The sequence below is a fragment of the Falco biarmicus genome, chromosome Z, assembly GCF_023638135.1.
Source record: "Falco biarmicus isolate bFalBia1 chromosome Z, bFalBia1.pri, whole genome shotgun sequence".
Lineage (NCBI taxonomy): Eukaryota > Metazoa > Chordata > Aves > Falconiformes > Falconidae > Falco > Falco biarmicus.
In genome coordinates this window covers 48,872,552-49,091,448 of record NC_079311.1, presented here as the reverse complement: position 1 = coordinate 49,091,448, position 218,897 = coordinate 48,872,552, and the positions used below count along the sequence as shown (strand labels likewise).

At 40.3% G+C, this 218,897-nt stretch overlaps 1 protein-coding gene and 2 long non-coding RNA genes across 9 annotated transcripts; 2 read left to right on the top strand and 1 right to left on the bottom strand.

Annotated features, from left to right (window-relative positions):
- Nucleotides 1–21,409: 21,409 nt before the first annotated feature.
- Nucleotides 21,410–132,667, bottom strand: SLC24A2 (solute carrier family 24 member 2). 5 transcript variants are annotated; one of them, XM_056325182.1, is made up of 11 exons: nucleotides 132,544–132,667; nucleotides 129,490–130,564; nucleotides 71,398–71,436; nucleotides 70,199–70,307; nucleotides 54,793–54,843; nucleotides 48,715–48,810; nucleotides 46,930–47,018; nucleotides 30,996–31,124; nucleotides 24,365–24,454; nucleotides 23,756–23,922; nucleotides 21,410–21,737 (listed from the first exon to the last, which is right to left on the bottom strand). In XM_056325182.1, exons 2-11 carry the CDS (start codon nucleotides 130,420–130,422, stop codon nucleotides 21,488–21,490), a joined length of 1,953 nt encoding a protein of 650 aa, XP_056181157.1. In that variant the 5' UTR covers nucleotides 130,423–130,564; nucleotides 132,544–132,667; the 3' UTR covers nucleotides 21,410–21,487. The 5 variants fall into 5 exon arrangements, with proteins under 5 accessions (XP_056181157.1, XP_056181156.1, XP_056181158.1 ...); XM_056325181.1 differs by lacking the exon at nucleotides 132,544–132,667 and adding an exon at nucleotides 132,334–132,418; XM_056325183.1 differs by lacking the exons at nucleotides 71,398–71,436; nucleotides 132,544–132,667 and adding an exon at nucleotides 132,334–132,418.
- Nucleotides 132,668–132,794: 127 nt separating this feature from the next.
- Nucleotides 132,795–143,148, top strand: LOC130143141 (uncharacterized). Its single transcript, XR_008819657.1, has 4 exons — nucleotides 132,795–132,862; nucleotides 139,766–139,931; nucleotides 140,348–140,454; nucleotides 142,576–143,148. It is a non-coding gene; the product is annotated as an uncharacterized LOC130143141 (long non-coding RNA).
- A 14,602-nt stretch (nucleotides 143,149–157,750) lies between these two features.
- Nucleotides 157,751–172,840, top strand: LOC130142809 (uncharacterized). Of its 3 annotated transcripts, none has more exons than XR_008819526.1 (3): nucleotides 157,751–157,838; nucleotides 163,916–164,034; nucleotides 172,738–172,840. It is a non-coding gene; the product is annotated as an uncharacterized LOC130142809 (long non-coding RNA). The 3 variants fall into 3 exon arrangements; XR_008819528.1 differs by having other exon boundaries at nucleotides 163,913–164,034; XR_008819527.1 differs by lacking the exon at nucleotides 172,738–172,840 and adding an exon at nucleotides 164,424–164,995.
- Nucleotides 172,841–218,897: the final 46,057 nt, after the last annotated feature.

The following is a 218,897-nucleotide window of genomic DNA, read 5'->3' as shown; positions in this document are numbered from 1 at the left end:
AATCAGGAGCCAAATATAATAAAATAAGGCATTACCACAATAAAAAGAAAAAAGACAACATCGTACTGAAAAAAAAATCTGTAAGACAAGAAGAAATCCTTTCCCGCTGAGAAGGGTAACAGTAAGGATTACCAGCAGTTGTAAAAAAAAATGGCCTGTGTGGACAAATAATCTTAGCTTTAAAAAGCAGCGTGAGATTTAAGTATGTAGAAGGAAGCACACAAAGATTCAGACAGGGCATTGGGAGAAGTGAGGTGCAGGAGGCAGCAGGGTGGACTGGCTGTGGAGGCTCAGGACCTCTCTCTCTTCAGGGAGATAGATAATTAAGGAGCAGTTGGAGAAGCTATAGGCATTTACACAGGCCGTGGGCATAGCTGATGCTGCCTTGGAACAGGAACACGGGGTAGCTGGTGGCAGTCCGTTGACTCAGACACAGAATTCTTTTCTTCTCATTTCTATGCTTATTCACATGGACTGGACACAGAATGGATTGTAGACAGAGCTGGAGATGACTTGGAGATGACTTGGCCTGACTGCCCTGACAGGGAAATACCAACTGTAAACAAGAGCATCTGTGCTCTCCAAAGAGACTGCACTTTGTAAATTGTCAGTGTCCCAGCTTATTCCCCATAAGCATGATCATGGCTAGCTCTTTGTGTTCCTGGACCTTCCTAACTTAAGAGTCCACACAAATCACTATGGAAATTAGTTTCCAGTATGCCCACAGTACCGACCATGGGGATGAGAGAAGGGTGGAACCCAGGGAAAATTCAGTGATGGAGCACTGTGGAGCACATATACTTTATCACCTTCCTAACCATATTCTATCTGGCTCACCCTCTCATTGCTGCTGTTACTGTCCTCAGCTGCAGAAAGTTACCTAGAGACATGCTGGCTACTCTGTGTCCAGCTTTCTCCAATATAAGAACCTTTCTTTTAAAATGTATGCATACCATTTCATTCCTGATGCAATAACCAATTCAAATAATATAAAGGCCTACACAGAGGCAGCCCAAAGCTTGGCTTCCTCAAAGTACAGGCAGAAAAAAACTTGTGTCTTCTTGCTTATGCTAACCCTTGAGCACACCGTGTCTTTTAAGCTTTCAGTAGCTGACCTGTCAGATGGACTGACATAGAATCACAGAATGGTGGGGGTTGGAAGGGATCTCAGGAGATCATCTAGTCCAACGCACTGCTAAAGCAGATTCACCTACAGCATGTTGCCCAGAATCATGTCCAGGTGGGTTTTGAATGTCTCCAGAGAAGGAGACTCCACAGCCTCTCTGGGCAGCCTGTCCCAGTGCTCTTCACCCTTGAAGTAAAGAAGTTTTTCCTTATACTCAGATGGAATCTCCAGTGTTGCAGTTTGTGCCTGTTGCCCCTTGTCCTGTCACTGGGCACCACTGAAAATAGTCTGCTCCCATCTCTTTTCATTCACCCTAAAGATATTTCTATGCATTGATGGGATGTATTACCTGAAGAAGCACAAGAGGGATATGACTGACATAGTATCAGAGCCTGTAGTGCCTGGATGCTGTCTGAAACTTAGCCTTGATAAGAAGTTGGTTGCTGGTTCCCTTTTTTATTAGCTGCCAGGACTTACTCGTACTGCGGGGCTTTCCCCTGCTGAGGAGACCTGACAGTCCTTTGTTCAATATTCTGATAATTCTAGGGGTCTCAAAGGTTCCCAGGTCCTGGATCACAATTTAATTTGTGAGAATTTGCCCCAGGAGACTCAGCAGTAAGACAAAGCATGGTATATGACATAGCTTGTTGTTGACTACAGTGTACTTGACTGCCAATTTAGAAACCAGATTGCATGTGTCATGTTATCATATACATTAATTTGTTCAATCTATTATTTACTAGAGTTACAGGATTTATCTTTCTGAAGCACTCTGTGTCAGGTCAGCTTTTGAAGTGTCAAAATACAGACTCTTTTTTTCAAAGCATCTAGCTTACTACTGTGTATTGCTTCTGGAATTCAAAAAGAAGCTCTAAAATTTGCAATTTCTCTACATCACTATTAACTATTCACATTTCTTCTTCATATGCTTGACCAGAAAAAAGAAGAGATAACAAATGAGCAGAGAGTCCACACAGCATTTTTTGAGTTGAGCGGTTTTTACACCTACTTCTGCCAGAGTCTGGAATGGTCCCAATTCTCTTTGAAAAACAAAGGAGCTACTCCTCCTCCATAGCTTCCTATAAAACATTGAGAAATACTGTGGTTGGTCTCTGTCCCCATTATCTGAAATGTTTTTGGTTATGTCAAGGTTCTTATCTCAATGCCAAGGTAAGTGTAACACCTTTATTTTGTTCCATGGGTTCTGTTAAGTCAGTTAAACCTGTCAAATTTATTTTTAATTTACCTCTTAGACTATATGAAACATTCTTACAATTACAAAGTGATCAGTTTAATAAGTACTAAAAAAGAAAATACCTGCAACTCAAGAAAGCCAGAACAAAATTCTAAGCAAGCTGGTTTGCTGTTCATATACTGTATAAACTTGGTATCATCGGGGAACATGGAGAGTTCGAGGAATCTAAGGAGTCTACAAGTTCTTTTAGAATGACTTTCATGGGACTGGATAAAATATAAAACATATTTTGGTCAAGAAAAAACGGTGCAATACAGTCAGGGCATGGAAAATACAAGTGTTAAAAGACACATACTCAGTCACTACAGAAGTACAAAATGAAAACAAAACCAAATGGATAAAAAAGTAGACATTTAATGTAAAAAGATAACGGTTATTCTAAAATACTAGATAGATGAACTCAATATTTACATTATTGGCTGTAGGACTTCACTAGATTTGAAATGTATGATTTGTGTCCATGTTGTGTCAGGTCCTATTTTCATGACAAAAAGGAAGCTGTAAGCCCTTGCAGACGCTAGTTTCAAGTGAGAAGTGAGTGACATGGCCTGGAAGAAACTGTTTTCTGAGAGGGAAAAAAAAAAAGAAAAAAGTGCTATTTAAACTATGAACAAGAGGGCAAAATCTGCACAAGGCTGGTTATTTTGTGTGCACAGAAGTAATACCCATTATTGACATTTATGAGTATTTGGAGAAATGACATAAAAGCTGGGATGCAAAACAAGCGTCTTGCTAGACATCTGTAGGGGGGAAAAACGGGCTGTGGAGGAGGTGACTGTCAGTTTGGGGAAGGTGTTCCACTGACAAGAGGAAACTTTTAAGCTGCCTATGAGAGAAGTGGGAAGCAGGCTGTGAATGATAGCCTTACCGGCTGGTAAGAGGGAAGAAGTCATAAGCAGACAGCTGCTTAGGAAGAGACTTTGAAAGGAAGAACCTCAAACGAGAAGTGGGAATTGTAAGAGGACTTCAGAGAAGGGTAGATGACCTACTTTGCTGTAGAAACCCATCCAGCACTGTAACATGATTCTCCACATGAACATTTTGGAGTAGTGTACTCCTTATACTTTTGTCTACAGGGATGTAGTCTGCTGCTCTGCTGACAGTGACAGACCAATGGTTGCAGCACCAGATAATTTGCCACCTCTGTGAACAGAAGTGAAAGGGATGGGTTGGGCAAAAGGTGGGAAGATTCTAATTTAGATTTACTTTCTGAATAAAGCCATCAAAAAAACCCAAATCAAACCAAACCCAAATCAAAACAAAATGAAAAACCATAGCACAAAGGACTCACTAAATTAGCGGTGCCTATTACATCTTCCTGCAAAAACAGATTGGTGCAATCACAGAATGACTTTCAGTAATCCACTTTTGTAATCTGAATAAACTGTGATCCAGAAAAAGGGATGACGTAATGGCTACTATCTTTGAACTCCCACAGAGGTAGTGATGTAAGCAGTAGATTAATTCAAAACTTTGAAGATATCTGTTCCAGAATCTTCCCTTGGCAGTTTTATAAAATGGGACGATTTATCTTGGTTTCTGTAAACTCTTGGAAGTTATTAGGGCCACTGGAAGAATGAAATGTTAAACCCATGAGCAGGATCGTAACCTGCCCTGCCCTGCTCTTTGCCCCTCATTATATGCTCTGGATTTAATACTTCTGAAAAATTTCAGAAATGTTTAGCTTTGTAATTTGCAATGCCAATATACTGTGTCCCAAGCTCTCTATCTCCAAATACCCTGACTGGTGGCTTTTCTGGTATTAATGAAGCTGCAGTCTTACAAAGAGCTGCTGAACTGGTTTTTGTGGCTGTGTTGGTGTCCTGTCTTTGAAAGTCAATGTAAATCCTGCCTCTGCTGGCATGTCATCAGGTGGAAGTCTCCAATGCCTTTAAAAGCATACCACCAATGGGACTCCTCTGGCATATTCATGTATGTGTTTGTGTGCATCCCCTGAAATGCCAGATTCTATCATCACATTTCCATAGCCACATCCCGTATCTTCAGGGTCTTGCTGATATGAGACCCTCAAATAAGGCTCTGGCTCACTGCTCACAGGTGATCAGGGAAATCCCCATCAAATTCAGTCATTCTTTCCTGTGCATTAGAAATCTGAGGACCAGGTATGAAGGTGAGGGAGGCAAGCTCTGGATGTGTTTTTGTGAGTCTTTCCACAAGATCATGAAAAATGCTACACTGTTTTAAACTGTACAAAAGTAAGACTCCCTTCTGGTTTCAGGTCACACACACATGTAATCTCTCCATTCCTTGCTTTGAAATAAGCACTATGCCTTTGAGCCAGGTGTCAACAGTCCAGTTATTTCTATACAACCCTGAGGCAGAACATTAAGAAGCTTGAGTGACCAGTCCTTAATCCATTTAGGAAAGTGAAGTCCTCGCTGGCTTGTGTCTCCTGGTCTATGAACTGCAGCATGAAGTCAGTTCCCAGAGAGTGCATGTTTCTTTGCACATGGTAGGGTTGTGCCCTTGTCAAAATAAAGAGCATTTCTAAAACGTTTGAAGATAAATAAAAATCTTTGCATGAGGTTTCCACCACAGGAAGCCTTTGCTCTGCTGAGATCATAAGGAGCGGGCTGGGTGAGTGGCACCTGTCTCCTCCACAGGCACAAGGGAGAGGAAGAGGGTTAATGACACAGAGCAATGCCCCGCAGAGCATGATGCGAGGCACCCAGCGAAGGGAAGGCTGCACCTGCTGTCAGTCGAACAAGTGCTCGTTTCTTGCTTCATGCTCTGTGTTAATTCTGTGTCACTTTCTGAACTGTGATGGACAGCACTATGTATTTCCACTGAGGGAAAGGGGTAATTAGCCTGGGAAGGGAAGAAGCCTGGTGTGCCAGAAAAGAGCTGTGATGTGTGTTGCCAATACCAGTTTTAGCTCGCCTGGGGAAAGGCTCCAAGGAGGAAAAACACATAAGAAAGAACACCCCCACACTATTTGATGTGTGGTAAATATGTGTGGTAACTGATGGTGAGAGCACTCGTGGTCTTTTGCAGTCAGAGATCACGTGGCCCAACAGCCTTGTCCTTTGGCCTCTCTGCTCAGTGCTTTTTCCTCAAATCTTTCCATGCTGGCCACCTATTTTGCTTGTGTGGTTGTCCAATTCAACATTTTGTCAAATTTTTCCTCTTTTCCTCTCTGTCTTGCTTTCTGCAGCAAATAAAACTGCTCCATGAAATGTCACTGAAGAGAACGGATGAACCTGGGAACTTGACCTTGCACGTGATAGAGACAGGCTGTGGAGGCCACAATGGTTTGGGTTCCTGAGTAAATGGCAGATGACCAGTGGAGGGTTACATCCAAGCAGCAAGGAGTTCATTAGGGCACTCTTGCCTGTTTAGCAACATCCATGAGTTTACCTGCACTAGATTTATTATCAGCTGTATGACTGTCATCTAGATGCTACTGTTCTTCAGAGAGTAAGAAGAACAGGGAACGGTGCAGTCTGATAGACAGTTCAGTTCTGTCCAAATCATGCAAATATTCTGTTTTTTGCTTTACATGAACCTTATCAGCACCAAATAGGATCTGCAAAAAGAATCTCTTCTCTATGCCTCCATCAGATAAGCTTTTAAAAGGAAGCAATAGTTCACAACAATAATTTTTCTTCCATGGTCTGGTTGGTACAGCCTGCAAATGAGTCAGCTGTATTTTGTGATCCATGACAGTAGTATTTGACAGTAGCATTTCCTGAAAAACGTAAACAGACCTAGCAGTATGATTGTCTCTAACTGGCTGAATAGGATACTTAAGAAATTTATTTCAATTTCAATGGGATTGCTTCTACAAAAAGAGTGGTGAACTACTAAGATATAGTTTGTGAGGTTAGCTGGGTCTAGCAACAATTTCCTGAGCACCGTTGAGACTGCTTTGTTCTAGATGGTGGTAATTTTTACCTGAAAGGGTTGAGGATGTCTGGTTTTAAGTGTTATGGGTGTTCTTACCTTTCCCCCATTGCCAGAATGTACCCATGCCATCAAGTTTACAATCAGAAGAATCATGGGGAAGAATCTCAAAATCATTAGGCCTTGTCAGGGCAAGTCTGGAAACAGAAAATCTGTTTATTTGAGTTACATTTGGCATGTTGCCACCGTTGTCAAAATCAGTCTTGACAGCATGCAGGACAGGTTCTCTGTGAGCTAGATTGCTCATTCCTTGCTGCAAGAGGTGCTGGGCTTTAAAAGAAAATAAAACCTCCATGGGTGAGGATTCATGATGTAAACTCACTGGGCCGTTGCTCAGTGGATGCTAGGGGGAAGATCTGTTGCAAGGATTCTCCTGACTCCAGTCAGCACTGGGGTGGGGTCTCAGGTTATAATGAATGTCTTTTGAGTCTAGTTCTTTTGCTGCTAGAGATCCTTAAGAAAACCAAGGGTACTGGCAGATTACCACACATTTCTGTTGAAGTTAATCGCTAGAGAGAGAGAATTCATTTTTTTTTTCCCCTCAAAACATGTTTAGCTGTATTTTAATCAGAAGACTAGGAGTTAATCCAACAAGCAAGAAAGAAGACTTTAGAAAAATGTCATCATCCATCAGTATTAGGCCTGCAATCTGGATACAACGGTCATCTTTTTTTCTGCATGTTTCCTTTCAGATATCTTCAACAGGAGAAATCAGACATCAAATTTCATTCTTAATATAAACCCTCTAGGCTTTTTAATAAAGAATGTGGAAATACTTTCTAAAATATAAGAAGTTGCTCAGCCCACTCAAATGAAGAAACTTGCCAGGTTAAGCAAATAAAGTTCTTCATAATTTTCATAACATAAATAAGTGTTAGCCTTTGGTAGTGTTTAAAAAACCCCAAATATATTCAGCCAGGATATACCTCAGAGGTGTATGTATCTAATACAGGTAGAGGAATGCCCAAATGTTAACGTGGTGCAGTGGAGCGTGATGTGCAGGCTGGGTTTTTCTTGTCATTCAGAAGTTCTTACATTTTTTCCTCCCAGCAGACTGATTTTGTACTCAGCACTGCCAAACTGTTTGCCCTGCTGGGCAACGATCATCTGGGGTAGCTCAGTCCCCCTCCCTGCGCTGCCTGCTGATGGCTAGTGCCCCACCTGTGGGCTCTGGGCAGGAGCTTGTAGCAGGCAGCCTGTGTCTTCAGACCCATACCCCCCAATGCTCCACAGATATCCTAACCCCAACGCTACTTGCAGGACTGCTACTACAGAAGAGGCTTTAGTCACTATAAAAGCCAGCCAGCCAGCCAGGGAAAGCAAAGCGTGCATGGAGCTCCACAAACTGGTGGAGCTGGACTTATCACAGTTCTCTGCCTTACACACAAATTGAGAGACTTCATGTTGTTGAGGTATTTGTAAGGTCTTTGGCTTTCCCTCCCGTGACTTCTCTGTGTCTAATAGTGCAGAAGGTCATTCACCTCTTTTTAAGCAGAAGCGCTTGATAGCAACTATTATTTTCTCTGCCCTAAGGTGGCTACTTCCATGAAGCTCATGGGAAGGCACTGCCTTTGAGATCTTCACCTTTCTGTCAGATCTGAGTGAAACTAGTCAATGAGTAAAATACAAGAAAAAGTCTTGACTGTGAGAGGCATAGGGGCAGGCATCCTGCCATGTTTCATAAGGATATCATATCAGATTTTTGAAGGAAACAGGGACAACTGACATATTTGGGTAATGTGTTTGTTATTGATCCCCAATTATTTTGACTGCAGTAGGCTTCATACTTTCAGGATATTTCTTCATCACACCATGCAAGACTGAGGAAATTGTCTGAAATCAGCACTTACTGTGCTACAGGGTGCATTTTTATCTTTTTTTTTTTTTTTTTGGCCTACAACAATATAATGAATTGGAACTCAATGTACTGTCTTCCCAGCCCTTTGGTTCATGTAGTACTGCACAAGTTGTACTCGTCTATGTGTGTTTTTAATCTTTTGTCTTTGCTAATGGATTTAGCTTGCTTTCCATTCTCTTGATACAATCTCTGAAAGCAGCAGTCCAACAACTAAGATGCAAAGTCACTCCTTCAGACTCACTCTTCATGCATCTTCATTTCCCACTGTGAAGCCAGTGGAGATTTTCCTACCACTGAGGGCCAGACCAGGCCTGTAGAGACTGCTTGGACTGAAACAAGCTAGCTTGATTGTTAACTCAGGGGTACAGTTAAAGGGGATAAAGAACTATAGTCTTGGCGGAAACAAGACAAGGGACAGCTTGTTCATGCAGAAATGGAAAGCCTTCCATCTCTCCTTCACTTGCTGTTGTACATTTCTCTTTTGTATTCTCTCCCTGACCTCTTCCATCTGTCACTATAGGACGATCATCACTCACGCAGCAGAGCTGTGCTGTCTGTGGCTTTGATCTGATGGCTTTAGAGAACCCTGTAATTCAGGTCTCCTGCCTGAACTTTCCCCCATTGTCCTCCAGACAAAGGCACTGAGGTAAAGTGAATAGATTGTTCTTCAGAGCTACTCAAGGGGCACTTTCTTCACCTCACCCCCCCACCCCCAGCTGTGAACCCTATCAGTCCCAGTATTGCCCTTGACCCAGATAATGTCCCACAGTTAAGGAAAGTCATGGCCTTTTTTCAGCCTCAAGGTCTGAACATTGTTTATCCGTGACAGAAAGTTTCCTGCAGACACAGCCATGTAAAAAGACTGGCAGTTACGGAAATGCACAAATGTATTGCTTTGCGTAGGTGTGTCAGGGATGAGAGATTATCATTCTTTATGGGTTCTCACCCATGCTTCCATGCATAGAAAGCTGAAATGGACAGTGTGGTGTCAGATTAAAGAGAAGTTAGTAGCAGGAATGCTATAGTCAAGAGGTTTCTCCTACCTCAAACCTGTTTCAGCAGAAGAAGCTCTGTTACTTAGCATATGCTGCATTGAAAAATGAAATATGCACTGGTTTGCAGCACTTGATTTTTAAGGTGTAAGAAGTATCTCAGCCTCATAATGCATGTGGGAAACACGTGTGTTGTGCTAGATTTTCATCCGGTGTTAGCTAGTAGGGTGTCAGGGCAGAAAGGTGTTAACAAGGCCTGCCAGTGCAAGGGAACAAAGTTTTCCTCTCCCATAGGTTTCTGTATCTCTTCATAGTCCAGAGGGAGCGGACAACTTATGCCAGAGGAGGGTTTTGCCCTAAAGAAATGCTCACAACTCATAAAGATAAGCATCGGCAGGATGACTTTCAGTAGAACAATACAAGTGATTAACCATTTCATAGGATGGAGGACAGAAGCAGATGAGAAGCTATAACCTCAGGAACCTAATGTGCTACTACTCATAGGTTAAAAAAAAGAGGTAAGACAGATGGTTACACCAGGAAAACGTTTAGGTGTACAGCAGCCTGATGAAGGTAATGCATGGGAAGCAACCTAAACACACTGAATACCTGACAATTGCAGCATAAACTACATTCCAACAGTGTATGTGAAACAAATTGTCAGACATCCAGTAACTACAGCATGTTCTATGTCATTTATATCATACAAGACAGGAGTAGGGGAGGAGGCTAAACTAAAGGGACACTGTTACATGACAGCAAGGCTTGCACCAAGGGAAGGACACTAAATACAACAAAGCACAGAAGTATTTTTAATACTTACTTTGTAATTCTGGTGGAATGAAACGTGCATTTTCAGTACTTAAAATATTCCACATAGCTGAGATCCTTGGTGCTGGTTTTGTTTGCAATTTCGGTATCACAAAGTGGATTGCATTTACCTTATCCCACAGCAAATACCTCCACATTAGCATGCAAAGCATACCTTCCCGGCAACAAACTCACATGCCCAGATGGTGTCTCCCAATTCCACAGAAAACTCCAGTTCACACACAGTCACTTGATTTCTCCTAGTTCTGGTTAGACAGGTTTTTACAGAGTCAAATAAAGGTATTATCTTCTCAGAATAATTTTGCCCACAGTAAATGAGAAGTCCAGGAAGAAGTGAAGCTTGGGCTAGAAAAATGACTTGTCCTATATGAATTTGACTTTCCTGGTTGCTAGTTCATTCAAATCGGCTGGATATTAACTCAGATTAAAGCTAGACTCTAACCTAGGGGAAAGAGAGAGTTCATTAAGCCTCTTTCCTTTGCTGTTTCTAGCTCTTTGTAGGCTGACATAATCCCCTTTCCAGATTCTCAAAACATCAAAGCCTTTTTCACTCTGCTGCTGACTCACTGGTGGTCCACAGAGAAAAATCTGCATGTCCTGATGCCTTCAGATGCAAACAGTCTGGACAAATCACTCCCTGCAGCCTGCTGGCAGGTTCCAGATTGCATGGTGATTTGGATGCTGAGCAGATGTGTGCTTTCACCCAGAGCCCTCCTGCAGATGCATAGACCTTCACTGTCCCTTCCTCAGGAAATGATGGGATACATTTTGTCACTTGGTGTGCAATGGGACACAGTGAACAGGAGAAGGAAACCTGCTGAATTCTCAGCATAGAAGGAAAATACCACCTGTAGCTCATCACAGTCTTTTGGTGAGTGGTGAGGAGATTCATCCTGCGTAAGCCTAAGTGAGAAGCCACTCCTTACATGGTTGACAAAGAAAGGCAATGACCCATGTAAACCCAGGTGCTGTCTGACTTTCATGGGACTAGCGCAGGAGCCTAAAGAAACCTCAAGCTTTGTTTAGGCACTTACTCTGTATTGGCAGGTGTAGTCAGTATTTACTGCACTTTCTCTGTTATCTGTCACTGCCCTTATTCTGCAATTTTCAGAATCAAAATCAATGTAGGGGATGATGCTTTTGTCACTGGGAAGGCCAGCAGGGATTCTGACTGGGGAGGAGAACAGCTGGCGTAACACTAAGGGAAGTAGGTAGCTGGAGCAAGGACACAAGGAGGTGTACCACCCTGCTTACTGTGCTTGCCTTGGCTGCACATTGTTCTCTCCTGCATTAGGGGTTTTATTATTATCTCCTTGTTGTCAGCAGGGCTGATTGCCTGCAAATGTCTGCAAACACAGCTGCTTCTGGACACTTCGGTATTGATGTAATTCCAAGAAAGTGAGAGCTTCAGCAACCATGCTGGCACCAGTTATTAATCCAGATAAGCCACCTGTGCACTGAGGACCTGACCTGTTTGCATTGCAGTCCACGTACCTCCCTTGCCACTTCCCAAGACTCATGCCTCTCTGGGAGATCACCGTGCCCATGTCTTCCTGTGGCAGTTTGTGGCAGAGCTGGTGGCTGGCAGGTTTTAATTATTTTGCCCCTTCCCAGAAGTGTCTGCATACAAAGCCTACATGTTGGTGTCTGTGACTTCGGTCTGTGACTAGACAAGCTGGAGCAGGTGCCAAAGCACCATTATACCAATAAATATGCTTCTGTTTATTTCCCTCTGTAAGCCAGGAGTGGTAGAACTCACCAGGGCAGGTGAAGCAGTGGGTGCATGTACATAGTGTCAACTTGTTGTTGGTATGCAGACTTTGTCACAAACCCACTGTGAAAACAACTGAGGATGCCCTGCTTACGCCAGTTGCTCTCTGCTCCTTCCAGGATGCCTGGTGGTGCCTGGAGAGCTGGCTGACCCTTACCACTGTACTTTCAGCTGCCAAACGATACCAAAGACAACTAGAAGTAGTGTCAGGTGTGCTGTCATCTGCAGCAAACTGGTCTTGCCCAGAGGACAGCAGTGCCGGCAACATACCTGAAGAAGCATTGCATTGGCATCTGTCTCTTACACTGTCCTTTTCTGTAAGAAAAGCCCCATACTTCTTTTCAGGGATGCAATATAGTACAAAAGCACAAGTGGCCCACTGAGATACTAATTTAGGTGAAAAATGGTGAAAATCCCAGGTATAGATAAAATCAACCTTCAAGCAGAGAACCTGAGTTACACCCAGACTGTTTCATGCCGGTTCAACCATGTGTGTGGATTTACTTCTAGATGGGTGTCCTTTCCACTGTCTTCCCTGACCCTTAGGAGGAGGAAAAAAGGCCTGAGCCCTTCACACGCTGAGCATCACTTCCCTCCATTTACTGGGGCACCTCTTGTCGCAGCATTTATTTTGGATGCTGGGCGGCTGGGGGAGCGGAGACAACAGCAGGGCCGTGAATGGGGCTGAGGACAGGGGAGGTTTCGCTCTACCATGCGTGCCCCTGCCAGGGGCAGGACACCACCATGGCAGTTTTTAAACAGGTTTTCAGCAGGACAGGTGGTGGTGGTGGGAGAGGTTGTCCAGTAAACTTTTGTTTTGGAAAAATTGTTTATTAACAATAATGAACCTTAAGGAATTTCTACTTTTCAGTTTTTGGTACAAGCTTTGCTGAAAATCATTTTTCTGAGTGGGAGTAAATTTTACTTCAGGAATTACTTTTTTATAATTAGGCTATAAAATATAACAGAAAATGGGTTTACTGACACTTTTGACAGAGGCACAAATGCTGAACAAAACAGCATGTTAGCCTAGAAGGAGCTAATGTTTCTGACACCCAAACTAATATTTCTGGAATAGTCCTGCATTTTGTGAGACACACAAGTAAAGCTCTTCAGAGCTATTTTTGGCTAGCAGTATCTCATAGCTACAAAGGATCAGGCTACAATCCCTTAGCCAAGAAAATGCAGATACCAAATGAGAAAGATTTGGTCGTTGCTGTGGGAGGCAAATTCTGAGCAGCAGCGTGACATGGTATCAAGGCAGGCAGGCAGTATGTGATGACAAGAGTAGGTCTAGATCTTCACAGGGACTTAGAAAATTCTGGGAGTAGTTTCCCTTTTCCTTCATCCTAGTTAGCAACTAAGAATAGGAACTAAGCAGGGAGATGTGTTGACAGGAAGGGAATTCCCTGTTTTAAAGGGAAGCTCTGAAGTCTTTCCAGAGGAGGGGTCAAATTCTCAGTTTTAGCAACACACGTTGCTTTTCTTCCTGTCAATAAACACCCCAAATATAACTACTTGTAAATGAAAAAGTAATAATGAATGAACAGAGAAATTTTTTTCCCAGGCATTACAGAAAAGGGAGTGAAGTACTTGCTCATGGAAGGGGAAACACGTGGCAAGGAAACTTGCCATCATTCTCCCAGGCACGATTGCAGAGGATATTTAATATTTTTTTTCTCCTTCCTCTGCTCCCACCAGTCACATATCATCAAGGCCTGCTGTGGTAATGAAGGATTTGAAACCCCCTACTTCCTTTCAAAAGTGGCTGAAGTTGACAGGGATCTAGTGTTACCAAGCAGTGGGGTAAGACATCACACACCCACAGAGCACAGCTGTGAATGCCTCGGTGTGTGTGTATGTGTGTGTATTTGTATTCATTCTCAGATAAAGCCTCAGACGGTCTTTCTTTCAAATTCTCCATCTTCAACCTAAATGTCCCTCTGCGACTTGCAGCGTGCACCAACTTTGCTTTTTGTAGGATGTGCCTGACATTGTTTTTCCCATTTGGCAAGCATCACTGTCTCGGGACAATCACCATTCTAATTCTATTTATCTCTTAGTCTATTTGCAAATTTCTTTTGTTGTTTCCAGTCTTAAATTTTAAAGCTCTAGTATGATCAAAGATGAATCAAAAATCTCTGTCCTGAGCTCACACCTATAGGGGTTGGCACAATGCATCATAAAAATGTCTTGATTCACTGTGGAGGACAAATTCCTGGGGCTACTACGGGAAAAACTGTAACATCATCAACAGTAAGTAATGACATCTGTTGCCACCTTTTGTAACTTGGGAAGATGGAAAGTTTGATGATAGGAGATTTTTAACATTACTGATTTTCTTTTGCTGTTAATTATTCAAGATCATTCTTTTGTTTAAAAGTATCAGCCATCCAATGACAGCCTAAAAAAAGCCAGACATCCTAGAGCTGGCAAGGACAACAGATTGTGCAGCCCAAAGATTAAACAAGAAGGTGTCAAACTGAAGAATGGCATTCAAAATAACCTGCGAGCAAACATATCGGTAGAGAAAGATAGCGGAACTTCGCCCAAATGGGACCACAGGGCTCCAGATGTACACATCCCCAGGAAGTTATCATCTGGTGGATTCACATTGGGCTGTAGACAAAAAAACCTTTTAAAACTAAATTTTAAGATCACTGGAACACAGATATTTTCCTTACTCTGTGTAAGCACAGCAGGTAGCACAGTGACATAGCACGAGGCAGTCAGTGCTGCTTGAACACCTGTGATGAAGGGCAGCACGGCAGATCATCATTCAACCCACTGCAGGCAGGTAAAATTCTGTTTTCAGAGCCACAGCACATCCAAGACAATTAAGACAGAAGATACCAAGCAAAATGATGCACTGTTAAGTCTTTTTATTAGTATTTATTGTTGTTATTGTTATACACACTTAGACAACTCAATTACATAAAGTGATTTATATGAAGTGCTCTGTATTTGTATCGTAAGGTTAGAAAGTGTACACGCCACAGTGAAACATTCTGCAGATACAGTGAAGATACCTTTGACAGAAGGGATTATTTCCAAGAGCCTACCTAAAAGTAAAGGTAACTTTCATACTATATACAAACTTACATTCACAAAGAATATACTGATTCAGAGATACAAGAGTTTCAGCAGTGAATAATGATCCACACACAGAAACACATCAGAAACCCTGGAATTTTCAGGGGATTGCCTGGACCGGCTTCCATGGCAATGTTGGTTTTTTTTTTTTTTGAGTTTGAAATGAGTAAGATGGGGGGCTTCTTCAGATTCTTCTTGCAAAAAAAATTAAATGAGAGATGAAAGAGTATGAAACTACAAAGTGAAACAAATAAGCTAAAAAAGCTTTATTACAAAAATAGCATCTCATTGTCAATTATAACATGCTACTACTATCTTCACGTGACAATACAGTGACCTGATCTTGCCATCTTAAAGAGTGACAGAAATAATTTCTAAGCATGTGAGTCAACTCCCCAGAGTCAGGATTGCAAAATTAAAATTGTGTAACAGAGATCTTGATAATGGAAATGAACACAAAACCAAGTGAAATCCCTTTGGCATTACTTAATTTTCATGGGGGATTAAAAGAAGTGATTGATTTCTACTGGATAGCCTGACCCTGAAAACTTTAACTGTTTCGTAAAACAGATGTGATTGAAGTCACTCATCTCTTATAAACTTACTAAAATATGTGGAGCTTCCTTTACTGTGACCTCGGTGGGAGACAGCATTGGAGTAACAAGATGATTTAATTGCTTCACTGGGCCTGACTCTGCAAGCATTGTATTCCTTCTTCTGCGGTGAACAAGGATAGCAGGATTGAGCCCCTGCTGCAAAGGCAGTGTGCAGCATTTTGTACAGTCCCACAGGGAAGCTCAAGAGTATGAGCAAACTCCCCCTGACTTACTCACAGCTTCACTAAGGCAAAACCAGATCCTGCTTTATTGTAAATATATTTGACAGTATTTTACATTATACCTTAAACAGAGACATGAAATGGACTCTTTACTTTAAAATTAATGATCCCCTTATTTAGAAACCCCATACTAGTCTTCTGGGTTTTTTATGGCTTCTTGCATTAAGACAACTATGTGACATAAAATAAAAGTAAAAAAAAAATAGTAAAGTGCAAGGTCTTTAAAAACGCATACAAATTTCATTGTTTGGATTGGTTTTGTGTTTGACGAGCGGTGAATTTACAATAAATCCACATGAATGTACAGTTCATTTACCAATCTAGAATTACATTATTTCTTACTCAGTCTTGTCCTGGGTCACTTATGGCTCATGTAAGAATGATGTAGCCAGTTGTGCGTCTGGTCTACCCATGCTCCGAGTGGTTACATGGCTTCTAGGCTGGGGTTGACCTGCATCTGGCTGGCTCTGAGCATGGGCTCATCACCATGCTAATGTGGATTACATGGCTTCTGGAGAAGACATGGCTTACGTCCAGCCAGGCAGGAGCATGGGTAGGGGAACACACAAACTAGCTGCACTCACCCAGGCAAACAAGTCCTGAGATACCATACACTGACAACTAGCAACACACAGCAGATCTACAGGATGACTTCTCTGGACTACGGGGCTGTGATCCACATATGATTTCTGTATCAGATGGGTGCACTGAACTGCATAACTTCAATCTGGAAATTACTCTCCCCAGTCCCAACGGAAATGATGGATATCTCAATACTGATACTCTTGTAACTGACGGCAACAGATCCAAGAAGGATCATTTTAACATTGACCAGGAGTGAAACCTGCATCTGTTGGAGGGCTGGAGCAGGACTCTTCTTTGTTGAGTGCAAACTATCGCATTTGCTAATCTCAAAATCACTTTCTGCAGATATATTTCCAGATGCAAGTTCTTGCATCAAACTTTCCAGGACAGCAGGAAAACAAGAATCACCTGCTCAAAGTAACTAACCATGCCTATCTCTCTGTTAGTTGTGTCATTGGTATTTACAAGAGGTAAAATGGTTTCCAAGATTACAAGTGAGTGCAATTTTTCTCCTTGTACATAGCTACCAGGAAATTATATTTGTTACACAAGTGCTTTCTGTGAAATATGAGATCCTAAGATAAAAATCTGTGTCTTGCCCAAGTTAATGGCAGAAGTCTTCTGGATTTCAGTGGGGTAGTTTTTGGAGAAGGGATTATTTCTTTGTTAGAAATTAAATAAAGCCATCTGATACAGACTCATATTTGACTCAGAACATAAGATATATGGACCACAAGAACCTATTTTAAGGAATTACTGCTGAAAGAAGAATAATTAAAAACCATTGTATATCCCCTTTTTCGCAAAATATGTAATGAAGTAAAAGACAACCAGAGAAATAATCCCTTAAAAACCATCTAAACATTAAGAATATTTCTAAGCATCTATTTTTTACAGTACTTGGATTAATGACATGTTCAAACTACTGCTTTGTGGACCTTAAATCCACACACAACAGTACCATGAGTGACAATGACGATAAACTACCTCAGAGTAGTATATGTGGAAATTACATGGTAAATTCATTGCCATTACAAACATCAAATGACATCTAGATAAGCTTCTTTGTCACCCACTGTGCCTTATACTCCATGAAGGTTATGCAGCCATATCAATTGAATAAATAAGCAGAAACATACAGACACAGAGAGCCTGTCTGCACTACAAGAAAGCACTAGCTTTCAGTAAAATAGTTGAGAGTTTTGCTGAAAGATCTTTCCATGTCTACATGTAGCTCTTGAGGAGATCACCCTCATATCACAGTTTTTATCATGCTCTTACACCATTTACCCTACAGATTTGACCATGATGGCTTCTGAGAGAAGCCAGATTTTTTTTTTTCCTGCCCCAGACTGATAGGCCCTATTCCTTTCTTTAATTCCAATGAAGTTAGTGCAGAAAATTTGGAAAATTTGTAAAGCAGGTTATAATCTGACCCACAATCCTGCTCAAGTGCTACTGGAAATCCCTTCCAAAAATAATGTCCAACATTGCTTCTGTTCAGTTGGCTATTTAACCTGAAGTTGTATTCTTACCTTAGTGTGTTGCCAACCTGACGTTGTCCTGAAAGCACTAAGCTAGAACAGGATCTTGATTAAAAAAAAAATAAAAAATGTATTAATTATTAATTTATGTTTCATAAGGACTATCCAGAAAGCAGCATCAAACGAATAAATGAGCACAGGCATACTGGCAGGTAGAAGAGGCTTTAACAACAACCAGCTTGCTACAGAATTTGGGCAGTTTGTGGGACGAGAACCCTAGTGAAGTCACTCAGAACTTTGAACAAAACAGAACTTTATTTTGATTTCTAGGTGTACAATGTTGAGAAATGTTCATGGATCCCACAGTGAAACAATTATGAACAATGAGAAACACTTCATGCTGGGAAGTTTGCTGCCACTGTAAAACAGGAGTGTCGCAGCAAGTGGTGTGTGTTTTCAGCTGTGCTGAGCCTGGACCACACATGGACATTCAGTCACTCGGTTGCAGCAGCTCCTGTTTGTTCTCTCAGCACTTCAGTTTAAGATTTTGAAACTCCTGCATGGGATAAGGGGCCACGCTTCCGCCTCCATCCCATTCCTCTCTTTTATATACCAGCAAAGCTGTTGCCTGTTAATCAAAGCGCACATCACGTGCAAGTATCCTGAAACAGGCTACTCCAGTAGTTATGTAGAAAGCTACCTTGGTAAGTATAACTAGCTTTCATAGTCAGCCTCTGCAGAAAGTGCCACTCAGCTGAAATCTCTCCTATTACCTCTGGAGGTGAGCTGCCACTGACAACACAGTTATTCATCCATTTGAATAATGATCTGCCCAGCACATGCAAGGCAGTGGGAGCTGTGAGGTTTCTCATTCCTGAGGGGAAAAAATTACTTTTAATACCTTCCAAGATAAATATGTTGACAGAGGCAAGCAGACATAGGAAAGTAATGAGTCAGATATATTTTAAGATCGCATACAGATGCCTTTACAGGATACTAGGTTTTAACTCTACACATAAAATTCCTCCTTCAAGCAATTGATGCCAGCTTTGCACTGAAGTATTTCCAGTGTGTAGGGCTTTTGATCAGTTACTCCCTTCCCCCTACCTGCCCTCACTGGGGCAGCAGTCTCTGCTGCTGCTGCCCTCACTTTACAGACTGTACCGGAACGCTCTTACAGCTCTCGAGATCAGGCAGGGCTTTTTCCTTTCCAGTGTGGGAGTTACACCATACTGGCCATGAAGTCATCAAAAAAAGAAAAATAAAAATGAGTAACATACTGAACAGAAATAAGACTCTTGCTTTTTGTTGGTTTCTTGATTTGAAATGTCAGACCAGTGAATATGGGCATCTTTGCGTATTTTAAGTGCCCATATACACAGACCTATCATGATCCCGCACAAGCTCCTTTAGATATCTGTGTCTTATTCTGCTAACTTGGGAAATGATTGCCTGTTTTGAGCACGGTCATCAGAAATAAAAGCATTTGGTGACTCCTCTGGGACACATTATACCGTGGAGTCAGCTCTGTATTTTGGGACACCTGTTCCATTTGAGCTCAGAATTTGGGTTATACATTTGCTTTTGCAGGATTGCTCTTCTTCTCAGTAGAGGGCATTGTAGGTATGTGTATACCTATCCTTCCATTGTGTACACCCCGTAGAAACAAACGTTAAGAGGTGGGCAGCACTATCAGGTAGGTATTCTGGAACAATGAAGGATCTTAAACACACAGACAAATTTTTGCTCACAATGAGAGAAGCTCACACTAAAAAGCACTAAGAAGCAAGAGGTGTTGCAAATGTATGGTCAAGATAAAATATTCATTCTGAATGTAGCTAGGACTTAATACCTTAGGACAAGACATGAGTAGCAGACATTGTAATTCCTAGTTTTCATGCTTTTGTGCATTAGTAACTCACTCTTTTTCTTCATTATATGAATAATATTAACGTTTTAGTAATTTTTTAATATGTACTTTTAAATGTTTTCTCTGCCATTGTTTTCTGTCAAGTCCTTACTCTCTAATCAGATACTGTTACATACAAACACATATAACAGGAAAACAGTAAAGGACAAAGGGGATAAGTGAGAAGCAAACAGCATGGAACACAAGAAAACAGACAAGACAAGATGTGCTGAGCCTTCTGTTGCACAGCTGTGAGCATGACATTGCCATTGTGAGCATAATATAAATACAAAACAATGCTGAAACAGGTCACAGAAATGCGCTGAAATTTCATGAACTCTAACTGCACAAGAGACTCAAACAAACAAACCACAATTATCTGAAAAAATTTAACACCCATTCCAGTTCTTCCACTTATTTTTTTTAATCATCCAAACTACAGGAAAGAAGAACACTTCGTTGCTTTCTTTCTCCCTCCATATTTTTTTGAGGATTTCAGTAAAAGAACATAGTGTTTTCACTCTTTCCTGGGCTTCTTTAGACATTCACACTTCCAGCAATACTGAAAAATTTTCATGTAGGTTTCTTGCAGCTCCACTATATTTAAATTGTTAGTTTCTCCTACCTAGTTTCAAGATTTATAAGAGCAAATATGAACTGCCCCAGCTTTGTACGTCAGCTGGGGATGTCTTCCAGCAATAGCTATATGTAGTTGTGAAGGTCCTTACACTGCAAGTAATAGTGAAAGATAGCCTGTAAAACATATATCCACTTCAACAATTAGGCTGTCACTTTACAACTACTGTTTTTCTGTATGAAATACTATGCATGAGCAAATTAGCCTTTTTCTTCTGACATGAAAAGGCAAACTCATAATGATAACAACATCTGAAAGCCATTGGTACTGTTGTTAGTATTGCTGCATTAGAAAAAATGTTGTGTTCACATAGTAGTTGCGTGATCTCTCTGCATGCTGTGTTGCTATTTGAGAAGAAAAGAGTATCCCCATTCTGGTCTTTGCATGTGAATGCAATGAAAATCTGCACCAGTCACGAAATGGCCAGCCAGTGTGGCCCCTTCAGTGCCAGACCAGGGTTTCTGGAATCTGAAGAGTTTTGCAAGATGTAATAAACCACTATTAACATCCTGCCAATTGCCTTTACAGACCTGTGATGCAGAGGATCAGAAGACTGATGAAGTCCCTGGCTTTGCTGAAATCACATCATATAAAGATCACATCATATATGAAGAGATATGCAAGGTCTTCCCTGTCTGTGACTCATGCACTCAGTGTATGCTTTCCACTCAGGAGTTTCAGTAGATCATCAGAAAAATCCCATACCACGGTGTGTGTGGGGTGATGCCTCCACAAAGTCAGTATTAGCATTTCTCTTAAAAGATGAGAGCTTTAAAAAATAAGCATATTGTGTGTCTGTGTATACTATGACAGAGAAAGAGAGGTCTGGGTATGTACCATAGGCATAGGAGAAGCAGTAGCTTTCACTGTTGCCGTGCGTATGCAGCATCTCCAGTACTGAGCAGCGAGCATGTTCTGCAGCAGATAAAGAAAACCTCAGCACATCTGGACTCCACCTTCATGTGTGTCTGCACTGTCCAGCAGCAGTCATTCTTCACCTTGAGATCCACCCTTTGTATCCTTTTCTTACTTTCTTTTAAAATTGAGGGAGAGGAAATTCACAAATCCATGTTTTCATAGAAGTTTTCCATTGTGGTTTTTTGCTGTTTCATTTTGAGATAAGTTTATTTTTGAATAAATATATTGGGGATTTTTTTTTTTCTCTCAAGAAACAGCACTTTTCTCTAGATGGAGACAGGACACTGGATCACTTTGTCCTCTAGGAGGACACTGACAATCAGGAACACAAAATAAAGTCCAAACATGAGAAAGCCCAGAATTTTATTCATTCTCCACTTGCAGAAAGCAATGGAGAGGATGACGAACAGCAGCATGATGAAGAGGAGGACAATTGCACAGAACAGACCATTGCTGCTGACTGGCACTGGGATAAAGCTGTTAATCACTGCATACAGGAGCCACGGAAGAGGAAGGCTGTTAAGAAACAGAAAAAAAAAAAAAAAGAATTGGGAACATTGCAGAAGTACAGAAAGGGGCACTACAAAGTTTCTGGAAGCACTTCAAAATACAACCAGAGGCTTCCAGCATAAAGTGAGGCAGGAAGAGTTTCCACTCTTCCAATATATCGATCTAATTTGTCAGCTTGCTTGGGGTTCTTGGGGATTTAGGCTCCTGACTCTTCCACCAGTTACATTTCCCTTGGCTGACAAATACCTGGTATGCTGTCTGTGAGCACTTTCATTTGTTTATGGATTTCAGACCATCACTGGAAGAACCTACTTCCATTCTCTTGCCAAGAGCTGGTATGACAGGGGAGTAGGTCACATAAAAACATGTCCTTGCCATAAAGAACTATCACTGTGCAAGGCACTGCCCCGCAAATTTGGTCCTTAAAAGACTTGATCCGTATTTACTGTATAAACCTGTGTTAAAATATGAACTTCAACTGAACTCCAGCTTAATTTCTATTTATGTATTTGTATTTCACAGAATGAGACAACAACCTCTGGAAGATGTCAAGGAAATAAGTATTTAAGCCATTGATCAGAGTTCAGCAGGCTTAGAAAGCATGAAGAGAGTTGTCAGAAGCTCAAAACGTTCAAACTTCGAATAAGCAGCTGAAGAAAGAATAATTTATTACAGCCTCAGTACTAACTGCACCAGCCTACAGCTCAACTGTGCCATTTCTGTTGTAAACATACCAGGTCTAGCAGACTGGTATAGGACAAAACATTTCCATTGGCAGGAAGACTGAACATGTTAAGAATAGCAAGAAAAGTAAGAAAGCATTGCAAAAAGGAGATGTTTTGTAATGCACCCTACATGCTTTAAGTTGAAGCACATGGTAGCGAACAATGTTTTCATGTATTTTACAGGTCTGCTGCTTATAGATGTTATTTCAAACTCTTCATGCTTCTGGATTAATAGGAAAAAGTGGCCCAGTTTTTCTGCTGTGTCTAAAGTACTGCCATTGGCTAAGAGATGGAGTAAAAAAGCCATTTATTATCCACTCTAACGTCAGGATCCCTTTTTGTACCTATGCAGTTGCTGATATATTTTCAGCAGTAAAAAACAGGATCTGTTGTGGGCTGTTTGGGACTATGACTAGACCTGTTCTTCTGTGTATGTGATAGCAAGTAACACCAAAGATGGAGAAACGGAGAGTATGGACATGATTCTTACTGCCTTTGTCCTGTGTTGAAGATGGAAATGTAGGAATAAAGACAGAGCTTGGTGGTATATTTCCTGCACATTTTTGAAACACAGAGGCATAGACTACAATATTTCTGGACATGATCTACTTTGGTCTCAAAAGGTCAAAAAGGAATTTGAATTCCAACCACGTGCCATGCATCATTATCCTAGAGCTGCCATGAAGCAGTGAAGTGTAAATAGCACATCTCTACAGTCTTATTTTGCTTCACATTGTAAGAGCTATAAAAAGGATCCTTTGTGTTAATAGAGAATTGGTTTGTAATTTGGGAATTCCCAGGTATATAAAAAAGTCTCATGTCAACAACAGCCTAAATGAGCAATACAAGACAATGACATTCTGTTTTTATTACAGCAAACACATTGAATACTGAAGAGGCAATGGATTGTTCCCGATCATCTTTTATAAAGAATGCTATAGTATAAGCACAATGAGTGGTAACATAAGCAAACAACAGCAACCTGACAAAATCATAAAAACCTTCAGACATTCTGTCTTGGAACAATGTTCTTGCATACTTTTTAAGTGCAATTCATTCGCCTAGGCAGCTCTGCAATGTATCAAAGGAGAATTACGCATAAATTTTTAATAATTCTGTCATAGGAATGTCTGTAAACTTAGGAGCACTTGACGTAGTAATATCCATTGCCTATTGGCATCAACCTCCTTTTTAAGTATCAATGGCAGAAAATTGCTGTAGACAACACCAGCAAAAACGCAGCAACATGCTAAGAGCAAAAGACTTGTTAATAGACAATTTTCTTGCTGTAGGACTTACCCCACTGTGATGTCAAATATGTTGCTTCCAACAGAACTGGATACAGCCATGTCCCCCAGCCCTTTGCGTGCTACAATAACACTGGTAATAAGGTCAGGAATGGATGTGCCAGCAGCTAGAATAGTCAATCCCATGATTTCTTCACTAATACCAATGGTCTCTCCAACCTAAAAGGGTTTAAGTAGAAACAGAAAAGAAGTCCCGTGGTGAAGAAATGCTTCCTGCTGTAAACCTGGTTAACCAGGGATCTTATCCTGGAGCTTGCTGACTAGCTTGGAGAACAAAGTCAAGACGGGAGAATTATTTGTTTTCATGATTTCCATGTTTCAGGAGAAAGGTAAGATTGTCAAATAGAACCAACAGGCATTGAAAAATGGTTGCTGATGGCTCTGATGTTACCAGAATGATCAAGTCCTGTGGTCAGGACAATGACAGTCTCTGAACTACTTTCTGTTTAGTGAGTAGTGATTTACCTCATCCATTGTTGCAGCTCCTAAAATAAAGCACCATTCAGCATGACACAGAAGATGGACTCCAATTCTAAATGATCTGTCACAGTGCAAACCAAAAATGTAGGGCTTGTATATTTTACCAGTATGACCTCCTTACCTGATGTGCCCACCAGACCATTAAGTAAGAAAAAAATGCAATCCAGCTGATTGAGCCAAAAAATGTGATAGGAAAAAATTTTCTTGAGCTCTGAAACAGAAACAAAGAGAAACAGTGAACACCTAAATTGAAGGCTGATAAACTGTACTCTCATTTGCTTCTCATTTTTTCTGATTACCTCTTCTGACCAACCACTTAGATGATTATCAGATGATCAACATAAATGTCAGGAACGGTAAGGAACTGACTCCTTAACACGTTCTTAACATAAGAACATAAGGAACTCCTATGCCTCATTCTTCCAACTGCTTCAGTTGTAAAATAACACCTCCTAACAACCTGCATGACAAACAGCAAATTTTGTCATTTGTATCATATTCTATTATGCTGCAGTTTGCACATGTGTTTAGCTGAATGGTGGCTTGACTTCTAAACTTATTAATAACTTCATGCCTGTTCAGAAAGAATGTTTTCAAATTGCTAAAACATATACCCATAGCTTTCATTCATACATCAGTAACTTTGTGTAATACTTTTCACAGTCAGTATAACAAAGGCTGACATACGACAGAGCTAGAAAACTACACATCTAAAATTTGTTAGGGCATTTACTTTTCTTGGGAAAACAACTTTGTTTCTCAATTAGAACAGAAGATACATTAAACACATTTGCCATGCTTTGTTTTTTAGGCTAGTTTATTATAAAACCATGTAAAACACACTTTGAGGCCCTTCAATTAATTAAAAACCTGTATAACACCAAAGTAACTTCATTTTCACATCTCTCTTACTAATGTCAAACTCCGAATAGACAGCATTCTTGCAGCCAATGAATGGGTTATATTCAGATTAATGACTTATTTTGGTTTCTGTTCTTTCTAGTCTTTTGCATCATCCATATTTCCTATTGGCCAGCGAGACCTACGTAACCAAAAGACATCAAGTTAACTACTCAAGGAAGGAAACATGACTGTAGTATTGTACCAGGCAATCACTGTTTAAATCAAATTAGTGTTTAAAACGAAATTTGCACTGTGAATGAATGCTACCAGTCTTGAATGAAACCACAGCCTTTATGAGCATCAACCTTCTGAACACAGATTCTCACTCCAGATGACTTCTGATGTGCCACTAGCACGCTCCTACAAATTTTCATGAATAAAGAGTAGGACTGCTTGTGGAAGTAATCATATCTCTTTGAATACTTGTTCCAGCTGCTGCTCAATCCTGCAGTACATTTTTCTGTTAAGCCCTCACTAAATCCACTTTCACACTTTGCTCTGCAAGGGTGTCCAGAATTTTTGGGCAGCACACCTTGCCTGTACCCCTCTCCACTGCAGGACAGGCCCCTGCTGCACCAGGAGACTCATTGGCCTGTGGGTCATTCCTAGGTGTTTTGGGAGCAGACCAGACTGCAGAGTTTTCCCTGAACATGTCATAGAGAAAATACAATTTGGATTCTGCCAATTCAGCTCAAGCCTCGATAAAGCCCTCTTTTTTAGGGAGCTTACAGGGCTGCACAGCCAGCTTTTCTTGTATAACAGGCACAAGAGGCATTTATATGGGACAGCCTTATGTTTAGGGATTGATCAGCATGGGTGGCTGTGGACTAAGAAGTGCTCATTAGGTGGACTAAGGGCTGGCCATCAGAGCTGGTCATGTGGAAATAAAACTCTTTTGTCAGCTGAACCAGAAAAGAGCGAGGCTGGTCTGCAGCTCATTGAAATCATGTAGCCTCTTTCTGCTGATGTAAATGGAATGAGATCTGATCATTACCGATGGGGAAAAAGGTAAAGTCAGCAACGGCAATTGTGCACACTCATCTAAAGGATGGGACAATTAGAAGGTCCATATTGGCTTTAGGAGCAGGTGCAGCTGTAGGCTGTGCTACAGAACACTTACACACTCCCTGTGAGCACTCTGCATAATGCTAAATGCCCTCCTGAAAACAGCTTGTAAATGTTGACTAACACGACCTATACAACTCTACAATTGAACATACATAGGAACAGGCATTAAAGACGGTACAGATTTAACAACACTCCCCAATCCCCTCTTTAAATATAGGCATGAATCGCCTCAATGACACCTGGAAACATCCCTTTCACATTAATACCATTACTGTTAACAAGCCCTGTTTCTAGAACTGCCCAGGGTACTTTAGGTGATCTGCTTCTTAAATCTTTACAGAGCAAACGGAGTTACTTTTTCAAAAGAGAGTTCTACTTTTTTATCAAATTAGAAAATCTGATAATAAGTTTCCAATGTTTAAACCTACTCAGATGGACTTTTTAATTTTAGAATCAAAACTTTACGTGCAATGGGGGACAGAAGACCTTAGGTTGAAAAGGAACACAATTTGAAAGGAACACAAAGATGGCTGTTAAAATAGTGCTCTGACACCAGTGGGATCAGAACTGAGCCCAGAAGGGCTAAATGAATCTAACCATCAACTTCCTTTAATTAAATTAAACAGATAGCACTTCTTCTTCAGTATTCTCAGTAGCCAGATCTTTCAACTTTTAATATTTTTTGTCTTCCTTGTAAAAACTGGGATTTTCTGGCAACACATATGGTGAATGGGATGATGAAGCAATAAGCTTGTTGCAGCTGGTCACAAAAACTACACAGAGCACCTTGTAGCAATGCAATTTGAGTAATCACTATGCAACACTCAAGATGTAGGCATACATTTGCTTATGCAAAACTAATACAGCAAGAGCTGCACCAGATAGTAATAGCTCTCTGTCAGTGCAATTATATGTACAAAATGTTTCTTGCAAAATAACAAGACATTGCCTATTTGAGTCAGACGCCCCCAGAATTCAGATGGCTAAGAATTATGTCAGTAACTTTGCAACTTGTGTATTCCTTGTCTGTCTTAGCCAATCCTTTCCCAGTAAAATCAATTGATAAGCAGCAGTTCAAGAGTAAGACTACTTTTCCCCCCCCCCCCAAAAGGAGAACATTTAAACTTAAAAAGGACAGAATTTAAAGCTTGTACATATTACAGGCAATGAAATCAAGAATGGACTCCATAGATGCTGCTATATAATTTGCACATAGATGACATTTTAAAAAAGCAGTAATGAGAGTGCTGATTCTTTTTCAGATGCTGGATTTTATTTCCAGATTATAATAATACTCATGCTTATTTTGTAACTAATTACAGCATTCTTTTGAGATTTATCTCATTGCAACTCCCTAGCTCTTGGAAATATAGAGAGCTGCCAGTTCCAAGCATCTTCCTAGAAGAATTAGTCAGAGACAGCAGACAGCAATACTTCTCTCCACCTTTTCTGGTAGCTGTTGTGACCGTTGCCTTGTAAAGACGGAGAGCTAAGTTTATTACCAATTGTTGTAATTGGTAATAATTGTTGTGGTCATGGTAACAGACAATTGAGAAAAGTCACGGCTCATGCAGTTCACATGCTGTTTTCTTTCAACAAAAGAGGAAGAATTTTGTAATTTCACTGTAGATGGGTTGGGTTGGTACTGTTCCTGTCTATCAGCAATCTTAAGGACATTTTTCTTGATACACTTCTGTATTGATTTCATGCCAGTGTCTGAAAAACAGGACTTTAAGTGGCAAGAATGATCCAGGTATGAAGGTTTTTATTGTCTAAGAGCCTGATGCTGATGGATAGTGAGTACTAAATAATTTGCAAAGTAACTAGCTTAATTTTAGCCTGTATCATTACCAACATATTTACTTTACACTTAACCTGAATGAATCATATGTTTATCTTGTATATAAATTTATCTGCATTGCAAGCTTTGATTTTCCTTTCATACTTGACAGTGCTTAAATCTGATTACTCAGAACCTGCTCCTGTAACTGGATCTGTGCAGGAACATCCTGTCCTTGTCCCCTTGGTAACAGTGCATCTCTGTATGGCAACAAGAGTTCATGTAAGTTGTACCTCTTAATTGGTAATGGGAATTTGCAGAGAAACAACGAACTGCCCCATATGGGTCCAGTGACAGCAGGACTGGAGCCCTGAGAGCCATTTTTCTGGCCTGTAACACAGAGGGATGGACAGTACAGTACGGCTATAACAAAAGATGGTGTTCAATATCTGCCACTGACCCGCTGGGCCACCTTGGTCACGTCATTTTCCTTTCAGTCAGTCAATATCCCTTACTGCAGGAGCTGGACAGTTACATTTGTGGCCTTTACGGACACACTGGGGAAATAAGCTATTGGTACAGGAACAATACCCATTACTGTTCAAAACATCTGAACAAAAAGTCAGGTACAAAATTCCCCAAGGGCACACATACCTCTGGTGTACTGCCAGCAACGTTATTGATGTTACAGTAAGGATTTTAATATATACTGGCTTAATGTAAGCATGTATTATTAAGGCACTAAACACACATTAGAACATGTCAGCTATTGAATCAGCTGAAAGTTAGTTGGAGTAATGCATAATCTACCCTAAGTATATAAAAATCTGCATGTATGTACATCAGAGCATAAGACAGCAAGGATTTTTCTAACTTTATAAGCAGAGACCTTGGATATGAAATTTTTTTTCTAGGGCTTCTGAGTTTCATGTGGCTAAATATAGCTTGGTATAGTACAAATAAATGCAGTCAAACTGTCTTCATTATGTGGAGATAAAATATATTTCAGAAAAGAGACTCTAGGAGGAAAGCTGAACTAATTTTTGAAAAGTGGACACACAGAGGATGTCAAAGGCTCCATATGGTCTCTCAAATCAATAGCTAGCGCACAAGTATTCATTTTATATACCCACATTCTGATCTGAGCATCCTGATGAAGAATTTGGGTTGCTGGCTAAAATTACCATACTTGCAAATCAAGCCCCTCATGACAGGCTTACCTACAAAAACTATTTAAGTATTATTTTAGGTTTGTTTTAATTTTTGCCTCACAGATTTAATGGAAAACTGTTTTCTGATGCACATGCTGAGCTGTGATATTGGGGTTTGGTTTTGTTAGGAAGGGACTATCAGGGATGGCACACAGACAAAAGTGAGGCAGTATTAGAGACAAACACACTAATAAAGAGTCCTTGCAAAGTAGACAGTTTATGCAGTCATCTGGTTAATTCTTTGACAGCAATGTTCAAGGTAAGCAGCTTGTCATAGTGACACAGCCTGGTACCTACTTTGTTATTACTACATGCAATTACAAACTACATTTCTTTTACTGCTGTATAAAAGCTACTCCTTTCAGCCAATGACTTTTTAAAACTCTGTTGCCTGTTGACATATCTGGCATATACAACTGTGCTTATCTTTTGGGTTACCACAGGGTATTTTAACTGCACGTTGTCAGTATGTCAGTTCTGTTGTGAACAATACTAGTGTTAATAACCATGCACATCACACAGTTGCATGCAACTTCTTGAGATACTTGCTTTCCAAACCCATTATTTTAACAACCCTTCTCATTTGTATAGTACAGAATACTGGATAAGGCTAGATGTCTGTTGATGTTAACTTCAGATTTCCAAAATTCAAAATAACGTACATACTTATTTCTTAGCAGTACTTGCTCATTCTGGGTCAAAAAATCAAAAAAATGACAGGGATAACTTTGAATGATAAAACGAGGGTATAAATACAGAAATAAACAATCTTGAAATTCATGTAGTATGCTCTCTGTGTTAACAAACAAGTGTTTATCAGAGTTATCTGAAAAGTTAAAGTTTAAAGACTGGAAGGGAAAACATCAGTTTATATCCTTTGAAAGACAATTATCTAAAAAGAAATCAAGAGGTCTTATTTTAGCTTGTTTCTTGCTCCGAATTGCAGTTTTCCAATGCGTGGGATGGGAAAGTTTTTCAGTGTGTGTGAGGAGGAAAAAAGAATTCAGGATGTTGATTTATAACATTATAAGCTGTACATCCCTCTCACAGCAGTTTTAAATCTATTTTTGATCCAGAACAGAAAAGAGATTCAAACACTACTAAAGGATCTTTTCAGCTCTTGACTTTTTTTCTTTTACTTTCCATGAGCCTCCCCAGTCAGGTCTATTTTTATATGTGAATATGAAAGTGGTAAGATTTGATAACTTGTCACAGTAAGTCATTTGTATTAATAGCCTTACATCAAGCTGTGTTTGGGATGAAACTAGCAAGTATTTCACACATGGAAGGACTTAGGGATCTTGTTCTAATATGAAAATCAAAAGATGACAACTAGAAGACAAAGGTCTAGTAGAACATGCATTTAAGAGAAATGTGTATCATTACTTTTGAAACACAGAGAAAATTTAGACAGTCTAAAATCTTTCCAGTTGTACTCTTTAGGGCACTACAGATGAACAGACTTCCTCAGCACTTATGTGATATTCAGTGGAGATCTAGACATGCAGATGTGAAGGCCCCAAAGAAGTTCTAAAATCTTCCACTTTATGTTGTAAAATATTAGTGAATACAAATGGCAATCTTAACAGAGCTATTACCAACCAGTTGCCCATAAGCACCCATTCGAAGATTTGAAGACTGGTGCTGTGACCTTTTCTTCAAGAAGAAACTATTAAAGAAAATCATTAGCTCCATTTTTACATAAATCCACTACAGTACCCTTTTTGGCATTTAACTACAGAGCCACCCTGTTGTGCAAAACAAACTGACTTACAACAACAGTTACTTACAGGTTTTCTGACATCCGGGAGGGAAGCCCACAGTGGAAAAACAATGGGTAACACAAGAAGGTAGGTGAGCTGCTTGCGTGGGGTGTCAGGCCAGGCCAGGCTGAGAGGCTGGTCCTCATCCTCTTCGTTCTGTAAGAAAAGCCGCAGTAAGGAGGATATTGAAGTGGATGAATGAGGTTAGGGATTCTTCAAAGAGAAGTCCTGAGGACTGTGCTGTATTTTACTGAGAACCCATGGCGGATGAAAACACTGCATTAACACCACACCTACCTAGCAACATCAGCTAGGACAGAGCAAAAAGATTCTGGCCAGACTGAAGAATCCCTGCAGCACAGGCTGCCTGAGGGCATCCATTTGAGGCTATGCTGTCAGTGATGCTGGTGCCCAGGGAGCACGGAGCAGTTTGGTGCCTCCTACCTGGAGGGGAATCTTGTGCCTCAGGTACATCTTGGGATGTGGGCTAGTCCAGTCAAGGATAAAAAGTGGTGTGGACTGCACCAGGCCTGGCCACATAGATAAAGACAGGGAGAGAGACAAAGATAGAGATCGGGGCAGGGGACAGAGAGATGGAGACAGAGAGAGGTGTGTGTGCGTGTGTGTGAACACACACACAAACATATATGTGCATATAAATAGAAATATCTGTATGTGCATATGTATGTATACATATATCTAACTTTTTAAGCTTTTCTGAGTAACGTAACAAGTTACAATTTAAGATATATCTATATACACACATGTATATACACATGTGTATGTATATGTATATATATATGTACATGTACATGTATATGTATTTTCTTGTTCAGAGGACCATAGGGTAATTTAGGCTTGCAGGGTCCTGGGGAGCTCCACTGCCCAGCCAGAGGGAGTCAGACCAGGCTGCTCAGGGCTCTGACACTCAAACTGAGAAACCCCCAAGGATGGAGATGGCGCAGCCTTCCTGGGTGCCGGCTCCACCACTGGGCTGTCCCCGTGGAGAAAAGGCTTCCCCTTATCTCCAGCCTGAACTTCTTGTGTTTAGATCAGCCACAACGCAGCAGTCTTCTTAACAACTTGGTGCTAAAACTAAAGACATTCTTCTCCTGTTTGTGTAGCTGATTTTCATATCTATCTCTAGTCTCCTTTTTATGAGTATGCTGTGCGCCTGTCACCTCTACTTCAGAGTAGGGGTATGGGGACCTTCTCCAGCGACAGAAAACCTTTTGGCTGCCACAACACTTCTCTTCCGTTAGACTGCTCCTGCTAACGAAATGGAGCCCTCTCAGACTGCTACAGAAAGAAAGTGAGCATGATTCAGCCTTTTGGCTGTATGTATTAAAGTAACTTTTACACTTTTAATATAGGTAGGCAATGTCTCCAGAATTCCACATGGATCTAACTTGATATATCACAGAATAAGGCAATGGAAAAAATGGCCCGAATGGTTCTTTCACACAGATGGGTGTAATGCCTGTTAAGCCTGTGGAAAGTTTCCTAGGGAGTTCAGTGAAAGCTAAAGAAGTCCAAAAAAGAGTCCCTGGTGAAAACTCTGTTTGTTTGAGAGCATGAGTGGTATACAACTACTTCCTCACATAGTGTTCTTGTTTTCTTCTTTTGCAAAAAGATAGCAATTGAGAATTCAGTCCTCTCTGCAGTGTGCAAGTTACTCTTCTCATAAATTTACAATGCAGGTTTCTTGTCAGTTATTTCCCTGTCTTAAGATGGCTTACATAAACCTTATATCAATGCTGTAAGAAGCAGTCATTTGAACGGCCACGTCAGTTATTTTTTTCTAAGCATAAGAGTTATTGGTGAAATGTCACCATATGTTGGTATTGTTCATAACATTTGCTACTTACTGCTAATTTTGATTGAAGAGCCATTATGAACTCCTGAATTGTTCAACTACTCAGCTAGCTGAACTGATAGTACCTACAGAGGCAAGCTCAACTCTTAGCTCAGGCTCTTTCATCATGTCTGTATTACCTGACACTGGTGGACTGGAAGAAAATCACTATTTAACTCCTGACACATTGACAAGCTGCAGCTACTTTTACAGTTATGTGTTGATGTCAGCAGAAGACAGCATTTTGTTAACCCCTACCTACACTTTATGAAACTCCCACCTTGCATGATGGTAACTGTGCATTACTGTGAGATGGCAGTAAAGTGAACAGGTATAAAGTGAATAGGTATAATCATTAAAATATTTTTTAAAAATACATAGGCACAATTTGACACAGTCCACACAGTACTTAAGAAGCTGCTGAGCAGCTTAGAAGGCTAGTTTTTGCCTTTAGCTTTCAGCTCTTTACCAAAGCGGGCAGATGATCTGTACTTCACTGCTGCAGTCTACCGAAGCCTGACTTCTGGGTGACTGGTCTGGTGCTGGAGTGTGTGGGGCTACTTCCTAAACACCAAATCCATTCCTTTTCCATTCTGGTAGATAGTGTTGGGATGGGGAAATCAATCAGAGACGGATGCTCAGCTGTGAAATACGACGACTGAGGTAAAATTTGAGTGCAAAGGGACCAACTGAAGGGTTGCCTAGGTAACTCTTTCTGAGTGGCCTGTGTATAATACAAGCAGTGGACTCAGCTGGAATAAAGCTCCATAAATGACTGCTTCATAAACAGCACTGAAGGACAAAGTACTTCCTCAATTGCCGTCTTTAGAAATTAGCCATGATTAAAAACTGTACTTAATCACAACAAAGGCTTTACGTTAGTTTGAGCTTGCACGAGTCTGCAAAATGTACAGAAATCAATACCTAAGCTGGTTCATGCAGTACTATACTAGTACAGACGGTACATCAGCACTGGGCCTCATTCTGGTCTCATGTCTATGTCAAACAGCACTGGGCTAGCATGAGCCCACAAGCAACATAACTGGCTATAGCAAAGGACCACAAAGAATTACATATGGAGACTGCCAGATGTCTCCTGAGAAACCTTGATCTATCTGTTTGAGATATTTTCACCTTCAGGTTGTGCTGCTTTATCCATTTCCCCCAGGACAACTAACCCCGAAACATAAGGCCAGACTTGAGCTCACAGTGCTTTTTCTTGCTAGTGTAACTCCAGGATGCCTTACAGATGCTACAGTCTGGATCACCATTTCCTATTTCATAAATCAGAATCAGCATATGATTTTCAAATGCTGACCTTCTAAAAATCAGTGGAAATAAGGAAGTTCAATGTATTTGTAGATCTAGCTTCCATGAATTTCAAAGGAATTTTGAACTATACACTGAGGTTGAAGATAGGAAAGGGAAATAATTTTGGCAGCTATAAAACCACGCAAATGTGACTGTCATGCTCCAGACTAAGCATCAGTGATATAAAATAACTCAGCACAGATTTGTGGCAGAGATTGCACACACTGTCTACGGCCCCAGCCTATCTACAATGTACATACTGAATACACATTCTCACTCTTTGTAGAAACTAATACTAAAACAAGAGTTTTGTCTGTATAATGAAAACTCAGCACTTGCAATGTTCAGTATGGTTCTCTTCTGCAATGCTGAGAAAAAAACATAATGATAACATGATATATACATTGGAATTCAGTTGCCTAAACACATGTATGGTGGTGCCATTTTTGAAGCCTTCTGGTATCTCACTTGACCTCCACATGCCCCATAAGAAGTGGGAATATTCTGCTAGTTTATGACATACCTGCTATCATGATGTAAAAATCTCCATTTCTCTAGGCCAACTCAGGTGGTACCACCTACCCATCTATATGCAAATGAGTCCTACTTCAAAACTCACTCCCTGTTATGACTCTGTAGCTCATTAGCTTTAAAGATACTGGAGTGAACACATGGGAAAGCTGGATTAGTTGACATTATGAACTCCAATGATAATACAGTATCTACACAAAGTTTCATTAAATTCACACAAATTTAACTGCTGTCACAAAAGCACAGGTCATATTATAGTAAATACATAAATATAAAGTAAAACCTGAAGCTGTACAGACAATCACAGTTCTCCTACATTTCCAAATTAATTTTGGTGACTTGCCTGAAAGGATTGTCCAGAATACTAATGAACATAAAACTGAACAGTTTACTTATATTAATACAAATAGCGTTAATACCAAGTGTTCTACGTAGTCATTAAACACATCGGTACCATCCCTGGCAGAAATGACTGCCATCAGTATCGCTTTCTCTTAACTAGCATGAACATCTGAAGACCTTTTCCCAGGCTTCATTTAAAGGTTGATATCTGGTAGGCAATAAGTGTATTGGGGGAGGTAGAAGAAGATAAAGTAGTGTAAAATCTCTGCAGTTTTTTATAATATGCTAAGATTGACTGGACTAAAGAAGATAGAAACAGCCATATTAGAGAGTCAGACCAAAGGCCCATTTACACCATACCTTGCTCCTGGCAATGATCAGATAGGGGCACTCAGGGAATAAGCATTGGAATGGGGCATATTTTTTCATCATTCCACAAATAGAATTCATAGAAATTTTAGGTTGGAAAAGACTCTTACGATCATGAAGTCCAGTTGTAAACCTAACACTGCCAAGTCGCCCTAAACCATGTCCCTAAGTGCCACATCTGCATGCCTTTAAAGACCTTCAGGGATGGTCACTCAGCCACCTCCCTGGGCAGCCTGTTCCAATGCTTGACAGCCCTTTCAGTGGAGAATTTTTTCCTAACATCCATTCTAAACCTCCTGTGGCACAACTTGAGGCCGTTTCCTCTTGTCCAATCACTTGTTACTTGGGAGAAGAGATGGACACTCATTCTACAGGCCTACAACCTCCTTTCAGGTAGCTGCAGGGTGTGATAAGGTCTCCCCTGAGCCTCCTCTTCTCCAGGCCAAACAGCCCCGGTTCCCTCAGCTGCTCCTCATAAGACTTGTTCTCTAGACCCTTGCACAGCTCCGTTGCCCTCCTCTGGCCACGCTCCAGCACCTCCATGGCCCTCTTGCAGTGAGGGGCCCAAACCTGAACACAGCGTTCGAGGTGCGGCCTCACCAGTGCCCAGGACAGGGGGACCATCGCTGCCCTGGTCCTGCTGGCCACACTGTGTCTGGTACCAGCCAGGGTGCTGCTGGCCGCCTTGGCCACCTGGGCACACTGCTGGCTCACGCTCAGCCGGCTGTGGACCAGCACCCCCAGGCCCTTTCCCACCAGGCCCTTTCCAGCCGCTCTGCCCCAGCCTGTAGCGCCGTGTGGGGCTGCTGTGACCCAAGGGCAGGACCCGGCACTGAGCCCTGTTGAACCTCACAGGAATGGCCTCGGCCCATCGCTCCAGCCTGCCCAGGTCCCTCTGCACAGCCTGCCTGCCCTAAGGACAGCAACACTCCCCCCAGCCTGGTGTCACCTGCAAACTTACTGAGGGTGCACTCAGTCCCCTTGTCCAGACTGTTGATAAAGACATTAAACAGAACCGGCCCCAATACTAAGCCCTGAGGAACTCCACTTGTGACTGGCCACCAACAGCATTTAACTCCACTCACCACAACCCTTTCAGCCCAGCCATTCGGTCAGTTTTCCACTCGGTGAACAGCACAGCCATCCAAGCCATGAGAAGCCAGTTTCTCTATGACAATGTTGTGGGAAATGGTGTCAAAGGCTTTACTGAAGTCTCGGCAGACCACGTCCACAGCCCTTCCCTCATCCACTAAGCACGTCATCTTGTCATAGAAGGAGAGCAGGTTAGTCAAGCAGGACCATGCTGACTCAGCCAGACCACCTGGCTGTCCTGTATGCGCCATGTGACGGCACTCAGGATGATCTGCTCCATAACCTTCCCCGGCACCAGTGCCAGGCTGACAGGCCTGTAGCTCCCCAGATCCTCCTTGCAGCCCATCTTGTAGATGGGCATCAGACTGGCTAACCTCCAGTCAACTGGGACCTCCCCAGTTAGCCAGGACTGCTGATAAGTGATTGCAAGTGGCTTGGTGAACACTTCTGCCAGCTCCCTCAGTACCCTTGAGTGGATCCTTGTGTGTGTCTGAGTGGTGTAGCCTGCAGGTTGTTAACCATTTCCCCTTGGATTATGGGGCTTCGTTCAGCTCCCCATCCCGGTCTTCCAGGTCAGGGGGCTGGGTAGCCTGAGAACAACGGGTCTTACTGAGACAAAGAAGGCATTAAGTACACCAAACTTTTTTCCTCATCCTTTATCATTATGTTTCCCCCCACATCCAATAAAGGATGGAGATTCTCCTTAGCCCTCTTTTTGTTGTAAATGTATTTATAGTAAGGGTTTTTTTTTGTCTTTTGCTGTGGTGGCCACATTAAGTTCTAGTTGGCTTTGGGCCTTCAATGTCCTCCCTGTACAACCTCACAACATCCTTGTAGCTTTCCTGACTTGCCTGCCCCTTCTTCCAATGTTCATAAATTAGTTTTTTCCTGAGTTCCAGCCAAAACTCTCTGTTCATTTAGATCTGTCTTCTTCCCTGCTGGCCCACCTTTTAGCACATGGGGACAGCCCACTCCTGCATCTTTAAGACTTCCTTCTTGAAGAATGTCCATCCATCCTGGACATCTTGGCTATTCAGGACTGTCTCCCAAGGGACTACATCAACCAGGCTCCTAAACAGGCCAAAGTTGGCCCTCCAGAAGTCTGAGGTAAGTTCTGTTGACCCCCTCCTTACTTCTCCAAGAATCGAAAACTTACCATTTCATGATCTCTGTGCCCAAAATGGCCTCCAACCACCACGCCACCCACAACTCCTTCTCTGTTTGCAAACAACAGATCCAGCAGGGCACCTTGCCTAGTTGGCTCCCTCACCAGCTGCGTCAGGAGCTCCAGGAACCTCCTAGACTGTTTCCTCTTTGCTACATTGTATTTCCAGCTGACATCTGGTAAATCAAAGTCCCCCATGAGCACTCAATTTAGTGATTGCGAGACTTGTCCTAGCTGCTTATGGAATATTTAATCTGACCCTTCATCCTGGTTGGATTGTCAATAGCAGACTCCCATCATGGTACCTGCCTTCATGGCCTTCCCCCTGATCCTTACCCATAAACACTCGACCCTTTTATCATTTTTGTCAACCTCCAGACAGTTAAAACACTCCCTAACATATGGGGCTATCCACCACCTCTCCTTCCTTCTGAAGAGTTTGTAGACATGGATTGCAGCACTCCGGTTGTGTGAGTTGTCCCACCATATTTCTGATATTACAACTATATCATAATTTTCCAGCTGCCCATTGGCTTCCAGCTCCTCCTTTGGCTGCCCATGCTGTGTGCATTGGTGTAGATGAACTTCAGTTGGGCTGTTGATCCTGCCACCTTTTTTTTGGGGATGCCCTAATTCCTATGTGACTGTTCTCAGGTGCTTCTGTGGTTTCCAACACATCAACAACCCTTATGTCTTTGCTGCTGTTTGGATCTCCATCCCCTACATACAATGAGATGGCTAAGGTGCTGTGTGCATTAGCACAGGGACATTTCAAATGTGCTCTAGTGTACTCGGAGCATCATGGGGCACACTGTTCCTCAAACATGGGTGTGCCACCTTCAGGCTTATCTCTAGCGAGCCTGGTTTTATCCCTTTCCCTCTTCAAAACTAGTTTAAAGCTCTTTCAATGAGCCCTGCTAACTTGCTGTGCAAAGATCCTCTTCCCTCTTTGAGACAGGTGTACCCCATCTGTCACCAGCAAGACTGCTGTTATGTAGATCAAACCCATGATCAATAAACCCCAAAGTCTGCCAGTGACACAGTCTCAGAGCTGGTTATTGATTTGCTGGGTCTTCCTGTTTCTTCCTTCGTCATTCGCTACAATTGGAAGGATAGAGGAGAACAATACTTGTGCTTCTAATCCCCTAACTAGTCATTAAAGGTTTAGACATAAGCTGCATTAGGTCTTCATATATAATAGTCATTAATGTGTTTCTGTGAAACTCTCATTAGCTGTGATAATTATTTCTACTCTTTATTTATTGTATCCTTATTTTTCTTGCTTGTGTTTGGGACTGTCTTTTTTGTGACATATACATTTGCAGTGCTGAATATCATATGTATACTCATGCCTAGATGGGATGGATGTGGTACCCTAGTGCACATTAATCAATAATGATAACTGAATTAATTATCCAATAGGAAAATGCTCACTTTGCATATTCTACCAGGGTTAATGAGATACCTTTTTTTACACTACAAAAAATATAGTTATGATGCCCTATTTTCAAGCAATGAGATTAGAAGTATGGTTTTGCTCTGTGTTCTCTTTTACACATCTGTAACATTCTTTTCTTTTACACCACTTTATGTATACTCATAACCCTATTCTTTCCTATTTTTGCTACTTCAATTCTTCTATGTAACTCATTACAAATAATGAAAAAGGTACCAAATCTGTGGATGATTGATCTTTCACCAGTTCTTCATCCAAGAATGTCTATCTAATACTTGTCTGTAATTCCACAGAAGTCTCTTATTGGTTTGCTCTGGACTGGTCTGACAACTTTTCACAATTTCCCAAGAAAATTTTTGCAAGCAGAGGCAATGATGATATATATCATTATATAAACAATACAAACATATGGTGACACTTAATCAATAAGTATTTTGTTTATAAACAACAATTTATGGCAAACTCCATCTGCCAAAGTCACTGCTTCTAGCAAACATCAGAAAATCATTGTCTCCATGGATGCTTATGCTCACACTATCTTAGGAATAACAGTTGTTTTTCTGGCACAACATCAAACTGCATTTTTATACTTTTTTTCCTGACAGTAGAACAAAATGGAAAATAATTACAATGAACAAATTGAAACTTATCTAAAATACTGAATCTGTCACTATTTACCAACTAGTCTGTATTGTATAATAGCTATAGCATATGAATTACAAATATTATACTCCGAGAGTTATTCTGTTAGCCCAACTAAGCTGAAAAGCTGAGCTATAAATTCTCATACTTGTACATCATGTGCATTTTGACTTGTGGTATCATTAATCAGTACAGAATTATCATTAGGACTCCACAAGAAAGGAAACTGCAGACAGGAGCTATTTGCAGTTCAACTTATGCTAAAGTATAGATATTGTACCACTTATAAAAAGGCAATTTCTTTCTTTGCCTGCTAGTGCTGCAAAAGTCTGCTGAGGTTTTTTTTTTTTTTTTCTTGGAAATGAAGAGCTCTGTACAACCCAACTTCTCAAAATAAGTGATTCAAGAAAAAAATATGGTGTCTTAAAATGTTACCTGTCTCAGAGGCAAGTACTGATTTTCAGAATTGAAACTGATTTTCTCCTTTAGAATAGCAAATCTCACATTAATTTATTTCACCAGAAAGGAAGAGGACAATGTCAGTTGGAGCCCTACTGTGAACTGCCTCATGTCTCTCCTTTCTGTTTCTTGTCTGTAACTTGAATCACTCATTTATGTTCTCCTACCTCTCATTTAGAAAAATAATATCTGAAAGAAGGTGAGATGCTGTCAGTACAGTAGTATGCAATTTCTATGGGGTAACTAAGACAGAAAACAACATCTTTCCTCAAGAATTCTTGAGTAAAATTCAAGCAGGGAGTAAAATTAAATCCCTGCACTTTCAGAATACAGTCTGTATACATGGATGCTCTTCTCAGGGCAGCTAATTTGTATGAATCCTCTCTGCACTGTGAACTCACTGAGAAGAGCTACCTTTTCAGTGGAGCCTATGGGGAGAAGCAAGGCTCAGGTAGGTATTCACTCCAGACTGCTACTGCTGCTTGCATTCTCTTAGGCTCTTGCACAAATGAAAGCACTGCTCCTGGAGCTTACATGCAGTTTTTTATGTCCATGTTACTGTCAGCACACTTTGGGGAATCTGAACACAAATACTCAGAATGTAATAGTGAAAACTGCAGTCAGACCACCAGGAGAAGTAACAGCTACAGTGCGATGGAGATAGATCTGAAGAATAAGCCATTGTCTTCACACTGCTTTTCACTGTCCTAGTTTTCAAGTCAGTCAGACTGGTATACAGCAGACAAAAGTGTGGAATAGGCAACTGACTAGTCTTGGGAAAATAAAGATCAATCCCTTTTGATGGCACCGCAATTCCATCAAGTTACGAAGAGCTACACCAGCAAATAAGATGCAGGCATTTACTTCAGACTGAGTGTAGCAACTGAAAAAAAACGTTTGGGCTTTGGAGAATCTATTTTTAATGATCAATGAAACAAATACCAGAGATGCTGGAATATATCATGGCCTTACAACAAAGGCAGCTCTCATGTTCTCTACACTCTCTCTAGGACACAGAAATGTTTAATATAGCCCAGAATCATTGGCTGAGACAGAGAACACAATGAAATTCTTACTGAAATTCATACATGCTAATTTGATGTAAATGGAGTGTGTACTCCAGGGCAGCTGAGATCTGTACCTACGAGGGGCTCTGTCCTGAAACACAGCCCACCATGCTGAGCTCTTTGGTGGGGAGGGCAAAACATGCTTTATCACAGTGCTGCTCAGGCAGGCGGGCTAGGTCCAATGAAAACAATAGAGTATTTGCAGCATCTTCCTATGACATGCAAGTTGCCTTGTGTTTTCATGGAAAAGTTATCTCTGACATGGTTGGCATGTAAACATTTTCCAGTGGAGTTTCCATGGAAACAGGTAAAAGTGTGCGCATGTGTATGTGTGCGTGCGTGTATATGCGTGTGTGTGTGTGTGTGTGTGTAGGCGGGAGGAAAAGGTGTTATCTTCAGATTGGAAACTATTTTTAGGAAAGCCACAGGTTAAAACGACTACGACTGAACACACTTAATCAAATGCTTGTTAAGAAGGTGGGGGGGGGAAGGGAGACAATTGGACTTCTCAGAAGGATCATGTCTCTGAAGGGCACCCTGTAAAACATTTAATGAGATAGTCAGTGTCCTTTTAGTCTTCTTTCATTTTCAGATACATGCTCAGTACCACTTTATGAAGCTTTATATAACAGTCTTCTCCTTTGTGGCAACCTGCTAAAGGTTGAGACAGAATGCTGTAAGCAGAGCAAAATCCCTGAGGAAGATGCAATATCCAGCAGGAGGGAAGGCAATTTCTGCCTGCAAATGAAGCAGGAACGTTGTACAGACCGTATGGTGGGAGGAGGTATTGTTCCCTGCTGTGCTGGTTAGGGGCTGGGAAGACCGCAGCCATCTGTCCTTCTCAGCTGAGGGTCCCTGTTTTATCAAAGTGTAGGACATCTGCTGCTGCTTACAGTGGCAGTGGGATTATGTGAGTCTTACTGTCTGGGACAAATAACTGGGTTGATGAGGACATTTTCTGGAAAGCCTTTTTGAATTTCAGCAGCATCAGGACATACTATCTTGTTGCTCAAGGGCTTGGGCTAGCAAAAGGACAGCAGAGTTCCCTCGAGGAGAGTGGACTGACAAGAATGGAGTTAAAGGCCTGTGAAAAAGGGAAAAACAAGACAAAGGAGTTTGGAAAAGACAAAGGAAGACAAAGGGGGGGGGGGGGGCGGGGGTGAGTGGGGGCTGTGGGGAAGGAAAGAAAAGTGAAATTCAGCCAGTTCATGAAACCTTGTGAAAGTTATTAACTGACAGTGTCTGTGACACTGTCTTGTGTAGTGTTTCAGCCCTGTGTAATTGAAAAAGGAACGGAGGAAAGAATAAGAGTCTGGAAAGCAAATAAAGATGACCAAAAAACCCCTAAAGAAACCAGAAGACGTATAAAGAAAACTAAAACACGGGCATTTGGAGTGTTATGCTTTCTTAAAAAGAACTTTAATTTACAAATATATGAAAATCAAAATACAACACAAAAGCCATCTTTTTCCCCCTTTCTTGCAGTCTTAGTCTGACGCCTGCCTTTCACAAGGGTCCTTTGCTCAACAGCATACTTTTAAAAGAACAGGGGTTTTATAAGTAAGATGGATTTATTTGCATATTCTCTTTGTTCTAGTGGAACATACAATTTTTAATGTACTTACTTTCAGACAATTTTAACTCCAGTACAGAACATCATATTACTGAAGTGCTTGCATCTAGGGATTTAGACCCAGACACCATTATCTGAACCAGTGAAAAGTAAGAAAAACCCGACAAATATGACTATGCTTGTTTTGCAAGAAGGAAAAGCATGAAGACCACAGTGGAACTTGGCAATGGAGAAGAAAGAATTAGAGCCTTATGCACATCTCCTGCATCCTCATTGCAAACACATTTTAGGAATACTTGATGATCTGCTATGTAATTACACCCATTTCTGAGCCCACAGTTTTCAGGACAACATTTGTTTCCCCAAAGGTGTATTTGAAGCTTGGTTCCTCAAGATGGACAGTGTCTCTAATTTTCTCAGTTCTAAATGATCATCATTGGGACATGGAGGCACTAAAGATAAGTTTTCTTAAAAGATTTTCTAAACAGCATTTATGGATCACAAAAACGTATCTCTGGACACAGACAAGTGGAAAATTGGAGAGAAGCAATTTTATACTCTATTTCCAAATTCCGACACTACAGCATTTCCTTTTGCATCAGAGTAAGGAAAAATCATCAAACATTCAAGCTTCCAGATTGAATTCTACCCAAGGAACAGAAGCAAATGATATCCTCAGTGTAAAATGGAGAATACTTGTTCACAAAAAGATCAAAATTCAAGAGTATTTGTAGGTCACGACTGAGCTGTAAAGGGTTTGTTCTTGTTGCTCAGCTTTAATGAGTTTTTGAAAGAGGAGAAACTGTTGATGAGGACTGGCTGCATACTATTCTGTGCCTTCAGTATTACTTCCCTGAACAGAGCTGCTTTTAGAACTGATACCGTTGTCTGTGAAGATACACTATTTTCTAAGGGTACGTAGCATCTGCATAAAGTTTGGAAGAGCTTGGGAGAACAATGACAGATTTCCCTTCCTCAGTTTCTAATCTTTGTCAAAGAAAAAGGTCATGTGAATGCATGTGTGACTTGTCACCCACACTTTATAAATCAGGAGTAATTCTATTAGTGTCAATATACAAAGCAGAAGGAAGCTGAATAGCCCAGTGTTAGTTTCAGAGTGATGCAACAGCTTGGAAGGGTGTATCAGGAAGCTGTGCACAAAAACCTAGGCAATACATTGAGGAAGGTTCCCTGTAGTACAGAGTAGGCACAGGACCTCATAGTGAAGTAGGGTCCCAAGTATCACAGAGACCTATTTATTTTTCATATGGATGAGTAGACTACTTTTATTACATCTTTTCAAAAATTCCAATATATACCTCTAAATTACAAAATAGGTTCCAGCATACCAATAACTGAAGGAGCCTGAGATAGCAGCAGATGTCAGGCTATCACTGGAAGAAGATAAAATTAGAAAGACCATTGGGGAGGATCCCAGCATGGGCAATCTCAAAATGTTATTAGGGGATTGCTATTTTTTATTGTGACAGCAGAAACCTGAAGTTCCTTCAGATTGATGGAAATAGTTCTGCAGAATCACTCCTCCACCAGTTACAAACCTCCCTGCTTGCTCTGTCTTGTCATTTGGATAAGGGTAAATAATGTATCCCACCTCTGGTACAGCACAATGGTTTTTCAGAGTGTGCTAATACTTGCTGAAATTAACATAGAAGTTCCACGCCCTCACTGAAAGTTTAAAATGTCTAAAGGGAGATGAGAGGAAGACATTGCTGAGTAATGTACTCTTGCAGTAATTTTCCCTTCTTACCCTGCAGTTGCTTGAAATTGAAACCATTGTCTTGAATGATGAGGCTGCTTGACCTTGTAGATTTGTGAACAAGCTCAGAAACTGCTTCATTACAATGCAAAATGATAGCATATGGACATTGCTGTGAGATGTGATTGCTTGAGATTGCTTTTCCTTCATTGTTTTCACTGAACATTCTCAGTGGAAAAAGTCTTACAATGCAGGAGCAGTTCCCCTCTTAAGCTACTGAACTCTAATGGAGTCTATTAGAGTTTTCATACATCCCACAGACTCATTTACATACATCTTAACAAGTTACACCAGGCTAAGTCATGCCTTAGTGACCTTTGAGAACAGAAGTCTAAAAGCCACTGTGCTTTGGATTTTGGTTGCTTTTCTGTTTTTAGGGGGTTTTTTTAAGGTTAAAAAATAGTCTAAAGACATATTTTACTGCAGTGGTGAGATCGGACTCTCAGAACAGGATCCGAAAATTGATCTTTCCTTACCTTAAAATGTTAAGTGTTGAAGTGTGGTGCTGAGATTTTTTATTACATAAATTTTACTCATCTCCTTTATGTAAGAGTAATGCTTTGTTGGGCTGACAAGGATCTTTAAGTAGCATGTCAGTCTGAACAACTTAGATTAACAGAAAAGGTAATTTAATGTTCTACTATGCTCTCCTTTCCATGAGGACTCATTATCATTACTGGTCATTTAGGATATCAAAACCCACCCGTCTCTTTAAGATCCTTCATTCTGATTCTCAATTTCTATTCCTAGAGACCAAAATTATCTTCTAACAGTGAAGAATTAAAGCTATCTGACAATATTTGGTGCACCAGCACACCAACTGGCCACAATCATCTTGTCATTTTTCCACCTTCATCTGTGTAAAGCAAACAGAATCTTTTCCCAAATACTCACCCTACTATACATCTCAGTGGTTTTTTTCAGTTTTACAGAAAAAATTTATAACCTCTCCCTGTTATAAGTATGTTTCAGTATAAATTATGCTCCTTGTGAGGGATTATTGTGTTTAGGAAGCAGCCAACAGACATAAACACACTCGATAACTTGCACACCACTTCTGTGGCTTGCAGAACCTTTCAAGGAAAGAATTTCACCTACTGTGATATTGCTCATGTCATGAAGAAGGCATGATGATCTCTGACTTGGACTAACAATTTTGTTAAATGATAAATAAGCAAAAGCAAATAAAATATCAAAACCTAAACCTGGGACAACTCAAACAAAACATGGCCATTGTCTTTTTCACATGCTTTTTCTGTATGTAAATGGAATGCAGCTCATCCCATTTTTAATGAAGGGAAGCTCATGTTATGGTATAGACCACTGCTCAGCCATCTTTTGCAGTACCTTTCTTGTCTCACTGTAGCCTAATGAGAAGACTAGTAAACTGCATAAACAAAGCCATCATAAAAGCTTCTGTGTCAAGGGTTATTTTTAAGAAGACTTTCTCTCTCCATGCAGGTTTTGCTGTTGCAGTCTAAACCAGCAGTGTCCAAGTTTAGCAAAATCTATTCACCAGCATTTTTCTACTTGTTTGCCTGCTTGGGATGCAGGTGGTAGTGATGAAATAAATTAAATATTAAAAGACAGTTAAAAAGGGCCTGGCAGGGCCAAAATTGGCAGTAAGCTATTCTTGAGAATTACAGCTTATTAAAAAAACCCAACAAACTAACTCAGCTGTATAGCTATTTCAGTAGCCATTGTGCAAGTTAAGTTACACAGTTACTTATTATCTACAAAAGGTGTATGTTAAAGTAAATACATTAAAGTGTTTAATTACTTCTTTTTCAAATTTTAACCATATGCAATAAAAGTCATAGAAACACTAGTATACTACATCTCATTCAGCTTAATTTGTTATTTGTCTCAAGGTAATAGAAAGCAGGATGGAGAAAAAGTTTGCGCACTGCTCTTCTTTTATAAGTACTTTTTAATTATCCCATGAAGCAAAACATGACAGGTTACCCTCTTAAGAGAACAGCTTTTGTTCAGTGTGATGACAAGCAGACAAGCAATTTCCATTAGCTATATTTACGGCTGCGAACATCTTATCTGATTACACAATAATACATTCCCTAAAAGAATACATTCCAGACTCCTACCTTACCTTACATTGAAGGGCAGAGAGGCACAAGAGAAGAGCTTTTATATAAGGCAAATCATACACTGGGTTCAGTTGTAAATGAAGACTAAATATATCATAGACAGTTCACATTAACAGTTTCTTGCTATTAAGATGTGTACTTCCAGTTAAATGCACAATCAAGCATCCAATATATTTACTAGCATTAAAAGAAAAAGAAGAATAAAAAATAAATTAACCTCTTCTTCAACGTTATGGGCGATTCCATTCTGTACTGGTCCTGAATCACTCGGTGGTGTTACTGCAACTTCCACTTTTGCACTTTTTTCTGTGGCATCATCCATAAACAAGAGTGAGAAAATAACAGAATAGAACATTAAGTAACAAATCTATTAGTGAAACTGCTGTTATATATTGAGTCTGAGAAAACCATCAAATACTGAAAGTGGATGAACATCTGCCTTTAAAACAGAGAGACAAAAATTCTGCCTTCTATTTGGCCAGTACACATTTTGAATAACATTCTTCTAAGTGGTGAGCTTGCATCTGAAGAAACTGTTCTACTGGTGCTCATGACCTAGAAAAAATTACATTGTTTGCAGTATTCAGTGCTCTTTGTTTATGCTCAGCTCACTCAGCCTAACACTTCAGGTAAAAAATGACATACAGCATTGTCCTCAGACATTAAACATTGCAGTTTGTTGCATTTACAGGTGAGGGGATATATTCAACAAGATACAACTTTCATAACAGAGTAACCCCTGCAATTAGTAAAGTAACTTTCAAGCTGTAACCATGCTCTTTCTCATCCAAAAAAATGTGGGAAAAGAGTAGATGGGTGGTCTACCAAGATCCAGTGATAGAGGATGATTTTTAAAACAGTATCCTGTAGTCCTTATGCTGAACTTTTACAGGAATTAAAAGGGATGAAACTGGGCCTTTGATTTCTGATGCCAAATTTACTCAAATTTATTCTTACTTTGACTACCTTGGAATTATCTAAACAGTAATTGCCACTTTAAGTATGTACTAGATAAAAATGTAAATGGCTAAACTTCCCTTGGACAATATAAAGTTAAGGGGAATAGTAACATGAAATGTCTAAGTCAAGTTCAACATGTCTTATGGTATGCTCTTGTGCACAGACGGAAATACAGCTGTCTAGTTACATTACCACTATCCTGAGATTCTTTTAAATTAAAAATCCGAGATCACAGCCACAGCAGAGGTGCCAGACTATCTGTAATTATTTCAGCGCCTGTGTGTTGTCTCTTAACCTTACAGCCAGCATTATGCTTTATTAACACTGTCCCATCCAACTGCTTGATTCTGGTAGCGAACAGAATCTAAACATAGCACAAGGTCAGAAAAAGTGTCAGATAATAAAATGATTCAGCTTTTATCAGCCACATCTGCATTTGGTTTTCTAATGCACAGAACATGCCAAGGTAAAGTAGAGAAAACAGGACATTGTACAGATTTTATTTTAGTATAGGAACTTTTGAACTGAAACACAAATTCTTACCCTTAATGGAAAAGAATAGTAAGCTAATTTTGCACAATTAGCACAGATGGGCCTAAATGACTCCCAGTGAGTAGCAGATAGACAAATCAAATTTTATATATGACAGTTGTTTCTCTTGGTGACAAGGGTGTTTCCACATAAAAGACACATTGTCCTACAGCAGCTCAATAAATTCATTTAATTTCCACATATAAACTGTGAGTAAATTCTGTCTTTCTATTTCTGGCATTTCAACACATACAAAAAATCAGCATCACTTTTTTTCTTTTCAACCCTGCTGGGAGGCTTTCTAGATGCCTTAACTGACTTTCTGCTTGCACTTAACTCCTGTCCTGTCCGTAAGTTTCATACTTTTTTGTATAGGGAGCAAAAATATTTTTACTGAGATAGCAGTAAAATTAAGTAGAAGGAGAAATTAATCTCTAAGCATTTTCAAGCAAAATTAAACAGCTAAAAAGACCCTCAGGAACAGGTGATAAATCTGTGCTGCTGCACTCACCATGATTAGCAGCTCCATTCTGCCTTTCACTGTCTTCCACCTGGCACTTCTTTTTGGCAATCTTATGCAGAATTGAGGCCCTTTCCTTGAACTTTCCTAAAAGAAAGCATTTTCATTATTAAAATGCAGACATTTTGAGACACAAAGTGTATTTGCCATAGCTTAGGCTCCATGAATCACTGCCGATAATCCATTTCCATCCATCCTCAAACAGCAAACATGTTAGTAAACGCTACCTGACATTCTCATACACACTTTTTATTTTTTAGTGGAAACAAAAATGTAATTTTTCTATTCTGAGAGCTTAGCAACAAATTGAACAAGAAACTGAAAACAAAAGCTATTATTTTTCTTCAGAAGCAGTCAGTAAAGTTCCACCTATAAGAGCGCTAGTGTAAGATTTCAGCCTAAAGAGAAGATGAACACATAAATAAAGCTATTATAAATAAACACAGTTTCAGATCTCAATTAGTAGTACAGTAAAACAGAATTTCAGATGAATCCATTTATTGAATCATGGTGACTGTGGTCACCTTTGTCACTTTGCACTCAGCTATGTGCCTGTGACTTCTGCAGATACTTCAGAAGGGGAAGAAGAAATGTCCTGAATACACAGTTCTTGTATCAGCTTCTCAAAGGTAAATTTTTTTCTCGTGCCCTGTGTTTTTTGCTTCCCATGATGTCAACCATGCAGTTCATTATCTAGACTGTCTCCAGGGCAACTCATCCTGTCTTAAGAGAGGTCCCAGGTCCTGTCACTCTTTATTGACCACTAAGTCCAAATGACACTTTCAAACTAGGTAATGTCAAAGATGGCAAATATTAAGTCAAATTCATTTAGTCCTTTCCCTACATTGGTTGATCTTTCTGTGTAAGGACTCTTTGGACAGCTCATGTCATGTAGAAAGATGACATATCTGCCTTTCTTTATTGTTATCTGCATTGTTATTGCTCTTTAGGTTTTCTTAAATCTTTTTAAAAATTATAACTGGTGGCTATAGCACAGTACACTTCTAATTAAGAACACTTTTACTATACAGGGCCCATAATTGTTTCAATACTTCATCTCCAGTTAAAAAAAACCAAAAAACAACAACAACAAAAACAAACATTGAAAACTTGTTGGTGTCCCTGTAGCAAAAACAGCGCAGGCTTTAAGACTAAAAGATATATCAATGGAATCACACAGTTGATTAACAGTGGAAAGTAAGAATGAGATGTCATGAATGAACTCAGTTGGATACAGTCACCGTTTCTAAGCTAAAATAAAAGACACATAAGAATAAATCATCAGTCAATAAAGAAATCCTCTCTTCCCTTCTCACAAATGGAAGATTCAAACCCCTGTACCAACACTTTTATATGTGAAGAAGCATATGCACAGTCCACAGGGAGTAGCAGCTATCATTTGCTGGGAAGAGGAATTTGTCAACAGCAAATCATATGGAAAGTAATAAAAATATCACAAAGATTTAATAAACTGTACTGACCTTTCAGCAATCCCTATCTTTTCACAAACACATTATGCTCCAAAAAAATAATTAGCCATTCACAATGGCAAAGATTATCTTTTTTGGTACATGGCACCTAGAATAAGATTGCCTGCAGAAGAGTATCTAAGCCTAGAAAACAGTCATAAATAGCAAGCCATCTCATTATTTCAATGCACAGGGTCAGTGGCAGAGGTTTTAGTTAGATGGGGAAGAAGAAACAGAGTTAAAGAAAAAGAAAAGCGAGAGAGAAAGGGAATTGCTTGGGATATCAGATTAGAGAAAGAAAAAACAAAGTAAAAAATGCAAAACATATTTCTAAATATTTTAAGCTGAAAGACTGAGTCAAGTCTGTTCCTAACTTTTGAAACACTAGAGGCATTTAAAAAGTGCTCATCCAGAAGCATGGCTAGATACAAAAAGATGCCTGCATAATTTTCATACAACAGGTACGTCAGTTTGCTAAGGGATCGCTTTAGGTTTCAGACTCCAACTCATGCTTCACGTTTCAGAATTTGGTTTGTGATATCCCAAATACTCGATCGCACTTTTTGCAAGTGATGCATATGATGTAACTGAGACATTTTCTGAGAATTATCTGTGGAACCATCCATGTCTTCACCTACTCCAGGATGGTGCAGGACTTTTTAATTTAAGGTTCCATTTTAAAAGTTTAATTGAAGTCATACAGAATTCTATAACAGTATTTTGTTTAAGACTGTTTTACATTGTTCAGGTTTCTTTTAATAGAGAAACTTGTGCCATTACTGAACTGAAAAGCCATGAGATTCACACTGCTTTAGATTAGCTTAACTGAGGTTATCTTAATTTTTTTTTTACATTTCCAAAAGCCTCCTGCCATCTTTAGAAGGGGCTTTACGTTGACTTTTAACATTGTAACTTACATTACTTCATTCAGGAGACTGCTTCAGAGTTATGAGTCACTATCATGGAAATTAACCTCAACATTTAAAACAGAAACTGTATTTTGTTTTCTTTTTATTTCTCAGTACATGCACGGTTCAGTTTACATTGTTTTACATCATTACTTTCCAGTTGGTTACACTCAGTTACAACTGGTGTGAGTAAACTACGAAAAGACATTAATACCAATTATCAAATGCATGAAACTGAGGAAAGCAGTAGTACTCGTCTGCCTGAAGGCAGTGAGATGTAAAAAGGCAGCAGAACCTCCCTCCCCTTCCCTGAGATTTTCCTCCTCCAAACCAAACCAAAACTTGTTCCATGAAGGGGAAGCACAGAGCCACCAGGAAAAAGGATCAGCTCAGGATATTCCTGTCATCCAAATATACAGAAAGCCCAGAGTTTTCATCTTAGGCACAGATGTCCTCTCATGCTTTTTTTTCTCACCTTTAGGCGGCGTTACTAAAATAATTCATAGGAATTTTATGATGCTGATCTTATTTCTAGGAGAAGGTAGGAGCTTATGTTTCCTCTTTTAACAGTTCTATGTACTATGGATTTGACTACCTAAGAGTAATTTTCATGCCATCTGGTACCAACAGAGTTTAGGTGAATGAAAATGCTTGATTTCAAGGACCCAAAATAGGATAGTTTGTTTTAGAAAATTCTTAATTAATCTAGATTCACTGAAATCAGGCAGATTTTGCAGCTCATTTTAGTTTACAAAGGATGGGATACAGGAACAGGAGATCAAGACCAGGTGATTAGCAAAGAAGGTAGCTTAAAACTTATTTGATTTTATTTGGATATATGCAAACAAATTGGTATTGTATAACACAGATATGCCTTGATCTAACTCCATGAGTTAAAGACTTCAGCTGGCATCAGTTGGCAGAGATTATCCTGATCAAGGATATATTAAAAAAACAGTCCTTAAACTAAATCTAAACTGCAGAGTACAGATCCCCTGGGTCAGAAAAGCCTTTGATTTGATAGGAATAGAGTTTATCTTCAGGAATTCGCTCATTTAAAAAAATTCAAGACTCCGCCGTTTGTCTAGTTTTCAGTCTGTGATAAATGCAAACTACTACATCTATACAGCTACAGCCAAGCTTTCAAGAAGATACCAAATCTGTGACTGCTGAGCAGTCTGAACTATGCCTACCAGTCCTGCTCGTGGCCATTTGTGGAAGTCAGCTAGTGGGTCACAACTAAACAATTCCAGTAATCCACTTCACGTACTTTCTCCTTTAACTTTAAATTCCCACAGAAGTATCAAATAAAAATACATGCAGTTTTGTCATGTTGTAGGCTGTTGGTGGAGGTTACTTGACAGCACAAGATTACTGTGAAGGTCTCTTCCCATCTGGTAGGGTATATTTTCTCCCCTAGTTGGGCCTGATCAAGCTGCAGTTAGTTTAAAGTCACTTTTAGATCAAATAGGAGCAAACAAACAATAGAGATCAGTTTCTAAGACCTGGAGCACAATGGCTCTCTGGCCATGAGGCTATATCTGTTTGTGTATTGAGCCTAACCGTTACTTTCTGTTTCTTATTGTTCTGATGTAGCAGCAAGAACAGATGCGCTTGTGCTTCTCCAGTGGAAGACTGAAAGATTTGCTATCTCTGTCCACAGGTTTGAGGACCTGGAGATAAGGATGTATATTAGAAAAAATTCCATGGATTTGTAACTGGGTTTACACGTTCCTGTGACTAACTTTCTGTACAAAATGTATAAAAAGCTCAGTCAAAAAAGAGGAAAGAGGAAAATGGATAATGCAAATAAGTGTGATGCACAGTGATAGAGATTGCACTTTTAAAAATCCAAAAAGTAAGTTTGATGATGATGACCGTTGTATTTCAGAAGGTAAGCTGTATCATAGACTCTTGTCAGTGTTAATGCTCCTTAAGGACAAAGAGCTTCCCTTCTTATTTTTGCTACTGCAAGATTTTCGCTACTGCTACAGTGTGGTTCTGGATTATTTATTCATGAGGAGTGCTTTCTGGAATGACACTGAACATTAACCGCATTACTTCAGCACAGGCACAGTATTAATATATACACATATTCTATGTATCATACTGGCATGGGTGCTTTCCTACCACAAGTTACATTTAACCGTCAATAGAGTATTTATAAATATCAGAAGGCTACCAATGTAGTGAATACTTCAGCATAAAAAATAAAAACCTTCACACACGCAACTCGGAGGCTACAATGAGAAATTACCTTTGTGTCTTGATTGTAATGAATACTGTGATGAGCCACACCACAAAAGCTTTAGCTCTGATAACTGTACCTGAATGTCCTGGGTTAATAACTCATTTCAGGTGCTTGACAGATGTATTTAAATAACATAGACACCACTGTTTGCCTGGTAAAATCTCCTCTCAGATATCATTTCTTATATCAGTGCCACCCCTATGAATCAGATGGTGAATATGGGCAACAGAGTGGTGCAGAAGGCTGCCCTATGAGCTCATGCCTGCTACAGAAGAAAACAGCATCTTCCAACATCAGGCACAAGCTGGAAGGAATCACCTCCTGCAGCCAGCCCCAGAATAGCACAGTTATATTTGAGTACCAACAACAGGTACAGAAAATGGGAAATAATGTTATCACCTTTTTTTTCCCCCGCTGGAGAAATGATCATGAGTAAGTCATAAAATTAAGGTTTTCTTAAAACCTTTTTTACTTCAAGATTAACCTAAACTAGAAAGTAACTGTGTTTTTTAAAACAAACAAACAAACAGAGAATTAAGGTATTTGCCTTATATTCCCAACATTGAAAATAAAGTAAGAATAGGCAGCTAACTTTTCTAATGGCCTCAAGCTTATTCCCATCCTCAAACACGCCAATGATTATTAAACTGAACATTCAAAGACAATCTGTCTGGCACTATATTCAGAGAGCTGGACAACAGGCCTTGATCCCACAGACAATCAGTTCTCAGTTCAATGAAACTTCCAAGTTACAGAAATGCTGACCACACTAGGACCAAAAGCTTGTGCTAGAAATTTACTATACAGTTAACTGCTTTCCTGAATTAGTATAATGAACTGCAACACTTTTGCATCAGCAGAAAAATTTCCCAAGATTTCATTGAGCCCTGATTCAGCCCCTAATTGCTTCCTTCTTGTATTGCTAGAATCAGGATTTTAAATTGCGTAAGTCTTGCATTGCAATTAAGCATACAATTAATACTCCAGGAATAGTCATGCCTAGTTCTTAAAGTTTATTCATTATATTTAAATAGTGACGGAAGTCACTTAATAATTGTTCTCAAACTGAATGATTTCAACATCAATAAATTAATTCATCTTCTTGAATGCATTGTAAAACATGGCATAAAATAAGCATCTGCAATCTATGTTATACTGTGCTGTATAATCTCTGAGTGTTGTTTTGCAAGTATGTTCTTTAACAAAAGCATTCCATTGTATTTCCTTATCTGAAATAGCAAAACTGAAACGCTGAAAACAAAAACCTCAAAAAAGAGCCATAACTGATTGCACCATCAATGAAGACATGCAAGAAGGAGTTATTAAAAAATGGAGAAACTGAAAATAGGACTAAAAAAAATGAAGGAAAAAGTAAACACATAAAAGGCGCTTAAGAGGCTTCAAAAAAAGCTGATACAAACAATTCTAAAATATTTCTTACCTTCTTCAGTCATTGTGTCATAATATTTTAGGTTTCCATATGATCCAAGCTCTACAACATCACAGTAAAAGACACAAAGATAAGGAAGCAGCAGACATTCAAGAAATGTACATGTTTTTGCATGTGCTTCATAAACTCGAATAGTGGCTATGCAAAATTTCTGCAGGACAGTGAGCCACGGACTACAGAAATGGCAGTGCCTTCCCCCCTGGAAATTTCACAAGTCACTGGCTTTAGGTAAGCAACTTGGTAAAGTGAGATGTAGGTGAAGCACTGAAATCTAAAATTCAGCTTTTTCAAGGTGATTGACAATTTGGTGCCTCTACATTTGGGAAAACATCATAAACTGTGACAGTACCTAATCAGCAGCACCTTTGGAAACTAAGCTCTTTTAACATTCCCCAGGTCAGACATTCATATACTTGGCATCCAGCTTAAACAAAATAACCCTCAAAACACATAATCCAAAGAACTGTTCATACCGCTGTCGCACAAACATTGTTTTGATACCTGTGCTGATGTTGACTTGCTTTAGAGGGGTTACTTAATTTAACCACTCTCTTGTCACTTGTGAAGTCAGAAAAAAAGTATTTACTCAATTCATCAGGTAGTATGATGCCTAACTTAGTTAAATCATTTAAATAGATCTGAATATATTGCATTACTATATTCTAACAGGGCAGAGAAAAGAACAGAATGTAGAGATCTAGATCTTTAGGGCTACTTTATTTTTCTATGTGACACAATCTTGCACGAAATCATTTTTTTCTCCAGCGGTTGCTTTACACTTAATTTCTTAAAGCACTTTTTTCTTAAAGTTTGGCATATATGTAAACATACATATATATAAAACCACAATAATTAATGTAGCTCTGCAAAACAGGACAGATTAAAATTACGCACAAGAAGGAATTTGTAAATGATTTGTCTGAGGAATTTGTGGATGATTTCACTCATTATTTTTATATAAATTTTTACAACTGAGCTTCTGAGCATCCAACCTTTGACAGAGTGTAATCATTAAAAAATGGGTACTTAACAGTTTGGTAGTGCTGTTTTCTTTGAAAATATTCTCTCTTCATGTTTATGAAACAGCTTAAGCAATTAAAAGTATAAATGCTGCCCAATTATTTTGGTTTTAGCTAATATACCTCATCATCTTTCAATATTTTTCCACATAGGTGGATTTCAATAGAGGTATGGCTATTAGTTTTTAACTGTAAAATACTGAGATGATATGTAAAACTGATACTTTGAAATATCCTTTAAAAAAACCCCTATTTGCAGGTACCTGAATCTGCCAAATGAACATTGCTTACATCATTTGCAGAGACAGAGAACACTTTATGCCATGGAACTAGAAAATACAGTATATTATCACTGTTTATTTTTTTAAATAATTATGAATGGATTGTAGTGATTTTTTTCATAGACATACTTTATCAAAACAAATCACAAGTACTAACATACTCTTGCTTGTACAATGCAGTGTCTTACTTGCACATAACTACGCCCAACAGAATATGACATTACTGTATTTCTTAAAGCAAAGAAAGGCATCATTTAAAGACAGAATTTATTATATTGTTTTATAATTATATAGAATGCATATACTGTTTTGTAAAAATGTACTTAGTGTTGCAACTTAATCTTTGTAGCTGCTTGCACATAAAAGAAGCTGCTGTCCTACCATCTTGATTTTAGTCCTAAAGATTTGAATTCCTTACCTAGGAGGAGGTCCCAATAACTTCAGTATAGACTTCCCTGCATACAGCATTTGGGACCATATATGCTGTTTAATTAGAGCTCATATCTGCTGACTCTATGGCCAGCAACTTTGATTAAATTTATTCTCACTGATCTCTTCCTTGATGCGTCTGGGGTCTGCTTTGCTGGAACCTGGGATGAGGCATCCTCTGGAGGATGAGGACAGGAATGGAAGACGGAAGCCAAAAGTTGTTCAAGAGTAATCGTAGAAATGGAAGTACATGCAGGAGACAACACTGCCCAAGGGGCTGCGCAAACTCATGTAGAAAAAAGAGTGACGATGGGGGTGCAGAAGGACAAAGTTGAGAAGAAAAAGTTTGTACCATAGCAACAAACTTAAGAATTGACAGAACAATGGTATGAGGTCTCTGACTTAATGGATGAAGCAGAATTGTTTCCAGAGGAAGCCAACAACAATGGTTAATTATGCTGTATCTTCAGAAGAAATAAAAGTGGCAGCAGAAAGGTAAGGCACTTGACACACTGACAATCCGGCTTAGACCTGTTTGCTTCCCATCTGAAGTGAGAGGTACAAGACAAGTAAGAAAGAAAAAAGGACACTCTGATTATACAGAGACTTAAAAGAAACAAGGAGATGCATACAGGCGCATGATGCTGATGATAATCATGTTCTGGGTGCTTCAGCAATTCAACACGCCAAGGATTAAACTAGGTTAATTCTTGCAGTTAGCAAAATTACTTCCAGGAAAACACTAATCTTGCTGGTGAGATTACGTTCCTGAATGCCTTTATAGTCCTATAACCAGAGCAGAATATTTTATACAATCACCAGCTCACTGATTGCAAGGTACAACAATGGTGGCAGAAAACATCAGCTGCATGTATTCACTGGATTATTTTATGGATTTTAAGATTAGTTGGGTCAGTTCCGCTCAGCAACAAAAAACGTCTGCCTCTATACAATTTGCCTCCAATATATCACACTAGCTTCTGCTGTGAAATTTGGACTAAATCTGCTCTTTGATATTTATTTTTTCATTTTCTTGTTATAATATGATTCTGTTCAATAAGACTCCAAATAAACTCAACCTCAATTGAGGCACTTTTTGAAAAAATATTGTATTGAAGAAAGTTCTCAGCTTTAAAGTTATTCTGAATGGAAACAGAAATACAGTATAAAGGCGACTTGAAAAAATACCCCAAAATCTAACAATATTAAAATTTGATAATTCCAGTTTCACAAACATGCCATGTGGTTCCCACAGGGAGGGACAGACTGGCTGACAGCCAGTACCTGCATCCCTGCTGGTCGCATGAAACAAAGAGAATGCAGAGATGCAGCTTAACAGCTGATCCTCGACAGTGACAGCCATTGAATTAATTTGTTGCTTTCTGCGTATTTTTATACCAGAGAACAGAGGGTTCCTGGTAATCCTGGCTGACATTCCTGAAGGATTACAACATTTTCCTTATTACCTGTTGTTCTCTACTGTGTCTGTAGGTGCTACACCATACAAAAGTAAACAGAAAGAACAATGTTGTTAGTCAACAGCACTAAATTATTTGAAATTTCAAATTCAAGACAGCCAGCATGGCTTCAACATGGGCAAGTCTTGCCTGACCTAGTGGCTTTCTGTGATGGGGTGACTACATCAGCGAACAAGAGAAGAGCTATGGATGTCATCTATCTGGGCTTCTGTAAGGCCACTGACATAGTCCCCCACAACATCCTTCTCTTTAAATTGGAGACATATGGATGTGATGGACAGACTATTTGGTGGATGAGGAATCGATTGGATGGTTGCATCCAGAGGGTAGTGGTCAACAGCTCAACATCCAGTGGAGATCAGTGACAAGTGGTGTCCCTCAGGTATCCACACTGAGACCAGTACTGTTTAATATCTTCATCAATGAAATAGAAAGTGGGATCAAGTGTACCCTCAGGAATTTTGCAGATGGCACCAAGCTGAGTGGGGCAGTGGACACGCCTGAGGGACAGGACACCATGCAAAGGGACCTGGACAGCCTGAGAAGTGGGCCCATGGGAACCTTATGAGGTTCAACAAGGCCAAGGGCAAGGTCCTGCATCTGGGTCCGGACAAACCCCAGTATCAATACAGGCTGGGGGATGAAGGGATTGAGAGCAGTGCTGTGGATGAAAAGCTGGACATGAGCTGGCAATGTGTGCTTGCAGCCCAGAAAGCTAACCGTATCCTTGGCTACACAAAAGATGCATGGCCAGCAGGGCAAAGGAGGTAATTTTTCCCCTCTACTCTGCTCTGGTGAGACCCACCTGGAGTACTGCGTCCAGTTTTGGAGTCCTCAGCACAGGAATGACATGGACCTGTTGGAGTGGGTTCAGAGGAGGGCCACAAAAATGATCAGAGGGCTGGAACACTTCCATGAAGACAGGCTGAGAGAGTTGGGGTTGTTCAGCCTGGAGAAGAGAAGGCTCCGGGGAGACCTTATTGCAGCCTTTCAATACTTAAAGGAGGACTACAAGAAAGATGGGGACAAATTTTTTAGCAGGGCCTGTTGTAACAGGACAAGGGTTAATAGTTTTAAACTAAAAGAAGGTAGGTTTAGACAAGATATAAGGAAGAAATTTTTTATGATGAGGGTGGTGAGGTGCTGAAACAGGTTGCCCAGAGAGGTGGTAGATGCCCCATCCCTGGAAACATTCAAGGTCAGCTGGATGGTACTCTGAGCAACCTGATACAGTTGAAGATGTCCCCTCACATTGTGCGTGTGGGTTGGACTAGATGACCTCTGAGTGTCCTTTCCAACCCAAACTATTCTATGATTCCATGAAATAATATACCTAATCACTCAGTTAATTTTCAATGTTCTCTCACCAAGTATTGTAGGTCCAGTTTATGGTAAAACACCCATTTTCTGCCTCTTTAGTGTAGTGCCCCAGGCTGCCACAGAAGAAAAGCACAGCCACTGTTCCTCTTTGCTCTCCTGCTATGAAGATCTCAGATACAGAATGCAAATGTCCCTAGTTATGCCAGAAATGAGCCCAGCTCAGAGTTTCTCAAAAAGCTCATAAGACATACATATTCTAGAGATAGCAACCTGCATTGCTAAAGGTATGTACCACTTCATGAAAAATGTGACTCAGATTCTCAAACAAAAGTAATGTGTTTACAGGTTTCTTCGACAAGCATAGGACTTTTACCTCACATAAAAAACATATTTGTATGAAAGTTCATGTCACACTTCTCCAAGGTAATTAAGCAGTTTCAAAGTTGACATATATTTCATTCAAAACAGAACAAAGAGATATTGAAGGCAATCCCTGAATTTTTAGTGTAATTCCGCCATTGCATTCACTTGACCTTCCCTGTGTTTGACTTCCACAGTCATGAAGGCATAATCCTTTATCAGCATCAGTGGAAGCTAGACTTACAAGGGAATTGTGACGCATTCTGGAAAAAGCATATGGAAAGCATATATTTTTCCTGAGTGTTCATACCCATAAATTCAACCTACCAAAAGGATGAATATGTAAGACATAAGGGAGAAATGAAACGAGAGAGTAAGGGCTCAAAACTTATAATAAAATTGAGAATGCATGCTATATTATAATAAAATTGAGCACGCAGCTCAGAACTGCAATGTAAAAGCAGGCAAATAAATACTAAAAAGATTGTAAACATGAAGCCTAACTGAGACTGGAGACAGAAGAGAATTTTTGTACAACAGGTTGGACACGTAATTCTGAAACTCAGCAAGTTCTTGACAGTCAGAGACATTACTTTGGTAATCCACTCTTCCCCTTCATGTCTTTCTGATACGACCTCTGATTTGCACTTATTGTTGTCTTCATGCTTGACAGAATCTCCTTTTTTTTTCATTTGCATTTTTTAAAAAGAAGGCTGAGGAGTTAGGCCAGAAGATTTAGAGGAATCAGTATTATAACAGCAAGGAGAACTAGGTTGTCTTTCCTTGATCTTCACTGTCATTTCTTCTAGCTGTCATGGTCTTGGGAAATTCAACTAGATGATCAGAAGCTCATCAATAAAATAAAAAAAAGAAGGCCACTTCAAAAGTCTTGCTAGGTAAGCTCTGGTGCTGGCTATTTAACCTAAATTGGACTCAAAGCTTGATTTGGTTTCATCAGTGTTACTAGATTAGGAACAAAGAACTCTCAGTGCTAAAAACTTGTGAAATATCTAGTGGAGGTTAGTATTACAGGTGTAAAATGAGAGTGCTAACCTCTAGCAGATCTTTAATAAAAGAGAATGCCTTTGTACATAGACTACTTGAGGCGAAACACAAAAAATCCCACCAACTGAAGGGTATCAGGCATTACAAATTTTAAAAAGGACAAATTCTTTCGAAATCTTTTTCTTTCTGTGAATCTCATCTCAATTTGACTCCCATCTTTTATGAACTCCATAAACCTCTTAACTTTCTTACAGAGCACTTATACTCCATCTGGGATAGACTGACTGCTGTGGGAGTTATGTATTATCACTGCAAAATGCAGAGGAGAGAAAACAAATGTTTCAAGAAGCAAAAGACTTCTACTACTACCTCCATATAATCCAAACTATGCAAGTTATAATTAAATGTTGTAGCCTCCATTTTTACTTGTGGACATTCAAGCTGCCAGTTCTTGCAAAATGAAGTCTTTGCCACTGAGCTGGTGCAATGGAAAACACAGAGAACTCTTTTTGATCTGAGCAATACTGTAAATAATAACAGTTGCATGCATTTTAGAACTACATCTTTTTGGATTATGCTGCTACCAGTGCTGCTTTATTAACACTCCTAAGCAAATAAAGAAAAATCATATAAATCAAAAGTTTTGGGTACTTGACCAGCAGGCAGCACATTGGGATCAACTAAATTATGTAATACTTTGTGCATCTGAGCTCTAAAAACATGTGGTCACCTTTCATCTTGTCTTTAAACTGCAAGCCTTCTAATCCCGTTCTCTCTCCTCATGTGTCCTTACTCTGGTTTTTAGCGTAGGTGGTTTTGTCTTGATAATAATCTCATTAAAGCTGACTGCTTTTATTATAGTTTACTGTGATTTTATCAAATTGGAGTACAAATAGAAATACAATTTAAAATTTATACAATCATATCAAGAGAGTTCTTGTCAGCTCAGGATAATAACAACACCCAAAAGCAAGACCTGCCTATTACTTTGCTCTTAGCACAGCATTTAAAATGAAGATTGAAAAGCCACTGTTCTTATAGCTCACACTGTCTAGCAAATCTGACTGTGGTGACCAAAGGGAATTTGTCAGAGTATTCACAGGTTTTTAACTGATATGGGTTAAAGACCAAATATTTATAAGGAGGTGATCAATGGCATGTTATTAACATATATATGCAACAAAGAAGAAAGTAATCTGAACTACTATTTTATGTCAGACACTGGTTTTGATATTTTTAGGTGTTTTTGGTTTTGTTTTTAATTTAAGAAAAGCATGAAGTTACTTGTTCCTAAGGTTTCCTTCTTTTTCCATCTTCTTTCCCTCATAAGTTACCTTCGTGCCATCTGCCACCAAACTCTCGAAGACAGGTGCCATACATTCTCTAGAACATAGTAATACCCAACAACAACTGATAAATATTAGAATTGACCTTGCCTGGATCAATCACAATTTCGACTTTGAAGGAGGTATTTGTCTCTGAAGAATTTTCAAATATTCATGAAAATGGGAATTCCAAGATGTAGAAGTGAAAACCCATCCTACTGATGATATTGGGAGATCTACCACTGATTTTGATGGGGTCAGGATTTCACTGAGTGTCTGTCTGGCCAGGCACTGTGGGTACTGGACACATAAAACTCCAACTGCAATAAATTCCAGCTGTTCTGGTTTTCAGCATGTCCAAGGAGAGCAATGCAAGGGGAGCACATGTTCCTCTCACTTTCCAGTCATAAAACCCAACCAACCTGTGGAGGCTGAAGTCATCAGCCAAGTGTAAACTGTACTAAAGGAAATCTTCTACTTTCAGCTTCAATAGAAAGTCCCTCCTAGCTACTATTATTCCCTGACCTGTACAGTTTTATATATTATTCATGTTTTCTGTTGCTTGTATTTTTAACATGGAAATTCAGAGTTAGGAAGAAACTTAAAAGAAGTTAAAGCCATTAAGCATGGAAATGCATAGTCAGGACAGCTGTACCCTGCTCTGGGATCACGCTTATATTTAAATACTCATGTCTTCCTTGCACAATCTGTAGGGAATCCCAAGAAGAATATGCTGTCTGAAAAACAGGGCATCTGGAAAATATCATGGAGATGAGAGAAGAATTTTGCCTGTAGCGAGCAGCTTGAGTAGATACTAATTGAAAGAATAAACCACAACATGCAGAAATAAATTGTTGTGAAAACTGATGCCTACCACAAAACAGACAAAAGGATTAAATTTCAGGTTTTTTAAAAAAAATTAAAGGCAACAGAAACCTTCCATTATTTAAAATTTGCTACCTACAAAGAGCAATACTGATTTTAAAGAGAGATCTGTTCTTCAATTCTGAAGTAGCTAGAAATTCTCTCAGTGAAACTAGCGAGGAGTGCTGCCTTATCTCTGCATTTTGAGACCATATGTAGTTAAGCAGACCTGACATTTACTGCTGCAGAGTCTGAGAGCATCACCACAAAGAGCTACATTTTGCCATTGAACTGCCCACTCTGAGAGAAACGTGTTAGGGTTTCTCTGCACCCCAAGTTATGTATAACAAAAACACACCAAAATTTTGATACATCACTAATTACAGACACGTTCTGTGGATAGGATAAAAGCTGCAAGCTCACCCTACATTCATGGAAGTGCAGCCATTGTCTTTAGAAAAAGCAAGACCAACATCCTCAAAATATGACAAGAATGAAGTGGTCCCTGCATGTATGCTAAACAAACCCACTCAGAAAATAATTTAGGCTTCAAAAGTGTGCAAGAAGAAGGATGCTGAGTTCCGCTGCAAGGCCACAGGTATGACTAAAGGACACTCAAGAATGCCAAAGGATCTAGAGCAGAGATAGTTAATAACATTTATAATTATTTTTATTAGTTTTGTCTAGATTTGCATATTTCCTCATGTTAGATAAAATTCTGTTGTGCTTATAAGCCACTGAAGGATTATTTCTTTCATCTCTGGCATGGTCCTGGGAAGTGCACTGAAGCATCCACACCCTGGGAATGAGTGAAGTGGAAGCACTCAGATTACTTCAGCAATGCAGGAGCTGAGCATTACCCATGAGTTGGTGTAAGCTGAGGTGCCTGGCCTTACTTCTCCGAGGACGTAACAAATAAACAGCTTCAGTCAAAAAAAGCTCACAATGGGAGTGAGCACAGACATGATGGTGCAGCTTACCTAGGCCAAGGGAAGAACAAGAGCATAAGGGTTTTGCAAAATGAGACCAAAGCTAGGACCCTGCCGGCTGACCAGGCAGGGAAAGGTTACCTAACCGTTGTCTTTGGGGTAAGCTGGCATTTTTTGTGACATCTCAGAAACAAACACGAGCAGCAAGAGCACATTAAGCAAAAGTTTGAGGTGAACAGAAAAGCTGTGAAATTGTTAAGATCAGTATCTAGGAGCAGAACAGGATATACTTATAAGTAATTCACTCCTATGTCAAAAACTTTTGAGGATCACATATTTCTTACATTTTCTTAGGAAGCATGAATGCAGGTTCCTGTTTTTTCTTTGTCAGAGCAGACAGTGACAGTACCGTATTTTTCTGTGTTCAGTGAAGGAAGTGACAGCATTGTGAACTCAGCTTTATGTAACAGAAGGTTACTTCTCTCACCAGTAACATGCACCATATTTATATTTAAAAAAAGTAAAGCATGTAAGACAAACTTCTGCAGAAGTATATCCTGTATTTTTCCACTTTGGAAACAGAACTAAAGATGGGAAGAGGAGAGAATTGCCAAAGATACCTACTTCTGACTGGAGACTGAGCCATGGCAGAGATTTATATCACACTCATTTTCATGCAGAGGATGCCATTAGTATATGAGTTATATCCTTGTCACATGGGAGCCAGGGAGTCAGCACCTAGCTAAATCCTCCCTTTCGGAAGATGTTTTGTTGGCCTGTGGCAGCTTATCAGCAGACAGAAAAGGGGTGGCATGATAAGGAAAAGATCTCATTCTTCCTGCACCATGCTAAAGCTGTGCAAGAAAAGCAAGGTACCCTCAAGTTGCACTGGTGCTCTGAATCCTCACTTCACCACTTTTATCTTCCCTTTACAACAGAGTACCAGTAGGAGCCTGCAGAGAGGAAAACCTGCCTCCACAATCCTGAAGGAATTACTCTTCAAAGCAGCCTGCAGCTTGCAGGGAGAAGGTAGGCTTATTATTCATGGCAAGATACTTGCCATTATTTTCCTTTCCCGGCTCCGACTGAAGAACAACAACTCTCTTCTACTAAAAAATGTAAAGGATCTTTGCAAATCCTACACTTTCATAACCCAGGAATGTTCATCTCAAAACAAGGACAATGTTGTTGGAGGTACAGGACTCAGAAGGAAAAAAAAAGCGACTAATAATCAATGATTGCTAAGATTTACATTCAGGTTGCTTGCATTTTGGACTGGGGCCTGACCAACACAGTAGGTGTGCTAATGTCATCCTTATTCATATGGGTAATGCCGTTATAAACAGTCCAGATCACTACTCGGTGACTAAGGGATTGGCAGACCAGCACTTAAGCAGATGCAAATATGGCACAGGATTTCCTGGAGATTAATGACTGGCTGGGAGTTGATGACAGCCTGATGCACAGGCAGACATTAATCTTAATCCTCAGAAAATGATCTGTACCAAGGTCATTATTTCTGTAATAAGATAATAACAAACAAAAACCTAAGTAAGATAATTGTATTTTTAATGAACGATGGGGTTTCAACTGCAATGTAAATTTCATGTCCCATTAACGGATACCTCACACATTCAGCTGTTAAGAGTGGCTGAACTTTTTGATCTTCTTAGAAGCTTTAGGCTGAGACAAAGATTTTGAAGAGGAGAAGCCTCCCGTGTCTGAGACTGTTAAATCCACAGCATGGCCACACACCTGCCTGAATGCAAAGTGCCAAATGTCCAGCAATTCCCACTGACCTCAGATGTTACTCATCTGTCAGAGGTGGGCTGAACACTTTGCAAGCCCACTGATTTCAGAGTTTACAAGCTGGATTTCACAAGACAGGCACAGGCCATGGCAGAACCACTTTTGTTGGAAAGGGAAAAGGAAGGACAGGTTCACAAGTGTGTAATTGCATATCAGGATTGCTCTGTTTATCTACATTTTGTGGAAAGTAAAAACTTCTTCAGGTCATTTCTCTCTCATTTCATATTTTTCTACTTAGAATCAAGTGCATTTTTAAGAGGCTCTCAATTAAAGTAGAGGTTGGTTCTGACTTCACAAATGAATTATTCAAGAGTAAATATGATGAGCTGGATTTCTATAAATACACTGCATGTTAATGTAACAATAACACTGTATAGGTCAAGCTGACCTTTAATAGTCACACAGCCTGTTTATGCATTCTATACTGCTTATGCTATCATGGCTTAGATGGAACTTCTTTTCTGTCAGCCTCTCAAAGCCCACACAAGTCCAAAGGACACAGTAGTGCGCATTTTCATACCCCCATTTTGCCCTGCAATTATTCAAGATAATTTAACCATGAACTTTGTCATTGTAAAGTGAAAGAAAAGCTGCATCTTCCAGTAGCAGTGCAACGATTACAAATTTTACTTCAAATGGCAACATTTGGTCGGGAAGCTATGAAGAGCCAAGCACAGAGCTCCCAGACCTTGTGAGCGCCTTTCCAGAGACCGAAAACCCAGTTCACCAGGCTGTGCCAGCTGCAGAACTGCTGGGGTCTGCTTGGGAAGCACTTTGACTGATGGACCCAGCAGTCCAGAAGGACAGCAAGCACTGAGGGAGCCATCTTACATGAAGATGCTGAAAGAAAGAGGGCACAGATGAATGAGGTGCAGTACAAGGAAAGGCAAAGGAAGTAAATAGTAGCAAAATGGGGAAAGAGGAAATGTGAGGGGAATGTGAGAGTATGCCCAAGTGCGGGGGGGGCAGAGTACCTGTGCAGGTGTCAGCTTTAATACACGCCTTTTGAACTCTTTTCCTTTGTGAATGGCACTTTGTAATGTTCTCATACACTGCTCTTTTGCTGCAAATACAACAAATACAGCTAATGATGCCGTGTTTCTGACCTACTGATCTAAGTCATCAGCTGGCTGTAATATTGAGGGTATCTAAGCTGACTAAAACGGGACAGAAAAATGCTCAGAACCTCTTTCTGCTGTTTCTTTGAGTCTGATCTACACTTGCATTAAATGATTTGGAAGAAATCCTTGGCCTCACAGGTCATGCACCAGGTCCATAATCTTCCATTACATGAGTGCAAGGGAGCTAACTCCCTATGCTTACACAAAACTCAAAACTAACAAGAATGACTTGTTTATTTCTTTATTATGTCTGGGTTTTTTTTGTAGTAGGAAAGGGCATGTGGAGAAAGCCATGTGGGCCAGAGAAGGCACCAGGTAATCCTTTACATTTCTACATTCACACAAATGATGGGTTTATAGAGCAAAGGACTGCACTTCTCAGATGCTTCTGACAAACACTACCCCTTCTTTGAACGCTTAACAATGAAATGCTCTCAGCTTAAAAAATTACTTAGCTAGCATGGTACAGGTCTGTGAAAGTACACATGATGCACCAGTTGACGGATGTTCGTTATAAACAGGAAGATTAAAACAAAAGAATGTGGTAAAGGTTTGGTAGGCAAAATTCATACAGAGCCAAAAGCCAAATAGATAATCAATACTGTATACAGCAGGTATCCCTATCTGTTATCACACCTATTTCTGAATTGAATGTAAGATTCAAGTACAATGCCATCCAAATTTATTAACTAGTATTACCTACCTTGGCTAGCCACAGTGTTTACATCAAACTAAAACAGCTTTTCTTTTGTGGAGGTTTGCAGAATTATATGAATACAGGATAACGAATACATACATTTAAAACCTCAAAATCTCAGGAAACAATATCAGTGTTCCGTGGAGACACTTAATACTCCCTGTGTCTGCCTTCCAAACTGCCTGCAGCACAAAAGATCTTGCAAGCTACGTCTGCCTACAAATGAGGTGGTGCCTCAGAAAAGGTTAATGACCATAATGTGTGACAGAAAAGTGGGTGGATTTTTTTCACATTTCTCCTACACATCTGGACGTATTTCTAAAAATCTAAAACCAGAGTTCCACATGCAAATATATGTATTGAATTGCACTCCTATATTGACATTTTCATGCTCTCACTAATTAAAATCTGAATTTTATAAAGGCAGTGGAAATTTGAAATCTTGGCTCCTTTGATATTAACACCAACTTAGATGTCTGCATGTATATCCGCTATTTTCCAGTGTCTTTTTGGCCACTTTTCAAGAAAGTCGTGCATTAAAAAACAGTATTTACTGCAAATGTAGGTAGATTTTTTTTTTATTCTCCTTTGTAAATCTTAACTCAGTGCGTCAGTTTTAATGAAATGTACAGGTGGTTACTGCTTTGCACTTATTTAAAGGTCACAATAATTTTATATTCCATTTTTTGAAGAATATTAATTCCAGGACAAATATAAGAGTCTGGAGAGGAAAAAACCCCAAACAAACAGTAAAGTATTATGAGTCAGAAACCTTGAAGAAAATTTTACTGGAGTAATTTATGTAAGATTTATCCATTGCAACCATCTCTATCAATCCACATTGATCTCAAGTGTTTTACTGCATAATGAAGAACAGTACTGAGTTACCTGATAAACTTCATTATAATAGCTAATTTTCAAAAGTGCTAGGCTTCTGTGTCTCCCAAGATGGATTTCATATTTCAAAACTATTTTTTCCTGTGCTGTAATGAATGGGGAAGCCTATGGATCACACTGCATGGCACAAGGTTGCTACAGGGCAAAAGTAGTGAGGAAAGGTCTGAACACTGAACAAGCCGTATCTAGGAAAGAAGTGAAATAAGCTTCAGCAATGGAAAAATACCCGAGAGATGACTGTATTTCTGAATCTTTGTTAAGTCCAAATTGAACTCCAGTGAACATTTCTAGTTTTCCTGTGGTCTTCAATCTGTCATAAAAGTTCTGTCTCTGCTAATAAGCTCTTCCCAACCTGCTTCTGTTCTTTCTTGTTTTTAAAAAAACATTTGATGAAGTCTATTTACTCCTTCAAATGATTGTTATTTTTGTTTGTGTTAGCACTATTTGAGACAACACAGATGCACTCACAGCCCAGGAGCTTTGCTTTAAGGGACAATATTTGTGCAAAGAATTGTAACAAAAAAATCACAATTTTTCATTAAAAAGTGAAAAATTGAGACTGGAAATCTTTTCTTCTAGCAGAGTGAAAAGCTTGGCTGCTGGGTAGGTAAAGATGAGACTTCCTGGGTGCAGTAGTTAGAAAGCCTGCATACCTGCCATAGTGATGCGAACTAAGGAAGCCAAACATATAACTGCAATAAATTTATTATGTCCTTTTTCAGCATTGAATGGGAATGGATTGGGCATGGTCTGTTGATGACTCCACTCTTAACACACAACAGACTTTGGCAGTGAATAGTGCAGCATTAACCGAAGAGAGAAGTGATGTGAATCATGATGAGAGTAGAAATAGCAGTTTGGAGATTCCAAGGGATAAAATTGCCTGTGGGTTGACAAAATGAGTATCAGCTTCAGCTTTTGAAGAGGGAAATGGAAAACCAGATTTGCCTTGTCCAAGAGATACAAAGCAATTTACAAAGCTGTACACAATGTAATGAGAAACATAAAGGAACTTAAATGCAAGGAAGTGCTACATATACTTTTTGACCACTGAAGTTTGGAAGGTCCCACTGTCAGTAATACTTTAGGTCTCTAGTTCCTTGCAATTCCTTCACAAGTGCTATTTTTCAAGACATTTATTACTACAGCAAGAAAAGTCCTACAGACATACATTCACCAAATAAACACCTGGCCTGGAATTTTTTTGGAAGTCTACCAGAAGCTGAGATTCAAATCACCCCACAACTGCAAAGCAACCAGGGTTTTCCTGCCAAATTCTCAGACCAAAGCAATCATGGTCTTCCTGCTAACCTCTCAAAGGAAAAAATAATTATACCACACTTGGATAAAACAAACTGTTATCATGCATGTAATACAGAGGGATGTTTGTTGCATTTTTTCTAATATCAGTGTTAAACCACCCAAAGTCATACCAGCAGTCTCATTCTTTTCCATATTCCATATGACAAATTATCCACTATTTTGGATTTTTCTTCTGATGTACTGAAAGCAAAACCAGGAAAGAAAACAAACAAAAAATGTTTACAAAAGTACAAAAGGGTAGAGTTTTTGTAACTTTTAAATTGTTGCTGAAGCCAGAGGCGAAGTGATGATATGCATCATCCAAGTGATCAGTTTTAGTTGGCACCGCAATGAACATATTTCCTAAGTTGCAAGCCTTGGTCTGAGTATGTATACCATGCTATAAAAGTGCAAAACTCTCTCAGAAAATTCAGACACATTCAGAAAAGACTGGTGAAAGCAATAGAAATGCAAAAAATAGGTTTCATGGGGAGAAAGGAAAAGGAAAATATTAATTTCCTTTTATAACAGAAAACCAAACAAATTAATTAGTAAGACTACCTTCAGCAAGTGGGTCAAGTGTGTGAATCATGAGCTGGAAGATGCTGTTCCTCATTAAACTGTTGTGGAGAGATGCAGAGCTTCCTCCCCGCTGAAGCCGTGGTTTGGTCTAGGTGGAAAAATAAGGGAAAGAATTTAGTTCTTTTTTGTCATTTGTGTGGAGACAGGTCTGAAACACTATGAATTAATCTCACATCTCACTACACAGTGAAACATTTCCAACCATCACATATAGCAGATTATGTTAAACTATATGCTGTATTAAACACTGCCATATATTTAGACAATTTCTCTGGAGGGGATGGACCATCAGATTAGTCATTAGTCTCCCAGGGGTCATGAAAAGAGCACAGAAAAAAAGGAATCTTTCTCTGTGAAAACTCTTAAAATGTTACGAACAAAAAAACTTCATACTTGCATCAGGAGCAATTCATATTTTTTTTCTTTGGAGAACCTTGTGGTTGCATCCCTGAAGTAAGTTCTAATTTTTATTGCCCTGGTACATTGCAAACATGCATATTATAAAAATTACGGAGAAAAAAAAGCAGAGAGTACCCTGGTTTAATGGTAAGATTCTAAAGCTCAGTCAGAGTGAAACACACTCCTTGCTTTGGTTCAATCCATTAAGTATAGATTGCAAGAATAGACTGTGAGTGTGATAAGGCGCTGCAGACACCTACAGCAATGGCGCTTACATACAAACATCTTTCAATGTGCTTTTAAGAAATCTAAAGGAATTTAAAAGATACTATGAGGTTCTTTCCCCCATGCCATTGTCTAGTACAATCATCAATGCATTTAATATATCCCATAGAGTGAGACTGCTTTGTGGATGGCTCTCTGCTTGTTTCGATAAAAAGGATAATCAGAGCCAACAGACTGCTGACTAATAAGACCCTGAAATCCAATTACAGGGAAAAAACAACCCTGAAGAAAATAGTATTTTGAAATAATACATGGTACATGGATTAATCTCTGGTGTCATATAAATATTAAATGAAAAATTATAGAAACTGAACAAGAAAATTAATTCACCATTTTACCTTTGGAAATAAATTATTTAAATTCTATAGCAGCATAGGAGAGGAAAAGAAATCCCAGAATTTAGAAAAATGCTGATGTGTACCAAACCAAAGTAAGGCTTGTCTCACCACCCTCCTGAGAAATAAATGCTCAGACACATACTAATTGCTGCCTACCGTCAGTGTTTGGTCATCCTTGTCGCCAGCATTAGATGACTGCGTGAATGGGAAACAGAACAAAAAGAAGAGTCAGATGGAGCATGCATAGAATGGAAAGGCAGTAGAACATCACAGATGTCTGATCCTACATATGCTGTTGTGATAGCTTTTTGAACCACTTGAATTGAAGATCCTAGTGATCAAATAAATTAGGAGTAAATTCACACTGTGATGTTGCAAGAGTCTTTCATTCTTGTCAGTTTCTTGGACAGGAACTGTTGTCATTTCAGGGCCTAGAACACAGCAGCTGAGCTGCAGATCACAGTGTTCACTTCACACAAATTATGCTGGGAGGCAAACTCCCTGTGTCAACCAGTTTGAGAGAGTGAGGACTGAAAACCTAAAAGCAGTACGATCCTCAGGATTGACCAACTGTTCAATGAAAAGCCTAAAAAGGAGTAACATTACTTTTGTATTTTGCAGGAAGGGACTAGGCAAGGCAATGAAGAGGATGTGTTTCAGTTTAACCACTGAATGCATGCGAACGGCCATTTAGCCCAAACAGGCAGCTCTAGTTAAGGGCAGGTACCATGGCACGTACTGCTCTGCCGTGAAGGAAAATGAGACTCCAAATTGATTTTAAAGGCAATTAACGATTTCAGGTAAGTGACATATCCTGGAGATGATCTGTGATTCCTGTGTCTTATCCCTAGTACAACAGCACCAGAACACATCACCACGAGACACTTTTGAGGCAGAACAGAATTTACACTGAAAACAAGCAAATGCAAAAATTTTATCCATTTTGTAGTCCTGAGTTTTACTTGTTTATTTAATAAGACTTAATGGGAACAAAAATGAACCCAGAACTTTTGGAATGGAATATGTTTCCATGACATCTTGAAAGCTGTGTGATGCAGTAGTGCTATTTTTCTAGTCATTCTGCTTATCCTGATGAAGGAAAATTAACACCACAATACACAAAATACGAAACTCCAGTCATCAGATATGAAGTAAAATAGGACACAGTGCAGACTCCAGCTGCCTCAGAGCCATTCTTATTTGATCACAAACCCTTCCCCACAAGCTGGCATATAAATACTTCCTCCATCTCAAAGCTCTTATTTGGTGCATTTCATAGAAAACTATGTCACAGCTGTTCTAAGGAACAACCTCCCCAGTGCAGTGAAACCCAGTTTTTGGACACATACCAATACCAACTCTCAGGACATGGCTTTTGAGTTAGTGAATTGACCTTGAAGGTTAAGTGGAAGGCAAGGAGTTATGAGCTAACACTGATTACAGAGCAGATCCTTTCTGTTCCATAGTAAGTGAAAGAACATCCAGAACTGAAGTCTTTGTCAAAAATGTACATGCACGTGCATGCACACACACATCCACACATCCAGCTGTGAATTCTAACCTGAAGATGAGACAGAGGCAAAGAAAAGATCTTTGTTCTGATAAAGGAATGATCTGTCACCTCTGAAATTAGACTGCTCTCATGTGAGAAGTGATTAGCAAAAAAAAGTTTTACGCCTTTATTGAAGACAACCATAATGGAAAGAACTTTTAATGCAGCAGAAAGAAAAGGAAAGAAAAAAAAATATACAAAATCTGTGTTCTAAATTTACATGAAAACAGTGGATGCATCTTATAAAATGTTTGCATAATGTGTATAATATAGATATATATAGTATACACATACACGACCTTTCAGATACAAATCCACACACACACACTTGCAAGTCCATGATTTATTCATGGATACTTTGAGGGACCTTCACAGGAGGGAAAATTTACCTTACAGCAAAATTTGCAACGAAGCAAAAAGCTCAAGCCAGGAAATGTTCTTGTCTCCAAGAAGCGATTTAGGACAGTCAAGTCCTAAAGATCAGTGGTTATAGTTACAGTAGTAAAGCTTGTGAGATGTGGATGAGTGTTCAGAATTGGAACTTTAATAAAAGTTTAAAAAATTATTATTTTGGGACTTTGAACTTTTGAAGATAGGATATTTGTTTCTTAATTTTAATACTGAAAGACATGAGAATATATAATTGATAAATCTGAGTAATTTGTCATTTCAACCTGGCAAAGGGCTAAAGGATGTCACTCTTCATAGGGCCAAGAGGAGCTGAGAGCATTCAGCATGCCTCAAAAAAACTGAGCAGGCTCTAGGCTTAATATGAGGGCATTCCTAACAAAAGAAGTAGTTCATACTTGAAATACTGTCATTTACTTGAAATGGAATGGGATGAAGCTGCATGAATATATAAAAACAACTAGATGTAATTTGTATCATATAATTTAATTTGTAGAAGATAATTATGTTATAAAGAGAAAGAATAATGAAATACATTTTGGATATACGTTAAGGAAATAAAAGTGAAAACTACATCTGAAATAATTTCATTCTTCATCAGTACAGAATGGGATGTAAGACCATGAAACAGATTTTTCTAATTGTTTTTTCCACACATGATTAGCAATGCAATTGTTTCTCAGCTTAACTTGCCAGTCCAGTTACATCCTAGAAGAAATGTTCAAGACTGGAATATGGATGGAGTTCTAATGCAGAAATCCCTCCACAGTTTTAAAAACGGGAATGCAAACAAAGGTTTGACATTTTGTTGATACTAAATACTTATAATGCCTGGATTATCTCCTGGATTAACAATAATATCACTTTAAAACAGTCTTTTAAACTATGGCAGTGAAAAATTCAGTTGTGGTGCTGCTGTTTACATTGTGTATTTGATGTCATTTTGTTCTCATTAGGATGGGAAATTAAACTATTTTCCTATTTTTTACAGTGAGTTTTGCATTAACACGTTCATTGCTATATAATTTGGGTATCACACACTGCATGGCAAAGTATTTGAAAGTATCACTTTCCCTTGTAGAAGCATTTAGTATTCAGACATTTTATACAACCTTTTAATTTAAAAGAACACTTGAAAACTGGTCCAAGGTTAAAATGGTTGTGTTTCTTTGCACCAGGAGTGAATATTGTATTTTTGGACATAGCCAACAGTGATTTCTTTAAAGAAAAGACACATTTTCTGTAAAGGTAAGTTTGCTTTTAAATCACGGAAACCATTGCATATTAGCTCCCTCAGGATCAGAAAGAGATGGAAGTTCTTATGTCATCTGTGCATTACGTATATTTCTGAAGGAATTAGTACCAAAAAATTAGCTTTTGAAATTACATGTTAAAATTTCTTTAAATCCATGAGTTTATTATAGTTCTGCAAAATGAAAATAATGCATTCTAGTATACTCTTTTATTCAAAAGTATCTGGGGCACAATCCCTTATTACGCTTTTATCAGAGTTACAAAAAGATTAATCATGAGACATTTCACTAATTTTTATAGAAAATTCACCAAAATATTTGTAGGTTCCCCTGTATGCCATGGCAGTACACAAGAGTTTGTCCATCCTCCTGTCTCTGTTGGTGATCATGTATTCAAGATTGCTCCACCTGTGCTAAAAGTCGTAAAACAATTTTATTTCAGGAATAATTAAAAAAAAAGTCTACTTGCTATGAAGAAATGGTCTATGGTATGCTTTTCACACATCTCTTTTCCTTAGTGACATAAGTGCGTCAGCAATTAAGCCTGACATCTTCCTTGCCTTGTCTGGGAATGCGTGTTCTTGAGAAACAGGGTCCTGAAGCAACTCATGCAGGAGTTGATGCCTCACTAACTACATGGCAAATTTCCTCATGCCTTTTTTTAAAAATAAAGTGCATCATGACAGTCAAAGGAGGAGAAGAACCTGTAAAAAGCTCTAAGTATTTCATACAGAATATCCTTGTTAAATAAAAGATGGTTCGTAATTGAATTATCTATTAGATCGTGTATTCCAAAACCAGAATCAGAGAGCTGATGGCCTGCAGCTCTAGAAGTTGCTGCTCTAGTTGAAGTTTCCATGTTACAGGTTCAAGTGCCTGAAACAACTAGCAAACTGGACTGCCCACCCCCTTCTCCTAATGTGAGGAAAGCAGGCTGTCAAATAACAGCAGGGGAAAATGTAACTGGATTTCAACACCCTTTCTACAGTATGGGTTCACATCTCTTTCCTGCTTGCTAAATCTTTTTGAACTATAATAACAAAAAAGCTATTTTTTTAAAAATCAGCTTTTACTGGAATAAAGAAAGTTCATTATGTTTGCTGGCTGGCAGTGCGATGCTGAATGCAGTAATTGTAGAATATGAGCCCTGACAGGGTTTTGATAAATTGACTCAAGATGTTTTATTATAGTGAAGGACTTCAGCTACTCTCTCTTTTTTTCTGTTTTCAAAAGTGGCATCTGGACTCTGCAATTTTATACCTGTCAGTGAGTCACTACTTGTCAGTCCTGAGGCAAATTACAGGTGATAGTTTTCTTGGTGCACAGGGTTCTCTAATCTTTGCAAGACACGCTGAAGGTCTGTGTGTTTTTTGTTCGGATGAACTGCAGAAAAACAGTATGCATTTCAGAGGCAGCCACTGAAGTCAATCTAGTTAACTTAAAAGGGTCTAGATAATTTCTAAAAATCAGTATCCTCAGGAGTGCTAGTAATGTACTTGGAATAGAACTGAATAAACGAAATAAAAACTAAAAAATAATGATAAAACTAAAAAAATATATTAAACTAAATAAACTGAATTTATTTGAAATGGTAAATTAGGTTAACGCATAACTAAAATCCAAAGCAGCAAACTCAGCTAGACAGATTTCAGAAATAAACCTAATGAGCTCAGTTGAAGAAACAAAAAAATGAAGTAAAGTATTATTTTATCTGGTTCTCTTAATATGTACATCTTTGGATTTTACCAAATCATAATCCCTTAGACCTCCTTTCTGTGAACATCCTGAAACAATCCCATGTCATAACCTTTGCCTACTCGATGGTTAGGCTTTATATGGTTGGCAGGAATCTGAAAAGTGCAAGCTCCAGCGGTCTCAATATACTTAAACTAAAATTCTTCTAGATATCCATGGAAATAAAAGTTGACCATCACCACATAGTCCACAGAAGCTCTGTCAGATGGGGTCAGTACAGCTTACTAACTAAAGGTGATGCATGCCATCACGCCACTCTCTACATATTCATTATGTAGAAAGGCTGCAGGTAGCTGTAGGGGAGTATTTCTGTATTTAAGCTTACATATGGTAAAGGATTTTAACTTACATATTACTGCTTAGTAGAACATTACTGTGAGCTAACACTGAGTACAGAACCTTGGACCTTACTTAAAAAAGAGAAGGAAAATCTTTATAAGCACACTGTAGAAACACTAACTAAAAATCCCTTTCTCCTTGCCTGCCTTCTTCCTTCCTTTCATCTTTCTCTTTCCTAGAAGTAAAGTAAAACAGGGAGCTCTACCTAAAGAAGCAGATTTCTGTATTGTTGAACAAAATCAATATGATTCACAAGAACCATATCCAAAATTAAATCGAGGTTGTAATCTTGCTTTACTCATCGAAACAAAGAATTTACTAGATTAGAGCTTGAACTTTCAAAGACATAGAGCTGGACCATCAAATTGGACTATATGGCTGCATTTACAACTGCTTATTTACAGGCGCCTACCTAGTGTGAAATTTGTAGCCCTAGGCCAAAAGGAATGGCTTTGTTCATTCAGATCAGTTGTCTCTCTTATGTCACTCTGTTCATGCAATTAGCCAATGTGCATACACACAGTGAATTCTCATAAATGTTCAAAAGAGATGCATCTCAGCTGACTCCAGCAATGGCAAATGGATGTTTTAAGGTTATCAGCTGTTAAATTACATGCTAATGTTAGGTCAACTGATTTAATTCCAGATTTTTATGCATACTGTTATATGAAACAGGACCCCTCCAGTTAGCCTGTAGGCCCAATCATGATACTTAGTTATTCAACATGTGTAAGAAAGTCAGTCTGCCCCGCATCTTTACCTTCTCTGAACTTGCTTAAAGTCAGGTATCTTTGGCTTAGATGGCAATGTAATAGCTCAAGCTTAAAGACTTGATGAGTTTTTAATCACCTTAGTGTCAGAAATAATTATGGAGTTTTAAGTTGTCCTCTTATCCTTATTTCAAGACTTGCCAATGAAGTCATCTTTTGCTATTTTTTAAATTACAAAAATTAGCACCACAGCTCTGTACGTCTGTAACTTTCCAGGGGACAAAAGAACCTTTAAAAAACCACAAACTCAAAAACTAAAGCTAGGTACTTATTGAGGTCATTAGATACTTGTGCACACAAAGCATTAGTTCACAAGTGACAGTTTAAGTACTTCAGTATGGATTTCTGTGGCTAGCTTTAAAATACCTGGATTAAAGTGTTTAATGTCCTGCTACTTCATCAATAATATTACATGAGAATACATTAGTAAGTGTTGCAAGATTAAGTTATCAAAAATTTTTAAATGTCTGAATTAAAATCATCCATGAAACAAGCTCCAAAATCTGGGCAGGTGACTGGGAAGGTTTTCAGCTGAACTCCAACTGTACCATAGAGACTACTGGCAGAAGATGCCTTCTCTTAATTTCTTACAACTCAATCAGACATGGATGGCTTAGTAAGAAGACAGGAAAAAAAAAGATTTCCTAGGACTTCTGCTTACCTAAATACACAAAGGATCTGCTACAGATTATGGAGGTTTTAGAGTCTGCCTTAAAAGAAGACTGTAATTCCCAGAGAGGAAAGCGTTTGACAAATCTTATGTTTGCTGATGCTATGCTGACTTGCAACGAATAAATCTCATTGCAGTAAGTTGGCTGTACATTGCAGAGGATTCATCACAAGGGCAAAAAGGCTGCAGTTTCACTGACTTTCTGCCTCCAGCACCCTGGAGATCCTGAAGAACATGGGCAGCTCCAGCTGCAGAGAAAACCCAGCCTGCATAGCCTGTAGGGAGGAAATGCTGAATCAGTGCATCCTCAGCTGCCCCGTCACATCCCCTTTCCACCAAGCTCTGCTCACTTCTCTGTCTTATTTCACTGCTGCCTTTCCCCTTCAGCTGACTTTTTGTCCCCAGGAGCAATGCTGACTTTTTTCAGCTGGCACAAACTCACACCCCATTTAGCTCTCAGGATAGCAGCCACAAGAAGAATGCAATCAAATGGGAGAGGGGCATATAAAATACTGAATGATACGGACAAAGCTAGCTGACCATTGCTAACAGTTGATGTTTCCCACATTGTCAGAAGGGGACAGAGAACAGAAGGCAGAACGTTGGCCCGTAAATAAGACAAAGGGAAAACCCTGGCATGCTGTATTTATCTTGTGGGACTACCTTTTCCATGAAACAGTAATAACATTTAAAGTGATTTACTTCACGGATTTTAAAAAAAGAGGGAGCAGGGAGAAGGGAAAGCATCACCAAAACAGGACGATGCTTAAGGTACAAATGTTTAAATAACCGTGCTTCAAAACATAAAATCCTCATTCACTGGGAGGACATTGCCAGCTCTAGGTGGCAGGACTCTGGGTGTCAGTTTTACAGCAGTCCAATAGGCAGAATCTAGCAACTGGCTTCCATTCCTCCATTTCCCTTTCTGTAAACTAGGAATAAAGACACTGTAAACCTTGTTCTGATGAAGAGGGCTGATTGCTTTAGGGGCAGGTTACTGGATACAACTGCGTTCTCTTCAGCAATTAACTGTGCTTTTCAGGTTTTGCATCTTCTACTGAGCACAACATGCATGTTCATTGCAATAAACTACAAAGCTGGACTTTTCTGAGAGCAGCACCTCCAACAGCTATAGGTAAAGGAACGAAGTGTACCTCTTGCAATGTTCTGTTAGGGAACAAACATCAAAGATTTTCTTTTTCTTGACTATTTATGTCTCTAACAGGTCTGAGACTACAGGATCGTAAGTTTATATGAGAATCAATGCAATGAAAGCACACGAAACACTCCTACTTTTTACATCCAGTAGGATATTAGACTGATTCTTCAGCACTATGAAAGGAAAACCAATGAAAATATGTTGCTTTTATTTTTTATTCACCCATTCACTGGATTATATTACACTTCCTCATTTTTATAATGGGAAACTAGACATTAAGTCTGAGGCAAAGAAAAATATTACTAAAAGCAAATACCTTAATTTTGCATATTTGACTCAACAGTATTCAGGCTCATTGTCTTTAGAACTGACATTGAATACTATCTGCATCCATATTCATCCTTCAGATAACCATTTTTAGCTATTTTCACCACAGCCTCCTAGCTGTTTCTGATCACCTAAAACACGCAAATGCCATCTAAGGGTTTTTCTTGTACCTGGCAAGGGTGTAAGAAACGTTAGGGAGAAAAACTGTTAAGAAACAGAAAAGACATTTTACATAACAACCTGCAGATAAGGCTCCAGCACTGTACTGCCAGTGAGCCTGACAGAGCTGTGGACAGAAAAGTCTGAAATTTCCAAACCTGTAACTATAAAGCAAAACACATTATTTTCTCCACATTAGTTGAACTAAAACAGGACCACATCAGATTCTGTCTTACCCTGATGCCTGCTGCCTTTTAACTATTTTTCTACAATGTTCTGCTTTGCATTAAGATGAAAGAGAAGATATGTGGCTCTGAAATCAAGAGTATGCTGGGATTCTGGAGACCACCAGGCATGTGATCTGTGCCAGGTTACTTTTAACTCCTTTGGAGGCAAGAAATGACACTGAGGCAGAAAGACCTCAACAGCAGGCACTGTTTCTAAATGCAGAGTTACAACATTAAGAACTTAAATCAGACCTACCTTATTTTGGCTCAGTGCTTGGACACATCTTTAAGAGAATTATGTCCTACACGTTTTATGCTCACCTTCCTGCATCAGTCTGCTGTTTCACACTACTTTTCATACTATTGATTTGCCTCTGCAGCTATGAACCAGGTAGCTGCAGGTAACCCTTTGCCACATGTAAGGCAGAAGCAGTGGCTCTGTTCCTCTCCTTTGCAAAGCCCGGTCCTTCTAGAACAGCTTCCTAATACTAAGGTAAACCTACATCTCCAAGGAGAATTCCCACTGTGATCAAAAAGAATAAGGCACCAGGGAAACAGATGCTTTGGAGTTAGCGAGGACTAAATCATGAAAGGGCATAGTAGGAGATCATAGCTACAAGAAAGCATGGCAGAGCTCATGGTGAAGTAGTGAGGGTGGCAGCCTAACAAGCTAGCAGCCCTAGCTCAGGCTCATAGTTGCCTTCTACCTCTCTTTCCCATTTACAGCCTAGGACAAAAGCATGCCTATATCTCCAACCTGCCAGGTGAGCTTCACTGCAAATCATGAGATTTCTCAGAGACTTTTGCTGAGATACGTTATTTTGGACACCACCCAAATTAACAATATGCAAGGCCTCTCAATTAGAAACTCACAGTAACTCCATCCATCTTTTATACAATCCCAGTCTGCTACAAAAAAACCTTGAGTTGGGTTTCTGTAAGCATTTCAGGAATCAAAAGCAGGAGACCATGCCATTATCCCCAGCTATAAGCCTCCTTTTAGCCAACATTTGCTCTCCAAATGCTGTCTGCCTCTACCTTTTTCTCTGATTATTTTTCTCCATGCTTCTTTCATGCCTTAGACTTCCCTGCTGCCTTTTCCCCCTCCTATTTCTTCAGCAGGCACATCACACAATGCCCATGGAAACCCAGTCCACCATGAACACCTCTGTTCCAGGGACTGGCACGCTTCTTTTTCTGAGATGGATGCTCCTACTGTTTCAGCTATCTGCTTTCATTAAGTGCAATCATAACTATCTGCATTTACCAAGGAGAGGGCTGTTACACCCCACTGGTTTCAATACTGTGTGCTCAACTAAGCGTTCTTCAGTGTAAAATGTACAAGAAATGGAAAGATAGCGGAAGACTTTTAACAAAAACCTATACCCTTGCAGTAAGTGAAGTCACTTTGACAGAGGGGATATGAATAGAAGGCTTCGACTTAAGCCCAGCCCTCATAATGAAATACACTGGGTGCTGAATTCCATTAAAGCAAACAAGAACAACTCCTGAGCCTCAGTATAAATACTTGCTGATTATTTAATAGCCAAACGCCAGTTCCTGTGGCTACATTCCAGGTTGGCATGTTTTGGCTTTAATGTCATCCCAGTAACAAATTCCTGTTTTCAGTTAGTGCACACGCTGCCAGAACTACAAAAATCTGGTGTGTCAAAGAGGGAAAAACCTAGTTCCCTAGGATAAACCTTTAATACAACCAAATTAGTCATATAAAGAAAATTGTAAGGTAAGGTAAGGTAAGCCAGAAATCATTATGCACTTTGCAGTCTTAAGCTGCCTGGAATTAATCCATAAACTAGATTTTGGTTCTACAGAAAATTCCCATTGCTATGAATCTACACATTTCTGTTTCAGCATGACTCTGCAATCATTTTGCAAGCATGTAAAAACTTCAGTAAACAATTCACATATGATTCTTTTCAAAATATTCACTTGAACTTCAGGAAACTGCAGTCTCTATCAAGCTAAATTGACAAAAAACATGGTTCTCTCATGTAGGAGTTTATGAGGCTCGAGTCAGGACTTTATGAATTTAAGCCACTTTTTATCATATTGTGTTCTATGCATGGTCTTTTCTCTTAACTAGCTTTTGTGCTTACAATGCTGACCGAGAGAGTCAGGGAGAACCAATGTATTTGATTCTTGAAATGTCATCTTTACACTTGTAAAACACTGTGGGGCCAAAATAAGAAGAAACACAGATTAAAACTCCCTTAGTCTGTCTGCCTCATGTTTGCTTAACTGGAGATTTTACAACTGTAGATATCTCTGTGCATATACATTTTCAATATGCTTCATAAACAGTATTCCTGCAGTCTCTCTGTGGATGTCTACAGCAATACTTGAAGAGTGTTTTTTTCCCCCTCTTAATTCAAAACTGTGCTTATTGAATGGGAAAGAATCATTAGGACTGTTATTGTCCACTCCTCTTAACTGTGTCTCATTTCTAAACCGAACTCCCTTACATACAGAGAAATCTCCTCTCAAACCGTTCACGCTTTTCAACATTCCAGTTAAATTTCAATTATCAAAATATTTTCATTCTGGTTCATAGAGATTTAGCAACTACATGACAAAAATTAATGTCAGGTAAAATCATGATCCTAATAGAAAGAAATAACAAGTACAGGGGACACTGGTCTGGAAAACCTCCAACAGATCAAAGAAACAGAAAAAAAAAAAAAGGCCTAAAATCTGATTTCACACCACTGTGAATTAATTCCATGGGATTAGCATAAAACTACATAAATTGAGAGCAGGATCTGGTCGAGCATGCAGGAACAGAAGTGATACTTACTCCACAGCACATTGAAGCAAGGTGTCAGTATCATAATTTGTTGCATGTAAAGCAAAATACAGTGAAAATAAATGATTAATTTTGCAATATGAATGTTTTCTACCCTCAGAGGCTTACTGGCTAATACATCCTATGACATTTGCAGCTGTAAGAATCACGATCATATGCTACTGAATAAAAAGTCCCTCTCTCTGGATGTTACCACCTACTTATTAAGCTGTGGTTTGATGTGAGTTCATCGGCAGGTGCTCCTACTCACACCTTTGCCCAGACCTTGCCCAACAGGGGCTTTTCCAGTCACACAGCCAGGCTCTTCCTCCACCTTGCAGATGGTCAGGACTTTGCCAGCTCAGCCTGGAGACTTACCCAGCACACAGCCAGATGCAAACGTGTTGAGAACTTGGTGGAGTTTAAAGTCACATAATCCCTGCAACATACTGCAACACTGCAGTGACCAAAGCTGAGAAGGCTGGGGGCTCTAGTTCAGGTTGCTTACTCTGATGAGCAAGATCACACTGGGCCGGGGATCCACAGAGTTCAACTGCTCCAACAGTATCAATTGCCAGAATATTTTTGGAAAAAGTATTTAAGTAACTTCATGACCCACCTATGACAGTCAGCTCTCACAGCAGTAGCCTTTAAAAAAAACAAAACACCACCACAAAACCCCATGCTTAAAATTGTTTTCTTAATGCTATGGTAAAATATGGTGAGTTGTGCCACTGTTTCTTCCAGCTGAAAGACTGCCTGCCCACTCGCCTTAGCATCCATCACCCAGAGCAGCTTTATACAACACCAGAGCAGTCACGCTACGGCTCAGCCACCCTCCACAGCCCTCACTGCTTTCACTCCTGGCCTCCACTGCATTCAGTCACGGGCAAGCAAGGACAAGATTATAAGCTAGTCACCAAGCTCATTAAAGGATGGCAAAGCAGTAACAATAACAGGATGCAAACTTTTTCATGTCTCATTTCTAGCTGAAAGCTCATGCAGGTTGGGAATAAAGAGGAGCTGCTTCTGGATTAATAGTGCCGTCTGTGAAACAAGGACTGCAGAATCAACCTGGGGGACAGCAGATATTGGTGTACTAACAGGATCTATTGCAACATGGCCAATGCCGAGCAATCTTCTGAGCACAGCTGGACAAAAGCAAAGTAGAGATTTGCATGGGGACAAACTGGTCATTTCACCAAAGTCCTTGGACCTAAAAGCCAGCACAAGTTGGAGAAACTGCTCTTCAGACTCCTACCATCCTCTGGAAGAGCTACATATATACATTCCTCTGACGGAAGTAACTTAGTTAACATGACTGTACTAGCCTTATTTGCAATTGCATTAATACAGAAAAGGCTCATCCTTTGGTTTAGACCACAGAGAATGAAGAGGTATCTCGGATGAAAATCAGTCATGCGATACAAAACTAAAAAAAGAATGCTGCCAAAATACATAAAGAACACATTTTCGTGAGCTTGAAAAAAAGTTTTCTACCCAAAGAAGCAGGGGTGCTTTTCTCTTATCTATCCTTTTGTTAAATAAGGACATACACTGACAGCCTAAAAATTCTGTCTTACAAAGCCTTTCTCTTTTGCCCAAGAAGCAGCCACAGACGCAGGGGGCAGACTGAATTCTAACCATTGATTTCTGGGGCAGGGGGAGGTGCTGATTTTGTTGTTACTTAGCTCTCGGAAGCATGGGACAGAAACCTTCCAGAGAAATGCAGACTCCTGTGTAAATCTTTCCAACCATGACTTGACACGGAAAATTAATCCTGAGATACAAGACTACATCTTTCTGTATAGAAATCACAGTGACAATGAAACATTTGTGGAGCAAGTTAACTATGACTCCCTGGACCATGAAAGAATACCTAGCAAAGGGACTTTTATATGTCTCTGATGAAAGTACAATGAAAAAACTTGTAATAGAAAGACACAGCATCTCTTATACCTAAAGACAAATAAATCAAAACAACAAACTGTAAGTAGCAATGTTCCAAACAAACAAAACCCAATCATTGAATCACAATTTCTGCAAAAAGTCAGGTTGCACATTGAGTTGTGAAAGTCTGATGTGGCAATTTGGATTCAACTTCCGTAAAATTTATTTAGAAAGAAAAATTTATTCAGAAAGACAAATTTATTCACTGTCATCACTGCATTATGAATTTCCTATAATAATACTCTGCTTGCTACTGAACTGAAACAGAGTGATTTAAAGCTTTTGCAGCAAATCTTTCAATTCTCATGTAATTATTCCGACTGGGAATTAAAGCACTATTTTGTTTAATTATTTCAGGCCTTTCATCTCTTGTAATATGAACTCCTATATAGAAATGAGGATTAGAATCACCTCTGCACTTTTTTTTTGTCATTTAGGACCTCAGAGTTTATTGTGACGTGTGTATGCCTGACTTCTTTAGAAAAAATACATTAAATTTTTCCTAATTTATTTTCTCCATTCTTTCATTAGTTGAAGAGAAATCTGGCTCTGTGATCTAAATTCTATGAGTTGCTTTTTGCTGACAACAAAAACTGTTTCATCTGCTAGGTCACTTCCCTCCTCTAAATCTGCCTAATTTATCACTTATGCAAACTAATGTCTAGTGTCTAATACCTACAAATTTTTCTGATTTCAGGAGGAAACGAAACCATGAAGATGAATCTCAGTTTCATTTATAAAATTATATTTTTTGCTGCTTTATCCTTGTGAAGACAACCTTGTAAACATAAACTGGCATAAACCACTTACTGGGATTTAAACAAGTTAAAGCAAGCAAGTTTCATTTCTGCATTAAAAGGTTGAGAGTGGGGGTGTGGTCATATGCAAGAGCTAGTCTAGCACATGGTGAGAAGCAAACCTTCTTCTTATACATCATATACCATATTTTTGCATTTATATTCCCCAAGGTATCAGAAAAAAATTTCAGCAATGACTGCACCAAGATCAAGGGTTTCTTAAAAAAGCCACAGGTAGAAAGTATTGGCTTCTTAATAGCTGCTGTTTCTTACATTATTCTTAGAGAAACTTCAGCTGTGAGTAGTAGGTGACTCACTCTTGCAAATGAACAAAATTGAACATTTTCTATGACTTTTTAAAACCCTTTAAAGATAACAATTTTAGGATGTTAAACAGAAATCATCCCATTCCACACACTTAATGAAGAAGGTTTCAGAATCTTCTGCAAAAAAGGTTTAATTGAGGATTCTGTCTCGTTCTAGTCTGGTTTTCATACTGATATTCTTAGAATAAGGATTGTGGGGTTTTTTTCCTCAACACTTTCTGAATTAGTCTTGCTGTCTCTGGGTTTTTTTCTTCTTTTTTTCTTCCTTTTTTTTCTCTTTTTTTCCCCCTCCCCTGTTGCTAAGGTCTATACCACTAACATTTAGCATCTTGTCTTGCATTTTTCTTTCAAACTGCCAGTTTTTCTTTAAGGTCTATCAATGACCTCAAGACTAAAAGTTACATATGACCTTTGCTGTGGTCAGAAATATCTGGAAGAACCAGAGTGGAAAATGCCATGCAGTGCAAATCTCACTTTGCAAGAGACTGACAGGACTATTGAAGAAAATGCTGACAGGGGTGAATTCATCTGCTGCAGATTAAATAGGCTCAGTTTTGAGTAAGTGTCATTGAGAGATGCAATTATCACTACTGCCTGTTCATTCCAAATGTACACATTTATGCTACTTGAGCCAGAAAATCTCAGTGGTAGTTCATCATTATCTCTTCCCTGAACTACACCACTGAAGGCAAGTAACATCTGGAGGAAAAGCCTGTTGAAATATCCAAATAACAGACAGTTGTCAGTGTTAAAAAAAACCAATGTGGCCCATCAACAAGAGAGCCCTGGACACTAGGAATCAGGCTGTGCATAGTTTTCGTAAGTAACTCTTCATTACACCTTTTCAAATAACTCCGCAGATGTTTTCAGGGCTACAACTGTATTAGTTCCAGACAGAAATGTAGTCATATGGCAAAACTCCCATCAACATCAATTTTGGACCATGGATGACAGCATGAAGACAAACTAAGTGTCAGCTTAATGGTCAAGGAGACTTGGTCTAATATGAAAAGATCAACGTCACATGACAAAACAAAAAGCAAGGCTAGAAAATCTTGCAATACCAAAAGGTCAGGCAGCCGGCAGGTTTAGGGGATAGAAGCAGTGTAACTTAATCCCTGAGAAAGCTATGGCAAACTAGGGGAGATTTATCTTTTGAGTAGATTCCTGCCTGCCTGTGAGGGGCTGGTTTTCTAAATTCAAAAGCAGCTGAATAGACTTTGTAGCCTGACACTCCAACAGCAGAAGTAACTCCTGCATGGTGCCTGCTTTAGGTGGGAACGCCTATTTATCATCAATACAGTTTTTGAATAAATATGGTTTCAAATAACATCTACCAAACAAAATCCATTTGGGTTTTGGTTAGCATGAATGCAAATGGGTTAAAAATCCTTGGGAAGGGATGAAGTGGAGTGGAACATGATAGCTTTACAAAGTAACTGGCTCCCCTTGGGAATTTCTTGCATTTACTTGGCCTCTACAGTATTTTTGCAAGCACAGGCTAGTGGTCATGCAGAACCTTAAAGATCAATGGCGCTAAATTAGGCAACTCACTGAGGGGCTCATGCAAGTAAGAGTTTTTGGGACTGAGCTCATAATTTCTAAGAACAAATACATTAGGATTTTGTAAGCTCAAAAAGACTTGTGAGAGTAATAATCCATAAAGCCTATTAAGCTATTAAGGTAACCAAATAAAGCATCAGCATTTTGATTTGTCTCCAAACTAAATGCTCAGCATGAAGCCTTCTTAGTGACATAAAGAAGGCTGAAGAAATCATTCTCCATAAGGCAATTTTCTGTTTCAGCTTTATTAAAACAATATAAATCACAGAAACTTCTTCTACTTCAGCAACACCTGGTACCGGTGTTATGCTATCAATATTTGAAAATGTCTTCTCTGTTCAAAGGAGTTTTCATTCCTGAAAATAAAGGATAAAATACATGGGTTCCTCTAGCCTGTTTTTATTTTCACAGGTTTGCACTGTTTCACCGGCTGCAAAATCCATCAGCCACACCACTCAGTGGCCATCTCTGCTCCACTTACTACTTGTTACTACTGCTGGACACTACTGGCTGGATGTTCTCCACAAGCACTTGTTACTCTGTCATTCTTTCCACTTTCATTCAGAACCTGCTCAAAGACAAATGTATGTGCTGATCATAGCAGGCAAGTTCATGACCTAACAAAACTAAATTAGATGGAAAGTTTTAGCTAATATTCTTTGGAGGTTGCCATTTTGCATGCCAGCTATTTTGCTTCTAACTCGGTGAAGTGGTAAGGTCCTTAGACTAGCTTACAACATATTTCTTAATTTTTTGTCTTGGGTGTCATGTGCTAACATTACAAGCAATAATCCTAGCCTTTCTGCCATAAGCAAATAGATGCATATTTGCTACCCTCAGCAGCAGTCTTGTTATTATACATTGTAAAACAGGCTTTCATCCTTCAGAATGAAAACGGTTTACAGTCTTGGTTTTATAATTGTGGAATTGTATTCTCAGGCATAAGATTTAATACACATATCCTGAAATATTCATAATCAAATGACAGGAAAAATGGTAATGCATTCATCACACTCTGCAACAGTGTTCACCAATTCATCCAGTATTAGTTGCAGAAATATGCTTGGCATTTCTAATCTCCAAAACTTTACAATTTCACAGTAAATGAAGAAATCTACATTTCTTGAAATGCCACAGAAATGCCATTCTTTTGTCTTTTTAGTGAATGTGGTGGAATTGAAGCCATTCAATAAGATAATGTACTGCTGCTCACTTAATAGCAAAGTCTCCATATTGCCAAACTATATATTTACATTTTCATTAATTTTAACATTCCTTCTTTTTTAATCCCTGGAAAGTTTTGCTTCCAAGACTATGTGCAAGTATAATCCAAAAAATAAAGATTAGAAAGGCTTTACAGATAAGCCAACTGAACAATACTGATTATGATAGGGAATAAAAAGATGACTCTGTTTCCATGGTGAAATGTAACTACTATATTAGACACTGGCACTGCAGCAATAAACAGAACCTGCAGCAAAGACATCTTCTGCCTGAGTCCAACAACACGCCAGAGCTGATCTTCTTAAGTAATGCCGATTTTATTATTTTTCCCCTACTTTTTTCATGTCAGGTGGTATTTATTTACCACATACTATGACAAATGAAAATATGTGTGAGAAAGTCCTGGATGACAAAAACTGGTGGTTCATAAAATTTATTTGGAGGATGAACTGAGAGGACATAAATATTGCCTTCATCATGTTTATCATTTTTACTCTCACCAAAGAGTGTTCAGTCATTCAAGTAGTGAGCCCACAGAATGAGTGGGCATGGTGAGCTAGGATTTCCAGTGAAAGCACTTGTTAATGGTACATTAGATGATTTTTACATTTTTCCTCCACTACAGTCCGATACAGGTACCCCAACTTTAGTCTCAATGACACAAAATTAATAAAAATATTTGTACAGTGTAAGCTAAAATAAAGTATCCTTGTCCCAACACTGGGCCATTGCTTTGTTCAGTCAGATGGCTTGTAGAAGGAAAGACTGTAACATTGAAATTCCAGTAATTTCATTTATTCTAAGCCTCATGTACATAACTGTAATGACTGTGTATTTATTTTAAAAAAGCATTTTTCAAAAAGTGGACTGAAAACCACTAGGCCTGTTCCTGAAGCATTAAAACTAAACTTCTGATTTTAATGCCTGGAAGTCCCTCTGTCCATCAAATCACTTTATTTACCACTGAAGTATCTCTGGCTGAAAAGCAGCTACAGTTCACTGTAAAATGTTAGAATAATTTGAGACTGGGAGAGGCCAAGAAATCACTTGAGAAAACTGGATTTGCTCTATATTGGATATTTATTGAACAGTGTGATCTCTTTCATCATTTTTACTCAAATTGCCACACACTGCTGTAGCACCTGGCCACATGGCTCCTGTGTCCCACATGCATTTCACACATCTGTCAAGTGGCTTGTGAAGTACTCAGCATCTGTTTTACAGTATTCCTCATCCAGAATCTTTTTCTGGATAACATGTTAGAGCAGCTGCTCCTTCTACTGTTTTATTATTAGAAGACATTATGTATAAATCGCAGAAAGGCTAACAAATCTCAACAGAGATCCAACATTTCCATGCTGTGATTAAAGAGGTTTCTTTCCTCGCTGTGTACTGCTCCTCATAGCATCCCTTGTACAGTTCCACACGGCAGGAGTCCCATCATTCCTAGGGACTTCACATTGTTCTCTCCTGTCCCACATCTTAATATGATGAAAGCTTGTAGAAACCAGCAGATTAGACTAACATATCAGAAATTTTGCTTGGGTACTTCTACTGCAGTTGACTATAAACCACTGAAATGAGAACACAGGCAGTTGCCTGTGGATTACCCTGGGATTTGGGGCAAACACTGACCTGCCACTTCTCCCACACAGATAATAAGCACCAAAGTGGAATAGCAGGGTTAGTGGGGAAGACTGCAAGATGTCCCAACAGTCCCTTGAAGGATCCATAGAAACACTGATGAAAATCCACTTCCACCTGTATCTGGAGTTTGCCATGTCTGACAAGTTAGATAAGTAAGTTCAAAGTGTTTTTGCATAAATATATTTGCTTCAAATTGAGTAAAATTAGTAGCAGACTAAATTGCATTTAAATATAAGATCATTAGGCTATCCAAATCACTCCTGCCAGAGGTGCTTTACAGTCAGCTTACATCAGCTGTGCTGTCCCCTATGCAAACGGAAAGGCTAAGTAGGATCTGGCATTTGACCTGACAAATTTGTGACATCTCGTTCCTCTCTGTGAGCTGTTGGGACATAGCTGGGACATAACTTTCCCTGGCAGGAGAGAGAGAGAGAAAGACCTTGCTTGCATTTCTTCTATAGGAAAAACCACTTCATTCATTACTGGACACTTCCTGCTTGCACTGATGTGGCTCTCTGGGTACTCCAGCATTTTTCTCGTAAAAGGCTCAGAACTCTTCCACATACTTTTAAAAGACGTAAATCTATCCCCCCACTGTGTAAGAGTATCTATTTCTTACAGCCCTGTGGATCTAGATTCCTGCTCTGCTGGAAGTTAAAGGAGCCTAATCATAGCTCCACAAAAGAAAGGTCTCTTCCCCTCAATACATCCACATTTTTCTTTAAACAATATTAATTCCCAAGTTTACTCTAGATGTCAGAAAGGTGGGCACCAGAGGAATGCCACCTCGGTAAAACAGCTCCAGATTTCCCATGTCATAGTTACAGAACCTGGCTCAGTACACTACATTTTATTAATATTTTCTTTCATGAGGGGTTACTAACCTGCCAATCTATATATTTCAGTCAGAGCTGTTTCTGAGTGAAGGCTGAGTCCCAGATTTATCACCTAGGGGAATGCCCAGATAAAGCTCTAAAGAGGCTGCAAGGAGAAGAGTGAGTAGCGCTTCACACCAGTGCTTTGTAAGATACAAATAGCTCTAGAGGATTTGACACAATCTTTGAAAGTTTTAGCATTTGCTGGTTTGGACAGGTAAGTGGTCTTGGTTATGCACAATAAGGCAGAGTTAGAAAGAAATGTGAGCCCTAATATGGAAGGAGTCAACTTCTTGAGCTAGATTTAGGCCCAGTTTTCCTGTTTCCAGACAGAAAATGGAACTGCATTTTTTATACTGCTGCTGAATTCTTGGTTTAAGTGCTGGTACAGACCTGCATGGCACCAACTACTGCTGCTGAATCCCATACATCCTATTGCTTCTCAACCTCTACGACCAGAGGCAGGGACAGGACTTCTCTTACAGGGCTGAGGGCAGGGAATGGTCCTATCAAGCTACTTGAAAGCTCCCACGTTTCAGTTTGGAAGTACCTAAGCAGATACCTATGTAGAACTTGTATAAGTTTATTTAATTATATAAAATACAAAAGGAAAGATGCCAATGATGAGCATTATTAGGTGTAGCAATGTTTATATTCCTGTAAGGCAGAAACTGATGTAAACTCTTCCTTATTTGCCAACGAATGGCAGGTTTAAATATGCTTTCAAGCCACTGGTTCTAGTCCTGCAAGTAGACCTAAAGTAGGAGGACCTCAGCTTTATCTCCAGCTTTATTGTTTAGTAAGACAAGTAAGACTTGGATGACTGGCAGTCCTCGCAGAGGTGGAGGAGGAAAGAGTACTAAGACACTTATAAGCACTTTGTGATATACCTAGCAAAAGATGGTAGAACATTAGGTTTGAGATACTACTGGAAATGTGCGTTGAAGCTAAATACTTCGTACTTGCGTACTCCTTCCCCTCTTTGCAGGCTCTGCAGCGATGCAGAATTCCTACATTTCCCCAGATGTCAAAAACTGCAGCGTCTATTCTGGAATAGAAAATCTGATTAAGTGTACCTTTGATCCCATTAAAATGTGTGCTCAAGAACCTTTGTGAAGCAGGTCCTTAGTTAATATTGTGGCTTTTTGATTAGTCACAGAAAATATGAAAACAGAGAAAGCAATCTGCCAAGACATAAATTTACCTTTTCTGTGATGATCTCCTTTCTAGAAGAAGTTGCACCATCACTATACATTTAGGACAAACTACAGAGTTTTGAATTCCTACAAATAAGCACTACTTACTCACACCAAACACTCAAAAGATTAAGACTTGGTTCCCCCTTTGATATATTGTATTGCTGTTTGTTTCCCCATCTGCAAAATCAAGGTAATACGGATTTTTGTGAAATGCTTTGCAAGTCACACATGGAAAATTCAATGATTGAGCTAAATATCTGGTTCAATCATCCACTACCTTCACTATTCCTTTGTCAATTGATACTTCTATTTCAATCTGCTTCTAGTTAAATCCCATGCATCTTGGGCAATGTTTTTTGTCAGTGATGAAAACAAACATTTGAAGAGACTCTTTCTGGCTGATGCTCAGTGCTTTTTGTTGTTGAAATCCATATATAAATTCAAATGAGATTCAAAGTACATCTCAGTCTAACCCTGAATCCTACATAACAGAAATATTTACTTCTGATTTTATGGAATTTACAAAAAAACCCATCCTTTCAACACTGTACTGGAAGTCTGCCTAGCAAAAAGCATGTACAAACATGTTAACCTGTTGTAAGCAGGGTCCAAACTGATGTAGGCAGAATGATCAGCACAGTGGTGAAATCCACAAGTAAAATTTTCCTTTCATATTTTCTAGGGTTCTGCTGCTATGGCCAATAAATTTTCCAGTTATTTCTCTAGGAGGCAGGAATCTTACGAGCAGAGCAAAAGGGAAGCCTGCTGAAGAGCTGGAGCTGAAAGCTCCTGAAAGCTGAAACCTCCTGAAAGCTGAAACCACCTGAAAGATCTTCTCTGGTGTACTTACTTCCACTGATCTAGATGGGTGCTTGTGTCACCAAGGCTCTGTCAGTCACCCAGGCCAGGCACTTTATGCTGTTTCCATGCGAGCCCTCAGCTCCTACACTTTCTTATTCCATCCTCAGCCAGAACACTGTTGTTTGGACAATGGCAAAATCTAACAAGAAATGAGCAAGCCCTTCCAGTCAAAATGAAGGCATGAACTTGTTTTCTCTGGAATCAAGGGTAAAATAGCTATGGATGGCAACACAGACACACCGCTAGAGCTGATACTGCTCTGCAACCTTTTGAGAATCCTGCAGAAGAGCCAGATCCTGTCCTTTGGGTGAGCACTTGCTGCTGCTGCTTCTGAAGTCTTGGAATGAGACAAAAACAAATTTCAAATTAAATCTTGCTGACGTAGCTACAAGGAGTTCTGACATTTAATAGCCTAAGAAGGCCAATGTAGCATTTTTGATGTTTTGTAAATCTCCGATTTAGTAGAAGTCACATATCAGTTCCTTTAGAAGTACCAGTCTCTGTAGCTTATGCAGTTAATGATAATCAAGGAAATGAAACCACAGTAAATATTCTGGTTTAACTCAGCTACCAGTTTTCACTGTGGCAATCATTTAAACTGCATGACATCATCAGTTCTAAAAAAGCACTGCTTTAAGGTGTCTCTAGTCATTACAACAGCATTATCAACACATAAGCGCTTCTGGTATGGACCTGTCCTTTCAAAGAGGTTCCAGGCATTATGAGATATGAGGGAGGGATGTTGACATTGCATTAACCTTGGCATGAATAGCTTACATTTTCTTAGCTGCTGTACACATGGGGCCGGACTGTCAGAATAGCAGGTTCTATCAATCTCAGTTTAATATCTGTTCTGTTCTTGCTTTAGCTAAATCTTCCTCCTAGATCTGATGTTGCTGTATCAGCATTTTTAATGTTTACTGTTCAATGACTAGCTGCATGTGCATTGTCACAGCTGCTCCATGCTCTGCAGAAAATGGCTGTACTTATTGGTGCATATTGGTGTACTTATATAGCGCATCTTCCAGTTGATCAAGTGGTTCTTGGCTTTATTTTACTGATTTCAAGTCAAGGACGCTCAAAATACAGTGCAAGGAAAAAGGAAGCCTTAATGTACACATTCTATGAATTTTCTTTTTGCTATAAAACCTACAGAGAAAGATCTGTTCAAAAGGGTTATAATCTTGTCATTTTTATATAGCCTTCCCATCCACTGTTTTTCTCCTTGATTCCAGTCCCTGTTGGTTGTATTATAATTGATGTAATGTTTTCTATGCATCAATTACAAGGAATGGATGGTCGTTAATTTTTGTTTTGGTTTGTTTTGATTGAGTACGTATTTTTGGCATTCACTAGAAACAGTGTAAGGCAGACTGATTTTCAGATTTTTTTCACCTGTTCTTGATCACCTTGTGATTTGTTGGACTTCATGAATAATGCTGAGGCTTAAATACCACGTCTGGCAATATCAATTACTTAACTGAAGAGTTCTTCGTACTAACAAGGCACTGGAAATCAGTCCATGTTCTTCTCTGCATGTGTCACAATATGGCTCTTCCTGTGCAGATAAGGCAGCCAGGCTGACAACACTGACTGCAGTCTGTTCTTCTTTGATGAAAACAGCACAGCTATTCCCCATCATACATGAAAAGGTCAAAGAAAGTGACTGAATTTTGCCTTAAAAGAAACATGCTCAGGCATTAGTATTTTTCACTTGGATTGTTTTGTGACTTAATGAAAAAAGGAGTGAGTGAGTTAACAGATTAGTTCAGCTTTTTTCTTTTTCTTTTTCTTTATTTTTTACCATTTGTAAAGCTTTCAAAGCATTTCATAGGACTGAATTTACAACCTTAGAATAAGTACCTGTTGATTGAGAAATAGACAGGAACAACAGGCTATGAGAAAAAAACAGAAAAGAAAAAAAGTCTACCATTCTGTGCACGCCATCTACCTTTAGACACCAGGGCAGAAAACTGCAAATCACAGTATATTATACCTATTCCACTTCCTAAGTGTTTTCACTCCCTTTAGTACTGGTGAAGCCAAACATGATGGCTAATCAAATCTATGAACTCAGTATTCTTGTTTTATTAAAACATTGTTCAAATTTAACAAAATGCCAATGGAATTCTTTAGTGTGATTTCTGATGAGTTTTTGGTCCATGGATGAACTTCATTGCTTTTGCCAGCTTGCTGTTAAAACAAGGATATCCATCTGCTTTCAGAAGTCACTTACTGTAATTGTACTGTGAAAATCATCAAAATTACATTGCTAAATAATAGCTTGTGTATTTTGGATAGGTCTCTACAATTACATCCATATAGAGAAAGGTGTTTTATAAAGACATTCCATTATCTCCATAACGTGGAACTGGTCAAAACCTAGAGAGTCACAGTTCAGTAAGTAATAACATAACTGTTCCATAGATTCTTCTATCAGCAAGGAGCTTATCAGTAAGAAATGATGGAAAAGGAGAAAGGTCATAATCTGTCACAGGGTGATGATGAGCCATGCACATGTTTTCACTGTGGAAAAGCTAAATGCTAGGATCTGTCAAGAAAAGTATTTCCAGTAAAGACTGGCAGCTCTTCAAAAAGGCACTGTCAAAAGCTCAGGTATAAGACAGGGACCAGCTCTAGTCATATGCCAAGAGAAAATATGGCTTCTGACTAGGGCAGGTGCTGCTTGGAAGGACACAGAGGTGAACAGAAGACATGAGGAGACCTCAGAGCTTCAATCTTCTATATAAGAAAAATCGCAGAATGGGAACACAAAGGCATTTTAAAAATTTATCAGTGGGACAAAGACAAAACCAAAGGATATAAACTGGCCATGGAAACAATTAGCCTAGAAATGAGATGGGTTTCCCTATGTGGGAATGGTGAAATTCTGAGCACCAGCATTTTTATCTGCCTTTGTGTTGGGGTTTTTACAAGTGTATACAAAGGACAGCATAACATAATTGCTTCTGATTGCAAGCAACAGGACACAAAAGTCCATCTCAGTGTTACGTTGTCAGGTTTTGTAGTGAGTACTTGCAGCATGTCCTGATGAAAATCTAAGAGGGAATTCTATTTCTACTAGGTTTTATCAAAAGAGCATTTGATCCAATTGGTGATTATGTGCACATAACCAAATTCTTCTTCATTATAAAACGGAAACTGCTGTTATTCGTAGCAGCAAATTCAACACACACACGCACACCCCTCACCCCCAAAATACTCCACTTTAGAATAAAGCAGAATTTGTTTGTTTGTTTGTTTGTTTGTTTGTTTTATTTAGGCATTTGATTTTAATACGCAAAACCTCCTGTTTTTTCTGAATTGCCTTCTAGCCAACATGATTCACAGGTGATTCATCACTTCAACAATTGTTGACAGACTTCTGCATAGTCAGTGTAGGATGGGATCTCATCATCTTCCACATAGTAACTGGGGAACAGAAGACTGGCAAAGTGGAGTAAATGGTTTCCCAGGAAGGAACTCCGGGCAGAAAGGATACTTAAGAAAGCTTTACAGTCATCTATGAAAATAATGCTCAGCTACAGAAAATAAGCAAATTTTTGCACCTCTTTGATGTGTATGTGTCACTTCCAAAAATCTGCTTATTTTCAGGATGGAAAAGCAAGAAGGATCATATAATTGCTTTCTCTGTGTACACTAAATTAAAATTTCAGAACAAACATCTCTGCCCTGAAGCAGGTTTTGAGTATAGTCAGAACTACTACAAGTGAACCAGAACTGCATGTGAAATGACAGAGTTAATTCAAGCTTATATGTTATTTCATGGCTATATAAAATTTTTGTTCATTCTGCTAGTAACTAGATGTGATATTTTGTGCTTAAGCCACAGAAGATAGCAACTAACTTCAAGGATTCAGCAGGGCACTATATTTATATAACTGCCTTTTATATCCTCCTATCCTGGCAATTGTAAAAGGCCATCTTTATTGTGCTATAATAGCACTTAATATTAAGGGCAGTATATATATTGCTAGATGCAACAGCATTATTTCCCTTGGAAATCATGTAGTTAACTAAGTCTAGTATGTAAATGTAATAGTATATTTAATCTATCCTATTTATATTTATTTAACCTATGCCCATTAAAATACTTTGCCATATTAATAAAATATTACCAAATAACATGAAAAATTAAAGGAGAAATCTGACTTACTTGAAAAATTATACTTTGAAAACATAGTACTGAATTACTGTGTTCACATAATAAACCCGCTCAGCACACTTAGTGAAATAATTGCACATGGCAGAACTAAAAATTGTATGATGGAAAGCCTGAATAAATATTACTGTAATGCTTCTGTTTAAAGCTTGGCTATTTAATTTGGGTTTTATAAAGGAGTTTAGTTCCTGTAATACTTTATAAGAATGCAGCTATTAATTTGGATGTAATATGATATGAAATAATGACCTTAAAATACAAATAAAACCAAAATATGTTCCTCAAACAGAAGGAGAGGCCACTTCCTTGAATACCCATATTTGTACATGAGAATATTTAGGTAATTCTTCTAAAAGCTGAAAATTTTTCAACCTCTTACTCTTCCCTTGCCCTAACACATGCATATGCTCACACGCACATACACACGCTGCTTATCCATGGTTTTGCAAAGAGATAGCAAAGCAAAAACAAACTCACAAACCATAAACCCCCATTTAGTTCTAATGACTTAATTTTTTCTAATGTTATTAATTCAAAACTTCAAAACCAGTAATGCTAAAGCATGCAAGGACCTCCTTATGCTTAACTTAATATAAGGTACTTAGATTAAGTCAGAGTGACACTGAGAAAATGTACCTTAAAACAGTACTAAAAGATAGAGACATCATCATTTCTGTAATTCCCCCTTCGTTAATAACCCCACTCCCCACCCCACCCCCAACCTAGATTTCCTATTTCAAAGTGAGTATTCAACACACCGTTCTGAGTCACATCACTGGGATCAGGCAAGCATGAAGCTGTGGAAACCAGATACCATTATAAACTTCAAACATAGCTTGGGTTCCTTAAAGAGTCTGGGTGGCTGAAGACACCTTAAACCCATTGTACCTTGGCATTATGCCTTGTGTAGCAGATATCTTAAACTCCTCCACAGCCATTTATGCAGCGTAATCCAAGGGTGCTCACGATTCAAGAGTAATCACAATGAAGGCCAGGAAACTGACTTAGAAACCTTCCTATCTCCCCAAAAAACCTCATTCCATTTCCCCTCAAACTTCTGGTAAGGCAGAAGTTTAAACTTTTGAAGTGGCATTTATGAAAGTTCAAGCAGATGTAGCTCTGGGAAGAACTGCACGTGTGACATGAAATTGCAGAAGAGAACACTCCTTCCTCCACTGGCCAAATGTTCTTCTCTCCTGTTTTCCACAGTCCACTTTTTCAGAGGCCTTGACTCTCAGACAAAAAAACCAAACAAACAAAAAAAAAAAAGGGCAAAAAAAAGCACACAGTTTTTATCAAGAAAAACTAAGACTAAAATATTCCTTTTTTTTTTTTTCTTTTCCTCCTCCCCACGTGCCAGAAGGGAGCAAAAGTTCAACCCCTGCAGCTCAGAGATTAGGTGTTGCAAGGCTTCACTGTGTAGCAGTGTCTACCCCTTTTCTTCCAATTCTTCTGGTTTGTTTTTTGAAGAAGGAGGTTAGTTGCTAGAAAAAAAGCTTTTTTTTGATGATGGAATCTAGTCATTTGTTCACAGCATTCCTATGGAGTTATTTCAATGTATAATTCATTTCTTTTTAATCTTTGACTGAAAATTGCTTTAAGCAAGAATAGCAGCTAAATCCCTGCTTAAAATTTACATTTATAGTTTTGGGAAAAAAGCATTGCCAATTTACTTCTTTCACTACTTCTGCCTTTAGATTCTTTTGCCAGCAATAGCACTGCAATGTGACAATGTGACACTGTGGCACGACAACTTAAATATCTGGCTAAGCCAGAGACATGATGTCCTTCCCTTTCACCTTTCAAAATGCCAAAAAAAAATGTATCAAAGCTATTACAGAGTTGGGAAAGAAGCTAGAACAGCTCGTAGCAGTGAGCAAGTTCTGTCTCTAGAGCGAGGGGAAGGAAGGAATTAAATCCCCAAGGGAGAAATCATGGCCCATGAACATTTCTTTACACAAATAATGATTTAGAATTTCTGTCTATTGTTCTTTTTCAGGGACCGGAGAAAGAGATCCTGATTTCATATTTCATGACTTTCACAATGGGCTTCAGATACAACTATATTAGCCATTGTGCAACGGCTTTCTGATCGTGCCTGCTCTGCTTCCTTCCTATAGGACCTTCCATGGGATCAGGCAAAGAGACATTTTGGTGACTCAGTCCCATCTGTAGCAACCTCCTAATATTGTTATTCCACCACTAGAATGTTGCATCACTGGTACAAATTGTTCATTAGTGTTATTTCACAAAAGGGATACAAAATGCACTAATGAAAACCACTGCATATTGATGCGTCTGAATACAAGAAAGCACAAATTGAGTTAAAATATGATCATTTCCAGCACTACCTGACACTGCACAGACCTAGCTTAGTCAGATAGGAAATCATTTCCACTCCTGTGGTTGTAACATGAAGGGCATCATATTCTTCCGCAAAGCCTAAGGCTTCAAGTAATCCTCAGCATGAATGCCTGGGTGCTAAAAAAGACATGCAAAGTGAGCAGAAAAGGGAGAGACCCTTTCATGTGGATACTCAAAAATTATTTCAGTTGTTGGCAAAAGTGGCATTTCACATTTTTACAAGAAAAAGTGAAACAGAGCATCAGCAGAGCTGTTAATGGGGAGCTCTGTAGTGAATAGGAGCTCACTATGCCCACCACAGAGAACGCAGGCACAAGGGGCTGCACTGCTAGGCAATCCTGTTCCTGTGGGATAGTACCACTTCATTTGCCAAGGGGGCCTCTGCAGCTGCAGAGAATTTTTTGTTTGATAGTACTGATATGTAAGTTAAAAGAACTGTCAGAGGACTAAACCACTTCAAAATGTACTTTGCTCATTTCACAATTGCAGCAGAATGTTAAATTACTCATAACATCGCACAATGCACTAACTGTATGCAACACATGTAAAAAGTACTGGTTTAGGAATTCTGGCTAGAGCAACCTGCTGTTAAGTCTTTCCTGAGAAGCAGGGAGACACAGCCAATTTTTTTGTGGATTAGCAATATGTGGATTATTGTGGGTATGCTGTGTTGTCATTTTTAAGTCATCAATTCAAATTCTTTTTAAACTAATCCCCTTGGTAAGGAGGTCCCAAAGAACATTTAATTTAAAAAGTCATAAATTAATCTTCAAAAATTAAATAGCTTACACAATTTGAGCAGCTGACTCATTTAGAATCAGTTTCTCATAATGGCATTAGAATATTTAATTAAGAATATTGTTTATAAAAGAAATTAAACCTTAATCAGCAGTATTGTTGCATCCTATTGTCTAATAGAACAGACTGTAATTTTATTAATAGAAGAATGTTTTATGGCAAGTGTTTCAATAGCAGGACCAAATTCATTACTTGCATAAATCTGCTAGAGACAGTGAACATAAATTGGAAAATCACACGAAGCATTCTGTGTCTTATTATGGCAAAATAATTTTACCTTGAATAAATCATTTTACTTAACACCTACAACATTCTATAGGTAAAAAGTGAGTATGCACACAGTAACATTAGATAACTGTCAACTTTTCCCTTGCAATTTTGAGTTCACGAATTACAAGTGACAACTTAAAGATCAAGGAAATAAAATAAACATCATAGAATTAGATAAATCATAACAATAAATGCAATACAAACATAGCTTTTTCCCATCTTACAAATGAGTTCTACTTACAATTTGGACATACAGAAATTACTTATAAATACATATATACTGGTAATTGTTGTTGGAATTCAGAAAATACTCAGTTAAAAACATCAACACAAGTGAGCCAAGAACTCCTGGAGTTAAACATGTCATCCTGTTCCTTTCTTGGAACAGGAGAGTATTAATTTAAACGAACCTGCACAGAACTAATTTGCCAGCAGCTGTGTAGCAGAAAATGACCTTGTGAACTACTTGAGGCCTGATTTAACCATCCTATTTGAAATTAATGAGGAACCAAAAAAAATTCTGTTCATTTGGCTTCTCTTCTGCAGGCTTATCAGTCATCAAAAGTAATGTCACTCGCAGTAACCTCTGTTTCTACAGCTTCCCTTACCAACATGTCAACAGTTCTTGCTTAGCGGGACACTGATTGCATAGGAAAGGAGCTGCATTCCAATATACACTGAGCAAAAACACAGCAGGGGCTCTGTAGACTTGGGGACAGCTCCAAGAAAAGTGTTCAGGCCAGCGACCACATTTTAGGTACATGAACCTGGAACCAAATTCCCAAGTGAGGCCCACAGGCTTCCCATTCAGTGCATGAAACAAATGCCTCAAAATGGGGTCCCGCTCAGCCCAGGACCCTGAGCAGGGAACCTCCTGAGACAGAGAGCAGGACATGGTGAGGCTGGGGACACAGGCAGAGGAAGGTTTTGGAACCTCACCTCAGGTGGCAAGAAGGTGCACCTTTTTGCTTATGTGCTCCAGCTCATGGCTATCTCCTGAATGTCACAAATTGCTCTGAGAGCTGGGCAGGGATTGCTTCTGCCTGCTGAAAGGCCACTTCTATTGCTGCTGCCCATGTTTCAGTGCAGAAGTGCCCACACTGCGGTGAAGCCAGCCACATTAGAACTTAAAGGCACCACACAGCCACACTGCTGCTGCTGTAGAGGTCCCCAGGAAGAATATGTGTGCAGCCCCTGGACCTTGTGTTCACCTCACTCATTTTCCCCCTCCTCTGCCTCTGCCTCTCCCTTGCCCAGGAACAGAGCAATCCAGGTCCATGAATATGAAGAATTCAAAATTTGTTGAAATATTCTTCACAGATAAGCATTAAGACAACTGTCATGCTGGAGCCCTCCCTAGCAGGCGGGGGCTCCTGGCTACAAGCGTGTGTCACACTCCCCCATGCTTCATCCCTGGATTGGTAAATCGATGGCAGACCATCCCCCTGGGATGCATCTGCCTGGCCCCAAGTGTTTGAGCCCACAGCCCGCTTGTTAAAATCCTCTCCTTGGAGCCAAGAGAGACTGCGCTGATCTCCTGCAGGCCAAACTGAAGTTAGATCTCCCACTTACTTGTTATGAACGCTGAATTTCAACAGTGTTACAGAGCCACTTGGGCCGGAAGGAGCCTGGGGAGGTTTCTCGGTGAAGCCCATGCTCGAAGAAAGCACAACACTGAGTTCAGCCCCAGGTGCTCAGGCTGTGTCCAGTCAGATCTTAAAAACGTGTGAGAAGCCCAGCCCAGCCCTCTTGGGTGTGCATCAGCTGACCATTAGAAGTCTTCCATAAGGAGATGCCTCAGGCACTATGTCAGAGGATGGCTGAATTTCTGCACTGTGTCTACACTGATCTACAAGCTAGCTGCTCATCTATGGAACACTACCGACAGAGAAGAGTTACATAAGTTGTGCAGATCCACAGTTCATTAACACTGGTGTTAGGTCCTTCCAAGATTAGCAAACATTTTCAAAATCTTCAAAATGCTACACTTTTAGAACCTAATCCCCATTTGATGGGATGCAGCCATTTCTACCTGAACAACTCTCCTAACAACAGACACTTGAATTCAGAAATTCACTCTTGGCTAACATCACTTACCTAAGAATCACCAATGATATTAACGTTTTCAGAAAAATCAACTCACAAATACAAAGGAATCATAGTGCTGTTATTGGCTTATCTGATGGCTAAAATCAGCACAGTAACCACATGAGATGACAGATACTGTAATGCAGCAATGTAATAATTACAAATTTAATTGTTTCTGTTGAGAGGCTCGGTAGTTACTCAAGAGTTGTTACACTTTGTCAAAGATACACCCTTGCCAGTTAACACTGCTGTCAAATACAGACTTTATTCAAAAACCAAGTAACCACTCCTCACGGTGGCAACAATTCCATTCCAAGCTAAATATACACAATGCTGCCCATGTTCAGATACCAGGAACTCTGGCTGCAGGCTGTGTAACCGAGCTCCGCTAAACAGAACGGGGTATAACAGAGTTTATATTAACAGTGCTGCCAAATGCTAAGTCTGTGTAAGGCGAAGAGTGGTTCCTAAAGTAGGAAAACAGTAAAATGATACTACATCAAGTATTTCTGCTTCCTGCTGGATGCCTGGAAGATACGGCGTTTCTACAGGAAGACATGGGCGTGTCTGTCACAAGACAGCTTTGCTTTTGATCACCAGGACCCACTGACCTGCTCAGAACTGAATGTTCTGTGAAATATGATTTTCTCTCCCTTCACAGTGCTGAACTGTTTTATTAAGCAGCAGGTACCTGACAGATATGTGGGTACCTGCTGGTTAACAAAACAGTTCAGCTCTGAATTTCTAGCTGTCATGTAGATACTCACTTGAAGTAATTACTAGGATTTCTAAGGTTTCAATATCACAGAGAAAACATTATCTTTGGTGGCTACCTTCCTTAAAATTATTTGGCCATTATTCACCATTGTTTCACATATTTTTGCAGAGAATAAGATGATGTAGGTTCTGAGGAGTGATTAAAACATCGGGGCTGGGCTGCGTCCTCAGACTTTGAGCAATGGCACTATGGAAGAACCACACACTACTCAGCAAAACTTGATCATAAAAGTACCTTTGACTCAGAAATAGGTTTACTCCGTTTCTTTCTTGCTCCATAATCTGTTAGGTTTGCTCCCACAGCAATTTGCAGACTGTTCACGTGAGGTCAGAGGTTTCAGCTCCCTTGTCTAACTTTGCTTCTCTAAACACACAGCCTTAGTGACCTGCTTTTCAGAAGAACTTCTGCAAACATTAACCATTCATGCTTCCACACACTAATCAGCATTCCAGGAAATCTTTTATTTTGTTAATATGTAAAGGAAGTCCTGCTTCATTTATCATCGTGTTTACTAGGGAATGTGACTCTGAGGAAGTGCATGGGCTCCATGCCCTGGCTGTTCATTCACTCTTGATTTGATGACTCAAATACCTTCTCCATAGAAAATTGTTTTCTTGTGCCAGGAGAGGAGGATTCCTTATGGACTTTTAAAATAAAAGTTGTCTTCACTGTTATATTTCTCTTCATGCTGTTCCCGAGCTATCACACACAAGTCTTAATAGCCTCCTGTAAGAACCTAAAAAGATTAAAGTCTAGGAGGGACTGTGATAGGGTCACAAATGGAAGATTTTGTACTATTGCTCTGAATGTCTTTGTTTTCTTATCACTTTTGCATATGTGGAGGATGCATATGTGGAGGATGGCAGACCACTCTCTGCCTGTGAGGACACAAAGGTTATCTTCTACCCAGAGAACCATCAAATAGCCAGCTGGATTTGTAAGAATCTTCTTCCCAGGTATTTTGAGTGCTTCCATGAAAGAAGAAATAAATACATGACTCAGCAAAACTTAGGCCTTGTCCAAGAACGGATATTCCCCAGACATTTTCAGTCAGGTATCACATAGTCTTAGCTCACCATTACCATCATCCATTGCCTTTATCTTAGACACAAAGACAAAACGCCAAAGTATCCTCACATGCACACTGCTTTTGGGAGGGCTTCTACAGCAAGAAGCCTCTTTACAGCAAGTTGTAATGAGTGACTTTACACTGCTTATCAGCATGCATCAACCTCCCTTTGGCTGTACAAGCCACCAGAGTAGAAGGAACTGGTCTTACAAACAAGTATGCCTAGTTGTAAAGTGCTCCTGCTTCACAGCCCATATTATGACAGTGCATGGTAGAACAGATACGTTTCTGCTCCTGTTGTTGAATAACACCACCACACAGCCCTATTCAGTCCCACCATAATTTATGCAGAGTGCCTAGTTAATTGTGATTCAGTGAGGACTCCTACATACATCTCCTTGCAAGAAAAATTTAAATGTTACCACATCTGAACTTAGACAAGTACTTTAAAATTGCCCCTTGACTATTGAATGCAAAGAACACTGCAATGCCACAGCAGCTCCTGTAGATAACTGAAACCACTACAGTGCACTGAATATTTGTGTGACAGACATTACCAAACCACAGCTTTCACTGCCCTCTGCACCATGTCCTAGCGGTGAGGGAGTGTGCTGTGATTCCTATGGAAGTTTAAGCGTTGGTGTATCTTAAGAGGATTCATTATAAATACTTCTATGTTTAGCACATGAGCACAAAGCTATGAGTAGAAAAACCAGAAATAAGTACACTGTTGTGTGTGTCTATTTCAATCAAGCCCACAGCAGCCACTGCCAGTTCCTGCCTATTCCTATGCAACTCATTAAAAAATGCGATTAACCCTTTTGCTTGACAGCTGCCATTCATCCTGTTTAACTCTTTGGTAAACTAGATCTATTTTTTTTAAGATTTAGGGCATTTTTCTAACATTGGAGCATGGTAGATAGAAAATGGCAATGCTACAATGCCTGCCAGCTGATTTTTCTACTCCCTCTCCCTATTCTTGATCATTTACAGTGCATTTGGCAGTCACTCATTAAAATTAAATTGGTTTAATCCTTCCTACTCCTCCTGATGTGGTAACGTGCTTTCTGCTGGGGAAGGAAGGGGGTGGTAATCGAAATCCTTGTGACTCTGTGCTTTGGATTCTGAAGGTATTCACCAGTTTCTTGCAATAACTGAAATTCAGCCTGATTTAAGGCTTCATGGCAATGCCCTCCTAATACCTGCTACGGATTAGGCAAGAAACCATGTCCTACCTACCCATCATTGTTGCCAGCTAAAGGCTCCCAGACAGAGGTCAATCCCATATTAGTAACCTTGATCAGTCTTCTGAGGACTGTTCGTGCTGCTGTATGTAAGGAGTCTTGCTGGGATAGTGAACAAACCGGACCACAGAATGGTGGGTTGCAGGACCCCAGTGCACCTCACCTCATGTCTCACATACCTGCCCAGCTACTTGTCTCTTAAAAAAGATCTTCACATTTAGGGACTGTCAGACATGGTCCAGTAACTGGAAGGAAAGCAGCTGATGCTAGGGCTGTTTGTTTAGTTGATTATTTTGGTTTAGCCACCAAATCTAATGAAACAAAACAAAACAAAACAAGGTTTTCCTAGCAAATTTGCTGTGAAATTAGCCGTATATTGACTAAAACCCCATTCCTTACAGTGAGTAAAGAATTAAAAAAAAATATAAATTGTTCAGGTGCCTGAGATGGGGTGCATCTGTCTAAATATATCTGTCAGCCTCTCATTGAGTTCTATAGTTTCCCCCTCCACATAATAGAGAAAAAAAAAACATTTCCTTGGTGCAGTGCAGGAATTTTTGTCTTAGGACATCCACTGTAGATGCATCTACTTCTCTTTGTGAGCTACAGACCACAATGCTCATACTGGAGGAGTCTTATGCCAGACAAATCTCACCTTGCTTGATGTTCAAGCAAGCAGATCTGACCTTCTATGCATTTTTATTGCCCTCCAGACTGAAAATGCTGCTGTAACTGTAGGCAAATATAAGGGTGCCTTCTTTTCATCCTAAGAGAAAAAACGTCAAAAATCAGGCACACAGGATAAATGTGTTAAGGAAGAAACAGCTGGTAAAATCAAGGTGATAATAAACTTATTTTCATTTAACGAGAAAAAAAATACCAGTTGCTCAGAAACAGGCTCTATTAGTAGTTATTTAAGCAAAAAATGGGAGAGACAAATGAATTTGAATGCTGTTGAGAGTTTCTTGGAAGTCCAAGTTCTTGATGAGATGTATGGTAAATAGACTCATTCAGTTACTCCTAGTTAATACTTCAGAGATTGCTCACAGAGAAGGTGTGTGGCTTCCACAGTGACAAGTTAGTGTTGCCAGCTCATAATGGCAATCTAAAGCAATTAAACAACTCAGTTTTATCTTCTTTATGTTGTGCCTGAACAAAAGTTTGGCAGAGATTGGTATGTTTCTCAATATGACTTTAAAATTGTTTAAAGTAATTCCTAGAATGTAGTTAAAGAATTGTTTCAACTGTACCAAGGGGCAGGTACCACGGTACAATTCTACAAGCCAAGTATTAAATTTGTTTTGGGTGTAAATATTTTTCAGATGGCTCATAGTTATCATTAAAACTGTATTTCCTTATGCCTCTTATGTGCTTTGATTTTTCACACAAGAGGATTCATAGGGATCAAGCAGCAATAAAATTGTATGCCAAAACTGCATGCAAAAAAGCAAGTTGTTACCAGAAAACGTGCCTGGGTATAGCTGCCTGTTTCTACTGGCAGATCACAAAGCTCCTACTGTGATGGACAATGCACCTACCCTGCTAAATAATGGCTACCAAAAGTTCTCAAAAACTTTCCCATTGTGTCAACAGTCTTTAAAAACTGAGTCCACAATTAAGAAAGCAAATTTCAGGTATGTTGATGCTAGGCTGCTTGGTTTTACATATAATCACACATAAAAAAAAAAAGTAGGTTTTGTCCCCATTAACCTTTCTTCTTCGTGACCTCAAGAATACATGACCAGGCTCACGCACCAACAGAAATCAGAGAGATGACAGGATTTCTGTAATGTACACCAACCCTGCAGAACTTGGCATTAGAGGTGGTTTAGGACACCTTGCTTTCTGTTCTCCTGTACTGAATCTTTTCTGGCAGCTCTGCACTGCTCAGCGTTTTCTACAGCAAGAGGAAGCCATGGGGATGTCTCATGCAAGACAGCTAGACTGATTAAGGAATGGGTTCAAGCTATCAAAAACTGGCATATCTCAAGTGTTTTCAAAAACATCTTTTACTTTGTAGCACTGTAAGAAAAGTGGCCCCATTGCCCACTCATTCTTATTCCATCTACACCAGAAGGCCACATTACTCCTTTGACTTATGGCATGCTCTTCATGGACATCTGTCCTGGTTTCAGATGGGATAGAGTTAATTTTCTTCTCAGTAGCTGGTGCTGTGCTGTGTTTGGGATTTGGTGTGAGAACAATGTTCATGGCACATGGATGTTTTTAGTTGTTACTGGGTAATGTTTGTAGTAAGTCAACAACTTTTCAGTTTCTTAGGCCCTGCCAGCTGGAGGGCTGGAGGGGTATGGGACATTGGGAGGGGGCACAGCCAGGACAGCTGACCCCAAAGGGCCAAAGGGATATTCCATACCATATGACATCATGCTGAATATATAAACTGGGGGAAGAAGGAGGAAGGGGGGGACATTATGGCATTTGTCTTCCCGAGTAGCCGTTATGCGTGATTGAGCCCAGTTCCTCTGGATCTCCAGAGGCTGAGCACCTGCCTGACCACGTAGTGAATGAATTCCTTGCTTTGCTTTGCTTGCATGCACAGCTTTTGCCTTCCTTATTAAATTGGTCTTATCTCAACCCCTGAATTTTACATTCCTTTCTGATCCTCCTCCCCATCCCTCTGGGTAACAGGGGAGTGAGTGAGCCATTGCATGGTGCTTGGTTGCCAGCTAGGGTTAAACCACAACAACATCAGCTAATGAGTTCTTTTATCTCCTCTCCATATGCCCATTTTTTTTGTGTCTTCTCTAAAGTATCTTAAATAGGCAGCAGGGAGTCCAGAAAATCAATGTTAAAGCAACTCTCCCTATCACTCCCTCAAATCTAGTGCTGTGCAGAGCAAGGTTTCCCTTTCTGCACAGAATTTTGCCTGATGCCCAATTAGCTACCTTGATGCCAGGACTATGTATGTGACTCAGCTTAATTTAATTTCTTTCTGCCTTTTCATTTAATGTATGAAACAAATATGAGCGGGGTCTGTATAAAATTATTGGCTATCTGAGACAACCCACAGAAAATTAATAATCAGATACGAAAATAACAACCTAAAATATTGCCAGTTTTCAGTCTCAGGAAAGAAGCTGAATTCCTGAATTTGCCTATAGGAAAGAAAAATAGTTGCCTGTTTACCATTCCAGGTGTTCAGGGTAGTAAGCAGACCAAAGCATGTCCCAGGAGGACAGCCTGAGAGCCGGAGCTGGTCAGTCCAGAGGAGAACAGGCTCAGTGAGAGCTTATGCATGTGTGTAAATACCTGGCAGGAGGGTGTAAAGGGGCCAGACACTTCTCAGTGGTCCAGAGAAAGGACAGAAAGCAATGGCATAGACAGAAATATGAAAAAAATTTTATTAAGCAGTGGAAGAAAATATTTCTTTACTGTGAGGGTTGTCAAACAGGTTTCCTGGGGGCAGCATGGAGTCTCCCTCCTTGGAGATATCCAAATTCGACCAGGTATGGCCCTGATTAACCTGTGGTAGCTGAGCCTGCCTGACAATCTCCAGAGGTCAGCCCTGATGTGATGCTAAATGCAGAACCTCATTAGCAATACTTTAATGAAAGCTGTTTATTTCAATGAGCTTGCTTACATTCTCTGTGCTCAGAGGAACAACATATACAATCAAGTTCCTTCAATAAAAAAGAAAGCTAAAAACTGAAATGATAATCGTCTTGTCATTCAAGCTCACAAAATACAACACAGGCATCTGACTTCCAGAATTTAAGATCCTGAATTGCAAAATACATTTGTTGGTGTGTGCCTTGCAGTATTTCTTTTTACTACTGCCAGAAACTAAAATCATAGTATTTGTGAGTATAGTCTGACTGTTAAAGGTACTCATTTATTTGTATATTTATGTTTGCATCTGCAACTTCGGTGACTTACTGAAAATCATCCCACATACATCTGGGCCTTTATGTCAGCTTATTAGTTGTATGTGATGTACACGATGACTGATCTGTGCTGGGATTTATTACCTTCTGGCCTAAAGACTGGATAACTATCTACATCAGGGGTCCTCAATCTTTTTAACCAGGGGGCCGGCGCACGGATGCAGTGGCAGGCAGCCATCTGCGGCTGCTTGGTTTCCTCCCCCAACCCCCGGCAGCCGGGGGGGGGGGGGGGTCTGTAAATACGGGGGGCCGGATTGAGGAGCCTGGGGGGCCGTATCTGGCCCGTGTGCCATAGTTTGAGGACCCCTGATCTACATAGTCAGAAGGTTTTTTCTTATTACAAGTCACTATAATTACTAGGAAGGAAATGTGATACCATATTTTACTGTAACTACAGTGCACCTGAACTAATTTTCTGTTACTTAGGTCTCAAACAAAAACTATTGCATCTACTTCCCCCCACCCTCCTAAAACCAAGGCGTAGAAAATGGGAATTTTATTTAGAAAATATTGTTTAAGATGATCTTTCATTATCTCAGCTGTTGTTGAGCCAGGCACATTATCAGGTTTCTTGTCTTCCCTGAGTAGGGCCAGGCAAGACACAAAGACAGATTTCCAAGCCATTCACCTGCAAAGCTAGGAGCCTGTATCTATATTTCACGGCTGCTCTTTTCAGCTGAGAAGTTGAACAGGATCTTAAACCCCATTAGCTAAGGATCAAGCAAGTAACTGTGTGCCATGGCGTGCAGCAGTGTGGAGAATCTGCTGCTCCCACAAGAGATCAAGCCCTATGACAAACGTCATGATGAAACAGCTCTAATCAACAACAGCAAGGCTGGCCTGTTACAAGAAGTGTCATTCCACTTGGTGCAGAAACAGTGGTTTAGTACTAATCTGATTTCATCATCAAACAGCCTGGGTATCACAGTTCTCAGCTGCATATGCCTATCAGGATATGTAAAAATTGTTCTGTTTTTTCCAGTATCAGTATCACCAGAGAAACAAACACCCTCCAGTGTTTTACACCCATGCTGAAACAGCACACCCTCAGCTATCTCCTGTGTGCTGACACAATATCCTCTCTTGGTAACTGTGAACCCTGAGGGAGTTTGAGACTAAAAAGTTAAGTTTAAAAGCTTTTTGTGTTCGTAAGTGAAATGCCTTACACTGAATCACACGTTCTCACTCCACAATCTGAAAGGAGGTCACCAGATGGCACTATTACACATTGTCTTTTTGATTTCAGTCTCAATACACACAAAAAGTTTTTAATGTGGAGAACTGTAGTACTGTTACTGTTGCACTGTATTTATTTGGGGGCAAGTGTGATGAGCAGCATCTCTCTTTTAATCTCTGAAACCTTAACAAACGCTTCCAGAGGTGTCCTCTGAGAACCAGATGCTCTTTCACAGATTTAAATACTGGCATAAAAAAGGAAAGGGGCTGTTCTGTTATTTATGACTCTCTCTGCTCAAGGACTAGCATGTATCTCTGTAATGGGAACACTTCACAGCAGGAATGCACACACATTTGGCTATGCTGACTTCTCCTTTTTGGTAAGCAGAAACCCTCTGCTGCCATTATACAGAGACTAAATGCCCTAGGCATACTGTAAATACGTACTTTTGTCAGTTGTGCCAGCATAACCAAGCTGCATCTTGGACCCAATTAAAATGCATCTGCACACCTATTAGCAAAACACTGAATGTATGACAGTGAAAGCTGACATTTGAACCTCTCTCTTGATTGTCCTCAGCTCTTCTTTTAACAACATGAGCAGAAATACTAACCCTAAGACTCCTAACTGACATGACAGTTAAAAATGGCCTGAGAAACTCTTGATACGTGTATTTTATCATATCAAACCATTGCTCATTTCTATGGCTACTACGTTATGGTCCACTCATATGTGAGTCATGACTAACTCCACAGCATGTTAGAGGAGTAATTTAGTGAATTATTAATGTGATTCTAGTGAATTTAGAGAATCTAGTGAATACACTAGTAATTTAGTGAATTACTAATGTGAACCATTACTAGTGAATTTAGAGAACAGAGATTTAGACTTGGTAATGCTTAAAAGTTGCAGAGTTCTTTTAGCTTGGTTCAGATATAGTTTTGTCAAAACCTTATCTAAGCTCCATATCATTTTTTCCTGACTCATAGGACAAAGAAATAGACTCTGTAAGTTATTATTTTGCTTTCCACATATCCCCTTATACACATTTTTTTGGTGAACTATATCTCACACTCCAACAAACTCAGTAACTGGTGAAACAATGAAAAAATATCAGGCCATGAACTTTGAAGCATGTGATGGGAAATAGCCAACTGTCACAAAAACTCCTGAATCACACGTGGTTGACTGGATCTGCCTCTGACAAAACATAGTCACTCCTCCTATATCTTGACTGGGGTTTATGTGATAGCAGCATTAATAAAAGAAGTTTACATCATGACAAGTATATCATTGGTATACATGCTGCATTGGAGATACTAGCAACCTTCGTAAAGAAAAAGATTGGAAAACATCAGAAACATGACTGTTTCTGCTGATAAGAAGCCTACTTCTTCAGAATTGCATCTGATCTTACCTTCTAATCCCAGTTAAACTTCTCCTAAGTTACAGTTTGGAGGGTTCATGCTGGACATAAAATACCCAAGTGAAACTAACCAAAACTAACAGGCCCAGGGGAGCACTGCCAGCTGTCACTACACACAGTTCAATCATATAAAAAACATTTTTTCTCTATTTCTTTTTTAAGCTTTTACACATTTTATGAGGAATAAATTCACCCACTAGACATACAACTTTGTCTATAGTAGCACCATATTTTGGAAGTACATTGAACAAAGCAGCAGAACTTTTCACACGAAATGGTGCTGCATTTTACCAAAAGTAAAATTCATGGACACAGATCTTCTGTATATATTTCTGCTCTTAGAAATTAGCAGTTCTGCTTGACACTGAGCTTTATGTTCATCTCATGTAGCTTCATGAACTTAAGTAAGTTTCTTACAATTAGGAGCACAGCACATACTCTATGGTGATCTGTTTTTCTCAAGCCTGGAAGAACTAGATTTTCAACAAATTCTCCTTGCTAGAGGAGTTAATACTGGGCAGTGGCGCTTCCTTCCAATAAAAAAGGTCAGCTGGGTACAGGATGGCACCAAGAGTCAGAAAATCCTTCTCTTTTCCATAGCATTTGCTGCCAAGCAGCATCTTAATGGTCATCACTTTCTGCACGGAGTATCTGCAATTACATGAAGTTCTTCTAACACTCTGAATCTGTCCAAAACCCATTAAAACCAACCATGGTGATATCCATCTACTGCAAAAAGAAAGCCAGTTCCATGCGGCAGGTCAGCTCTCTGCAATGGACAATCCCTGGCTGACATTTGGAGCTGAAAGAACAGATTCTTCTGTTCTGGATGTCAGGAAGCACTTTGCTATGTGGTCTTTCACAGACTGCCAGAAAGCATTTCTTGGCCCGCTGGGAGACAGTGATGCAGCCGCCTCATCCCCTGACAGCACGTGGCAAACCTGACATGTCAGAACAAAAATGTCAATGTATTAGGAAAACAGGCAAGACATGGCTCCTTGTCCCAGACCTGCTGGTTTTCCTTACTCTCACACTAAAGAGGCTTAGTGAACAAATTGCAACCAGTGTTGGCCCTAGAAGAGGTCAGGGAGCACTGGCTGAGGCTTGGCATGGGCCAGTCCTCTGCCCCTCATCTCCTACACTAGGAAGAATATACTTGTGTCTGCAGGGTGTCCAGCAAAGGAAGGATTGTAAATTTCAGGTTTTCCATAGCAAATGGGCAGTGCTATGCATGGTACAAAACCTGTGGTTCATATGAAGTAACACATGCATGAGAATGAGGTATGACATCAAATCCTTAATGTAGCGGGAGGAATTTTTCCTTTTAAAACACATCTGTTCCTCATTACCGATTTCCTATCCTTATGCCTTACTCTTTTATCCTTACGCTTATACAAGATGACACTATAATCACTGCTTTGACGATTTACTGATGATATCAAACAAGGGGGGTGGTCAGAAGACACTGCAACAGGAATAAACAGACAGTGCTCTACATTTCATGAGTGAAATGCCACTGTCTTCTTGCTACACAGAGATGTTGTAGCGCAATTTTAATGGGGTGACGTTGAAAAACATCCAGGTTTTCTTTGATGAAATAATAAGGCAGGCACATGATTTTCCAAGTCTGAGGGAATCTGAGACAAAGTGAAAGAAATTATTTGCCCAAAGTCAACAAGAAGTCTCAATGAGCCACGGCTGCAACCCAATTTTCTTTTGTTCAGGGACTGTGTGCACACATGCTTCCTCATGGCAGGCTCTTTTCCCTCACTATATTGTAAAATATTTGAAAACAACAATTAGCACATAATTGTGAAGAACAAACTTCCAAAGGCAGTGAAAAGCAGATGGAGCAAGAACAATGTAATGTGAATTTTCATAATTAACCACTCATTTTTCCTTTGGAACTGGAGTTGCAGAATCCTAACAACAGTTTCCTCATTATTTTAGGAGCTGTATATAATTTAATTTATTCATTGTAAATGCTCAGTCACCCACATTGAAGGGTAACGAAAATTAAATTAATTAAAGAATTAGTTAATTATTTAACCAGTATGTATTTTGCTGAAAGTTAAACTGTATCTCCTTTTACATAAAAAAAATAAAAAAAAAAATCCAGAAAAATCTGCTATGAATCATGTATGTTAACAGTCTCTGTGGCTGTAGTGCCAGTGGCTTCTCTATAAATAACAGTAAGACTCACTTTATAGCTTATTTGCCTCTTTGGAAGCACATGTCCTGTCTACACACTGACCTGAATACCAAGGGAGCAAATGAAATGTTCACAGACGATTAATACCTAAGTAAGTATTTTATTTTTCTTAGTGGCAAAGAAAAACAGTAATGTTGAATCACCCCTATTTCAAAGCTGACCCTGTGCAAAATGACATCAGGTTGTCACCCTTACCACAACCCGATGCAATTTCAGGTGTTAGAAAAGGCACCACCATGATAACGTATTCAGGCTATTGCAATAAAAGCACAGCAGATGGCTCTTCAGATTTTACCAACCTACTGCTGTAGGTGACGGCCCAGATTAATTTTGCCCAATTTCAGGTCAGGAAAAGATTAATCCTTATAATAAAGATCCAAGTCACACTATTGGTGGGGTATTAGTCGATAGCTGGCTGAGTATGAGCCAGCAGTATGACCAGGTGACCAAGAAGGCCAAGAGCATCCTTGCTTGAAATAGTGTGGCCAGCAGGACTGGGGAAGTGATTGTGCCCCTGTGTTTCTATAAATACATTACCAACAAAAAGCAGAAGGAAGGCTAAGGGCAATCTCTGTCCTTTATTGCATGCGAGCGGTAAAACAGTGACAAAGGATGAGGAAAGACTGAGGCCTTCTTGCCTCACTCTTTAATAGTAAGACCCGTTGTTCTCAGGCTACCCAGCCCCCTGACCTGGAAGACCGGGATGGGGAGCTGAACGAAGCCCCATAATCCAAGGGGAAACGGTTAACAACCTGCAGGCTACACCACTCAGACACACACAAGGATCCACTCAAGGGTACTGAGGGAGCTGGCAGAAGTGTTCACCAAGCCACTTGCAATCACTTATCAGCAGTCCTGGCTAACTGGGGAGGTCCCAGTTGACTGGAGGTTAGCCAGTCTGATGCCCATCTACAAGACGGGCTGCAAGGAGGATCTGGGGAGCTACAGGCCTGTCAGCCTGGCACTGGTGCCGGGGAAGGTTATGGAGCAGATCATCCTGAGTGCCGTCACATGGCGCATACAGGACAGCCAGGTGGTCTGGCTGAGTCAGCATGGTCCTGCTTGACTAACCTGCTCTCCTTCTATGACAAGATGACCTGCTTAGTGGATGAGGGAAGGGCTGTGGACGTGGTCTGCCGAGACTTCAGTAAAGCCTTTGACACCATTTCCCACAACATTGTCATAGAGAAACTGGCTTCTCATGGCTTGGATGGCTGTGCTGTTCACCGAGTGGAAAACTGACCGGATGGCTGGGCTGAAAGGGTTGTGGTGAGTGGAGTTAAATGCTGTTGGTGGCCAGTCACAAGTGGAGTTCCTCAGGGCTTAGTATTGGGGCTGGTTCTGTTTAATGTCTTTATCAACAGTCTGGACAAGGGGACTGAGTGCACCCTCAGTAAGTTTGCAGGTGACACCAGGCTGGGGGGAGTGTTGCTGTCCTTAGGGCAGGCAGGCTGTGCAGAGGGACCTGGGCAGGCTGGAGCGACGGGCCGAGGCCATTCCTGTGAGGTTCAACAGGGCTCAGTGCCGGGTCCTGCCCTTGGGTCACAGCAGCCCCACACGGCGCTACAGGCTGGGGCACAGCGGCTGGAAAGGGCCTGGTGGGAAAGGGCCTGGGGGTGCTGGTCCACAGCCGGCTGAGCGTGAGCCAGCAGTGTGCCCAGGTGGCCAAGGCGGCCAGCAGCACCCTGGCTGGTACCAGACACAGTGTGGCCAGCAGGACCAGGGCAGCGGTGGTCCCCCTGTCCTGGGCACTGGTGAGGCCGCACCTCGAACACTGTGTTCAGGTTTGGGCCCCTCACTGCAAGAGGGCCATGGAGGTGCTGGAGCGTGGCCAGAGAAGGGCAACGGAGCTGTGCAAGGGTCTAGAGAACAAGTCTTATGAGGAGCAGCTGAGGGAACCGGGGCTGTTTAGCCTGGAGAAGAGGAGGCTCAGGGGAGACCTTATCACACCCTGCAGCTACCTGAAAGGAGGTTGTAGGCCTGTAGAATGAGTGTCCATCTCTTCTCCCAAGTAACAAGTGATTGGACAAGAGGAAACAGCCTCAAGCTGTGCCACGGGATGTTTAGAATGGATGTTAGGAAAAAATTCTCCATTGAAAGGGTTGTCAAGCGTTGGAACAGGCTGCCCAGGGAGGTGGTTGAGTTACCATCCCTGGAGGTATTTGAAAGATACGTGGACATGGCACTTAGGGACTTGCTTTAGTGGTGAACTTGGCCGTGCTAGGTTAATGGTTGAACTTTATGATCTTAAAGGTATTTTCCAACCTAAATGATTATATGATTCTACAAAAATGCCTATTTCTTTCTACTGATCACAGAAGTAACCTGAAGTGCTATATTCAATAGGTCAGGGACCACTGCTAAACACATGATTCTCGGGCCAAGAGTTTGACTCTACAATTATCTGTCTTGAACTTCTCAATGGCAATTCTGAATGCAGATCAACAAATATGAAAATTAGTTAGTCTGCCTTTTTTTGCATACTATTTTTCCAAAGGAAGACCAGTTTATTTACAGCCACTGTATCACTCACAAAAATGTGCCTGTATGTGTACCAATTAAATAATTGTAGTGCAGTAGCTTTTCCTGTGTTTCAGAAAGTAATTTACCAACTTTACTCATATCCAGTATTCCCTTTAAAGAGATGGACCCCTAAAAATGATGAAAGCAGCAGTGATTTCTAGGGATGAAGTGTCTCAGAAAAGACTATTATGGGCACACCATATAGTAATTGCTTTGAAATTTATTGATAATCCAAAACCTACCCATATGACAGGACAGATCAGGCTGTGAAACAACGACTGGCCTTTTCCAATTTAAGACCAAGGGCACAGAATGCTGATAAAGCCTGTTTTGCTTGCTCTGAGTCCAAAAGAAATTGCTTTGTTTGTTTGCTAGTGGTGATTTAATATGGAAGGAGAGCAGCTCAGAGGCTTGGAATTGTACAGAGGCACAGAGAAATCAGCAAGATCATAATTCTCAATGCCCTGACTTGTGAGCCTAATTTCACTTTCATCAAAATCAACAGCAAAACTTGCCATCAACTTCAAATACCTTATATTCAGTGTTCTCCTTTCCATCACAAAACCAAAAAAAAACCCCCAAAAAAGAAACAAAAAAAAATATTTTTGGAATCATAAATATCTACACCTTCAGGTTTGTTCAAGTCCAATTTCATTTTTCCCCCCTACTATTTCTCCTAATATTTTTAAGGACGGACAACAATGTTAATGATGGGAAGAATTCTTAAGCAGGAAATATACTAACATTTAAAACTTTGGCAAAAAATGGATGCTAATAAGATTATGCTTGTTAAATGCCTCAAAGTTAACATGCCACTAAATAAAAGTCTCTTATATGGTATCTGGTTTGCCAGTTTCCACCAAGCCTCACCACTGCTTTATCTACGACTTTTCTCTCAGATGCCACATGTCCTGCCTTGCCTCAAGACCCCTCTGCTGTTGCTATGCTGACAATTGTTTTTCTTGCACACAATAATCCAACCAAGCAAGCAGAAATAAACCTTCCTATAGCACAATGTACAACAATCTACAAGGCTTGAAAGCCATAGGTTTCTAAGAAGATTAAATGAAAGAGAAAAGCACGTCTTGACCCTTAAATCCAAAACCAAGGCACGACTTTACAGTTCAGTTCATGCCTGTTAGTCAGCCTAGTGCTCTTAAGACGACAGTCTGCATTTCTTTATGCATGTCCATGTGTGAGATTATGAATCAACATTTATTTCCCACAGCCCTTACTGTGAAAGAAGAGGTTGCACGCGTTTTGGATACTAAATATATAGGCTATATTTTACATTCTAAATACCCCTTCCACAATTACGCACAAGCAACAAAGGACAATGGAAGTTAACCAAATAATTAGTAATTTCAATACTAATGTATTTTAAATACTGATTTTCAATATTTATATTTGCACATATTTACTAATATATTTGCAAATGTATGTGCTAACATATTTGCAAATACTTACGGAATGTGTCTGGCCACTTTGCTTAAGATGACTTATGCTTTCTGGGTAGATACTTTAAGTGATGAAAGCAATAGTTGAAATTCACATCCCAACTTACTGCACAGTTTCTTGCTTACATAACAAATTTTTAGTTACTGTCATTCCAGCTGTTGGCCTTTGAATAAGAAATCGCCTTTCCGCTGCATGAAATGTCATGTAGTAAAGAATAGTGCCCTGGGCCATTCCCATGATAGAAACAAGTCCCAATTACCTCACTGGAAAGCAAGAAATCATGCCCCTCCAGTGATGCAGGCCTCCTGTTTCTATCCCTGTATAGGCACAGGATAGCAGGAATTACTGGTATGACACATTACGGTATAATAAAATATGTCAATATCTCAGTACGTCATGTCCTTGGCCTGAGGCAGGAGTGATTTGTTGCTTGGAAGGCATCCAAATTTAAGGAGAAAACAGACATATTTCTCTGAAAAGCTAATCTGGAGAAGAACTATGAGAAATGGGTTGCTCAGAATTTTTAAATATGTGAATAGATCTTATAGAAATGGGTTACAAGGCAGAGGACAGGTGAAATGATGTAGGAAGCATGCAAGTTACTATCCTATGCATCTGCACTGTATATCATTGACCTTTTATATGGACTACATGGCATCTTTCACTCATGATGAGTGCATGCATGCATGCGTATAAACAGGTATGTCTATACACACACAGAGAAATGGTAAATGGGTCCAGTACAGACTGAAAACAAGACAATTAAAAGTTTAGAAAATTACTTCATTATAATGTGTATAGTAGGATTCCGAGTGGCAGCAAGTAGTGATTTTATCTCAGAAACTCAGAAAAACCAATGCCAATATTCCTCCAAAATTTAGTCCATGGTCATTCTCTGACTATATTTTAGAGGAATGTTGCCACTGGTTTTGAGTGAGAGGAGACTCAGGTACTGCCTATGACTTCTGTGAAGAAATCAGCATTGCTGTGCCTGCTTGAAAGACACATAAGAGTGAAAAAATCACTCTGAACTGGAAAACTTGACTGTTTTTCATGGTTTTCAGTATAGAGGAAATAATGATCACTTCTTAATCCAAACTCTGCAGAGTATTTCATAATTATTTGTCACAGCAGCATTTAAAAATCCAGCCAAGATAAAGCCTTCAAATAGGATATGTCTCTGCCCAGAAACATTCTAAATAAAACCAAACTGTAGTAAGTAAACACAACAAATATTAAGAGTAAAGCAGAAAAATAGGAATATTTAAATAGCAATAAAATATAGAAACAAAAAATAGCTGCTAGACAACAATGAAGCTTTTAAATTACTTCAGATGACTGCTTTAGAAGTATGTAAATAACTTAACAATAAAAACTATTTTTAACTGCTCCTCGATAGAGCAATTTCTGGAGTTCCAAGACCTGGGGTTTTTTTCCCCACTAAAACAAATGATTGCCATAAATTTTAGCTGAACGATAATTTGGCAATTGTGTCTGTTAGCAATAAAAGGGATTTAATTAGCAATTTCATAAAAGCTTGCATCACAAATCAAACAACAGAATTAGTATCTGATTAATCCCCAAAGAGGTGCTCATCCTCTAGCGTTACAAACCCTGCAAACTTCAGCCTTGTCCCTTAGGCAAAAATCTATGTAACGCAAAAATCAAATGAAGCCCTGAAGGTCACCAGCCACAGTAACAGCAGACATGGCTTTTCCTTAGTGCTCTATATCTGCTAGAGCTGTTTTACAGAAATGTGAGAAGGTGAAAAGTTTACACTAGCTGGTTATGCAATAAATGTCACTGGTATTACCACTGACTTTAGACTAGACTCCTGGCAGTAAGCAGTTAAGAGGTGATAAAGCAGGATTAATTCCTGAGGAAAATTTATGATTAATTTGTTGGTGTAGTACACAGTACAAATTCCCTGCTATCTCTGTTCTTCCTCAAACAAGAAATTATTTTGCACCAATTTATTCATCCCTCAAGTGCAGCACTTCATAGTGGTGTTAATATCATTGCACACATACCTTTAAGCCTATTCTCACACACTCACCTTGAAAGAAGTCATCAAAGATCATTACTATTTAAGGCTGTTCATGTAAATGAATACAACTTCAATGATACAGAAGGCAGTGGAATAGCAACATAATAGTGCAAAACACAGTAACTGAGCAGTAACTAGTCTTTCAACTGCCTTGATGAAATTGTATCTGACAGGGACAGTAAAATTACGCAAAGCGTGCCACTAAGGTAAAGCAGTAGTTATACCACCAGATAAAGCTGCTTTGGAGGCAACGTGAGCCCTGACCCCCCCAGCTGCAGAAACAGTACAAAATCAACACTTAGAACTCTCATTGCCCTCCCAAGCCATGAGACTCAATTCCTCTGCCAGCAAGGCAATGGCTGTTTCTCCAAGACTGCATTTTTTTCATTTCCTCTTTTCAGATAGGAACACACTTAAGCCAACAAACCACCAGTGACAGCAAATAGCAACTCTATTTCCTCAGTGTTAAAGGTACTGCCTGCAAAATAAAGAAATACATGGTAATGTACTACAGTATGTTTTCTGTCGGATGTAACAGCTTTGCTAAAAGTACGCCCTAAGGCTACTCTAACTTTGGATTTGCAGTTTGCCTGCAAGTGACCTGTGCTAAGAATACAATTGCAAGAATTTCACATGCATAAATTTACAACAAAACCAAACTAAACCCAAACAATCTGATCTTCCTGTTTTCCCAAAAAGCAAAATAGAGCACTAACACTACTCTTTTGACTTAGGTCCTGTTATACAAAAGATGCTGCCTTCTCCTAGATGCATCATTGACTAATACTCACAAATATCTATTGCTGGATCATATGAGAAATAAACTATTTATTTAAATTACCTCCTGGACATCTACTTGTAATAAATAATCAGCAGCTCAGTGACAGCTTGGATGATGAGGAAAAGACTGATGGTATGCTAACTATATAGAAGGGTAAGCATGTATCAATGTGCATAAAATTATATACATGATGAATCATACTCCTTTTACTAGGTACTTTGAACAGCATTTATCTTTTTCCACCACAAGCTACTGAGAAGAGGAACTGTGATTTCATACAACTATCTAAGCACCTAGTGTGACAAGAGACTGGATTATCATCTTGGTACTTTGGTATGAAAATTAATAATAGTTAACATTTGTGCCTGTGTTAGAACAATATGGACACAAGAGTGTTCTGTAAGAAGGAGTTCTTATTGACAGCCCAAATTTCCAGAATTTCGAAATGCACAGCTATGTATTACTAAGGCATTTGGATTGTGCTGATAAAGGAAGATAGTTATTTTCAAGAGAAGTACTTAAAGAGGGTTTATGGATTAAAATCACGAAACCAGTCACCTTTTTTTTTCTAAACCACCTGTATCTCACCTTAGATGCAGAACAAATGATCTGTGCCTAATAAACTCATCACAATTATCTGATTTCGTTCTATCTTGTCATTGCAGGTTCTAAAAAAGTTGCCAGTGCCAAGAAAGAATTTGAATCTCTGGTTTGTGCCAATAGAACTCTTACTGCTGCACAGATTAATGGAAGCAGCCATTAAGTTAAACAACAAAAAGTGATACTTAAATAAGAGCTGGCTGAAATACAATGGAATATGGCTAATACAGGTTAAGGTAAAGGAAGCACCATGCTTTATTCTACAGAATTAGTAACACAACACTAGTCATTTGCAGGTTAGGGAAAACATTGTAGACGACTGGAGAGAAATTAAGAAGCCTTATTCTGTAATAATAAAATAATAATAATAAAATAAACTTATATTAAAGTTTATTTTATAAATAGCAAAAAAGGTCATTAAATAGATAAGAGATGTCAAACAATTGTTCTAGGTATTACGGCTGTTAACTTATACTCATCTCTAATACATCTTCCCATCTGTCCTACACTTCATGTATAAAACACTTTTAATACTCATTCATCTTTAAAAAAGGTATTTTGAAGTATAAAACTTCCAGAGTTGCTTTGTCATCTTGACCATTACACTTTTCCACTTCTACCTCACTTTTTCTATAGGACTTTCTTCAGTATGGGCATACTATACATTATGCAGTAACAAACCCAAATTTATTATAATCTTGTTCTACAGTTACAAAAGCAAAATGCCCGAATTCTGAGAAACGATTTCAGAAAGAGAAAGGACCCAAAAGGGGCTGCTTTCTCACCTCTACAGTTGGCAGTGGAAAACTTGACTCCTGCTAATATAACCAACAAAACCCCACACCATTAACAGGACAGAAACACTTCATCAAAACTAATTTTCTTGCTTGTGACCCTGGTGGTGTAGTGCTGGCCGCCTAGGGAGCGTCACCACTCAGAAAGGCCAAGGCCACCCTAAAGTCAGCAGTGCCCAAAACATTACTGCACTGTGGCACCTCAGCTCTGCAACAGGCACTACTGCCCTAGGGCTGTTTCTACCACCCACATCCCACACTTCAGAAAAGATAGGTACCTACACCTTACTTTAAAAATACAGTGTGGAAGGCTCACTATTGCCTTTTCAAACAATGTCAGAAAAAGTAGGGGAGTCAGTTGTGCCTTACCACCCAAAACTTTTACATGATGAGTAAAAGTCCACATAAAGTGAGCACTGAATGTGAGACAGCTGTATATAATTGTGTAAAAGTTGAGCACTCTCATCACCAGAATCTGAAGAGCTTGTAAAAGCCACTGGATTTTGTTAAATATTAGTCTGAGAGGTAAATCTTGAGAACTAGCTTGGGGAAAAAAGTAGAGGAACGTGGGTTAGATGGAAAGCAGTACCCTGCTGCTCCACCTGGGTCTGGTATTTCTGTGCAAGCCTGGAAGCAAAACTATGGCATCTGAAGATCTCTGTTTAAAAGTCAAGCTGCCTCAGAGTTTAAGTACCCTCAAGCAGGCAGATATTTTGAGTCTGGTATACTGATCTGGGGATTGAAATTCCACCTGCAGTCTCCTGTAGCTCCCACATTCTGTCGAGGGTCTGGACCAAAGTACTCAAGACTGAGAGGAAAGAATGAAAAACTTTTATGAAGTCCTCAGACCTTGGGATTGCATAATCCTCTCTTTGTACACCTTCTAGCACAACAAATTTATTCATGTCTGGAGTTCTTCTGAAATACAGCATGGTGAACATTTGCCAACACAGCTGGTTTTGTGCAGCCTCTAAAAAGTATAATCTGACTTCTTTTTCATTACATATGTTTTCTATTTTTAAACATATTGATGGATATGTTGTCCCTTTGCTGATAATTAAAGGTAGCACAGTTTTAGCCGCCTTCTTCCCAGCACAATTAGCAAGGGTTGCCTAATGAATCTTAGTGGATAGCCATGATTTAAGAGTATTTAATTTACACTGTATTTCCATGCCGTCACTTTTGGTTTATTACTGTGTACACACACGCAAAACCAAGAGACTCAGTGGTGAAAATCACCATAATCATTGCTTTGTAGTCAATAAATTACTGACAGGCACTGAAATAAATTAAGAATAGTATCCATTTCACTGCACTAAGAATTGCATATACAAAGTATCAGCCTTCGGGTATGTCAGCAATAGCCCTAAACTGAAACAACAATGCTTGATACTCAAGGTGAATTAACTAGAAGTTACCACTACTGGAGTAACATTAACACAGAAGCAACCTGAAAGTTTTTGAGATAATAAAAGCAGGTGAGTCGTAACACAAACCCAGGTTTTTATCAAAACAAAACATGGTACAAGGACAGTGATGATGCTCATGTTCCAAACTTACTTAAAACACAATCATCTTGAGTATGTTGATATGCAAGATCCAGATATGCACAGCCCTACATTCACTTCACACACACCACAGCTGTGAAAAGTCTGCAGAATAAGGCACCAATCTCCCTATGCACTATGAAACACTGCTTAAGTATCTTGTGTTGACAGTGAGAGAAAGGGTATTCTATAGATAAAGTTGCAGTTACTACATCTGTGAATTCAACATGAAGCAGCCCTGAAAAAGAATCATTCAGGTGTTCACACCAACTACAAACTCAGACCTTTTGCAGATTCATTTTTCCTGTATGCGTGCAGGTTGTGTTTTTCCTTAAACACACACATGTTAGATCACACAGTATAACAGCAACTGTGTGCGTGCGTGCAGTCTTAATACAGCCACCAAGAAGAGAAGTTCCTAAAAATACTGTTAACAGCCTTTCCACTAGAATGCAAATACTGCCATTAAATACAACATGGCAACACTTGGAATCAGTATAGAGCTTAAAATATCACACACAAGCTATTCAAGTTTCTTAACACAACAAAATTTGCAATAAAATAATGTCAAGCTATGTCTTGTTGGTAAAAATAGCTCATTTTCCAAATGCAGTTCTCTGTAAATGTAGAAAAACTGTAACTGTCTTGTATATACCATAAGCTATTTATCTAAAATGGTACTGTTACTGAAACAGATGTCATTGCACAATATCCCCTGTGCCACCCACATTCTGTTCTCCCAGTTGCCAAACAGAACTGTTTTGAGTTATTTACTGAGCGATCAGATTCTGCAATGATCTCCATGGTACGTTAAAGAAAAAAAAGTACTTAAAAATTTAAATGTAATTTCACAAGACGTTTCATCACGATGTAATACATTCAACATGCCTTCACCAGTACAGACTGTGAAGAAAAGACTAAAAACTTAGCAGAAGGTCAAGTCAGTCTTATTTCTAAGAACTTTGTACATAATTTTTTTTGCATTTTCCTCTTCCTGCCCATTATACTCAACTTCAAGCTTCTGCTTTTAAACATCTTCATTCAACCAAGGAAGATGTAGAATTAGTATCAAAGTTTCTTTCCCAGTCCTAAAAAAAATCTGTTCTTTGTAGGATAACTACATAAAACCTAACAATCATGCCACAGAATGTTAGGCTGGAAGGGACTTTCGGACGCATCTGGTGGTGGGATCACACTACCTACAGTAACGTCCATTCAAGACAGCCCATAGGGCTGGCTCAGTGTCACTTGTCAGTGACCCATCTTGGTCTGCATATGCCATATGCCACCATACATTGTAGAACTTAGCCATCTGTTTTTTATTCTGTCTTTTCATGATGTCTTGCTTTTTCATCTTTCCTCCCTTTTTCCATCATTGTCACAGTGATGTCTGGAATTTATCAGTATCAGATCACAGTCAGGCTTCCTTGATGGTGAGACAGGGCATGAGACTATCCACAGCTGAAACAGGACCTTGCCAACACACCCTGTGAACTCTAAAGGCAAAAAACTTGTAGTCTGTTCTCTCATTCGTGTCACAAAACTGTCACCAAAATTCAAGTTATCAGATTTGCTCAGCCTGTACCCTTTAAGAACCCAGACTGTATTTGTTTGAAAGCTTATGAAGGAAAATGGTGGGCACAATGAAATTTGTATCGAGAATTCTGTCTGCATTCACATTTGTACAAGTAACTGACACCCTAAAGAAAATAAGATCAGAAAATGTAGTTAAGTTTGAATATTCAGTTTTCTAGTCCAATGAAGTGCTTTCATTCTTAAAAACGGGTAAGAGAGGAAGATCCAAAAGACATCTAGAGATATGTATGCATTCTAGCAACCCAGTGTATACAACTAGAGCGAATGACAGCTAAGCAGAAAAATAATTTCTTATCGAATAACTTTTTTCTCATGGGAAATACTGTTCCTCTTGAGAATGCAGAACTTCCTTCAACCTTTCAAGATGACTGCTAATAAAAGTAGTGAAATTAACATTAAAATACATTTTAGTATCTTAAGAGGTTTTTAATCTGATTAGATTTTTACTCTTTGATACTTGTTTGCTAATAAGCCACCTAACCCTTCAACTATCCAGCTTTATGATGCCTTATTTAGACCTCTCCACTTTGTTGAGCTGCTTTCAGATTACTCACGAAGTCTTAAAGATAAATACAGCAGGCATGTTTTTCTAGCAGAACACTTGCCAGTTTGGCAACAGCAGAATCAACAGATAGGCAGAAGGAGTATCAGTTAGAGGGAAGAAAATAATTTTCTACACACTTCTGAAAAAGGTCTTTCAAGACACTCTTATCACACCAGCTCCAGAGAGCTGCCTAGCAGTTCTCTGCCTTGGGGTGGGGGTGGGGGAGGAGCGGGAAGAGGGGAAAAATTTCCATTAGCAACAACTGAGATCACAAATTCTGCATTTGATATACTAATTCGATTATACACAATTTTATTTTGCATTGACATAGCACGATCTTGATGACTAGAAGCAATCTAGGCTGACAGCTAACATTGTAGAAATTAGGCACACTTTGGCACCAAAAGCCATTACTATCGCTTCTGCAATAGTTATAATCCCCACCGGTCAGGAAATAAGCACCCATGTGCACTGGATTCACTACTAGGCACCGGATCTCACACTACAAAAACATTTCATCCTTCACTTTAGGCAATAACTTTCAAGCTGAAAATCCTATTTCCATCAGGCTTGGGACTACATGTCATGGGGGGGGGAAGGGGCAGTTGGGTTTTTGTTTGTTTGTTTTAGGGTTTCTGTTTGGTTGTTGGGTTTTTTGTTATTTAAGAAGCAACAAAAACAATTATTTAACACCAGTCAGTAAATTAACACAACTTCAGCGAGATTCTTTCCAAAGAACATAATCTGTGACATTCCTACTATCAGAAAATCAGTTAATTCATCCTGCTAAATGATTGTTCAACTGAACAGTAAAGTATTTATTATGAATTATAAGTTCAAAGTGTTACCTGATTATTCAAAAACAGTTTTTCACAGCATTGGCTTATCGAAGAAATACATGGTCTGATACCTTCAGAAGTTATTTTCTCCAGGAAGCAGAAAATACATATTAGCTAAACTGCAACAAAATTAGAGTATCTCTTTCATCCCCCTCTACCCCCCAATAATTTACAAATTCATTATTTTATAATTTTAATTAACTTCAAGTTAATTCAGGAAAAATATATTCATGCAACATATGATACACAGCTTGTGTTTTTAGGAAAAGTAGCCAGTTTTCTGATTTTTAAATCCCTGTCTGAATTCTGCACATCTATAGTATGAATAAACTTGAAGGAAAAGTAATTAATACATCAAACAATAAATGAGTGTTCCTAAAGGTGTCTTTTAAAACTCAAGTCAATTTAGAGTACTTTAAACATTTACTATGTTCAATATGACTCACAAATAATTTATTCTTCTATCCAGTTGAAAATAATTGAGCACTTACCCTGGTTGTGTGTGTGTGTATATATATATATATACATACTCTACTTTACCCTACAGCCTGGACAACCCAAGGCAGTTGCTTTTCACATTGACCATTGTTTAAGACCAGTTATAGATTCAGATCTTCAAATCCAGTTTATGAATAGATGAAGGTGCATTAAATGATTGTTTCATATACCATAGTCTCTTCCTATCACTACACACATTTAGCACAAACTGTCAATTACAATGCACTGTGAAATATTCCTTTATTTAGAGACCAACTAACGTAGTTAAAAAAGCCCTTAATTCACTAGTGCAACTACTTTGTTAGCATTGACCTTCTCTTCATTCACTTGCCAAAATCCCAATCATGCATTTTGAGAAAGATGAAGATGAGCATGCAGATTTTGGACAAGGAATAGAACAAAAAGGAAAATACAAAAGAGTGAGTAAGCGCATAGGTGTTAAGCTTGGCCAGAAAAGTAAAAAAACCTGAGAATTTTCTGGTTTTATTTTTGGTGGACTTTTTTGTGATTTGTTCTAAAACTGAAAACACATGTCCACACTGTTAAAGTATCAATCTCTCTCTTCAGTTAGGCATCAGTTCTCTGTAAATCCCAGGCAAGTAGCCCCTCTCTATAGTTACATGTGCTGTGTCTCTCTATCCTCCTGTTTATATGCCTGCACACTTAGAACAGTGGATTGTGTCTCTTCTGAACTACTCCTACAGGGCTATTAAATGAAAGACACAAAACAGTGAATACTTCCCTCGTACTCTGAATAATTACTGGATAATAAAAACTTTTCTGATGAATAACCCTATTGTCGTATAAAGCCAGAAATTTCAATTTCGGTATTAAACATCCAATTAATACACTGCTACATACACAAGTCTTTATGGGTTCAGCTTCGTAAGTCCCTTAAATATAGCCTGCTTTAGTAAGAGAGCTGTTTAAAAGTTGGTAGTAACTGCTGAAGACCCACCAAGCCCTATGTGCAGAAACTCGCCTTCTCTACTTATGGCCAGGTATTAGGCCAAAAGTTGGGTTGCTTAGTTGCAAATACTGTGAATGGGAAACCATCCTGCTTAAACAGAGGACCTCTGCTTTTTCCTATTGTGGTCATTGTTTCTCTACAGATTTCTCTCATGCAACTGCCACTAATTGCAACTGGAAGTTAATACTGTATATCAGCATCAGTAGATGAAAAACATGTATAAAAATACCTTCGTATACTGTTCTGAGTGGTTTGCTCTTTTGCGGAAGAAAGTGCACTAAAAGTCTTTAAAAAGCCAAATGTTGTTACAAGATCCTCCCCAGATATTGTTACTGCTTAATCCAAAAACTTATGGAAAAAACAGCAGCTATATCTCAGGCCTCATTAATGTGCCAAAATGCTGAGTAAAGGTTTCTATCTTTTTGCTGGCATTTTTCCTTGCTTCCTGTGTGATTAGGATCATTCTGGAGTTAAAAGCTATTGATTTACAAGAATGCTACCTCATGTTTTATATTTTCGATCCTACCAGACTGATTAAACAAAAAGACGTTTTAGCAAAACATGGAACTTTTTTTATATTGCTTACTGTACTACACTAGGATCCTTATGATATAGGAGGGCTCAGCACCTACAAGGAGATTATTACACATACACTAATTAAAAATTGACCAACCTTTCCTTCAGCGTCTGCTGTTGTTACCTTCTCAACCTTGTTTCTGTTCAAAAATTTCTTCACCCATTCTTCTACTTGAACATTGAACTTCATGAAAGTCACATAGCAAAAATACGCTGTCAGGAGTACTAAGCTTTCCCACCACATGATGAAGTTATCCAGAAAAAAGATGATTAGCAAGATCAAATCAACAATGTAAAAGGACACATCTCGAAAAAGTGGCCACCAAGTAAGGTTCAAAATCTCTCTAGAAAATAAAGCACACATTCCAATAACAAACAGGATATTGAACACGGCAGATCCCACTATTGTACCAATGCCAACATTGCTGTGGGATATAAACACTCCTATTAAAGATGTGAAGAGTTCTGGGGCTGACCCACCAGCAGCCATGAAGGTTGCCCCTGCCACATCATCAGATATGGCCAGTTTTTCAGTGATGACAGTCAAGGAAGGAACAAAGAACTCATCGCAGACTATGGCTAAGGCTATAAACATGTAAATCATTCCAATTATATGGAGGATCACGGCTCCCTTTCTTCTTTCCTCAAGAGAGAAAAGGTCCTCTGGGTACTCTCCCTTGACATGATCATCTGTTGCATTTTTGTGCTCAGCTTCGTATTTCATAGTATGTGGGTCTGGAGTGCCGTCTTCATTCTGTTCCGTGAAATCCAACAGAGTTCTTTGGTGCCCATGCACCAGCTTTTGGCTACCTAGGCTGCTGGCCAATGCCACGCTATGTGGTTCCATCTTGAAAAAGGCACTAACTGAAAGAGAGAAAGTACTAATGGCCACTACACTGACAAGAAGCCCTATAATTCGTATCAGTCTCATTTTTTTCCTAACATTCTGGTGCCGTCTGCAACCGAAGAGTGATTCCTCCAAACACCACTCTTCCAAGACACTAGCAACAGTTTTTTTCTGAAGAGCCATTTTGTGTTCTGTGTGAGATGCTGAGGGACTCAGATGGATTGTTCCTTCATACTTTTCTCCAGCTTTGAAGATAGAAGTGCTTTAAGAGTTTTCCCAGAATCAAGTACTTTTATTCTTCATAGTAAGTATTTTCTTCATTCATCTTAAAAGGACAAACAGGTATGATTAATATTAGTGAAACAGCCTGTGATTAGAACCTTCTAAATAGCATTTTACAGAACAAGTTAAATCTAGAATTTAAATCAGAATATTACCAACTCTAACACAAAACCCTGTCACATCCCATCAGCCACAGCAATGACATGTTTGTTTCAGCAGTAACCCTGCAGATAATAGTCTACCAATACTCAGATTATTTTACGCCTCTCACATGTCTCTGACCCACTGCTCTCCTCAGTTGCTGACATAAAGTCCCAGTGGAAGGTAAAAACTGTCCCCAAGTGTTGTGTGAAAATGAAGAAACTACTATTTCAATGGATACACCAAAGATCGTTACTATTACCTTCTGTAATTACTTTCTACCACGGTCATGTAATTTTCAAATCCCAAATGCAGGGGCAATAATATATGAAAAAGCAATCAAAGTGCTAACAAGAGTCTCATCAGACCTTTAGGCAGCTGAGGCAGTATTAATTGAAACATTACACACGCACAGAGCAACAGCCATTGATATGTACGTAAAACAATACACTGTTGGAACAGAATCGAAATGAAGATCTAACACATCCACAGTTTCTTTACCTCCTCTGCAAAATTGACTCAAGTTTACACAGAGAACTCAGTGTGCTTCTGATTAGACCTAGGACATCAGCTTGGACTAGCTAGGACAAAATTCTAATTTGCTTCAGGCTTTGTTTTGGTTTATGTCATGTATTCAGTTATAAATGTAGGAAGTTACTAAGAATACCTATGTGTTGCGTATCTTTTAAAAGTGCTCCTTTTACAGACCCTTAAGAAAACAGTTTAAATTTACACACAAGTTGGTTATGAAACAAATGAAACATTGGGAAATTAAGCTATGTGAGAAGAACTATGCATGTATGCCAGAGCTGAGCACATTAGATCAACAGCACTTCTAAAACAAGAAAAAAGCCCACTATGTAATAACAGGTGCTTTGGTTACTGAATTTGAAGAATGTAAGTGATATAGAAATTAGTTACATATGCACTGTGGATAATGTTTCATGTCATATGACACAAAATACAGGACACTTTTAAAGTAAAATTGATTATTAGTCCTTACTATTACAGTCAAAAAATACTTAGTTTGTAGTAATAGCTGAGTACCAAACAATCCATTTACCAGCAGAATACTGATTGTATACATAACTATATTCTTAAATAGAGAATTGCAACTATTACATGCAGTTATTTACATAAAAGTTATTGTCATGTGCAGTTTCTCCTGATTTTTGCCAACAGCTTCTGTACTAAGAAGCTGTCACAGAGACATACTCCCTCTGCAAGATGCAGCACCACAGTGGAGGTATTTTATTTTCTACCTTACAGTCACTGCTCACCGGACTGCCATAAACACATCAAGCAGGAAAGATACCGGAAAGGCACGGTGCGGAACTAGAGGCGGATGGGCCGGTCACCCCGAAACCGTTACAAATCACGGGAACGGCACGAGCGCCCGGGCCGCCCTCTGCCCCGAAACTCCCGCAGCAGCGCCGGGCCAGACCGCTGCCGCCCGCCGCGCCGCACGGCGCCGCACCGCGCCGCGCCGCACCGCCTCCCCTGCCCGCCCGCCGCGGACCCCGTCCCCCGGCGGAGCGGAGCGGGGCGGGGCGGGGCGCGGCGCAGCCCCGGCACCCCGTCCTCTCCACCCCCCCCGCGGAGGTGCGGCGGCGCCTCGCCTAACTCAGCCCAACGTCGCACCGCTCCGCTCCGCACCCCTCCGCACCGCACCAACTTTTTTCCTCTCTGCAGCGGGAGCGGGTCCAGCCCCCGAGGGTCCCCCATCCCCAACCGCGGACAGCCGCGGAGGGACCGCGGCCGGCTCGGCGCACGGGGCACCCCTTCGCAGCCGGGTGCCACGCACGGGGGCGGGCACTCGGGGAAGGGGGACTCCGCACCGCCGCCTCCCAACCCCCGCCCGCGAAAACCGGCGACGCTCACCCGGAGGCGCGTTGCGCTGCGCGCCGGACCGCGAGCGCTCGGCACGGGCACGGGCGAGGGAATGGGGACGGGAGGGGCGGCCACCGCCACGGCCCCACGCCGCGCCGCCTGCCGTGGGCGGTGGCACCCGCCCCGTCCCGCCCCTCGCAGGCGGGGCAGGCAGCGGCGCGGCCCCGCGCAGGGCGCCGCGGGGTCACCGCGCTCCCGCCGGCCGCTCGGTGCGCGGCAGGGCGAGGGGCCGGGAGGGTGCTGGGGCTGTGTCCCCTCTCTCCGGGGTTAGCTGGTGCAGATCCATCGAGGTAAAATTCTGACAAAGGTGGTAAGTCTCGAGGAGGGGGGTAGCCTTAAGAAGGAGAGGTCTTCTGGTCAAAATTTCCTTTATTCCGAATGTTTACCGAAGGGGAACTGGGAAATGAAGGAAAAGGATGTCACATTTTGGTTTTGATTTTGAGGAAGTCAGCGTGTCCACTCTAAAGTTATTAACCACCATGAATTTACCCATGAAGAGAAATTTCTTCAAACCACCTTTCTAAGTTGCCACAGAAAACAGTAAGGATGTGCTGAACACCCCAGGAAACAGGAAGTTCTTAGCCAGAACTGCCCCTTTTTGCTTTGGTCTCCATCTTTCAACATAAATATTTTCCCAATAAATTGTGCTTCATTAAGAAATTGCTTCATGGTTCAAATGCAACTGTTACAATGCAGCTCTTCCATAGCTAATTCTTCGTGCTACGTTCTGTAGATCCATCAGGTCAGCACTAGCAGGTGCCGATCTTTTGAAATGCCACTTACACTCCTACTCTGTGCCATTCGTTGTTAGAAAAACTCACGTGCCAATCTGTGGATAGACTGAAGTAATCTACCGTAGGTGGGCCAGCACCCCAGGAAGGCCCTCACTGGGTCTGGGCAGCTGGGGAAGACCTCCAAGTGGAAATCCCTGAAAAATGCAGAGCTCAGGTGAGAGCAGGGAGATTCAGATGAAATGGATGGGACAGTGCTTGAGATCTGGGAAGAATCTGGTAAAAAACTCACTAGCACTATTTCTTCTTTCAGTGTGTCCTGGTTTCGGCATTCACATTCCAAAAAAGTTTACTGCAAATGGTGAACTCTCAGTTTCTTTGGGCTAAAGAATAACTTCGGTTTTTATACCTTCTACTTTGTTTTGAACTGTTAGTGCTTGATGAAGAACACAAAAATGCAAAGTTTTTTATTAAGTGATAAACATGGACCTTGTAAGTATCTTCAAAATTATAATCAGGATATGACATGAAAAATAAGGATAGCCTGGGTAGGCCTGGGTTGCATAGTCTATTTGCATCTTCACGCCAGCTGTTTGCAGCATCTGGGCCATTTGAGTTGCCTCAGTGTTGATTTGAAACCCCTAAGTTCTTCTAAAGAGTTATAAAATGGCAAAACCAGATACACCGAAACACAATAGGTATCTTAAGAGACTATGTGGACATGCAAGGGATGCAAAAGGTTCAGAAGCTGTTTCCAAAATTTCAGCAGTTTCCAGTGAGAGCCATGGTTGCGTCAGACATACAAAGTGCCCTTCAAAGCCAGAGTTTGCACAGGTGGTTTACATTTATTTCACATTATACATTGAGAGGTTCTCGTTAGTGTCTGGCAGCTGATAGAGGGTGCCTGTTGATTACCCAGATTTGTATTGTTTAGGCTCAGGATGATGCAAAGAGGTGTGGAGATTGTTTTAACAATCTTTCTAGAGCCGCCACTTAGAAAAGAATTAGTTAAAATGCAGATTTACTGTCTGTATCTGTGCATGCAAGACAGATGAAAGTGGCTACATCTCAAATATCCTACCTGTGCCTGCTGTGCAGTGATTAAAGGTAAGTGGGCTTATGTGATTTCTTGTGCCTTGCAGTCTGTGAGAAGTCGCCACTTGAGAAAGATACCTAAAAGATGCTTTCAGAGCTTCACAGTTGGCCAGAGGCAGGCAGGGAGGTGTGTGTAGTACCCCACCTTCTATCAATTTTTGAAAGACAAGTGTAAGCAGGTGATTTTTGCGAATGACCACAGGGAGAAAATGTAAAAAGTTCCCTATAATTATTTTATAATATCCCCCTATAATTACATTATCTAATAACCAAATGTCTATGTATCTCAATGATAATATCCGTTTCTCTGTACCTGAAATTATTTTTCTCCCAACTATAAGCATGTATTGCAAGTCGAGGACAATAAAACCTGTAACAAGAATGATGTGGCTCACAAATGGGTATCTCTACAATAACAAGCATTTTGAATCAGCCAACTTGTTCTCACGTACATGCTGCCTAAAATGATGACAGAAACAAAAAAACCTTGGTTAAATTTGTATAAGGAGGATAACTAGTGATAAAATAAATTTCATATTCTTCTCACAAAATTAAACGTCAGAGCATATCCTGGTTAAATACAGAATAATTAGATTATTTGAACAGCCTTCGGCTTAGATCTGGTTCTATGTTTCTGTTCTTAAGTGGGGAGAGAAGAGGGCCGCTAAGTACTTGGATATTTGTACATACAGCTAGGTTTTCATTTCTATATATGCTTAATGTGTACTTTTTAATAGCTTATATGTAGTTTACTGCACTGTGTGTTATGAGCCCTCTGAAATTATAAGCCACTCTTCTTGACCACCTCCTATTTTCAGGAAGCTCCATGAAGTAGAACTTTTTTTTTTTTTTTTTTTTTTAACCAGTATTTACATTTGGCTCTTTTTCTGCTCTAAACCGACTTGGTAAAAACAAGCATAGAAGCGTCTTTTGTGAAGGAGAGGGAAAGAGAAGGGAGCCAAATGAAAAATCCTGCACAACATCTCTAAGCACCACAGCAGTACCTTATAAAGCTTGAAGATACAGTTGATGAGGAGGTTACCATGACTACAGAGGCGGCATATTTGAATGGAAATTGATGTTAAGCTTTTAAATGCTAATTGCAGCTGGGAAGAGGTGACATCTGAAGTATCAAAATTATTTCAACACTTTGCAGTGTATAACAAGTGAAAGACTGTGAAAGAGTCTTTCTATGACAACATAGAGTTAGATTAATACACGGTGGTTTTGGATGGGATGGAGTAAATTTTCTTCATAGTAGCTAGTATAGGAGTATATTGTGGATTTCTGCTAGAGACAGTGTTGGTAACGCAGAGATGTTTCAGCTATTGCTGAGCAGGGCTTACCCTGACCCCAGGCCCTTTCTGGTCCTCACCCCACCCCACTGATGAGCAGGCGGGGGGTGCACGAGAAATTGGGAGGGGACACAGCCAGGACAGCTGGCCCCAGCTGACCAGAGGGATATTCCAGACCATATTATCTCATACTCAGCATATAAAGCTGGGGGAAGAATAAGGAAGGGGGCAATTTTTAGAGTGATGGCATTTTGTCTTCTCAAGTAACCATTACGAGTGATGGAGCCCGGCTTCCCTGGGGATGGCTGAGCACCTGCCTGCCCATGGGAAGTGGTGAGTGAATTCCTTGCTTTGCTTTGCTTGTGTGCACAGCTTTTGCTTTACTTGTTAAACTGGCTTTATCTCACCCATCAGTTTTCTCACTTTTACTTACTCTTCCAATCCTCTCCCCCATCCCACTGCGGGAGAGTGATAGAGTGTCTGTGTGGTCCTTAGTTGCTGGCTAGGGTTAAATAATGACAGTCCTCTTTGGTGCCCAACGTGGAGCTTGAAGGGTTCGAGATAACAACAGGTTTGATTGAAATGTGCTAGACTGAATTTATAGTTGTTAGTGCTGTTTAGCTATTGATGGGCAGGCTCCTGTGCTTGCCATGGGGCTTGCTTGCCCCACTCTATATTAAGTGCTTGAGTGGCTTCTTTTACTTTTGCTGTTTGCTGTACTGCTGCATCACTTATCATCTCACTGTGCTGTGCCTGGGATCATTTTGATAACAGCAATGGCGATGCACCTGAGCTGGCAGATGGCCAGGGCATCACAGCTGCTTCTGTGCTGCTGTACTGGACAGGCTGGAACCCCATTGTGAACTCAAGTCAAAGGGATTGTGACCTGTAGATGAGTCCACATGGGAACAGGACACCCCAGAGTGTCTGTGTTAGTGGTTATGTCCATGCCGCAGCAGGTATACCTCTGAAGGAATTGTGGTCCCAGGAAGTTTGTTGAAGGTACACCTTAGAGCATCAGTGGCTGTAAGTAAGTCCATGCTGCAGCAGTACACCTTGAGGCGATCCATGGCAATGCATGAAGTTGTTCTGCAGCACCTCAAAGCGCGTGGCCATGAACAGGCCCATGAGAAAGCAGGTATACCCCTGAAGAGACTGCAGCCAGGGCTAAGGCCATGTTGGAGCAGGTTCACTCCTGGAGGGACTGTGGCTGTAGGTAAGGACCCTTTGCTTCTTCTTCCCCCAGCTTTATATGCTGATCATAACTTCATATGGTGTGAAGTATCCCTCTGGTCAGTTTGGGCCAGCTGTCCCGGCTGTGTTCCCTCTCACCTCCTTGTGTACCCCCAGCCTGCTCACTGGTGGGATGGGGTGAGGAGCAGAAAAAGCTTTTATTTGGGAAATAAAAGGTGGACATATACACAATGTTAGAGTCCTCACTAGAGTCAAAACTGTAAGTGAAAATGGAATATAGACCAGTATCACTGTGTAACTACTGCTATGCCACCAACATAAAATTAGACTTAGGGCTTTAGCTGCAAAAGATGCAAAAGGTGAGCTTTACCTTCAACTGTAAGCATTGGCTTACTATTTAGCCTCAGAGATCATCTGTTTTTTCCTGTTTCATTTGCAGTGGGTTAAATTCTACTTGCTGACACATGCCTTTTAAAGCAGTCTTGATACCATTACCATATGCCATGACCAGTTGAGGTGCAAATTTACATTTTTTAACATACGATTGATTTGAAAAGCTTTGTGAGTTTTTGAGGGGTTTTGTTTTTTAATATGTAAGATGAGAAATGTAGATGCTTGATCTGTGTTCTGTGTGGTTACAACGAGCACTGTAAACACCTTTATTAAGGAGGCTAAAGCTAACTGCTTTTCTGATTCCAGTTTCTACTAGTGAACACAGTGATAGGAAGCTATAAATTCAGTCTATTTGTAAAAGACAAAAGCTTTTTTAGCCATGTTTGTAGAGCACTAAATAACATGTTTTTCTAATGTAATGCCTAAAATACTAGTTAGACATATGGCACCTGTAAATGTTGTCACCAAAGCATACCAGTCTATTTAAAGGACAGCTTCCTTCAATGAAAGTACACCTCTTCTTTATCTAGGCTTGAGAGGTCCAAGTCAGAGTAAAGCCACCACAGCCTAACAGCTAGTGATAAAACAGAAGAAAATACTATATAGGATATCATTACTGAAATCCACTTAAAATTCTGGGTATATTATATCCAGCTGTTTATTTTTACTTACAGGGTAATAGCACTTTCCAAAAAACAGCAGGATGGAGCAACATGACTTTCTCTGTCCTATGCCTTTCTCTTTCAGACATGATAATTTCTTCCTCTGCACTCCTTGTACCTAAGTGCTGTCATGTAACTGCAGTGAGCTGCCCTGAAGTCAACGGGAGTGCTTATTTTGCTGTGATCTGTGGGCTTATTTGTAAGAACACTTGCAAGCTGGCAAGTCAGCAGCCTTAGGAACAATTGCTGGTTTGGTAGATGAGCTTCAACACCCTTGCCAATTTCCCAGCAGTTTCATATATCAAGTTGCTTGGAGCCTCAGCTTGAAACCCTCTGCTCCCTGTGACTGGCAACACTTAGGAGTGTGTCAGGGATGGAGGTCAAACTTGGTGTTAGCTGCAACTCAGATTTCTTACACATTGTCCAGGCAGAGCTGGAGCAAAATGTCTCCCACAGACCATACTCCTCTCACAAATTAAAGTGTCTTTATTACTATACCACCACACAGTAATTACCTTTTTCTTCATTTTTTTCTATCCTTATGTTCAGCCTTCTCATATTCCTTGCACCTGATGAATTGCAAGATACTTGTCTTTGTCTCTGCAGTAATCTAGTTTTCAAGTAATCCCCACCCTCGTTGAATCTTTCAGGGAGGTAATGTAAATTAAAAACTGTCCTCAGTGAGATGTGAAATGGTGAGAATTTCTGAAATAAGAGTTACAATCTGTTGATTAAGTAACTACGCACAGAGCTGGTGTGCAGACAAGGCAGAATGAAAGAAAGAAAGATGACAAAAACAGTTTAGGACTGAAGTAAATGCTAACCCGATGTCATTTCCAGTTAAAGGAAAGTCATGGAGTCATTTCCCTTTTACATTGCTAGGTCCTTCTGTGCATAGTACCAATTAGCATTGCTCAGTTAAAAAGTCCTGCACACGTGCACTGTAAGTGCTTATACTATAGATTAGACATGCCCAGGTCAACAGATCAGAGACCCCATGTGTCAGCAGTTTCAAAATTTTCAGTGGTTGCAATAGAAACAAAAATCTTCAAAGAATAGCTGACATATTGGACTTCGTATTTGGTAGTGGTCATGGCACTGAGTCATGCTATATTGAATTTTAGAGTAAGATCAAAAGAGTGGTTTAAAGCAGCACCACAAAATTACTCCAATCAACTGAAAAAAACCCAGACCTTTCAAACTAAGAGAATATGGAGCCAGAACATAAAAGGAAAGTTGGATCTGAAATAAATAGATGTTTTGAGAAGCTTTCAAAAGACAAGATACCCAGTTTTTTTCAAATGGAAGACACTCTATCACAAAATAAATAATTAAAGTATATGTAATCTTCCTGCATTCGTTAAGAGATTTTTACAGAAATTCATCCCAAAGCCTAGCCAAATTTCCCAAGCTTACAAATTGTCATTCTGTAGGATAAGCCTGATCACAGAAGAAGTGAAACAATCTTTTTGGTGTACAGCGGTAGCCCATTCTTAAGGATCGGACAAATGAAACAGACCAACATAGCAGTTCAAGAGAAGCTGCAAAGAATGATTTTATACCATTGGGATTTAAGAGAAAATACAATAATGGCATCTGAAATTAACTGTATCAGGTAGTTGGGTTTTTTTAAATCCAACTTGATTATGATGCAGTTTAATGCACAGGCAAAAATAAGAATAAACAAATGAGACATAATTTGGAAGGTGGCTTAAATATTCAAAAAGCTGAAATGCATCACCCATTAGACGTTCTAAAGGTCACTGTAACATGTTCATTACATTAAGAACAATTTAAGAAGACAGATTAAATTACTTGATCTGTTTGGGTTTTTTTTTTCCAGATATATGACCCGTAATGCTGAGAACCTCTGCTCTGTGTCAGATCTAAAAGATGTTGACTTTTGCAGCTGTCTCCAGCTTGGACCACCAGCATCAGTTCCTGCAGAATCTGAACATTTCCCTCCAAATACCAAATGGCCAGTGCCACCTTGAATACAATCACCACTGGTCAGTATTTGATGCTGATAGTGCTGGAAAGCTGCTGCTCAAACTTGCTTTTCCATTGCTTTCAGACAGATTTGGACTGTCTGATTGACTGTTACTGACTTGTGACAGCTGGCTTTATCTCTTTGTGTTTAAGAGGCATGAAATTACATATAAATAATATTGTAAACTTCTTAGTGTGTGACAAATTGTATTCCATTTAGCTCTATTTTAATGCCAAGAATGAGTAACACTCTTCACTGGTTTCTGCAATCACTGGAAAAGAGCAGATCTAACAGTAAGTGGTATGCACCATGCCCCAGGTCAGAGAAGATTTAATATGTACACACAGAGTTAAAATTAATACTATACTATAAAGATGGTATAAAATACAGGTTGGCTTCTATTTAAACTTAGTACTCAAGATTTGTATTTTTCAGCACCAGCAAGAGGAATAAAACTAAAGACACTCTTGTGGTTTATGAAGACTTTATCACATACGTCCATGATCACTTCTGCACATGGAAGTCCATTTCATAAGAAACAGGTATGACATCAGTCATTATCAGGTATTGACTATGCAGTATTTCTTTTGGTGAATGAATAGTTTTAAAGTTGATAGTGGACTATAACAACCTTAGGTCCATCATTTTAGCTAAACTTGAAAAAAGTCTGAGGAGATGAAGGTGGGACTGATCAGTGCTATCACGGGAACTAAGGTTCAAGCCAGGATTACACCGCAGTGGGAGAAAGGAGAGTGCCTTTACAGACCTTTTGGCAGTGGTGATGTTGCAGCTGATGCTTCTAGGTCAGGCTCTCAACAAAGTAAGAGAAAAGTGATTCACAAAACTAGCAGACAACATTTTGCACGCAAGCTCTGGTTCAGGTTTGAAATAGCAGCTTTTCTTAATATGGTCTGTATAAAGAGTTTGAGTCACAAATGCTCAGGGTTAAGAGCATCTGCTTGCTTGCATCAGGACATAGAAGTCTGCCTCTGCAGACTGCCTGTGGGGCAACAAGGCAGGCAAGAAAGGGAAGCGGTGCCTTCTGGTACTCTCCACCTGCCCGAGGGTCCCTCTAACATGTCCAGGTAACGAGGGTCCATGCAACTTGTTGCTCTCCCTGAACATGCAGAGCAAATGATTGCCAACCCTTTGCGGGTCTGCAGATGGTTCCAGTCATCTTGCTGTCATAGAGCAAGAGAAGAACCTAAAATTTGACAGAACTTCTTCAGATCTACCACGGCATGTTTTAAGATGAAAGCTGTATCTATTTCCTGAAGCTTTCTTGCACACAATTTTGGCATTTCTTTAGGAAAAAGGGGTTGGGAATCAGTGTGGTGATACACAGATATTTAAGAACAGTGTTACTGATTGTCATGCCTCTACTGGGCAGATGTCAAGCAGGCCAGCCTATGACAGTATGGTTTTTTTTCCAGCAATTAGTTTATTGTCAGATCTTGGAAGAACCGTGAATGAACAGAATACCACATTAAGTGGCAGTTTTGCATGATTTGGGGAAAAGAGTGGCTGCGTGCCAAGATTTCGTGTGCCTCAGCTCAAGTGAAAGACTGAAAATCCCTCTGGGCAGAAGAAAGGCAAATTGCAAATCTACTTTTTTTGGACAAATTCCTTCCTTTTGTCCTTTAAGGGGACATCCTCATTCATTCACGTGTGGCAAGAACCTGTAGGGTCAAGCAGTTCAACACTGGCATTCAGGCATAAAGCACTGGGTCTGTCATTACTTGTAGCTGCCCAGCATGTGGATAAGAGATATGTATGGCCTTTGCTAGCATGAGCATTGAGGCTTCATGGTTTGCATAAAAAATTACTTCTCCAAACCTTATCTTTTGCATACAGGCTGCTTGTTGTGTTCTACCAATGTGCAATGTACAGACGCACCAATGCAAAAAGGTTTGGTACTGGCAGAAGCATTGTTTAGCAAAGGCTGTACCTTACTACAGGAACATTTTGGGGAGGAATGCTAGGTGTGAGACCTAAGCTCGTGCTGGAGACATGCAGTGCTGAAAGTCACTTGGGTCACTGGTCACTGCAGGAGTTTATACAGTAAATAAAGTATTAAAGAGGTTTAGGTGCCTTCAGGATGAATCCGGCTCCATTTGTGTGGGCTTGCTGGCAAAACTTAAAAGCCAAATCTACTTTGGCAATTTTTTTACCTCTGTGAGTGATTTCTACCACCTCATAGAGGACTCAGGAGATATGTTTTGTTTTATTTCATCTGTGCCCTAGCTAGTCCAATAGTTCAAACTGGATGAATCGGTCATGGGATTTACCTAAATTGTCAAGGTTTTGTGGGGTGTCTGAAATCCTGCCAACCTAGTTGTAACTCATTTTTATCCCAGCTTGATGTTTTATTGTTAAACTGCTGATCAATACATTTTAAAAACCAAAGTTAAATATGTAGACATGTTACACTCTTTGTCATGGAGGCATGCTATACTTATAAAGTTTTGGGAAATGAACTTTAAAGATAACAGAAATCAATGTTTTATCTTAATAAATCAACACACTTCAGTGCCAAACAGTCTCTCTCTGCTCTCCAACAAAATTACATTTCACATAAATAAGCACAGCACATGTGCCATGAGTCTCAGAGGGGAGTAAAAGCAAGGAGAGAGATAACGACCAGGGTGCTTCCCCTTTCACAGCAGTGCCACATGCGTAGAATGAAATGGAGACTGAAGCAGGAAATGCCCCATAGAAACTGCAGCTGAGCTGCCAGGAGGTCTTGCACAGCTCATCTTGGGACAGCCTTGTCAGACAGAGCTTCTGGGGCAGTCATGAGGATCCACAGGAGGCTGAGCACCCCCAGCTTGGTGCAGCCCATAGGTGCATGCCCTGCAGCAGGGAGGCAGGAGGCAGAGACGACCCCTGCTCCCCAGTTGCTCCTTGCCGGTGTGGAGGAGCTGCCTGGCCCATGGGTGTTGCATGGCATGTTGGAGGCCCCCTTATGTGGATGGACATGGCTCTCATGACCTGTCCTGCTGCTATGAAGTCCTGGAGGTGGGGCTGCATGTTTTCGAACACCAGTGATGACAGATTGTTCCAGGCCCCAAAGCTCTGGAAGAACACTTGCTTTTCTAAGCAATAGTTCAACTGTTACAGTGGACGTCCGTGGGATTTCCCAATTTCTTTAAAGCTTCAGCTCCCAACATCATACCTGTTTTTCCAAAGCATATTGCTACTAAAACATTTTATAGCATGCACTGTCAAATGCATACAGTCAGTTAACTAATTAAGCTTTCTAAACCTTTTCATTTGATCTCTAAGTATCTCATTCAGTTGCTGGCACTTTCAGGAGGTGAGCTACACTGATAGGGGTGTTGCTGAATTTGGGCTTTCCCATGGGCAATATCTTCATGTCTCTCCCATCTCTTCATGTCTCCTTTCCCTCTTCCTTCTGAAAGCAAGGGTATCAGCTATTCTATTGATCAGTCTGTGAAGCTCCTATGGTTTCCAACCACTAATTTCCATCATAAATATATAAACATGTGACAGCTCCTGTAACTCCAAATACAGGAGTTTTGTTTTTTCTTGGGTGCAGCTTTGTCCATTTTTCATAATGCTGTGAATTCCCACTTTCAAACTGCTGTCACCAAGTAACTCTGTAGTGGCAAACCATGATTTAGTGATGCTATCTTACCATTTGACAGTCCACACTATCTTCAAAGTCTGACATCAAATGCCATTTTAGGTGGCTGCTTTATTATTTTTTATTTCATTTTCCACTAACCTGTTGAATTATTTTCAGGGGGGTCTGACAATTACAAAATCTACCTTCTGTGGCAGTTACCTAAGCTGGTGACTATTATACAACATCCTGCTGTCAGGCATCATCAGTTGTATAGTATCTGGCAAGAAAGGCTTTGATAAACAATCATGTATAGTCTGTTATCTGTTTTCTAGCAAAGCAGTATTTGAGATGTTAAAATAATAGTGCAATTCCCAGTCAATAGAACACAAATTCTGTAAAGAGGCCAATTTTTTTCTGATCAATTTAAACATTTTTGGTGTTGGCTTAGCCTGTGCCTTTGACACAGAGGACAAATTTTAATGTTTTTGTTGAAAACGGCGTAGTTGGATGAGACCTTTCACTTTAGTAATAGTCGTGCGACATCAGCTGTGTTTCGAGTCTTGCTTTTACAGAATAGAGGTTTCTTTCTGTGAATATGAAAAGAAAAAAAGACTGTATTTGCTAACTTAAAAGAGCAGAAAGTTTATTTTTTCCTCCTAGCCAACAAAACTGCATTGCTTTACATAGCACACAGGAAGGAATCAAGAAAGGGAAATGACATCTAGGAAATAATTTCAGAGACAATGTTTAACACAGAATGCATCTTCAGCTCCTGATTATGAAGGTGATTACTGCTTTGGCCCTCTTAAAAATATTTCCCCTACATGTGTATGATGTTCCAGTGCTCATGTGCTTTTCTAGCTTCACGATTAAGAAAGCAAACTTTTGCCTATATGAGCATCACGGACAACAGGATGGTGACTGGGTATTCCTACCATTCACATAGTCATATACATTTAAAGGGAAAAACCAGAAAGAATATTTGTCAAGAATTCCATGAGACTTGTGGCATGAATTGGATACTATGAAATTTTAGCCACAAAATTACCTTGACAAGTTACAGCTCCATTTTCAGCCATGAGGATAGATCAAGAACCAATCATTCTAAGCAACTTAGGCTGCAGAATGATGTATTATTACATTAAACTACCGTCAGGCAGAAAATGGAATATGTTAGCTATGTAGCCTGCAAATCATGTTTTACAAAATGAGCATAGCAGGTCACCAAGACATTGTAAGGTTTGCTACTCAGTAACTATACTTTCCATTATCACACTAATTGCAGTAGTTGTATGATGCAATCTAATGGAGTAAGTGAGTATTTCTGAGTGGTAGAAATTCTTTTATATAATGACATGGTGAATAAAGTAGCTTTGCACATTCTTATGACCTTTCAAAACCAGTGAAAAATAAATGTAAACATCTACATTGTTTACCATGCCAAAATTTCCGAGTAGTTACAAGTGACACAGGCAATCTTCAAGGAAAAGCTTTACATGCAGTATAGCCAGAAAAAAATCAATTAACTGTTCTTTCTGATAGGGTGGGAATGCAAGGTAACTTCTCAGAGAGTGATGGGAAATTATTATAATGTGCTGATGAGTGCAATTATGTGGCTTTTTTATCTCACACAGTTGTATACTCTAAGGTTATTAATGACAAACTTGCTGATAAAATTGAAAATCTTAAATTTTATGGACTGATACTGATATCCTCACTGTCGTGGTTTAACCCTAGCTGGCAACCAAGCCCCACACAGCTACTGGTCCCCTCCCCTCACAGTGGGGTAGGGGAGAGAATCAGAAAGGTGAAAGTGAGAAAACTCTTGGGTTGAGGTAAGACAGTTTAATAGGGAAAGCAAAAGTTGCACATGTAAGCAAAGAAAAATAAGGAATTAATTCACCACTTCCCATGGGCAGGCAGGTGTTCAGCCATCTCCAGGAAAGCTGGCCTCCATCACGTGTAATGGTTACTTGGGAAGACAAATGCCATAATGCCAAATGTCCCCCCTTCCTCCTCCTTCCTCCATCTTTATATGCTGAGTATGACATAATACGATATGGAATATCCCCTTGCCCAGTTGGGGTCAGCTGTCCTGGCTGTGTCCCCTCCCAGTGTCCCATGCCCTTCCAGCCCTCTCACTGGAAACCGAAAAGTCCTTGACTTAGTACAAACATCACCCAGCAACAACTAAAAACATCCGTGTGCCATCAACATTGTTCTCACACCAAATCCCAAACACAGCACTGCACCAGCTATTAAGAAAATTGTCTCCATCCCAGCTGAAACCTGGACACTCACACATGCTCATTTGGTGAGATACCTCATACTTTCAACGGATGCATTGTCTCAAGTAAAAAGCATATAGGAGCTCATCCAATATGGTTTAGAAAATGTAATTGGACATATCAGTGGCAACTTTTTTTAAGAACTCAATCAACTCTTTAACATGCACTTTTGTCTTTTAAGAGGGTTTTCTTTCACTCCGATACCCAAACAGGACCAAGACAAGCCTTAACTGCTAGAGAAGGTAAGGCTCTAACCTTGGTTATTGAATGATTCTCAGACTGCTGTTAGGAAGTAACATCACCCAAAAGGTACCCCCCTGTATCAGTGGAGTGAAATGGCCAAGGATCATGACAAAGCTGAGAGGTCCTGAAATTTACTTGCAGCATAACAAGGTATCATTGCTAGCACGGGCAGTAATGCAACCCAGGACAAGATCCTAAGTTTTCTTCTCAGTTGTAGTTCTGCACTTCGGTAGAGTTATTCCAGGTTCATACTGAGCTGGTCAGATTGACTTTGTTAATTTTAGCCACAGCATGACCCCACCTAGAGCAGACTGAAACCCAGGACAGCAGCCAAGCAGCCTCTCTGTGCAAAAATAGCACTTTCAGAACTCTCTCCCTGTAAAGCTTTTCTCTGCATGCTATCAGTGATATTTTAAATCATCCTCATCATTGACAATTTACCATTTTTGCATTTCATAGAGTCTTGATAATGAGAACACAATGACCAAATAATTTTGTTCTTTCTACTTCCACTTTTAGGCTCACATCACAATCTTATACTTCAACATAAAAATACTATGTCAAGATTGAAAATACTACAGAAGAATGGCTTTACTGAAAATGCTAGAGAAAAAACCCACAGAAGAGTACTATTAGTTTAATGTGGTTTTTAGCAATCTTTGTGCTTGGCTTCATTACAAATCAATATTTGAGATATATCACTTGGGTCATGTAGACATTCTTGTTTCTGTGATATCTATAATGTAGACACTGAACCATGGTAAACTGAAAACATCTTAGTTCTGAGTAATTAGCAGTCACATGTGTTTAAAGAAGTGAAAACATTTTAAAAGAAGCCTTGGTAATAAAACAGGTGAAGTTTTAAACACTTCATAACATGTACATCTTGACAGCTTCCAGTTATTTAAGTTCACTTTAGTTTTATTGCTGTCATAAACTGAAAATACATAGAGATGAAAGAGAAAAACTCCACCCATTCTATATCTGTATTAATGTATTCCATATGTAGATTAACAACTTAGATCTGTCTTTGGGAAATAATATGCTCAGAGTTTGGTTTCAAAACTGTCACAGGGACATTAAAAAAAAAAATTGGCAAAAGCCTTATGTATATAGACATATAGGACCCACGGCCACTGCAAGACACTGTTTCCACCTAGTGATTTTTGCAAAAGTACAGTAGAAGAGTTCATCTGCAGAGGTTATTCTCCAATCAGATGAGCTCTAATCCCATTTTAATCTCAGTGGGCTATATTAAACAAGAGCAGAAGGTCCTGATTTTAGGACAGATTAGCCTTGACCTCAGAGAGATCAGACTTACTAAGTAGCCAGGTGTACATAAATTGCCACCAGCCAGGGCTTGTAATGACGCATGGTGGGTAGCAATATAGGAACAAAGTAAAACTTCCTTGTTCTACAAAGCAAGAGAGAAGAGTACAACAATCACTGCAGTGCTAAATTGTACCAAAGTGTACACAGTTTACAGTAAGATCCCCTCTGTCTATGAAATATTTTACTGCTCCTTAAGGAAGAAAAAAGAAAGGTTGAGGAAAAAACTTTTGTTGTGAGCTAAAGAACTAAGTGTTTAAAGTTTGTGAAAACTTTACAATGCAATCAGTAAAGAACACAAACTACGTAAGAGATAATACTTTTTAGAAAGTCCCTAAACTGACCATGGTATTCAGCAGAAAGGCTCCCCAGCAGCCACTTATCATCTGGTTATCATTTATATCTTTACTGCTGCAAAACCTGCTACATATGACCACCGATAATGTCCAGGATTACATAGCCCAATACCCTGTGATATCACCAAATTTTGCATATAGGAGTATATTAAAGGCTTCAGAAAAAGTCTACTCACAGGAGTTCTACGAGATTTTACTTGTTTGGAAAACTTTAGGTACTCTGTCACACAAAGACACCGTGTTTTCATTTCAATTAGTTTGTGCAACTGATCTTTGTTTTGTTCCATTTGCATCCAAGTTTTAAACTCTTCTGTTGTTCAAAATTTGCTATGAAAACTTATGTGATATTAAGGTTATATTAGGCAGTGGTCATGTTATGCTAAATCCAGTTTCAAAGGACCAGTTCAAAACCTCATGCATGTAAAGCAGAGAACTGAATTGGTCTTAAATTTCTCTGCCCGTTCAAAACTTTTCTAAGCTTTTTTTTTTTTGAGGGAGCTCAACAGATTTTATTCTAGATCAAGTATTATCTGTCTTCCTGCAGACATTGTAAAGTTGACATAAACACAGTATCATGTATGCTGGCTATTCAATGGAAACATGAATCACACATCCCTCTGGTCCAGCTCAGCTTCCCTCTGCCAGATGATCTGCTACTGTGCAAATGTGGCCTTAATCATCATATGAACAGAGTGTAGTGGTTGGACCTCAATTTTCCTTTTTTTTTAAATACAGGTACTACTGATACTATTTTCTAGTTGCATGGTACCAACCTCAAAAAGCTTATTTTGTAAACAAATAATGCATACCTTCAAAAAGGTATTTAATTATTAAACACTCTGTATTTAGCCCTAATCTTGCTACTTGGTCTAGAATTTCCCTTCCCAAATCCTCATTTGTCTTCTCTGTTTCCATCTTCAACATCATAATTTTTGTTAAAAAATTAAGTAAAGACACTCATTTAATTTTTGAACATATGTAAGTTCACCTTAATCTTTACTTCAGCCTTGCAAAGAGCTGTCTCATCTCTTTGTTGCTGTTATTTTATTTCTGTGTGTAGCACTAGTGACTTCAAACTTTAATTTCCTTTAAAACTTCAAACTTACATTGAATTTTGATGATAATTTTATTCCTAACTGCACAGGCATAACTTCCTTGGCTGGCAGATAGTTCCCTTCCCTTTTCCATTTTCCCTTTTGTGTTCTCTGTTACTCTTAAAGACTTTTCCGTGTGTTTACCTTTTCAGTAAGGTCCTGAACCCTTTCCTACAAGCTTAGGCATAAGAAAATGTAAAGTTTGCCCTGTGTTCAGGTCCTTCAGAGCTGCTGATTTCATAGTTTAGTCCCTTTCATTTGTTCTACTGAGGATATCTCTGCACGTGGACATGCAAATTAATTAGCCAGTGTTTACAGCGATTACAGCTTTGAGAGACGTATTACTACTGAAAAAGCAACACAGAGACAGACAAAGGTGACTAAACTGACTGGAAGAAAAATTAACTTTGATATCTGTGAACCAGAATACAGTTTCCCATTTTTCCTATCAGCCTAGTATGTTAAAAGAATTTTCTCAGCCTCCTGTTTCTGAAGACTCTCACCCAAGACAGATAGCACTTTTTTTGTCTCATCTACCTGTCTGCTCACATGCTTGTCTGACCTCTTATTCAACAGACTGTCGCCATACTGCCTTGCGATTCTGTCGGTGGTCTAGTGTTTAACTGCTAGCACTGTCCCAGCCTCGGCGTGTGTGCTCTGGAGTGGTGGGCTACAAGCTGCAACTAATGATGATAACCCAAAGCTTCTGGTACTTCTCTGAGCCTTTCAGAAGCTCAGAGCTTGTAACGGGTTTCTTGTTACCCCAGATGCCCTCTTTAGAATGACATTTCATCATTGGTGTCTGTGTTTTCTCATGCTGAGGGGTGCCTTGGGTACTCAGCCTTGTCCTGCCTCCAGTCCCCCCCGTCCGGGCCGTGCAGCACAGCCCCTTGCCTTGCAGGCAGTGACTCCGTTGCAGTTGGGAACGGCTCTGCTGACTATGTCTGTCAGCGGTGCAATGGGCAGTGTGGGCTTTGCAGGCTGGCATCCTCTGGGTCAGCGAGTGCAGGGTAAAGATGAGGAGGAAAAGGAGCATCGCACAGAGAGACGTTTCTCTTCCCTCTGGAGTGTTTCAGAAATGCAAAAAACAACCAGTAAAGCTCCTACTAGTGGTTGGATTCTTACTACTGCCTGTGACGGTAGGCTCTCATTGTTTTTCTGATACTATTGTGACAATGATTGTCAAGTTAATAAGATAAATATTAAAAAGGAACAAGGAATTCAAGACAGAAACAGAAACCTGACCCAAATGTAGTTTTTTACTTTTTAAATGTTTTAATAGGACTCTGGTCCATACTAGGATATTTCTTTTACTGTTGTTGTTGGCTCTTTCCTTCTAAGCTCCAAACACAAAGGAAGAAAGCTGCATCTTCCCAGTTCCAAAACATGAATAGACTGCTTTACAATCTACATGTGCTACTGCTCCACTGCATTCTGATCAGTGGCTGGAGTCCATCTGCAACCAGACATGAGCAGCAGAAATGTCTCTAGCGAACCTCTTATTTTTAAATAGCACTATAAATAAACACTGAAATCTGGTTTCTTGCCAGGTTGATTCAGAAGACAGTAGAAGAGTTACAGTAGGTTTAATCAGGAATTCAGCTATAGAAAGGGGTCAGAACAAAGATTCAGATTCAGAGAACAGCAATGGCAGTCACAGAGGTTTTGTGCAGGTTTTGTGTAGGAAACTTCTAACCAGTACCTGGGACATGTTTGGGTCATGTTTTCGCCTGTCACACATAGGCATCACATAAATTGTATATATATACACACACACACATATAAAAAGAAAGTACTATTTTACTGCAGATTATTTTCTGAAAACACGAAGTGTTTTTCTAAATCAGGCCACCACAAGTAGCTGGGTTACATTAATTGTCCATGCTGGTACTCTTCACCCATTGCAGAGGTGAGGGAGGTTTCTTCCACAGGGCTGGCATGCTTTGCTGTAGGTTTTCTGCTGATAAACAGCTTGTAGTTATTGCAGCTCAGTGTGTGAATAGGAATTTCTTTAGCTACTCTATTCAGAGATAAACCTGTTCCCACTGGCATCTCTGGGAATGGCATTTTCCCCATCTCCTCCCAATATCAAGCAGAATTCTCAGGAGAGGACTCCCAGTTCTCTGTCCATCTGTTCAAAGCTTCGTAAAGCAACTACAAAAAACGTGTCTGTCCCCACTACTAGCCATGAGGTATCAGCAACTGCTCTGTGAAGTGTGCACTGTGAAGTACTCACTGAAATGCTCCTTGCACTGGAGGTGCTTTTGCGTGCTTATCCTTCTGTCTGCAAAGCATCAGATTTTTGTTCATTTGTGAGTGCAGGAAGCTCTGTGGGCAGCAGTACAGAACTGGTTCTCCTGAAGAGCATTTAAATGTAGGAGCTGTGGCTCACCACTCCCGCACACCGGAGAGGGTTGTAAGCTGCCTGCCAGAGTGGAAATAGGAATGTAACTACGGGAATAGGGATCTGTAAGTACGTATGTCTGGTTTTTAGGCTTTCTTATTTGCAAAAGGGAAAAATGACTCCACAACCTGCAGGAGACTTGCAGCCACAATGCTTTTGAAGGCTTTCCTGTGCCTGCTGGCATCCTTTGCCTAAAGGCTGTTTTACTTAAGCTTGATGCAGGATCTAGGATTTGTACCTTCTGAGAAATTTTTGAGAATTGCAGAGAAAACTGTCACCTTATTTTCTGTGTCTTTTACAAAGGAGCCCGTCAGTGCTCTCCTGCATGGAACCTGTCCCTGGATGAACTGTGCGGAAGACAGACAAACACTTTCCCCTCTGTTGGGAAGAGGAGCCTTACATAACTCCTCCTCACTGCTTGCACAGATGCATTCAAAAAGCCCTGTATAATTCATTCATCCTCTCATATACATGGCTCAGCACTGACATGACACAGCATTTTTGCAAGTGATGTGGAAGTTACAGTGGATTAATTTTCTTGGTGGTCAGGCTGGATTTTGAGCTGTCAGCCACCTTTACCCGGTTTCAGATCAGCACAGTGAACAGTGGTGTGAAGTAGTTATGCTTTTTAAGGTCTACTCCACTGTTTCATTGCTCTTTTTACTGCTGTTAGCTGAATGTTAGTTACTTGGAAAGGTGTTCACTGCATGCCTTTGAGTTGCTTTTAAAACAGGCTAATTCTTGGTGTTTCAGTCTTTACCGTTTACTGCCTAGTGGAGGTACCTGTCCCCATGGCCCACTGCTTCCTGCCATTCTCCTTGGAGCTACTTGGGCCCTTCAAGGAATCATAGAGCGGGCAGAGTGTGCAGGAGGGAGAGCAGAGCAAATGCCAGGCTGTAGTTGCTGTGGCATCTACACATCTGTGCCAGCTGTGCCACATGTGCTAGGGAATGGCTAACGCTGCGAGGCACAGGTTTTTGTCTGTCTTCCCTTCTCTTCACCCAGTATGCCTTAAGATCACTAGATCACGAATACCGCTAGTGATAGGGTATGCAGAGATGGTTTTGCAGTTTGTGTAGCTGAACATTTACTAAATGTTTTGCTGATCACTAGCAGCAGGTTTATGGTACCACATATTTTAGCTCCTGGGTTCTCACTGAATGCATCTTGCACTGCTGTAGCTTTACTGCTTTCCAAGTGAGACAGGTACTTCTGTGAACAGCAGTCACGCCTTGGATCTGCACTGCGGACATACCTCTACTGTGAGAAGCATTAGAGTTATTAGCATTTCCATGCACTGCATGAATTAACATTACATTCTAGAAGAGCCTCTTAGGATAAAGAGAGCGAGCTTATAAAAAGGAAATTGACTTTCATGGCATTTGCCATCCTTATAATGATTCTTCCCATATTCAGAACTGGATCCTCATAAGATGAAAAACCTTTTATTTTTTAAATAACAACATATCTGTCTTCCACATACAAAAAAAGAGAGAGAAAATACTTCCTCCTTTTTCTAAAATATATCTTGTTCTTTTATACATGCAAGTCATTTTCATAACCGCTTTTTCTGTTGGTTAATGGCCTGGTACATACTATGTTCAATAATTTAAGACTGAGCTAAAAATTGGGTTGATCTACTTTCTTGGAATATCCTCTGGGAGTATGCAGAAGAGAACTGGAGAAGCAATTATTTCATGCCACAGCTGTATATTTAACTGCTTGCTTTCTCGCTCCAGTGGCATCTTGCTTTCTCACAGATGAGGTAATGGAGGAAACTGGGACTCTTAAGTGCATCAATGAGTCCTGGGAGGTGATTAGCACAGCATCCTGGAACTTACCTGCTTCACGCCAGGCAGTTCTTTGTGTGGACCATTTCTGAGGAAAGTGCTCAGCCTTCAACACACACCATCAGTTTACTCGGGTCTTGATTCAAAAGTTAACTAATTAATCAGTTGATGATGGCCCTGTCTATACATCCTCTTTTGACTCAGTGTGCATGAAGGTGAATCAGGCTCATTTTTATTCTGAGGGAAGAGGCTGCTGCAGTATTTGCCTCGTTTCTGCAGCACATCTGTGCAGGCTGGATAGCACAACATTGTCACAAGAGGCTGCTTCCAACTGAACAGTTCTCTCTTACACTCCATATCTCATCTACGGAACCAATAAATGACTCACATAATTTTTTGCCTCCTTAGCACCAGTTTTTAAATCCAGCCTGCTATGGTCTGGGTCGGTGGAAATGACGGAGGAAAGCACCCTTAGCAGCACAAACAAGGTGCATGATGCAGGATGCAAAAGACAAAGGAGATCAAAAAGACTCTTGGTCTAGCCTGATGTGTTCCCTGTTTATGGAAGAACATCCTGCTTCCTTGTCAAGGCCTGGGCTGGCACTTCAGCCACTCACCTCTGAACACCAGGACAAGAGAAAACTAAGCGCTGCTTTCTGACACAGCCACGCAAAGTTGCACGAGGATCTTTAATCAGTAGTTGAGTCAGTTACTGAAAGCAAAATTGTGGGGCAATTGTGGCCCATGACAGATGACACCGAGGTTCTGACTCCTGCAGGACCTATATATTAAGTGTAGAATGAACTCGTCAGTGCCATCTCAAGGATGGCAGCTCAGCTCTCTTGAAGCCTCTACAGCTAACAGTACATACATACACAACATTTTTATAAGGCAGGCAGCCTTGTGCTGTGCAGGAAATAGGTAGAACAGATGCACTGCAGGTGGATGACCTTTGGCAAGGTGACCACCGTACATGGTTTCAAGGTAGAAACCCAAAATACACAAAGGCCTTCCAAAACGCTAAGGTTAAAGAAATGCAGAAAAATGCAGAGACTTTTTTGTACGTTTTCTCCCCAAGTGACTCAGAAAGTCCTTGTAGAAATGCAGGTAGGTAAAATATTTGCAGGTGGAAGGTTGATGTTTACAGCCTGTGCCTTTTCAAAGTTTGCCGGTAGAGTACTGCCAGGAAAAACATTTTGCAGTGCTAAGCAGCTGAACTCAGAAGGCCTAGTTCTCTTCCACTAGTAGGTAAAGTGTTGCTTTAAATTTTGCCAATTACTTTTTTATGATCATTGTTAATAAGTAATACTGCAAAGACATGATTGCAGGTGGCACACACCGCATCTAAGCTTTTAAACTATTATGAATGCTACAGAGACTCCGTCTCCTGTATCTTGTTCAGCACCTTAGGTTTGCCAGATGAAGCATCCTTCTATTTTATCTCAGTCTTGTGCTCCTCTTTCAAGCTTCAGAAACCTTACAAAGTACTCTTGCATTTCACCAATGGCAATAAATGCAAAAAAAAGTTGTTCACAGAATACAGTGAGATTAATAATCACACAAATTTGCCAGAGAGGCAACTTAGAAGTCTCCAAAGATGGGCCAAAGTACATTTCTCCATGATACAGAAAACAACCACCACAGCATGAAAAATCAGTTTCATTGAGCCCAGCAGATGAAGGGGGCTGCTGAAGGAACGAATGGTCAGCTCACAGCAGCATTTTCGCAGTGTGGTCTCCCAGACTGCAATGTTTTCATGCTCAAAGACTTAACCAGAGGTGCTTTTTCCCTGCTTCCCATTTAAGGGCCTCACTGGGTTTTTCTTCCATGAACTTGTGCAGTCTCCCCTTAGCTGCATTAAAAAATGTCCCATGGCTGTGAGCTCCATAATGTTATCCATAAGGCAGGTGAAAAACCTGCTGAGTGAGGTTTCTGCCTCCTTTTCCATGGCTTCTTTTGACAGACAAGAAGTAGATACCTGCTTTCACATCACCCACAAGGATCCAGGCTCTGTCATAGTGTCCCCACTCATCTCTTTTTCAGGCTGAAGCACAGGATATGCTCTAGCCCTTCAACAGCCTAGCAGAAGGAAAGTTCCTTCTTGAAAATGCTAGACAAAGTTGTCCTCAGTATTTCCTCAGTCTTGTTTCAAAAGGACAACCTCCAGAAGGCAGTTTCTTTCCTCTAAAGCCTTAGCTAAAGTGTGCCAGATGGGATTGTACTTCCTGAGGTGTTAACAAGGACATGGCTTGTCCTCTCCAACAGCACAGGCCCTACTGCTTTCAGATGGCAATGATTCAGTCTGTGCTATTGATCTGGAAGTGTCAGTTACAACACGGGGACAAGCTGTTTTATCCCAGGGATATAAATAACAATCTGAGCATACAGGGAAGAGAGTGCCTTTAGTCTAGAACCAGCCTCTTCTTTGCAAGCTTAATCTTTAACATCTGGTCCAGCTTACAGGGACCTGCAGTGTGTCCTGAAAATTACATATTGCTCCTTTCCATGTTCTTCTTCAGTCTCCCAATACTTAGCTGTTGTAGGGTTCAGCTTTGACCTTGTACTCTCACTCAAGGTGATGATCAGCCTTGCACCAATGTAGCGGTTAGAAAACATGGACCTTGGTTAACCTACAGTACTAAGTTACTTTGAGTAAAAGCAGAACAAATCTGGCCTCTGGGCTGAACTGAACTCATAAATGTTGTCATTTTAAAGTGCTTCTTTGTCAAATAAATTAACAACTACAAGCAGGAAACAAACCAGGCTGCTAACAAAAACTGCCATCAGCATTCAGCTACCCTGCATCTTGGGAGAGGGAATAAACTGGGGCCTTGTGGAAGTCTACAGCTAAAACGGTAAAATTTCAGGCACAAAATCCATAGTATACCCAAACCCTTAAGTAAAAGTACTTTGTGTCTCATAAGCAAATAAAGCTGTAACATAAATACTGACCACACATTGGTGCTTTCTTGCTGGGTCTTCTTTCATGCTGCATGCTTCTATCATTATTTCTTTGGACAAATGGTAACTTTCAGAGAGAGAGGCAGTATTGCTGTTGGTCTGCTTCTTTTTGGCTTGGTGTATTTGCACAGGGATGTGTGTTTATTATACGCATGGTATTCATACTCTAGTACCTACTGAACAGCCCGTTTCTTGGCATAGTGCAAAAGCTTACATTCCCAGGGATATCTGAAGTATCCAGGATGATGAAAATTTGGGAAACAGGTGAGGAAGGAGACAGTAAAAGTATGGTTTACAAATCTTTAAAACTTAAGGTTTTGGTTGGTATTGCTGAGAAATTCCCATTGTGTCAAAAGTACATGTTAAATCATCTTTCCACGGTCTGAGCTGTATCTGGATGATTCTCCATCTAACATTCTCAAACCTGTTAATATGTCCATTTTCAGGCCTGAAAGCTCTAAAGAAGTAGACTAAAACTACATTTGAATAATTTATTATGTATCCCACTGTCCTGGTTTTGGCTGGAATAGAGTTAAATTTTCTCCTCTGTAGCTGGTACAACGCTGTGGTTTGGATTTAGTATGAGAATAATGTTGCTAACACCCCGATGTTTTCAGTTATTGCTCAGTAGCGCTTACTCTACATCAAGAACTTTTCAGTCTCCCATGCTCTGCCCGTGAGCAGGTGTACAAGAGACTGGGAGGGGACACAGCCAGGACAGCTGACCCCAGCTAGCCAAAGGGATATTCTGTACAATAGAATGTCATGTTCAGTATATAAACTCGGGGTGGTGTGTGTGTGTTTGCCCAAGGCTGCTGATTGCTTCTGGGGGACTGGCTGGGCATTGGTCAGCGGGTGGCAAGCAGCTGTATTGCACATCACTTTCTTTTTTTCCCCTTTTAGATTTTATTCTTCTCTTCCTCTTTCTCCTTCTCATTACAATTGTTATTATTATCATTATTATTATATTTTATTTTAATGTAATTATAATTTTTTTTGTTCTGATCTCAGCCCACAAATTTTACCTTTTTCCCTGAATCCCCTCCTCATCCCTCAGGTGGGGTGGGGGCAGTGGGCGAGCAGCTGCGTGGTACTTCATTGCCAGCTGGGGTTAAACCATGACACCCACAATATACTTCAACTATAAGAAACGGCAGCCAGTATAGCAGCACTTCAAACGCTGCAGCATTTCTGCACATGAACAGCCTGCCTGGGCACGTCCGTCTCCTTTGATGGCAGGGTGGCAGCACGTGTAGCCCTTGGCACCACCAAAGGGCCGTTTCCTGCCACGTGTACCCACCGCATGGCTGCTTTGAGGCAGAGCATGGGGATGAAGGCCGTGCCAAGCTGGAAATCCCTTCTGCACCCACAGTTTTCTAGCAACACTTTGTCGAAGAAGGCGGCACCAAGTCTGGGTGCGTCCAGAAAATACCCGCCACGGGTGTTTCGCTGGGTACGGAGCGGACGGCAGTTGTAGGCACGAAGGTCCTTTCGTCGGCAGGGGATAAGCAGATGAAGGGTGCCACCGCCAGCCGGCCCGCCGCACCGGCCCGCCCGTGCTCTCCGCGGCCGCACGGGTTCCCCCCGACAGGCGCCCGCTCCCCGCGCCAGGGCGGCCGCGGCCGGATCCGCGGCGCGTTACCGCCATCCGGTGGCCGGCCCGGGGAGAGCGCCGACTCGGCGGCGTGGGGTGACCCTCCCCCTGGAGCCCGGGGCCCCTCCCGCCTACCCCCGGGGGCACGCCCACCCACCCGCGGGATCCCGCCCACCCACCCGCGGGGTCCCGCCGACCCCGCCGGCGGTACGCGCGGCTGGCGTTGGTGTTAACGGGGCCGACACGCTGCACTCAAGAGAAGGGGGTTCCTGTTAACAGTGAGTTTCCCCTTTGCCTTCCCCGTGTGCAGCAGCTGGTGATGCAAGTTTTGGTTGTTACGTTTTTTTAATGTACTTATTCCTAGAAAATAAAACCGGCCTTTGGAACTGCACGTTGTGAGTTGGGCTGGAGACAGATTTCTGAAATTTTCAGTGACTCAGCACTGAGTTCTACCACCACGTGTTCATTCTCTAGCTTCTTGGGCTAAGCTGTAGAAACGGGAAGCTACAACATCCCCACCTGGAAGCCATGTGTACTGAATGCAAACACAGCACTGTATTTTCTCAGTGGTTGCAATCCTTCTCTGGTGGTCAAGGCACTCACAACAGGTAGGTTGTTGCTCATTTGCCCTAGTAAACGGGGAAAATCAGTCGTGAGCTTGGGGCATCATGCGCACAGCTCCCACCATATTAAGTCTGCACAAAACTGCTGCCCCTTCACTTAAACGCCTCTGCTCTGAAAGCAAGAGGTGTATGGCCTTGCAGTAGGCTGCACCAAAGGCATTGCACTGGTCTCTGTGTAAAGCCGGTAGCCACAGTAATAAAAATTATATATTAGCCAAATTTCTCCTGGCTTCTTAAGAAGAAGCTAACAGGCATCCAACTGGACAGATGTTCTAGTAACATATGGAGACCATAAGGAAATAAGAATGGTCATATCATATCAGATCAAAGGTCTGTCTGGTTTAGCAATTCTTCCCAAGTGTAATCACTAGCAGATGCCTCAGGAAGACTATAACAAAGCAAGCATGTGCTGCTACTTTTCCGGATTGCTCACTCGCACTCCACAGATTTGGGGCTTACTGATCTCTGAACTTGGTGGGGTGTGTTGGCATTTTGTAGCCCTCTACTTCAGCTTCTCTTCCCTGTCAGGAGTAAACTTTTAATGTCCATTGCCATCTGAGACAAGGAGTACTAGTTTGATTGTATCCTGTTTGCTTTGAAGTCTTTCGTTCCTGTTTAATGCTCCCTCTGCTGCATTAGAAGAGACATTTAACAAGCTCCTTCTCCAGCCACAGAGGATGTTATAGATTTCTTTTATACTTTTCCTTCCCCTCGTGAATCACCTAAACAAAGAGTTTTCCACATACGGAAACCATCATACCTAAGGATCACTCTTGCTACGCTTTGTTTTACTTTTTCTAGCTCTCCTGTACCCTTCCTTGAGCTGGGGCTCAGAAATTTCATTAGGATTGTGGCTGAATGAATGAAATGCATGGAAAAAAACATGGAATCTATTCCTTTATGGAGGGATGTGCTGGGCTAAAAACAAAAAAAAAGCATCATGTGTGGGGCAAAATACAATGCTCCAGATACTAAACCACAGCCTAAGGAGAGTTAAAATGCGGGAGGTGCAGAAGTGGTTTAAAGCCTCCAGTTCACAAGCAAGTATAAGAGAAACACAGAATGCAGGTGGGCTTATTACAATGATTTCTATGCTGAAATATGAAGATAAAACACAGACAAAAACCATTTTCTGGGATTCTGTCTTTATGTCTCAAGCCTGCACTGTGGCACCACTTCAGGTTGTAGCAGGTTAGCACACCTATAGAGCTACTTCATACACACAGGTCCACCACATTTGACAGAAGATTGTTACACACAGTTGAACACACAGGAGCTACAGCTGACTCCAAATCTTCTTTCTTGTCATGTCATATTTTTGGCTTTAAATGGAACACCAGGGTTCTGAGATAAGTTTTTCTGTGCACAAATTGAAACCATTTCCCTGTAAGTGCTGGTTTCCAAAGATGTCTTTTTGTTTTCTTAGCAAGTACCAAGGAACCTAGCAATATCACACTTTGATGATTGAAATTACTGGGGTAGTTTCACTTACATTTATTCATTTGCTTCCTTTTATTTAATAAAGGAAAGGTCAGCTAAAACAGCAATACTCTGTTCTGGCAAAGCAGGCCTCTGCCATCAAGGGAAAAAAGTAATTCTCTTGGACTGTAACTCGAGAGAGGCACCTTGTACATCTTAATTTTAGTTTCAGGAACCTGCATAATATTGCCAACACATAAGTGCTGTACTACATAATTAGGCCTTTTAGAAGGCATGTGCCATCCATGCCCTATTGCCAGTCGTAAGGGACGGACCTCATTTTTACAGTCACATGTGCAAATTTGGGGACTTTAAGGAAGGCTGTTATAAAAACATCCAAATATCAAGACTCCCCCTCTTCTCCTCCTGCTTGAGAAACATTTGATACTAGAAAATACTAGCTTCCTTCCTTAAATCCTATTGAACTGCTCCCTGCAGGATTATGCAAAACATTCCACCAAGAGCTGCCACTCAGAAAGGAATTATTTGAGCTCAGAGAGTTAATAAGGGGATGTATTTGAAATAAGACATTAAAGGCTTGAAGGAATAGGTATGACTCCTAACTATGGGATTTAAGGCAATGTGGAACAAACCAGGCACTTAACATCACTGGAAAAACTGATAAAAACTAGGCAACAGATAAAAACATCAGACAAGTAACATGGCACCTTCCAGAAAAAAAACCCACCTATTTCATAGAAGTAGATTGGAGAGATGAGCTAGACAACAAAATGATCTTAATATCATGTGCAAGGTCAAAACTAGCTCACATCTAATATCCAGGGTCATAATTTCAACTACCAGAAATTTCACAATGAGGATAATAAATTCTTGGTATTACCATCTTCCAAAAGAGTAATTGTAATTTAAAACTAAAAAAATAGGGGTAGAGGAGTGGGAAGAAAGATGTTTTTCTCTGCCAAACAAATACAGTATCAAAAAGAACAGAGGTATGAATGGAAAAGTGGTATTCCTGGGTATCTTTGGCTCAGTCTTTTCACTACATTTCCCTGAATGAAATAATTTTTTTTGAAAGAGACCATGCTGCCAAAGAGCTGTGATCTGTAGTGCAGCCAAGGGAGCACAGGCAGAGAACAGAAGGCGCTCACTTAGGGGGGGAACCAGGAGATGATAACTCCTGGAGATGATTTGTAACATTTGTGATCAGCTGCTGGGCTGGGAATGAAAAGATTCATTTTGCAAGCTCTGCAGCTGCAGGGAAGTATTAAGGAGTTGAAACTGATCTCTTCTGAAATTATACATTAATCTCTTACATCCAGGATCAGACTTCCTAACTCCAAAATACATTTTTCTTAGTCACATGTAAAGGCAGGAGAATTAGTAAAGTAAAAATGATGTGATGCTTACAGAACAATAAAAAGCACATAGGCAATTCAAGCCTGCAAGGTGTGAGAGGTCTGGCTCCCAGCCATTACCTATGCAAATTTATTCAATCCAATTGATAAGTTAAATGTATTTAAGGTAATATCACTTACATGCTTAAATCAGTAACTCTGTTAAACAGTGATTTTCAAGGAATGTAACATGTTATACTGAAACGGGACCACTCTGTCAAGGTACTCTCAGTACAGGCAAGGCATTTATTTCAGTTTTTTTGATTCATAATGAACGGTGTTTAGAGGCTTATTTCTCAAGCTCTGGATAAAAGGAATGTCAAAATGAGTCCAGGTATCAGTGCAATTGTGCTATGTGCCTTTCCTGCTCCATCCCTTATCTGGTGTTTAGAGAAGACTCGACACGTTTGAGGGGGCAGGAGGAAGGAGGAGGAAGAGCATTTATGTCGTCTGAGAGTCTACAGCCAAACAAATGTACACCCTGGCTGGTTTAAAAGGTAATTTAGTTTGGAGCTTTTCACTCAGCACCTGCCAAAACATAAACCAGAATAAGACATTAAAGAAAGTTCATTACGAGCACTTCAAAACTCTCCTCCTTCTCTGTGCTGTCTTCCTCTAGGACTTTTTGTATAATAAATGTCCTTATCTTTGTCTTTGAGGAGCTCCTGAAATGTTTTGCTTGTCTGAGACACAAACAAAATCTCCAAGGGTCTGTGAATGGCAGGCTGATCTTTCAGAATTGCTAGCTGGGGTAGAGAAATGAACTCCACTGTAAACCAAGGACTCACTGTGACAGATTTGTTAATGCTGTTGCTTCTCTGAGACTGAAGCTAACAGACAGTACACATCTGTAGCGACTACTGGGGGGCAGGTGAACCCTGGTGCTCAGTACCACCAACTGGTCTGGAATTAGGTAGACTTTTACAGAGTTCCACTCCCAGTGCAAGACGTTTATCAGCCTTGATGTTGATAGCAAGAGTCATATTCAAGACAAAAGGCACGTATTGAGTGTTATTCATGTTACTCAGTGCACCCTACCAGGAGGCACTGCAGCACCGAAGAGACACAAGAAGTGATACAGGAGTCCCACATTGCTGTTACTGGCTCTGCAAGACAGTCGCCACCCGAGCAGGCTATTCTGGATGAAAGGAGAAAGCAGGATAAGAATCTGAGCTGTTAATGCCAGCTCAGATGCCCCCACGCTGTGTTTGCTGCGTGAGAGCTGAGCAAGGCAGAGGTATCTGCCTCAGACACACCTGTCACCAGAATAGCTGGGTGCTGGGACCCGGAGCTGCCCTTAGCACAGCTGTGCCATCTCCTCTGTGAAGCCTGGGAGATGTAGGCACACTGATTACAGCGTGCTGGCTTCAGAAAGCCTCGTAAAGCAGGTCTGCGCTGCCCAGAGGTATGCAGACCAGGCTAGACTGAAGTGCAAAGGTTAACGGTTTTGCTGATTAGAGCAGCTGTAATCGAGTTAAAGGCCATACTTGTTATTCACTTAAGGCTGTGCTTGACTTAAATCGCCTGCTAGTCAGTGTGTGGCTCTCTCCCCTTATCTCCACCGGAAGAAGGGTAAAAAGCTCCTGTTACCTTACCAGCACTTCTGAGTATCTTCCTGTTGTGAGCCATCCAAGCGTCACAAGGCCACCAGACCCGTCTGTCAGAGCACCTTCAGATAAGTCTTTTCAGATGTCTGCAGGGAAAGTGTTAAGGATAACACAAACATGCACAAAATGGGCTTTCACAGAAGATGTGTGATCCAGCAGCAGGAGCAGTCAGGGTGGCTGGAGGAGGGGGCTGTTACAATCTCTAACGTGCAATGGCTTCTCCAAGGAAGAGGAAAAAGCTGCAGGCAGCCACGCAGTTCCCTGATGCAGTCACACCTATGAACCCAAAACTAAGAGTTTGTTTCTTATATGAAAGTTACAGAAGAGGGAGGTGGTAACACACTGCACCCATTGTGCTTGCTGCTGTCAGCTCCTGAATATCTCACTGTTTACACAACTAGGACCAAAACACCAGATTTTCTTTATTGCTGGTATAATTGGTAATAATGCTTTTAATTTTGAACTTTTTTAAAATGAAAAATCACTAAAGTTTCTTTAAAATGAAAAATCACTAAATTTTCTTAAAAATTGCCCATTTTGCTATCAGCTGGATTTTGGCAGTAGTTGAAAAAACCATATTTTTAAAGTAGCATTTTAAAAATGGGGATTTCACCACTTTCTCACATATCAGTTTTCATTCTGTGTGTGACTATATTTTATACATAAAGAGAGAGAATTAAGCTTTAACTATACTTAAGCACAGACATCCCTGAAGATACTGAAAGACAGGATCTTACTCTCTCCCATCGGTTTTAAGATGTTCTAAACCCAGAGATTTAAGGCAGGTTTTGGACTTAAATGAAAACGGACACAGACATTTATATACATACACACAGGTACAGAAATACATGTACACGTATCTCTGCCCACAAATACATAATACAGGTTAATAAGGTATTAAAATATGTATATTTCACATTGCTTGAAAACTATTGCCATGATAATAATAATTCAGCAGCTCCACTCGAAACTTCTCGCCTTCATCCTTCATGATTTGATATGACAGTTCAAACCTTTGCATGATTTCAGTGGTACAATTTTTTTTGTTGTTGTTCTGCTTTTATACACTTTTTAATCATTGTTCTCTTTCAAATTTTGCTTTGGCATCAAGGCACTCATGATCTAACCAGCTTTCTATTGTGCTAGCAAACAAATTCTTAAATGACATTTTTTCCCCTAATTTATGAATAGTCTATTCCTGGCTAATTTATCTCCATCCTTTTGCCAATTGTCTGGAACACCCAACATGTACTTCACTACGCCTGTCTATGTTGTCTTTTGTTCTCAGCAGTACTGATTTCCTGAATGAAAGCTGAAACGGACTGAGAGTTGCTCCTTCAAGATGCCAGGTGATGACAGCTCTGGAGGATGTACATGAATCCCTGGGAAAGGGAAGACGGAAGCCATCAGGTAACATTTTAACTTGTGGTTCTGAAAAGGTAGTGGCATGTGTAGGGCTCCATCTATTTCAAACGTTTTAGAAAACCTCCACAGCAGATCTTACCTTCCAAAGGACTTTTTTGGTGATCTGCACATTACTACTGCCTACAATGGTTTTATGATACAGCTTATTTCTTCAAGAGCACTGTAGCAAGCAGCCTACACTGCCAGTAGTGTTATTATTTAAGTAGATCATCAGCAAAGTAGTGACTGTCTAATCAGTGAGTTCAAAGCCCTCCTTTATATGTATGCTGATCCCTTATGTTATCTTCTTGCAAAGCCCAGCAATGCAAAGGGAAACTAGCTCCAGGTTTTATGGTGGTCCTGGTCATTCTAAGAGTCATTTCCTTCTCTTTCAGGGACATGAAGAGGCATATATTATGTGGGCAGAAGATTCTGTGTTCTGGTCAATAACATAGGCCAAAGAGGTCAATGGCATTCAGGCAAGCCTGCCTGAAAGCCCCTATAAATTTTCAAAGGTGGGTGAGGAAGATTTAGAGACTGGATGTGTTCTGCCCATGCAGGAGGAAAGATAAAATGCCACTCTGTAAAGGGGAACATAAAAACCTTAAGAGGCTATACAGTCTCCTTAATGGGGGAAGAATTTTGCCCACCCAGGTTTTATTTTACTGCAGGGACACATCAAAAGGGCACTTGAAATTGATGCTTAGAGAAAACTGATCCACCAAGGCAACAGCTAAAGCTTTCTTTCCGCCTTCTCTTCTGCCCCCATTCCTCTTTTGTCACCACCTATTTTGATGCAACACCTTCAGAAGAGGCAGCTTGTCACTGACACAGTGATGAACACCCCCACCATCCTTCCTTTCCAGATGTTTCTTGCTTCCTGCTTCCAAGTCAAAGTTGGCACAGGCCCAAAGAAATACACATATTTTCACTCTGCTTAGGAATAAAAGTACTATTTTATAAGCTATGAATCCAGCTTATGTTATTCCCTATGTTTTATAAAAACTATTCTTGTCAGTAAACTCTCTGGGACTCTTCTACAGTTGTATAGTAAGGGTGGCCATGAAACATCTTATCTAACTCAGCTGGTTATACAAGGAATAAAATATCCCTCTCTTTTTTCCTACATATGGAATAACACTGGGTATTTAAAATCAATTCAAATATATGTATGTAATTATATATATGCTGAAATAGTGCAATGAAAACAGAAATCTTTTGCATGCAAGGAAACTGAAAGCTCCTTTTTTACTTTACTGTGCTTTGGAGCATGCCCAATCCATTTTCACCCACATATCCTGAAGTATTAGCCACTGCAATAGTTTTGTTGCCATTTTTCACAGTGAAACTGTGAGTCTGAGAGAGAGAATTAGGAGATGTTGCAAAACTGAATCAAGCAAAACACAGAACAGGAAATCGCACTCAGGTTTTTGGGTTCCCAAACAGTTTAATCCCACTAGACTTTGTCCCATATTTTGATAATTTTGATTTTCCTGTGTTACCTGTGATCTCTTTAAAAAGTATTTATGTCGCTGCCAGCTCATAAGCCAGTCCTGCAATCTTGTGCAAAAGCCCCTTTATAATCAATTACAGTCAAAGAAGCATCCAACAAATCCTAGGAACTGCTCAGTATCTTTTCTAAGATCCAGCTTACAAGAAAATGCATGGCATTGATCTGTATTTTCTGTGGCTTTTTAGGGAGCTGATAAGTGTAAAATTTCCATCAGTAGCAGCAATAACAGGAACATGTTCCTACAAGGGAGCATCCAAGCCGTTTTATACTTGCTAAACCTATTGACTTGTCATTTTTTCTTTGCTTCTTTTATTTATTCCTCAACACATACAAGGACCAATGCTTGTTGCTTCCTGATCAGCCACAATATTTTGAAATGTTTGGCATTGCTCTCTGACAAGATAAGGCATGGGCTGCAGAGATGCAGCAAGAGTGAGGGAATGATGAATGAGACAGGGAAAACCACAGAATGACAGATGGAACATTTGGTGCACACTTTAAAAAATCCATAGTTTCCAGGACCTTGCTGGGAGACAGAGCTGAGGAGTTTCTGAGCAGAAGGGAAGGGCCTGTGCACATGGCACTCATCTACTGTAAGTTAAGACAGTTCTCACAGACTTTTTGTTGGGGAAAATGAGGACTATTTGGAGGTGGTCAGTGTTTATTTTTCCCATGGTTCTGTGGCTGTGCACAGGGTGAGACTATTTGGATACCACTGGCTCCCAGTACATCTTTGAGCCTACTTTTGGAGCATTGATGGACAGAAGCTATGTCACAACTGAAAGCATTTGCTATCTTATCAAACTTTGTCATTTTAAATGGAGAGAAATGTAGCAATGCAGAAAAAAGAAGGCCTCTTTTTCTTGCCCTGGGGAATGATGGCTGCAGTACATGCTACGCATACATCTGGCCAAAGTAAACTACCCAGAGGGTCACTTTCTATTGGCAGACCATTATGTGTTTGGGATGTTAGCCGAGGGTTAAACCAAGAGATAAAAAAAGGAGTAGAGAATCAAGATAAAACAAGGAGTAGAGAATCAGGGTCAGAGGGAAGAGTAGGGTAAGAAAGAGACATAGGATTTTCACATTTGTTTTATCTTGTAAATAAACTGTTTTAGGATGATAATGTCCTATACACAAATACATGTGTCATAGGTAAAATACAGACAGAGTGGCACAGGGTATCTTGGTTCAGTTTCCCCTGAGCTTTTGAATATTATTTACAGTTGTGAATTTGAGATAAATATTTAAGATGTAAACCCCCACACACATTTTGGAGAAAGGGAGACATACAGCTGGATGCCCTTTCTCCCAGCTGCTTTTCTTTGACTTAGGGAATCAGAATACCACCAGAGAAACATTTTGTTCATTAGAGTATGCATTTGGCAGAAACAAGCAAGAGGGACAGTAAATTGCAAAGCAAGGTCAGAACAATTTTGCTTCCAATTTTTTTTTGTTTTGTAAAAAGAAAGAAGGAAACATTTTTCTTCAAAAAAATACAGACAGCAAGGCACAGCAGTATTTCTGTGGGGGTGAGCTGTCAGAAAACAAGAATGATCCATTCATATTGCTCTTTGAAGAGCTGAAATATTTGTATGCATTTAAATTAAAGGGATTATGCACTTGGAGGATTCTTAGTTCTCTGTCTTCAGGACACTCACACTTTTCTTCTGTTCCTTCCAATTGGTAGGTAATAGTAACCTAGCTTCCCTAGGTGGGATGAACTCAACCAAACATGCATGGCATACATCTCCACTTGAAACAGTTCAGGCTTCCTGGTTTGAAAAGACAGACAGAAAGACAGACTGAAAGAAACACTCTTGCAGGCAACATAGTATTTTATTATTTATTATTTTGCATTAACTATTCTGATAGGTTATAAATGGTGCCTTACTGGCATCTGTTTCTCTCAAGTCTATGAAGTCAGTATGGGGTGACATACCAGAAAGCAGGTATCCAAGGCTGGATAAGATGGATCTGAGCTCTCTGGAATGAAATTTGTTCTCTCCACTCTCGGATCCTTCCTTGTACAGTGCCAAGGTGGCCTGAAGAAATTGTAGAGAGGGTTGGCTACCATAGCATGACTGGATAATTTCTATTGTCCAAGCTTCATGAATGTTAAGTTCTACTGGGGTCCTATCACCTGTTTATAAATTTTCACATCTAATGGACTGTGCTTCTGTAAAGAGAGTAGGAGCTTAGGTTAGGAGAATCTGCCATGTTGGTGAGTCATTTTAGCTTGTAGAATCCCTCACACAGAATCTACTTGCTAATCTAAAATATATCTAAATTCGAAAATTAACCAAAATTCTAGAATGAATCTGAATTAATCCCATTAACAACTTCTGGTGATCCATCCAGCCTACTTGTAAAAAAAACGTTTTGTCACAACTCCTGAACTCAAAATTATTTCTGAACCTACTTCAAATAATCTGCACATTGAATAATTAAATGCAAAAAGGTCTTTTTACTTCAACACGCATCTTTCCAATTTTGCTGCATAACAAGCTGAAAAACACAGTTTTCCAGAACACAGCACAATTATGGCAAGATTTGAGGCTTGTTATTTGGGACATCTTTTCAGGAAATGTCTTCTGAGCACTAGAGAAATCATCAGAAGTGAACAGTTCACCCATGCTCTGGGAAACATGACAGTAAGGTGTGTAACCAGACAGAATTCAGTTCATTGATCTCCTGTAGCATACACAGATTAAAGTGTCCCACATTGCTTTTTTGTTTGTTTGTTTCTCTTTCACTATAACTCAGGATAACATTAATTTCAAATCAGCATTTCAAATTTGGGGACAGAAACAACTAAGTATAATTTCCTATGCAAGCCTGGAAGCAAGGTGAAAAGCAGTCAACAACGTCAAAGTCTGTCTGTATCCACCTGTGACTGTGTCCCAAGAGCTCTAAAGAGCATGGGCATTATTCCACAACTAGTGAATCCGTCACTGGTGGATTTTTTTCAGCCTGAACAATACTAACATCAGGATTCATGGCTACAAACATAAGGGACACCATAAAAATCCCACAGTTCTACACAGTCCTGAACTGACTTGAGCAATGCTTGCTCAGGCACCTCATGCTGCATCACACGATCTGAATGCTCCTGTCTTTGATAAATCATCTCCTGAAGCTGGTGGCTGAGATTGTTTTCATGTAACAATGCTGGCTCTGAATACTGCAAGCATGGTTATTAGAAATGATATTAAGCAATGCCATAGCTTTATGTTTTTTACAAAGTATTTTGCATTCTCTGCTAGGAAAAACCCATGAGGCTACATTTCTGAACACTTCAGTATGATGACTATATGTGCACCGTACAACCATTCACTTACATGTGACAGCTGAAAACCGCATAAAGTCTAACACAGGTGATTTTCTGCCAAAATACATCCAAGCAAATACTTGTCTCTTCTGGAATTTTTAACAGATGAGCAACTCCAGCCAGGGTGACGTAACAGTTGAGCAAATATAAACAAAATGTGGGGACCTGAGAAAACGATTCATGATTTTGAACAGAAAACAGCAAAAAGCAATACCTTACCCAGCTGTGCTCCAGGATGCACTAGCAGGGCTCAATTCCAGATCCCCTCTTGCCCAGCTGATTTCAACAATGGTTTGGTTTGGTGTGGCACAGCAACAAAACAAAGCTCAATATAAGCCCTTCTCTATCAAGACAGTAGGTGTTAGAGATCTCAAAAATCCATGTACTCTGACTGTAAACAATGCAAGCACACATGCAAAACAAACTAGCAATGGCATACTGCACAGAGATAACTGTATCACTAATCTCAGTCCCATTCCCAGTGGAAAAATGTTTGTCACAAAAAAACCTCACTACAATTCTTACTAAATGGTGCCTTTGTTGCTTGTTTCTGGAGATTGAACAAACCCCACATGGACGTTGATACTTTCCCCAGACCAGCACTGAAGTGTAAAACCTTCCACTGAAGTGGAAACTGTTCTCCTGTACCTTGAATTTGGACTTTGCTTTTGTCCCACAACCCATTGTGGGTTGCGTTTTCTTTCAAAAATTAGCTACGCAAAGCTACTCTTTTCAGTGACCTCAGCACGTGATTATGTATATGCAGAATCAGAAATGCAGGAGACAAGGTTCCCACTGTTTCCAGGCTCTTCGTTGCGTCCTGTTGTGTAAAAAGCCAAGCAAATGTTGCCTCCTTTTCACCAGCAGAGGACGGTGCCTCCTCTACTTAAAGACTCACTGCCGTGGCAATCACTAAGGTTTCCCTTGCAAGCCAGAGATACGTGCGCTGCGTTCTAGAGGCTGAGGGCAAAGAAACAGCAAGATTATCTCGTATCGCTTCTGCTGCATTCAGTCATACACAATGTGGATGTCAGACAGCTGCTGGATTGCCCATCGCCTCAATCCCTGGAGCCCCCAAAACTCCCACAGCTGTGGGATGATGCGGTGACACAGGGATCTTGGCCCATAAAATCACTTACTTAATTGCTTTCTTTTTAGAGGATTTTATTTATTGGAGAGTTTTCCTTTGTGAATTTAGTGCGTGAAGGGATACTAGGCAGCATGGAGGCTAACGTCTCTAAAGAGCAGTGACATGAAGTCTGTGCTGTAGGGTCCAGTTCTGAGGAAGCACTTGCATGGACTACCACGTGAGCTGCGACCTCAACAGCGGTAGGAGCAATCGTGTCCCATGAATAGTTATTGGGCAGTTTTTTATTTTGTACATATTATACATCACTTTGTCCAGCCATTTTGCACTCAGATGATCATTCTCAGATTGTCATAGCTATATGGCTCATCTTTATGTATTTGACATGCCTCTTGGCACACATGTGTGACCAACGTGCTGTTATTGTTGCCTGGGAGCTGACTCAGGCTGAACTAAAAGTAGGATTCACCTTACATTAGCTGTTAAAAAATTAGGGTTGTCATACTTCAGTGAAAGCAATGCCAGTATTTTCAGGTGTCAATTCATCCTAATGATAGGAAGCATTTGTTCTGTAGAAGTAATTCCCCTCTGAAGCTTCTTCTCACCCTCTTTGCATTGAAAACCAAGCCAAGAGAGCTCACTCAGACCAGACATTTCCCTTTGAAACACATAAAATATGCAGCATTAATCCTACCATAATTGCCTTGTCCAGCATCTCAGAGGAAGCTGATCATGCCACAGTCAGCCTGAGGTTTCTTGAGTCCCAGCCCAGAGGCATATCCACTGAGCTATCCCAAACATTGCCTTAGTAATTGCCTGATACATACAAGTTGCCTCAGACAATCAAGCCAAATGATATAGTATGGGAATATATTACAAATCATGTGCAAGGAAAGCTGCTGAGGTAGATGCATTTAAATAAAATTTACAAACTCGGAGCTCCTTGGTATTCTTTCTTTCCTCATTAGTGCTGTTGAAGGTACTAAGACTTGTTTCTGAATAAAGGTTGTAGATTGTGCCTTTAGAATAGCATGACATAAAAATCACATTTCCTTCCCATTTCCACTGTACATACTTTCAGTGTGTTTGTAAAAGCTACTGAATTTATAGGCCCAGAGTTTCACTTTACCTATGCATCAAATAGAAACCAAAATGCTTCCACAGTTTTAGTTCACTTCATTGCTAGTCTGGGGAGAACATCAAAGTCCATTCAGGGTCTCCAGTTTCCTGAAACTAGCAACAAAGGTGCCAGTTAGTGAGACTTGTAGTGTTTTTTTTGTGACAAACATATTTTTCCACTGGGAATGAGACTGACACCAAACAGCTTGTGTGTGGGGAATTTTGGAGGCATCAAAACACAGCAACTTTTCCGAGTGGTTTTGAACATAGAAATAAGAAGATGGATGGCGCTATTGCCAATCTCCTTAGCTTGCAATTTCTTTCTAAAACACATGTCATCACAATACCCCATCACAATTTGTTGTGGGGTTTTTATTTTCATACTATAATTGCCAAAATACAGATCTGTCAAATGCTGACAACTAGCACTGCAATTGCTAAACATGGAAACTATTTTAATGAGCACAGTCTAAATAACATTAAGTTAGGCAGTGACCAATTTCTTCCCAAAACTGTGTTGTTGCAGATGGTTTGGTGGGTGAGTACAAGCAGAATCCTTTCTATGAGGTGTCTAACACCCTCACTGTAAAACCATAACAGGACATGCTGGAATCCCTCCTTTCTTTGTAATAAAACCAAATTAAACCAGCCATGGCTAGATTATAAGGGCGAGCAATCATAATGAAAACTCAGGAAAACTGAAGGATGGTGGCGAGAACAAGTAGAAGTCCAGACACTCACACCCACCCACCCATAGAACTACAGCACTTCACAGACAGCAATGTGAGAGATGTGGCACCTTGCCAGTCACTGTTGTTCAAAATTGGGATGGAGACACTTCGGTATTTCTCACACTGGAAGTTTTCAAATAAATTTGTAAATTAAAAAAAAAACTTTCCAGCCCTGACTCAGATGTCTGTGATTGGCGAGCTGTATTTGTGAAACACAGTTTTCCTACTTAAATTCATTAGCCTTGCTGAGGGAGGAACAGTGTAAGCTGTGTTCAGCTTGACTAGTACAGACCAACTAAACCAGGGGTCCTCAAACTTTTTAACCAGGGGGCCGGCGCGTGGATGCAGTGGCAGGCAGCCATCTGCGGCTGCTTGGTTTCCCCCCCCAACCCCCGGCAGGGGGGGGGCAGGGGGAGTCTGTAAATACCGGGGGGCAGATTGAGGACCCTGGGGGCCGTATCCGGCCCGTGGGCTGTGGTTTGAGGACCCCTGAACTAGAGGGTCAAGAGGACATTTATAGCATTGATTAAAACCCCAAAGATACCACCTCGTCTTTAAAACTAATGGAAAGACTACCTTTGGGTAGTAGAAAATTAGGCCACCTAAGAAATTCTGCCACTTCAGGCTTCTTAGCAGTACAGGAAAGACTGAAATTCAAAAACAGAAAGCCTGGGGCATTCCTGCCATGGGAACAGGAAGGTAAGTGTAGGTGAAAGGAGGAGGAGAGAGAGAAGAGCTTTGGAGGCTGGGATGAGTGTCCTGATGCTTGGGGAAGACTAATCCTGTGAGACAGGGACAGCTATGCATCAAACAGTTTCTTGCTATGGACAGCATCTATATTACTGTCCTGTCCTGAGGGATGAACATTACCTGAGGCAGATCTAGAAGTATACATCATACTTACAATCCCTATAAAATTTTGTTACAGCTCTGTTTCGATGAGTCTAGACCATCTGGCATTAACTGGGATGTCTGGCCACCTTGTGAAAAACACAACTCATGAACCTGTTTACACATCAGAAGTGCTTCCAAGCCTGGTGAGTAGCAGCAGGTTTTCCTGTTAACCTGGACAAACAGAGATGCCCTTTGGTGAGTTTATTTGTGTTTTCTTAAAATTCCAATGACATTTGTTAACTGGACCTTTTCTGTTCCAGGACTCTCTCGTCTCAGGTTCCCTCACCTACAGTTTCCTAACAGGACGAGTACAGCAGTCATGCAGATATTCAAAAGGCAACATGAAAAGGTAAGGGCTGGCTATGAAATACTCAGAAATAAATGAACATTGAGCTTTGCTAGCCTGATTCAGCAAGGCATTTATATTCATATTCTGTGCAGGGAAGTTGCATACTTGTAAGGACACCTATCCTTGTACAATATTATTAAGTGCTTTCTAATTTCCTTAATAATTTCATTCCTTACCAAAAGAAAAAAAACTTTGTCCAAAGTTGTATTTGGTTTTGAATACATTGCATAATTTCCTCTTTGCCAACAAAAATTCTTGTTGAAAATTAAATTTCTGAGGAAGGTTGGCATCAGCAAACAGATGATAACTTAGATTAAAAAAAAAAAAAGAAAAAAAAAGGATGTAACAATTCAAATTGTTTTCAGAATTTTCAAGGAGTGAGGATGAAGTTGTCTCTTCTCAATTGGAAGGAGTCAGTAGGGACAACATGCTAAATTGATGAAAAGTCATTTGAGAAATACAAATTAGCACAACCTGAAACAAAACTTGTAAAATAGCAAGGATATATGTCTATAATTTGTCTGTAGGGGAAGTTTTTCACTCAATGAGACATTCAACTCTGAATTTTCCCAGATAATCAGACACTAGAAATGTTAATCTACAGAAGCCAAAATTCTAAGGTTCTTTGTGCTTTTACCAAGATTATCTTTCTGACAAAATCTAGCAAGGAGCACTGGTCAGCATATTGACCCAACAGTAATGTCACCAGAAAGGATGCTGAGAGTGGAACAAGAGTCTCAAAATTATATAGACTATCCCTTAATGCACAATCTCATAATAATTTTATTTTGCTACAGGCCAGCACTTTCCTGATATCCAGGTGCACAAGTAAAGCATTTGTCTGTGGGGTGCTTGCCAGCCAGCTGGCTTACCTGATGTGATCTGGCCTGCCCTCCACACCTGGGAAGTGCTGGTGGGATACACATTGACGGAGCTGGGGAGGAAGCAAGCTGTCTCCGACTGAGCTTTCTAAACAGACCAGTTCCTATACTCAGAGATGGCCCTCTTTTCCCCCAGGCCATTTCTTCTCCACTCCATGTTCTGCAACATGATTGTACTCAGCCTGACACAAAAAGCCTGTGAGTTGCTTTGCTGTTTACCTAATAATCTGTGTGGAGAACACTTTTCTTTCAAACCCTGCAGGCACATTGCTTGATGCCAACAGTTTAAGAAAATTGGTCTGATTATTCCGGCTGGTAATTGTACTTGAGGATAGATGAGTTTGCTTTGTCTAATTTTGAAAAGCTTATTACAAATCAGGATTTGAAAGATGGACTTAGGTTCAAAAATTTTGAGTTTGTATGCTTGGGATTAATTGCACTAAAATGGGATAGAGAGAGGGAAGAAAAGTTAACGTGCAACGGAACAGGCAGGGTGAAAAATACAGAAAGGTACTGTGAAAGCTGGAAGAAAGATGAAGAGAGGGTCAGATTTTAATGTTGAACATGGATGCCAGGGAGGGATTTTCATTCAATAGTAAGTGGATGAAACCCAGATCTAAGCAGCACTGTTGTTACTACTACCACCAATATGCTTCCCTGCCCTGAGTCAAACATTAGGTCTGTTGATACAAAGTTCAGTGGAAGAGAATGGGAGGGAAAAGGGGGGGGGGGGGGGGGGGGGTGGGGAGCAGAGAAGGGGAATGCAAAGTCTCTGTTGTAGGGCATGCTTTACAAACTTACTTGTATCTAAGCTGACCACTGTAGTCCTAAGCGAAGACAAACGATACTGACAATTTGCAGCCCCTGAGCCCGCACCTGTCAAGCTAAGTCTGCTCCTGAAGTACTCCATAAAAGAGCTTATACCAGCTACTGGCAACCCCTGCTCCCACCAAACGAACCTCTCCTCCTGCTCCTGCGCTCAGAGGCTCGGTCTGCACTCTGAGCCTCCACGCTGCATTGCTTCATCGCACACCAACAGCCCCTCAGTCCTCTGGCATTCACCCCTTACTTCTACAACAAAATACCTTGCTCTTTGTTACCTTTTTTGTGTTGCAGCGTATGTTGTTCATGAAACATAGTTTACAGTGGTAAGTATCAATGAAACCATGTTTAGAATTTTGTACACAATCTGGGTCTGCTGAGGGGAACTCGCACTGGAAAAGGTTCAGAGGGCTCTAACAGAGCTAGACAAGAATATCAGAGCAAGGCTGGGAGGGATGTAGATAGCCTATACATAATCTGAGGGAGAGCAGAAGAGTTATTTCTAGTGAATAACTCCAGCTCAGGGAAAAAAGATGATATGAGCTAGTCATTTCCCACGTGTCATCTAGGTATTAGAATAGTCCTAATAATCAGAGTAACAAGCCTCTGGGAACAGCCTACCCATTAGAGCTGTGGAGACCAAAACCTAACAAATCTACATCTGAAGCTTGATAAATTTATGCAAAAGAGAGAAATAAGAAACAACAGTTACAGAGAAATTGCTTCATCATAGCAAACTTTATGTTGGTGTGATCTTCAAAATTTAAAAGTGATGCTTTTTGCATTTTCTTCCACAAGACTTACAAATGACAAAACATTTGCAAATAATTTTCAAAATTTATCAGTAGATTTCTTAAATATCTATATAATAGACTACATTTTTTCAGCATAGTTCTTTTATTTTCATGAATCTCATGTAGGATGACATGATCTTGTGTATGCATTAAAGCAAGCTTATTTTTGCAACCAACAATGCACTCTTATGCAAACTTTCCAGTTTGCCAGATGAGACTTTCCATAAAATCACTTTATTGCCCTCACTAATTGCACAAGATGTAAATTAATTGCTAATACAGTCCTGTCTGAGGTTTTTCATAATTTTATGCAAGACTCTTAGACACATTTTACATACTGGTGAAACACTGGCTTTTTTTCCACCGTACTCTCTGAAACTTCCCTAATGACTGAAAATGCATTGCATCATCAGTGGATTAGACAGCTCCTCAGCAACATTGCTTCAAACCTCACGGGAGTAAACCAGTTAACTCCTGCACACATAAAGAAGTTGCTGTTGAATATCCTCTTGGATTAGTGCTGGAAATGGAAAGATTTTATTGTCACTTGAAGAAGCAAGTAAATAATCCAGCTGGATTCCAAATGCAGAACCCAGAATTCCACATGGATTGAAACCTGAGTGTCTCAGCCGACCCATCCTGTGAGTCTGCCATTACACTCATAGCTATGACAAACAATAGACCAGAAAATCCTGATATTCTTAAATGAATACCCAACACATCCCAGGCGTTAGGGTTTGCCAGAAGTTCAGGAAGAGATATTGAACCCAGTGTATTTCCACTACTCCCTGTGCTTGCAGGCATATTTCTTCTTGACATCACAACTGTTGGGAAGTGCTTTAAAATAAATCAGTAATTAGAAAGGAAAGGAGAGGTGTATTCACCATTAAAGGGCTATTTGTTTACTGATGGGAGTGGAGTTCTGTTAGTGTCCTCCTTTTACACTATCCTGAAACCTATACATGCCACTTTCTGTCTTTGATGAGGTTCACTGGACAGCAGCTCCCGGAAAAGTTTTCCTTTTTCTAATTTAATTACTTTTCCCTGTTTCCCTTTTTGTCTTTGTAGTTGATTTAGTGCCATGCAGTGTCCCAGATGGTCAGTCTGGGAAGCAGACATGGACATTTTCAAAGAGACTATGTTGATTCCCTTTGGACCCAGAACGACCTCCTCCTCCCACCACCCCCATCACCACTCATTCACAGATTTTAATCCCCAGTAAACATGGTATGTAAATATGGGAAGAAAAGTGGGCCACAACTTGAAACCAACTAAGGGGACAGGGAACCATGGCTGGCATTGGCAGAGTATCATTTAGCAGAGGCTGGTGCCATTGTTTGCAGCATGGATAAAACCAGCTGGCCATGTTATGCTTGACTGAGAACTAGACAATGGAAGGGAGGATCACATGTGAATAGGAAGTGATATGAGAGGAGATGAAGAAAGAAAGCTGACATGCTCAAGACAAGGTCTGAGAAAGAGAAAAGTGATGAAAACCTTCCTGGATATTTTAATCCGTGCCAATAACAGCAAAATTCACTACCTTTTTCTGCCCTTGCACAAAATACAGACACGAAAGAAGTGTTTTGGTATAAACTTCCTGCAGAGGAAATACAGGTGCTGTATACTGTGAAGTATTAACCTGCTTGACTGTGCACAACTCTGTCTTATGGATGTTTTTTTAAAAAACAGATATACACCAGTGGGAAGTTTACCTGCATGATTTTGTCACTCTTCTGCCTTCATAACTTCAGTATGACATCAATTAGTAGGTATCTGCATTTAATTTACACTCCTGAAGCTGAGAAAAATGAAAGGTAGGGAGAATTGAGCTCAAAACCAGTTATTTTGCAGCAATATCAAAACTGAAGTGTTGTTAGTTCTGGAAGTGTAATTAATTTTCCATAACTTCTAGTCGCTTCTTCCCACCACTGAACAAAAGCAAAATAGTGTACTAAGTGAAATTCTTTGATCGCTTATGTAAGACAATTACTAAATCACTGCACCTGAGGGCTGGAATTACAGGAATAGGAAATGCTGCTACACAAGTAGAGATAGGATTGTTTTTTCTAGTATCATATTGAAAAGTTTTATGCTGTGCTTTTAGTTATAAGTAGGAGATTTTCACTGTATAGGTAGTGCCAAACAATAATTTCTTCTCATTAGCTACCTGTCAGTATTTAGTTTCTCTACTCTTTGCATGTGTGTGTGTAATCACAAAAGAAAATAGTGAAAACCAAAAAGAGCAACATGTATTCCTTTGTTTCAGGAATGCAGCATTTTTACAGCACCCTGTTCCAAACTAAAACAGGCAACACAATGGTAAGTGTTTAGGAAAAACGGAATGCACCAAAAATATTTGATGAGAAAGTAGGGTTTAGTACCAAGAAATCTCCTAAAAGTTTGATCTACAAATCAATGTTTTGTTGCTGTGAAGTATGGTTTTTCAACCAGATTTCCTTAGAAAACGTGGTTACGTACAGTTGTTTTCTCCTTCTTATAAGTCCATTTGCAAATGTGATAGAGGGGTACTGGGCTCAAGAGTAGGAAGTATGTACAAATACCATGAAGATCAGCAGCTGGTAAAATGAGAAAGAATCTATTAAATGGCTCTGCTGAAGGGGGAAAGACTGCAGTGTTGTTGCACTGGCCCAGCCTGCCATTGCACTTACGCAGCATTGAACACAGAGGATGCGGCCGAAGGAACCGGACGTAGTGGGAGAAGCAGGACCTGTAAGGTCAAAGGAAACCTTCAGAAGAACTAGACTTACTGTGGTGAGGGTGGTGTAGGGTGGTAGGATATAAATCTGTTGAAAATCAGGGTTCATTAATCCCAGCATTTACAGAACAATTCTTTGATTAGCACAGTTTTGCCCAGACAATCTCTACTGAGAATTCAGTTATACTAGAAAAATGATGATTTACTGTGCAACCGTCAGCCTTTTTTCTTTTTCAGATACACTGTATCAGTCTAGGCTCTTTCCTATTGATAACAGGATATTTCTACATGGAGGATGACAGTCAAATAGTGTTGCTGTACATGCAGAAAACCCTTAAGGAATTTCCTGCAGTCAGTGAGATATATATTGTTCTAATACATACCACAATACTTTACTATGCCTCAATGCGATTTAGTATTGTCCTTAGAAAAGGCATATGGCAAATTTTCTGGTCTGGTAAACCCCCTTGAAATTCAAGCACATGTGCTTTTTCTTTAGTGTGTCACCCTGTTTGAATATTCGGGGCTACAATGGCTCCACCAGCTTCTGCGCACAGCAGATGTTAGGCACATACCATGCATATGTGTCAACTGTATGGAGATACCAGTCAACCCTATTTCAGTTTCTTCCTCCTCAGATATCAAATGTGCCTCTTCCAAATTCAGTGATCTCATCTGAAAAGTTCTAAAAAAAATTGCAGACCTTTAAGGTGCATAGTGGAAACAAACACTCAAGCAACATAACTGTCTTCTACAAACCCTGGGTAAGTAGGACCAGAGAAAAGGCCTCTGCCTGGGTGCAGCAGAAGCAGAGGCAACCACTAGTAAAGCACTTCTGTTTTCTGGTGGAGGGTCCAGTCTGCACAAACTTGAAAATGTTGCTGCAGCAATTGCAGAGGAGTCAGTTAGAAGCACAAAAACCCTAGTACCCTTCTTTAGTAGGCTCCATGGTGGAGCTGGGGATCCTCTTTTTCTCTCCATAACTCTTGGCCTTCTGGTGCTCTTGCTGCTTTTTCCACAATCCAATGACAGTTTGTTTTCATTTGAATTTCAAGTTCCCCTTCAGTTCTTGTTCAATGCCCTGCAGCAATTGGTAATGGGCTTTTAATTGCTCATTTGGTGAATGAGGAGTAAGGGAGTGACTGAAGAAGGCTTTGATGATACTTAAAAGGCCTTGAGTTTTCTCTAAGATGAGCCCAAGCTGAATTCCTAGAGTGATTCTTCAGCTCCTGAACTCTGGCAAGGTTTCAAAACTTTGACCATCTTTCCTAATCCTCATTTTCAGAAAGCTCTGATTGTCATTGCAGGCAAAAATTACAACCCCACCTTCCCTGCACTCCAAACTCCAGATCATACTAGGCATGGAGCTGGTGTGGGCCACATTTTACTCAAGACTGGTAGCTGGGATGGAGAAAAGAGTGGTATAAAGAAGGATGTAATGGTAGTATCTACCATGAACCTTCCTGAGAACAGCTTTTTGCAGGACTCAGGATAATCTTTTTAACGCCAGTAAGATTCTGTGGTAAAATATGGGGGAAAAGGGAATGAAATAACCATCTTGTTGTGTGATTCTCAGGCCAAATGTATTTGGATTTTACTGAGACATCCAAAGACATTTAAATAGACACTTGGCAGAGCAACTCAAGGCATTTAGTTACCCAGAAGTTCATTCAAAGATGAAATTTGAGTATCTTAATAAAGTCTGACATTTTCTGTATTTTAAAGGAAAAGGAGGTAAGACACTGCTTGGACTAGATCATGAAACACAGCAGAAACTTTTTTTCCTATCAGGACTTTGCAGCTGTGGCTGTATTTAAACAAAATCATCACCGGAATATTTGAAGGTAAGAGACCATTTCCTCTGCTACTAGGACTTAAGCATTTTTGCCAGAGTTGTCTGAATTCAGCCATTGGTGGTACTTCATCTTAATGTCCAGAAATCTCTCCTGAGGTTAGGTGCTTAAGCAGAGTCACAGCAAACTCCACACCAGCCTGTATTACGCAAGGGAACTGGAGAGGCTGCAGCTCAGATACAAGGAATTTGGTCTGTGAGTCCCACTGAAATCCAAAGCTGGGCTCTAATGACACTTTCTGCATGTAAGTAAGGTTTTGACCAAGCAGACAGCAGGTGTAGAGCTCTCACCAAATTCCTGGTTACTTGACCATCCTTCTCTGGAACTCAGAGCATACAGTTAGCTGGGACATCACCTCTGTTCACCATTTCCAGGTCACAGCTACTGACAGCCTTGCACCTGAGGAAAGCCATGAAACAGTTAACGTCAGTAAAGTGGCCAGGACCAGAAACAGTTCTCCAAGGAGTCAAGTTGCCTTGGTTTTCTGGTCTAAGTTTGAACCTCTGCAGCCCTAATTTCCCATTGAAACAATGTTTAGCAAAGGCTTACATTTCCATGCAACTGTGAAATACACATCTGGTTTCCAAAGCAGCAGATAATCATTAGGGGAAGCTGATCTGAATGCAAAATTAAGTGATGTTTTCTAATTGCCCGCAGACCTCTTCCTAACTTTCAAAGGCACTGAAGAGATAGACATTAAGCTTACACGGAGTGGCAGTTTCTGTTTCCCTTGAACTTACTGGAAAAATCCCACCAGCCTCGATGGGTGCAGGCTAACACATGGCATTTTTACACTCCATCTCTGTCCAGCTTTTGGGTCAATGTTGACAGCACATGATACCTTACCTAGCTGCAGCTTTTTGGGGACAATATTCCACTGATCTGCTTAGCTGGTAGCCCCAAACTGGCGTGGATTAGGTTATTTTTAAACTACCTAACCATGGACCATCTTTCTTGGTGTCTTGAAAATTACACAGCAAAATATATCATGCAAGACCAGTTGTTATAAGTCAGATTATACAGACTATTTTATAAACACAGGATTAAAAACATTTGTGCTTCATTTAAAATATAATTTATACCCATTTCCTCGTTTCCACTCTTAATTTTCAGGCAGAAGGAACCCCCCCCCCCAAGCCCCTCAAATCTTTTTTGCAGTTACTTTGCAACTGTGAATTCATATTTCATGTTCTTGATATTTGCTGATGGCAAGCTGAAAACATTTGCTTTTAAATAGTGATTGACTACCATTTTTGTTTAACAGTAATGGCACTGCTCTTCTGTGACCTCAGAAATTACATTTGTAACACTCAGCCAGCCACGTAATCTACCACCAGCAACAGAGAGATTCAATTAACTTGCAACAGGGAGTCCAGTGTGGTTAGAAGTGGTCCTTCACAACAGCTGAAGGTAAAAAGATAAATAACAATAAAAAAAGAAATAAGGGCAAAAATGCCCCATCCCTTATCCCAAATAAAGCCACCCTCACCATCTTTAGTTGTTCAGCCACCCTTACATACATATCACTGATCACTACAGATCCAGAGATTTTAGGAAACACTCTAGCATGGGGATATTGGTAACCTAAAAACGAGCCCATATCAGTTTGCAATTTTCGTGTGAAATGCCATGATGGAGCTTTGATCTGTTGAGTGGCTGTCTGTGGTCTTCTTAGGGATGATTTCTTAATCTATTAAAAACTCAGGCAAGAGAATTGGTTGGTACTTACATTCTTAGGCTATTGGTGTATATTTTGAGGGCAGCCCAGAGAATTATGTTAGCTCTGGGAGCTGCATAGTAAAGATTTAATATATAGGAACTAACCCACAGTGTCTAACACTTTATAATAAATACTGAAGAGAAGAAAACTCACGGTAAACTATGTATTTTATTTTACTGGCAGCAAGCTTCAAAAGGCTAAATCTACTGGTAGTTGTATATGAGAGGGATGTGGCCTAAATAGGTTTGTATGTCTGGGCAATTCCTCCTAACAGGAAGGTTCTTAGCTGTCATTGCATCCAACGTGCAATGTTAAATGAGCAGTAATATTGACTGACCCATTTATGCTCCACAAAAGCTTTCAAACTAAGGAAGAGTGAACATGAATTCCTGCAGAAGCTTCACCCTGGCTGGTGGAGCTCACTTACAAGATGGTTTCCTGAGACTTTTCCAAATAGGAGCAAAACTTTGTCCCACCTTGGCAAGCAGAGGATCTATCAGTATGCAGCTGTCCCTAACAGACCTCTTTGTCAATCCAGTTACACTGGCAGACATCTCCATGGTACAAGCCTGATGTTCCAAGACTGGTGCCAGGATATCTTTATGTCCCGTACTTGACAAGAGGAAATAAAAATCTCTAAGCATGTTTCTGGCATGCTTGTCTTCTCTTGTTTATGCCATCTGAGTCAAAGGGGTTTCTCCTTCAAAGGTTTAATCCTGAAGACATTAATCATGTATAGCTCCACAGATTGAGTAAAGCTCACAGGAGTCAGAGATAAGGCACTCCCAGCTAGAGCCTCTCAACTCCAGAATGATAAATAGCAGTGAATAAAACTGAGCCAAAGCAGACCATGTACAGGGAATATGGCTGTTTCCACATTTTTGCAGAACTATACTTCTATCTAAAGGCTGTGATTTAAAAGGAAGAAAGAGGAGGGAGACAATCTGAGCTGCCGTCAGCTAGTTTCAGAAGCAATGAAAATGAGTGAGAAGTCTGTCTGAGTACAGCCTTCTGTCTGGCCCTCAGGTATTGCAATGTGTCGTGGTTCAACCCTGGCCAGCAGCCAAGCACCATGGGCCCCTTGCTCACTCCCCCTCACCCAGAGGGATGGGGAGGAGAATCAGAAAGGAATGTAAAAGTCAAGGGTTGAGATAAGAACAATTTAATAGGGAAAGCAAAAGCTGTGCATGCAAGTTTAGCAAAGCAAAGCAAAGCAAAGCAAGGTATTCATTCACCACTCCCCATGGGCAGGCAGGTGCTCAGCCATCCCCAGGAGAGCCGGGCTTCATCACACATAACAGTTGCTCGGGAAGACAAACGCCATAATGTCGAATGTCCCCCCCTTCCTCCTTCTTCCCCCAGTTTATATACTCAGCATGATGTCATATGGTATGGAATACCTCTTTGGCCAGTTGGGGTCATCTGTCCTGGCTGTGCCCCCTCCCTATGTCCCGTACCCCTCCAGCCCTCTGGCTGGCAGGGCCCAAGAAACCTAAAAGTCCTCAACTTGGCATAAACATTACCAAGCCAAAACACAGCACTGTACTAGCTACTAAGAAGAAAACTAATTCTATCCCAGCTGAAACCAGGACACAATGGCAGAGGTGGCCCAGCAGTACAATTACGTGGGGTCATGAAGGGAAAGAATTGGTGCTGGAAAGGAATCTTCTTCATAACTTTGACCTGAGGCTTAGTGTTTAAGTCAGGAACAACCCAGCTCTCAAGTTTACCCTTGCTTGGATTGTCATACATCCTGTTGTCCTCTACCTCCATGCTTGAATTCATTATAAGCTATTCTTGACATGATGACACCTGCACAATCCTCACCTCTTTTCCATTTTACATTCCTTCTTCAGTCTCCTCTGCCTCAGTTTCTTCTTTAGCTCTATCAGTCTGTGGAAGTGTATGTCACTTACCCTCACATGGCTTGCAAAGCAATCTCCTGTAATTGTATCATCTCTCTAGAGACTTGGGTTGATAGGGCTGTGATTCTATATCAGTTGTCATATTCTGCTTTGTGATTTTCTGTAAGGAGCTTATCTGAGTCAACTGCAAACTAAATCTCTTTAATTTAGCTCACAATTAGTGTAGTTGTAGTGCTAAACAATAAAGCATTCACAGCACATTTTTTCTGGATGTGTTTTATTAGGACCACATTTATTTCTTATTTCTCATTTTAAACATAATACAGAGGACTACACAACATGTTCACTTGCCTAGATACTATTTTTGATTGCAGGTGGCAGTGGCTATCCTGGTGGCAGACAAATCATTTTGGAGCATAACCTGTTCACAGGTAACATTTTCTCCTAAAATTTGTCCAGTGAAAGAAGAGGGATTTCTCTCTCTCAACACTATATACGTGCATGCTTTTCCTATCTTCTGAAACTAGAGACTTTCTCATTGGCGACTGAAACCTCTAACCTTTCTGGGATCTACTGAATTGCCCACTCTTAGTGATATCTTGCTGCAGTAACACAAGCTAATCATATCTTATCACTGGGGGTGGAAAAAAGCCCTTTTTTATCAGCACAGACATTGCACAGATACCTGCCCCTTTCACAAGCACAGAAAAAGAAACAGAAGACATTTTACACTCTGGTTTGTCTCTGATACTGTCTTGTACACATACAAGCATAACAGGAATACTGTAACAGTCTAATAACACCCAGAAACTTTTATACAGATGCAGTCAGTTCATTGACTATGGTGAAAATGTATTTGCTTTTAATTAAAATCAGTGGCAATTTGTCACCATTGAACAAGAGCACTGAATGTTTTTTCTTGAGACAGAATGTCCCACAAAGATGAGTTATTTTGTGTCTGTAAACCCTGGAGAAAGACTTCCAGATAAAGCTTAAAACAACTGCTTGTTTTAAGCAGGCCCTATGGGGAGATGTAATAAAATGTGCTTGCCCCATCATCCATGCAATGTAAAAGTGATGGAAATTTGTGGGGTTTGAATCAGTCATCAGGCAGTGCCTGCTTCATTCTCTAAATGGAACAATAAGGTTTACATTGACATAGAAAAATAAACATTGCTGCAGTGTTGATGCTATCTGTCAGAGACAAACTCCATTCTCCAGTACAATCCTGCCCTTTCTGATGAAACAAGCTAGAGCTGCATCTATTGTACATTTATTTTCACCCCTTGCCTGCTATGACTTGTCCAAAAGCTCTGGAAAACAATGGGAAGATTTTCCATCAATTTGCATCTGGCTAGTGATCAGACCGGCAGTGTTCAACATGTGCCACACCGAAGCACACACTGGAGTGGCTCTGTCCAAAGTGAACAGAGCTGTACCAGGAATCCACATGTTTAGTCTACTTATGACACAGGGGATATGGTAACTTTCACTGACAAGAGATGCACCACATCATCTCTCTTTGCTTCAGTTTTCTTTGTTCAGTGGTGATTGCTGTCTTTTGTGGTGACATACTTTGTCATATATGGGTAGAAACATCTGTTTGGACAGGAACTATAACCAACATTAGCATAATGAATTCATGCAGAGAGTTTGCTGCAGTTAAGGAATTGCTCATATGCTATCACATTCAGTGCCTGTGCTGGGTGAAGTGGGAATGGCCTGCCATTAACAGAGAGGGCATGTGCTGAGGAACCCTATCAAATATAGGCCTAGGGAATATCCATCTGTGAACTGGTTCTATGGGAACCAGCTGCATCACTGGAGGCAACACTGCATGGGAATATCAGAGCTGGCCTGTGCCTCCACCAGTGTGGATTTGGGGACAGAAGAGCCCTAAAGTTATCTGTGCTCCCAACTCTGCCTCACCCTGCTTTTGGATAATCTGCTTAATGAAAGACTAGGTAAGGACAAGTCTTCACAAAACGTGTGGAAAGATGGGATGTAGAAGGCCAGCCCTAGATTATCACAGCTGTAAAGCTGCACTGAAGTCCAGAGGCTTTGATTACCTTGTTATGAGGGAAGTGTTTGTACATTATTATATACTTATTGTAGTTGCCTTAACGAGTTTCGAAGAAGCATGAGCAAGACTATCAAGAGGAAGAGCAGGGCCAGTGTAGCTAGAACCAAGGTTCATAGCTATAAATGGAATCATAGGAAGGTGAGAAGATCAGGACACTAGTGGGTACAAAAATACAACCTAGACCAATGCCTTGACATACTCTTCATACATCTCCTACTCTTTTTTTGGTACCTAAGGCCTTTGTACCTCCCCTTGCTTCCATGCCCTCATGCATCTCCTCACCAACAGCCATTTTTGCATCACCTTTGACTGCAGCTGCCCTGAAGTGCTCCCCTTAGGCAAGGCAGTGATCACAGAGATGGCAAAAGGAGTACAATCTGCCAGAGGATGATTTTTGCAGCACTAGGAGATTTCTGGAGCAAAAAGGCGGAGTAACAGCAGTTGTCTGGCCCTAGACTGCTAGAGCTGTCCATGAACAAGCAATCCTGTGGTCAAAAACTGGGGGAGCTGCCTTGGGAGGTCTGTCATGATCTGTGCTTTGTACTGCTTAGGCACAGGTCCAGATCTGGTCTAGTAGCCTCCTAAGAGGTCAATACAAACTATTTCTTTTAGGACTGACATACTTAATTTGTCAATATATTTTTAAAAACACTCAGTTTCATTTTCTACTTGAAAAGCTGGTTTCCCTGTTACCTTAATTTCTGCCAATGACAACTTAACAGAAACTCTAGGCTGAGAAATAACTGCAAAGTATATGCTGGAGACTCTTGGCAAGGTCTTCCTCTGACTGAAGTCAGTGGTGAACAGCTCCAGTACAGTCACTGCTCTGGTGATGGGAACAGATGTTCTATGTTGTAGTGGGTTTGCATGGCAAGGTTTTGGTGGCAGAGGGGCTACAGGGGTGGCTTCAATGAGAAGCTGCTAGAAGCTTCACACACATCTGATGGAGCCAGTGCCAGCCAGCTCCAGGATGCTGCTGGCTAAGGCCAAGACCATCAACAATGATGACAGCGCCTCTGTGATAACATATTTAAGAAGGAGGGGCGGGGGAAATATCTGTGCAACAGCAGCTGAGTGAGGTTATGTGAGGCAACAACTCTGCAGACACCCAGGTCAGTGCAGAAGGAGGGGCAGGAGGTACTCTGGGCACTGGAGCAGAGATTCCTCTGCAGCCTGTGGTGAAGCCCACGGTGAGGCAGGCTGTGCCCCTGCAGTCCATGGAGGTCCATGGTGGAGCAAATATCCACTTGCAGCCCATGGAAGATCCTGCACTGGAGCAAGTGGATGCCCAAAGGAGGCTGTGACATGTGGGAAGCCTGTGCTGGAGCAGGTTTGCTGGCAGGATTTTTGACCCCTTGGATGCTGGAGCAGCCTGTTCCTGAAGGACTGCACCACATGAAAGGGACCCACACTGGAGTGGTTCATGAAGAACCATCTCATGTGAGAGGGAGCCCACGCTGGGGCAGGGAAAGAGTGTCAGGAGGAAGGAGCAGCAGACACAATGTGTGATGAACTGACTGTAACCCCCATTCCCCACCCCCCTGTACCACTTGGTGGGAGGAGGCAGAGAAATCAGGAGACATGTTTAGCCTGGGAAGACGGGCTGGGTGAGGGGAAGGTGTTTTTTTAAGTTTTGATTTCAGTTCTTATTATCATCCTCTGATTTGAATGGTAAGAAATTAAACTCATTTCCCCAAGTCAAATGTGTTTTAACTATGGTGGTAATTGCTGGATTATCTTCCTGTCCTAATCTTGACCCATAAGCCCTTTGTTATATTTTTTCTCCCCATGTCTGGTTGAAGAGGGGAGTGATAGAGTGTCTCTGGTGGGCACCTGGCATGCAGCCAAGGTCAAACCACCACATATGCTCCCTCTTGATTGCATCAAAACAAGGACTGAGTTCAATGCTTGTCTGAGCTATCATAGGTGCAAGTAAGAAGGTTCTTTACAGAAAACACTAAGAGAAAACAGTATTGTAGGAGATATTACAACAGCAACCACCATAAAAATTGGATGAGAGCAGCTTCTCACAGCAGAGAAAACCCTCTTAAGCAGGGGGAATACCCACCAGATGGAGCAAAGTCAATTGACTGCCATTTATACATGATGCAGGCCCAAATGCCACAGTGTAGCTGATTCTCAAACTGTGAGAAGGAAGACACACTAATGTAAGGCAGAGATTAAGGGCTTAGAAATCAATCCATTTGGTAACTTTGGTGGTGCCACAGGAAAAAAAAGTCCAATACAGCATCACTGGATAGCACAGACAAAAGCATTAAGCATAACTATATCTGGTTTTAGTTTTCCCCCCTTGTCCCTTTCTTGGAGTTCTATTACCTCTCTAGAGGATGTCTCTATGGGAACAGAAGGGGTTAAATGAAGATAGGGTGGGCTGGTCGTAAGTAATAATAATCACAAAGGATAAAAATTAGCAGCCTTTTTTATTTCAGTCTTTGTGAAAGGTTACTCTTCAGACATTGTGTCTGTCACTTAGGAAAGGACAGAACTAGGCTATTCTTGTTCACTTCATTTAAAATCATTAGAAGGATTATATAGAGTACAGACTTCCAAAACCAGAAACACCAAGACAAAACATTTGGTAGAATCTGTAAGCAAAGTAAAACATTAATCACTGGAAATAATATAACTACAAACAATGCTAAACCACAAAGCACCACAGATGATTGTACACAGATAAAAAAAGAGACAGATATATTTTACGGTTAGATTCAAATGAGGCATAGAGATTACATCAATAGACAACTTGCATGACAAATTGAAAAATACTTGAAGGTAATATAATTCAAGTGACAGGATTACCACGGGTTATTTAGTATTGCACCTCTGCTTGGTTTTATGTTTTTTATTAATTTTTAAAATCGCTTTTCTGTTTCTATTTGCATTGATTTATCATAATGATTAAGGTAAATGCTGGAGAAATGATTCATTTCTTGAATTACTATTGTCCCTCAGTAATAATGACCAAAGGATTCATTGTGTTGTCCACCCATTGGATGAGTTAGTTTTACAGAGAAAGAAACTGAGGCTAAGGTAAACCAAATTACTTGCCCATAACTCTGCTGGGCAAAAAAATCAGGAAATTTGTTCTACAGAGGGCTGCAACCCCTGGCAACGATGCCAAAGTTGAACCTATACATTCTGAGGGAGCCATTGGGGATGACAATTATTTCAGGGGGTTTTATTTACCTCCCTAAACTGCTATTATCATCTCTTCTGTTTATCAGAAAAGCAGATACATGTCGCACTTGTACTTCATACAAAGCTGAATGGAGGGCAAAGGCTACATACATTTGTCTAAGTCACTGATGACAGCAGGAGAGAAGCAGAAAGCACAGAAGCAGAAACTGAAAAAGCGAAGTTAGAATGTCAGGGATAGTGTATGAACACACCAGTGAACGCTCTCTGTTTTCTTTATGATGTAAGTTTGCCTCATGTTTCCCACCATTAGCATAGATGTTCTACGCAAGAACAAACAGCAGCAAACGGGCAGGCCGCTTTAGTTCCAGCAAATGGCATTGCTAACATAGCACAATGTTACCCTGTTGGTGCTTGCAATCCAGTTATTGATTAAGGGTCTCAATGGTACTTGCTGTAACAGGCACTGGGTGTTTCCTTGCAACCTTGGCAAACCTCACTGTGCAATTAGCACTGCTTGCTTTTACTGCCAGTTTTTAAACATTCCCATCTGAAATACATCTCAGACTGCTCCAACACACGAAGTAGACACTTTTTTTGCAGCAGTTCAGGCCATGTGCCAATAGGATTCACTTCTAATGACTTGGGAATACGGACCCTGTTAACAGTAAGAGTTGAAATACCACACCTTGTATTTCACCCTTCACTAATGAATTCAGGCATCTGCAGAAAAGCCTCATATTTAGCTCTTGATTTTAACTACCTGCAGGAGGAGAACAACCAAGTCTGAACTATTCTACACTCTTAAAAAGCTGGAGTAGTAGGGAGAGTCTCTAAAGACACTGCCATCCTACAACATGCTGGTCACCCAGGCGCCTTTATTGGATGATGTCATTAAAAAGGTGTTTGTTAAAATACATCACCACATTCAAATTTCATCATTGTCCTGGACAGCCTAGGGACAGACTTTAGAGCAACTCATGGAGCAGAGAGTATTGATCAGTGATATTTTTGCACCCATGTAAATCAGCAATACTCATACTGATTTTACTAAGTTACTCAGCTGCCACTATCACAGTTACACAGAGCAAGCTGTGATCCAGTCTGTCTTTTCTACAATGGCTAAATTGGACAGTGATGCAAATTTCTTTCCATGGTATTTATTTTATTTATCAAAAGCATTTCAATGCAGGGATTCACAGAGTACAATACTTTCCTGTTCAAGATTTCCACTAAAACACTGGTCTAAGTCATGGTGAGCTGTTCACAGAAGTATAATACGTGGTTTTCAATGAAAAACGTGTATTGGAAACCAGAAAAACACAGGTCTGGCAGCAGCCCAGTGGTTTAAAACACTTTGAAACAGCTGTTCTAGAGACACAAAGTCTATGGTCTCAAGTCTGAACAAAGCTGTTAGCATATTGTGTTTCACTCTCAGGAAAAGATAGTACTGCCATTACCAAAGATATGTGGAAATAGACAAGAATCTGTATGAAAATCTTGTCGCTATTTCCATTGCAGCTATTTCTTCATTGTCTGATGATAGAAATCAAGTTGTCAGTCTTCTTTTAAGAGCACAGTTTTCTATGCTCTCAGGCCCTCAGCAGCGCACCTGGTGGGCTACATCTGAGGAGTGGCTGTCAGGTTTTCTGATATTACTGAACCCAAGCACCCTGCAAGAAAGAAAACTGGTGTTGCAGGCTCTAGCTCTCTGATTACCTCTGTAGGCTGCTGGGGACCCCAGGAAAATTGGAACAGCAAATCATCAAGGAATATTGCTCTTCTGAAGGGGAAAGAATTTTCTTCAAGAACATCCTCTAGATGGGAAAGATTCACATATCTGGATTTTCACCCAACAAACTCAGAATACAATGTAGAAGAAGGAATAAACAAGGTGAGGAAAATGAAGAATATCCTCATTCCTTGGAAGGTTGCCTCCATGGCCTGATTTTCTGTCACAACTTTTTGGTAGAATCAGAGCAGTAATTTTCAATCCCTTGTTGGCTTTGCACATCTAACAATTTTCTGGGGAACTTTGTGGACTCTGCAAACTTGATTTTACTTCATATTCTTTAGTTTCCTTTTTTACCCTTTGTGTATCTTGCAACAGGGGAAAAAAAAGGAAAAGAGGGGAGGGTGCTAAGCAATTCTGAAAATCTGTCAATTTTTGTTTTGGCATGTCTGAGTCTTTGTAGCAGTTCTGCATATGACATTATCATTGGGAACATTAATTTATAGAATCTTCTAGTTGATAGAATTTTGCTGTAGTCTTTGGAGAAGAGAAGCTGGTGAAGGATCTAGATAACAAGTCTTAAGAGGAGCAGTTGAGAGAACTGGGGTTGTTTAGCTTGAAGGAAAGGAGGCTCAGGGGAGACCTTATCACACCCTGCAACTACCTGAAAGGAGGTTGTAGGGAGGTGGGTGTTGGTCTCATCTCCCAAGTAACAAGTGATGGTACGAGAGGAAACAGCCTCAAGTTGTGCCAGGGGAGGTTTAGATTGAGTGCTAGAAACATTTCTCCGCTGGAAGGGTTGTCAGGCATTGGAACAGGCTGCCCAGGGAAGTGGTTGAGTGACCATCCCTGGAGGTATTTAGAAGACATATAGATTGTGGCACTTAGGAACATGGTTTAGTGGTGGACTTGGCAGTGTTAGGTTAACAGGTGGACTTGATGATCTTAAGGGTCTTTTCCAACCTAAATAATTCTATATTTCTATGTTAAGAAGCATCTCTACCTGCAAAGCACATACTTCATTAAACACAGTTTTACCGCATTCTACTCTGTACTTCAATTGGGAAGTTCTAGCCACTGTGCCACCTGTGTGCCATTTTCTGTAACATGGCACACTGCATGGCAGCACACAACTGGTCATTGCCTCGTATGGTAAGAGGAGGTTGCTGACTGGCTGTGCTACCACAACTTGCTCCTGCACTGGGGCCAAGTACAAGTAGTGGGACTAGGATAAAATCTCTCCAGGTGATGACTGGCTCTTTTCCAGACACTTTGCTCTGCTTGACTGGCAGAACACAATAGAAAACTTGGCTTTGCATAAAACAAGGTAAATAGAAACAGAAAAAATTTTGAGAACAATGTGGTTGAAGTAAAAATCTGTGAATAAATGTAGCCTTTGGACTGCATTAACTGCTGGACACTGGGCAGAAGTTTGAGGACATGGATTGTTTTTCATTTCTGATTGTGGGAGGATGCTTGCCCTTATTGTCTCACCTCTTACACAGCAAGAGTAGAAAGAAACATACACCTTTTTTGACTGCAGTGAATTAGCATCTCTGAAGTGAAACCTGATTTGTGTATTGAACAAAGCAAATGAACGTGTAAGCAATCCTTCATTCTTTCCTCCAGGATCAGTAGGAAATAAACTGAACAGTTTCAGTTTCAGGGGGAAAAAATCTATGTCTTAAACAAACAATTTAAACCACTGAAATCTAGAAGAATCGTGCGTGAGAGAAGATAAAGCAAACTAGTATTTTTTATCTTCCTGTTTTTAGCACCTATAGAAGTGCTAAAACTAGTGAATGTTGATAGAAGTGTTTGTTTAATGAAAAACTGAGAGTAAAATAACTGTTTAGTTTTATAGAGTTCCTTTTGCAATTTCTCAGCCCATGTTATTTCAAGTTATCAGTCCAAGCATTAGCTGGATTAGCTGGAAAAAAACCCCAAACCCCTGAACCAAAAATGAAGAGTGGAAAAATGGGTAATGCTTAAAGGAAGACTGAAAGGTAAATGGTCTGCTGGTTAGGTGAGACTGGAGGAAGAATAAGATGAGCCCACTTCCCCCCACATTGCTCACATGGTTCCAAAAGGTGGGAATTGGCCTTCCTGCACTTGGCCATGGGACTGCAGCTCACCCAAACTGAAGCCAAGGTTGACCTCCTCACAGTTGTTTTGCAGGTAGGCACAGGCTCAGCTGCTTCTGAGATACACAATGTACAAACACCATGAGTGAAGGCAGGAAAGCAAACTTAAGTGGTGGTTTTGAATGATTAAATTGCTTTTTGATTGATTGTTTTTCCTGGAAAAAATATTTTTTCCTTTTTTTCTTTTAATCTCCTCACATTCAGAATCCTTTAATGGGCTGATGTTTTTATAGAAAATGTTGGATGGGACTAGTCAAAATATGCTTACATGCACCTCTGCAAGAAGTTCTCCTATACTTTGCATGCTACAAAATGAAACAAAAATTGTTCGGCTAAAACCCAAAAAGACAGTTCTTCCTGCACTCATCTTGTCTGTGGCTAGACACCAGAAAACCAGTCCTTTCTGCACTTGCTGTCCTTTTCCTGCCTAGTTCTCAAGTGATAAAGAGATTAGTACTATTTTTAAAGGGCAATTGATCACACCTCTGGAGAATATCCTGGATCAAGGTGTAAGTATGAGTTGTGCATTAAAACATCCATTTGAGATTGCTAAGAGTTTTTTTCCCCCTCCTACATGGGAAAAGAGATATAAAGGGTTGGAGAAGAAGGGTGAAGAGTTAGAGAAGAGAGCACTAGCTCTGCTTTCCTATGTACCTGTAAAAAACAGGTATTAGTGCTGAAGTAACTGAAGTTAAACCACTCTGTAAAATAATTGCACCTGACATCTGTACTCAGTTTTCAGCAGTTTCTGAGGATGTACAGGCTGTGCAGTACAAACCTCAACAAATACACTTGGAGATCAATTTGGTGTGCACAGACGTGGGCATTTTCCATCCAGTGCAGATTGTCTGAGAATAACACAGCAATCAAACTGAAAACCAACATTAACAGTTGTACATGGCCTTCTCCCAAGCTCTTTGAGCCCATTTCTGTGTATTTCAGACATCAGGTTCAGGTATCGAAAAATAAAAGCTGTTGCTTACATTCACCATTATTATGGAAAGGTGGATTTTAAAAAAAGGAACAATAGAGTTCAAAAGAGTGAATAAGTGTTCATCCCCACCTCTTCCTTTTACCATCATCACTTAGGCATGTATCAAACATGCAGTACATATATGGAGACAGTTTTGAAGGTGGTCAGTAAATTTTCAACTTCTGTTTAAAGCTGTAAGGTAGCCTGCAAACCTTCCACATTTTCCTCCAACCTGAAATGTTAGCAATCAATTACTGTCCTAGAAGCCATAGAGCAGACCCACAGGAGCCAGATGATGGTATACAATCCATCACATATCCATACAGCCAAAGTAGAAGGAAAAGAGACAAAAAGAACTGGACTACAGTTTTAAAACCTATCAATGTTTCATTTTTTTCTTTTGACTTAAAAACCAGCCATGATAGTACATCATTTCTTTCCTGCAATGGTGTTCTACCAACTTCTATTAAAATGTTGAAACTTAAGAATACCTCTTAGTTGTTTCAACAATATGTCTGGCCTAGTGCAGGAAAGCAAGTAACATAGAAAAAGCTTGAGGAGCTGCATTTCCTTTTTTCTATAAATCTAATTAAATGCATGAAATTGGGAGATGTGAAGTGCTCTTCTCAGTACTTTTTATATTTAGCAATAACTATACCTAATTACAGTGTGCCAAGGCTGGAACAGTACTGTGGCAGATGTTACAGAAACCAAGAGAAAAAAGACTTGATTTTACAGTCATTGTAGCTTTTCTGACTTCAGCACTGTTATTCCTGGCATCCTCCAAAGACAGCAAGAGAATAATCACATGCAGAGTGTTTCAGCTTTTTTACCAGTAAAATAACAAGAGGCTAGAAGAGTGTTTTTTCTGACTAGCAGCAAAAACCCCAGATCTTTTCAAAATATGTAAGATACTTCAATTTTCTTAGCTATGCATGTCTTCTCAATATCAATATTAAATACTTGCTTGTGCCCCTGGGTTCACCTCAAATATGGGGAAATGCCACACATGGAAGAACTAGTGCGTACTATTGAATGCACTGAGAGAAATCTTAACTACAAGCTCTTCTCAGACACAGAAAATACATTCCTGTGGTCTTGAAAGAGCAGCCTCTGAAGCTGATATGAGCTTGCAGAGAAGATGTATGTCTAGCACAGTACTGTGTCAGCACGAGTACTTGGGCAGCTGGTATCCTGCGTGCTATAGCAGGGTGGTTTTGTGTTGTTCCAACAAATGTGCTCTTTTCAGGTTTTGAACACATATGCAGGGTGTCCCAACGCGTGTGGTATGAATATGCCCAGAATTTGTTGTGCATGTGTGATGGTATGAACTTGCATGTATGTAAATGTGCATTCATTCACATAGACTTCACTAGGATACTTCTTGTCTGTAATATAAAGTGTATCCGTTCGTTTTTTTCCTAAAATTTCCTAAAATGGACTGTGAACCTCCCAGGAAAAAGATTATGGAAAACTTTCGCAGGTAAGAGTTTGCACTCTTAAAGTACCAAGAGCTTCACATATAGAAGCACTGCTGAAGGAAAAAAAATAAAATCTGCTATAACTGGCTGTATGACAAGTTGTAGTGCCACACTCAGTTTGGACAGCTTTGCTTTCTGCTCTGTTCCATTTTTTCCGTATGACTGCATACAGAAGACTAGAAAACCAATGCAAATGCAATTAAATCCCTGAATAATATGTCTCAGTGATTTACTTTTCCATCAGAGTGAGTCTCAGTACCTATCTCACATATGTCATATTTTGAGGCCCTGAGTTCATCCAGCTTCAAGTCTCCTAGGGGACGCTTCCCTAAGAAGGTTCTCCCTGCAAAGAGAGCATTACATAAAATATTCCCATACTGCAAAACAATTGAGGACATCAGGTACGCCTGTCCAAAGGAATGATGGAACCATCTCACCAGGCCTGTGCAGCTCAGCCTCTAAGTAAAAGCCACAGTGAGCTCTCATCACTGTGAGATCACACTGCATTGCACCTCAAAGGTACAAGGACAACCATGACCAAAAATAAGGGCACCAAACCATAAATTTATGCAAAATTCTGCTTGTGTGCAGCACTCTGCTCTCACCTGATCTGTGTGATATTTATGAAACATTGGAGCACCTCCTCAATACCTGTTAGAGGCAGAGACAACGAGTGGAAGGTAAGGAGCAGGGACTAGCCTGCATGCTGTGACATCCAGCCCCTTCCTCCCTCACGTCACTGAAACAGGACATGGGTGTGACAGCTCATCTTGGCTATCTGCTGTAACTGTCTTGGTTGATAAATATGCATAGGGCAGAAATCCTTCTGCAAATTAACACTTTACACCCAGGAGACTAGGAGAAGAAGGAAAAATGACACCTTAGCACAGGCAGTCCTGACGATGACTGCTTTGCTTTTTGAGACTCTCATTCATGGTGCTAGCAGGTGAGCAGGTAAGGCAAGCTGCAGTGTCTCTCAGGCTGTTGTTCCCAGCTGGGTGGAACTGCAGATGAAGGTTAGAGAAGAAGAAAATGGGCCATGTATCCTTGAAGAAAAGGGAAATAAAAAAACCTGTGTACAGTGAGAAATAAAGTATTAATCACAGTTGGAAATAATGTGTTGTCCTGAGGGAAAAAAAGAAGAAAAGAAAAAACAAGGGGGGGGGATATGTTTTGAACTTCACCCAACCAAATATTAAAGAAACAAGATAATTTAAGATTAAATGATTTATAGGCTTCTAGCAGTTCCCATTGCTATTTCCCTTGAATCTCTCAGCTCTGGGGTTTTCTTGGAGTTGCAGGTGCTGACAGCTCTAAGAAAGGCTACCTGCTTTCCAGTGTGTCTATGTAAGAAAGGCTTTTTCTATAGAGTGAATGAGGAGTTTTGTAAGACAAGAAAGAAGGAGTACATAAAAGGAGAAAAAGAGCAAATCAAGATGTTTGCTTGAAGTGCATGCATATTTCTTCTGATGTATTCAACTGCTAAACAGCTGACAGACTTGCTGTGACACTTGACCTTCCAACTATTCTTCACTCTACAATCCTATTCTTCAGAAAAGCACGGTTTGAAGGAATTCCGTCAACCTATGTACATTTTCCTTTCTTCTCAGAGAAAGGGGTATTGTTGGTGCCCGTTGTGATATTTCAAAAACATTAGCTCTTAGCTTTTGAACAAATATTTTTGAGAGTGCCAGAGGTTCTAACTCCACAAAGGGAGATTAAATGAAATTTAGAAAAGGTTTTGTGCTCTGTCAAGAACACACACACACATCTTACAGAAATACATACCACAGGACAAAAAAAAAGCTGAAGATAAAAAGGAATGTTGTATTCAAATCAGAAATAAACCTTAACTATAGAACAAGAAACCCTGTTGAATTTATTCCAACCAGGCTGAGTCTAGTATAACAATACAACCTAAGTTTCAGGGAAGTACATCTCTGGTTAGTATAAGATGTCAGAATGCAGGATATCAGCCTACAGCTGAGTGATACAGGATGCAACAGAGGAGAAACATAAATCTTAGAGGTGTAGTAGCTGAAAGGACACAACCATTTTTCTACATACCTCAGACCTGGACTTGACCCCAAGAAAGAGTATCCCACCAAACCAATAATTAACAAAGAGGAGCAACGCTGAGAACAAAGACCGTACTTTCTTCCAAACATCATAATAGTAATTAACTACAGATAGCATAGGGAGACTTGCAGAAATTATTTACAAATGCCATCCCCATATTGAAGACCCAGGCTCACACCACATGGGTGGCTTACATTTCTGAAGTCAATAGGAGTGCTCACATGGTGCATCATAACATAAGGGAGGCAAGGTTTGCAGGGAGAGATACCGTTTTTCTTTAGCTAGCCGATGAATATGATGTTCCAAGTTTTGCCTGCACATGCCCTTGCAAATAGGCATTTGCAAGACAAGATTCTAACAACACATCAGGTAACTTCAAAAGTATTAAAAGATATTGGTAATAATGGGACTAAGAATTCAAAATGTCTATCTGTGAGTTTAAGAATGAAATTAGTTAGGGAACATATGAACTGAAGAAAAACAAGATAAAGAGAGACAAGTCTGTAATGTAACTGCAAAGGCATATTAAGATGCAGTGGCAAGTGGCAAGATCCAGATGGCAAGTACATAGAAAGAACACTAGAAGGGAGAAGATTGCTATCTGAATGGGACAATTGGCGATGACATTCCCCAAGAGGCAGACTTTCAGGCCACTGAAACGTTAGTGTTTCACTCTGGTTTACCTGTGTGAATACTGCTAAACTGAAGGATTTCTAAGTTAAGCTAGTTCCACAGAGCAGCTCTATGGTAGGTGTGGACAGAGTTTTCCCTTCTAAATCACTTTGGAAATTTAAGAACCATAGATCCCTTCTATGCCAGCAGCTGTAGACATCTGAATTCTTTCTTTGATGAGCAGGTTTCTTGGAGAAATAGAGTAGAACGTTTTTGGATCCAAACACAGTATATGAGAACAAAAGGATGAATAGGATGCAAATTTGGTTCTTTCTCTTGAGTAATATGAGGTTACACTGATTCAATTTTGAGCTGCCTTATCTTGGTTCATCTGAGTATACTATGAAGAAAGGGATCATATTTACATGCCAGAAATAGTAGAATGATTTTTCTTCTTTTCTTTTGGCAACCAGTCCCTAACTCAGTGATCTCACAAAATAAGTTTTGAGTGTTTTTGAAAATGATCTAATTGAATTAACTTTGGCCTAGCATCCCATGTAACATACTGGAAGAGACCAATATGATTGCAAAAAAACTCCAGATGGATAGAACAGTGAAAAAGGAGCTCCAAATTTTAGTGGGGAAAGAGAACATTTATGTGTGGAACCCATTTAATACAAACCTTTCAGTTTATTCACCACAGTGAGAATTAAATGTTTTCATGACAAGCAACGTGGAAATATTCAGCACAGTAGCAATGCACAGATAAAACAGATTTGACAGACAAAGACATGACTAAATCTGACTACTTATTTTGGAGATCAGCTGACTACAACAATTCAGTCTGTACATGCATGCTGATGCTGTACTAATACCTAACTTTATTCTTAATAATGTTCTAGAAAAACACTCACACTGTGCCTTTAAAGGTTGCCTTCTCTGCTCCACAGAAATAACCTCTCCAGAAGGCTCTGAACCCAGAGGCTTTTCACCACCCTCACAGAAGTTTTATTTTATATAATTGAAAAAACATTCCTGTCAAATAATATGCATATATTTTTATCTGTATCCATAGGCAGACTGACATGATGTCCAACTCATATACCTTTCTTGCTTTTTTCCAGGGGAATTGGCGTCAGCTGCTTAAAAACTACAATATAAAACTAATAGTTAATTGGGAATGCTAACTTAGACAAAGAATTAAGGAGACAGGCAGATAAGAAATCACAGAACTTCCATAAAACATCACAGAAACACACAGAGGCATACAATGTAATTATCATATTGTACGATCTTTGATGTGGAGACTTTATGTTTTACCCTACTCCTTCAACGGAAAAAAAATGTGCATCTTGTTACTACTTTTATAAAAAATACTTCTTCTGGTGCCAGATAATAACAGCACTTCAGGCGACCACGCCTGACCAGAAATTGGTTTACAGCCTCCTGTGCTTGATTTTTGTGACCTTTGACTTGCCAGCTTTTCTTTTGTTTAAGCTGACCTCTGCAATGGAAGGTACCTTCCACCCTGAAAGGACAAGCTAAAGGGGCGTGCAGCCATCTAGGCTCTATCCCAGTCATTTTGTCCTGAAAGAATCCATGCCACTGAAGGGTTGCTGCTCCCTCAACAGTCAGCTGCATTATGTTTCCAGTGAGTCATGATTTAAGCTGCACATGCAACAGTCCTGGCCAGGGTAGGTGGGATATTCCAGTTCAGTATTTTCTCAAAGAATGTCCCAAATGCTATTGAATGCAGAGCAGTACCGCATTATTAACAAGTCGTCTTCTTAACAGTAGGTGAGTGTTGCAGCTACTGCAGCTGCTCAGTACAGCACACAAAACCACAACGGTTGTGGCAATTAACACTGACTACTCAGTCCCTATGGTTTAATCAGTAATGAGAATAAACCTCAGTGATAGCCATGCTGTAGCCTTAGTGATCTAAAGAAACATGGAAAACAAGTTTTTTAGGTAAGTATTTTGTTACATTAACTAGTGTCACTGAAAAAAAGTCCTCCAGCTTGTGGACCTCAAAATCATCCTTCAGATGGTGGGTTTAAAACTGCTTACATTTTTGTCTAATAACCATGGATGTTATTCATTCTAATAAAACACATCCCCACCACCCAAAAAGTTTGTCTTGTAAAAAGGTTCTTTGCATTATTCTGGCTCATGAAGCTCCCTTGATTTGTCCAAGCACTCTCAACACCACAAAGATCACTGGAATCCCTTTGGACTTTCTGCTAAAATAACATACTCTGTCATAGTGAGGCGTGGCTTACAGACAAAAAGTAGCATCTTTTATTGGACTGACCGATGCAGCTGAGGAAGAATACCAACTACAGAGAAGTTATTTGGCATGTTCTACATCAGATACAACATGATCCTTCTACTTAGGAAAAGGATTCTGAATGCCATTATAATCAACCATAAGCAGTGTCACTTTTATTCATCTATCAACATCCCTCAGTAGTGCTTGGACTGACTACATCAACATGTCATTGTTGCTTTGGTACTTACTCTCAAAGGGAATTTTGTATGGATTCCTCATTTCCATACTATTGCACTGGCACATAATGTGTGTTTTATTTATATTCACCCTCAAACTTTTTTTCTGAACATTTCACAAGCATTTACCTTACTGCACTCCAAAGAATCACGAAAGTAGCTTTAGTGTTCCCCTAATCACAGAAGTAAAGAGAGAGGGATTCAGTAATACGCCTCAAGTCACAACCTAAACCCATGACAGAGCTGAAAACAAAACCTATATTCTCCTGGCTGGCTCTCCAAGTCCCTACAGATATGTCATTAAGGCTGCTTTGCAACCAAAGGTAAGATTGCAGCAGAAACAGAAACACACAAATTCGCTTTAGTATGGTTAAGTTAACCAGTTAAGTCTGGTTTAAGTCTGGTTTAAGTTTAGTCTGCTTAAATCTAGGAACTCCATCATGAACTTTAGCAAAGGCAGTGCATGTCAGCTATAGACTATGAGTGGTTATTTATATTGCTAGCTTGCACTGATGTCTCTGGTGCAGTACAATCCATGCTGCTTACAGAAAAACAAGCAGAAACTGTCTTTCTGGCTGCGGCTATACACAGCTGCAGTCCACTCCTACGTTTGATGTGCACCTTACAAATAGAGCTTGAGCTAATCTGTCTACCCCAAGATTAATACTTATTTTCCATCCACCTCTCATAGAGAATGAATCTACAAGCAGATTTTTCAAACGTTTGGTTTTTCAAGCACACTGTTCCTGTCACATCTTAAGCAGCATTACAGCAACTACCTAGTTAATGATGGGTGAGCTGTGAATGGCTGTTGTTCAGTATCAGAGGGACTCTGTGGCAAATCCACAGTTAACAACTATCTGTCACATGGGCTGAGAATGAATGAATTGCTTTGCAATTTCTCTTGGTACCATTGCATGTAAAAGCAGTTGTAAAAGACACAACTGCCTGGAAGGACCATCAGCCAGGGAAGTCCTTTATGGGGAAAGCCCTGGACAAGAAAGAAAGTCACACTCAGTAGTCGTAACAAGAAAAGAACCAGACTGACCAGAACTGAATGTACTGGGCTTGCTCACCTCTTTGCCAGTGTTCATTTGCATTTTCTCAACAAGTTTTCTCTGGAGCTGCAACTGAGTGCTGGATCCAGGAATACATCCCAGGCAAGACACTGCAGGCTTCTTTCTGTCAGCCTTGAAAGCACCACTGACAAGATAATTCAGGCTTCAGCACATATTCTTCTGTTGCCTTGCACTTCACTCCTCATCAGGAAGCATAATCCAGAAAAGGGGATGGGTGTTGGTGATATTTTCCTTTTGCATATTCATCCATCTACAACACTGGATGATTTTGCCTTTGAACTTACTCCTGGCATGCCAAAAAATTTGTTAGACGTTCAGGTGATTTAGTCTTTCCTCTGGAGACCCTGAGTGCAGCTCCTAATTGGAATAGAAATATTTGACATCTGTCACTTCTCAAGTGCTCCCGGTACATAGAGATGGTGAAGCAAAGAAGAAAGAAAGGAAGAAGATTGTGGTGGTGGCAGGAGGAAGCTGGGATCAACAGTCAAATTCCTTTTCATTTTATCCCCCAGGTCATCTTGTACATTTTTATCTGGTCTGGCAGTGTAAAGGGTGGGAGTCACCGTTAGTGTGTAGAGTCTAAAGGAAAATTTGAAGTCAGATGAGGCTTGCTAATGTTAGTGAAACTTTGGCTAAGCAATTTGAGCACGGGGGAAAATGTCCTAAAAAGCAGTTTCTTCCTGATTTCATGACTTTCAACCAATGGGACCATTAACACTGTACCCACCACTTCCTTCATGTAGTACCCTTAGCAACAAACTAGGCAGGCCCAGAAACATGGTATGTCTGTTTGGAATGGTGGCTAATGACTCACAAGCAAAAGAGGACTCTATAGAGGGAGTAAGCCAGAGGCTGCCACCAAATAGTTACTCCAATTTACTCACACTTAAGAATTTCAGTTGGGAGACATAAAGCATAAATCAGACCCTTCTGGAAATGACAGCAGAAAGAACAGGGTGAAAACTTAGTTTCTTACCAGCAGACTTTGCTCTAGTCTGCATTTGATATTATTCCTTCTTTAGTGTAGGATTATAGATGCACTAACAGCAAAATTGTGATTCAGTCAAGTCTCCCAATATCTAGGATTCATTTTAAGTGTAATTTGGGAATATGTTGATGGCTTTATGATAGCATGGTATCCATTCAAATTATTATTAAACTCATACCTGCAGAGACTTGTGAAGAAAGAAGAGTAATTTTCTGCAAAAGATGTTGCTTGTGATTGTTCCTTTACCAATTTTTCATTTAGAAGCATCTTGCTGTGCACTAAGGTATCAAATAAATCAGAGCTCACTAATGTGTACTCTATTGAGAACTGAACATTGGGTAGTTCAGTAGCTTACATTGTGTCCCCTTTGACTGAGAAGGATTTTAGTCACACATCGTAAGGGTGGTTGTATTCCTTAAGGATAGTGACAGTATTCGAATACTTGCTGTAATGCAGAAGTAATTTTCTTTGTTTCTCAGTTACCTGTTAACCCTGTTACAATGAATCTCCATTCTTTTTTTTCTTGATAATGAGCAAAAGCATCCAATCATCTTTCTGGCAGAAATGGTGGTACAATGGGAAGGAAAACCTCAGCTTTATTAAAATCTCAGGGTCATATAAAAGCAACTCCCATGGTGTATTTGCTCCCAAATTGGTTTGTATAAATGGCACTGCACAGCACCATGCTGGAGGACCTCAGGTTCAACCATAGCAATTCCCCATTGCACCACAGAGGATTTTTACAGTGTGGTTTTTTTCTGTTCACCAGTGTGGTGGTTTGACCCTGGCTGCATGCCAGGTGCCCACCAGAGACACTGTCACTCCCCTCTTCAACCAGATAGGGCAGGGAAAGGCTCGTGGGTCAAGATAAGGACAGGGAGATTGGTCAGCGTTTACCATCATGGGCAAAAAATGGACTTAGGGAAATCAGTTTAATTTCTTACCATTCAAATTGGAGTACAATAATAAGAATTAAAATCAAAACTTAAAAAAACACCTTCCCCTCACCCAGCCCGTCTTCCCAGACTTAACATCATGCCTGATTTCTCTGCTTCCTCCCGAAGTAGTACAGGGGGATGGGGTATGGGGGCTACAGTCAGTTCATCACACATTGTGTCCGCTGCTCCTTCCTCCTGACACTCTTCCCCTGCCCCAGTGCGGGATCCCTCCCACAGGAGATGGTTCTTCATGAACTTCTCCAACATGTGTCTTTCCCATGGGCTGCAGTTCTTCACAGACTGCTCCAGCATGAGTCCCTTCCATAGGGTTCAGTCCTTCAGGAACAGGCTGTTCCAGCATGGGTCCCCTATGGGTCCACAAGTCCTGCCAGCAAACCTGCTCCAGCACAGGCTTCCCACATGTCACAGCCTCCTTTGGGCATCCACTTGCTCCACTGTGGGTTCTTCCATGGGCTGCAAGTGGATATTTGCTCCACCATGGACCTCCGTGTGCAGCAGGGGGACAGCCTGCCTCACCACAGGCTGCAGGGGAATCTCTGCTCCAGAACCTGGAGCACCTCCTCCACTTCCTTCTGCACTGACCTGGGTGTCTGCAGAGTTGCTGCTCTCACATATTCTCACTCCTTTCTTACAATGCAATTTGTTGCGCAGTTCTTCCCCACCCCCCCGCACCCACCCCACCCCGCTTCTTAAATATGTTATCACAGAGGTGCTACGACCGTCACTGATGGCCTTGGCCAGCAGCAGGTCCATTTTGGATCTGGCTGGCACTGGTTCCATTGGACATGCAGGAAGCTTCTAGTAGCTTCTCACAGAAGCCACTCCTGTTCCACTCCTGCTACCAAAACCTTGCCATATAAACCCACTACAATGGCCAGTGGAAAGGATGTGAGATCAGGTTTCAGTGGTTGTTGTCATCTCCTAGACACTGCTAGCAGATGTGCTGGGGATGTGTGGTGAGCATTCATGAGGCTGGTGCTTACATCCAGATGCCTGAGATCTTTGAGCGAGAGCTTCATCCACATGGCTCCCTTTGGTTAAGGGGAAAATGTGCTATGTGTGTTGTTCTTTCAACAGAGGTTTTTTTTGAATCTCTGGTATCATGATCTTTTGGAGGAATGGGTAAGAAAAGCAATTTCTGCCTGGAAGCAGGTCTTTAGCCGTCAGCCCTTCTTTTCACCTGTACATCCCCAAGAGAGTGGAAGGGCAAGAGCATAGGAGCAGGCTGCATAAGCCTCAGAGCTGCATTCAGTAGGCTTGTGCCAGTCCCTGGCATGGAGCATCATGCCTAGCACTGCCTGCTTCTCCATCACCTTCTCATGCTACCACCTTTCTGCCTATCTCAATCCAGTCTTTAAGTCTGATATGCTCTTCCTGAGACAAAGCAGAAGGTCCTTCACCCTCATGCCCAAGATTTGGAACCAAAATCATCTGCCCACACAGCCTGGAAGTCAGCTGAACTGACAACATGTGTTGTGACTGCTTGTTACTGTTAGCATTCGTCTTCCTCACCTCTGTCTTCATATCCCTCCTTTGAATGCAGACCCGTTGGGGAACTTGCAGCTTGCCCATCCAGTGTGAAATGTTTTGCTCGCTACACAGCATCAAGAACAGAATGTGTAAGTAGGCTGAGGGAGAGCATGGACTTATCACGTTATCCTATTTTTCCATGTTTATTTTTATTTTGTTTGTATTTATTTATTATTTATCTTCACTGAATCCCAGACTGAGATCCAGCAAACATCCTTGGGCACCTTCCAGCTTCACTTCTTCAAGCAGGTCGCTTGTACTGAACATCAGGGATTTTTTGAACGTTTCTTCCCCTACATAGGCCACAGACAGACTAGGTGAGGCACATGGGGACCAAAACTCTCTCTTCCAATATTCCTGGTAACAGATCTGAGTTAATTCTGAACAGTAGCTCATCTTTGTGTTACTATTTTTAAGGTCCCTCCCTTCATATGGAACTGTGAATACAGTTGTAGCACTTTCCAGTGCAGGCTGCCTCACTGGCAAATGAGAATGGTCTTGCTACTTCTACATAAATGGATTTAATTACATTATTATAATCTGTTATTAGTAAAAGGCCTCAGCAGAAAAGCCTGACACTTCCTTAAGCTTCAGTCCAACAGCAAAGCTGCTTTTCTAAGCCTACATTGCAGAGGATAGGAATTTCACATGTCTAGACTGTGCTGTGCAAGAATTTCACAAGTGGAGAGTGCCATAATTCAAATACCCATCAACAGTGTAATAAAGTAGATTTGAAGTATGGTTTTGACCAAGTAACATTATACAGTATTTTTTTCCAACAATTGAGACGGGAAAGGCAATCACTTTCCCACTGAAACTGATCACAGAGAAAACACTTACATGTTAATAGCACAATTTTGTCAGGAATGCATCACTAATATTGTCACCCATGCTGTGTGTTCAACAAAATCACACCATGAAGGCTCTTGGTAGGAGCTATGCTGCAGGAAGTACCATCTTCACTAGCAAAAGTATATATACAATCTGAGTTCTATATATGATTTTAAACAATTGGGAAAGTTTGTGAAAACTCAGGTGCCTCAGCCATTCAACATTATATTTAGACATCAAAAAATGTGACCTGACTTCTAAAGGTGCTGAGCAAAGCACCTCCAACTGCAGTCAATTAGTGGCATATGTAATTTAAAAGTGTATCCTGACTACACAGAAACAAAAATGCAGTTGGTCATGTTATGAGCTAGCACATAAGCTTTATGCCAGTTGAGAGTCCACCCTGATATTTCAAGCGATTTTGCTGTAACTACGTCTGGTTTTAGGTGGATCTCAAGGCCCACTTGCATTTTTGCATGCCCTCTTTCAAGCACAGGATAAGCCCATCATCCAAAGGAGCTTCTTGTCCATTTTACAGCCATGGTTTCGTTTTTAGGCAGTTTAAATGTTTCAGGCCTATAGCACCCCTGAATATGAACCGGTAGTACAGTTTTCACGCCCGTAGTGTAAGCATCGTCATTCAGTAAGCTGAAAATATTAAGAAGAAAAAGAAAGGATTTTTGTGTGATCTAAAAGCACCATGGCATGCACTGAACCTGCACTGGGTATTCCAGAAACACAGGCAAACAGGACCCTTAAAAGAAATGACTTCACCAGTCATCAGAAAAACAGGAACATCACAGATATCTTCCTAAAACAAATCTCTGTGTGTGTGCGCTTTTGCTGTTTATCTGCAGAACAGAGACATGGATAAACCTCAGAAATGTTGTTTCAGTAGCAACCTTTGGAAAACAGTTTCTAAAAATAAAACTAAACATAAAATTCTGAAAATACTTTCAAATGTGGATAGTCAAGGTGGAAAAAAATCTACTTCTTTTTTCCCCCACAAGAAAAAACCCTTTACTAACAAGTTAAGTTTTGCAGCTCACAGCTTCTCCTGTATTTCAGTCCTTTTCAGCTGAGTGAACAAGTTAGAAGAGAAAGGAGCTATTTCACTTACACTGCTCCTGTATCCTCATGTAGACATCCACCTATACCACTTCAAGCAAAGACAATATAGAGAACGTCCATTTACGCTGCAGATTTTCTTAGCTGAAAGCTCCTAGCAGTTTTTCTCTTGTAGCATTCTAATAAAAAATAGGAAGGAAAGGGCATTATCTATCTCATAACACCATCTCTTCTTCAAATTCCAAACATAAACCATGTCTGGCTTCTATTACTTCTTGTTCCTTTGCATTCTTTATAGATGTTGCATCTCTAGAAATACTCCTTTCAAAATATTCACTCTGTTTTGATTTTTTTTCCAGAAATGAGTTTTTAATTTTAATCTCATTTTTCCTGGAGTTTAAAGGGAAGTATCAAAGATGACCTAGCATAATGACTGGGTGTTTTGTAAACATACACACAGAGAGGAGGAAGTGTTGGCAAATAACAATGCAGGCTGGAACACAAATAAAAGTAGTCTCAAAACTAGTATAAATATATAGTTACCAGCTTCAAAGAAAAGCAATCAGGTTTAAAATCAAATACTGTTTGATTTTTAAATCAAAATTTAAATCAAATACTGTTAAAATGTTATAAGTTTTTTTATAATACTGTCCTCAGACTGACATGCTCCATATGTACAGCAGAAGTGTATTTCCAAACATTTCCAGTCATATTAAACAACCTGAGTCCAAAAGTAAGGAGAAAGTTGAAGGAAATGAGATTACTGGAAATGGTCATGATGACGATCAGAAACTGGACTATGGTAAAAGACAAGGACTGTTTTAAGAAGAGTAGCTCCCATGCAGATAATCAAGACAGAATTAAGTGGGGAAAAAAATAACATATTAAGAATGGTTTAGATCAGGTATCCTCAAACTTTTTAACCAGGGGGCCGGCGCACGGATGCAGTGGCAGGCAGCCATCTGCGGCTGCTTGGTTTCCCCCCCCAACCCCCGGGTGTGTGTGTGTGTGTGTCTGTAAATACCGGGGGGCCGTATCTGGCCCGCGGGCCATAGCTTGAGGAGCCCTGGTTTAGAGGATGACAATTTTTTTTCTGTGTAAGTCACCAAGTTTCAAAAGCTATTTTTCTTAATTGACCCAAAAGTAAAATCTTTCAAATGCTTTTGTGAAATACAGCCATAAAGAAAGCTGCATTGTCAGTTATAAACCACCAGATGTTTGATTCAGGTCCCTCTGCCTTTTCACTCTCATAAGAAAGAACCAATAAGACCAGCACCTTGAAACTCCTACTGTTGAACATTTGACCGTAAATGATGGGTGTAGATGTTCATGCTTTAAAACAATTAGATTACTAGAAAAACAGTAATATGCTGTCAAGAATACAGTCTGCAACCCATTTACAGAAAGAAAGTGAAGAACAGAGAAGGCAAATGGCTGCTCAGTATCACAGAGAAAGTCTTTTGAACCCAAATCTCCAAACAATACAGTGATTCAATTATAATAACAAACATATTCCCATTGTCCCCAAAACTGATGAAGGTGCTGGAAGAGCACATCATTTTTCTTAAAAGCTGCTGACTAATGTAAGAATTATCACTTTCTGTTAAAGTGTTTCAGATCTGTCCCTAAGAAACATATTATTTATGCTCCGCAAGAGAATTTATTGTTAACCACAGGGTCAGCAGCAAAATGGCGCACCATCAAAATACCTCTGTGAGTGTGAAGAAAGATTTCACCACATATATTTCTGGAGGGTACAAGGACATAAAGGTAGAACTTGACCTCAGCAGTGGTAATATATGGGAAGCTTGAAAAACGAGTGCTTTCTCACCAGGCTGTCTAATGACAGATACCTTGCTGAGACAGTGTGATCTTACAGTATGCTGGCTTCTTAAGAAGAGAACTACAAAGCGTCCCAGATACAGATACCTTTAACTCATCACCTGCTTGACTCTTGAGGTAAAGTCTAGTAAGATTTTTTCTAAGAAGAGTAAGCAGGAACTTTTTCAGCCAGCTAACCAGGGATGATAAATGATTTTTTTCTGTCTCACATGAACATGGTGGACAGGGTGAGGGTGCAGAAGGCGAACCCTCAGGTAAGGGCTACATTTCAGTTCTGTGAGCACTGCACTGTGATATCCCTGCCTGTTGCCACCCAGGCAAGGGCAATGGGTTTGCAAAACAGCAGTATAGCTGAGCCTGCACTGAAAGAGGTGAAGCAGCCACCTGCGTCCCTTCTCCAAAAGGAACAGTTAGCTGTGGCAATCCCAGCATCCGAGGTCATACCCACAGCATGCTCCTGCTGTTGCCAGCTCACTGCATGGAGTCTGACCCAGTGACTCACAGAAACTCCCACTCAAACTGAGCACTTGTTAATTGACTGAATTTCCCAAACTGAACAGAAGTCTCAGACTTTCAGAGTTAGTCCCCTCCTCTCTGCTCCATGGCAATGGTCACTCTCCCTCACTTACTTCAAGCCATTCAGGTCTAGCCACCACCAGTTTTCAAGAGCAAAGATTTAGCAAACATTGCTAATCAAACTTCATTCCCAGAAGTTAGTTCGCTAAATGGCAAAGCCTCCTTCCTTGTCCCTAAGAGACCACTCTTGTTTCAAAGGGCAAACAAATTAAGAGATTCCCCATTTGTCTGCAGGAAACACTCTGAATCCTGTCAGCACAGATTGGAGACAATACTGTTGAAATATTGACAGCACATACTACTGGAAGCTTTGTTTTCCATCTTAACCACATATTTTGTCAACTCATTCAGAGGTAAGTCTAATTTTGACAGTTTTAGGCTTACTATATTACGTTAATTTTCATTGCCTACCGGATGTAAGAGATCTATGTCTACTCTTTCTGTGTCCTGTAACTCACCTTCATATTCTAGCCAGTGAGGATGTGTGAAAAGAATTATAATTCACTGTAACCATTCCATCCACAATGTTTTCCCTGAGCTGCCCTCCACGAGAGCAGTCCCCAACTACTCTTTCTAACTTATGGCAGTCCTCTTCCATCCCAAATCTTGCCATTCAAACTCAGTCATATCTCCCACTGAAATCACAGTTGTTTTTGATGAAGAAAGGTTATGCAGTCTGGCCCAGGTTTAAAAAATTAATCGTTAAAATCTGAATTAATTAGAGGGAGGAGAGGGTGTTTTAAATTGCCCCTTATGTAGGCAGATCCTCCAAAGTGTTCACTTTTTTGAAACACATGTGGCTTTTATGTTTCTGTTCAGGAGCTGGAACTGCTGCCATTTTGTGAAATTGGGTTAATGCAGTCATCTACAAAAAAGATACCAAACTGGTTCATGGGAACTTATTTTAGATTAAAGAAAAACAAAGCAATAGCCTTTAAAAGATCATTTGGGGGAAAAAAGCCAGCAGATTGCTTTTTGTATGCAAGAATTTCATGATGCTATTTTCTTTAATTTCCATGAACAACATATCATCTAACCTTTTTTATCTCCTGTCAGCTCTGCAGAATACCAGACCTAGGAAAGAAATCCAGGCCAGCAGGCAGAACATAATGTTGATCATGCAAACCTGATTAAAAGCAGAAAAATTAGAAGACTCTTAAAGCAGAAAGAATGGCAAAAATCAAAGCAAAAGAGAAAAACATTTTGTCAGGTCTTGGCAATGAATAAAGTCGAGATACTTAGTTCAGGATTAGCAGACAGTCAGGGTTTAAAAAGTGGGAAAACCAATAGAATCTGATTTCAGTTGGAGACGAGGACAAAACATAGGGAAAGACAAGGAACCATGTTTAAACTGGGCTGACGGGACTTATCTTATGAGAAAGTGGCACAAAGAAACAGAAGTGCTGGGAGACCAGATTAGATTTTGGCCTGGAATAACAGAACGGCTGTTCTCATCTTTACTTGTTTGGGAATCTGAAAACTCAGATGGGCATTGAGCAAGCAGGGCTCAGACAGGGATATTGAAGCTGGGATTCTGTCAATCTCAGCTCAAGATTTCAAGGGCATCAGAGGCTCTGGTTACAAGACAGTGTCAGCCCTGGCAAATCAGGGGCAGTTGGAGATTTCATTTTTAAACTTTGCTTTTTCTTCCCTGTCCCAGCAGCACTCACTGATTATCACTAGTTCACATGGGCTTACGTTTATGCCTCTGAAATAGTGTGTCACAAACTTCCCTAGATCAGAACAAAATGACTGAGTTGAATCAGTAGAGGTGACAGCTGAAAGCCATCTTTCTGCACTGATTTCCTTCCATAGCAATTCGAGGTTGTCACTGTCAGCTCTCAAATTGCTTTGCAAAACTCGTAGTCTTTCATTGCTATAGCAAAAATCACATTGCTAGTAGCATTGTTATAAATTTCAGCCATGAAACAACAGTCACTGTAAGGCACAGATTCTTCCTCATCCCACTTGCAGCCCAGAGAAACACTGAGCAAAAAGCAAAGCTGTATGTGCTGAAGGAATTAGCTCAAAACAGCAGTCACATGAATTGTCTGAAATTCTTGATGGAAATTGGTCTGACTTTGCAAGCCAGTTTGTCAAAAATGCAAAGGAAGCACTGGGTCTGCAATTAACAGAGAAGAGTTGTGTGTTTGTGTGTGTATGTATCTGATGTGCACTTGTGTGTGTACAGTGTAAGATGCCTAGCTTGGTACCAACATAAGCTGTTTAGCTTCGCAGGGGCTCACACTGGGAAACAGGCAGCAGAAAAGGAAACAACGGCTTTCTAAAGAACAAAATGTGTTGGTCAAGATGAACGGATGCACACAACAAATTTCACTAACACTGATCATAATGCTGAGTTATCAGCTGTGCTACGGAAGTTTTTCTCCCTTGGCCTTTACCCAGAAGAAAAGACCAGGTATTTCTCAATGCACATTCATTTAAACAATTGCTTGCAAATTCAAAGAAGTTCATACAACTAAGCTGCTGATGCAAAAGCATTGCCTTCAACTAAGGTTCCCAGTGCTTATGGTATCAAAATCATTCCAACCCTTTAAACACAGCAGATATTGAAATTAATGCAAGCCTGGAGCGTGTCAGTTTGCTTCTGTCTAGTGACCGGCAGCTCTGCAGACCACCAATACTGGTGTTTGAAGAGACTGGAGTAAGGCGAGAGATGACCTAACAGCTCTGACACATATGCCTGCTGACAGTAGGTTCACCTTCTTTGATGTCAACTAAGGTGTGATAGACCTCAACTTAGCTGATCAGGCAAATGGTTACCATCTGTATACAGGATTAAAATATGCATTTGACAGGGGGAGGGAGTCTGCTCTCTTGTAAAATTCTGAGTAAGTTTTCCTGAAAAAGGAAATTTACATTTTTCCCTCAAGTAAATGTTAGTTTGTTTTTCCTTTGTAATACAATATTAATATTTCATTATGTTATTCTTCATGTATCAGATGAAATGAGTCTAACATAAGGTTTTCTGCAGAGAAGTTTCATTTTTCATAGTTACCGAAATGTACCTTACAAGTGTTAAACTTCCCCCTGCTGCCACCCCACCCCCCAAAAACTTGCATTGCACTTTCTCACAAGTAGTGAAGTGGGTTTTTTCCCACGCAAATTGCATGCAGTGAAAGAGAGGCAACTGTGCCCTCACAAGAAACTGTAAACACACTGTTAATACAAGCACCTACTCCTCCGAACCACCTGCTTCTTGGTGGACAACTTTGCTATTTTTGCTGAGCATTATGTCAATACAAAGAATCTGGACTATTTCCAAGAGGTGGTCTAGAAGAGGCATTAATGCACAAGAATGAGTACTAAGATATTTTTCCCACATTTGACACAACCAAGAGAGTCCCCGTAACTCCATACCTGGAGTGGATGGCAATCAACATACTGTGTCTAAGGAACCAGTTCTATGTTTTGAAGCCAATTGTCATTTACTTAGACATTATTTCTTCAGCCATGTGAGTTTGTTTTTTAAGGTTGAAGGGGTCATTATACTCCAGCATGAGCCTGTAACAGCCACATACAATGCAAAACCCACGAAACACAGGCAATACTCTGTAATGAGGTGCCCATCTCTAGGAGGGTTCCCAAGCCACCAATTTTTTATGATGGTTAGGCAGCCCTGTCTGATGCTGTTACAACTAAACCAAGCAGAGTTTGTTGTGGCTGACATGCAGTTATCACGACATTTTGCTAATGTCCTGACTGTTTTAACGTTTGGTGTTGCCAGTCACTAAAGTAACAAATGTTCATTCAGCAACCTGAAATTAATAAAAAAATTATTATTGCTTGCCAGTATGTTGAAAAGGAGCTGGCTACAATAGCTGGGCAAAGAAAGAAACTGAGAGGTGATACTTTGTAAAAGTGATTTTTAGCTAGTGAAGTAATGTTTGTGAAATTTAATGACACTATTAAAACTGTCTGGACTCAAGGGTGCCATGAAGTATTCATACCAGTTCAATCTTGGGGTGGGGGTGGGGTGGCGGGGGTGATAGCCAGAAAATGGTGAAGTGTAATCCAGTTATATGTATCATTTTAATTTTATTTCAGATTTGGTGTTACTTACATTTTAATATTGTGATAGGTACATTACGTAAGGTGCTGCTTAGACTGTATCAAACAAAGGTGGGGTTTTCTACACCAAAACACACATCAAAATGGTGACCACCTCTCTTCAAATTATTTTCATTAAGGATTATTTACCATTTCACACCTGAACTTAAAAATTTACCTGATAATATAAAATAGCCTTTTCATACTAAGGGTTTTTTTGATACTTCGGTTGAAAAGGTTTATTATGTTGAATGAGTAACACACAATATTCCCTTGCATTTAAAGGATAAAATTGTCCTAGTTTCATTCAGTGGGTGAGAATCAACTTTAGCTGATCTAGGTTAATACCTAGCTCTGCCTTTTTTTATGAAATAGATTGGTTTTATCCAGGAAAGGCCAGTCATAATAGTATGGATAACCACCCTCATGATTATAGTCAGAACACTGGTTTTATGTATTCATGCCACACCAGCAAAATCAGACACAATGTTTTAGAATTGGTTTGTGTCCTACCAACCACATTGTTCTCCCATTCACAAATAGCTCTTCAGGACAACTGCAGGTCAGATTTAATTTTTTTAAGCTGTCCTTTTAAATAAATTTGGATTTAATGGAGAAGAAAAAAGCAAAGGGAGAAAATAAATCTTCTCAGTGTTTCTGCCTACAAGATACAACATGTTTTTAGAAACTGGGATAGGGAAAGCATGCTGGATTGATTCCAGTTACTTCAGTCATAGAGGGAATATCCATCCCCAAAATAGCTTTCATGGCTGTTACTTGCCAATTGACACAAATTAAGAGCAGACTGTTTTTCATTCAATTTCTTCTTTTCTCAGGTGTCTAATTTCATATTCCTGTTATAACTTCCCTATGTTATTCTCCACCTCCCTCAGTTCCTTGCACACTGCTATAAAAAGGAGCATTTACTTCCTTCTTCAGTGCTCAGAAGCTTGATTCAGAAGTTAACTACAACTAATGGAAAATAATGTTTACAAATTTAATTGAGTGAAGAAGGGTTTGGAAAGGATTTTTGGCATGCATGTTAACATTTGGTCTGGTGTGGCTTTGTGTGATTGTTAGGAAATATTTAGCTAATTATATATAAAATAAAAAATGTCTTTCTTTACCTTCCTGTTTACTAAGGAAATAAAAAGGAATTTAATCTCATTCAAAATATTCACCTTCCACAACTAACAGCATGTATCTAAAAAAAAGGAAAATACTTGGTAGATTTACAAAACCCAAGGTTTTAAGATAGAGCTAGGTGAAATTAACATACCTCTGAGTAAAAGGATTTGTTTTTAAATCAGACACCAGGTTTGGAAATAAAACTGGTTTTGTTCCGTCTTCCATGCTACATAAAATTAAAAAAAAACCCAACCAAACATGACCTCATCACTTTGATGGCTACTTGATCTCACATGCCAGGAGGCCTTCCTCTTCACTGTTCTCATCCTGCAATCAAAGAGGTATGTGGACTGTAAGAGGGCATAGATTTACAGTGGAAGGGAGAAATGATGGGAAGTTCAGGACAGTGGATGTGAGAGGATGAAGAGGCCATTGTAATCACTCACATGTTACTTAATATTTTTTAACAGCAACTGCTCTGCTCTGTATTCAAGCACCTTTCATTGTGTTAACCCAGTTTTCAACACAGGGCTAGAACAAAGAGCACACATACTAGAACGTGTAGTACAGGATCTCTAGAAGCCTCACATGCACTGCTGAACAGCAGCTTGTAAAGGACAATCCAAATTATTTATTTTTCTATCACTTGACAGTTCAAACAAAACATATAAGTAAGATTGTTAATGTTTAGTGGTAGCTAACAGCCCAAGCTTGCTCCAGGACAAAGGAACACTGTAGGCCTATTTCTGTTGATGGGTAACATAAAAAGGTATTCTGAAATCACATGTGTATAATAAAATAAACGTATCAAGGTAATAACCAGTTATTTTCTAAAGTGCTGTTAAAAGTGGAGGATGAGAGGGGGAACATTGTGGGTTTGGATTAAACAAGAGTAGAAAGAAATTCAAACTGAATTTCAGTAGATTAGCAAACCATTGAGGAATGGCTCAGAACGTTTTGGAACCATTTAGGAATGAATACCACGGATTTTTGCAAATCATTAAGTTAGCATAAGCTGTAATGTCAAGAAACTGCTGTAAAGAAGTCTGCAGCAGTTTCATAACCATGACCAGACATGGTTTGTATTTAATAGGCAGTTAGTTACAACTTAGTGTGACAAGTATATTTTTGTCTCTGGATCAAGCTGCCAACTTCTTTCATTTTATTTTCCTTATTACAATTGCTGAAGAAATTAGAGAAGAATTAAAATGCAAAGGGACAAGCTAGGTACAATTGCCATGTCTGTGCTATGATGGGCTGAAATCCCTCAGTGGACTCTCTTGCATCATATAAGGTATTTGCATGCCCCTGGAGTGTCATTTACTCCTTATTCCTTTATGTAAATTCATGCAGTTGTTTGGTTTGTGAGCAGTATGCTGGTAGTTTTTACATTTGCTTGAAGGGTGAAAGAGTGTTATGTCTAGAAATATATTATCACAACAGGGGTATTCTCTGGAGCTATGTCCACAGCTAAAATGTGTCCACAGCTATGTCCACTTTATGGCAACATGTAGGACAGGGTCAATTTTGTTCCAGAAAAAAACTAGTTATGACTATTTATATTAGTATTCATCCTTTGTTGAACACCTCCCTTACAAAATTGGCCTATCTCTGCATATTAATAAAGTATTTTGTTTCTCTGGATACCTCGTTAAAAGAGAAGCAACTGATCATGCCCAAGAGCTGCATTTCTGCTGTTCAGCAACCATCTCCCCTATGAAGTATTCCCAGGCCACTAGGTCTGTGGTTAAGTAACATTACCATAAAAATTTCCAGAGGAAAGACTACAGCACAAACAGATTGCTGGGGAGAAAGAACAGTGGGACAGCTAATGCCTAGGCTTACAGACCGTCCTGCAACTCCTTCCATATTCAGGGAACTCCATCAGCTGCTGAAAAGCTGTTTGCACAAGGGGCAGTCTTGAGATCAGAGAGGAATCTGTAAAGCAAGTGTCATGGCACCTTTTGGCAGATGTAGTGCTAGAGGAAGAAGAGGCAATGTAAAAGTAATACAAACCATAGATTTTGAAGTGCTGAACAGCACTGGTGAAAAACCTTACAACTGTTTTCTCAGATATTTGTGCAACCTGCTGATATAACTGCAAGCTAAAATGTCTCATAAAATGCAGGTTTGACAGCTCAGTCTATTTAGTCTGCCTCTGGTACAATAACCCAATTTTACTCCAGAGTGTCTCCTTTCTCAGACAAAAAATGAGAAATCTTTACTTGTGCCTATGTCTGCCTTCCCCAATGATTTTCCATGTATTACTGATACATGGTGTTGAACAGACACTGTCCAGACCCAGAAACAGAAAACATACCAACTTATCAAGGTGCTGCTTCACCTGAGCTAACCAGTGGTAGGCCTATTGAGCCCAGGCAAAACCCCACATTAATTCAATTTTCGTGCTGTTGGGACCCAGGCAATTTCATCTGCAGCACATGGCTGCTCCAGCTGTCTTCAAGCCCTGCTGTGCTCTGCTCCACTGTGGGATGGATACCTAGATACATAGAATGTGGACATTCTCCATCTTACTTATGTGCTATAAGCTGTGGGAGTGGTGGAGGGGTAGAACAGGCTTCTCCTTTTGTGTCCCTGTGGAACTGAGTTTAGAACCCTTAAAGTCCTTGATGGGTTGTGTCTCACAGGATGACAGTAAATAACTGCATAATGGCATAAGAGAACATATTTATGTCACAGAGGCACTTCTTTCTAGTTGTACAAAGCATTTGGAAAGCAAACTATGAAAATGAAAGGGTGCATTTGTACTAAAAATCTAATTTGCAAGTTACAGATACCTAGTCTACCAAGTAATAGATAAAAATACACAATTAATGTGACCAATAAAAAATAAAGTCCTTTCCCCCTCCCCCTCATTCAAGAGTAATAACTCTTCAAATAATTTCAAAAAATACTGAGGCTTGCTTGTGGGAGGGAAGGAGAGACCAAGGGGAATAGCAGTTATTTCCTTTCTCCAAACACTTTGTCATGCAAAAAATTGAGCTCTGAAATTTCCAGATGGGTTTCCTCTGTGACGGAGAGTCTGTGTGTGACTGATGGTCCTCCTGAGGCAGCCCTCCTGGTAAGCCAGTCCTCACAACAATGCACAGGAGCGGCTGCTTCTGCTACAGCAGAGGCTGGGGCAGTGAATGGACTCATGTAAAATTTCAGTCATATTCAAGCTTTGCTCTGCTTCTTCTGGGTTGTCACTGCTCAAGTTGGTTGCTGACCTTGGATTGACCAGAATAGGTGCTGCTCACACATAATAAGTCCCCAAAGGACCCCCAGCCCAGGTAAATACAGGCTGATGGACAAAGAGTAGCTGTTGTTTTATGAAGGGGAAGGGGAGGGCTGAGGTCTGGGGTAGAGCTGGAAGGTGAAGACAGGCCTCCAGGCATGGATCCCTGATCCCAGTCACCACCTTTGCCTCCCCAGCATAGCCACTAGCCTCCAAATCAAACAAAAGCTGTGGGTGTACTGCATGCTGCCAGCTTTTTGGAAACCAAAGAACTTGACTGCTATGAGCACACAAACTCCACCACCTTTTTTGGGTGTTCTGTGACCTCTCTGAGTTAGGTATTTCCTCTCATAAGCATGAAAACACACAAATGTAGTTCGAGAGCATTCACCCCCTCTCCCTAATGCCACCGTAAAGTGGGAGGTGTTGAGACAAAAGAGACACAAAATGACTGCTTTGAAGAACTGTGAGCTGGGAGTGAAGCTGGCTACTCCAGACCAGTTAAGATGTATGATGTTCACAAGCACTTCAGTGGTGAGGGCCAGACATGCAACAGACAACAAAACATATCAAAAGTGTAAAAAAAATGACAGGTTTAGGTTTGTGGAGAGCCTTTGACTTTCTTGAGGCAACATACAGTTTTGCAGCTTAACTATACTACCTGTAGAAATGTGTCTTTTTGTAAAACCATCTACTTATCACAAGTAAAGCTTAAGACTCCGTACATTTCAGCTTAATGCATCAAACACACAGTTTTCATACGTTCATAAGCAACTAAACAGTCTGCCGAGAGTAGCAAAACAGGTAAGCTCACATGGTAATGTTCCTGATGTGAACAGTAGAATGGAAGTAACTGAGAAATTGCCCATATTAAACACAGGCAAATTCTATTTATCTGTGCTTGTCCTCCATCATATTAACAACCCCATACCAGAAACATTTTACATGCAAAAAATTTAAAAAAGAAATGTCAAAGCAACCACACTGGAAGAATGCCGATACACAAAGTTATAGACATGCAAAATCAGTTTATTCACAGTTTCTTTCCTTTCTACATGGAGGCCCCATGGCACTGCTGGGAACCCTATTCAGTAGCATACTTTGTAATTCACT

Excerpts from the sequence above, each read along its gene's own strand:
- SLC24A2 (XM_056325182.1), bottom strand. The coding sequence starts at position 130,422 with ATGGCTCTTCAGAAAAAAACTGTTGCTAGTGTCTTGGAAGAGTGGTGT. Across the intron at positions 71,437-129,489 it reads CAGCAGACGCTGAAGGAAAG|TCATCTAATGCTGGCGACAA; the intron begins GTTGGTCAATTT and ends CCATTCACGCAG. Across the intron at positions 24,455-30,995 it reads TCCCGGATGTCAGAAAACCT|AGCTCAAGAAAATTTTTTCC; the intron begins GTAAGTAACTGT and ends TTTCTGTTTCAG.